Genomic DNA, 241,591 nt, shown 5'->3' with positions numbered 1-241,591 from the left:
TACACATTCGCTTATATTTATGCATGTGTTTGGTGTGAGTTATTTCCGGTTTGTCGCAAATTGTTGGGACTTTTTATTAGCTACACAAAATTGTGGCAGGCGACATGTTTATAATGGGTACTGCCAATCAACTCCCCTCGTATTGAAAACTCTTGCATTGGACTGCTGGCTGTGTATTTGTATGTACCCGATTGTGGTATGCTCCCCGAGTTTGTAAACCGAAAGGTTGACTGGTGTTGCATACATTTGGGCGATTAAACAAGAATATATGCAATAAGTACAAAGACAGAAGAAGAAGATGAAAGAGTGGTTCGAAAATATATAAGTTATAGCTGCCACATTCTTTGCTATAAATTCGAATATTCGTGCGATCAAAAAAAAAAAGTTTTCTACTCACCTTCAGACTTTAAATTCCTTGTCTGTGTACTACCGGCTCTTAGTTAAAGGGATCGAGGAGGAGTTCAGACATTATTGGACCAGTGCCCGACAAAGTTTGCTCGCAATATTTCCAGAGCATAAAAAGACTTCGAGCTCACTTCGCTGGAAATGATATATTGGTCGAATTCTATTTTTTTCTTCTTTTTGATTAGGGGTTATATTCCCTTCTGTCTGGACAGTAGGTCATCTACTATAGGTTTATAGTATAGATTTAGGATTCAACAATCGAATCGCCACAATTATTGTGGTATATATCTTGAAGTAATGAAAGACATGAAAAGTTTTACATGCAGTCTCCTCAACGCTTGATATTGGGTTTTCTAGTATCGTTTTAGGCTTCAACTAGATGATGACTTTTTTGATTTCAAAACCTTCCCATATCAGACATGTATTTGGAAATTTGTTTGATACGAGTGTTATTTCATTGAACTCATTGAACACCCTTTGTAACATGAGGAAATTGGGCACATCTACCCTTCAGATATACAAAAATTTACTTATCGGATTTTATTGTAAACCAATGTTATTTAGTCTTAACAAGTTTTATATTTGAAATTTTTCGCTTTCTCAAGAGTAAATTAGATTCGTGTTTTAAGATGTTATCGACAACATCTTGTTGGCTGGCCGAATCTATGGCCACAAATATCTTATTGTTATTGCTGCAGAGCCTTAACTTTCGCACGAGAATGCTCGCATTTAACTTTAAATGAAGCACCCGACGAACAAGAGGCAATTGAAAATGCAATAAAATACCATAGAACACTTGCAATTACAACAACTATAATGATACTAAAAAACAATGTGGCATTGAATATGTTGCACACATATCTACAATCATACAAACAAACATATGTTCAGCACATATACGGGGTCTATGTGTGGTAAGTTGCATGTCTTTGTTAATCCCAAAAATTACAAACCAATTTACAATGTGCTTATATTCCTTTACAACGAAACATGCTTAGACATACTTACACACCCTAACACACACAGCCAATGGACTTACATATGTCAACTTACATACATATATGTATATAAATTGTAGAGACAAACAGAGGCGTTTGTTTGCCACGCTTGCCACAAAAGTAATTGTAATGGCCCGGACAATGGAGAACAAGTCCACGCTGCACTCAATGGACGGACGAGGAGGGCAAACGAATGTGTGTAGATAACAATCTAGGGCCAGAAGAGTGTCAGGCTTGTTTGAGAATCCGCACACACACACATCCATAGGCCATATGAAGATCGTAAACTTCACAGGGGAGGTCAGCGCCATGCAAGCGGGGTTCGGTGGCATAAAGTGGAAGTATTTGTGTTGCCACATACATTTACATTTATGGTTGCTCTTATATGAGCGCCCCAACAAATTTGTTCATGTGGCTTAAGAAAATCTCAGCCAAAGTAATGAAAGAATATAAAAAGTGGTAACAAGTTCACATAAACCGTGAAGGTAAACAAAAATGGGGAAGAACAAGAACTAAATGAAAAGTAAATGAAAAACAAAACAAACTCGAAAAATAATAATGGGTAGTCCTCGTTGTGAACTCAATACATCCTAGCACCCACGCTACAACAAAGGACATTACATTTTTTCGCCACACACGCTAATCGCTCTCCTGCACCACCATGCCGCTACAGCTACCCACGAACAATTTATATCACTAACTTAGGGTATGTTCAGAGTGACTCAACTCGAGCGTGGCGCGCGACTGTAACATCGGCAAAGTGTTTTCTAAGATAATAAAATTTTATTGTCTTCAACCTCGTAAAATACATGTTGAGTATGAATTGTAACGGCACATTCGGTCGAGTTGATATTCGTTGTAGATACTCGAAAAGCCAGTGAGTCAGTTACAGAGGACCGTTCATGACCACGCAAACGTAATTTTTTTTTATGGTGGACTTATACATTGCTCATATTTATATATACATATGTATGGTTATGTGCAGTTTTATTATTAAGCGAAGTGTTGATGAGTTAAATTGTTCTTTTGTTATTTTCACAATACACGTAGAAAAATAGTATTACATTTAATGGTGGGGGTTAAAAATAATTTATGTGCTATGGTATTCATTACGGTGGTATGATTATATTTCAAGAAGTCTAGAATGTCGAAAAAACAGTTTATTGACATCACATTGATAATCATATAATAAGTTTAGAAGTAAGTCTATACAAATCTAGTTCACAAACCGAATTAGCTTGATGGATACTATCTTAAGTCAAAGGTTGATCAATATGTGAATTTGAAATAACAAACTGGAGAAGAAGCTGGGGTTATCGTAATGTATACTCTTACCTTACCTTCAAGCGATAATTTTAGACGTGTTTTGTGAGAGGTTGGCGAATTTCGTTTGTTAAAACCTCACTACGATTGAATCATGGCTACTGTTCCAAAGTCTTTATGGTTATCTGCTTTGCAATAGTTCTTGAGTTAAGCTTCACAAGCTTCTTGAGGTTCTCCAGTTAAAATAAATTTTAACCACCAAATTCATGAACAACTAAACCACAATAACAATCTTTTGAGTTGACAATTTAGAATAAAAGCACTTAATAACGCCTTATTTCATGCAAATGAGAAACTTTAAACACAAGGCCCGCCTCACTTGAGAGTGTTGATTCGCATGCGCTGCCACGAAACAAATCACAACTTTAGTAGGCTACTAAAAATGCTTTAAGCTGATCCTAATCACCACTATTACCATTTCCGCCATTAACTGTTTGCAGTACGAACAATTTAAAGTGCTGGGGGAGCAGGGTTCATATGGTATGCCACAGATTTGATTTTGTGGTTTTTTATTTCGCTTTTTCGTACATTTGCAGCCCGAGTCGAAAAAATTTTTTATGCGTTTTTTTATCAAAACTTTCCAAATTTATAGCGACCAAGTCACTTTTACTACGGCGCTTGGAGTTGACTAACATAAAAAGTGGAGCGTCGGACTGAAGTGTGGAGAGTGTTGCGGTTTTAATGCTGTGCGCTAGTACCTAGCCCGGCGAACGGCAATAAAGATGAATCTTATCGTAATTTAATGGTCGTAGTGGACATTTCTACACACACACACACACGTAGAAATATATGCTTATCCTAAGTAAGCAGTAATGCGCCCGGCATGGATTTGCATGCCGCGGCATATGTAGTGGTCATTGCCTTAATCGTCAAGTTATATTTTTGTGCAAATCCTTTCTTTTTGGTGGTTTTTCCAGAGCACTTTGGCATTGTGGGCGTTCTAGGTTGTTTATTTGTTTGTTTGCTGCTCAACTTATGTGTGCGGGAGAGAGAGAGAGAGTGGGGTCTACGAGGGAATTATGTTTGTACAAATTAAAAAGGGCATAAAAAATAAGTTTCTTTTTAATTCGCTATCACAAACGTCAATGCCGGGGTGTTTTGCTTTTGAGTCAAAGCGTTAGCGGCGGCAACAGTGGCTTTAGTCGGGGAATTTGTGGCAGACAGTTGTCAGAGTTCCCACGAGCATCAGCGGGCGTCATTGAATTTATTTATTGTATTTATAGACGTTCAAATATGTAAGTATGTTTGTATGTGTTCTTGTGTGTACTATACAAAGGTGGAGCAAAGCGCGCTCGGCCACAAACTAAGTTTTTCGCTTTAAAAATTTTTATTGCCCTCCGTACATTCGCTAAATTATATTCAATTTCAGTTAATACTGCGCTTTGTTGTAGCAACAACAATAACATACAATTGCATAAATCTAAAGTAAGTTGGGCGTTTGAGCAGCCCAGCTCATTGTGAAGCGAATGTCAGTCGTGTTGGTCCCGTTTTCCTACATGTCATGCAGTAAAATCAAATGCTGAGGCAAGTGAAACAGCTATTATTAGTACAACAACAATATTAATAATATTCGGGAAACAACAAAAAACGCAAGCTAACATCAAACATCCGCTTCCTTGCCATTGCCAGCATTAACACTGGCGAGCGCTTCTCGTACACAGCAACTCACGGTCACACAGTCACACACACACCCTGCGACCACCACCAATTTGCGACAATCACTTCGTCTGATTTCTCAGGTGGCCATTTTCGCACATGCATTTGCATTGCAATTTCAATAGAAGCGCTCACAAAAGCACACACACTTAGATTTGCCATTCACACATACACAAACACCTTCATGACAAACACCTACATGAATATGACTGCTTATAAATCGCTGTTCCTTAAACGTTTCACGTTGCGTTTTGTTTGACTTTGAACGTGTGTAGTGACAACGAAAATACTAGCAGAGTGAGGTAGCACTGGCGCCTCGGTATTTGCAACACTTTTATAAACTTTTCTTACTTTTTTCCAAAAAAAAAAAAACGTGCACAGTTCATCACTTCCCTCTCATACTGAGGGGGAAAAACACCGATAAACGTCGTCCGTTGTTTGCTATTCTTTTGAACTCTCATGCCGTTCCATGCTATAAATATTCAATAAATGTTTGTATTATGACTTGCAATAATAACTTCTTAGCGCTCAGAAGAATGCTACACAGCGTTGCGCGCATAATGAACACTCTATTCTCAGCCATAAAAATCTAATTGAATTATTTTGCAATGTCGCCCATAACCTTTATGTTCGCTATTCATAATAAATTATCGCATGGGAAAGTTTACAAGTGCTATTACTTTGTTTCTACATTCAGTATGTAAGTGTGTACGAATATCTCATTTGGACTGCAGTAGAAATGCTTGGAAGCGTTTACAATATGCATTTCTATCATAAATGGTATATATTGCGATTATTTAATATATATTTCTATATTAAACCTGAACTATCGAGAATCCAACCAAGAAAATGTGGTTGGCTTGGGCATGAATTGAAATGAGATCCAGATACAATCACCCGGAACGCTATCAACTTGTAACCTCAAGGCCGTCGAAGGAAATTAATAACAATTTATTTTTCTTAAATATCTTCATAAATTATAGTTTAGACTAAAACTAAATAATAAATATTCTTTAATATATATTCTTTTATTTTTTTTTTATTCAGGTCATGGTATAAACACAGGATGACATATAATAATTATTACAATTACCACGATGTAATCTCGGATGCACATTTAGTGGAATTCTCATTTGCACTTATGTTCTCATAATTACACAAAACTCATCAAACAAATGCTCGAGCATTCAATTAAGATCTGCTAACCACTTGAAATGAACGTAATAAATGCACAAATCGCTATTATTATCTAAATTAAGTATTATTTAAATTTGACATTATGATGGCTTCATTTAAAATGGCATATTTGCATATTTAAATATAAGTACTTGAATTTAAAATTATTAATTGTAGTTAAAACTTATCGATTTATTTATAACCTCGTGTTGCTATTAGAACACGTGGAATGAAATTCAAAACTGAGTGAATACTAGAATTAAGAAATGCGTATTGTGTAAGTTCCATTATGTTATTTGATTGACAATTTTCGATATAATAATTAACTGGCAATTTGAGATGAACATGTACATATATAAAATCAGCACACAAATTATGAAGGCGAAATTTGTGTATTAAATTAAATTTATTTTAGTTTACAGCAATACTGAAATGATTTGCTTATGTATGTATGTATGTGATTGGCGTTGCAACCGTTTAGCCGGTTATAGCCGAATCGACGATAGTGCGCCACCTGCCTCTTTCCTTTGCAGTTCGGCGCTAGTTGGAGATCCCAAGTGTAACCAGGTCGCTCTCCACCTGGTCCCTCCAACGGAGTGGAGGCCTTCCCCTTCCTCGGCTTCCTCCGGCGGGTACTGCATCGAACACTTTCAGGGCTGGAGTGTTTTCGTCCATTCGGACAACATGACCTAGCCAGCGTAGCCGCTGTCTTTCTATTCGCTGAACTATGTCAATGTCGTCGTATAACTCGTTCAGCTCATCGTTCCATCGTCTGCGGTATTCGCCGTTGCCAATGTTCTGAGGACCATAAATCTTGCGCAAAATTTTCCTCTCGAAAACTCCTAGTGTCGTCTCATCTGATGTTGACATCGTCCAAGCTTCTGCACCGTAAAGCAGGACGGGAATGATAAGTGACTTGTAGAGCTTGATTTTGGTTCGTCGAGAGAGGACTTTACTGTTCAATTGCCTACTCAGTCCAAAGTAGCACCTGTTGGCAAGAGTTATTCTGCGCTGGATTTCGAGGCTGACATTGTTCGTGTTGTTGATGCTGGTTCCCAGGTATACGAAATTATCTACGACCTCGAAGTTATGACTGTCAACAGTGACGTGGGAGCCAAGACGCGAATGCGCCGACTGTTTGTTTGATGACAGGAGATATTTCGTCTTGTCCTCATTCACCTCCAGACCCATTCGCTTCGCCTCCTTATCCATGCGGGAAAAAGCAGAACAAACGGCGCGGTTGTTGCTTCCGATGATATCAATATCATCGGCGTACGCCAGGAGCTGTACACTCTTGTAGAAGATTGTACCTTCTCGGTTTAGCTCTGCAGCTCTTATAATTTTTTCCAGCATCAGGTTAAAGAAGTCGCACGATAGTGAGTCACCTTGTCTGAAACCTCGTTTGGTATCGAACGGCTCGGAGAGGTCCTTCCCAATCATGACGGAGCTTTTGGTGTTGCTCAACGTCAATTTACACAGCCGTATTAGTTTTGCGGGGATACCAAATTCAGACATCGCGGCGTAAAGGCAACTCCTTTTCGTGCTGTCGAAAGCAGCTTTAAAATCGACAAAAAGGTGGTGTGTGTCGATCCTCTTTTCTCGGGTCTTTTCCAAGATTTGGCGCATGGTGAATATCTGGTCAGTTGTCGATTTTCCAGGTCTAAAGCCACACTGATAAGGTCCAATCAGTTTGTTGACGGTGGGCTTTAGTCTTTCACACAATACGCTCGATAGAACCTTGTATGCGATATTTAGGAGGCTGATCCCACGGTAATTGGCGCAGATTGTGGGATCTCCCTTTTTATGGATTGGGCAGAGCACACTGAGATTCCAATCGTCAGGCATGCTTTCTTCCGACCATATTCTGCAAAGAAGCTGATGCATGCACCTTATCAGTTCTTCGCCGCCGTATTTGAATAGTTCTGCCGGTAATCTATCGGCCCCCGCTGCTTTGTTGTTCTTCAAGCGGGTAATTGCTATTCGAATTTCTTCATGGTCGGGTAATGGAACATCTGTTCCATCGTCATCGATTGGGGGATCGGGTTCGCCATCTCCTGGTGTTGTACTCTCACTGCCATTCAGCAGGTCGGAGAAGTGTTCCCTCCATAATCCCAGTATGCCCTGGACATCGGTTACCAGATTACCACCTTGGTCTCTACATGAGGATGCTCCGGTCTTGAAACCTTCGTTAAGTCGCTTCATTTTTTCATAAAATTTTCGAGCATTCCCTCTGTCTGCCAGCTTCTCAAGCTCTTCGTACTCACGCATTTCGGCCTCTTTCTTTTTTTGTCTGCAAATGCGTCTCGCTTCCCTCTTCAGCTCTCGGTATCTATCCCATCCCGCACGTGTTGTGGTCGTTTGCAATGTTGCGAGGTAGGCAGTCTGTTTTCTCTCCGCTGCGAGACGGCACTCCTCATCGTACCAGCTTGTTTTTTGTCGTTGCCGAAAACCAATTGTTTCGGCTGCAGCGGTACGCAGTGAGTTTGAGATGCCGTTCCACAGTTCCCTTATACCGAGATGCTGATGAGTGCTCTCAGAGAGCAGGAGTGCAAGTCGAGTAGAGTATTTCGTGGCTGTCTGTTGCGATTGCAGCTTTTCGACGTCGAACCTTCCTTGTGTTTGTTGACGGGCATTCTTTGCTGCACAGAGGCGGGTGCGTATCTTCGCTGCGACCAGATAATGGTCCGAGTCTATATTTGGTCCTCGGAGCGTACGCACGTCTAAAACACAGGAGACATGTCTTCCGTCTATCACAACGTGATCGATTTGGTTCCGCGTGTTTCGATCAGGAGACAGCCAAGTAGCTTGATGTATTTTCTTATGCTGGAATCTGGTACTACAGACGACCATATTTCGGGCCCCAGCGAAGTCGATCAGCCTCAGGCCGTTTGGCGATGTTTCGTCATGGAGGCTGAATTTTCCGACTGTTGTGCCAAAGACACCTTCTCTACCCACCCTGGCGTTAAAATCACCAAGCACGACTTTTACATCGTGGCGGGGGCAGCGCTCATAGGTGCGTTCTAGGCGCTCATAGAAAGCATCTTTGGTCACATCGTCCTTCTCTTCCGTTGGGGCGTGGGCGCAAATCAGCGATATGTTGAAGAACCTCGCTTTGATGCGGATTGTGGCTAGACGTTCATCCACCGGGGTGAATGCCAGGACTCTGCGACGGAGTCTCTCTCCCACCACAAATCCAACACCAAATTTACGCTCCTTTATATGGCCGCTGTAGTAGATGTCACAAGGACCCACCTTCTTCCGTCCTTGTCCCGTCCATCGCACTTCTTGGATGGCGGTGATGTCAGCCTTAAGTCGTATGAGGACATCAACCAGCTGGGCAGAGGCACCTTCCCAATTAAGGGTCCGGACATTCCAGGTGCATGCCCTTATATCATTATCCTTAAAACGTTTGCAGGGGTCGTCATCAAAAGGGGGGTGTCTCATCCGAGGCTTTCGTAGATTTTTCATTGGGGGGTGTTTTTATGTGGTGGGTCCCAAACCCTACGCACAACCGCATAAGCGGGCTTCGCCTTCTCACTTTAGCTCGCCTTCAAACGGATGTCTGTTGGCTACCCAGAGGATACTTGGTCTAAAACCGGAAGTCGTGAGCTGCTTGAACCATGTGGAGAAGAATCGTTTCTGGCCACTCCCAAGTGAGTGACAATCAAAAACTTTCCTCACTTGCGTGAACTTCTACACATGATCCCATCCTCCAATTTGCTTATAGTTTATATAAATAATATAGGAATTGAACTTAACATATTGAGGAAATTACTTTTTAATAATCAAACAGAAAACGACGAAATTAGAGTTTCGTACAATACCAACATCTAGATGAGGGCGCTGAGTTCGATTTAATAAAAACAATCTACTTTCATTTTTTCTTGATTAACTCATCAAATGAAATATAGTAAGGTGACTGCACCAATCTGGGGCGATCTGTATTTGGATATCTCCATTTATCTCGTTTTTCGCATTTCATCGAATATACATCAGTTTTTTAATGCGGGAACTCAGTGTTCGATGATAGGAAAATAATAAATAAATTAAATGGGTGGACTTTTTCACCAAATCTAACAGATGCACCACCTACCCGGTTAGTCCAATGATCGTGATCAAATGAAAAGAGATTTATTTGGAGAAATGTGATCAGTTCTAGGATAAACATGATTCTCCACCCTATCTTGTATATACATATGTATATAATGCAAATGCATAAATATCACATATAAATTGCAACTGTGAACAAACATTTGTTAAAAGGCAAGACCATTATATTCTTTCTACATTACCACCACTTCTTAATGGTTTACGTTCATTAATTGAATATACTTGTTTCATTGTATTCTACATACAATATTTCTGCTTCAGAAGGCCGAAAATAACTTCCAAACTGTTTTAGATAATGTAAGGCAAATCAAAGTCTAAAGTAGCATTTTCAGTTATTTCGGTATTTGACATTTGAGCAAAAGGAAGTGTACCATAAGAGTACATATATATAATTAAATATCAGAGTAGCAATAATAAAGCTTTAATGAGCATTTTGAATCCGTGTGCTTTACAATCTACTGAAACAGTAAGTTTTTAATATTATGCAATTGATATTAAGACATGCTAAATAATATTAATAATTAATATGAATTCATACTAAGAGTTAATATACGTCCTTAAATTTAATATAAATATGTCTTCTCACATAAGCCTTCTCGTCGTAGCTCTGCCAGATTGTCATGTCTAAATGCATTTGCATGACTGACTAACTGACAATTTACCATCAATGATTAAAACTCAAGCATTTTTGCTGCCGTAAACTTTGTAACCAAGCCGAAAACAATAAATTTGATATAGAAATATTTTCGGGTGCCGTGGCGTTGTCATGGGAACTCAAGGCAAAATTGAGTGCCACTTGACTGCTGTTGCTCGCACGAAAGCCACCAACGTTTGCCATATTGGCAGTGTCATTGTTGTTGTTGTTGCCGGTGTTGTCATTGTTGATATAGAATAAAAGAGCCTGTACGTGTGTATATGTGAGCGTTGCTTCCAAAAAGTTGTCCCAGCTGGAGGTGGTTGGCTGGTTCGTTGGTTGATTGGTTGGTTGGCTAGACTGGCAAATAAATTGAATTAGTGCTAAGTAAAAGCAAAACTCATTCGCAAACTCGCTCACATACTCACTCGCTTATTCAACCGCTCACAGCAACAATGCCTCTCACCCAAAAATTTTGGGAACCCCACCACACCACGCACCCGTGTGCTCTTCCTCACTTCCGTTCGTTCAGTCAATTGCATAAGTTACAAAATCAAATTAAGCGTCAGTCAGCTCACAAATTTCCACTTACAAATTGTTGACTGTTGTTATTGCTGTTGTTGCTGCTACCGCTGCCTACGCTACTGTTGCTGTTATCGTCGCTAGTGCTACTGCTGCTGCTTCAGCTGTTGGAAACTACTTTGTGGTGGTTATTGTTAGTGTTTACTTGTGGTAGTAGCAGCTGTTGCTGTTGTTGTTGTTGCAGTTAGTGCAAAGGTCATAAATCACAAATTGCTCGACTACATTTCATCTCAACAATTCAGAAATTTACTTACCAGCAGATATTAGCCAAGTACTCGCATACACACACAAATATACACACAGACATACATAAGTACAAGTGTATGTGTGCATATGTTTGTATGTATGTATATTCCATTGGATTTCCATGAGCACTTGACGATTTGCAATAATCCAACGAAATATAATTGGCAACAAATAAAACTAACATACCTTAACATTAACATTGTTGTTGTGCCACTTACAAAAGATACTTGCTAAACATACACAATATACATATATAGCAGATAAGCTATCGATTTATTTTCCAGTTCAATAATCGCACCGCAAAACATGTTACACAGTTCAAAGCGATCAAACGAAGAAGCTTTGCTCTTGGTAGTCGAGATTTGGTGGAGGGAGAAGGGTAGTATTATATAGTATAAGCACTATTGTGTGCAGTGGATTCTGTCAGGTGCTTTGTAAATCCTATTTTAAATGCTAAAGTTTACTGTAAAACTATTTTGGTAAAGTAACAAGTAAAATTTCTGTACCGAAAAATACTTGACAAGAAACCGAAAAATATTGGTTTTATCTTTTGTAAATTTGATTCTCGAGGTTTAGTTGTATGACCAAAACACTTTGGAGCCAGACCAATCCCAAAGTTATATACCCCGACATCGTATATTATAGTCTGTTTATTGAAAAATGTGTTTTTATCGGACAATGTTCCCTGACCTGCAGACCTCTATTAAATAATCCGATGCGAATGGTTTTAAGATCGTTTCCAGAGAATTTGGAGAAATTCGTGTCTTTTTTTCCTATTATCAAAAGTACAGAGAAACTTAAAGGGCCGTCGTTTTACAAGCATAGATGAAATCGCTGAAAAAGCTAAAAGCAATTCCAAAAATAAAATAATTCTAAGATAGAAATGGCTAAAGGTTAATAATAAAAACTTATTAAATTTTTTTAAATTTCAAAAAAGTAACTTTCCTTTTGTCTGAATAATGTTTTACAGTAGGTTCCTTCACATAAAATTCTTTGTAACCATTTCAGGAATACAGTATACAAAATTTTTGCGGATTTCTCCTACAAAACTTTGCTATTGAAGACGAAATTTGTGGTATATTTCGATTCTTCAATATCTAAATATATACATACATATGTATATGGAATTAAAATTGCGAAATTTCTTCGGTTCCAAGACTCTGTGGCACACACACCGTCCTGCATCGACGTGCTGATATTGTTGGCATTTTAACCGAAGCTGAATTTAGTCTTCCGTGAAATATGACAAACGATAAGCTTGAAAGCTCATTTTCAGGCACTTGACGCCAAAAGGCACGAAACGCCAAGCCAAGATGCTTCAATGAATGGAAGAACTTGTTAACTTGGTCCGCCATGGTTGGAGCGCTGTATAATATATCTATGCAGCTATATACAGCAACAGTGAGCACACGAAACTTAAGGTAAAGATGTTAACGGGAATATAATAAGAAACAAAATAAAATAAAACAGAAACAAAAATAAAGTAGATAAAAAGGATAAGACGCCGTTTAGACGCCGTGCATTTAGTGCGTTTCGCCAGGTAACCGCAAGCGATCGGAAAGCGAAGAAAGCGAAAAACTTGAATAGTGAAAGCTGAAATATATAAGCATATTCATAATATTGTACGAATGTGCCTCCCATGGTGCATTGGAAAACACCTGCAGCTGCATTTTCACTTTCGAACGGCTTCTGATGGCGTAGAAAAACACATTCAGTGTGTGTATGAGTGAGCGCATGTGAGTGTGAAAATTTGCCGACCATTAAGGCTAAGTGTGCATGAACACGCAGTTCACTTGTGGCGGCGAAAGCCAACCCCAACTACAACTCCATTCCCACCTCAGTCGCACTACGACCGGAGTTACTCGCTGGGATAACGCGCTTCAAATCAAGCTGAAATTATCTGCAAGTGTTGCAAATAAAATGCGATTTATATAAATGTGGGTATAAAAGTGATTTTATGTTTATGCGCCCGCTGAGAGTCCTCGACTCGACTCGACTTACTGCAAGAATGGCAAAGAACGATTTGAGGCAATTATGAACTGCTCGCTCGTTGAAGAATTGATTATGGCATCGTAAGACACGCTACTCTTCTACACTTGGATGGGCTATTAATTCACCGTTACTTACACGTAGGTGTGCTGATGGTCATGGTGCAGCGCCGAGAGTTCGTCGTTTACCACTCACGCGCTTTAAAACTTTCGCCAATGAAGCGTAAAGTTGCCTGCACGCTTAGCTTCCTTAGGGTTCCATTGTGAAGTGCCAACCACAGTCAACTTGAAGAACCTTACACATCTTACGTCATGCAGCGCGCGCCATTCTTAGTGTGCCTTAAAGCGAGAGTGCGAGTTGAGCATTTAGTTCGACTGCAAAAAAAAAACAACAACAGCAAAAAACAGGTGAAAAATGACGAAAAGACACGATGCAGCAGTCCGGAGTCTTAAGAGGTAAAAACATACAGGACAGCAGCCATGATGGAAAGTTTGTCTTTGGGCTGCACGTAGGTGATTTTTGAGTGTGTGTGCGCGTGGCAAATCAAACTAGTTTCAAACTTGGGTTTTTCAAAGGACACAGTTCGTAAAAAGCATTATTCGAACTTCAGAAGTCGGTAAAGAGGATGGAGAAAGTGTATAGTTTAAAAGTGGTCAGGTCATTGAGCAGGGTCTCACTTCTAAATTAGTACCCGACTAGTCTCATAAAGATCAATAAACAATTATCTTCTTCCTTAGCAAGACAATCATGGTTGGACCATTGCTTCCGCAACTATCTTCTTTTGGACTTCCCGATCCGTTACTAAGCGCAACCAGTTATGCAAGGTCCTGACTATATCTATCCATATTTTCATTGGTCTGCTATTTGTCCTCAGTTCGCTTTCCACATGGCTGTTTATTGAATGTTTTCTTCGGTACTCTATAATTTGTCATTCTTTCTTGTCCAAGCCAGCGTATTCACGCTGATTTGTTATGAATTTTAAAACCTTTTGTTCATTAATGAGATATTCAAGTTCGGTGTTGTATCTAATAAGATATATTTCATCTTCGAGCCTGATTGGACCATAAATTTCTCTCAGTATTTTCCTTTCGAAACCCTAATCAAATGCCTCTCAAAAAATATCATATATCTATAGAGCTATATTTGACGTTGTTTGGGGTTCTCATAAGTAGACTAGGATCCCAAAAAGAAATAACTATAAATTGAAAGAGTCGAAGGAGTTTCTGGCAAAAGAGAGTTCCAAGTTTTCAAAACCGTATACAATTTGAACTAATCTGCAGTTGGTTAAAATGTATACTAACACTTTACTCCGTGGTATAAATACAGTACATCCAGACCTGAGTTCTGTTTGTATGGTTGTTGTGAAAAAGTGCAAAATATGGCATCAGTCAAAAGCTACCGCAGCAGCCAGCGGAAGTTTGAGTTAGAGACATTCACGGAAGACTAACAACCAGCAACAGTGAACCAAAACTTAAACGTGTGACGACCGAACGACAACCTGAACCACGCCGCAATGGTCCGTTGGCTGGCCTGCTCAGCAACAGTGACGGCAAATAAATTGCATTTCAAGCAAATTCATCCAACATGTCGCTGGACCAAATTTTAAAATGTGCAACCGTTCTGCGCTCGTGCTTGTGTAGGTGCACAGCAACAACAATCGCAACAACCAAAACTACAACATTGATTAATCTGCCGTTGCTTTCGGGCTGCTGCGGGATTAATATGGCGTGAATGCGGCGCAAAGTAGCTCACTTGGAAGTACATAAGTTAGCAACCATAACAACAACAACATCCACACTGTGTGTGCAGTGGAGAGGGAGTTGTACAGCAGCTCAACAAATGGGAAAGCAAAAAAATTAGTTATGTATTGTTGCAAGCCGTAGGTGAAGCTGTTGCTGCCACACGCAATGCAACGTCAATGCCAAGCAGCAGGCGCGCAACTTTCAAACACTAACGGCAGGGAATTTCATAATATATTTTACCGTAATTCTACATTTTGTTTTTTTTTTTTTTTTTTGTATTTTCAGTTTTTGATGATGATGTTCTAAAATACGTGGAAATTTGAGGGAGCGTTAAAAGTTATTTTGAAATTTTTTCGAAAGAGAATAATTGAGCTGTAGCATCGTGGCTGAACGGTGAGCGGCGATGAGGCGGAAAGTTGTTGAAACTACTCGCTTTATTGTTTAACAAGCACACAGAGGCAACTAAAATAAGATTGGCGTAGGTAAACTAGGTCGCTATTAGCATTTTCATGAGCAGTGTTGAATGGGGGAGCAGGTACGAGAGCGCGTATAGCAAATGTTTCGCACTGTTTTTGCATTAAATTTCGTGGCTTTAAGAGAACGGTTGCAAGTTAAGTTGATGCAGGAAGTTGCCACCCATTGTAATTTTCGCTTTTATAAGGCTATGGCACTGAGATATCGGGTTAGGCTTGCTGTTTGGTTATAAGGATTTTTTATATACTTTCGTAGCACAACATTGAGTAGTATTTTGTGAAAATAGTTCCATTGAGTTCCCCTCCACATTGCGTAATACAAAGTGAAATAACTGTTTTACGAATGTTCCTAATCAATGTCAATACTTCGACAAGCCTGGTAGTGTTCAGATCCAAGACAAGTATTGTCAGATTCGTCGAACAATTTGAGAAGCTCTTTCTAGCTTCGAAAAATAGGTATCCGCATTTGAAGAAAAGGCTTTCAATTCTCTATAGAGAGACTAAAACTATGAGAAATTCGAATAGAACTCGAGTCCTGTATAATAACCCGGGTCTTATGTAGAAAGTAAATGTCATCATACATGTAATTTTGACGGAACAACTGAGAGTAGCTGAGATTTATTCAAGGAGCTTATTTTAGATAATCAATATCAAATATTTTAAATATTTTTTTGTGACATAACCTTTTTATACTTAAGACACTTATTTACATAACATTTTTACAAGCTTTGTAGCAACACCCTAAGCCACTTAGAGCAATTCCTAGTAATAACTCGTTGTCATTTAGTTCAAGCATAAAATCTGTATAACTCATCTCTGTAAATACTTAGCTGAGATTGGATGTGTTGTTGCAATAAATAAAACGACTCACTTCTAGCTAATGTCATAACGCTTTCAAAGTAGTTGGAAACGACAAAAAAGAACAGTAAAAGGGGCAAAATATAAATAGACACCAGGGGAATGGGGACCTCAGCAGACTGCCGAAGGAGTACACCGATGTGGAAATGCTATAAAAAGGCGCCACCACATCTACTATTTGTCGAGAAACGAAAGAGTTATGCAAAAGGAACTCAATGTGTATGTATGCTTGTCGGCATAAGTTTGGGGCGATCTAATGGCGCTGCGAATAAAAATTGTAGTCTTCAACGTCAACACTTTCACCGCCTTTCCACGTTGTTCAATGTGCATTGGGGCACAAAAAAATGCAATAACAAATAATAAAAACAAAAACCTGCAAACAAATGTACAAAATTAAGCGCCAGCAAACAGGCTAACTACGAACGTATGCAGCCATGCAGTGTATTTCAACCCTACCGCGCTCGCGCTACAAAGCCATCCATTAAAGTCGTCATGCAAACGTGCTTTTACTGCCCGAAAGTTGTGCAGCAAAATGAAACAAACGTTCACCGTCGCACTAACTCACTTACTCGCTCGTTCGAGGCGCGCGCTCAGTCCGTCGGTTACTCATATGAGCACACTCACGAATTTCGTACCACCAAATTAAGTTGTTATACTCGGGGAAAAAATATGCAAATTGTTTTTGCTTCATGTCAGACATAAACTTTTTATAACCAAGTGACATGTAAGCCTGCGAAAGCATCACCAGGCAGCCTTGCCATCGCCACCATCGTTGACGCTGCCACACAGCCAGCGTAACTATAGCACAGCCATCAACGACTGCCCCAGCTTGTTGTTGTACATGGAGCGAACATCAGCGTACACACACATGCTGCTGCTTTCGAAAGCGCCAGTGTGTGCGCAGTAGTAAACGGCCTTTCTCCCTGCTGTGCTGCGCTGCTTATTACTCTTTCTCTTGTTCTTCCGCGACTCTGACTCCTGAGCGTTTTTGCATTGGCTGCCCATGTCATTGTCGTTGCCGCCAGCACTTTGTTTGGCACCAGTCGTGTGAGTTCGTAGCACTTTGGAAGCTTGCGCCCTGCGCTGCACGACAACGGTGATTTTCAAGCGCGCACAGTGGCATTTAGAGCGGGTCTGCTCGCCTGCGCGCCTGTCCGCGGGCGGAGTTCCAGCAATATGTAATTTCGTTAGCTATGCTGTCCATTAAAACCGAAAGCCAAAAGCTTTTGGTGGGCAGTTTGACTGGCAGGCGCGCTATTGAGCGCATGGTAAGCGGCGCAAGGAGCGCGCGGCGTATGACACGTCACATGAAACACTTCAACGCGCCAACATTGACAATTACGATACAGCGTTTGAGCACGAAAAAGACGCGCCCGGGCGCGATGGTGATTTTAGCACTTACATGCAGTAAGTGGACGTCATGGTGTTGTTTCTCGGTTAATTAAGACATTTCATATGCTCTATCGCGCCACCAATTTAACCGCTTGCTTATGTGCCTTCTTGCTTTTAAACGCTTTGTGGCCTTCGCATGCGCTCGATTGGCGCGCAACTCCTACGTGTACTTAAGTACAAGGTATGTGTCATATCATTATTTTTGTACACTGTTTTGTGGCTTTTTCGATTGTTGCGCGTCGGTTGGTTACGTTCGTGCGAAGTGCGGTCCGCGGCGCGCGATATTTCATATGCGCGTCATGTGCGAAAATGTTAAAACATGAAATATAAATTAAGTTGTTGAAGCAACACTCACACCGCTCAAACGCGAGCGTAACTAATAAATGGCTCTACTATATATTTAGTTAGTTGGCGTATATGAAATAGTTAGGCGCGCGCTCGTTCATACTCACACTCCGTCGCGCTGCGGACGAGTGTATGCGGCAATTTCCTGTGCTGCTTTTTGTATAGGAACACGTAATCAAATTAAGCAATTATTACTGCTCCGTTTGCGCAGCGACTCTGTTGATGATTACATGAACGACAACTAAAACAACAAGAACAACAACACTAACAATAATAGCAACATATTGTACACGAAAGTCAACACTACAAACGCTGTTGTCCTGCGGGGTCGAGAAGTGCTCGCCACCATTCCAGCCGGCGTTCAAACAACCACAGACGATCAGAGGCGGCATTGTATTGGCCAACAAACCGAATAACCGACGGGAGCAGAGGTGTTGAAAGCGCTATGTCTATTATTGTAGTTTTAGTTGTTGTCGCGGTAGGCGGTCATCACCATTTCGAAATCAAAGCACTTGCTATTTAAAGTTACACTGTGTAACTAACTAAATTGACTCGACCGTCGTTGACGTCTGCGACGCTGTCGCCGTTGTCGTGATGTGAAATGATGGAGGCGTGACCTGTGTGCTACAACTACAATGCTTAAGCAAATACTATACTGCGAATGCACAAGTGGAGTGACAAATATTCAAACTGGTCATGCATATGCATAGAACTCGACAGTGCAGACCAAGTAAATAGAACAGAGCGCTCTTTGCAGGTATAGAAATCGGTCGAAATATATACATATATCCAGGTTATGTAGGCGTCAGAGAGCTAATATAGATGAGGTCTTCGGTGAATTAATGATAATTTCTGATGAAAAGAGTAGGTCAAAAATTAATCAGTTAAAACCTGTCCAGGGAAGGACTTGTAGACTCATGTGAGGCACAGTTGTACGACGAAAGATAATTGTTCAAAGAGACTTTTGTTTGAAAAAGTTAGCGATTTATGCAAATATGTCACTACCGTGAACTTTACGCTCTTTCAACTCCAAGTTATAGGGAAAAATTCATATGTTAGACTAAATCCACGTTGCACTCTCGAACACTATAGATTACCAGCAAAACAGTAGATAGTGGAAAGACCGATTGCAAAGTTCGCAATCTCTTAGTGACCCATGCTATTTCTATCCCCATTGCTGTACATACATATGCACTGCACACGTACACACGTTTGACAACTTGTAGGCGCCCATAACGTAATGGGATGTGACACGCTCATCGGCTACAACGCTGACATCGCGTGCCGATTTGCTTGCAAATGGCGTGTGGAGGTGGCATAAATCCAACTAACGTGTGACATGCTCTTGTTATTCTGTATAACAACGTTTTGTTGCTCTGTCTCTCGTTTTTGTTGTTGCATCGCAATGCCTATTGTGTCCCTCACTCAATTCGATATTTTTTCATATCTGTCCTTTGTATTGTTACCGTTGTTTATTCTTTTTGTCGCGGCAGAGGTGTATGCATTTAAAATTAGTGTCAGCAGCAGTCTCTTTGCAGTTTGATGACGAAGCGCGACGTGACTGCTGTGATTGTTGTAGAAATTGAGTGCTAGTTCCTGGTAACTCCATTCTGTCGGGCATGCAAAAACAAACAGTTCAATATATTATATATTTATTTATAAGTTTTTAGGAAACATTTGGTTTAAATATGACTCTAAAGGAATTATTCTATTATTGCAAGTCTAGACGATGAATTCCAGTCTGGGACAAAAATCGAAAATGCTTGGAAACCAATAATATCGATTTCAAGCACAAAGTCTACGAATAATATTTGATTAGTTACACTCCTAAATGCTCAGAGTTGTGGGATATTAACTCAGGGGAATGGTGGGATTATCTTTTGTGGATTTTCGAGGGTGACTCTGGCGTTATGTACTGTAAGGTGGCGTGATTAGTGTCATACTGTCATTCCTTCTTTCATTTAATGTCTCTTGACAATTGACTTTCACAAAGATCGTTTCAATATGATGTTGCTGCTGTTGTAGCGGCATAAAATATTCCCCACATATCTCTGAGAAATGCTCCAGGTTTAACAGTCCTCGGTTGGATCCGTTCCTTTTCTATGACAGTCGTGGGAGGGGTTTCAATATGATAAACATCCGAGGTACTTCAGAGATCACCATGAATTATGTTGTGAAATTACATTTTTAGATTGTTTTCTCTGGAGCTATTAACGGTCTTTTTCGGCTCAACACTATAACTGTTTGAGTGTTTTGCGTTTATCATAGTTCTATGAAGAAAGCAATCCTCATAAATCTCAAGGTAATTCAAAGTTAGCGGAAAACCGCCAAAACTTCCAATTGTACACTAACATTGATGTACATATATACCTTAGAAAGAAGCAGAAGTTTGCTCAAAATCTAAAAAAGGTGGCAACGTTATTTATAAAAGTTTTATTTAGAAAACTACAATAATCCTTTAAAAACTCTCTTTAATTCTCTGCCAAAGCAAATTCAAACGAGTTGCTTATCCAATCTTTAATCCAGTTCGATTAATTCTTTTCCGCTAAAGCTTGAATATTTCCACACTAAACGCATGAAAGCTCAGCACGCCGCTACACCGGGACACACACATATTTTCCAACCACTTGCAACTTTAATTGTTCGTCCTGAATAACAAGTTCCCAGTTAACTGGTGTTTCAAATACAAAATTCAATGCCAATTAAATGCATAAGCTTCAATGTTAGTTGTACTGATGAAACAACAAATACTAATACAATACCGGACAACATAGTGTTGAACCCGTCCAAAGCGGGAACTACAAAAATTTCAATTGTGTTAGGTTGGGTTGGAATGCGAGGAATTTCGGGTGAAATGAATCGGTGTAGAGAGTGGATTACGGCAACAAACTGAAACGAAACAACAGTGCCGCATAGCAATGACAAAAACGAAATAAGCGAGAGCAGCAATGAAAATCGCCAATGAAAACCACAAAAAAATGTTTTGTCTTGTAAACAAGGAAAACAACGACGGTTTTTCATTTCCGTTTTCATTTGTGGTTTATTTAGTTTGGTAGTCGGCTTATTAGGGGGACAGTCAGGTGTTCGTTGGGGGAGGAATACATTAATGCGTGCTCCAAAGCCCAAAGTCCCGAATTGGGTGCGTCCGGTGTGTGTTGGGGCAGGCCAGACAGATAGTGTGAGCGCTGCTTTGTACGATTAAACGCTGTGGCTATAAAATTTACATAATGAACATTGACCACGCAGCTGAACGGTCAAATGGTCGACCGGGCGAGCATTGGAGCAAACGTCAGTGGACGACACTATGTTTGCGGTTTCGCGCAAGGATTTATGGCTTTATGCTTTGCGCAAATACAAGTTCTGTCGAAGTGTCTGTATGTGTGGAAAGTGAAATGTGTGACGTAATGTGGGCGCGGGTGGAGAGAGCAACAAGGGCTGCGTCAATGACTTTCCCACTGACCTAATGAGCCATTAAGAAAATTCATTAGGGTTAATAGTCACCAGTGAACGCCAAGCGAGCGAAAGTCGCCGCATAACGACAAAACGACTACAACAAACACGATAAAACGTTATTCATCGGCGAAGCAGCGCGCTAAGAAATAATTGATAATATTTATAACAACAACAACAACACAATTTGACACAATTCACAATATGGAGTATACATTAATATGGAGTATAGATTAGTGCTCCCATGTAGGTGTTCAGTAATTTCCGCTGCGCCATTCGTCATTTGAGAACCTCTTAACCACTTGTTTTTCGCCATAGCTCTCAATATAGGTGACACGCTACTTCTATGCCAACCGACTCGTAAATTTCGCGCAACTTCGTTCCTTCCTTCCTTCCTATCGGTTTGCCGCCAATACCCTTGACCCCGTCAATAAATTTCCTATTCATGGTATCAGCGTTATTTTGGACGTGCTTTATTTGCCATCGCCGAATATTTGATGTTCACGCAGACGGTCGTGCGAGCCTCTGATATTCCGCTTGTTTTACATGCACCAAATCCACTTTGCGGTTGAAATCGCCACTGTTGTGCACGCACACTTTCTGTGCTTTTGTTATTGTTGTACTTTTCACTATCCATTTCTTTGTTGCGTTCGCAAAGCGCGTTAAACCGAACGCAACAGCTAGCGTGTTAATGTTCGCATAAAATTTGGCGGCAGCGTTTTATTTTCGTTTGGCGGAACGCTACGCTCGTTCATCATTACGTGGCTGAGCATGCCGCTGCAGTGACCTTTCCCAATTCGTGCTGGGATTATACCCATATGCCAAAATGCCACAAGACCTGTGTCAGCCAGCCGGTGTGATACGCGCTGTTGTCGTCGTTAATAACAATAAACGGGTGTCACTATATGATCAAAGATAGCCACATTTCTTATAGGTTTTTCCCAGAGTCTTTTGTTTCCCTAGATAAAATATTAAAACTCCACTTATATATTCGCTAGTTCCCGGTTCGGTTGTTCAAGAAAGTGATATCGAACAAATCTTTGTCTTGATATCGCAAAGGCGGGACATTCCAAAAGAAAGTGATGACATGATTCCACCTCGTCCTCTTTCAGGCAGCTTCTATAGAACAATTTAACAAAATCATGATCATATTACTGAGAGAGTTGCACATATTTTAAATTTTTTCTAATGGCTAATGATCTCATAACCTCGATAATATAATAATACTGAGTTCGCTTACAAAGTCAAAGCAAATTCAGATATGCTAGTATTCGCTCTGTTATGGCATTTTAATTTTGCACTTAACTATCTAACGACCACGGACAACCCGCAAATGGTCACCAATGATCAGGGTTTTCTCATCAACAATAACGTGAGACGGCTGCTTAGACCGAAAATGTCGATCTCTAACTTTATCAAAGTTATCAATTTCATAGGTTTTTGAATTTACTGAAGTCAGACGGATAATATACTATATATGTAAGCATAGTGAACGTCAAAGCTAAGTGAACTGATTTGTTTTAACGTTGGAATACCGGCCTAAATTTGAAATTTCAAAAGGGGTTTCCAAATGGTAATAATTCTTCCACAAATATGACAAACTAACTTCATCCGAGTGCAATTATTGAGTTTCGAAGCTTAGATGGCCTAATCCAACGGGCCACTTTCATCTGATTATATAACTTCCTTAGCATATTGTGAACAACTTAGTATATGTTGGCTACATTTTTGTGATCCATATCTTTTTTTTCTCAATATTATTTTATTCTCACATCCATTAAATCTGCTACTGAGGACCTCAATATCAACCACAAAGCGGATTACCATACCGAAAAACGTTGTCCAACATCGAAGCACTTCAAACTTGAGCCAATCATACGCACACGCCAAAATATATTGAACTGAAAGCCATATATTCACACACGACACTACGGCACGACTACACCGTCAAGGCTGTCAGGTCTCAATGCAGCGTCCCGCCGGGCAGCACGTGTGCGCGTATGCTCCGGCATCACTTCCAGCGTTGGGGGACAGTTGGAGCACCCAGCTTTGGGTATCAATAGCGTTGCCAATAAAAAAAGTGCACTACCCCATGGTGTACCTGATGCTAGGTGGCCATGGCATTCACTGCCACTCGTGGCACACACTGGACCATTTACCGTTAACCCGGATTTGCGAGGCGAGCCATACACGTTTTCATTGCGGACTCACCACCCTGGAAGGGAGTGTCAAAGATGTCGCTGTTCGACATATTTTTGATATTCGATACTTGAGTTCGATTTGTTACAGCAGTGACAAAATAGTGGCAAGAGAGGAAGGTATTGGTTGCAAGTAACTTGGAGTGGGACGCGCGTGCAGTTGTGGATATGTTCGTGTTGCTTATCGAGGCCTGCCTGCCAGTTATTGGCGTTGTTTGCGCACAAAATATTTATTTCGACTACAGTTACATGACACCCCCACTTCCTACCTCTACGCTCTCTGAACGGAAAGTCGGAAAAAATGTAATTGGATTATAAAGTCTACAAGGGGTGTTAGAAGTAAATGGGTGATCACCGTCCATCATACACCCACACAAACAAACAAATATATACACTCTGCCACGGGCGTTGTTGACAAATGTGGCGCAAGTTGCCGTTGAGTGACAAGCTATGTGCTTATGTCAATGTGTGTGTGCTTACCTGCAAACACGTCCCACACGTTCATTCATCTGCCGATTCGTTAAGCCGAGCCCAATCTGATAGATTCGCCAGGCAACGCGATTTGTGGTCGAAATTCGTGCTTTCACTATCAACAGCCTACACGCCGAGCACTAAAAGCGCTGCATTTTCTTTGCACTCTCATCAATATGCCTTCCGAATCTTCCATGCGTCCATGTCCATGCTGTGAGTCTGTGTGCCCATTTGACTGACTGATTGCCTGCCTGTGTGATTAACGCGATTATTGAACCCAGCGCAGTAATCCAACAAGGCAGACGGTTAACGGTGACCAGGTTGAAGTACAATGTGGCAACTAGGACTGACTTGTGGTTAAAAAATATTATTAAATTAATATACTTGTTTAATATTAGTGAATCCGAGATGAATTTACCATAGCCATTCACACCACTGCACCTAACTCTAGAGGTCAAAATTTAATTTTAAAGTTCGGAATTATGCTCAAAGAAAATCCGACATCCGAGTTGCTATCATCCAGGATGTATGTATGTGATTGGCGTGGCAACCGTTTAGCCGGTTATAGCCGAATCGACGATAGTGCGCCACCTCTCTCTCTCCTTCGCAGTTCGGCGCCAGTTGGAGATCCCAAGTTTAACCAGGTCGCTCTCCACCTGGTCCTTCCAACGGAGTGGAGGTCTTCCCCTTCCTCGGCTTCCTCCGGCGGGTACTGCATCGAACACTTTCAGTGCTGGAGTGTTTTCGTCCATTCGGACAACATGACCTAGCCAGCGTAGCCGCTGTCTTTTTATTCGCTGAACTATGTCAATGTCGTCGTACAACTCGTACAGCTCATCGTTCCATCGTCTGCGGTATTCGCCGTTGCCAATGCTCTGAGGACCATAAATCTTGCGCAAAATTTTCCTCTCGAAAACTCCTAGTGTCATCTCATCTGATGTTGACATCGTCCAAGCTTCTGCACCGTAGAGCAGGACGGGAATGATAAGTGACTTGTAGAGCTTGATTTTGGTTCGTCGAGAGAGGACTTTACTGTTCAATTGCCTACTCAGTCCAAAGTAGCACCTGTTGGCAAGAGTTATTCTGCGCTGGATTTCGAGGCTGACATTGTTCGTGTTGTTGATGCTGGTTCCCAGGTATACGAAATTATCTACGACCTCGAAGTTATGACTGTCAACAGTGACGTGGGAGCCAAGACGCGAATGCGCCGACTGTTTGCTTGATGACAGGAGATATTTCGTCTTGTCCTCATTCACCTCCAGACCCATTTGCTTCGCCTCCTTATCCATGCGGGAAAAAGCAGAACAAACGGCGCGGTTGTTGCTTCCGATGATATCAATCGGCGTATGCCAGGAGCTGTACACTCTTGTAGAAGATTGTACCTTCTCGGTTTAGCTCTGCAGCTCTTATAATTTTTTCCAGCATCAGGTTAAAGAAGTCGCACGATAGTGAGTCACCTTGTCTGAAACCTCGTTTGGTATCGAACGGCTCGGAGAGGTCCTTCCCAATCATGACGGAGCTTTTGGTGTTGCTCAGCGTCAATGTACACAGCCGTATTAGTTTTGCGGGGATACCAAATTCAGACATCGCGGCGTAAAGGCAGCTCCTTTTCGTGCTGTCGAAAGCAGCTTTAAAATCGACAAAAAGGTGGTGTGTGTCGATCCTCTTTTCACGGGTCTCCAAAATTTGGCGCATGGTGAATATAGGGTCAGTTGTCGATTTTCCAGGTCTAAAGCCACACTGATAAGGTCCAATCAGTTTGTTGACGGTGGGCTTTAGTCTTTCACACAGTACGCTCGATAGAACCTTGTATGCGATATTTAGGAGGCTGATCCCACGGTAATTGGCGCATATTGTGGGATCTCCCTTTTTATGGATTAGGCAGAGCACACTGAGATTCCAATCGTCAGGCATGCTTTCTTCCGACCATATTCTGCAAAGAAGCTGATGCATGCACCTTATCAGTTCTTCGCCGCCGTATTTGAATAGTTCTGCCGGTAATCTATCGGCCCCCGCTGCTTTGTTGTTCTTCAAGCGGGTAATTGCTATTCGAATTTCTTTATGGTCGGGTAATGGAACATCTGTTCCATCGTCATCGATTGGGGGATCGGGTTCGCCATCTCCTGGTGTTGTACTCTCACTGCCATTCAGCAGTTCGGAGAAGTGTTCCCTCCATAATCCCAGTATGCCCTGGACATCGGTTACCAGATTACCACCTTGGTCTCTACATGAGGATTATCTTTGTGAATAATTACGTTTTATTGATCGCTGGATTCAAGATTAAGATGTTTCTTGGCAGGGAACACTAGGTACTGGTTGTAGTAAACTCCTCCTGTTCGAATAATTAATTAATTTTCTTATGCACTTTTTCGGAAAGTCACGAAAAGAAGACAAATCGGTTAAAATAACTAACTAGACTCACTGTGTACGAACAAGCAATACAAAATTTTCACTGTCTTAATTTCTGTTTGACGAAGGGCTACTTCAGATGCATTTTGGGCGACCTCTGGTAAATCGATTTATCATGTGCACCCCAGAGAACCCGAAGAGCAAATTCATGTACAAATATAACATGTAATGTGATTGAAACTGAATGCGGTAAAGCACCAATAGCCGGTATTTAAACCACTAACCAACTAACTAACTGGCGCTGGCAGTAATACGACGCATGCTTCACCGCCTCATACCACCCGAAGGACAAGGCAACAACCTACCGTGATAGGCTGGCTAAAACATTTAAAGCCGCTGGAGTACCGGTGTCTGACGGTTCGGTTGGGCCAACGAAAACCCATCAGTGGTGATTAGCCAACATTCGATTACGGAACTTTTTCTTTTTCAATTTGTCCTTCATTTACATTTACCGCTTGTCATGCGGAGACTCTTCACCCACTCCACTCGCTCTGCCACTTACACACTCAATCAATTCTTTTTTTTGCTTTGTGCATTTTTTTCGAATTTCCTGTTTGATATTTGTATTCTTGTCATTCTATTGCTTCATCGTGTTGTTGTTGTTGTGCTGTATTAAAAATAAAACCACAGACATATTTTCCAACTCATTTACTACTCCTATGAAGCATCTAAAATGCAAATATCATTTTATTACCGAAGAGCGAAACCATGTATCGACTCACACACCCACAGACACATCCTCGCGTAATAACAATGGCTCAACGAAGCAGCAGCAGCCGTAGAGAATGACTCTCGTTGTATTCGCTTGAGTGTGTGTGCGCTTAACGGGAAGGAAAGGATAATAAATAAACACACATACAAACAATGTGAAAATGGGGGAAGACTGGCAGTAACAGCCGTGTGATACTTAGTTGCTGCCACTGCTAAGTTGGCTGAGCATTGCATATGACTGCAGTGTGGTTGTTTGTGGCTCTGGCGGGCGATGTGGGTGACAAGTGAAAACTGTGTGTGAAAAGTGTCACAGCGAAAACACAAAATCTTATTAAGGATTAGTAGTTACACTCGAAAAAAAAGTTTGTAGTAGGCTTGGAAATTATGCGGAACTCTACTATTAATTGGCACTTTGGATGCACTGTTTCTAAATAGCTATTCAAAGACAGTAGCATAGCGAGCCAGTTCTGTATAGCGGTTGGTTCTGAGATGATGGCAGTAACTATTTAAAAAAATTAGCTCATATCTTTAATTCCTAAATTCTCAAAAGAGTTTCAAAACTTTTGAGTTTATAAAAACCGAGAGTTCTCCCAATTGGGTATTTCTGACCTACTGAATTCCTATTTAATACTTCATAAAATATATGAGATCAGATTAAGTTCTAGTTGCTGTTGGAATTCAATACTTCAGTCACCATTAACTTAGAATTCCTTCCGTATGAAATCTTCGAAAAGGGTAAAAAACTAATTTTCGATTATTCGAAGAAATATTCTCCCATTTTGAATCCAGTGATTAAGTAATGCAGATATGTTTACAGTAAATTTAATTAATCATCATTTCTCACAATTTCGTATTATCAGCATCATAGTTATGTAGACTATGACAAAAACTTTTTCGTTCAATGTATACTCGTATAACGCCTTAAAAGAATTATAACAATAAAGTATGCGATCAGGGAATCCACTGCTGGTCTGAGTATGAGTGTGTGTTCCCCAATGGGAGTATATTAAGATCGAATGCTAATAAAGTTGTGTCATCATCTTCCTGCCGCTTACCATTTCTATGCGGGATGGAAGTAAAAATTAACACACACATGCATACGATTAGGAGATGATATAGTTCACTGTTCCACACTAACAATGTGTGTCTGCATATATAAGGTACTTTGTTTGTTGGAAGTTGTTGGGGACTCCAACTCGTGAATTTATCAGTATGTATTCGCATGCTTGACTATATGAGTGTGGGTTTGTGAGGGGGTGTGAGTGAGCAATGGGTGATATGGCGCCAACTTGCATAATTCAATTACATCCGATGTAGACTCATAAAACTAAATCAAAGGAAAACAAAGCGTCACGCTTCCTTTATTTTTATGCGCCCGCAAAGCGAGCTTTCTATGTACTGCGGCCAAGCGACAGGCGGAGTCCCTTGCTGGGGGCAGACTGCGCACCGACACACCCACACTCGCTCACAGATCAGACATCAACGAAATTGACAGGCACCGCAGAAGCGGCGAGACATACCCATATATTGTGGATACTGATCTGGAGGACAAAGTACGAAGAGGCGTTTTTAAAAGAGGCGTCAGCCAACCAACCAGCCAGACATCATGCAAGCGGAGCAGTAGGAGTCAGCCAGCAGCTGCCATGTCTGCGGAGGACAAAAGTCGAATAAAAGATACGGTATAAAAAACTGCAAACAAAAACAAACAGGACAAGGACCTAAGTGAGGCAGTTAAGAACTACAACTCATATGTGAGTGTGAAACACACACAAACATACTTACAACTATTCAATAGGTGTGTTTCTGCGCGATATTGCGCGAGCGTGCCAAAACTCACACCTAACAGCCTCACTGCTGCTCCTGGGGCATTAAGTATGACATTCGATGGTGTCTTTATAAGTAAATAGGTTAGGCGTTTGGGTGAAGTGAGATAAGATTACTCAAACTTTGGCAGTAATTATCATTGTTGTTAACACCCAGCGTTTCGCATTACAAATGCATTGATATTGGCGAAAACAAAACAAATTTACTACGCGACATTCGATGTTTGGCAGTTTTGCCGCCGCGTCGGCATTGAATGAGTCGCACTTTCGTACAAACTCACAGCGCATTGGTGCGAGAGAATGGCATGAGTCTCGGTGTTAAGTTGCCGCATAAAAAGATTAAAAATTCGAAATTTATTTAAAAGACAAGAGGGGCTGGAGCGGGGCAATTGCCGCGAAAGCGGCTTAATAAAAAAACCGCGAACGTCTCTGTTGTTGACGACTTTTAAAAATTGCAAAGTGACGCAAGTCGCGATAACAAAGCGGATTTTTATGTGGCTTCAAAAAATCTTCATTACAACAACGACACACTCACTCGTTTATATAGTATCTATACGAATACTAGTGGACGACTAACTTAAGAGTCCTACTCGTCCACACTTCCAGATGATTAAAATATTTCAGTTTGTTTTGTGCTTAACCAGATCATTGCATTACCTATTCAATCAGAAGTTTTAAACATAAAAAATCAGTGAATTTACTAATATATAGATCTTTTATAGAAGGATATAGATATTGGATGAAACAATTCACAACCTTGAGAATCATAAAATCTACGGATATAATATTATGAAAATACGAAGGATGAGGATATGTAATCTGTTTGTAGATATCTCAGCCCTTCGCAAGTTTTACATATTCGCAATTCATTTCCCTTATGAAACTTTTCACAATCTTAGCATTAACAAAAACCCCAGATCAGCGGAAGATGTTCATACATGGTCGTTGAAAAATTACCAAAATTGGAACAACAAGGACAGACTTTAGACAGAATACAAACGTCCAAAAATCGTCTAAAATAAATTAAATTTTAGGATTCCGTTATTTTTGAACACACCAGATTGTATATGATACCTAGACCAAACGTATAAACATAGAAACACTAAATGCACTATCAAATCGATGAAACCGACAAAGTCTATAGAGATCAACTAAAAGCAACCAAGCTGAGAGCTAGCATAAACAGTCTAGTTATATCAGGTAAATTTATCATGCAATATTATTGTAGTTGGTGATTTGAGGAATATTTTCGATTGGATATGTTGTACGAAATAGTATTGAATCCAGTTGCTTCGTAAAGAGCTCATGACTCTATCAGTAACTCGTGATATAACGAAGCGTGGACGGAGCAATAATAAAAAATAATAATTTATTACAAATGTTACAAATGTTAGCTGCCTTCTTTTACATCTTTTCATTCTTCTCCATCAAAAAACTTGAGCACTTAAAGAAAAAATATGCTACTTAACGGCTTTTGACGAGTTTCCACCGAAGTTATGCGACAAAGTTCCACGAACGCGCATAAAATCCATTTAGAGACGCGACGCAATATAAATTCAATTCAATTAAGCATTATTCCCGTTTATGAACACACATACTCGCCATAAACTCGTGAAGGAAATATTAAAAAATGCGCGTATGCGCTTTCTGTTAATAAAAACGAACGAGTTTACGACATATGACAAATGCCATTATAGGACAATTCCAGCAATTGAGTTAGGAAGCAATTGACATCCGCTCACTGCTACAATGACGACCATCCATATTCTTGTGTGCTCATGCATTTCTGAAATTCTTAGACGTTCGACTAAAAGTTATTAAAGTCGAAGCGCACATACAAGCACACATTCATGCCGCGAACACGAGTCCCTGTTTTGTGTGCGTGTTCGTGCCACCGTCAATGCAGATGCGATTTCTGCAAACTCATTCGCATTAAGTAGCAAATGACAAGACGCGAAAAATTGGCACATAAAGACGCCTACCAGAGACTCGCACGCGCTAACAGACTACCGGACGGACTAGCAGACTAACAGAATAGCGGACGGATAGTCGCGCGGTCCGGCGCTCAATGGCTGTCGGCTGTTGCGCGCGACGGATTTGAATTTATGCCAAGTGTAAAGTGCTGGCGCATTATTATCTTTAGAACTTCATAATGCTGGACGATGCTCCTTCGCCGCAGACGCGGGACCTGTAACAGCCGCAGACTTTGTCTACTCGACTGCGACTGCCGCTGGCTGACAGGCTATAAGCTGCGCCAAACGGCAAATAACAAGCGTCAACAACAACTACAAGTAACAGCTCTAATAATAATAACAGCACACATACAGACAGATGTGGCATACAACATCCAGAGTTGATTACACGCAAGCTGAGCGCAAAGAAAGCGGAAAGTAATATTGTTAGCGTGCGCGCGTAGAAAAAACGGTATAAAATTATAATTTGCGTAAAAAATGGAAATATTCTTTGCACGCTTGTGCGGTGCTAAAATTTAATTTGTTTGTATGTGCTTGTGTCTTTGTTAAAATGTGTGCGCTGCGCATGTTTGCCATATCATTTTTGGCTTTAGCACGCTTTGGCACCATTGCCAGCAATTATAATTTTCAACAAGCGAACAACAACAACAAGGATGGAGCGCGCAGCGATAATTGGAAAATCGTTGCTTCAACACCACTCATATTGGCGCACCGCCAACAAACAAATAAAATTATCAACGAACTTGTGATGGCAGTCACCGGGGTAAAGTATCTGCGCGGCAATTCAGTTGTATGTGATCAAAGTTTAACGAGTTAGTATGGCCCAAGGCGACAGTAGTCTAGGCGTTGTAGGCAGGCTCTTAAGGGACCCACTGGAAACATACAACTGCAACTCATTCTTATAAAATGTCGAAGTACATAAATTCTGTAAAATAATTGTCGCAAGAATATGTTGAGATAGATGCTTGTTGGTTTGTGTGTGACAATTATCAGTTGCATGTCTCAGCAGCCGTTGCCAAACTGTTGATGAATAGCCAAAAACAATGTCTGCCTAAGCAAGCCATAAACAGTTTTTCAACATGTGTGTGAAAATACCGTAATTAATGCTCACAAGTATGAAGAAATTTGTAAGCAAGACATATATACATATGTACGAGGTGTGTTAAAAAAACAACGGGAATTTTCGTTAATTGAAAAAATTACAATTTTGTCGCCTTCGAAACAGTCTCCTTTCGATATTTTGTTCTTATGCCAGGGCTTCTACCAATCGTCGAAACACTTTTCAAACTCGATTCCTGGTACGCTTGTAAAATGATGGCCCTTTAAGGTTTTGGAAGTAGGAAAAAGTCTCACGAGTAATTTTTGGCGAATAGGGAGACTGGAACATCATTACAGTATTGTTTTTGCACAATAATTCACAAAAAACACTTCGGAGTGAGCTTTTAACAAACCAAAATCGCCAAGCTCACAAACACACGTTTAACCTGGCAGCTGCTACAGACAAAGTTAGCACTGAATACAGCTGAAAACGTTATCGTATTTCAGGGGCAAGTATATTTATACTATATAGTAAAATATATTGATAGTTGGACTCTTCAAACCTCAGTAATTTTAATTTTTACAGTTCCCAATATTTTTTGAACACACCACATATATATAGGGTGCTGCAATCAATAAGTGAATTTTTACGATATTGATTGTAGACAATATTGATAAGTACTTAAAACGATAACTAAATGACAACTCTGTCATAGTCTAAATATAGAATTTTCCGTTTAAATGTTCTTAGTAGGTGACAACCCTATTCGAAATTACGTCCAAAATATTTAAATATTGTTCAGAGTTTGGCTTTGGCATCGTATATTCTACTCTTTTCCTAATTGCCACAAAATAAACATCCAATACGAATACAACTACTGATCCCATGCGTATACATATACATACTTATACCCTATACAAAAACACTCAAAAGTTTTACTCATTAATACTCATTTAAGTGAGAATTAATGTGTGTTCGTGTCAATTTTGCTAATTATAATTGTTTTCAATATTAATTCATTGGAATAGAAGCGAAATATTCAAAATATATTTTTAATAACGCCCATTGCAAGGACAGGGTCGCATTAAACTCATTGCAGAAAAAACAAAAACCATAATTTCCAAAAATTCATATTCCACTAATTAACACATGACATGGCTGCGCATAGCACTGCTTTATAATTAGTAAACATGTGTTTCGGCCTTTCGAGTGAATAAGCAAATATTAAAAATGTGATTTTGTTGCAAATATAGACTATTCTACATTCTTGTGGCGCTCATACAATGTTTTGGTAATTAGTGAAACTTTTTTGTAGTGGAATGTCAAATGCAGATGCTTCGACAAAGAATGAAAATTATTAATTGACATTCACATTCACGACGAGAGATAATCATAGTTGGAAGCTCAGTTGTTACAAAAGAACACAGCAAGAAAAAAATAAATTACAGCCGACATCTTAACAGAAACCGTTTGTCTAAATATACCTCAGGCTTCTCAATAATTTGTTAATCAAAAAGAAATACAGAAATAGGAATAAATTAAAAGTACTTTGGTCGTGGTCGATGGCCCTGGTTTGTTTACCTTTTGGCCGGGATCAATGACCTTAGGCCGGGGTTTGTTTACCTTTTGGCCGAGGTCAATGACCTTAGGCCGGGGTTTGTTTACCTTTTGGCCGAGGTCAATGACCTTTGGATGGGGTTTGCTTACCTTTTGACTGAGGTCAACGACCTTAGGGCATGGGCATGGCATGTTGACATTTTGGTCGAGGTTAATAATAATTATGAATTGTACATTAAACTGAAGTATACCGATTGTTTTAATTGGAATTTTTACTATACAGGTTGAAAATGAAGAAACGAGGTAGAATTACTATTTCAATAGAGTTATAGATTCAATTAGACTTGTGATAAAGGCTTTGTTTGGGGTAATTTCGATTTTTCTGCGAAGCTAAGGAAATATCGGGATCCCGAAATTTCGTGGTTATGAAGTTTAAATGCAATCAATACATATTTCTACTATCAATTTGAAATTTCTTCTTTTCAGGCATATGTATGTAGAACAAAGTAAATTTCTAAATTGCAGAAATAACAAATAGTTAACTTAAGCAACTCCCGTATAAGTTAGACTTAAGTCTCCTCATTTACTTCTATTTACAAGCAATCAAGATAACTCGAAACTCCACTCTCGTCTCTAACACATTAATGCCGTAAGTAAGCGCATATATTGTAATATTTTTTCACTTCAAACACAATTGCATTATCCTCGGAAGCCTTAAAAGCACTTACGATTAAACCCAGTATTTCATGGGTTTTCTGCATCATCGTCCATACAACGATACAAAGCAAACACTGTCCAATAGAAAAAAAAGAGCAAGGCAAAACCAAGATAAAGAGTATTCATTGAAAAAACATTTGCGAAATTAAGTAGACAAACGTTGGCTGTGAAAATTCCCGCAGGAAAAGCAAAAATGTCAAGTGAGAGGTCCTGAAAGGACACAAACGCACGTCGGGATTTATTCCCGCAATTGCTGGAGCGTAAAAGACGTTGATGCGAGTATTACATAAGAAATTATCGTACATAAAGAGAAAATATCAAATTAATAATTCATTGTGTGTGCTTTGGGGCTGTGATTGTGTGCCTATGTGTCCGTCCGTGTAGCAGCGCCACTGTACAATTAAAAGTGAACAATGCCACTGAGAGATTTTCTTTTACGCCGCTTCTCGTCTCCTTCTCCCTCCTTCCTCGGTGGGCCATGCAAGCGGTCGACCGTTTTGGACAGTTGTTGCACTCGGAAATTATCACACAGACACTGTTATTCCAACAAACAATGTTGCAGGCATATATGCGTGTATGTGTGAGTGTGTTTTTGTAGATGATGGAGCGCGCCAGCTGGCCGCCTCATTATCGGCATGTCCGAACAACTTGTAAGGGCTCGCCCCACACACAACGCTCCCACCGCCGCTATTAACTGCTTAACATTGTTGTGGTTGTTGTTGTTGTCGTTGCTGCTGTTGTTATTTTGCCAACATGATTGTCCTTCGTATTATGTTTTCGTTATTCTCCGTCTGTTGTGCACTTTTTTGTAGTCCTCTTTTATGTTCAGCTTTTTGTTGCATTCCACTTGTGTACGTATGGTGTTGTTGTTGTGTGTGTTCTAAGTGTTCAAATGCGTGTATGTTGGGGAGCGTTTTGTTGGCCAATGTCCATTGTTCTGTTTCGTTTTTTAATGACACAATTTGGCAAGCTGTTGCCCTAGACTCCAATGTGTTTAACAGGGCAGTGCTACAGTGGGCCGAGTGTGGAGTAAAATTATTCATGTAACGGTTAACTCTCAAAGCTCAGATTTAGATAAAATAATATAGCTTATAGGTTAAAGAAATGTAGCTTTCCGAAATAAAATTGTCATTATAGTTGTTTATTGACTGAACCTACAACTGGAACGAAATACGAAGTTTTGCTCAAAAGATGTGGAAATCGAAAGAGATCTTAGCAGCAAGGTTCGCCTTTCTATAGATCATTACCCAAACGGTTTCCATGGAAGTCGAAAAAAAAACATCTCAACACTTTTTTCTTGACTATTCGTGTTTGCCATATCAAGACTAAACTCTTTGGATCGCACACTTTGAGGCATCAAACTACATTAGGATTAGAAAAAACATCTAAGCAGTTTTGTGATGAGTTCAAGACGATTTCTTTATTTCAACGGATTACCAATCCATGTGAGACCCCTTTCTTAGAGATCAGCAATACAACCTAACCAAACTATAACTTTCATATTAGATTACATAATCTGAAGAGGAAAACTAACCTACTTTGTTGTGATATACAGGAAGAAGAGAAATAAAAACAGAATTTAAGCCACTAGTGTCCAATATCAAAAGAGATTATTTGAGGAAAAATATTCGATACTATTAACTGAAAGACCTTTTATGAATTGGACGAGCTTTTAAAATATTAGACTTTTTATATAATTTTCTTTTAGTTTATTTTTATATTTTACTATGAAATTTATTAGATTTAATCCACTGTATTACAACTAAATGCTCCGTTTCAACAGCTCCTCCGCGGTCAGTATCTAGTACAGTTATTCGGTTGGCCTGCTGCTCGCGTCGTATGTGGCCAGCTTGGGCGATTTGTTTTCCGGCTTCTGTTTTTCAACTCAACGCCGCTGCTCCCCGCTCGCCACCATTGCAATTGCCACACGTACATTTCTTCTATGACTTCTTCTTATTCGCCATCTTAGTTGCGACGACGGCAAGGACCTGTGTTCTATTCCGCGTTTCTAGGGCTTGTGTGGACAACACTTGCAAGACAATGGCTCTACTTATAGGTTGTTCTATACAAATTCACATACAAAGTAGTGCTGTGAGTGCGCACTCAGCTACAAATAGAACGAGATTAGTCACGTGTCCGTTTTGTTTACATTGCGCATTAAAGGATTTCACCAATGTTAGTTCGATAGTGCGAACAAGTGTGCGGGGGAAATTGTAGAAGTGACAACAATGCTTGGCATTATTTCGATTACAAATATGTGGGCTAAGTGTTTGTTGCTCTTGTGTGCATATTGTTATCGTTATAAGGGCTAGTTAAATTTTGGGGAATTAGTACCAACTAAGGATTGGGCCGAAACTCATCTATTTGAGTGGGGTACTGGATCCAATTTTTTGAGACTTGGAATTTGCAAGTTTTTAATTAGTTTTGGAACACTTTTAAAATTTTTGCTTTTTGTTTTCCTAAATATTCTTGGTTGTCAACCCAAATATTTTACTTACAACTATAAGTAACAAGTTAGCTTTAATTCAACAATTGAAAAGCAATAGTTTATTAAAAAAAATTATGTGATTAGAGTTGCCGTTGTTGAAAAATATCAGTTTCTTGGTGGATCTTAATAAATGTATCGTTTACTTATATATCCAAATTTCATCTGTTTTTAAGTAGTTCCTAAGTAATTACAAAATATACAATAATAAAGAGGGTATTATAAATTTTTGGTGTAAATTTTCACACCTGTGAGTCTTGCCGCCTGCCATACAAGCACACAAGCCAGCCAATGAAGCGGAGACTCCTATTACTAGTTATACCCGAACAATGCAATGCAATCTGAGCCGAAGGCGCTGGCAGGCGTAAGCGTATGTGCAAACATAACAACTACAACAACAACAACAACAAATGCGGGGCAGCTTACAAAAGCGAAAGTAAATAACAACAACGTGTCTACCTTCCATTAATATTTCAAGCATTTATTTGCACACCATCAAACGAACGTTGGTGGCTGGGAGAGGCTGTGGCTATAGGAGGCAGCACAGGATGAGAAACAGGAGCTGCAGCGGCAATCTGTTGTTGTTTAGACGCTTGATAAGCATGCTGCACCGGAAGGGATCATTAAGTGGGTGTGATAAGTGTTTGCACTGGAGATAAGTGTACCGCACACACGGCGTCCACACCTCGGCCACATTGCATATATAACACTCATGCCACAAATGCACACGCACCCTTCTGCGATACTTACATGCATTTAAGCAGTAATGTGTGTATATTTATGGTAGTGTGAGTGTCGGTACACTCTTCGTCCATTTGTACACATTTTGCAGTTAATATATTTGGGTGGCTGAGCGCAAATTAGTGGCCTGTTATCACGAAAAAATGCACTGTCACTCGGTGGCTGCTGTTGTTGTTGTTGTATGTATCCCGGTATATTCGCAAAAAGCGTATAGGGATTTTCGTTTTGCCCTAATCCACACACTTGCTACTACTGATCTAACCCCAATCCACCCACAGTAGTTCATATTTGCGCTGAAGTATTTAATACGAATTTTTCACACCCCCTAATAGTTTAATAGAGTTGCTGGGAAGCTGCCACATCATCCTCTCGACATTTACAACAATTCCGCGATTTGAGCCGGGCAAAGTGTTAGGGTTGCACTGCTGCACGTCATTGCGGCTGATTAGCAGCGACTAAGCAAAGCATCATCTCAAATACAGAGTGAGCGTGGCACGGTGGTTTATTTTGAAAGGTGAGATGGGGAAAATGATATACCAACGAAATGTATAAATGTTGACGAGTAGTCGTGTGATTTTCAATGATGCAATATTTTTTTAGGATTTGGTCTTTTCGGCAAAAAAGTAGCCGAAAATTTAGCATCTTATATATAACATAGCCTTACGCGCACTACAATTTGGTTTCGCGCCGAAATGTGGGCAACATATTTCATTAAATGCCATATACAATAGTATAATCTTCGACGTACGATTCGGGACAGCCGATTTAAAGATTTATTGATAGATACTAATTCCTTTGTTGTGTAGATGATTAGAGTAAACTAACGCGATCTTGTTCAGAAAGAAAAATTTATAATTTTTTGTTCAATGGAATATATTTTATAAAACGAATTACTGTCCTTCTAACACTGTAACCGAACATCAATAGCTTAGTTTCGTGTGCTATTTCTAATATTCCTGTATATGCACGTAGCATTTACCGCCACTACTTGTATAATTGCCTTACTGTTTTTGTTGTTGTTCTTGTTGCTATTGTTAGCAGATGACGCGTTTTATTGATGGCACACGCGCCACACCGGCTTTCGAGCAAATCACTATCTTATCGCGACCAATTACCTCAGCGTGACCGAATAGCCCAACGACCCACAGACCCACTCACAGCATTGGACACAAAAACAAATAAACAAATACATAGTAAGTAGACACTTGTGTGTACATGATTATTCCATATTTCAAAGTCTGTACATATTTGCAATGCCTACAACTGGTTAACACGTGCTTGAATTGTAAACAAAATATTTGGCAGTTCACAGCCTCGGGCGCAATGCATATCTCCAGACATACATATATTCTCGTCGTAGTATTTTTTATAGAAAAGTTCACATATATTTTTGTGCTTTGCCCTCACCTTATGCCTGTCGCCATTATTTGGCGCACAAATGTATTTTATATGATTGCATAACTATATATATTATATAAATATATATGTATGTCTGAGTGTCTGACTGCATGCGCCCCTGTTTATTTACGCTGCACTTCTCACCCTTGCCATTGGCACTCCACCACCATTCGCAAAACAATCTGTTGATGTCAGCATTGCAAAGTCCAATACTCAATCAAAATCTGTTCAACTACCGGCTCAGCAAAGACCTTTTTGAATGTGTGTGGGTGCCTGCATAGGCATCGCTTCTTTTCCTTACTATTTTCAAGTTGTTGCTTATGCTGTGCGCTGAGCATGGCGTGAATTTCAACACCAAGTACTTCATCGCCAGCATTCGCATCCCACCACTTCGTATGGTGACAACTCGACTTTTCCGATTTATTGCGTGCAAAGCAATAATGAAGCGGCAAGTAGATGAGCAAACAGCAACACGAGTAAATAGCGCTTAAGAAATAAACGGAATTGGTTCAGATTAAAAATATTTCACTCGGAAATTGAAAGCAAAGGGGGTGTGTTAGTCGGAACTAGGCCAGTCGAGTGCTTTAATGTGTAATTTGCTGATGTGATTTCTGAATTCGAATTCTGTTCTTTACGAAATTTCTGGAAACAGTTCAAGTGTCCTACATGGTTTAAATATTGAAGTCTTCTCCGATTTAAATTGTATACAAATACATATTGTATGTAGATCTTTCCCCACCTATATGACCAGTCGAGTTTCTTCTGGTTTTTGTCTAGATGGGGAGTTCTACCAAAAAATTAATCCGGTTTTATAGGCCTGATAGCTGAAGTCACGTTTGGAGATGTGTAAATCCTTGTCTGCGTGAGCGAATTCATATGTTATGGAATGATAGCGCGTTCATATAGTTTCAATGTACCAATAATTTGTAGCTTAAGTTGAAAATGAGAAATTTTATCCAAGAGGCAGGCTGCACAAGCATTACCCAAGAACTATTGCAATTACGACCATTCCTGAGGTATTTTGAAACGCAATAAAAATGTCCAGCATAGTTAAATCTTAGTACAATTAATTATATAAATTATATATATATATATATATAGTTCCTGTTACTCCTGCAGGGGCATAGGGCCACATATAAATTATTTTTTTTTAATTAGTAAATATTAAATAAATATATTATATAATTTATATATTATAAAAATATTAAAAAAATATATACATATAATTTATATATTATTAAAAATTTAAAGCTGAAGTGTTTTACCGAAAAATTCACTTAGCAGTCAAAGCTTTCCACTCAACTTTAGCGAATGAAAATCAATCGTTTTTATTACTTTTCCCGTTAGTTTGCATAAACATGCTTCAATAAGTGAATGTTGGTATCTGAAAAATGTGCAAAAAACTTACATTTCTATTTTTTATGGAATAAATTAATCGAAGCATACTGTTATGCCCATTTTGATAACGCGGCAACAACTTTTGCGCGTTTTAAGTAAGCAAAAAACAAAATGGCGAAAATATTAAACGTCATTCATAATAAAAATAATAATCTGATACATGTTTTAATAATGAATGCACTTTTGTTTGTTGGAAAAAATTATTAAACGAAAACGGAAATTTGGTCGAAACTTTACATTTGTATATGAATGGACTAGTTTATCCCATATTTATATAATTTTAGATTGATTGACTTCCAAGTAATATGAAACTATCGTTATACCATTGTAATTTCTAAACATTTTTTAAAAATTCAAAATATGTTTCAATATTTTTTTTGACATTAAGTTGATATGCTTGTAGAGACCCAAAAAATGTTTAAAATCAAGTTTAGTGAAAAAAAGAGAAAAAGAGGCTGAGGAAAAAGCTCAGTAACGTTATTTAATATTTAAAACCCTTCTTCAAATTGCAAAATCGATTAAAATACAATAATTATATTCTAGCCATAGTTTATACAAAAACAAACTTAAGATATATTTAACCCAAAAAGTAATATTTATGGCGTTGCTTTATAAGCCCAGTACACTCTACAAATCCGTATGCGGTCACAGTAGGATTAGAAAGTTATACAAACCCTTGTCATAGACAAAAAAAATTAGTTATTATGGACTTGTAATACATTGGCAAATACACTTGACAACTTCTAAATACGCTTTTAATTTGGACGACATAAAATTAAAATAAAAATAGCAAAAACAAGAAATAGACAGTTCAAATGAGCGTCATACTGATTTACGAAGAGCCGAAAAAAGGCATTAGAACCCCAGCACAGATTTAACACATTCCAAATAATCAACTTTAATCCTGGCAATTTGCATTTTTCGTTTTTTTTTGTTTTTGCTTTTCGAAAAACAAATTATAACAACTATGGCGGACAACAAGTCAGCCGCTCAGCTCAGCATCTAAGCTGGTGGAGGCTGTTACCTAATTTGCGACAGATTTTAGTAAACACAAGCAGCGGTAGTTAAATTGCGGAGGAGGAGAGGTCAGATGTGGAGCAGCATTGCTCTTTGTTTTTACGTTGGTTTTATGCTATAACTGTTTTTTCTGCATTTTTTGTTGTTTTTGTAGCACACAACAACCGACCGACCGACTGCTGCTACTGCTGCTGCTGACACGCTGCTAAATTAATTAAACTTCTTCAATTTTAATTTAGTACTTCTCGACACCGGCAACACAGCAGCTCACCGTACTGGTCAGGATAGCGGTGAGAGCAAAGCAAAAACAACAGCTACAACTACAAAGTATGGTTGCTATAGCGCAAATTTAATGATAAGAACAACATGAGAATGTAACAAAAATTTAAATTGATCTGAAAAAGTCAGTTGGAGGCGTTGAAGCAGCGAGGAAGAGAGAGGGAACACATTCATAAAAAAAGAGAAATAATCACTTAAGAAGTTAAAAGTGTTGATTGGAAGCGAAGTGGAGATATGGCAAGGGGGGCTGAATGCGAAGCACGCAAATGCAAATGGAGTGATCGATCGATGCGACGAGTCACAGCAGTAAACTTATTTTCCTGGCACCCATTGAATACCCCAGTCCACCCATTGCCAATTTACCCAGACCTCACCACACACAATTCTGGCACCGAAGTTACTTCATTAAAATTTTAATTGACGGACATTTTCCGGCAAATCAACTCAAGCGAACGTGCGACAGTCGCAAAGGCGATAAGTGGATGGTGGAAAAGTTTTCGTCACCATTTTTCAAGGAAATTGCCAGCTTTGATGTTTTTTTTCCTTTCAACTTGTTTCCCCCCTTTTGTTGCTGCATATTTTTTTATTTCGAATTACTTCTCAGAAGGCGCGCCCAGCTCAGGGTGTGTTGAAAAGTTGGTTTTGAATAATTCGCTAAAAAGTCAGCGGACGCCGAAAGGAAGGAAGTGTAAAGCAAAAGTGATTTAGATGAAGTGAATGAATATTTACGAGCTCGCCGCGCTAAGAAAGTAGGGGACAGACCAAAACGATTTCGCGTAGTCACAACTGTTCGGAACTTCAAAGGCGGCATGCAAGCAGCGTCAACTGAGTCATTTTGCGGTAAACTGACTGAGGTGCGCTAGGTAGCGCGGCAAGAAATGTTTGAATATTGTTAGGGCGGCGGCGTTTAGCAGACTTGCCACACGGTTGGTAAACACAATGGTGATGCGCTGCAGAGTTGAATAGGTGTTTGGCAAGATAGCAAGCAAGAAAATGTCTGATAATAATATTGCGCGAACACAATGAACTCACAAAGACAGCTGCTGAAAACACACGCTCTTCACCCCATCCCCGTGTTAAAAATGTATAAGCGATTGCATGACGTAGCATTGACGAAAAGTACATACAATTGACTTGCGGTTACTTGCCACCTGCAACAGTCAAGCGCCAAATGCCACGCATCCGTCGCGCACAAAATTCTACCCACACAAAATCGTAAGAAGCACACCTTACAGCGCGGCACGCAAGCAAATCCGGCGTCGGCAATGCCGCAGACACTCAAACTGCTCAGGCTGCATAAACACAAAGCGAAGAAGTAACAGCAGCAACAATGAAGTCCTTACTCGAACCCTCAAACCTTTAAAACACCTGCAACGCAATGAAATAATAAAAGCGAACGAAAAAAAAATCTCCGAAGAAAATCAACAAAAGCGCCAAACAATAGCAAAAAATGCGCAACAGTTGCATTTATGAAGCGCCAACAACAAAAGCAACAATAACCAGCAGCAGTTACGTCAACAGCGCAGCTATCAACACAGTAAGCAGCCAGTCTGCGTCGTGCGGACCCAAAGAACTCGCAGTCAGCCAACCAACATGCTAGACTTCGGTCGGTCGGCAGGTCGGCAAGACAGGCTAGAAAGCGAAGCGGCAAACGTATCCTGCGGTAAGTTTTCTCATTTCCACCTCAGCCAAGCTGAGTTCAGTGCTGAGCACAAGTTTGCTCAACTGGCGCCGGGTATTGTCGGTGTGGGGCAAGGCGGTCTCTCCTATCAACAGCTTTGCCAGCTGTACCACTTGGTTGATAGCAACCACAAACACCGTAAAGCAAAAACAAACAAGTTGAGAGTTATGAGGATAGACTGGATGGACTTATAGAATCTTCTAGCAATGAATAACCAGAGCCGAATTGCAAATGTTTCGGGCGTACTGTAGAGAGTATAAGACTTTAGGTCTTTATGTATTGGCCTGATAATTCATGTAGTATCTTCTCAGACAGCAATCCCTCTAAATTTCGATCGTTGTTCCGAAGAATTCTCGGAGTTTTGCCGCTTAAAAGCTTTTAAGTAAATTAATAAGATCTTCAAAAACATGTTTCTAATAGTATATTAAATTATTATACCAAAAGGTCATAATAACGTGTAATTTACTTATGCCGCATATAGGTATTTCAAAGTTCAAATATTATGAAGGATCCTAAGATATAATTAAACGATCTAAGGAGTTAAAAGAAAAGATCTTAGTAGATCTCAGAAACAGTAAACACCGAGCTCCGTGAAGAGATACTGCTCAACAGATAGTACTCAAATTATTTTTGAAAACGCTATGAAAACTTTGAAAGACTGAACCGATGCTTCTTGGGCACCAAAAAATAAGGAAGATCATCGGAATATCAGTATTATTTTTTCCATTCTTGGATGTCTTCCGTGGGCATACCCATAATAATCTCAAAAATATGTTCGACATATCCAATGTCGAAGAGAGATCTTAAGAACCCATCCAATTATATCGGAAATATGTATAGACTGGGTTTATCACAATGAACGGATTGGACATCATAGGAATTTATCTTTTCTATCATTTACAGCATTTATTAATTGGTCACTTTATTAAGTTTAGAGTGTTAGACTTAAGAAGAAGATATGAGTACACTACGCTTAGAAACAATATGAGAAACAGAAAAGACAAGACAAAAAGAAAAAAGACAAAAGACAAGTGATTAATCCGCTAGGAATAACAAATTTACGTGTGAGACGAACCGGTTTTACCTGCTGAACACCCAACATTAGCGTATCCACTGCCGCCTTATCGATGGCAACTGCAGCGCTGTGAAGCAGCAGACATTCGACCACATTGAAAGCGTCAGTTGCAACCAGAGAAAATAGTGACAACAGGAACATTTACAGCGCATCCTGGTCCGCAAACGGACACATGCTGACTGCCGGTGACGGCTGAACTGACTAGCCAACAGAATAACGCCGCCACAGACGTGCCAATTGACAACACTTTCGGACGAATGTGAGCTACCAGCATACAGGCTGACACACACACAAACAAACACTTGTACGTAGATATGAGTGTGCGTGTAAGGTCCATTCATGTTCTAGTGACATGTGTCCTGCAGTCGCCATATACGCGTCGCACACTCTACGCCAGTGTGGGTGTACGCGTGTTTTTGGGAACTGTTGTAGAATCAAAGGAATGCCAAGTGCTCTTTGTTGTCCTTTATGTTGAGCTTATTTGTGTTGTGTGCTCTCAGCAAAATGGCAAACGGTGACTCTCTGTTTGTGCAGAGATCGGCGTGCGCGGCGCATGTGCCCACACGAGGCGCAGGAGAAATGTTATTAGTTTAGTGTCTACGCTTCCTGGGGTGTTAGAGAGCGCGGCGGGCGACAATGCGCTGTGGTGGCTTTCCTTATGTAAACAATTTGTGTGAAAGCCAAAACTCAACACTATGTAAATTGATATGCTGTCGAGCTGTTAGTCTTCTCAGTTCGGTAAAGTTTGGTCGTACTTTAGCATTCGCGTTGAGCGGTAGACGGTGCGCTGGTGAACTGAAAAGCGCAACACGGTAGAAAGTAGCTAACCGCTAAAGCAAGCAAATGAACAAGAAGAAGAAAATGTTGTGTGTTTGCAACTGAGTGACAGAAAACGAAGAAGAATAAGAGAACGCAACAAAAGTGCCGGTGTTTCCCCAACTCCAAATATCAACACTCCACACTAAAGTTACTACGCTGAATTTTTAACTTCATTTTTTATTTAATTTCCGGTCGCACGTTCGCCACTCATCTGGAGGCGGTTTGAAGTGGACGTTGTAACAAACGCGTAAATAGTCGGTGCGCGTGTGAGTTTTGTATATACGCGTCGCGTCGTGCCGCTCCCGCAAGCCTGCCTATTCAGCGGTTTCACTTACTGACGTGTATTCTTCGCAACACTGCTGCTGTCAGTGTTAGCATTGGTAAATCATTGTGTACGCGGTGTGTTTTCAAAATCCCATTACAATAACAAACAATCAACGGCTTAACTCAAAATAATACAAAAGTGTGAATAAAAAGTAACAGCGAACGCTGGACGCGCATCCAACCTTGGTGTCCTTAAGTCATACATATTGCAATTAAACGAAGCGAAAAATTTAATCCTCTTAAAGTGTTTTTGCTCAACTTAAAGTATTATTGTAAAAAGTACCGATATAAGTGTATATACGTAGTCATTAGGTAAAACGCATACGTGAAGCGCTGCGCTGTAATCAGAATCCGCGTTGCCGAACAAGTGCCTTGTAACTATACCTGTCCGAAAGTGTAGCCAACAAAGCGCGCTGCTATCACGCGAGCATATTAAAGAGTTGTCAAGCGCGCACACCATTACTAACACAAAAACTGCAATACAAACCAATCCCACTAACTAACTTCTGACTAGCGACGCGCAGGAATCCGCATAAAGCGCGCGTCTTCATTACCAACGCGCAACCGTGTTACGCGTAAGCCAACTGGCGGAGGCGTCGCTGCTCGCGCCTCATTATAGTGTCATAAAAAGTTTCTGTTGTCATACTGTTACTGTGGTTTTAACAACAACAATAACAAAAGTAATAACAAATGCGCGAAGCAAGAAAACGACGCCGCGCGCTAACTATAGTATATTATTAAAAGGATTAGAAGAGTGCTGAAAGTCTGCGCGCATAATGCTTTGGTCGCGCGGCATGCAAAAGGACACTAACAAGCAGCGAATGCCTTTGTTCCAACCAACTTCGTTGAATTTGTACAATTGTGTTTGTTGAATGCGTCGCACTAGAAACACAGGCGTCGGGCGCTACCCAAAGGCGCGTTATTAAGGCTAGTTGAAATATTATCCTTTGCTGAAATGCTGAAATTGCAAAATCACCGGGATAAGTGCGCTTAAGCGAAAGCGATATTATAATAACAACTACACAAGTGAGTAGATATAAAGTAAAAAAGAATTCCTTTAACTGTATTGCGCGTAAGGCGCTGCCTTAACTTAACCAAACCCCAAACGTGCGACGTTATAGCCTTCATATCCTTTGTGTGTGCGTCTCCGCTTTCAACAGTTACTTTGTTATTTTAATCCTTAGGTCCCAGATATACAGTTATTGCGTCTGCCAGTGCGCGCTGTGAGCAGAAGTACGAAAAGCTCCTAAACTCGCGCCCACACCCAAGCGTCACACAGCCACATATCTCTTCTTCTTAACTGGCGTAGAAACCGCTTACGCGGTTATAGCCGAGTCCACAACAGTGCGCCACGCATCTCTCCTTTTGGCGGTTTGGCGCCAATTGGTAATACCAAGTGAAGACAGGTCCTTCTCCACCTGGTCCTTCCACCGGAGTGGAGGTCTCCCTCTTCCTCGGCTTCCACCAGCGGGTACTGCCTCGAAAACTTTCAGAGCTGGGGCACTTTCATCCATTCGAACAACATGACCCAGCCAGCGTAGCCGCTGTCTTTTTATTCGCTGGACTATGTCTATGTCGTCGAACAACACATACAGCTCATCATTCCAGCTTCTGCGGTATTCGCCGTTGCCAATGTTTAAGGGACCGTAAATCTTCCGCAAAACCTTTCTCTCGAAAACTCCTAGTGCCGTCTCATCGGATGTTGACACCGTCCACGCTTCTGCACCATAAAGTAGGACGGGAATGATGAGGGACTTGTAGAGTTTAGTTTTTGTTCGTCGAGAGAGGACTTTACTTTTCAATTGCCTACTCAGTCCATAGTAGCACCTGTTGGCAAGAGTGATTCTGCGTTGGATTTCAAGGCTGACATTATTATCGGTGTTAATGTTGGTTCCTAGGTATACGAAATTATCTACAACTTCAAAGTTATGACTGTCAACAGTGACGTGGGAGCCAAGACGCGAATGCGCTGACTGTTTGTTTGATGACAGGAGATATTTCGTCTTGTCCTCGTTCACCACCAGACCCATTCGCTTCGCTTCCTTATCCAGGCGGGAAAAAGCAGAACTAACGGCGCGGGTGTTGTTTCCGATGATATCAATATCATCGGCGTACGCCAGGAGCTGTACACTCTTGTAGAAGATTGTACCTTCTCTATTTAGCTCTGCAGCTCTTATAATTTTCTCCAGCATCAAGTTAAAGAAGTCGCACGATAGCGAGTCACCGTGTCTGAAACCTCGCTTGGTATCGAACGGCTCGGAGAGGTACTTCCCGATCCTGACGGAGCTTTTGGTGTTGCTCAACGTCAACTTACACAGCCGTATTAGTTTTGCGGGGATACCAAATTCAGACATCGCGGCATAAAGGCAGCTCCTTTTCGTGCTGTCGAAAGAAGCTTTAAAGTCGACAAATAGATGGTGTGTGTCGATCCTTTTTTCACAGGTCGTCTCCAAGATTTGGCGCATGGTGAATATCTGGTCAGTTGTTGATTTTCCAGGTCTAAAGCCACACTGATAAGGTCCAATCAGTTTGTTGACGGTGGGCTTTAGTCTTTCACACAGTACGCTCGATAGAACCTTATAAGCGATGTTAAGGAGGCTTATCCCACGATAGTTGGCGCAGATTGTGGGGTCTCCCTTTTTGTGGATTGGGCAGAGTACACTAAGATTCCAATCGTCGGGCATGCTTTCTTCCGACCATATTTCGCAAAGAAGCTGATGCATGCTCCTTATCAGCTCTTCGCCGCCGTATTTGAATAGCTCGGCCAGCAATCCATCGGCCCCCGCCGCCTTGTTGTTCTTCAAGCGGGTAATTGCTATTCTAATTTCTTCACGGTCGGGCAATGGAACATCTGTTCCATCGTCGTCGATTGGGGAATCGGGTTCGCCATCTCCTGGTGTTGTACTTTCACTGCCATTCAGCAGGCTGGAGAAGTGTTCCCTCCACAAACACAGTATACTCTGGTCATCAACCACTAGATCACCGCTGGGGGTCCTACAGAAGTGTGCTCCGGTCTTGAAACCTTCAGTTAGTCGCCGGATCTTTTCGTAAAATTTTCGAGCATTACCCCTGTCGGCCAGCTTGTCAAGCTCTTCATACTCACGCATTTCTGCCTCTTTCTTTCTTTTTCTGCAAATGCGTCTCGCTTCCCTCTTCAGCTCTCGGTATCTTTCCCATCCCGCTCGTGTTGCGGTCGATCGCAACATTGCGAGGTAGGCAGTCTGTTTTCTCTCCACTGCGAGACGACAATCCTCATCATACCAGCTGTTTTTTTGGCTTTTCCGAAAGCCAATGGTTTCGGTTGCAGCTGTACGTAAGGAGTTTGATATGCCGTCCCACAGCTCCCTTATACCGAGATGCTGATGAGTGCTCTCAGAGAGCAGGAGTGCAAGTCGAGTAGAAAATCGTTCGGCTGTCGGTTGTGATTGCAGCTTCTCGATGTCGAACCTTCCTTGTGTTTGTTGACGTGTGCGCTTTTCTACACAGAGGCGGGTGCGTATCTTAGCTGCTACAAGATAGTGGTCCGATACATATACACATGTGAAAATCTACGAGAATTCAAGTTTGTGAAATCATGCGCGTTTGATTTTGTTAGTGCGAATGTCTGTGTGCATGTGTAGGTGTTGGTGATATATTGTGCATATATAATATTCATCGCCGCAGTTGGCCTTTGCGTGAGTAAGCCTATCTATGAACCAACTTACCATCTCCGCCGCTTGGCTAGTGATACGTGTAAATTGTGAGCATGTCGAATTACCAAAAAGGTTATATGAACATATTATTTATCCAGTTATTTGCACATGTATGCGGTTTATGCGGAATGTTCTTGTCGTAGGATATCGTTTCACATAAATTTCGGTCGAGAGCAGCTCTTTGCAGACGCGTCAACAACGCTTCAGCAGGACTGTATTCAAGCGGTAGTTCACAATAGCAGTTATCCGAATAGTGCAGACCAACTCAGCCGTTAGCGAGTCAAACGTGTCAGCCAACCAGCCAGGCAGTTAGCGAGTCTAACGCGTAAGCAGTTCAACCACGGTGCTCAGGCTGGTGAGCGCAACACCATTTAAGCTGATTGCATTTTGATAAGTAAGGATTTAATGTGTTTTTCATAAACAGCATAAACAGTTTGCGCCAGTTTCACTTTTCCTTTTGACTTTACTTGTATACACTGTTATGTGTTGGTAGCGCCCTGCTTTGCATATATATTACCATACTCATTCTATGATATTTATACTTATGTCAACAATATCTCATATAACTATGTCTAACGTATGTACCCAAAAGCGACTTAGAAGTTCAACCCATCGGCATTAGTAACATTTGAGAACTTCCATTATATGTTTTTATTTCTACACCTAGCGCATACCTTTAAATAACTTTCGAAGTCGTCAGGTTAGATTAAAATTAAGAAGAATTACCGCTGCGCTTTTCAAATTGGATTTTGCTATTAAAATGTATATAGTTTTTCTATAATTCTCTAAATTAAATAAGAATGTCTCGTAAGAAAGTTTACAATATAAGATTATTGGATTAATCTGAAGTAATCAAGGATTTATTATTTTAGAAGTTGATTAACCGGGTTATTCTATAAATAATTATTCGATTGAAGTAATTTTTTCAAAAATTTTTACAATTTTTATGAAAAATCAAGTTTGTAAGTCACAAAGTCAAACGTTTTCGGTACATCGAATCGAACAAACAACTGGCCTAAGTAATTAGATATAGAAAAGAAAGAGAGTTTAAACGAGTATCCACAAATAGAAGGATAAATAAATACTTCATAGCATAAACCTTATAGCATCATTTTATAATATCTCTTATTAAACAACCATAGTAATAAAATAAAACAAAAACTTGTTTTTGCTAAAAATATTTTAAACCACAGTAAAAGAAATAAATTGCCTGTTGTGGGAAATTCAAAGCAAAAATATTTGTATGTGATTTGAATTTCTAAACAGAAAGTGTAATTTTATTTAGCAAAATGTATTGTTGTATTATTTTTTTATCTATTAAGCTTGATCTATGAATATGTATATAAACATTTTTGAATATAAAATATAGTAAATAAAATGTCCAGCACAAACAATGGTTAACATAACATAAGCTTTGCACCTTTAATGACAACTTCGTGCTTTTCTGACAGCTAAGTTAGGATTTGTTTTTTATTTGTAATAAATCCATTTAAAGCTTTAAAATATATATAGAAATAGTTTTTAGACACTTTAGTCTAGTTTCTTAGTATCATTGGTAATTTAAGCTCCGTTTTTTGTAGTTTTTTTCTCTCCACTTTTACTTAAAGTTATTTAACAATTCTGAACAATATGTGACGCTGAACACTATGTGACGAAATTTTGTTACGCTACACTATTTCGTTGCACTTAACTACAATGACCAGCAACATTTGAATTATAATAAAATACAGTAAATAAATATTAACGTTATTTCATGATACTATACTCATATACCACCACGCTTTACTGCCCCGAAAAGATATTCACTTAATTTTACTTCTTTACGATTTATTATCCTTTTACTTTTAATCTGCGACCTATTTATTTCTGCCTTTATTTACATAGATAAATATGTGCACAGACAAACAGAGGGGCAAACAAGCTTGTTTGCTTTAATGCTCGTATAACGATTTCTAAAGCGCCTGCCGCCGCTTGAACCCACTGCAGCGTTATGAAATACTTTGCCATTACTTGGAATGCTCCACACATCTCCACAGATCCATATGTATATGAGTATGTATATTAATGGCATTACGACATATGCGCTTACATACTAAATAAGAGCGTCATTTTAATATGCCTCGCCACACTCGAGCTGCGACATTTACGCGCTGATAAATATGCTCGACCCAGCCACGCCACACCATGCTCTCCTGGCATGCTTCACACGCTAACGAAGCGAGCACTAAGCAAATATTTCCTACAATAACGTCCTTTCATAGCAGATTTACATTTTCGTGACTATCCGTTAGCAGAAACATATACACACATAGATATACATATGTATGTGGATAAGTGCTCAAGTATGCGTTGATAAGCGCGGAAAAAAGGCAAGCACTATGCTAACCACGGCCATTTAATATTTGTAATGCGTTGGCCAAATGCTATGTGTTGTTGTTGTTGTTGCGTGATTACGTCAATGTCAACTGTGTTTTATCGCCAAGCTTTCTCTAAAGTGAAATAAATTTCCCAGTTCCAAGAAAAAATGCGAACACGCGCGCCTTCGCCCAAATGCTTCCACGGCTTCTTCCGCACCGTTAGCGCTGAAAAGTGAGCCACTAATTGAAATCAGTGAATGGAACCAAAATGGAAAATTTAGATTTACGGTCGGTCACTTACGGCGCACTTATGGTCAAAACCATTAAGGCGAACCATAAAAAGTATGGTGGGCAACAAAAACAAAAAACGCAAATGTGCTGATATAAATATCCTGTCGACGTCAACGCGTCTAATAGCTAACAACTGATATCAACTTGATGGACATCCCCCAAAAACTTTTTAGCCAACATTTCAATGCTTACCAGCTCACTCACGCTCGTTGGACATTTAAACAAGGCGAAAACATCACACACATAGCTACCACAAATACAATGTGTGTGTTTATAAAGAACTCATCAGTCACCTCATTTGCGCTCGTACTTACACTTACCGTGAGATTCCCCTTCCCTTTTGTTGACTTGCCATTCAGTGCATTTGAGCGCTCATTTTCATTTGAACATAGTATTTAGTCATATCGCATAATTAAAACACAATCTTATCGCTGTTGGCACTCAGTGAGTGCGTCCGCTGCGCAGGTTTTTAGCTCTGTGCCAGGCCATTGCGTTGCGCTTACATGAAACGTTAATGTATAAATACACAGGTGTGTGTGCGTTTGCGTTTGTGGGTGTTGAAAGTCGTCAACATGTGCTGGTTGAAAGCAAAAGTTCATAGCATTTTGTTTCACAATTCGAAGGTGGTTGGTCAAATGCACCGGAAAGTACAAACAACATACATACTCAAATCTATATAGTATATATGTGAGTATATGACAACATATCTACACGTAAGATAAAGGTACAATATTAAGGCCTTGCTTACTGCTATGTATGTACAATATATGTATGATTAAGGTAAATGTAGTTTATACAAAAATATTCGACAATTTATATTAAATATTGTTGTAGGAAATATTCAACAAAAATAAATTTATAAAATTAAAAGTTTCTGCTGAAATATTTAATTGCATATCTACTTTTCCTATTTTCTTATATTCTACAGAACTAGTTTGTAGTTGAAACATTTATTTATTTATTTACTTATGACCTTCTTTAACAAGTAAATAGATTTTCTCAAATATACTTATATTTGAAATATTCGCTGCCAAGTATTCAGATAATATATAATGGGCCATGTGTAAAGCGGTAAATCAGAGTTACTCTATATTCCTCCTGACGGTCGATAGAAGGGACGGCAGGAGTACGGTTGACATTTTCACTGGCCACAGTCTGGTGGCGGTGCAAGCTTGTAAAATGGAACTGAGAGATCCAGAAGATTACAAGACGTGTAAGGAACAAGGTACCATGGAAACAATGGAGCATATATTATGCCCCTGTTCTGCACAGTCAAGACAATGCTTCAATCATTCGGGGGTCACACAATGTGAAAAACTGGAAGAAGCATCACTGACGACCATAACTGATCTATGCGTTGCTTATTGCCCTACCAGACTAACCTAACCTATGTATTGCGTTTATAAATCAAATCCTTTTTCGTCGTATGGTATTTAATTGCCCTCAACAATAATCGTAAGAGTAGTGTCTCTTTACTAAGTGTAGACAATTATACTAGAAATCAATTATTGAGTTGAGTTCATTGGTTTAAATTCTTCTAAGATTCAATATTTATTTCATACTTTAATTGTCCAATTGCTTTTTAAGCCACTGACTACTCAAGTTTTATTCATAGATTATGATTCTATTGTCTATGTTTAAGGAACTGAACTAAAATATAACAGTGATTTAGTACTCATTTATATATACATGAAATGTAAAGTTTGTGACGTCAGTTTAGCATAGAAATGAGAAAAACGCTATGGTAAGTATTCTAACTATGTTTTTAATATTCCGTAACACTTAACTAAATTTTCAATTCTTCTGGTTCGTTCACTTGGCAATATATAAATCAAGAACCATCTAAACAAAAACCCATCATCTAACTTCAGTGCTTATGGATAATTTTTACAGAAAATATCGGTAAATCGCTCAGATATTCTAAATTCATTCAGAGGGAATATTTTTCTTTTAATAGTGTGCCTCTGTCATACAGTCAAAAAAAGAAAAGCGTGAAGACAGGATACTAAGTCGAACTATTTACGTATATTATACTGAATAAATTCAATAAAATATATATTATTTAAAGCAATCCTTATATACTTTCCACAAAAGCAATTTATATGTATCTAATATTTATTGGTAAGCCCACTATCCATTGCTCTGCCACATAAGAATAAGAATAACTTTAGAAATATTCAAAGCAACAAACAACTTTAAACAATGGAGGTTTCCTTCATAACTGCCTTACCCGGCATCATGCCATGTGACAGCGTTGGCATATTTATTCGTTTATTCACTCCTCGTCGAAGATAAGGCCCATTCAAGAGCGCAGTCAAATCCCATTCGATGTGATTTATGTGGCCATAAACGAGGAGTATGAATAACAAAAGTGGGCTCGTGAAGCATATTTAATAATATAAAATCTTTAACATTGCTCCTGATGAAAAACAGCTGAGTGTGTGTGTTTATAAAAACTTGAAGTTGCCACTAAAAATGAGGAGAAGTTTCCAAACTGCAGGACAACAAAAACTGTTTCACCACGACCACCGAGTGCCATTGAGAAACCAGCTATGAAATAAAGCCATCCAAAACGCCTAAATTTATGCAACGCGTTGTCCACAATTCATATATTTTTATTTGCATTGTATATTTCCGCACGCATGTTTGTGTTTGTGTCCTTGTGCGTGTTTGTAATTTATAAGGATATGTTTATTAATGTGTTCGTCCTGGCCGAACGCAAGCATACTGAAATCGACGACAACAAAAACGCTCCTACAATCAAGGCAACAACAATGGCGTTGACAACTACTCACCCAGTCGCAATAACAAATCCATTTATTTATTTCGCCTAACACAAATTTGCCATTATGATTATCATATCTCACCCACAAGCAGGCAGCGTGCAAGCCAGACAGACAGCAGGAGCAGCAGTCAACGGGTCTAACGAGCGATAGGACTATGACACCCACCAATCAGACTTGTAGGCAACCCATTTGTATAGGTGCACACGCTCACTCGCACAGAGGCATCGATATCAACACAGGCGTAATTCACATTTCAGCTTGTGGCATTGTTTTTGCAGCGAAATGGTGTTGTTTCAGCCGGAGCTTATGGAAAACAAAAACAAAAAAAATCGCATGCGAGATGACTTTGAAAATATGGCCTCGTTATCAATGCGTCGCTGTATCATTGGCAGCGAACGTGTTGTTTGTTATTGTTGATGTGGAACGTGATGTTTCCAAAACATAGGTACGAGAGTGCGTGCGTGGGTGTATTTACCTGCGCTCTAGCGTTAGCAAATAGTAGTCTGAGGTAAATATTGAGGCAGTGCTGAGATTGTGAGTTGTTCAGGTGAAATAAATTTACATTTTTTTAAAGTTGTTTGTGCGTGCTTATAGAGGAGGCCGCAAGGATTTTATTACATTTTGTGCGTCTACTTTGCCTTTTACGCACCCACTTGCAGACAGGCAGACATAATGTATATATTTCAGTATTCATAATTTTATTAAATCTTCCCTCTTCATCTGTGCCAGTGAGGTACCGAAAGCGGTGCTTTAAAGGGACACCTATACTACAATGGATGTATGTGTTCGTCCTGAGTACAACAGTACTCAGTAGCTAGATTGGAATAGGATTAAGTGGAATATCATAAATAATTTATTTTGTATATTAAGGAACTGTCAGCGTAGAGCGTCTAAATCGAAAGTTTAGATTATAACACCGCGGTATATCTAACATAAAGAAATGTACTGTCTCATTGGAATATAAGTTTATTTGAGTACTCAAGGGGCGTGATCTAAGACATGCAATAATCTTTTCGACAACAACTAGTTTCTTCTACCAAGAACAGATCTTGAATTATATCTGACCAAAGACTGTCACCGCGGTAACATTCTCAATTATATGTCACTACATGTAGAACCGAGTGACTTTATTGCATGGCAATTGGCCAAGAGATCATGGGTTCAAATCTGGACGGATGTAAGTTCTTAAATTTTTAACTTTTTTCACAAGAAAATTTTATTATCTCATCAGTCGGAAGATATCGATGAAAATTTAAAAGTCCCTTCTCTTATTTGAAAACATGCTGGGTCTTTATTCCAGTAAAATTGTTTTTTTAGACATTTGGTTATCAATGAGGTACTTAGATTGGTTTGCCATTTCATAATGAACAGACTTACTTCGGAAAGCCGTCTATTGCTTAAATTCGGCCCCAATTGCTTAGGGCATCACGGCTGGAATTTATTCTCTTCATCTCTTGTTAACGTGTTAATAAAATGTTTCAAAACTAACCTAAAAGCTGTCTCGATAGTGAAAAAAGATGTATTGAAAAAATTTAAATCTACAAGTAGACCATGTTCCCGACCTAACTAGTTATAATAATTCCGTGCCTATACCACTCCTAACCTTCTTAAAATTACTTCCGAAAAGTTTCAGTCATAATGACGTCTCTTTTGGAAGTTTGGCGATACATACACAACAAACTTATATGTAGAGTGTATTCAATTCAACGATTATAATATGGTCAGAGAGATAATAATACAGCACAGCATAGGCATATATAGAACATACACATATCCAAATACAATCTCTGTACGAAAAATGGCAACAAATCAAAAAATTATTGCAAGCCCACCGCCTACAATAACATTGATTATGGCCACCATATCGAACGGGTTATAAATTCCAAAGTATCACTTGTGCAATATCATTGTCATTACGAACGCCCCCTACTGTCATATTACAACAGCATAGCGGCACAACAGATTAATAATTTTCAACTATCCTGCACAAAATTGTTTCGGACTTAAAATCAGGCTCTGAGTACAGTTACAGCGCCGCCGGGTCTGTCCATATCAGTTTCACATCAACTCCAATTTAAACATCAACATTTTTGCTCATACGACCCAACGTCCACTTGTGTAGATAGACAACGGCGCCACAGTAGTGATACACTTCCCTACTTGCTGCATGGGAATACAGACACCCACACCGTATCGCCAACCGTTATGGAGTTGAAAGTTCAAATTTCATTTTAATAATAAACGCTATACATTTCATATTATGGCGCATTGTTCTGTTCTGTGCTCTGTTCATGTGACGCCGGTATCTCTCCAGCTCTCAGTGTTCGGTGCTTTGTCAGCAGCAGCCTGCATGCCATCGAGTCTGCTGCTACATGCGGTTTTGTCATGCGGTTCTGCACCGTAATTGCTGCCGCCCCCTCGACGCGGTGGGAGTTCAGTGAATCTGTTTCTGCCAACTTTTTTCATGCGGCAAAAAGAATATTTTAAATTGTCCCCCTAAATGACAATTTACATCGCTGTATTTCTATTTTTTTGCGTCGTTTCTTTTTTTTCTGTTTAGCAAAACAATTTTGATGAAAGTTGAAGATTTATTATGTGCAAATATTTTCACAGTCATCACCTGCAGAGTGCGATAGTACTTATTAATTTCTTGATGCTGGTCGTTATGCTGGAGGGAGAGAGTTTTGATAGATATTCCGTAGGTCATTTTAGCGTCAATGATGTGTAGCATTAAAAAGCTTCTTGGCAAGGGAGAGGGATAGCGAAAGATATGAATGTAAACTTATTCATAGCACTTCGAGTTAAATGTCCTTAAAACATAATTTATTTTATTTATTCAATGGTTTGAGCTGTGATTTCAATTGTTTTTGCTCTGATTTCAGTACAAGTACAAGAACAATAAATGGTTATGTTATGTACTAAAGCCACTTGGGTCAAACTTTACAGTTTCAAACGTTAAAAGTAAAGCAATAGTTAGACAATTTTGGGAAACTTTTTTTTGTTTTTTTTAAAATATTATATGTATATCTTTGTTTATGAATAGATTGAGTCCCAGTTAAAATAGTTTAACTGATCGAAAGAGTATCTCTTCATAAATTATCAAATAGCTCGGAGAACTCTTCAATTTGTATATAGTATATCATATGTAGTAAGTAGCTTCCATGATAGATGGTAAGAGCTCGTCTTTTACCCAAGCCCTTTGTACTTTTAACAAGAGTTCCGATTGATTTTAAAATATTTACGAGTAGTTGTGGCTTCTGAAACAGCTTTATATAATTCTCTAAAGTAAACTTTCACTCTTTCTCCTACGCTCTATAAAGACTCTTTGATTTCCTGATCCTGAAATGATGTTGTATTGAGCTGAGTAAATGAAGGCTAAATGAAGGCTCTTCCTGTACCTAGTATGTAATTGTATTGAACTTTTTGGGCCAGTAATATGCTTGCTATCAATACCATTTTGAGTTAATACATCTGTATGTATGGTACAACGGATGCTCCTTATTTCATCTCAGACACCTTTTAGTTTCACGAAAATGCAATAGAATTTATATCAATGAAGTTTGGAGAATTCTTAGTTTAAATTGCGCACTTAACATTCAATTTTCTTACTTTCTACTTAATACAATAAACGAACGACCCCACACACATATGCTCCCGCAACATCGCCACAAGTTGGTCCCTTGTTGCTTGGTATATCATGTCATTCGCGCGGAATTCACTTTAGAAGTGCAATGCCATTATTTTCTGCAACAAAGTAGAGCACAACAACAACATGCTGCTGCTGATTCTTCTTATTCTTCAACTTCTTCCTCTTCTTTAGTTCCAACAGCGTTTATTACCAGGTGAAGGTGCTGGTGAAAATATCTTTTTGTTGTCCTTTTTTGTAATATAAGCACTGTTTGTTGTTATTGTTTTCTTGGTGGTGATCAATTGTCGCTGCTACTGTTTTCTCAGGCGATACAAAATGGCAAACGGAAACGGATGCCTTACTTTACAATTTCTCAATGCCGAGACAATGTAGACTCCATTCAATGCGCTTCTTGCAAAATGCGCCGCCACACTGCGGCCACCTGATGCAAGAACAAAACCCACGTAAACAAAAACAACAGCAGGAAGCAAGAAAATAGAAGTTCCATGCAACGCAACGAGTTGGCCTCCAACATGCTCACCCGTCCGCCACACACACGGCTCTGCCAAGTTAAATTATTCATTTCTTCTTGGGCACAAAGTGTTCGATGCTCAAATGAATTTGTCATTTTAAATTTGTCGGCGAGCAGCGCTCCAACAACGAGGTCTGAAAACAACAAGCGACGGCAGCGGCATTAAGGTACTGAAGGCAAAGCTAAAAATTATGCACTCAAACCTTATAATGTTGCTGCTGCTGCTAAGTTGTGAGGGAAGCGACAAAAAACGGAAATGACAGGAAGTGCAAACGGAAGCACAAAAAAAGTGTTCAACAACCCGCTGAACGAGCAATCGAACAGCCAGGCGACCCAGCGACCAACACAAAACAGGAGCACAAAGTGGAAGCATTGAGTCCTACAATGTTGTGTGAGCAAGAGCTGTGGGACAAGCTTCTTCAACGCTTCCCATTTGCCACAGCATACTGCTAGGGTCTGGTGCTATTTTTTTTTCGCAGCACTCGAAGTGGACGCACCTCATTTTGCTGGCTTATGCCCAATATTCACAAATTTATTTAAACTCTTCTCTCGACGACCCGGTCGCGGTGAGTTCGTTTTCGATTCGTTTGGTGGCTGGACACTTTGCTTGTTTGCCCGCAAGCCTTAGCGTGTTGTTGTTGTGCCAGCTGTTGCGAGCGCTGGGAAACCTAACGACAGATATCCACATACTATGTACATAGCTACGTATTTATCTGCCTATCGGCTGCCAAACTCCATTTGTGCGCAATAATTTCATTGTGATTTTAAGGTTGGTCTGCGGCGGCAAAAAACTCGAATCCATTTTAAATTTCGAGTTAACTGTAAAAATATACAATTTAAATATTGAGTTAAACCAGTTTTTTTAAGTGCGATCTGCCGCATAACGGTATCAAAAACGATTAATTATTGTAAAATATTTTCCAATGGCTATCGGCAATTTAGGGAACGTAAATGATATGAATCGTCCAATAAAATTATATAGAGAGATCTCGCATCCAAAAAGTGGATAATCTAAGCCATAGCTTAGATCTCTAGTATGTACCCTGATCTGTATATTTCAAATACATATTCTGGATCCATACGGCATCTATCGAAACTCTCTGATTGAGATCCATAAATAATGAACTTTAAAAAATTTAGGGTCTTCAAGCTAGTTTGCTGATATTTGTCTCGTTTTGTCCTTCCTTAATTCTCAAAAAATATATGGTGCAGTAGATCTATTGGAAACACTCCTCAATCATGTTTTCATTATCGGCATATTATAAGCAACACTTGTTGATGGATGACATAAAACTGATTTCATAAATAGTCCATTATCTTCTCCCGTATCCATCCGGTAGTTGGGAATTTTAAAAGAACTTCAATGCTGCTTTGGTCTGCACTTCGAAAGAATTTGCGAGATCTCTCCGAATATAAGTAAAGAGCTGTTAAACGGTGGAAATCCCCTAAAAGGCAGCACTATCTTTTTGAAGCTTCTTAAGTCCTGAGTTGAACTGGTTCAAAACGCAAAGTAGATTCGGTCAAGAAATTTTGATCTAATTTCTATACGATTCTTAGCAGAAGACTTTAGCGGGTACGAACTCAAGAAATTCTATCAAAGACCTTGAATTCTTACAGATAAAGTAATTGCTTGGTAGAACCTAAACAAGAAGTCGATACTCTGTGAGCTTAATTTGTGAAATAGGTGTTCTTAAAAAATCAGGTCAACCTTTTTGGATGGATTTTGAAACACCGACTTTCTGAAATAACTGAACGAGACTACCACAAAAGCTATTTTCAATTTGTAACAATTTTCACAAACTTTTACTAATAGAACAGAGAAAAATCCTTTTTTGACCCACTTAAATATGAAAGTGAAAAATTACAACAACGATATTTTTTTAGTTTTCAAAGATTCACACATACATACACACAAACACATGGTACATGTGTTGCGGGCTATTACTTAAATCTTCCACTGGCATGCACAAAGGACCTTAATAAAATCTGCCACAATTCTGCGATTCTGAGCTAAATGGCGCCTACTTAGCGGCAAACATACACACACACCTACATGCATAAACAGCCAGCACAACAACGGCTGGAGAAGTATAGTTATTTCTTAATATGAGCGTGGCTTTATAAATTCTATTTACGCTTGCAGCCCTTAAGTTTTGTGTTTATGTGTGTATGTGAATTGAATACTGCGCCAAGTTGCGAAAGTTGCAAGCAAATGAAAACTTCAAGGAGCAACTTTTGCCTCACTAAAGTATTTGTTTGTAGCGCCTAGTAGCGCTCAGCGTCCAGCAACCAGCGCTACAACTGTATACCACACTGACTCGCGCTCACACAGAACTTTTAAAATGGGGGTAAGAAGAGCATTTGTTCCAATTTCACCAGAAATTTGGTCGTTCATTGTTCACTGCTCGCTTTCATTATGATTTGCTTGTGTTCTTCAAGTAACTTTGGCGAATTTCTGTCACTTCCGTTACCACATCCTCTGTTGCCATTTGGCAGCGACTTTGACTTTTCTATGCAACACTTTGCTACTTCTTTCTTCTCACTTTTTCCGCCGCTGTCGGGCTTATTGCCTTCGCTTTTCGTATTCCGCCATCTAATGCTTCGGCGTCTTCTTCTTATTCTGCTGCTGCTAAGTTTGCTTCAGCTTTGCTATTTGCTCCCAATTGAATTACTACGGCATGAAAGCCAATTTTATAATTGAAACGCTTTCATTGCTTTGGGACAAAGTCTATTTTAATTTACTCTGCAACATTCCCCTCTCATCCCTCTTGATGGCACTTACAAATACTCACATATACATATCTGTTTGTGTGTAAATCCTACATATTGTTCAACTTGTTTGAGTTTCAGGCATTTCGGATATACGTATGAACCGTTAGCAGCATGTGGCGTTCGCACCCAACTCTTCATACCACAGCAAAGCATGTCGGCCTGTCAGCTTGCCAGCGCAAGGGTTAATCGAAAACGTTCTAGGCACAAATCAATAATGGTGTGGGTGGGATAAAGCATATGCAATAGTTGTTGTTGTAGCGACTTTTGCATTAGTTGAAATTAGCTGGATTGCCTGATGATTGTTGTTGTCCTTCGTATTGATGATGATGCGCGGGTGCTGCGTTACGCTGGTCGCCAAATCGTCGTCAATCGTTCGCTGCGAAATTATTATTCATCAGCCACGCCTCCTGCCATTACGCTCCCAACTTTCTGCGTCTTTCTTAGCTGCCTTTCCTCCCTCATCCGTACCCTTTGGTGGCCTCGCCGTCGGCCTTGTAATTGAAAAGTTTTCGTTTGCTTTGAATACATCAGCAGCAGCAGGAAATGCATTGTGAGGCGGCTGTGTGGAGCGTGGAATGGCGCGCTGCCCCCTTCAAGGCTTTCGAAAGGATGCTCTTTGATGATGTTACTGCTGATGACTAATAAAAATTTTTAACTGCCACATTAAGCAATTCGACGTCGTCGTTCTTTCATTAGCCGAATAGTTGAGTCTGCCAATATTGGTTACAGTTTTCCATTGAGATTGACAATCGCTTTGATTATGCTGCGCACAGAGGCACGCATACACACGCCAGCAAATTGAAACAAATGCCGCTTCCTCCGTTTGTGTGTGCGAGTGTTTGCTTGAAATGGAGGCATGCAAGTGTGGGGAAACCACAATTATTTGTAAAATGTTTGAAATTAAAAGGCTTGCCAATAATCGTTCAAAAATTCGTTCGCTATTGCCACCAACATACTCATTGATACTTACTTGATATAGGTTATATTATCACATGTATAAATGCATTAGGGTGCCGCATGCTAGTATTTTGTATTTGTAAGACGAATTAATTTTAGTTTATAAAATGTCTTACAATATAATTCTCCCGGAATAAAAATTTAATTTCCACGATCATATCTTTAGAACGGGTTAGGATACATGATGAAATAAAAAACATGTTAAGAATTTGATAAGGCTTAGGTTAGGGTTTGGATGATTCCAGCACGAAGATTATCGGATCTTCCTTAGACAGTGAAAACTTTGTGGGATTCAGGATTAGTGCTAGACCACTAGAGGACTAGACGATACTAGAATATACGCTATGTTACTATCGCTAGAATCCTCAAAAATAACTCAATTTAAAATGTATCACAAAAAGAATTTGCAGATTTATAGGCAAGTAACATCATTATTGATATATATTTGTTATATTTGCTTCGGAAATATTTTTTAAATGTTCATAGATTTTAAAACGGGTCTCAAACCTTACTATTAAGTTTCCGCAGTCATAACAATTGCTAAACTGGGATAGAGAGTTCCTTTAATTTGATATGGTATAAAAAATTTTCAACAATTTCTGAAGAATTTGTATTATTTTTAATTATTATTGCTCTTAAACAATTAATGTAAATGTATACAAGTTAACAAACATTAATTAATAAACAAATTTGATTTCCAGCTTCAACATATATCCTTAACCAGATGCTAAATTTATTCAAAACTCAAAATACCGATGCGTCATTCCCTTTGTGAACCACTAATCCCTCATGCGCGAATTCTCTTAACACATTTCCATACAGATATACGACTATTTGCTGCTCCTTTTATAAATATATATGTTTGTGCGTGCATGCGGCAGGTCTTTTCATCACATAGTTAATGATCACAGCTGATGATGACGATGACATTATCTTTCTGTTAATACATATGTACATACACATGCAGATTCTACTCCGACGTGTGGGTACTTCTTATTTGTTGTTGTCATTGTGTTAATTTTTACATATGTATGTATGTTGGTATGAATGCGCGTGTGAGCATTCATTGAGTACATGGAGCAAATGCTCGTTTACCAAATGACACTGCGAAAGACGTATGTTAAACGTTGAGGCAGACATTGTGAGAAAATAACTGAGCACCCAAAGCAACCATGTGTTGTAAACGGAAGTATTGTAGGACCTGTCATTAAATAGTTCATTGCGATGTAGTGTTGGACTCATTCGTTTTACTAGTAAAGGTTTCGTGATTTTATAACTCAACATGACTTTTTTATGACCCAATATTAACCCTCAACAGACAGGAAAAGACTTCTGAGACTCGTGGGGAGAACATTCTTTGGGACTTCTATGCTATAAAGATGATCCCAATCTACTGCATTATGCTGCAGAGTCCATATCGAATTTATTAGGACTATTTTGAATGGTGAATATCATGTCTAACCTAAGCTTAATGCACCTTCTTCCTCCCAGCACAAAACTAGGCATCTCCGTATACGTAGAAATTACTATCTCAATTGCTCTAGTGATCACATACTCATGCTCTTTGTGCGTGTGAAAGCTTTCATATTTGCGCTCAGACATGTGTATTTATGAGTCAACTGTCGCCCAGCAAGCGCCAACTACTCATTGAATTCATGTGAAATATGTCTTTTGAATTATTGATGAATGATGAACGTTATTTACTGTGATGCGTGCGCCCCCTTTCCCCCTGCTCACATGCTCACAAGCATTTACACTAAGTATTATTTGTATCCGAATGGATGCCCGAACACACACACACGCAGTGCATGCACTTATGGGAGCGTGTGTATGTATGTAAACATAAAAGAATATCCAATATTTATTGAGAGATGTGTGTTTGTGGCTGTCTTTCATGGCGTTTGTGATGTAAATGCGCAACACATACACATACAGGCACTCATATCATCAGCATAATTATACGCTTTCGCCGTTTCCGTTGCTTAGCTGACATCCAACGGATGTTCCTGCGATCGCTGGGGTATTTAATTTTGCTCTTCTGTGACACACATACACACGTATAAATTTTTGCTTGTGTATATTTCAAGGCTGTCAGTTACTTAATGTTTGGTTTTTAATTCATATTTTTTCTTTTCTGCTATTATTGTGCAAATATTAGTTTGTCTGTGTATGCGTTTATTCTCCCTTAGAATGTTATACGTTTAATATGTTAAGTACTTGCATATTGCTTATTAGATGTGCCGAACTTGCTATGCATGAGCTATTGCATACTTCAAGGCTGCTTACATCTGAATATACTTACATACATACAAACATATGAATGTGTCTCACGCTCCGTTGACTCGCTCCGTTTGACGTTGCAGCCAGTTGCTTATTCGCCATGTAATTCACTTTTGTTTCCTAAAGTGAATTTGCTTTGATTCAGAATTTCTCATTGCTTTCACCAACACTGCTGCTGGCTTTTTTTCGTCTTTATGAGATCATACTTCGCTACATTTTTGGTTTATACTTTACGAATTTGGGAGGTTTTTAAGGACATATTTACTTATTATCCTATTTTATTTAGTTTTGAGATTAATAAGCTCTATTTTGAAGGCTTTAATTCGGTAATCGGCATCTAATTATAATAAAGAAAGAGAACTAGATCGCTGATATGCAATATATTAAGGGATAGAACATGATTTTCTGATCCCAAGCTATGCTCTCCGATGAAGAGCCTAGATCGAAGAGACAACAGTAAAGATGTCAACTCAATAATGAAAATTGTTGAAATATTTCCATAGGGACCCAGCGGTACCAAATACTCATCCTACAAACGCAATACGGGCTACGGCTATACGCAATAGGTTAGGTTCTTCAAAGCCATCTGCAGAACCACCTAATAATAGTTAAAGGCCAATAACATAGGTTGTGGTAAGCCAGGGATATTGGAAAGGCGTCTATGTGATAGGGTTCAATATCAGAACTTATTTAAATAGGAGAAAACAAGAACAATCCAAGCCGAAGTAACAACCTTTTCGAGCCGAAATTCTTTAGAGAGATTATCCTTCGAAGGAGCCACAGTTACAGGACCGTATGAAATTTTAAATTCAAGATGCCGTTTACATACCATCAACAACTCTAAAAGAGACCAATATCAGACTGTTGAGTCTACTCTAAAGCTCAACAAATACGATGTCGACGAAAAAATGTCGAACTAAAAAATAAATTGCAAATTTGTGACCTAATTCAGCGCAGCAAGGAAATTACTTATCTATTAAAATATGCTCTGTGTTTAAATGGCACTTTTAAAACTCTTTTTCAACCACAAATTAGCTGCTCTAGCACCAAATCATCCACCCATCTCATCTATCAGATACCGAATCTAAGAGTTTCGTTGTTGTTGTTTTATTTTTCGATGGTTTTTTGTTTCATCCATGCCATTTTCAAATTATAACCAAAATATCAATCAAAATGCTTGAAAGGATAGCATTTGGTGAAATTCTGATTCCGATTCGAATTCGGATTTTCAAAAACAAAAACCAGAAATTAATGAATGTCAGCACACAGTGATGTGTACGAGCAAATTGCACAAATTGGTAGCAGTCAACCGACAGACAGACAGACAAACAGTATTGTACTTGAATATAATGAAAGCAGTAATTGGTCATTGAAGTATACAGCTATCCAATTGCCTAGTACTAATGAGCGCAAATGTAAGCGTCATGCCACACACAGGTAAATTTTGAATGGAACTGTGTATGAGTGTTTGTTGTTATTGCATTTGTAGTGAGTCCTCAGCATTGAAAATAGAAACGCAATTGGCCACTAGGTTTCACAACTCAGTTGTCGGTTTAAATATCAATTGCAGCTGCTGCTGCTCATTCATGCCAACACACTCACTCACGCATACACTCACGAATGCACACACACACATCGCTTCTTTGTTGTTGTATGAGATAAAAAGCTATTAATTGTTGTTGTAGATATTCGAAATAGTAATCGCTGCATTGCAAACGGCAGATATTTTTGTTGAACGCGCATTGATTGCACACTTCGGGCGCTAAATACTGACTTACATACATACAAACACACGCACATGCACAGGTTTATGTCTATGCAAATGTTTAGAAGTGTTTATACATGCAATTCCCTTCATGTGTGAAAATATGCACAGTTATACCGTTATGTTTTGATGTAAAAGCTGCGCTATTTATAGTTAGAGCACGCTTGAAATCCGTGCTTAAGTGATGTTACATTTGCATATACATACATATATACATATACATACATAATTAACATGTTTACTTGTATATTGCATTACATTATATGAAGTTTTAAATGAAAGTGTGTATCATTAAACAGGTTAAATCGGTTCCATAGTCGTATACATTTGACACTTTTCATTATATTTCAAGACTTATCGGAAGTCACTTAAGTATCGATAATCAGTCGTCAACACAGTTCAGATATATTTTAACCCAAAGATTAATTTCTAAAATTTTTAAATAATACCTTCCTATAGTAATATTTTTATATAAAAATGTTGGTCCGAAATTTCGGGATCCCGAAATTAACTTTTCGACAGTGGTCTATAAAAATTGTATCTATTGACTTTATTTGTAAAATTTATCGCAAATATTTATTAAAATTTATCTAATCAATTATACATTTTTTGTAAATAAAAATAAAAAAATATTAGACCCGAAATTACGGGGTTACCATTTCGGGATCTCGTAAATGTGTTTTCCTGTATTCAAACAAATTGTATCTGCAATTACCCGACTCAGTAGCTGTAGAGAGTCATTATACAATTGATAAAAATAATTGGAAACTGTGTTATTGGAATAGTATACCAAAGGATGATCCATAAGTATTCACATACGATTGCAGTCTGTGCCAGCCGATATAAAGAGCTACTGAATTTTGTTAAGAAAAATGCAAATTTTAAACTGGATTATTGAAGTTATTGCAATCAAATTTTGTAATAAAAATAATTGCAATCGTTTTGCAAGTCCCAACAATACAAAACTTCAAACACCCACTCCATATCTGTAAATAACTATTTCCCCAAATAGAAGTATATTTAGTTAAATTCCAGTAGGGTGCTTGCGACAAGCTGTCAATCAGACATAACTGCATGCATACGAGTAAACAATAAATAAACGTGCCTAACACTTAACAGTGATAACGACACCACCATGGATGGGAGCATATGTAGCTTGTTACAACGTTGGAGCAACATTATCCATGGCATCCATTAGAAATGTGCAGAATGTTAATTAGATACACATGCATGAGCCAATGAGACATGGACGGACGAACGATGATGGAGCGGGCTGGCGACGGGGATTGGAAGATTTGAAGGAAGCTTGGCATTATTGTTTTCATCACCAGCGAAATTTGTTGGATCACGAACATGCGCTGGATACAAGTAAAGAAATGCTCACGCATTCACATATATTTACGTAAGGGCTTCTTATGTATTTTATGAACACACTCGAATGGGTTTGGGTTTGTGTGCGTTGCAATGAGTTTGCGTTTGCGTTCGCATGCATGTATGCCAACGACGCTTAATCGCGTCACTGGTTGAAGCTTTTATTGAAATTTATTTCATGATATTCTTGGTGTTTTTTCTATTATTTCGTCATTTTTTTTTTTTTGGTTTTTGCAAAATGCGAAAAAAATCCGTTTTCCATTCTTTCTGCTAGCCTGCTTGAGAGTGTTACGAAATTGCGCCTTGGCGGCTGGTGGTTGGCGGTTGCCAATTGCCGGTCGCCAGCATTCCACCCACCGCCTGCTGTTGGTGCTTGATTGCTGACTGGCAGGCGGCAGGCAGCAGACTTCCACGAGAGCACACACACACAAATCCTGCTGACGCTGGCTGCAACTCAACTCGACTAGCAAACATTTGAAAATGAAAAGTTTGTTGCACAGTCAGCGCAACGACGGTTTCTTCACCCGCGCCCACTGCCATGGCAGAAACACACAAATGCGACGCCACTCAGGCGGAAGTGCGCTACTGTTGCCACCCGCCGTGGCGCTTCCGCACTTGTCGTCATCGCCGTTGTCCTTGCAAAAGCTGCTCAATGGCAGCGCTTCGCCACTCCGCAGTCGTGGGTAGAAGTTTTCGGGAAATTTCACTGAAGGTACGCGTACTTGCACTAAAATATTAAATAAGGAATGCGTGGCAACACTGTTACTCAGCCGGACTCAAAATCAACATGCTGAAATTGATGCTTTAGCGTGTTATTGTTGTTGAAATTGAGTGCATGGTGCACGCTACGGCCGTTGCGGAAACTGTGGAAAAGCAATAGCAAAGCTCCCACATATATAAATGTGTGCGGGAATGTAAGCATATTAGGTCCGCCGTTGTGCGGTTGCGTGTGTGTGCGTAAATATATAGAACGCTTAACGATAACAACAAGAGCCACCAAGCTGTTGCTGGCAAAAATTTCATTTTCTTGCAACTCAGCAGCAGCAGCAGGACCGGCAACAGCAACAGTGATCGCAACAAAAACAAAACTGAAAATAAGAGCAACAAAAGCTTAGAGAAAAAGTGGAAATTTTGTATTTTTAAACTTAAAAAACAAACCGGCGGTTCCACTACCAAGCCCATAAATAACAATTCATATATGTATGTATGCATGTGTATATGTCTATATGAGTGTAACAAAATTTGTGTAAGCTGCTTGCATTTTGTAAACACATGCTTGCATATGTATTGGCCTGTTTTGAAGAAAAAAAGCTGCTGGGAACTAAAGCAATATTCGCACATTTTAATTTTTAGACATTTTTTATTCAAAAGTAAGCAACATGCAGACTTACATACATTCATGCATACAAACATATAAACATAAAAAACATACAAGTTAATATATATCAACGTACATATGTAAAACTATATATACATGCCTCTACGGTGCAGTAAACCAGCACAAGATGGCTAAGGCCCATCAATTCAACAACAGAGCAACAACTGCCATAAAAAAGAATCTACCGTTAGTTAGCAACAAAAAACACACATAATAGTAAATTTTAGAAAATCAAAACTAGCAAAGCACCACTTAACACCAATTGCTTGGCCTCGCAGCAGAATAACTGTGCTATGCTATGCCAAGCGGCAGCAGTGGCTGATTGGCTTGAATTTTCTCATACTTAAGAATTTTTTTCTCTCAAGTGCTGCTCATATTTCCGTTGATAAGTGGGTGTGTGTAAATTCTTAACAACTTCTTCTCAAGTTACGTAAGAAAAGTTTTGCTTTAAAAGGAATATGGGTCTCTGGTAGTTAAAAAAATTAGAAGAAATTTTTAGTTGCACATAGGGTTGTTCAAAATAACTCGTTCATTTTTATACAGGTATGTGTTATTATGCTCTATTATTTATAACTATAACAAAGCCATACATTAAGCTATGAAAGTGAAATTTGTTCTAGGAAGGGGTATATTTGGATGTAATTTTTTTAGGAAAGTGGGCGTGACCCCGTCCCCTACCAAGTTTTTTGTACATATCTCGTAAAGAGGCTAAAGCTATGCCAACGAAACTTTCAGGACTCGTTTTCTTCAAACATTTCCTTATACAGTCCAAAAATGGAGGACATCACGAGACCTTGCATTGTCTTCACGTGATCTGTGCGAGGTCATTGACCGCGCTCAAATATGTAAACAAAAATATCGCGTGATCTTGTATTGACATCACGTGAACAGGGTAGGTCATTGACCTGTAAACAAAAATATCACTTGACCTAGAATTGACATCACGTGATCAGGGTGGAGTCATTGACCTAACTCATAAATGTTAACATAAATGTCAAGTGACCTTGAATTGACATCACGTGATTAGGGTGGGGTCATTGACCTCACTTATAAATGTAAACAAAAATGTCACGTGACCTTTAATTGACATCACGTGAACAGGGTGGGGTCATTGACCTGTAAACAAAAATGTCACTTGACCTTGAATTGACATCCCGTGATCATAAATGTAAACAAAAATGTCACGTGTCATCTGGGCGGTGTCAATGATCTGTAAACAAAAATATCACGTGATCTTTAAATGACATCACGTGATCAGGGTGGGGTCATTGACCTCGCTCAAAAATGTAAACACAAAAATCACGTGACTTTGAAATGACATCACGTGATCTGAATAAAAATATCACGAGATCTTTAATTGTCATCACGTGATCAGGGTCATTGACCTCATGGAGTAACCGGATATGATGTTACCGGAACCGGAAATGGGGCATCCGGAAACGGAATGAACCAACTGGAACCAGATATGGGATAACCGATGGAACCAGATATGTGAATGATGTGCCGGAAGCGAAAATCTTTTACCGGAAACGGATGTTCGATATAGAGCGGACGTCAAAATGACGGAAGTTGAAATTGGACTGGAAACGTTCTCCAGAAAGTGCTTACAGACGGATGCAGCGTCAGCTTCAGGGCTTAACATAAATGTTTCCGGTTCATGGAAGACTTTCGTTTGTAACATATCCGCTTCCGGTATGAGACTGCCGTTTCCTGTAATCGTTATCGATATTGGTGTAATGTTTTATTCCGCTGTCTTCATCGGTATGAATCTATATCTATACTACTATTATAAAGAGGAAAGATTTGAATGTATGTTTGTAATGAATAAACTCAAAAACTACTGCGCCGATTTCAAAAATTATTTCACCATTCGAAAGCTTCATTCACCTCGAGTAATATGGACTATATTTATTGCTAGAATTTAAACTTTTTGGAAATAGTTCTCAGGTGAGGGTATCAAAAAGACTCCGTCATGGAGAATCTTAATCTGAAACTGAAAATCGTCAAAATATTAGAAATATACCAGCTCCCTTAATAATCCGAGAGAAAGACTTCGGACACCAAAGACTAGATGTCGTAATCAAGTTTTAGCTCATAACAAATAAAATATAATTTCATACTCGAATTTTCTTCATTATACATTTTTAAATGAACCCACGAAAGGAGCGGGAAGTACATACATATGTATGGGAAAGTGTGTAAAAATGTATAACATTTGAAATGTTTGTTTCAACCCGCGCGAATTGGGAGCGGTCGGCTAGTTATATTATAAAATGTTGGCAATTTCGAATTACTAAAGTCAAATTTTTAGTTATTTCTTAAAAAACTTAAAAATATTAGAATATTAGAATATTAGCTAACTATTAAATATCCCATAGATTAATAAATATTATTCAAACAGAAGATTTATAAGATCAAGCCTACTCCCACTTATGTATTAAAATAAGTGCCAAAAATTCACCATTTCACCTTTTTTCCATCTGAAATTGCAAAAATGTCTGTGTTATGTTAAAAATAAACCACACACGAATATTCTGAAATTTCCCAAATGCCTTAAGTTAATTTTAGAGAACACTTGCCTTCAATACTCCTTTCGCATATGTATTTGAATAGAAGTTTTGCTTTCAGATAATTATTGCTGCATTTTCAACGCCACCCCGAGGAATAGACATTGTTCGAAAATAACTTAATTAAATAATTCCACAGATTTATTTACTATATTTGGTGACTACACTGCTACTGCTACTGCTTCTTCTTCTCCTGCTTGCTTTCGTAAAGATTCGACCAGCAAAAATATGCGCCACTTTACAGTTCGCATTGAAAGCTTAAATAAAACAGCAATCAAAGTCAACAGCAAAGGTGAGGCATTAAACACGGCAAAATGCCGGCCAACACACACACAGAGCCATATACTCTCACAGCAAATGTATGAATCAGCTGCTAAGCAACAAATACACACATGGTTGTGGTTGCGGATTGACATAAGTTTATGAAATACATTGTACGAGTATCCACACAATGTTGTTGCATGTTGCATGTACATGTGAGCATGTAGCACGCGACAACACTCCTCGAAGCGATCAAGAGAGTGTGAGCGATTCTTAATCTTTGCAACTTTTTAATTACTTTTTCAAGAAGTTTGTAACATTTAAAATTGTTTAGAAAACTTGGTGTGGCAGTCAAAAACAGAGGAAACACACACACAAACATAAAAAATGAAGTGAAATACAGTTAAGCAAACAAAAAGCAACACAATCAAAGAGCAAACAGAAAAAATCAAAGCAATATTGAGCGGAGAAAAAAGGAGAAAAAATAAATGAACAGCAAACAACGAAAACCCCAAAAGAACGCGCACGCAGACAGGCAAACAAACTAGCGGCACTCCAAATGTTTGTGTGTTGTGTGTTTTTTAAAGCTGAAAACAAGCCACATGCCACACATCAGCCCGTTCCAGTGTTGCCATGCTGGTATATCTGGTATTTTGGGGCTCGGTTTAATCCGCTTGACTCGACCGCCTAAGCAACCAGCATGATAGCTGTGAGGCAGCGCTGATACGGCTTCATGCCTAGGCAGCCTTCGCTATTTGTTGTTTTGGTTTCAAGGGAATTTATGTACCATTCAATGACGCTATTTCGAGGTAGCTCTGTTACTAAAGTATCTCTTGCGCTTGTTAGGTCTGTCATGTTTGGGGTATTTTTTGTCTTTTTTTACTCAATCAGTGTCTATCGGCGTTTCAGTAGTGATTTAGGATACTAGGAGAGGTGTAACAACAGAACAGCAAGTGGAGAGAGATGTCGTTGCATATAGAGCATATATCGTCGAATTGTAGTTATTTCATCGTATTTTTATTTATTCTGTCCCAAACTGTTTAAAGCGATCCTAAATCATGTATTACTTCTATATATAGAGGTTTGGCATATTCCAAAATGTGTTCTCTAGGTTCTTAAATCTTGGAAAGCTATTACTAAAATGATAATATTCCCTGTACATAATACATCCACGAAAAGATATTGGTTCCGAAACTTTGATTTAGAGGGATCAGAACAACATGAAGAAACGAGATTGGTTCGGAAACTCTAGTTCAGAGAGCTAAGACCTCTTTGAGAACTGTATAACATGAAGAAACGAGATTGGTTCTGAAACTCTAGTTCAGAGAGATCAGAGCTCTTCAAGAACTGAACAATATGCAGCAGAGTTTTATTAAAATAATACTAGGTCAAACTTCGCTAAAATACATTTTCAGTGAGAAAGGGGAATATTATTAATATAACCTCAAATACTTTCCAAATTTTTCGAAACAATTTATGGTACGTTCCGTTATTGCTTGCGAACAATATAAACGTTATTAAATTACTCTTTTACACAACCATTTACAACAGATTATTGTATATCTATTAAAGTTTATTGAAAATATTCCACATGCTAAATTTACTAAAATATTTAGGTGACCTCCAAAAGTCAATACGCATCTATATATTTTGTATGAAAAAATGCGACATTTTCGGTGCTTTCCAAATTTAAACTGCATTATTCAACGGCGTTGGATTTTGGTTACGTTGCTTGCGGCGAAACCTAATTTGGTTCCTCATTTCCTAAACCATATGTGATCCGATTTTTTATTTGATTTTTTTTCGTTTTCTTCGCTCTTTTGCAACTTAGTCTTCTAATGTAATTTTTCATTCATTCTTCTCATTGCAGAAGGTGTCGCACAAATAAAGGTGAAAGGGTAGATTGTTACAGCGGAAAAGGGCCAAATTCAAGAACCCTAACCAACGAAGGGTATGTCAAGTACATATGTGACAACAAAAAATATAACGGTATTTGTCGGTATGTAAATGCCATACACGCGCCGCTCATAAAAGACATAAAAAATAATAACCAAAAAACTGTCGAAAATTAAAGCCGCTAAGAAAAGAGTAGAAAAATCACAGCTAAAACACTAAGGACACATACTAAAAAATAAAAATATAAAATCAGAAGACCGAAAACCGAAAAAAGGCGTTATAAAAAATTGAAAACGTTCAAGTTTGAAAGACACGTCGCAACAGCAACAACAACAACAAATACGACCTGTATGCTTCCGCATGCTTATCTGACGACACAGAAATGGCAGCTGACGACTGTTGCCTGGCCGATGCGACGACTGACAACTAAATAAGTACAACAACACTAGCAAACAAAACACAAACTGTTGTACCTACAGCAACCACTTACACCCGCTCCTCCTATCCCAGTGTCTGCTGCGCGGCAGCTTGTCCACGTAACACAGCTGCGATTGCAACAACAAGAAAAGCAACAACTGCAGTAACTGCAATAAATAGCAAACCAGAACACATTGAGCCGCATTAAACCGCACGACGACCGACGCCGTCCACACCACAGACACTGGCGTTGCATACGTTGAGGCGCACACGAGCACATGAAGCGGCAGTGCAATCACAGCTCGATACGGCTGTTGATTGTGTTCGCTTTTGGCGAAAGTGCTGGTCAACGACCAACAAGCAACTCAGCCAGAAAACAACAACAACAATAACAGCTAGACGTGCACAGAAGTGACAGTAGAAGACAAACAAAAAAATAAACACGAAATTAAAAGTGCGAAAGAATCAAATCACAGTCCTTAGGCAATACGAGGCGCATTGAAATTGCCATCGACTGTGCTACAGCCAGTGTGTGTGTTGGTGTAAACGCTGTTCTTGTTGACTTCTTTTTTTTGCGTACAGTCACTGAACTCAGTTGTCCTTCGTAGTCGCCATCTCCACGTGTATGTGCTGCTGCGCCGAAAAGCGTACAACAAGCAGCGCGCTCTCCAACGCCTACAACAGTAGCGACAAATGGCACCGCACCACTGGATAATAGCCAGCAAAACGAGTCGACAAAAACGGCATTGAAAAACGCGAAAAGCAAACAAAACAACGCAAATAACCATCCGTTGGCGTTTTCTACTTTTTCGCAATTCTCTTCAATTTTTATTGGCTCACTCTCTTTCGTCGCTTTTAAATTGACTTTGGCACATAATTCGCACACACCCAGAGCATACGTTTGCGGGATCTCCTCTACATACCTTTCAGTCAGCCTCCTCCAGCCGTTGTCTGCTTTAATTGAGTTGACTACTCGTACGAAGCACAAAGCACAGCAGCGCCCTCCCACGCCAACAATCAGCAGCCAGTCGAAGTATCATAGAGATGGCGTCAAAATTTTGGTTGAATGTTTGGTGTGCGCTGGTCGGCTGGTTTCCGCTGGTTGCGAACGGTTACCTGAATGTCTTCATTAGCCATCGCGAAGTCATCAAATTGATGGGTGAGTAGAAACAGAATGAACAGATAAACAGCAAATACAAACGGCTATTTTAAAGTTTAAAGTGCGAAAGAGAAATTGTTTGGGGAAAGTTTCTATGAGAGATATTAAAGCAAAAATGTTTAAAAAAACTTCAGGATTTTGCTATATAAAATGTTTTTTCTGTTTTGAAAATGCGAAATCTAAACACAAACACATATTTATGGTCGAAATAAGCTTTAGATTCAGTCTGCTTTTATTTGTTACTCATACGCCCTGTATCTTCCATGTGTGTATAGGTATATGCAAATATATCCAACATTATTTATAAACTATATTATACCTAATTATTTCAAAATACTGTTAGCGACAAATATTCAGTTATTCGTTTCATACAGCTCAAAAAATTTGCATTTGCCGGAGTGACACAGCACCACTGCGTATACGTAAAAATTTTTATTTAAATTTCCTGCCGCACCAATGCATTTTTGCAATAATCTTATTATGACTAATACAGAAAAGCATCGCATTTTTAAATATTGTGAATTAAATATGAGTTTAGATGGCATTATATCTGTGGATACATATGTATTTTATGAGCTCGTTTTCACTTTGTTAGAATCCAGATGATGTAAATTCACCAGTGGTGTTTGGGAAAACTGTTTTAAATCTTTTTTATACAGTTTAAGAAATAGGTAACTTATAAAGTTAAGAGCTATAATCAAACTAGATAGAAACATTTAACAAAAGGCGCGGCACCAAGTTGTCTGTGAAATCTTACATCTCATAAGCTTCATAAGGGATTCCAACAAAATTATTTTCCTAATATTCCAAGCACAAATACAAAATTATTTAATTTTAAGTTGCTAATAGCTTATATTACTTTGTTGCAATACCAACTGGGTTATCGAAATCATTCTTGAAATAAGGAAACAACAAATATATATTTCTATATATTGTATGTATCTTCTTCTTCTTGACTGGCGTAGACACCGCTTACGCGGTTATAGCCGAGTCCAAAACAGCGCGCCACGTATCCCTCCTTCTGGCAGTTTGGCGCCAATTGGTTATACCAAGCGAAGCCAGGTCCCTCTCCACCTGGTCCTTCCATCGGAGTGGAGGTCTCCCTCTTCCTCGGCTTCCACCAGCGGGTACTGCATCGAATACTTTCAGGGCTTCAGCACTTTCATCCATTCGAACAACATGACCTAGCCAGCGTAGCCGCTGTTTTTTATTCGTTGGACTATGTCTATGTCGTCATCGTTCCATCGTCTGCGGTATTCGCCGTTGCCAATGTTTAAGGGATCATAAATCTTCCGCAAAACCTTTCTCTCGAAAACTCCTAGTGCCGTCTCATCGGATGTTGACATCGTCCACGCTTCTGCACCGTAAAGTAGGACGGGAATGATGAGAGACTTGTAGAGTTTGGTTTTTGTTCGTCGAGAGAGGACTTTACTTTTCAATTGCCTACTTAGTCCAAAGTAGCACCTGTTGGCAAGAGTGATTCTGCGTTGGATTTCCAGGCTGACATTGTTATTGCATGTATAGGTATGTATAGTAAATATAAAATAGTCCCAGAGGCTGCATATTCGAAGTATGAGAGCTAACGTCCGTCCTGTTGTTATTATATCGAATATATCGATCTATAAAGAACATATCTTAATGGAATTAATTAGACTTTTGTGGTCTAGTGTTAAAAGCGATTTGTTAACAATATCTTCCCTAATAAATAAAACTCATTCAATCGCTAAATATTTCACAATATTAGAACTCTAACCCTTCCACCGTCGTGAATTTTAAGCTATTACATGTGGCAGCTTTAGCTTAATAGTATTAAACAGAAGCTATTGAAAAAACTAAACTTTTTCAAAACCAGTAAAAGTACTTCAATGGTATTAAGTTCAAATAAAACTGCTAAGAGCGCAATCAAGTACAAAAATACAAGTCATATACAACTCTGATAAAATACTATTTGATTTGAGAGCAAAAATAGATCGGCGCATTGCCTCTTCGCACCAAACGCCACTGACAATGAATGTGGACCACAACCGATAGACTGATTAATGGCAGCAGCCAAGGATCACTTTAATTCAGTTTTTCGCCCGAACAACACATTTGCTGCTACACTACAAGCGTAGCTTTCAGTGCACGCAGACGTAAACAGAACAAATATTATATTCACAATCATACAGAGTGTTTACTCAGTACAACAGCTAACTAGCGAATATTGGTGGTGGAGGGCACTTGATTTGAACAAAAAATAACAGCGAGCTCAGCAAAGTGAAAGCAAAACAAATAACGTCGAGCGAATGTGAAAGCATTAAGTGTTGCAAACTGAAAAACTGAAAGCAAAGCTAATGCTGATGCGGTTAACACAATCTGCGAGCGGTTTGGCGAATGGCGGTAGTTAAAAGCTAGTAAACGGGCGAAAATAACAAATTATCAGATGCTTGGGCGTACTTAACTGCCAGACGCTAAGTGGACAATGGCAACACGAGAAAACAGAAAGCGTTTACACGAATAACTGTTTCTTTGTTTGTACGTATGTATGTGAATAAACGTATTTGTTTTGCGCATGTGAGAGGGAGGTGGGGCTTGTAGAGGCTTTCGAGCATATTTTCATATTTATAAAAGCGTCGCTGGAGTGTTTGACAAATAGCGCATAAGCGAAGCTTAACTTCGTAAACAGCGTTTGTGCTCAACCATTTGCGATTTCACTTTGCTTTTGTCGCCGTCAGCTTGTTATTACAAGGCGTCCAACTCTCTGGCAGCGCAGCGCTTAATCTCAATAAGCAAAGCGGGAATCGATTTCGAACGCTCTAAATCAACATCATTATGGCGCGCACATATTGTTGACAATCAGCAACAACAACAATAACTAAAACAAAATTAACAACAAAGCGCGCAAATAGCAACAACAATACACACATTCATATAGCAAACGATAACAAAGTGGCGAAATACTTATAAATAGCTACAAACCGAAGAGGACATAAACCGCTAACCACAAACTGCGAATGACGTGACATCGGCAACCTCACCAACACCACCACCACAGCCACTGGCATTCTTCCGCTATATTCGGCGCAATATTAATGACATATTCAGGCGCTTTGGCAGTCGCAATGCATCATTTACGTGAACGCAATCACCGTCACCGCCATTTACGGACGCAGGCGAAACGAGCGCGATGCGGTGAGCGGCGGTGGGCGCGCAAAGAGACATGGCTCAGCATTGACCTCGACCTTGCCGTCGAGCTTTGTGAGCGCGAAGCGTGCCGCGAACGTTGATGTTGCCGAAAATGTTTACTGAATCGCAAACAGGCAATCAGCAGCGACGAGGCACAGCCAAACACATACACACACAAGCCTAAGTGATAACTTTCCCAGCTCCGTTCGCCGTTCGTCGTCTGTGTAATTGATTAATGATACTTCGGCAGCGGCCTCATGCCCTTTTTCTGTCAGCCACTTACCTAAACGCAATGTTGCTTATTATTATGATAGTTATCTTTGTTGCTGTTGTTGTCTAATAGTTATTGTCAAACCGGATTTCTTTGTTAATGTGTTTCCCGTTTTCGGAATAACGCCATGCTTTCTTTTTTACTCATCTCTCCGCGGTTTTGTCGTTCTTTTTGGTTTCGTCACTTTACATGCCACTTCAGTTAATAACAATAACAACGACAGCAAAAAGCAAATATAAGGCACAAAACCAAACCAAATAGGCTCGTGCAAAGGCAATAAAAACATAGATGACAATGAATTTTGTTTATTTTAACATTCCCCATTTATCTTGTGGGAATTTTGCTTTACCTCAACACATTGTCCCTGCTGCGTAGCACAGTGGCCCTTGGATTGTGTTGGACTTAAGTCGTTAGGCAAGTTTTAAAAGTTAGTTGATAGTATGCGTATTTAATGGCGTTCAGATTTAGGAAATATGATTTGCCCACAAAAAGTTTGTAGATTTTTCATTATTACTTGTCGCTCTCCATATTATTTGTTGAAGGATTTTTGCGGATTGAGGTTTGATTAGTTCGCCGAATTGTTCTTTTCCTTGCGGTTGTTACTACAGCAGAATTTATTTTAGCTTAGTCAATCAGGGGATCTCTTAAATAAGCCGATTTTCGCTTATATAATTAATAAATATTGCGCCTAATTGTAGGCAACGCTTCTTTTTTGACACTATCTTAGTGACTGATAAAGTTCAACTATATTCTGAGTCTGAACTAATAATAATAGCTTAGCGTTCTACATCCAATCATTTCACAGTAAAAAAAAAAACATTTGCGAATACATTTTTTATATTTTAATTAGCATAAAAGAGCGGGCTCAGTTCGACATCTACTATAAACTTTATCTACCGTTATAAAGTAAAACAAAAGCATCGCACGCAGTCATTAAGAATCATAGTTGCTCACTAAAATTGCACACTTTCCAACTTTTAGTTTTACTTAATAGCAGAGTTACGGCTAAATTTGACAGCAGTATGTTTGCATTGTCATATAATCTTTGCTTTCAGACTTTCAGAGAAAACAAATAAACCAACTGCAGTCACATACACCTACGAACAGTGGCAACTCTTAAAAATTAAAATCAATGGCATGGCGTAGTCACAGTGCTTACGAAGAGCATTAACTAATAAAACTACACCTGCCTAAGCCAGATATCTGAGTGAGTGTGGACCTTTTTATTCAAATGCTGCACTTTTTCAGTCACGACGCCAAGGCCTCGTGTGCACCTAATGCATTACACCGGCACACACATGCAACTTCATAAATAACAAGCGACATTGCAGAGATAAAGAATAAAATGGCAAAGCGAATAAAGCAGGAGAATACTCGTAAGAGGTATAAGAAATGCAAAGGACTTTTAAAAATAATCCCATAGAGCACTTTCAGCATCTGTACTTTGGTGGTGGTGGTGTGTTGCTGGTTAAACAACAACAAAGGCAAACATATGTTCACACAAACAACTGCAATTACATACAATTACTACAAGACTAAGCACGCATTGGTACATTTCCGACTACAATAACGGCACAACACAACAGTTGCATTACATGCAGGCATTAAAGAGAACACACTAGAGCTCTTGGAATTCGACTAATCGAATTAACCGAATAGGGCATTATTCGAATAATAATATTCGGTTTGCACTATTTGGATAGTCGTCAGTGATCGTTCGTTGTCGACTATTCGAATAGTGCAAGTTCATTAATTTTCTTATTTTTATTGAAAAAAGGGAAACATTAAAACTAACGATTAACTTACTTTAAAATGCAAAAAATAACAGTGATTTCACGGGAACCATTAAGTAATGGCATAATAGTTGTTAACCATTTCAACTGGGCGAATGTATTAAATCAGTATTTTTCATAAAACGTCTATTTTGATATAAGAAAGTTAAGAGGTTACCATTTGTTGGTTGCAATCAGCTTCTACGTGGTGCCACAATGTTTCCAGCAATGGAGAACGCCCTCTCTGATTCTGATAAAGTGGCTGGAATGCGGAAACTTTAAAAAATCAAAAGCTGTTTGGATTTCAAACAATTTTCATTTATTCGAATAGTGACAGTATAACTATTCGAATAACCGCAGTTGAACGACTATTCGAATAGTCGTAACATTGCATTTAATCGAATAGTACTAACCGGTTAATATTCGTACAAACGCTTACAAACCGGATATTCGAATAATCGGTTTTCAGGTTAATCGAATAATTTTAAGAGCCCTAGAACACACGTACAAGTGCAAGCTCATGTGTGTGTGTTTGTGTGAAAATACTTGTACTTTCTTGTAGCTTCCCATAAATCCGAAGCATCTTAGAAAAGAAACGTTGCTCTCTTGTATGCATACACTTATGGCGTGAGTATGTGGATTCTTGCGCTCACATGCCTCCTGCTGGGAAGGAAACCATATGGAATAATACACTTGTTGTATGTGCAGGTGTATTATTCGTACCTTCCCAGCTATAGCTTTCTATTTTTAGGCTTATTTATATATGCAAGCAAGTTATTGTTGCGAAATACACCAACACATGTATAAATTCCAACTTTTTAATGGAAAACTCATGTAAGCAGCACTCGGTGGCGCGTGTGTATTCGCACTTGCACTCGCGGTAATATATACTTTTCCCGCCTATCTAATGCAGTGCAGCCAAACATTTGTGCAGCATTAGCTGCAGGATCAGCTACGTGACCCAGACAACAGGAAAACTTAAGAACTTAAAGTTGCACATATTAACCCAGTGTGCTAAGCCAGAGGGTTGAGATTTAAAATAGCAGTTCACTTGCTGCACTTGGTTATATATTTGATAAATAGTGAAATCGATATGCACGAACGTAATTAAATTGATTAAGTTTTGAGAAACAGTATCTTTAGTTTTTTCACATTTCACTTTTGTCCGGAAAACATAGTATTAAATTAATTTATTAGATAGACGAAAGCGTCATATATGAGAGTTTGTGCCAAAAAGAGTCAGAAAAGGTTCACTTCTTACCATATTCCTCCCTTATCGTGTATTATTTTTTCAATTTTAATCCCTATAAAACTAAAACTAAATTATTGAGATTATTTTTGACAGTTGACACTAAAAGATATTACTGAACCTTAATTATAAAACATCGATAACATTTAGTCGAAAAAAAAATGATAGATAACAAGTAAGGAAGGGCTAAGTTCGGGTGTAACCGAACATTTTATTCTCTCGCAATTTATTTATTTAACTTTATTAATATTATATAATACACAATTTGACCTACATATACGTCATATATATTGTATAAAGTCCATTGAAAGTTGGAAACCATAATATTAGGTTAGAAGCACCGAGGTCCTCATGTTCGATATATGGGGCCTTGACAACCTATGGTCCGATTTCGGTGATTTTTATAATGGGGCTGCCACACTATAAACGTAGTATTTGTGCGAAGTTCTGCATCGATATCTTTACTAGTGCTTTCTTTATATATTGTAAAGTAAACGATTCAGATCGTCTCAAAATTCTGGTAGGCGTGGTTGTGAAGCGATTTAGCCTATTTTCACAACATATCATTGGGATGTAAAGAAACTATTACAAACCAAGTTTCATTGAAATCGGTCGAGTAGTTCCTGAGATATGGTTTTTGACCCATAAGTGGGTGATGCCACGCCCATTTTCCATTTTGTAAAAAAATCTGAGTGCAGCTTCCATATGCCATTTCTTATGTGAAATTTATTGTTTCTGGCGTTTTTCGTTATTGAGTTAACCCACTTTTAGTAGTTTTCAACATAACCTTTGTACGGGAGGTGGGCGTGGTTACAATCCGATTTCCACCATTTTTGGACTGTATAAGGTAGTACCTAAAAGAAACTACTCTAGAAAGTTTCTTTGATATACTTTTCGTAATTTGCGAGATATGTACAAAAAACTTAGTAGGGGGCGGGACCACGCCCACTTCCCCAAAAAAATTACATGCACATATGCCCCTTCATAGTGCGATTCTTCATACCAAATTTTACTTCGATAGCTTTATTTAGAGCTTAGTTATAGCACTTTAAGTGTTTTCGGTTTTCGCCATTTTGTGGGCGTGGCAGTGGTGCAATTACGCCCATTTTCGAACTTAACCTTCTTATGGTGCCAAGAAATACGTCTTCCAAGTTTCATCAAGATATCTCAATTTTTACTCAAGCCTAACCCTATATCCAACTCGTTTAGTTTTAGGACTTTCAACCAACCGTTATGTGGACAGAACTATAATACTCTCGTAGCAACTTTGTTGCGAGGGTATAAAAATTTACAGTTGGACAGTTATAAAAAACTACAACATTGAGTCAAATGAAATTATAAGCAAGAATTATCATTATATCGATATTTTTTGGAACGAGCGAGATTAATTTTGACAGTTGACATTTAAACTTACAAAAAATCGATATTAGAATTAGAATTATCGACTATTTTTTTATTTTTAGTTGAAAAGAAATGATTTTAAAATTAATCATATTATATAAGCTGCCTCCTCAGCTCAGATCTTCGAAGTGTTCCATAGAATTTTCGATAAATTGTACTATTTACTACCTACAAATTTTTAATTGTGTTTATTTCTTTCGGAGCGTAGAGAGTCATGTTCTGGATTCACTCCGATATCCATAACATTAAATTTACTCGAACATGCTTCACTGTTACTTGCGTTATTTTAATGCAACGTACTCAGCAACAAATGCAAATGCATAATACACAAATCGTGTAAATATTTTTGGTTTCTTGATATTCTTTATTTTTCAAATCTCATACGTAACACTTCACTCTCTAAATCGCTGCAATTATGCTACTGGGCCCTGTTGCACCGGGAAGATGTTGGACAGACGACACGAAGTAAACACAAATATAAATGTAATCTCTGGCTACCCATCTGGGTATGTGTGTGTTTATGAGTGTGAACTCAGTCTCACACGTAACAACAAAAGACAAAGACTGCAATTTGCATAAAGTTGCAGCAGATAATTAGTGCTAATAACTCACTTTAGTTGCAAACTAACTTGGCAAAGTGCTTCTACCGACACCAACAACAACTGTAATAGCAACAACAGCGACACTTACAAAACCAAGCCATAAATGCAGCGGTGACGCTCGCAAAAAGTGCCGACTGTAATGGTAAATGTGGCGCTCGCAGTGGCCGTTGCAAGTGTTAGAGACAGCTGGGGGAGGGGAAAGTGGAGTAGTAAGTACTGGAAATCGCTGAAACAAAAATGGGACGAATGCGAGCCTCAAATATAGGAAGGAAGTGGTAAGGATGAGCAAGGAAAGTAGTAAATATTCCATCCAAAATAGTTTTAAGATTTTGGTTGCTGAACATTTCAATCCAGACTAAAATATATTTCTGACATTGTAGAGCTGGTGAGCAAATGTGGAGTCAGACTTTCTAATGCATACTAAACATATTTACTCAAATTTGATATGCTTTACCGAGGAATAGAATAAAAACATCCCCGCAGAAATACCATTACACTATAGTAGTACCCGGGCATAATTGTTTAAGAGAGTATTCGAATAGAATGTAACTAATTTGAGACGAATGGGCAAGGGAACGTGGTAGCGGTGAAAACCGTATACTTTCTTTTTCCTTTTGGCTTCCTTTCGCCGCTGTCGGTGGTGCGCACTCAATTATCAAAGCAGCTTGCCGGTTGCAGGTTGCATGTTGCACGTTGCCAACTTGCATAGATAGCAGGAGCAGATGTGCTGGAGGGATTAAAAATTGCAAGAAAGCCATGTGACCTAAAAAGCAAGTGCGACGATTGGAAGAGAAGCGCAATACGAAAATGAAGCGAAAATGCCAGGAGCAACAATCAGACGGAGAAGAAGTGGGGATGAGGTATGATAAAAGACGAAGAAGAAGAAGCACGAATTAAAGTTGTTAAATTAGTGAAATGCCGGACCACCTAATAATCGCTTGTCCGCCCACAAAAATAACTGCTGATACCCACATGCTAAACTTTAAACCGGCACGTAGTACAGCGCGTGCCAGGTGGCACATGGCCGGCAAAGACAATGAAGCGACAGAAATTGCGCATTGCACGCAGGCTGCGGGGAGAGGGCCTCGAAGAAAATGACTGCAACGTGCCACGCAACGCAATGCAGCGTAAAACTGTGCGGTGCGCAATGAACACGGAGGCGTCTCCAGCAGATACGCATGCAGAACAGTTTCAGAGAAGATTTGTGCTGATTCTTCTTGTTTTAGCGGTATCTACATTAAAATTGTTTTCTTAATACACTTTATTTCGCCATCAAAGCTGCACAGTACGCCGTCGCGCCCGTGGGTGTTGCTGCAACTGCGCTGAGACTGCGTGTCAGCACAAAGCGGACAGCAATGAAAGATTAAACGTTCCACGAAGAGTTAAATGGCAAGCCGTAAAGGAAGTCAAGGAATACAAGAAAATCGTGGGAGCTTCCGAGAAATCGCAACAGCTTGTAAATAAATAATTATAAGAAAATCATTGAAAAAGTGTTTGCTTTCCACGGCGAATAGTACATACATACATGAGCCAAACTCGCCTGAAAGTCAGGTACGTCAAGCAAGACCTCACATAGTCGGTGGTCCATACAACACATTGCCGAAGTTGGTTTTATTCCGCTTTACTGATTCGCCTCTCCCACAACATCTTCACATATGTTTGAGTGTCATGTACAAAACAAATTCGTTTAAGCAATGCGAAATGAAAATTTGTCTCCATTTCTCAGTTTTCTTTCTTTCATACTCAGACCTTAAGCGATTTCGCATCCTACCTCTATCTTCCGCATCAAGTTGATTGGCAATGTCCATAGTCACAGAGACGCTCTGCGTATGCGGCAATCATCCGATATTCAAGAGCAACGTCAGTTTATGCATTTTTCGCATGAGTGAATCGCCAAAGAAACGCAGCGCAACGCAACACAACGCAAAGCAAACGTAATGTGTGCAAAGAGTACAATACCACACCAACAACAGCGACAAAACTGTGGCGCTTAATAAGAGTAACAGTTCACTAAAATTAAGTTAAGTAGAGCTTGGCTGAGTTCAGTACAGTTCAGTACCTTTTAAGTTCAGTTCATCCTCATAGTCGTTGCAGCAGTTGCAACAGCTTGACCTTTGATTTTCACAATTGCGTTGACACAGTGGAGCGATTGCCATGTTTGGTAGGATAAAATATGGTTTATTAAAAATAATAATTTATTGGAATTAAAGTGTGTATATAATAATCCACGATTCTGTATCTGATTTATATAAACAGTCTTCCGACTTTTAATTAATTTTCTTTTTCTATAAATAAGAGACAATTTATACTTGTAATTCTCTAATCATATTAGGCAATATCAGTCGTTCGGTTGACGTCACTTTAGCTTATTAATTCGTTTGATTCTTTTGGAGCTAAGCTTATAATAGAGTGGCTTAAGTACATAAAATCAGGATAATAAAAAGTTTCTCGTCCTCGATGTAAAAATTTAACATAAATTATTCCCCTGACATGTGTCAAACCTCATCTGAAAATTATGGAAAGCGTTTCTTACTGTTTTAGCCCACATATAATGAAAGTGGGGATCCTTCGGGTAATATTTTCCTGAAAATGTGTATAGGTCGCTCTGTGAGATATTTGTATACTTCTAAGTACATATGTTAGAGAGTTTTTCCTCTGGATCAAGATTATTCATATTTATCTATGTTCTAGTGAGCTTTAAAAATAATATATGTATTTTCTTAGCAGTAAATTGCTCGTAAAAATGAGCGTCATCGCTTATAATGTACTATGGCATTTTTATCTCTGTTTGCAACAATAAATTGGAGATAGTATATATTCCCGATTTCGTTTGAGTTTCCCTCACCTGACTTATTATAACTGGATTAATCTTTCGAAGATCCAGTATTAAATTTATATTAGAGATGAAGTATATTTTTTCGACAGAATCTCAAACCACAGTCTTGTCAAGTAATCATAAAAACTTAACAAGCAGATTAACATCTGTTCTATTATATCAAATTCGATGCGGTTCAAGTTTAAATTTGTTGGATTTCACAGCAGTCGCACAGCACACAACATAGCACAGCGAGGCCTATGCGTTTGACTTGCTTGCTATTTGTGTTGTTATTATTGTTGACGACGCTTAAATGAAACCTTTTCATATTTAATTTAACATTTTGTACGACTGGGCACAAAGGACACAGCACAAGTGAATGCGAAGCGATGATGAAGGAGGAGGGAGCAAAGTGGGGTATAAGTGAATTGAGGCTCTAGTGAGACTGGGTGAGTGAGTGAACTGAACTGGCAGGCAGCCTGTTGATGTGTCTGCTATATCCCTGCTTGTTAGCGGCGCAACAACGTTACTTATATACACAACAAGTATACCATATATACTGTTGAAAAGACTCGCTTAGTTTTCTCGCTTGTGTTCCTAGGAAATATGGTCTGGCTTGGTGGCTCGGCTTGTGGAAATAAAATAACGCGGAAGGCTAATGCCAGGACGAATAGGTGTCGAAGGACGAATGCCAACACTGAAACGCAGGGCGGCTGAAGGAAATGGTTGTGGGTGCGGTTTTTGCACGCTTGCGTGAGTTGTTGCTTTCGCTGTGAATGCTTGACTGCTTCATTTAAATTAATAATCAAAGGAATTGAAGAATATTTGCTGGCAAATAATTTTTACTTTACTTCGTTAGCATTTAACGCCATCAATGTATGTGTATATGTACAATATATATATTTTTATATAACTATGTATATATATCGAATAGTTGTAGCTGTTTGTGTCCGTTTGTAATTTACTTGCTATTCGCTTGAACGTCCTTCATTAACGCTTTCTACGCAAGCGAAGGCAGTAAGGCAGGCAGGCAAGTGATTGGCGGTGAATCGGCGCGTAACGGTAAAAAGCGCGCTCACGCAAAGGTCAAACGAAGGCAATTAAGCGAAATTTGCGATTCAGCCAGTTATTGAATAAAAATAGGTGGTGCGCTATAATAGCGTTGGGGTGTGCGGCTGATTTAAGGCATGAACAATTACAAAGCAAGCACACTCACGAAATGTGTATGTCATCAAGTATTTGCGGATAAATACATTTATATATAGAAGCATATGCAGTTGTCTGTATGTTATTAAAGCGGCATGCCACATATGAATAGTTGGCATAATTCGGACAGCCGCTTACAAACAAACAGACTCACCCACACACTCACGTAGCAAGCCTTTGAAAGAGCGACGCACAAAACGAGGCCACATCGCAATTGGCTGGCACAGTGTTGCAAGCCGGCGGCAGTGACTGCAGCTGCCTAACTTTCGTACGACGGGGACCCGCACTTATTGGCTCAGACATGAAACAGTTCACAATTACATTTGGACTTGGACTCGCATGAAGTCAGCGAACGTACAGTGCTGACGCAAAGTGTGACCCGCTGCTGCACTAATCGCCAACCATGCGTTACTCCTTAATAAAGCTACACCCTCTTGCTTATAGCGCATTTAAGCCGCATTTGGTTGCCTTGTGGCCTCAGCTGTGGCAACGGCAATATGGCAAATATAGCCATGTGAATGTCGCAAATTGACTCACCAGCTTACACAGCGCTTAAATCGGAGAGATTGGTCGAGTGCACTGAAAAAAACTTTGGCGGGGTTATGAAAGAACTGTATACTTGATCATTGGACGACAACCAGTTGTCTTTAGCGCGCGAACCGAAAATGTTTTGAAGGGGTTTGAACTACGTTAAGGTTTTTGGGTTCATAAAAAGTTCCAAAGGCACGAACTTTTTATCGAAGTTTTGGGAATTTCATTCATGAAAACTATTGTTCCAAAGTAATAGACAATTTATGTAGATATCTACCGAATTTACCATTTCGGGTGCGTCCGAGAGATGGCTCACATTCTTCGGACGACCTAGTAGATACTATTGACTACCATTAGCGACACTAATAGCCATCCTAGCGTCAACACAAGTGCGACAATCCCAAGAGTAACACGTTGCTATGGAAACTGACGTACTGACTGAAAAAGATTTTGCGCCATCAAACGGATGGGTAGGGGGGAGGATTATAAAGAGAGTACTAGTTTTTATTGAGCCAGTTTGCGAGAATACCATTAGACTAAGACAAACCTTTAACTTTAGAACTCGAAAACCCAAAATATGTTCGGTGCATTTGTTCTTGTGATGGAGTACTTTTGGTTGTTGGAGTCGCCATTTCAGTCTATTTGTGCTCGAGATATCAGTCTCATCAGTGTGGCTGGCTTTTTTCCGCTTTACTTTTTGCAAAAACACAAATAACGACGAGGAGCAAAGTGAATTCAATGGAGTGTACGAACAAATACACACCAGTAAATCCGCTAGGCCTACACACAGATCACTTCACGCTTCACCTGCATTTGCACCACTAACTGATATGGTAGACAAAGAGCTTCAACGAAGGCATCGGATCACACGCACCGCAGCCACAATAAATGGAAAAAGTAGGAAGTGAAAAATAGGAAAGAACAAAACTTGGAGAGAGGCGCATTCCATGAGTAAATATAGGAAAAACAGCACTCTTTGGATCAAACAAGGAATTTGAGTATGGCACATAAACGCGGGTGCTGTGCGAGTCCACGGAATTCCCCTTTTTCTCGTTACTGTTTTTATATTTTATTTCTTGTTTTAAAGTTTTCTTTTATTTATTTTGTATTCTCCGCTGCAAATGCTTTTCCTCTGTGGCGCGTAATTGGATTTAAAATTGTTGCGAAATCATTCGCCGTCGAAACAGTCGAATTGACTGCCTCCTCGACTGTTTGGTTGGTAGTTGGTTGCTCTCGCAGTTTTATTGGGGTTTCGGCTATTTTTATTGAATTTTAAATACATTTTTCGCTGCGTTCAAATGCAGTGCATTTCCACCAACGGCACCGCATTTTTGGTGCCTTCCGCATAGTGCAACATTTTTTTCAATATTCTATCGTGAATTTTAGAAAACGCTATTGAAATCGGAAATAGGATTAATAATGGCTTTGCGGGATTTCAGTGTACTTTTGTAGACTTTATTCCTCGCATAAATTTAATTAAACTCGCATACGCACATTTGTGGAACCCAACTGTATTAGAAGAGAGAGTAAATGGATTTATTGGTTAGAGCAATTTGTTTTATTTAAAAAGTTATTTTTCCATTATTTACAAACTCAATGAATTATAAGCCTTTTACTTGCGCTCTAAAAATCTAATAATAACGGTTTCACTTAAAATTTTCGCACTTTCCATTTCGATGATTCATTATGCTCAGTTCATAGTGAAGGATTAGGTAAGAGGGGGTTAAATCACAGTAAACAAAAGAAAGACAAACAATTTTGTTTGCATAGAATGCCAAAAAAGTGTCCAACGGATCTCAGAACGATGCCTCCGAATGCTTCCAAAAAAAAAATCCCTTTGAAAACCCTAAAAATTACCAAGTAACCCGCCGTAGACCCCTTTTCCGACGATTATTGTCGAAAATCGAGGAAGTCCGATTCCAAAAAATTGTCAATTGTATGTATAATATATGAAGACTGTGAAACTTAGTTTAAAAAGGTACGACAGTATCTTACCGAGATCGCAGAACTTGAAGTTAACATGCAAATCGTCATATCAGATTAGTAGAATGTTAAACAATCTTAGAGCCAGCGTGCGGTCACATGCTTCACAGACTACTAAACCGAAGAAAGATCCAATTTACGACCTACACGTATATGGATTAGCACATGCAGTGGGATTCCTGCCAAAATGCCACTTCAGAAATGTCGTTACGAAGTCAAGCAGCCGGAATGGAGTAGCGCAATAGATATAGTGTCAAATACACAAGTCAAAGAGCCAGCCAAAGACGAGAAGTGTTCGCCGCTTGTTCACTATCTTTCGGTTGTACAAAGACGAAGAACGAGTTGACCGTCCGTCCACCTAAGCATCAAACCCACTACTTACTGCCGCATTTCGCGAGGCGTAAACGTATTTCAGCAAACTCGCATCTTACGCTTTTGAGTGTGTTTACGCAATCGTTACTGGTCTAGAACGTCTAGAAAGCATCGAAGCAGCAGATGGACGGGCGACGAACGAGTAAATATTGAAATTGAGCATTGTTTGTTGTTTGAGTGTATGCCTGAGTCTTTCTTTGCATTTCACCCGCCGTTGAACCCCAGCAGATCTACGGCAAATCAAAAAGACACTTAAATGTTAGCAGCATCTGACAAACACACAAAATGAGTTTTCTAAGCAGTTTTCATTTAAAAGATATTGCGAACATTTGACATCCACGCGCATTCGCCGGCATTCATTATGCTCCCTAACTCACTACCTCTCCCAGACGACTCGATTGACGTTTGACGCTTTCATGCTCGGCTTCGTGCATAGTGCAATCATAGTTGGTGGGTCGGACAGATGGGTTATCCGTTGATGAGCAGATGCGTACAATCACAGACAGTCCCTCTCATATCGACACTTCGTATTCGCGGCCAATTTTATGGCGGTTAAGTGTATTTTAAGCATAGTTTAAATAGCCAATAAAATGACAGCTACACAAGTGCAACCCTAGGTCGCGGTTGAAGCGAGTAAGAGAAAGATAATGTTGTTGAATTGAATTTAAATGATGCGAATGGATTTAAGTTAACTGTAACCTTTGCATGCGCAATAATTGCGAATAAGACGCTACAATTCTTAGTGACTCAATCAAAATGAAATTTATTACGTCGAGAGTCGCTTATTTAGGGTAATTATTTATTTATATGTTGTTACTGGCGCTAAACGATTTGACTGGTCACAACAATGTAGTTGAAGTTAATGGAAGTTACATGTATTGTCCAAACCTTATTTCAGCAAATGATTTATATAGAAATCAAATGGAGCAGCTTACTAAACTCTGTCAAATGTTTGAAGGTAGTTTTTGTAAAGTCTCTGTTATTTAATGATCGGCAGGCAACTAGACGAACTATCTTCTTAAACAAAGAGTGCCTTATGTTCCTACCGTATGACTATCCAGGGTGATTTTAGGTCGAATCGGCGCAGTAAACACTTAAGCTATGGAGCTTACGCGAATCCAAAACTCTTGGTAGTACAATATTAGCCTCCTGTATTTCCCAATACGGAATAGGTATTATACATGGTATCTATATGGTACCTAGTACATTATCTGAAAAATAGAGAGATATTGAATAATTTACTATTAATATAACTTTTTCACTAATTTTATTACTCCACATATGTATACTTATATTTCAATATAATTACTATAATTACCATATTCGTTCAAATTATTATCACACCGCCTTATGGATGGCCCGATAAAATAGGCAATAAACACACCTTAAAAAAGTAATTGAGGCTCTCGCTTTGTGGTCAAAAGTGCACAATGAAAATTTGAAACAGATAAGTGACCACAAAATTAAATAGTGGCAAACACATCGACACAAAGCCAGAGAGGGGAGTGATATAGAAATCAGACTATGCACTCAACTATACATTTAATATCAATCAGTTTATCCCTTTCATATTTTACACATTCAAGGCAATTTATTTCCATTTTCCCCTCGCTTTGAAGTGAAATCGCATTTTTATATAACTACAAATGGGAGAACATGCCTTCGCGCACATGTGTGTAAATGTATGTATATATTAATGTGTGTGTGTTTCCATGCAATTGAGAGGCTTTTGACAAAAAATCGTTTCCTGAATAGAGTCATTCATACAGTTGGCATGAAAGGCAGAAATAGACCGTAAAACGCTCGACAAGTCGGGGATAAAAAACACGAAGCAAGCAGCAACTCCCCACATGCGCTGCTAAAAGGTGCGTAAAAGTGCCTCACATTTTTTCCGATTATTTTTTATATACTCGTACGCTTACCTCTTGCACTACAACAAATAGAGCCACTAATACTATACTAGTACTAATAATAAATTGCAAAGCGTTTTCACCCCCCAAACTGAGGGCGTAAATTTTCCCGTTGCCAGAAATTCATTTTCAAGTACAAAGCAATGAAATTTGATTGCGCGATGATGAAGGTGTCGCATTCAGCGAGTGTGGAATAAAAAAGTATTTTACTATTTTTTCAATTCTATATTTTTCTTCCTTCCTTTTTTTGAAACGAATCGAAGAAGTACGCATTTTGTTTTTGCGCTATAACCAGCACAAGATCAAAGCCACAAAGGCTCTGTAGCAGAAGCGAAATTGTGTACATTAGTCACTAGAGTTCGACAGTGTCAAGGGTTGCTAATGGTCCCTTGGTAGTGTTGGTTACTACATTCGAAAAAAGTACAAAATTTCATTAGGAAAAATCGAGGAAAAAATAGATAAATAACAAAAAGGGGAAAAGTACTGAACATTTTTTTGAAAATTGATACAATACTAAATTGCGTTTTAATACCCAACATACGAACAAACATATTTCATATAACTGTATTTTTTCTATTTTTCACCACTTATTTTCTTCGTATTCGCCTCAATACGCCAAACGCTTACGCAGGCTTGGAAGCGGACTTGTTCTATGTGCATGAGGGCGCTATCAACACATACGCCATGCATTTCACGGTGCCGGTGCCAGCAGATGTGCATGATTTAGAGTTTTCATGGCAGAGTTTGACCACATATCCGGTAAGTAAAAGAGTCATCATCCTGACTCACACCCTGTACATAAAGATTATTACTGCCAAACTCTGTGTGTGCGTAAGAGACGCAAGCCTGCATTTGACCCCACAGAGTTTGACAGAGCACTACCACCCACACCACTTGTGTAGCACTCAAAATCTAATTTGCACTCCATTAACCTTTTCGCCAACAACACACCGATGAACAACAACAATACCACCCAAACAACCACCAACGAAATTATGCTACCTGGCCTTACTGACTGCCCTCAGCTGCCCTACACCATTACTATCGACTATGAGCACGAGCAGAGCGCTTTGGCCGCGCCCACACTCAGCATACCCGACAAAGGCTATGTGCCGCAGCAGATTGAGACATTTCTGGTGCATCTGCCGTGCACGGGGAACGGTAATAAGGAGGTGCCGCTTGTCGTCAATATGCTTGTGAGCGGCCCGCCCCGCACTAATGACACCAAATTGCATTTTAAACGGAATAAAATCTGCCTCAAAGGTAAGGCCCAACCAGTCCAACGTCTCTAATCCAATTACGTACGATCATCCGCTGTTCAGCGCATTTATTGCCTGCAGTGTCATTGCATTTTTAATCGCGCATTTGCAATTTTTCTCCTCTCATACCTTTCCTCTTTTTCCCTTCACTCAGGCTTATTTCCCGTTCCGAATCAATCAGCGGCACCCGCACAGGCGCCGTCATCGGGTCACGCGTTGCTGGGTACCGCTACTTGTGCGCTCGGTTTGGTGCTGGTCGTCGGCTTGATTGCGTCAGCCATGTATGTGCGCGCACGCAAGCAAATACGCCAGGACTCGTTGCAGTAAGTATCTTGGATAAGGAAGGGGGAGCGCGGTGTGCGTATTTGAGAAGCGCGCGCAAATGCATTTTTAATATGAAATTTAACGCATATTTTTCTTTTTTCCGCTTTGTTGTTGTAGCACCAGCTTTACTACTGCCGCTTATGGCAGCCATCAAAACGTTTTCATACGCCTAGATCCGTTGGGGCGTCCGCCCAGCGCGAACAGTGGTTCCTATGCGACTATCGCTAGCCTGAATAATTACCCATCGGAGTCGAAGAAGTCTTGCAACATTTTTGACAGTAAGTACAACGTCTCTTGAATCACTAAACTAAACCGCACCCGATGCCAACTCGGCAGTTAAATGCAACGTTTTAGAGCTATTTTTCCTATAACGCCATCTTTAGAGTTCTGAAGCTTTTCTCACTTATGTATCTTGAGAAACTTTCAATTTGAAATTATAGTCTCTGTGTTAGTTTTAGAAAACTTACCAATTTTCTTCAGAGATTCTCTGCGAATCGCTCGACACTCTTTCATTGCATTTTCCATTTCGCCAAAATGTAGGCAACATATTTTAACATTTGTGTCGAAAAACTAAAATTAAAAATTTGGGTCTTAAAAAAACCCACATATTTCAGCACAAATGTGTCACAGTTTCACCCACAAGAACTTGGCACCCTTCCAAGTGTAATAAATTCTCAACTTTAAAATATCGATTACTCGCGCTCGCCGCATATCACGTATGAAATTGGGTCGCTTGCCATCTGCCAGCAAATCATAAATGCACATAACTAAGACATAAAGAACATACTCAGCTATTTTGCTTTTTTGCCACTTTTTGCAGGATTTCGCAGCTCCACGCCGACACCCTCACCCTACGCCACCGCCTTACTGCCCCTGGGCGGCGATCAGATCGGCGATACAATTTACTCCAAACCAGAGTCGATCTGTCCCTCGCGAATATCCTATTACGCGTCGTCGCAGCTAACACAGGTATGTGCTTAGAAACTAGAATAACCATATCAATAAGAACACACGATGCATAACTTTCCATAATAATTACAATAACAACATGGAGTAACAACAGGGAGTTATCTGTGTCGTGGCAGAAAATCTTAGTTTTAATTTGAAATTTGTTCTTTACTTTTGAGTCCAACTCATGTTGTTATGTGCTTATGCGCCCCAGCAACCCCACAACCAATTTATTTCAGCTAGACCGCAACGGGTGCGGCGACGGCTTCGGTAATTTCTTATCAGCGGCAAATCTTTCGAAACGCCCCTCCAAGCACGCAAAATCGCTTTACAGCTTTGAGCGACTTTTGTCGTTTTATGTCAGCAACATGTGTTCACATGATGACAACAATTACAACAATAGCAACAACAACAGCAGCCGACAATAAAAACAACAATTATTTTGCAGTGACGAATTCGAAGAACATCATTACTTTATCATTTTTTATTTCGCTTATTTGCTATGCAACACATTTGCAACAACAACAACAATGACAACAACATGCAATCATAATACGACAACCGCAAGCAATTGAACTTTCATGTGAATCCCAAATGAAATGCGTTCAAAAATGCAAAACTGGCGGCAGTTGCGGCAGACAACCCCACTTCCCTTACATCAGGACCCCCTTAAATGGCACGAAATTGTAAAACCAAACCAAACTCAAGCGACACCATCTTTTGAGATAAAAAATTAAACTTGTGTATGCCGTCGCTTTGATAAGCACCCGAGCATTCAGGCACTTATGTGTAGAGGGTGTGCGAACTGTAAAAGGCATTAATAAATAAGAACATTAACTTTGGCACATGCCAACCCTCACTCCGCACTCTTCACGGCATTTTAATGCGCTCTTGTAACGCCAATATAGCAAGGCGGCAGACGCACAGTGGGACAAAAAGCAGGATTATAAAAAATATAAAGTGGTTTAGTGAAGATATACTCTCATTCGAAGATCGCTGTAATTCTCAACCGACTTATAAAATCACTTTAAATCAAATTTCTTTCATTTAAACTATAGAAAGGAGGAGAAAATCGAATTATCCTCAATTTTTTGGACTTGAGAGTATTATTTATGTTTAAAAAAAAAAAAATTAAATATATTCCAAGAGTGTTATTTTCGTTTACCATTTCATCCACTTCGTCCCACTGTACACCCACCAGTAGAAAAACACACCCAAGGGAAACGTACAAATGTTGAGCAGATGAAAAGCTTCTTTCACTACTGCCGGCGCATTACCTTTTCAACTTGATCAGCTGTTGGCTGCCAGCTAAAAGGAGGACAACTAAACCGGCGCACATTTACTTATCTGTAGGCCTCTGTGATGGTCGGTGGAGGATGTACTGGTGTTTGCACCACCCGCAAAAGGGGTGAAGGGCGAGTGAATTATCGTGTGCCGGTGTGTACCGGTCGCATTTAGATAAGCCAGAGCGCAACACGGCAGCAAAAGGAGAAGCGAAAACGAAAAGCAAGAGCCGGTGTGGCAAGCGATGACGCTGACAGTGGCGTTGCCCAACCGCAAGCAAGCACAGCATTGGCCAGCAACAGCAACAGCGAGCCGAATTGGGAGCTGGCCCATTTAAGTGCAGGGACTAGTTCTAACTAAGGGCTTTGACGGGTGCTTACGGTTACCAAAATGGATTGCAGCAGAACGGGAAATGTCATTGCAGCTACTGTAGCAATACATGGCAACTACTGCAATTTCGGTTGTTGTTATTATTGTTATTGTTTTTTTTTTATATTTATGTTCCAGTTATATGCATGCATGTAACTGTCACTGTCACTTTTGTCTTTTGTTTTTGGCCATAACGGCCGTTGGCAAACGTCATGACATACTATGAGACGATTATATTTTTAATTTACATTGCAATGTGCCACAAAGCAGCCAACAACACAGCGACATACGTTCTAACCAATCTAGGAACACGACACAAACATACACATTCACTAAGAACTGTCTAAAGCATTTCCTTTAGATAGAATTACATGCACACCCACTTGTATTTTGCCACAAACGACACATAAATGTTGTGGCAAGCATAAAGAGACAACAACGTTCTATTTGGGGCAAGGCAGCTAAGCGTCGTCGTGCTGCATGTCGCTGTTGTCGTTGCTTTTGTTGCTGCGGTTAAGTTCACTGTTGATATTGCTAAGTGAAAGTTGTTGCCGCAGCTGATAAGTCCCACAACAGGCAGTGAAACCCTTTTGTGACTCGTCCCTCTGAAAGAACCACAGACAGGCATTGCAACTCATGCAGCCTACATATTGCTCTCAGCTATTGGAGCATAAGCAAAAGTAGCTACAATTATGCAACACACACACACACACACCCATTGCATGGTTGGGTTGGAGTGAATTGCAGGCTGCATGTGATGTCCTTCGTGTTGCACGTACACAAAAAAGAAACAAATCGCAGCGTTTACAGATATTGCGATCGAGCGTGATGCTGTCTGCTGCCGTTGCTGATGTTGCAACTTCTGTGTGGCACATATAAAGCATACAAAGTGGCTAAGATAATCGCTGGAAATTAGTTGGAATTGTGGATAACAGCACCGCAGCGTACATTGTGTGTATTGCAAGGCTAAAAACGTAAATGAAATAGTTTAAAAACACACAAACAACAACACCAACAAGCGTGCAACACTTCCTGCTTAAGTCGTTTATTATAATAAATTCTGTCGCATGCCTTTTTGGCTCAATAAATATTAACTTTTTCCCAATAATGGTCGTTGTTGTATAAGTAATGCATTTCCGTTTCGAGTTTACCGTAAAACTAATTGCTCTGTAGATTATTTAATATTTATGGACACTGGAAAATCAATTGCCGTTATTTATGTATGCACACCTGTGCCCCGTTGAAATTAGTGCTTTGCTCTACCCCAACAACGGTGCAAGTAATTTTGCCAACCTAAATGCCTGCCTCTTGTTTCTTCAATTGAAATTAAGCTGAAATCAATTAGAAATCCATAAATCAGAGACTCCTTATGCCACAGCCAACAGTTATACCAGGAAGTCCATTAAAAGCGTTGTTGTTGGTATTGTTTTTGTATTGCAAAATGTTCATTTACATAATAAATTCGCCGGTGCTTAATTTGCAGCCAAGTTTATTAATGTTTTCAGCAGCTCCATTCGCCGTTTGATTTGTAACGTTAAAATTTACCCTTTCCCTCCAACACTTTGTAAGTCCTTGGATGAACAAATGTCTATACAAAATTTCTTACGGTTATCAAGAAAATTAATAATGAATGTAGCACAGCTTTGGTTGTTAACTCCTAGTGTCATGTGTACGGCGTTGGTTGGCTACATAATCATTTAAACCGTAGTTTTTGTTACACAATCGAAGTAATTAGGCCACACTCTGATCTTTACTTTGCGTGGCGTCCGATTCTAAGAGATTTCAGAGCTCCAGACAATATGTGTGATAAAGATATCTGAATCTATCGCAAAACCAAGACGGGGCCTAAACATTTTCCAGACAAATCTTTAAATTTCCTTAACATTTTTTGTGACTCAAATATATCTCAATCGAAGCAAATGCCGAAATTTTTAAGTTTCGAGACTATCACCACATATCGCGCAGTCGCTAGATCTAACTGACCATTGTCCCATCAGAATTTACGCTGTCAGATAAAAAATGTTAGCGGACGCGAACTAGCGGAAATATAGGTGAAATATCAGATTTGTTTCTGGTACAGGGTTTTTGTCGAGTCTTAATAACTAATCAAGTGGGAAATCCTGACTTCACAAAAGACTGTCCTCCTGGAGAACACCCAAACAACCTAACCTAACCTAACTTAACTTTAGTATCTTTAAGTATCAATATTTGTTTAAAATTTGAGTTCAAAATGATGGTACTTAAAGAAATCTCTTCTTAGCAATTATATTAATAAATTTTAATCGTTAAAATTCCTGTACTCTAAATAATTATTCTATTAGTTAGTAACTGTTAAACGCTTACTGATTTCATGCTGATTATATTTTCTATTTGATCATATTCTGGCATATTTTTTATCTACGCATGAAATCTGCTTCGAACAAATATGTATTCTATATATCGTGCATCAGTTTCTCTATAAAAAATTTGTAATTTATATACAAATCACAAATATAACACTGTACTGCTTATAAAGCTAAATATTACGATCAGATGAATACATCCATATCTCTACATTTTTATTCGTAAGTAAAACTGACCTGCAGAGAAGTAAAGAGGAAAGAGAGAAAGTACAGATTTAAAAATGCATATTTCAATAATTTATATATTATTATGTATTATGGGAGACATCCCGTAATTATCACCTCAATAAATAACAACATTCGCATCTAAACACCCTGTATGTGGCACCCTGTACATTAGCAAATTTACTTGAATTTTAATCGGCTTATTTCGGTGATTTACAGAAAATGTGCAACAATACTCAGCATGTTGCTATTAAAATCGTTTTCAATTAGTGCAAACTCATTTCCATATTTCAACTATTTAACTGTGCATCAGTGTGAGTGAGTGTGATTATCGCTTATGGCACGTCCAACACACACAGCGACACAGTGCAGTGTAATTAACACCGAGAGCAGTCTGCACATCCAGGCAATCAGACACATTTAAAAATCAAAGTTCGGCTTAAAATTAAACTTTTTGTTTGCCTTTGCTGCGTTCAATGGCAATCGCAAGCGACAGGCCGACGGACAGTGGGGCGGTGCAGGGCTGTGTCGCAATGTTTAATTTGACATTTTCGAATTTGTTGCAGCTCATAAACTTACAGGATAATAACATGCCACACGGCTTTAGTTGCAACGGCAGACTAAATGACTAAATGCTAAGGATGAGTGTATGTTGGTATGAATGACTCCAGCGGGGGTGTGTGGCTTTGTAGTTGAAGTGGATGAGCGAGTCATTGAATGAGCTAGCCTGCATAACGGCACATAATGACGTGTTTACTTAATGTTGTTTATATTTGTTTAGACTTCAATTTCAACCCTTGTTATTGTTGTCGTATGCCATGGCGAACGCATTAACAGCAAACAACAAAAACAGCAAGAGAAAAAAAGCCATTTGAATGCTCATCGCTGGTGCTATCTCTTAGCAACAGTAAATTTACAGGCTTCGAACAACAACAATAGCAATAATGGTAACAGCCGCAGCATCAAAGGCAGTGTCAACCTGCCGCTGGCAGCTGGTGTATAGCAGTGTTGTCGGTGTGGTAATGTTTTGCAAAGTGAGTGTGTGCCACAACAACAACAACAACATAAGTTAACGGCAGTGTTATTGGCGATGCAGCGCTGCACGTCGCTGCAAATCCGGGGGTTAGCTGCGACCCACTTATTATTGTTTGGCGAGTAAATCAAGCAATGGCGGCACAGTGTTTGGCATTCCGAAAGTGAACAACGCACACAGACACATCTGTGTTTACAAACAAACATTCCAGTTGTCAGTCAGTCAGTCACTTTGGCGTGCGCGCTGGAACACTTGGTATTCAACCGGCCGGAAGGGAATTAAATGAATTTCAGCCGAAACCAGCAGAGAGTGTGTGTGGAGCCATTTCAGTTTGGCTGCGCACTGGAGTGCCGGATTCGAAATTAGAGAAAACAGTACTGTACTACATAATTGTTCTTTTTTGAATGGAACACACACTGCTGTAATCTGCCTGTTCACCGCCCAGTTCGTAATTTTGATTCCCATTCACTCGTTGTTGCAACGCGCGATCGGCACTTGCTTGTTATACTCCCCATTAACCCACATCGTTTAGTTTCTATTAAATCAGTCCATAAACGTTGGCAATTGCTTTAATGGCAGTAGGGAGTTTAACGCCGTGCACTGCGAGGCAACCAGCTGACAACGGGGGAAGCGAGGGAACGTCGAAACCATATGGAGCACAATGCGTAACTTAGCATACCCATAAAACATAGCCGCATGGAGGGAATACCGTTAAATGAGTACAACAATCACACAGCTACATGCCAATGTGTCATTAGTAAGTACTTGTTCCGCTCTCTTTCACCCGCTTCCTTGCTCTGCAACAACTGTACTGTACTGTAAATGTGGACGCTCTAGTGCTCGTGTATTTGCGGCTCATTTAAAGATACCGACAGTCGGAAAGGAACATACGCTCCAGTTTACAAAGAAACAAGCAAATATGTACATAACTGTAAGAACAATAACAACGACAACAACAAAAGCAAAAACAACAATCAAAGCAATAATTGCCATACCAGTTAGATGAGCTAAAATGGCAGGCTGGCATTGTTCGAGCAAATGATATTGATGCAATTTTGGTATCTATCAGCAATAATGAAAGAATTGGGTATACCCATGGCAAAACAAAAACAAAAAAAACATGACTTTGTTGCAAGAAAGAAGTATATTGTAGCTGCAGTTGAAGAGAGAATGTGTTGGGCCACCATTTACCGGTTGTTTGTTGATCTTTAAAATCGTGTATGTGCTTTGTTTGATTTGACGCTCCATCTGTCAGAACATAACTTTCAGCTTGTTGAAGAACACTTAGAAATTTGTTGCCACAAGCTACATAAGGTCGATACCGCAGACTGTAAACTTATGAGTTGTATGGAAGCAGTGTTGCCAACCGATACCAATTTCTTTTTAAAGGTTGAACAGTACAACGTGACTCGTAACATCATCACCTCTATCAGCAAAGTGGTACCAGGGTCATCCCCATCTTTTCTCTCAATACTTAACTCATACTTTTGATACATTTTTCTTCGACAAATCCTACCCAAAAACAAATAAATGCGCCAACAGTTCCCGAAATTCAGTTCCAAAAATGTAACAACTTTCATTGAAAGGGAACATTAGAATAGAAGAGTACAAGCATGCTGGGTGACCACAAATTGCACCTCAGAGGGCTAAGAGTGTCATCGTATATGAAAGTGGAGTATAATTGAATATGTGTTGCTAATAACTGTAATTCTTGCATAACTAACAAGAACAGTGATAGTTGGGGTTGGCGGTAGTTCGCTTTGAGGCAGAGCTACAACTACAAGTTGCAAATTAATTTTACGAGCCAACGAAACAACGTGCTAACAACAGCCACCCACCTGGCAAAAATTCTGGTGAAAGCAATAACAGTGCGTTAGAGCACTTAAGGAGGTCCTGTTGCCGCTTCTTCCCACCCATTAAGCGCGCCAAACATGCCCGCACTACTTCAGTTTATTTCTCGAAGAAATAACAGGTGCGCTAATTAAAAATGTTGTCGCCTCATTAAAGAAATTTGTAAATCAAGCTGAATGTTGGTGAGACCTTTTCTGCGAGTATCTGGGGCTTGAGGGGCTCCACGCTTTGTGAATCTGTGTAAGAATGTGTGTGGGTGTTCTATGTAAAGCATAGCCCATGTTCAACATTAAACCAAGCATTAAAATAATGCAACAACGGAACATGCTCGTTGCGTACAACAGAAAATTCAGTCAATTTCTATACGAAATGAATGTTGGAGCAACATACGCACCGAGAGCGTGTAAGGCATGTAGGTGGAGTGTCTTTTTCCTCTGCTCTGCAAAGTCTCTCATAGGTTTCAACCATCTCCCTACTACGCCATCGCTAGTGCCTGGCGCGGTTGCTAAGAGACTTATGAGCAAACGAGTGAGTTAATTAAAATTCAAGAAAGTTTAGACATCGGCACAACATAGCGGCGCATTAATCATAGACAGTGGGCGCAGGTGGCGCAGACACAAGCTAAAACCCAACGACACAAAATCGAACCGAAGCACACGAATGTTGGTGTAAGAGACAAACCGACAAACAGACAGACCTTTTCCATCATTCCCAGTGACATTGGCAGCAGCAGCAGCAGCCTGCAGTGATTGTAATTATACTTTAGGATTACTTTTCTATGAAGAATGAAGAATGTGCCCTGCTATATTGCTATATTGTTCAATGACGCCGGCTTCCAACTGCAGGCAGCTACCATTTGTCCATTACCAAACACAATGGTTCGACCTCGGTATGCGGCATGGCTATCGTGGATGTATGTTTATACAGCTGCTGACCGAAGCCAAAGTTAACCACAAAATTGACAAATTGTATGCCACACCAAGCGAAAATCCGACTCTTACGGCTAGGTGTGACAGATTTACCGACTCTCTATTTAACCACAAGCGACTGGCCAGTTTCCTGCCGCTCCGCTTTTAAAGCACTTCTTCTATTGGTCAACTCCCATTTGTGTCCATAATCGAATGTAAACTTCATACATACCAACTTAGTTGAACTGCTCGCCAAGTTCGTCGTGGCGCTCACCGTTACGCGTCCACCCATTTCGGCTACAATTTGCAATTGTTCCCATCGATAGTTTATGGCAGCGACCACAACATTGGCATTGACGTTGGCGATAGTGGTTGCGGCGGATGCTAACCATTGTCTGGCTTGGTCACAACTATTGATTACATCCTGTCAACCACAGACACAAAAACGGAAGAGCCCATAACGGATGTGATTTCATTTTCAATGCCCTGAAATAAATTATTTTCTGTTGAATGTATGGTATTCTGTGTACTTTTAGGGACGCAATTATGTAGAAAATTTTATAATAATAATTTTCAGTGATCTCCTTCAGAACTTCGCACAACTCTAGTTAATTTTTCTCGAGATCCCACTGTGCCACTTCAGTCTCCACTCTCGCGTGCAGTGCTTTAGTTAACAAGTAGATCAACATACACATGTACGTGTGTACGTTTTTCTGCTTCTCTCTTCCGCTCTGTCAGTTGATGAGAAACACATAAGTAAGCACACGTCAAGCGGCAGAGAGCTGTTGTGGCGATGATAATTACTAGTTAGTTGCTAGTTCCAATTGCCGTTGACCCACCTCTGTCGATGTGGAGACGACAATTATCCCGCAATCCCCCCTAGTCTACATAAGTGATTGTACTTCCAGTTCACATTCAACATTGACACTTTGACGCTCGTACCGTTACGAAGGCTTTTCAAACATTACAACACAGTCAATACCAATAATCGTCGTACCGATTTGCTGGCAGCGCTACAAAACGCACTGTCAACGCAATAAACTTAATTGAAGTAGTTGGTAGGGGAGCTTGTTGGTAGCCCCATTTTGTTGTTAGCTTGTGGCACGTCTTCAGTAACGGCACATTTCACATTTCCATAAATGACATATACATATACATATATTGCTTTATATACTTACATAGGTAAATATAAGAAAAGTTGTGTTAATACCCAACCATCTTTTTTAATTAAATACCAATATGAAGTTATCTTTAATTATCAAAAGCTTATCAAGGAGAATTAAGGAAAATTATAAAGAAATCAAAGCTTACTTCTTCATTTTTATCATTCAAAAGTATAACTATGAATATCCGACCGAATTCTTAATGCGAGTCCTCCAGAGAACAAAATCGGCATCATCCAAATGAAGACTCAAAGTGACTGTTAGACCACATGCCACAACAATCTCAGATACGAAAATTAATTTGTGGTTCACTGGATAGTCCAATGTAAATATATTTCTATGAAACCGACTATTTGAAGAGAGCTTCACTTATTAAACTCAGACGTACATATACATATATATAGATATCTACTCAGCCTGTGCCACTGTGTAAATTAATATTTGTTAAGCCTCACACATTAAGTTTGTATGTCTTTGCTTTCGCATTGGTGTGAGATCCTATAATTAGGTTTCGATTTTATCGTGTGACGTGACAAAACGTGACATTTAACCATTTGTCACTTACACTTCCAACACTTCTAATATTCTCTCATTGTTTTCATGTAACATCACTGTTACAATAGGTGCGTCAGCCAACAGTGAACAAGTCAGTTGAACCCTAAAAATGTAAATTTAAACAAATCATATTTGCAGCATTGAAACTCAGGCATTTTAGGCAATTTAAATTGCAAATCATCTTTATAGTGACGAAAAATAAGACTGCATCCCATGAGGCATTCGGAATAAATGGGAGGGGGTGTTTATGACTAGAAATGGTTATGTATCGTATTTTATTGAGGCTTACAATTTTTATGTTTTCACCCCCCCTCAAAATTGGAAAAGAAAGTTCTCAGATAATCAAATTCTAAAAATACCAAATATTTTGTGAATCCAAATTTATAAATGGTTTCGTGGCATGTAGTTATAAAACAGCTGACGTTAAAGAACTGACTGAGGATGACCGAAAGCTAATTCAATTCACCGGATGCTTAACTTCCACTTATAGCATTCCTTACGGAGAATTAGCTATGTAGAAAATACCATTGAATATGAGTTCCAAAAGAAATGGGCGATTTATCAAAATGAGATGATCTAACCTCCTGAAAAATCTGTAGTATACATTCCATCGTATATTTACTTCTTGTTTGAAGTGTCGTGAGTACGTAAACCATAACGATAGGTCAAAAAAACTTCATTCATTGTAAGGACCAATACTTCAAGCGGCTCAGTTGACCTCAAGCTAGAAATCATACTCGGATACCTCTCGAGATTAGTACTCTAGGGCGTGAGAGTCGCAACTTATATAAAATTTTACCCACGGACCAGTTTTAACCCATAAATTTTTCATACTGTAGCTCTTAAAAGCTTCAGGATAGTATTATTTAAATATTCCCAAATAACTCCAGAAAGTTGTACGTAACCAAAGTACAACTCGAACACCTCATTATATAAACTCACCGACAATGTTTGACGTATTTCACCGAGTCACTGATAGTCAATTACAACTTACGAAATATAGTTATGATACTTTAATTACTTCAGGCATGCGAAACACGCCAACAATTGAAAGTTATATTACAAAGTTATATTCAAGAAGTTTGCCTATCATTTGTTTTTTTTTTTTTTTGATTCGACGAAACTTTTTTAATATTTATGTAAATGAGCTGCTAGTATTACATTATTAAAACGATTTAATTATGGATCTTAAATAACCACTTAGATGTGCTCAAAGCAATTAATTATACATTTTTATCGACATTGAGGGCATTTAATTTCCTTCTACGAAAACTTTGCGGCGCATAAACACACTCATAGAAGCTTACGCAAGCGATCCACATAGGGCCATTCACGTAAAGCGAAATCGTGTTGGCGCCATGTTCAAATCTCATACATTTTCCCACTTGGCGATGGGTTAAGACCGCAACTAGCACTTTACGCACGTCAATTGCGGCACTCGAACCCGGTAAATTGCTTTCGAAAAATTTTCAGCGACCTACCTGTTGTTGTTACAGTTAACATCTTATGGGCTTCATAATTTAAATTGTAAAATTTACGCAATGCACAAAATTCACATAATCCTAGCGGTGGCGGCGGAAAGAATGCTGAAAGTACGTGTGCTCTGACATTACCTAAATGAAGTGTCTGACAAATATACTTGCGCAAACTTACATAATTTTGGGCGTAAAACAGCCGGCTTCGGATTCGCCGTAAAATATCTTGTTCCACATAAAATTAACACCTCACCTGTGTGTAATGGCAGATTTCAGCGCCTTCAAGGTGGCTCTACAACAGGAAACCCGAAGAAAGAGCTGCTTGCTTATTACAAGTACCGTTGAAGGGTTCTCGCCGGCATTCGCATGTTCGCATAGATTTCATAGCTCAACTACGCTTGAGTGGCATGCTGTTGCTCGGTCGGATTGCGAACTGCATGCCATTCCAGCAAGCCGAGACCTCCAACCGTTTCGTTAGTTTTAGGCTAATTGAAATATAATTGGGAAGCTTTACAGCTCTACGCACGATAGCGTTTCACGCACCGAAGGTGAGAGGGCGGAGTGGCGAAAATAAAATAGAAATGTTGCATAAAACAATTGGGGGCAGCTGAAAGGTAGAGAGAGAGATATAGGCAGAGAGATAGAAAGAGGCAGCTGCACTGTAAGCGAAGCGTTCGTAATGAATGTGATGATGAAATGAAACGAGTAATGAAAAGCTGGCGCACACCATCAAGAGCTTAGCGCTGTTTAAGGCGCCTAGGCAATACCTGCCCAATTTCACGTTCATTAAGTGGGCTGCTTGACGGCAAGCGACCGTGAGCACCTCACTCTCGTATTCTCCACTGTTTGCATTTGTTATTTCTCAACTTCGCTTTGTTGGTGTGTGTACGTGGCAGATATTTTCACAGCTGACGCAACGGGTGGCATACAACCAAATTATATGCACAGAGTTGGGGTTTTTGTCTATGAAGAAATTTATATTTTGTATAAACATGCAGCCGGGGTGTTGGAGCGCTATGTTATGGCAGTTGTATGGTATCCTCTCTGCATACCTCCACAGTCCATAAACAACGGTAGCCATTTATTCCACTTCTGATTTTGGAAAGCACATAATTACTTGTAATGTCAGGGTGACAAAACTGAAATTATTTGTTACGCATCGAGCATAGTGCAGCTGTGCTACAGCGTGTAACTGTAAAACGGACAACTGACACATAAACAACGTGACAACCCGCTCAGGCAAACAACAATAAAGCGCTAACGGTCCATCGCTGTCACTGACTGATTTGCATTTTGACATTCACTCAACCGAATTTCTCGCACGCGTTTACCCTGTCTCTCTCTCTCATATCACACCATTCATTTTGAAAGCGCTGCACTTTGACAATTATTTTGATTTTATGATCTTAAAAGCACATTAAAACACCGCCCGTTCTTTCAAAATACTCCCCTGTTCGTATAATTACGTCGCTGAGTCGCTTGTACCACATTGCAGTGTGGTATTACATATATTCCCTTGGTGGCAGTGTGACGTTGGTTACATGCAGCATCCGTCAATCTGTTGTTGCAGTCACGCAAATTAGTACTCACGCATCGGATCATCACAGACTGACATTTCGAGGCGAGGAGCCAATAGCCTTTGTAATAGCTGCGATTATGATAATTTAAGATGTTCCAAAGAATAGTGATTTAGCCAGGATATTCAAAGAGTATTCAAGAAGGATTTCAATAATATAAAACTGGATTAACATTTTTTTCGTATTCAATATTACGCCAGTTATTAAAATCATCCCTATGTACGGGTACTTCATTGCTTTTACTACATTGCGCCACATTTCTCGAACAAAAACGGATCCTGAAATATGAAAAACCAGATAAGGCTAAACAAGTTCGAGAGATCGATTTTGTACATAACTATTTTCAAGTTATTGGCGTAATTGACGTATTGGTATTCTCAAATGTTTCCAAAGAGCTCTTCCCAACTGAGAACGTTATGAAATATTGTAGGTTATGTTCAGTACATCTTTTAATAGAAATGAAAAATAACTTAGGGCTAACTCATATTAGAACATAGTAAAGAAAGAAGCGGAGAGACGTCCAAAGAAATTATTCCACAAATAGAACAAGTTAACTGGACCACTAAAGCAACCAACTTCAAAAGGCTTCACGATTCGACAAGATGAAGGCAGTTACTAATATTAACTATTGCAACAAATAATTTCTCCCCTTAATTACAATCAATTATGATCCAATGCTGCAATAATGACTATAATCAAAACTTTAGAGACGGATAACCGACGAGAGCCTCAATGAGATTAACTTTTTAACAAAAAATTAGCTCCTCGACAACTTCACTCTTACCATCCAACACATGTCAAACCCACTTAATCCCACCAGCATCTACTCCCAGCCATTACGGATCGAGACCTTTGACAGCAATTGAACTAATAAAACGAAACGTCAAACACGTTTTAAACTTTAACTGGCAGGCGTGAGTGCGTACATAAATTGATTTAAACTGCCTATCAAGAATTTAACCACTCCTTCAAATCAACCCCTACCACAAGTAACGCAGACTCTATATACACCAATTGAGGATATCTGTGTGTGTGTGTTCCTCGAAGCATTTAAGTATTGAGCTATAGCTGTCACACTCACCAACAATAAAGGCGTATGCAATCGTACTGAAATGAGAGTGTATGTGTGCCACTCATTTCAATGGTAGGCTACTCCGACGTATTTTGTTGGCCAACGCAGCACCCTCTTTAGAGACAATAAGCCTCAATTGCAGTATTGCAGTTGGACCTCCGGGTTTAATGCATTGGACACACCGAATGTGAATAGATGTCACATAAAAGCAGAAAGCCATATGAGAGTGCCCCCTCAGGTACAGGCTCCGTTGGTTGTTTGTTTCTATGTAATGTATCCTTATCTGCGGTTGAGTTGATGGATTATATTTTAGCTTGCAGTAACCCATAGAACCATTACAATTTGTTAGGTAGTAACTAGTAGGAGCGTCAGGAATCGATGAGTATTTTTTATACAACTTATGTTTAAATGTGTGCAATAAACAAGTCACGAATTGTTAAACTTACTCGAAAGTTTTCGAAAATGCTATATTTCGGATTTATGTTTCTTCAGAGTCTTCGATTCACCAACGTTAGAGAGTAGCGAATTGAACAAACTATATCAGCAATTCAAAGAGACTGGTGGGACTTACGGTACAATCATTAGCTAATATATATGTTCTCTGACAAATAAGCGCAGGCTTTTCTTCTATTTCCTCGGAGAATTCTTCTTCAGAATTCTTGGAACATTCCGTTTTTTATGCATGAATTGTTCATATCTCCCAAGATCTCTTTATGAGGTCTTAGTATAATAATATGTTGGCACGCTAATTCATTTAAGAAATATTACAAGTGGAACCACCGGGTGGCGTTATTACAATGCCTTTCGCTATACACCAAATATACGATTTTGTATTATATAAATATGTGTGCCTCTTTGCACTGAATTTCAGTGTTTAAAATATATGCAACAGCCGGTACGGTTCGAAGGACCACTCCGGGGGGATGATATTGGATATGTCATTTCGAATGTCACAACAAACCCATCGAATATGTCAACTCAACTCAACTGAGTTATGCCCAGAGTCACCACGGCTGAGTCCTGCATTGCAGCGGTGAGTGGTGATGTTACATGTGCAGCGCTGATATCACCGATCGGATAAGCACAGTTGCATGCAGCCCTATAAATATTATTCATTAATGGCAAGTACCGAAATCCCCATTGCCCTGAACGCCGCAGGGTGTTCCCTCGCTCAGCGGCGGCAATTGTCAAAATTTCTAATTTGCCCAAAATGCAGAGAGCAGTTAGCAGATGAGATTGCCAGCTATAACAACAACAAACCCAACAAGCGCAATTACTGTTCCCCAGCGCCATGCTTACATTAATTACCAACTTGCACAAGTCGTAATCTGCATAGACTTGACTTTTGTTGACGCACCATACCACCAACTGCAACACTAACAAACACCAGCCGTTCAACTGGTAACTTGTGCGCGGCGGTGTGCCGTCGGTTAGGATTGCTCATTAATTTTAAGTTCAGCTATGCTGATTTTTCTATTGCTCGCAGCAATCGCTTTTTGACTCTATTACAGATTTAAATTATGACATCGACATGCCGCAACAGCAGCGCGCCGCAGCCCCATGGCACAACTGTGGCAACAGCGGCAGCTACATTGGCGTGGCAAGTAAATATGTTGCCACCAAAAACAAAAGCGCTGAAACAACAATAACAAACCAATTTCAACCGCAACTGCACAGCTGCTCACCTCACCTCCGCCACTCGACACCTCGCCGTACTCCCAGACATCTACGATAGTTGGCTCTCTTATTGCCACTTCTTAGTTTGTATGTTGGTTCGCTTCAGCTCGTTTGGTTGTCGTTAGTCAAAGTTTTAATTACACTTTCACTGCGTTGTCGGTTGACGCCCAACGCTCGGTGTGTGGGTGTTGCGGCCAGCCTATCTCGCTGTTCCACCTCAGCTTCAGTACAAAGCATCGTATTGGTATTTATTTGCCGACAAAGATTTATCACCAAGCGCTCCAATGACACTCCTACGGTACGTCTGAGCTCATCCTCAACCTCGAAATTAGTTTTTTTTTGTTTGGATCGTTTTTGGTGTTTGTCGTTGTGGCTTCGGGATGATAGAGTATGTATTGTTTCGCTTTAATTGAAATTTTCCTTCTGTATACACGCCACACAGTTACATACATATATAATGTAGGCAATGTATGTCTGTAGAAAAGCGAAAGTGTGATTTTGTTGGCGGTGAATATGTCATTTGTCCCTTAGACCAAATTTACGTGGATAGGAAGAACAAACATATTTAATACAGTTTTGGTCTCACTTAAGATAGGCAGAACCAGAAACTATCTCAGCCTTGAGGTTGTGTGGTGTTTAAAGGTGCTCACAACCCCTAAATATGGCTCTTCGACATGATACCGGTTTCCCACAAAAACCGAAAATACTTCCCTTAAATTCTAACGGCCTTTCATAATCGCTTTAAAACTTGGAAATCGGATAACAGCGAGATGTACACCACAATATAGAAAGAATCTCGTCAAAGCTTTCTGAAAAGATATTTAGGTCCATTATTTACATATATACTTCATATGAAATAAGTTCATTCGTCTTAATACAGGCTGAATGAGGATCTGCCCAGCAATATTAGAAATTTAACTTTCTCTGTATAATAGTGAGTAGATCTAGCTAGAGAATAGAGCCAAACTTAACCTGTTTTCAAGAATTTAAACTCTAAATTTCTAACATTAGAACATTTTATATGGAATCTATTATTAGAAAACTTTTAGCAAGAAGACCAAAACGAATAGAAAGTGTTATATGGAATCTATTCTCAGAAAATTGGGACAACTTTCCAAAAAGATAAAATTTGTAAAAATCTGTGTTATCTTCTAAATTATTAGAAATCTATCTCAATATGTGTAAATCTGCATGTAATTTTAAGTTGAAAGCTTAAGACGTCTAGCCAAATAGAAAAGGCATTTGGAATATACTAAATACAATCGAACAACCAACCGCAGCCAACTTCGCTCATAGTAAACTTAGAACTAAAACGAATTGTGTTCGGTGTTATGTATTGTTGCTGTCATCTTTATTGTTCTTCAGCCGTTAGTGACAAATTCAAAGCGCTTTTCACCGCAACAATCTCCTGCTGAACCTACGGTTTGCTCACCATGTCCAACATAGCATAGACATGGCATAACATCTCATAGTGTTGCTTTGGTACAGCCCATCGCTTTTATAACTTTACTGTTGTAGGTTTTGCTTTTAATATTGTGGCGCAGTATTATTATTGTTGCAGCAACTTTTTTGGTCTACTTGTATGTTATGTACTTACGTTTTTTTCTCGTCGTCGCACTCATTATTGTAGTCGACTGGCGGCCGCAGACAACAAGCAATTGTTTTTTTGGCCGGCTATTTTGAGCAGTGCCATCGTTGTCACCATTTAAGTTGCCACACCACATCCACAGCCACATTGACGACAATTTGTGGCCGAACGCAAATAAATTTTCCTCATATTGCGGTCGTTCGTACGCTTTAATAAATGAAATTGTTGTCAATGTGTTCTCCGTTTTTTTTGCGCTTTTTTGTTGTGATTGCCCTGAATTGCCTGGGACTGAGATGACGGTAGCGTCTGCGGTTTGCCGTTGCTATGTTGTCATTATCTTATATTAATTTGCCATTTTATTTTTGCTGTTCTTGTTGTTGTTCTAAGCTGCTGGTGGTACCTTTAATTTTCACGATTTGGTTTTATTTCTTTAATTGTTGCATGCATCTGCTGTGCTGTATGTAGGTTCCAATATTGTACTTGTAGTACACCACACAATTAAGCCGCAACCGCTGCATCTCGCGCGCCCTCCTCCACTCTGTTATCCGTCTGCTTCATTGTTTTTTATTATTTATTCTTTATTGCCCTTCTATCTATTTGTTGCTGTTGTATTCGCATTGTTTTTCGTAAATTGCCATTTGCCACATTTGCAAAGCGGCAATGGTCTATCCCACATGCGTGCTCCGAACATGCCACGCGCTCCACAAAAAGCCGCACAATGCCAGCGGCCCAGCATAGCTTACAACAGTTGCGTGACAATCTGGCAATTGCTGCCGGTGGCACCGTCAGTTGGCGGTTGGGAAGTTACGTAATTTTCGCTTGATGGAGATTTACGGCTAGCACAAGACCAACCACTGGCTGGCGAATTGAGGTGGGCGCTGCCCGTTGGCAATAGTCGTCAGTCGCTCGACCAGCTGCTAAAACAACCACACACGTATGTACTCGCACATGCAACCCTGGGCAATCTCGCTGTCCGCCACCGAAGTGAGATAAGGTTCACTTTGGTTTCGGCTATTGACCGTTAACTGCTGGCCTTATTGTCTCTCTGGTTTTTTGTGTGCTTATTGGCCTTTTCTATGGGTTTTGCGCCGCGCTCAACAATGACAACTCTATTTACCTATTCAAAGCTCGGTTAATGCCTTACTACAACAGCAACACAACAACAACAATTAGATAAACAATAACATTCACTAAGTCAGAAGGACAAAACTTAACATGAAAACATTTGTGTGTGTATAAAACACTTAAGCTCAGGCGCATTAATTGAAAAAACACAATGGAGGCCAAAGTATGAATAAAGCCGAAGGAAATTAGTGATTGTGGTGGAAATTAAAATAAATTCGGTCAGTGGTTTTTGCAAGCTCATTCCGTTGCCATCGACTTAGCATAATCAAGCCTTTAATCACTTAGCATAACTAAACAAATGCGGGGGCGAATGACTTAAGGAACTGAGAAAAAACGAAAGGAGGAGTAAGATAGTTGGGGTCAGATTTACTTTTGGGGAGCTTAATATGATTTAACCAAAACTGCCCGCTTACAGTAGATTTCAGATTATTATTTTTTGGATTCTAAAATTTGGTAGCATACAAGCTTTAGAAATATGTGTTTACTGGCGATACTCATATTTCGAAGCTATAATTGGTTTACACTGGAAATGCCAGAAGATCAAAGTGTTGAACTGCAACAAACCCTACTCAAGTATTCTATTGGAAATCATCCAAATAATTCGGACACTTTTTCAACGATGATCTCATAGAAAATTAAGATAATCAAAGATCTGGCAGAATGCATAAATATTTAGTTTATCTTGTCCAAAAGCTTATCCTCATCTCGAAATAAATTTTTGAGGTTGGAAATGATCGTCCAGCTATGATCAACGTTAGAATACAGTTTTATATATAGTTTTGGCAGAGATTGTAGGCCACAGCTCTCTGTGGCTCTCTTATCCTTAATGTATCGTAACTTCACCAATAATTCTCGTAAATCCCTCAGCTTTACTCCACATTCCTGTCTGTTTAATTGAATTTTCACATAATGTAAATATCCACATATGTTAGAGTGTATGTATGTAAGAGTGTTTCACTGATTGTTCATTGCTATTGACTGTTTAGATAGGCGTAACCACACTGAGTTTGATGTGTGGTCATGCCACACAATCCTCAACGCCACACTGTCGATAATGCGGTTGGGCATTTGTTTAGTCGGTGGCTTAGACAAATGCAAACGAAAACACTGAACGCTTCTTGCAGACTGAAGTCCAAGTTCATTAACTCGACTATTAAACACACAAAGCCACACCTCACAACTTTTCGAAGCAGATAAACATTTGCAGCGCACGCTGCATGTATGAGTTTATATAATCCACACACTTGCGACAACAACTGCAAAAAATTGATTATCTACTAAATATCGGCATATCAGCATGAAATCCGCACGTCACAATGTATAATAACTGAGTCATCTGACACTTTAGTAGCTTGGCACACACAAACACCCACAACTTTACTTTCTTTTTTACTATACTTTCTCTTTCTTTTCGCCTTGCAGGTCGACCGAATGTCCACACCGAAGAGCAGTCGCGGCGGTGGCGATGGCAGCGTTCATTTCCGTGGCGCCAGCTCCTCCGCCGGCAGGGGTAGTGATCCCAAGGAGACTATTTCCAGGCATATCCTCACTGGGCGTGGTTCTAGGTATGGGACGCAGGCCCACCGCCACTTTGCTTACACATCTGGACACGAATGAATTCGAATTGACCACAAAACATTGCAGCGACGCTCCATGCATCTCCAAGAGCGTATTGAATCTGCGCGGCATAACTTGTCGAGACAAAGGCGATCAAATTGTAGTGCCGCTGCACAATGCGTCACGCCAAAAACGTTAGCGACACGCACAAGAAAGTTGGATGGCAACATTGACGAACGTATGGATAGCGTCGACTGCCCAAATGAATCCGAGTCCGCTGCAATGGCGGCTGTAATGGCGGTTCCTAGCCATGCGAAAGCCCCACCTACGTAACGAATACATTTTATAAATTTCCCGAGATCGCGAACGCAAACGCGTTTGCAACGCCCACAGACGATACCACAAATCCGATACCGCTGGCAACGCGCGAGAGCAAGAAGTACATTAAAACGAATGTGCGGATATTGAAGGTGCGCGCACAATTTTCAGCCGTAATCGCAGCTCTCTATATTCCTTGAACTACTCTTTAATTCTTTCACAGAACTCCTTCGCCACAGCCATACTGGTGAACAACATTTTCCGATGTCTCTGCACGCTGCTGAGGTACAAGTTCGCACAGTGCAATTCTCACACTACATTTCAACGTCCTTGAAGCGCGGTCTCAAGTCTCTCCCGAATCTAGTGAAGACTTCAGTTACCAATTTCATTTTTCACCGAGGCGCCGCTGCCGGTGGATATTAACCGCGATCCGGATTTTCCTACACATATTGTCGATTTGATGTTTAATGTGGGCGAACTATATACAAAGTTGGAAAGTGCTGTATTTGAGATTGTATTAGATGGTTGTTCGTAGAATGGAATTAACTGAGAACAAGTGATCTTCTTTAAATATATGTATATGACATATTTTCCAATATACTAAATAAAACGAAATACTATTTAAAATTGTGGTTTTATATACAAAGAAGAGCTGGTAAATATAGTTCACATAAGAGCTTCAGATCAAAACATGGAGCTAATATTTGGAGGACGCCAAATATAATAATGATAAACTAATTAAGTATATTATAAGGCATATAACTGCATCCAAGTTCACCGCCAAAAAATATTTTGATCTTTAGACCTACTTTCATTAAACTTTACTTTTATAATGATGTAGACTTATTACAATAGCGAACGTACTACCGAACCGCTGAAGATTTGATGTGGTTTACTTTGTACTTGAAACCTTTGGAATACCTGAATCCATATTAATTCAGAAGTTGATGGTGAATCACGGTTTCTATAAAATGTATTATGTTTTGGCTTCATATTAGTTTTATCGCGGATTAAAAAATAAATAAGTCTTCTGTTCGATAATTACTTCGCATTTCCTCCACACATTTCCGATTCACACAGCATTCGATACCTTTACACAATCACCCCCACTCTCAATGTGGTTGCGCCTGTCAAGGCATGTGTAAATAATAAAAAAACTGAAAGGGCAGCTATTCCCGAAATCTTTCGCAGAAAATTTTAAAATAAAAGTACGATCGAACGAAGCTCGACGCTTGCACTTCCTGCTGTGAGCAGTTACTCTGCAATACGGGACGTGGCCGGGAAGTTCAAGAATATATGTAGATAGTAGTCACAAGCGACTGAGCTAGAATAAAATCCTCAGCAGCTGGAAGATTGATACAGAGTCCATCCGCTTAAAGCAAATCTTCTATAAGCGCAAAAACAAACAAAACCAAAAACTCAAGTATTTAATCAAATGTATATTCCTAATGAAGAAATTGAGCTTAACTTTTTCCCGTTCCAATCAGCGGCCAAATAATTGTGATTTGTGATACCAAAAAGGATAATAAAAGATTATAAAACTTAATTATAAAGTTTAGCGTTGAAATTCCATACTAATGGATGTGTCCTATGTTCTCAAATGATGTCTTAAGGTGGACCACAAGTAAGAGTAGTTCCGTTAATGACTCCCACTTCGCCATTTGTTTTGATCGTTTTAACTCGCCCTAAGCCATTAATAAAATACTTAATTAAAACAACAAACGCCAAATTAAGGGTGTAAAGGGACTTTAGACACCGTCTGACGCGGTACAAATATAAATTGCCTCGAATGTTTTCGAAAATGTTTTACCAAACGAACGGTACAGCCCATTCTACTTCGCGGAGACTTGCTCGAATGCATGCAATTTCCGTTGCCTTAGCCGCTGTTTGTCTTAACGACCCTCCTTACTTGTATTCCAATACATACATGTAAGCTCCTTCTCTCTCTTCATAAACTCAACTTTGTATATTATTTATTATTGCATACACATTCGCTAGTATTTATGCATGTGTTTGGTGTGAGTTATTTCCGGCAAATTGTGTGGACTTTTTATTAGCTACACAAAATTGTGGCAGGCGACATGTTTATAATGGGTACTGCCAATCAACTCCCCTCGTATTGAAAACTCTTGCATCGGACTGCTGCCTGTGTATTTGTATGTACCCGATTGTGGTATGTTATGCTCCCCGAGTTTATAAATTGAAGGGTTGACTGGTGTTGCATACATTTGGGCGATTAAACAAAAATATGTACTATAAAGTACAGAGGTATGAGGAGTGTTGCGAAAATAGGAAAATGTAAATAATTTAATGAAATTTAAAGATTTTATGAGCAGATATAAGTTAGAGCTGCCACATATTTTAGTAATTAATTCGAATATTCGTTCATTCAAAAAGTAATCTCAAGTGAATTGAGTAATGTACTATCAGGATTACTCTGTCTACCGCACACACTTTCAAATTTTAAAGGAAAAGACAAAATGAAAAGTTCTTGTCCGAGTACTTTCGGCTTTTTGGACCTAGACATTGTTCAGCCTTTATTGGATTAGTGCTTTGCAAACTTTGCTCGCAATATTTTGATGAAATCCAGAATAAAATACTCCGAATTCACATCGCTGAAGGTTCTATATTGGTCGAATTCTACTTTTTCTTCTTTTTGAATATCGCCATAACCACCTTAAGGGTTTCCCTCGAGACGGTAGGTCGTTTAGTACAGTTCTGGGATTCAACAAAATATTCCTCAGAATTCCCGTATTAATGTTTTGTATACATCTTGAAGCTATGATATAAATGGAGAGATCTATATATATTCTGTCGCCTCCTCAAGGTTTGATATTCATACGATAGGTCGAAAGGTCATTTATTACAACTCTATAGTATAGTTTTAGACTTCAACGAGCTAATCGACTGACATTTGGTACCAACTGCTGGTATTTGTATATCCCAAATTTATATTTATAAATAGAGAGTTCTACATACTTTAAATCTTTCCTCAACATTTGCAACATTTGATATTTAGACGATGTGTCGGAAGGTCATTTACTTGAGGTTTATAATTTAGTTTTAGTCTTGTACCAATACATCGGAAATATATTTGTAAGTTAGCTTATAACGTGGGCCCGAGACTTGAACTTGAGATTGATCACATCTAACCCTTAGATATAAAACATGTACTTACCAGATTTCGTTATAAATCAACATTATTTAGCCTTATCAAGTTTAAACATAACATTTTGTACCCTCTCTACTGTTTACGAATTGAAATATTGCGGTTTCTCGAAAGTAAATTAGATTCTTGTTTTAAGACGTTATCGACAACATCTTGCTGGCTTGCCGAATCTATGTCCACAAGTATCATAATGTTATTGTTGTAGAGCCTTAACTTTCGCTCGAGAATACTCGCATTTAACTTGAAATGAAACACTCCACGAACAAGAGGCAATTGAGAATGCAATAAAATACCAGATAACACTTGCAATTACAACAACAATAATAATAATAAAAAACCTTGTGGCATTAAATATGTTGCACACATATCTACAAGCAAACACACATATGTTCAGCGCTTATACGGGGTCTCTGTGCGGCAAGTTGCATGTCTTTGTTAATCCCGAAAATTACAAACCAATTTACAATGTGCTTATATTCCATTACAACGAAACAAGTGCATGCTTAGACACACTTACATGCAGTTTGAGGCACGCTTTCCCATTTATACTTACTTTTATATATATATTGTAAAGACAAACAGATGCGTTTGTTTGCCACGCTTGTCACATAAGTAATTGCAATGGCCCGACCAGTGGAGAGCAAGTCCACGCTGCACTCAAAGGACGGACGAGGAGGGCAAACGAATGTATGAGATAACAATCAGGGGCCAGAAGAGTGTCAGCCTTGTTTGAGAATCTACACACACATACGTATACGTGCAGGGCACATATGAAGATCGTAAACTTCACAAGGAAGGTCAGCGCCATGTAAGAGGGGTTCGGTGGCATAAAGTGCAAGTGTTTAATTTGTGTGCGCATGTGCCGGTGTGTGTGTACTGGCACATACATTCACATTTATGGTTGCTCTTGTATGTGCACCCATACACATTTGTTCATGTGGCTTAATAGAATCTCAGCCAAAGAAATGGAAGAATATAAAAGTGGTAACAACTTCACATAAACCGAGAACGTAAACAAAAATGGGGAAGAAAAAGATCTAAATGGAAAGCAAATGAAAAACAAAACAAACTCGAAAAATAACAAAAGGGTAGTCAATACTAGTTGTGAACTCAACTCAAAATGCACGTTGAGTATGAATTGTAATGGCACATTCGGGCGTGTGAGAGTCAGTGAGTCATCACTGTTGGAATATGACCTGTCATATGAGGTGTACCGAGTGAGGTCCGTTCATAACGACGCAAGAGTAAATTTTTTAAGGTGGACTTACATACAACACATACTTATGTAAGCATGCTCGTGTTCGTTTTTGTGATATAGCGAAGTGTTGATATGTCGACAACGAGGTGTTTACGATTCTTGAGGCACCTAAGTCATTGTTCTCGTCAAGTAATTGTTTAATGAAGGACACAAAATATTCACAATAAACGTAGAAAAAAGTGTTATTTTCACTGTGATTAGCATAGAATTTATGTATGAGACTTGTTCCAAAAGTAACGGAATTTCCAAATGTCCAAAAACTTTATTGTAAAAATCCTTGCTAACTCATTGCTTACCTTATTCACTGCTTACTGTAGTCGCTAAGTTTGGACATGTTTTTATGAGTTTGGCGAATTTCGTTTAGCCTTACACTTCGTGACTTTTTCATGATTTCTTGACCAAAACAATACTATAATGATGATACTGGCATGACTCCGTATGACTTTTCCTATTTCCAAAAATAAAGAAAACCTCAAGCATACAAGTATACCAGAAATCGCTGAAAGAGCTATATGATTTTCAAAAAATCTTGCTTGAAAAGTGTTTTGACCACTGAAAGAAGCGGTGACATAACTGTGTGATGTCGAATGGTGACTATTTTGAAGGCGACATAATTAGATGAATGAATAAAAAATTAAAAAAAACAAGAATTACCGTTATTTTTTGAACACACCTCAAAAAGGTGAAAGTGGAATAATTAATGTATCGTCAATAAAAGAGTATGTTATTTGATTCACTATATGAACAGCATTAGACCGCTGCATAAGTTACGAATAATGTACTGAATAATTCGTTGGTCCAATGATTCAGGGGTTTACTTGATCAATCGCTGACAAACATCCAAATTGAAGTCCACTATTCTAAAGTCGTTATACTTATCTGAAGTTATCTGCTTTGCAATAGTTATTGAGTTAAGCTTCACAAGCTCCTTGATGTTCTCCAGTTGAAATAAATTTTAACCACCAATTTCATGAACAATTAAACTACAAAAATCGTTTGAGTGGACAATTTAGCACTTTATAACGCCTTATTTCATGCAAATAAGAAACTTTAAGCACTCACCCGTAAGAGTGCCGAATGGTATGCGTGGACACGAAACGAATCAAAACTTTAGTAGGCTACTAAAAGCGCTTTAAGCTGATCCTAATCACCACTATTGCCATTTCCGCCATTAACTGTTTGCACTACGAACAATTTAAAGTGCTTGGGGTGCAGGGTTCATATGGAAAGCCACAGATTTGATTTTCTGATTTTTTATTTCGCTTTTTCGTACATTTGCAGCCCGAGTCGAATAAATTTTTTATGCATTTTTTTATCACAACTTTCCAAATTTATAGCGACCAAGTCACTTTTACTACGGCGCTTGAAGTTGACTAGCATAAAAAGTGGAGCGGAGTATTTAACTATGGAGAGTGTTGTGGGTCTAATGCTGTGCGCTAGTCGCTAGCCCGGCGAACGACAATAAAGATGAATCTTATCGTAATTTAATGGTCGTAGTGGACATTTCTACATGCACACAGACACACACATGTTCAAATATATGCTTATCCTAAGTAAGCCAGTAAAGCGCTCGTAGCGCATAGATTTGCATGCCGTGGAACATGCCTTAATCGTTCAGTTATATTTTTTCTGCAAATCCTTTCTTGTATTTTCCAGAGCACTTTGACATTGTGGGCGTTCCAGGTTGTTTATTTGTTTGTTTGCTGCTCAACTTATATGTGCGGGAGAGAGAGAGAGAGGGAATTATGTTTGTACAAATTAAAAATGGCATAAAAATAAGTTTCTTTTTAATTCGCTATCACAAACGTCAAACGATGGGGTGTATTGCTTTTGAGTCAAAGCGGTACCAGCGGAAGCAGTGGCTTTAAGTGGCGAATTTGTTGTAGACAGTTGGCAGATTTCTCACGAGCATCAGCGCGCTTCGTTATACGTGTTTATGTATTTATATACTCGCAAATATAAATGCTTGTGTGTAAGTACGAGCTATTATATTCAATTTCAGTTCAATACACCGCTTTATTGTACAACAACAATAACATACAATTGCATAAATCGAAAGTAAGTTGGGCGTTTAAGCAGCCCAGCTCATTGTGAAGCGAATGGCAGTCGTGTTGGTCGCGTTTTCCAGCGTGTCATGCAGCAAAATCAACAGCTATTATGAGTACAACAACAATAATATTAATATTCAGAGAACAGCAAAAAACGCAATCTAACGGCAAATCTGAGCTCGCTTCCTTGTCATACAAACATTAACGTTGGCGAGCGCTCCGCATAAACAGCAACACACAGCCACACATTTAAAACACGCACGGGCACTAACACCAGCATAATAACGGTTCCTCAATCAATTTGCGACAATCACTTCGTCTGATTTCTCAGGTGGCCATTTTCGCACATGCATTTGCATTGCAATTTCAATAGAAGCGCTCACAAAAGCACACACATTTAGATTTGCCATTCATATATACACAAACACTTTCATACATATGTACATGAATATGACTGCTTATAAATCGCTGTTCCTTAAACGTTTCATGTTACACGTTTCGTTTACCTTTGCCTTTCGTTACCTTTGCGCTCACAAAAGCACACACATTTAGATTTGCCATTCATATATACACAAACACTTTCATACATATGTACATGAATATGACTGCTTATAAATCGCTGTTCCTTAAACGTTTCATGTTACACGTTTCGTTTACCTTTGGGCGTGTGTAGGGACAACAAAAATACTGGCAGAGCAATGGCGCAATGGCGCGCGCCTTGGCATATGCAACACTTTTGTAAACTTTTTTTAATTTTTTACAAAAAAAAAAGAAAAGAAGAACGCGTATAGTTCATCACATCCCTCTCATTCTGAGGAGGAAAACACCGTCAATCGTCGTCCATTGTTTGCTATTCTTTCGAACTGCTTGCGTTCCATGCTATAAATATTCAATAAATGTTTGTATTATGACTTGCAATAATAACTTCTTAGCTCTCAGAAGTATGCTACACAGCGTTGAGTTGCGCGCATAGTGAACACTCTATTCTCAGCCATAAAAATCCCATTGGATTATATTGCAATATCGCCAATAATCTTTATGTTCCCTCTTCATAATAAATGAAGATGGAAAATTTACAAGTGCCGTGACTTTGTTTCAACTTTCAGTGTGTAAGAGTGTAAGAATATCTCATTTGGACTGCTGTAGGGTTGCTTAGAAGCGTTGATTAAATCAGATATGATATATATTGCGTTTATTTTGGTTGAATTATTGAAAACAAGCATTAATTCAGATGTTATTTCATACTAAAATCACTCGCGCAATATTCTTAACCATTGTATTCATATCTGTAAGTCCAAACTATAAATATAGCTTCGTAGATTTAAATTTCTGTGTTAAACCTGAACTATCGAGAATCGAACCAATATTATTTTATTTTAAGAAGGAATACATCGCCAGACGTATTGAAAAGACAAGCAAACTTTCAGTGCTCTTAATGTGGTTTGGGGCTCAATTACAATCCGAAAGCCTATGACATCCGAAAGCTGCCAACAAATTGCTGTCTTCGCAACATTTGTCCCATTATCTGGTCCGTCAACGTCTCTAACGCGCTCTTATAGCCACGCACAAACCAAACACCCATGTGGACCGAAATTCTCAAAAGAAAATGTGGTTGGCTCGGGAATGTACTGAAATGAGATCCAGATACAATCACGCGGAACGCTACTTGTAGCCACAAGGCCGTCGAAGGAAAGTTTGACACGCCCGGAGATAAGATTTGGACTTCGAAGTATCTCAGGTCCAAAAAATTTAGGGTAAAATAAAGAGGCTTTCTTAAATCGAAAGAAAGCTCCCTCGCGGAACCATACGATAGGTAATCTGTGTAATGAGTATGTAATGAGTAATTACTTCATAAATTATAGTTTAGACTAAAACTAAATAATAAATATTCTTTAAATAATTAAGATTGTTAATAAAGTCTATCAAACATTTAAATATGTACCACACAGGTCATGGTATAAACACAGGATGACATATAATAGTTATTGCAATTACCACGATGTAATCTCGGATGCACAATTAGTGGAATTCTCATTTGCACTTATGTTCTCATAATTACACAAAACTCATCAAAGAAATGCTCGAGCATTCAATTAAGATCTGCTAACCACTTGAAATGAACGCAATAAATTCACAAATCGCTATTATTATGGAAATTAAGTAATATTTAAATTTGACATTATGATGGCGGCAGTCAAAATGGCATATTTGCATATTTAAATATAAGTACTTGAATTTAAAATTATTAATTGTAGTTAAAATTTATCGATTTATTTATAACCTCGTGATGCTATTAGAACACGTGGAATGAAATTCAAAACCGAGTGTATACTAGAATTAAGAAATGCATATTGTGTAAGTTCCATTATGTTATTTGATTGACAATTTTCGATATAATAATTAACTGGCAATTTGAGATGTACATATATAAAATCAGTACACAAATTATGAAGGCGAAATTTGTGTATTAAATTAAATTTATTTTAGTTTACAGCAATACTGAAATGATTTGCTTATTGTTTATATAAATAATATAGGAATTGAATTTAACATATTGAGGAAATTACTTTTAAATAATCAAACAGAAAACGACGAAATTAGAGTTTCGTACAATGCCAACATCTAGATGAGGGCGCTGAGTTCGATTTAATAAAAACAATCTACTTTCATATTTTCTTGATTAAGTCAGAAAATCAAATAGAGTAAGGTGACTGAACTCAATCTGGAGTGAGTGGTTATATATAAATCCATATTTGGATATCTATCTCGTTTTTCGCATTTCATCGACTCATTTGTGAACTCAGTGTTCGATAATAGAAAAATAAAAAATAAATTAAATTGGAGGGCTTTTTCACCAAATTCTAATAGATCCACCACCTATCCGGTTAGTCCAATGACCGTGATCGAATGAAAAGGGATTTATTTGGAGAAATGTGATCAGTTCTAGGATAAACAAGATTCTCCACCCTACCTTGTATATACATATATAATGCAAATGCATCTAATAAATATCACATACAAATAACAATTGTGAGCAAACCTTACTTAAAAAGAACAGAACCATCATATTCCTTCTACATTGTCACCATTTCTTTATGGTAGAATGGTTTACGTTCGTTAATTGAATCTACTTGATAATCCTCCGTATTCTACATACATTCTTTCTGGTTCAGGAAGTCGAAATCTTGATAACTTACAAGCAGTTTTCGATAATGGAAGGCAAATCACTGTCTAAAGTAGCATTTCCGTGATTTCGGTATTTGACATTTGAGCAAAAGGAAGTGTACCAAAGAGTACATATATATAATTAAATATCAGAGTAGCAATAATAAAGCTTTAATGAGCATTTTGAATCCGTGTGCTTTACATTCTATGAAACAGTAAGTTTTTAATATTATGCAATTGATATTAAGACATGCTAAATAATATTAATAATTAATATGAATTCATACTAAGAGTTAAATTTAATATAAATATGTCTTCTCACATAAGCCTTCTCGTCGTAGCTCTGCCAGATTGTCATGTCTAAATGCATTTGCATGACTGACTAACTGACAATTTACCATCAATGATTAAAACTCAAGCATTTTTGCTACCGTAAACTTTGTAACCAAGCCGAAAACAATAAATTTGATATAGAAATATTTTCGGGTGCCGTGGCGTTGTCATGGGAACTCAAGGCAAAATTGAGTGCCACTTGACTGCTGTTGCTCGCACGAAAGCCACCAACGTTTGCCATATTGGCAGTGTCATTGTTGTTGTTGTTGCCGGTGTTGTCATTGTTGATATAGAATAAAAGAGCCTGTACGTGTGTATATGTGAGCGTTGCTGCCAAAAAGTTGTCCCAGCTGGAGGTGGTTGGCTGGTTCGTTGGTTGATTGGTTGGTTGGCTAGACTGGCAAATAAATTGAATTAGTGCTAAGTAAAAGCAAAACTCATTCGCAAACTCGCTCACATACTCACTCGCTTATTCAACCGCTCACAGCAACAATGCCTCTCACCCAAAAATTTTGGGAACCCCACCACACAACGCACCCGTGTGCTCTTCCTCACTTCCGTTCGTTCAGTCAATTGCTAAGTTACAAAATCAAATTAAGCGTCAGTCAGCTCACAAATTTCCACTTACAAATTGTTGACTGTTGTTATTGCTGTTGTTGCTGCTACCGCTGCCTACGCTACTGTTGCTGCTATCGTTGCTAGTGCTACTGCTGCTGCTTCAGCTGTTGCAAACTACTTTGTGGTGGTTATTGTTAGTGTTTACTTGTGGTAGTAGCAGCTGTTGCAGTTGTTGTTGCTGTTAGTGCAAAGGTCATAAATCACAAATTGCTCGACTACATTTCATCTCAACAATTCAGAAATTTACTTACCAGCAGATATTAGCCAAGTACTCGCATACACACACAAATATACACACAGACATACATAAGTACAAGTGTATGTGTGCATATGTTTGTATGTATGTATATTCCATTGGATTTCCATGAGCACTTGACGATTTGCAATAATCCAACGAAATATAATTGGCAACAAATAAAACTAACATACCTTAACATTAACATTGTTGTTGTGCCACTTACAAAAGATACTTGCTAAACATACATGATATACATATATAGCAGATAAGCTATCGATTTATTTTCCAGTTCAATAATCGCACCGCAAAACATGTTACACAGTTCAAAGCGATCAAACGAAGAAGTTTTGCTCTTGGTAGTCGAGATTTGGTGGAGGGAGAAAGGTAGTATTATATAGTATAAGCACTATTGTGTGCAGTGGATTCTGTCAGGTGCTTTGTAAATCCTATTTTAAATGCTAAAGTTTACTGTAAAACTATTTTGGTAAAGTAACAAGTAAAATTTCTGTACCGAAAAATACTTGACAAGAAACCGAAAAATATTGGTTTTATCTTTTGTAAATTTGATTCTCGAGGTTTAGTTGTATGACCAAAACACTTTGGAGCCAGACCAATCCCAAAGTTATATACCCCGACATCGTATATTATAGTCCGTTTATTGAAAAATGTGTTTTTTATCGGACAATGTTCCCTGACCTGCAGACCTCTATTAAATAATCCGATGCGAATGGTTTTAAGATCGTTTCCAGAGAATTTGGAGAAATTCGTGTCTTTTTTTCCTATTATCAAAAGTACAGAGAAACTTAAAGGGCCGTCGTTTTACAAGCATAGATGAAATCGCTGAAAAAGCTAAAAGCAATTCCAAAAATAAAATAATTCTAAGATAGAAATGGCTAAAGGTTAATAATAAAAACTTATTAAATTTTTTTAAATTTCAAAAAAGTAACTTTCCTTTTGTCTGAATAATGTTTTACAGTAGGTTCCTTCACATAAAATTCTTTGTAACCATTTCAGGAATACAGTATAAAAAATTTTTGCGGATTTCTCCAAAGAAACATTGTTATTACAGACAAAATTTGTGCTATATTTCGATTCTTCAATGTCTAAATATATACATACATATGTATATGGAATTAAAATTGCGAAATTTCTTTGGTTCCAAGACACTGTGGCACACACACCGTGCTGCATTGACGAGCTGATATTGCTGGCATTTTAACCGAAGCAGAATTTAGTTTCCGTGAAATATGACAAACGATAAGCTTGAAAGCTCATTTTCAGGCACTTGACGCCAAAAGGCACGAAACGCCAAGCCAAGACGCTGCAATGAATGGAGAAACTTGTTAACTTAGCCCGCCATTGTTGGAGCGCCATATACTATATCGATGCAGTTGTATACAGAAACAGCGAGCATACAAAACTTGAGGTAAAGATGTTAGCAGGAATATAATAAGAAACAAAATAACATAAAAAACAGAAATAAAGTCGATAAAAAGGATAAGACGTGCGCAGAGCAACAACCTACTTTTAGACGCCGTGCATTGAGCGGGCTTTAGCAGGTAACCGCAAGCGATCGGAAAGCGAAAAACTTGAATAGTGAAAGGTTTAATATATAAGCATATACGAGTGTGGCCTCCATGGTGCAATGGAGAACGGCTGTAGCTGCACTTTCACTTTCGAACGGCTTCTGATGGCGCGCAGCTCAGAAAAACACATTCAGTGTGTGTATGAGTGGGCGCATGTGAGTGTGAAATTTTCCCGACCATTAAGGCTAAGTGTGCATGAACACGCAGATCGCTTGTGGCGACAAAAGCCAACCCCAAACTCCAACTCCATCTCAACCACAGTCGCTACTCACTGGGATAACGAAGCTGAAATTATCTGTAAGTGTTGCAAATAAAGCGCGATTTATATAAAAGTGGGTATAAAAGTGATTTTCGACTCCACTCACTGCAAGAATTATGAACTGCTCACTGGTTGAAGAATTGATTATGGCATCGTAAGACACGCTACTCCTCTGCACTTTGATGGACTATTAATTCATCGTTACTTACTCGTAGGTGTGCTGATATTCATGGTGCAGGTGAGAGTTTGTCGTTAACCGCTCACGCGCTTTAAAACTTTCGCCAATGAAGCGTAAAGTTGCCAGCACGCTTAGCTTCCTTAGGGTTCCATTGTGCAGTGCCAACCAAAGTCAACTTGAAAAACCTTATATACCTTACGTCATGCAGCGCGCGCCATTCATAGTGTGCCTTAAAGCGAGAGTGCGATTTGAGCATTAAGTTCGACTGCAAAAAAACCAACAATAGCAAAAAACAGGTGAAAAATGACGAAAAGTCACGATGCAGCAGTCCAGAGTCTAAAGAGGTAAAAAGATACAGGGCGGTGGACAGCAACCATGATGGAAAGTTTGCCTTTTGCGTGACAAATCAAACTTGTTTCAAACTTGGCTTTGTCAAAGGACACAGTTCGTAAAAAACATATATTCGTACTTCAGAGTTCGGTAAAGAGGATGGAGAAAGTGTATAGTTTAAAAGTGGTCAGGTCATTGAGCAGGGTCTCACTTCTAAACTAGTACCTGACTAGTCTCATAAAGATCCACAAATCAATAAATAATTATCATTTTCCTTAGCAAAACAAGACAATTGCTTCCGCAACTATCTTCCACTAGATTTCGTTACTAAGCGGCACCAGTTTTGCACGGTCATCTCTTTTAAGTCATACATCGCTGTATATATCAATATTTCCTTTGGTCTGCTCTTTGCCTATGTCATTCTTTATTGTCGAAACCAGCGTACACAATTTGAATTGTTATGAATTTTAAAACCTTTTGTCCATTAATGAGGTCTTCAAGTACGGAGTTGTATCTAATACGATATATGTCATCTTCGAGCCTGATTGGACCGTATATTCCTCTCAGTATTCTCCTTTCGAAACCCCAATCAATTGCCTCTCAAAAAATATCAAATCTATAGCGCTATATTTGAAGTTGTTTGGGGTTCTCATAAGTATTCTAGGATCCCTATGTTCCAAGGCGGATAAGCAAAAAGATATAACTATAAATTGAAAGAGTTGAAGAAGTTTCTGGCAAAAGTAAGTTCCAAGTTTTCAAAACTTTTTACTTTTAATTTGAACTAATCTGAACTAAGTTCCAAGTTTTCAAAACCTTTTACAATTTGAACTAATCTGGAGTTGGTTAAAATGTATACTAACACTGTACTTCGTGGCATAAATATAGCACATCTATTACGGAGTTGTGTTTGTCTGGTTGTTGTGAAAAAGTGCAAAATATGGTATCAGTCAAAAGCTACCACAGCAGCCAGCGGAAGTTTGAGTTAGAGACATTCAAGGAAGACTAACAACCACCACAGCAGCAGCAATAGCAACAGAACTTAAACGTGTGACGACCGAACGACAACCTGAACCGCGCCGGAATGGTCCGTTGGTTCGCCTGCTCAGCAACAGTGACGGCAAATAAATTGCATTGCAAGCAAATTCATCCAACATGTCGCTCGACCACATTTTAAAAGGTGCAGCCGCTTTGCGTGCGAGCTTGAGTAGATGCAACAGCAACAATCAAAACTGCAACATTGATCATTCTGCTGACGACAACTAGTTTTTTGTCGTAGCTTTCGGGCTGCGAGATTAATGGCATGAATGCGGCGCAAAGTAGCTCACTTGGAAGTACATAAGTTAGCAACCATAACAACAACAACATCCACACTGTCTGAGCAGTGGAGAGAGAGTTGTACGGCAGCGCAACAAATGGGAAAGCATAAAAATTAGCTATGTATTGTTACGCTGTAGGTGAAGCTGTTGCAGCCACTCGCAATGCAACGTCAATGCAAAGCAGCAAGCGAACAACTTTCAAACACTGACGGCAGGGAATTACATAATATTTTTACAGTAATTCTACAAGTTTTTTGTGTATTTTTAGTTTTTGATGATGATGTTCTAAAATACGTGGTAATTTGAAGGAGCGTTAAGAGTTATTTTGAATTTTTTTCGAAAGAGAATAATTGAGCTGCAGCGTTGTGGCTGAACGGTGAGCGGCGATGAGGCGTAAAGTTGTTGAAACTACTATGTTTTTTTATTTAACAAGCACACGGAGGCAACTAAAATAAAATTGGCTTACGTAAACTAGGTCGCTATTAGCATTTTCATGAGCGGTGTTGAATGGGGGGGACCAGGTGCGATTGCGCGTGTACCAAATGTTTCGCATTGTTTGCGCATTACATTTCGTGCTTTTAAAGTGAATGGTTGAAGGTTAAATTGATTCAGGAAGTTGCCAGGCATCGTGATTTTCGCCTTTATAAGCCTGTGGCACGGCAATTTTGGGTCTGTTTGGTTAAAAGAATACTTTTGTATATTTTCGTATCACAACATTTTCGAAATGGATGATTGAAATCTGATCTTAGTTCCAGTTAATAAATTCACGCTTGGTCTTTACATCCAAGAATTGGATTGGATTAAAGATATTTATATGATCTGAAGCGGTTGTCTTGCCTACCATGACCAATACTTTAAGTTTGTGATCCAGGAACAACCATTATGTTACAGATGTTAGACAAGATATGAGTTCTAATCAACATTGCGTAATAGAAATAAATGTTGTACAAATGTTGCTTACCAATGTCAATACTTACGATAAGCCTGGTAGTATTATCCAAGGTTTAGATCGTTTTAGAACAAATTCGTGACAACAATTTGGGAATATTTCTTAGAGATATCATCTCTTGAGGTCACGAAACAGCCTTTAGACTATTTTAATTGTTTAATATTTAATATATAGACAAACTTCGAAAAACAGAATACTGACAGGATTATTGTTTTTTTGAGGCAAACACATTCAAGAAATTAATCAAACCAAGTTTTTTCAAAAGTTTCAATTCAATTTGAGATTTCCGTCGCAAAATAAAAATAATCTACGGAGATCTCCTAGCTTTTTACATTTGTGGTATGCGACTTGACAATATTCGAAGTCATATTTAAAGAGCCAAGTATTAATGAGAATTTTTCCAATAGCGGAAGTGCTTCCGATTTTCTACAGAGGGCCTAACACTATTAGTCATTCGAATAGAACTCGTATCCTGTATAATACCCCGGACCTTATGTAGTAAGTAAATCTCATATAACTTCAAGTTCTACGGAACAGCTGAGGATAAACTCATTTATTCACGAAGCTTATTTACTGTAATCAATATCAAATATTTTTAATATTTTTGTGTGACATAACCTTTTAACCGACTCACTTCCAGCTAATGTCATAACGCTTTCAAAGTAGTTAAAAAAGAAAAAAATTCACAGTTAAAAGAGCAAAAAAATGGCCACGCGGGGAATGGGGGACCTCACCAGACATAAAGTAGACTACCAAAGCAGTACAGAGATGTGGAAATGTTATAAAAAGGCGCCACCACATTCCACTATTTGTCGAGAAACGAATGAGTTATGCAAAATCTATGTGTATGTATGCTTGTCGGCATAAGGTTGGGGCGCTCTAATGGCGATGCGAATAAAAATTGTTGTCTTCAACGTCAACACTTTCACCGCCTTTCCACGTTGTTCAATGTGCATTGGGGCAAATAAAAATAATAAAAACAAAAACAAAAACATAACATATACGGACCTGCAAACAAATGTACAAAATTAAGCGCCAGCAAACAGGCAAACTACGAACGTATGCAGCCATGCATTTTAACCCTTCCAACGCACATACAAAGCCATCCATTAAAGCCGGCATGCAAACGTGCTTTTAGTGCCCGAAAGGAAAATGAATGCTCACCGTCGCACTAACTCACTCACTCGCTCGTTCGAGACGCGCGCTCACTCACGAATTTCGTACAACCAAATTAAGTTGTTATACTCGGGAAAAAATTTGCAAATTGTTTTTGCTTCATGTCAGACATAAACTTTTTATGACCAAGTGACATGTAAGCCTGCGAAAGCAACGCCAGCCAGCCGCCTTGCCATCGCCAACACCATCGCTGTCGTCGCCACACAGGCAGCGTAACTATCGCGCAGCCATCAGCAACTGCCCCAGCGTATTGTTGTACATGGAGCGAACATCAGCGTACACACACACACATTCTGCTCCCTTCGAAAGCGCCAGTGTGTACGCAGTAGTAAACGGCCTTTCTCCCTGCTGTGATGCTCTGCTTATTACCCTTTCTCTTGTTTTGAAGTGCTGCTTTATGACTCTAACTCCCTCCTGAGCGTTTTTGACATGGCTGCCCATGTCATTGTCGTTGTCGCCGGCACTTTGTCTGGCGCCTGTCGTGTGAGTTCGTAGCACTTTGGAAGCTTGTGCCCCGCACTGCCAGTCAACAGTACATGATTTTCAAGCGCGCACAGTTTCATTTAGAGCGGGTCTGCTCGCCTGCGAGCCTGTCCACGGGCGGAGTTGCAACAATATGTAATTTCGTTAGCTATGCTGTCCATTAAAACCGAAAGCCAAAAGCTTTTGGTGGGCACTTTGACTGGCAGGCGCGCTATTGAGCACATTATAAGCGGCGCAAGGTGCGCGCGGCGTGTGACACGTCACATGAAACACTTCAACGTGCCAACATTGACAATTACGATACAGCGCTTGAGCACGAAAAAGACGCGCACGGGCGCGATGGTGATTTTAGCACTTACATGCAGTAAGTGGACGTCACGGTGCTGTTTCTCGGTTAATTAAGACATTTCATATGCTCTATCGCGCCACCAATTTCAGCGCTTGCCTGCATGTTTGCTTGCTTTTAAACGCTTTGTGGCCTTCGCATGCGCTCGATTGGCGCGCAACTCCTACGTGGACTTAGGTACAAGGTATGTGTCATATCATTATTTTTGTACACTGTTTTGTGGCTTTTTCGATTGTTGCAAGTCGGTTGGTTACGTTCGTGCGAAGTGCGGACCGCGGCGCGCGATATTTCATATGCGCGACATGTGTAAAAATGTTAAAACACAAAATATAAATTAAGTTGTTGAAGTAACGCTCACACCGCCCAAGCGCCTGCGCAACTAATAAATGAGGGCACATGCAATACACCAATATTCTCTAATATATATTTAGTTAGTTTGGCGTATATGAAATTGTTAGGCGCACACTCGTTCACACTCACTCACTCACACATACTCGCATTGAGGACGCGTGTATGCAGCAATTTCCTGTGCTGCTTTTTGTATGGGAACACGTAATCAAATTAAGCAATTATTACTGCTCCGTTTGTGCAGCGACTCTGTTGACGACTACATCAACGAAAACTAAAACAACAACAACAATAGCAACATACTGTACACGAAAGTCAACACTAGAAACATTGCTTTCCTGCGGAGTCGAGACGTGCTCGCCACGATTCCAGCCGGCGTTCAAACAACCACAGTCGATCAGAGGCGGCGTTGTATTGGCGCTATGCCTATTGTTGCAGTTTTAGTTGCTGTCGCGGTATGCGGTCATCATCATTTCGAAATCAAAGCACTTGCCATTTAAAGTTATACTGTGTAACTAACTAAGTTGACTCGACCGTTGATGTCTGCGACACGACCGCCGTTGTCGTTTGTCGTGACGTAAAATTATGGAGGCGTGACCTGTGTGCTGCAACTACAATGCTTTAGCAAACACAATACTGCGAATGCACAAGTGGACGGACAAATATTAAAACTAATCATGCATATACATAGAACTGGACAGTGCTGGCCAAGTAAATAGAACAGAGTCGCTCTTTGCATGAATAGATATCAGGGTTATACGGGCGGCAGAGAGCTAATATAGATGAGGCCTTCGATTTCTGATAATTTTTGATGAAAAGAGTGGTGCAGAAATTATTCAGTTAAAACCTGTCCCGGTGAGGGCTTTTAGACTCATATGAGGCATGGAAAGATTGGACAACGAAAGATTATAGTTCCAAGAGACTTTTGTTTGAAAAAGTTAGGGATTTTATCAAAAATGTCACCTGCAAACCTTTAAAACCGCTGTATAAATGCACCGCATACAAATACAGGTAGGCCAACTTGTAGGCGCCCATAACGCGATAGGATGTGACACGCTCTTCATCATCTACAATGCTGACATCGCGTGCCGATTTTTTTGCAAATGACGTGTGGAGGTGGCATAAATGCAACTAACGTCCGACATGCTCTTGTTATTCTGTATAACAACGTTTTGTTGCTCTGTCACTCGTTGTGTGCGTTATGTCCTGCACTCAATTCTATATTTTTTCAATTAGTGTCAGTAGCAGAGTGCTCGCAATTTGAAGACAAAGCACAACTTCTGTTGTTGTTGTAGAAATTGAGTGCTAGTTCTTGGTAATTGCATGATGTCGGGCATGAAAAAACAAACAGTTCAAAATATATTTATTTATATGTTTTTAGGAAACATTTAGTTTAATTATGACTCTAAAGAACGTATTCTATAATTGTAAGTCTAGACGATGAACTCCAGCCTGAGTGAGTCTATACATGGAAAGCAATAATACCGATTACAAGTTCAAAGTCTCCAAACAATATCACATTATAAACATTCTCCAATTAATTTTGAAGAAAACTGCAAATTTGATAGTCCTTGGCCGGATAAGAACTTGGGTCCGTTCCCTTTACATAAAACTAACAGCCGTGAGAAGAGTTTCAATATAATATACATCGACGCCCTTGAGAGATCACTATTTCCCATGAACTATGTTGGAACTACGTAGATGTATTTCTCTGGTGCTATTAAAGGTCTTTTTCGGCTCAACGTCATAACATTACTCATGTTTGAGTGTTTAAGCAACCCTTAAATAAATTCGAATAATAAAAATTTAGTTTACATATATAATAGTCTAAAAGCTCTCTTTAATTCTCTTCCAAATTTAAACGAGTTTCCTATCCAATCTTTTATTCATTACGGGAAATTCTTTTCCACAATAGCTTGAATATTTTTACACTAAACGCATGAAAGCTCAACACGCCGCCACACCCACCGGGGCACACATATTTCCAACCACTTGCAACTTTAATTGTTCGTCCTGTATAACAAGTTCCCAGTTAGCTGGTGTTTGAAATACAAAATTCAATTCCAACTAAATGCATAAGCTGCAATTTTAGTTGTATTAACGAAACAACAACAAATACGATTACATTACCGTACAACATAGTATTGAACCCTTCCAAAGTGGGAACAACAAAAATTTCAATTGTGTTAGGTTCGGTTGGAATGCGAGGAATTTCGAGTGAAATGAATCGGTGTAGAGAGTGGATTATGGCAACAAACTGAAACGCAATAACAGTGCCGTATAGCAATAACAAAAACAAAATAAAATAACAACAACAAGAGCGAAGCGAGAGCAGCAATGAAAATCGCCAATGAAAACCACAAACAAATGTTTTGTCTTGTAAACAAGGAAAACAACGACGGTTTTTCATTTCCGTTTTCATTTTTGGTTTATTTATTGTGCGAGTCGGATTATTAGTGGGTCAGTCAGGTGTTCGTTTGAGAGGCCGGAACACATTAATGCGTGTTCCAAACCCCAAAATCCCGAATTGGGTGCGTCCGGTGTGTGTTGGGGCAGACCGGACGGATGGTGCGGGCGCAGCTTTGTATGAATTAAACGCTGTGGCTATAATATTTCCATAATGAACATTGACCACGCAGCTGAACGGTCAAATGGTCGACCTGGCGAGCAGTGGAGCAAACGTCAATGGACGACACTATGTTTGCGGTTTCGCGCAAAGATTTATGGCTTTATGCTTTGCGCAAATACAAATTCTGTTCTGTGCCTATGTGTATGTTTTTTTTTTTTTTTTTTTTGATTTCGAAGGGGGAATCTTCCAAAGATACCGTCATTTTTACGGACAGTATGCACGATTCGTAATGCTTGCTAGGGTACACCTCATTCGGGCCCACGCCCATTCGGACTTGCAGAGCACTACGCCTACGTACTAAACCCTTAACTTCGTCGCATTGCTTGAATAGACCCACGGAACTGCCATTAGGCATTGCATCATGGGTCCAAGCTTAGCCATTTGGCTCGTTAAACATATTCTTTTTTTGGTCTACTCTTCGTTCCGTCGCCGGTTTTCGCCTCGTTGCCAATATTTTCTTCTCAGCTCTTGTAGAGCTGACGCAGACCACATTTTCATCCTATCCCAAACCGGTTTTGATTGGATCATGTATTGTACAATGTTATCAGGAGTCGCACTATCCGTTGTCAGTTTTTCTATGTCAGCTCTCTCCTTTCCGTATCTGGGGCAGTGAAAGAAGATGTTCAACGCATTCTCTCCATAGTTGCCGCAGAACGAACAGCTAGTCCCGTCGTCGTGTCCATATTTATGGAGATACTCTCTAAAGCAGCCATGGCCCGTTAGTAATTGTGTCAGATAGAAATCGGTTTCCCCATGCATCCTCTCTACCCACTCTTGCACACTTTTAATAAGCCTATGGGTCCACCTCCCACTTGCTGTCGCATCCCAACGCCTCTGCCATTCGATAAGACTCTTTTGTCTTTCGTTTTTCCGCTCATTATCTGTAAGTCGTCTGCCTATAATTTTCGATCTGTCAAATACTCTTTTGAGTTCCATCGCCATTATATCTGGTGGGATAATACCCGCTACTACAGCAGCCGCCTCGTGTGATACCGTACGAATCGCGCAAGATGTGTATGTGTGGAAAGTGAAATGTGTGACGTGATGTGCTGGGCTTGGGTGGAGAGGGCCACAAGGGGAGCGTCAATGACTTTCCCACTGACCTAATGAGCTATTAAGAAAATTCATTAGGGTTAATAGCCACCAGCGAACGCAGAGCGAGCGAAAGCGACGCTGGCGTGCAAAATGCTGTGCCACGCCATGCTTCTGCTAGCATAGAAAACAAACACGATAAACCATTATTTATAGGCAGAGTTTAGTGGGGAATACAGTGCACAATTAAATGATAATATTAATTACAACAACAACAACAACACAATTCGACACAATTCACAATCAATACATTAATATGGAGTATAGATTAGTGCTCCCATGTAGGTGTTCAGTCATTTCCGTTGCGCCATTCGTCATTCGAGAACCTCTTAAGGACTTCTTCCACGCCATGGCTCTCAATATAGGTGACACACTACTCCTACGGCGCCCGACTCGTAAATTTCGCGCAACCTGTACCCATATATCCTTTATGGCTTGTTTCCTTCGGTCTTTCCTTCCTTCCTTGCCGTACCCACCAATACCCTTAACACCGTCAATAAATTTCCTTTTCATGGTATCAGCGTTATTTTGGACGTGCTTTATTTGCCATCGCCGAATATTTGATGTTCACGCAGACGGTCGTGCGAGCCTCTGATATTCCGATTGTTTTACATGCACCAAATCCACTTTGCGGTTGAAATCGCCACTGTTGTGCACGCACACTTTCTGTGCTTTTGTTATTGTTGTACTTTTCACTATCCATTTCTTTGTTACGTTCGCAAAGCTCGTTAAACCGAACGCAACAGCCAGCGTGTTAAGTGCGCATAAAATTTGGCGGCAGCGTTTTATTTTCGTTTGGCGGAACGCTACGCTCGTTCATCATTACGTGGCTGAGCATGCCGCTGCAGTGACCTTTCCCAATTCGTGCTGGGATTACACCCATATGCCAAAATGCCACAAGACCTGTGTCAGCCAGCCGGTGTGATACGCGCTGTTGTCGTCGTTAATAACAATAAACGGGTGTCACTATATGATCAAAGATAGCCACATTTCTTATAGGTTTTTCCCAAAGTCTTTTGTTTCCCTAGATAAAATATTAAAACTCCACTTATATATTCGCTAGTTCGCGGTTCGGTTGTTCAAGAAAGTGATATCGAACAAATCTTTGACTTGATATCGCAAAGGCGGGACATTCCAAAAGAAAGTGATGACATGATTCCACCTCGTCCTCTTTCAGGCAGCTTCTATAGAACAATTTAACAAAATCATGATCATATTACTGAGAGAGTTGCACATATTTTAAATTTTTTCTAATGGCTGATGATCTCATAACCTCGATAATATAATAATACTGAGTTCGCTTACAAAGTCAAAGCAAATTCAGATATGCTAGTATTCGCTCTGTTATGGCAGTTTAATTTTGCACTTAACTATCTAACGACCACGGACAACCCGCAAATGGTCACCAATGATCAGGGTTTTCTCATCAACAATAACGTGAGACGGCTGCTTAGACCGAAAATGTCGATCTCTAACTTTATCAAAGTTATCAATTTCATAGGTTTTTGAATTTACTGAAGTCAGACGGATAATATACTATATATGTAAGCATAGTGAAAGTCAAAGCTAAGTGAACTGATTTGTTTTAACGTTGGAATACCGGCCTAAATTTGAAATTTCAAAAGGGGTTTCCAAATGGTAATAATTCTTCCACAAATATGACAAACTAACTTCATCCGAGTGCAATTATTGAGTTTCGAAGCTTAGATGGCCTAATCCAACGGGCCACTTTCATCTGATTATATAACTTCCTTAGCATATTGTGAACAACTTAGTATATGTTGGCTACATTTTTGTGATCCATATCTTTTTTTTCTCAATATTATTTTATTCTCACATCCATTAAATCTGCTACTGAGGACCTCAATATCAACCACAAAGCGGATTACCATACCGAAAAACGTTGTCCAACATCGAAGCACTTCAAACTTGAGCCAATCATACGCACACGCCAAAATATATTGAACTGAAAGCCATATATTCACACACGACACTACGGCACGACTACACCGTCAAGGCTGTCAGGTCTCAATGCAGCGTCCCGCCGGGCAGCACGTGTGCGCGTGTGCTCCGGCATCACTTCCAGCGTTGGGGGACAGTTGGAGCACCCAGCTTTGGGTATCAATAGCGTTGCCAATAAAAAAAGTGCACTACCCCATGGTGTACCTGATGCTAGGTGGCCATGGCATTCACTGCCACTCGTGGCACACACTGGACCATTTACCGTTAACCCGGCTTTGCGAGGCGAGCCATACACGTTTTCATTGCGGACTCACCACCCTGGAAGGGAGTGTCAAAGATGTCGCTGTTCGACATATTTTTGATATTCGATACTTGAGTTCGATTTGTTACAGCAGTGACAAAATAGTGGCAAGAGAGGAAGGTATTGGTTGCAAGTAACTTGGAGTGGGACGCGCGTGCAGTTGTGGATATGTTCGTGTTGCTTATCGAGGCCTGCCTGCCAGTTATTGGCGTTGTTTGCGCACAAAATATTTATTTCGACTACAGTTACATGACACCCCCACTTCCTACCTCTACGCTCGTTCACTTTTATCACTTTTACTCATTCCTTTTTGATTCGCAGTTGTCTTAACTCGTATCGATTTCGGCTAACAACCACTCAAATCACTCAGGATCTGACATTTCAGCTGTAATTTCGTAAGCTAGCATCAATGAAAAGGACAACAGCAAATGAAACGGAAAGTCGGAAAAAATGTAATTGGATTATAAAGTCTACAAGGGGTGTTAGAAGTAAATGGGTGATCACCGTCCATCATACACCCACACAAACAAACAAATATATACACTCTGCCACGGGCGTTGTTGACAAATGTGGCGCAAGTTGCCATTGAGTGACATGTCAATGTGTGTGTGCTTACCTGCAAACACGTCCCGCACGTTCATTCATCTGCCGATTCGTTAAGCCGAGCCCAATCTTATAGATTCGCCAGGCAACGCGATTTGTGGTCGAAATTCGTGCTTTCACTATCAACAGCCTACACGACGAGCACTAAAAGCGCTGCATTTTCTTTGCACTCTCATCAATATGCCTTCCGAATCTTCCATGCGTCCATGTCCATGCTGTGAGTCTGTGTGCCCATTTGACTGACTGATTGCCTGCCTGTGTGATTAACGCGATTATTGAACCCAGCGCAGTAATCCAACAAGGCAGGCGGTTAACGGTGACCAGGTTGAAGTACAATGTGGCAACTAGGACTGACTTGTGGTTAAAAAATATTATTAAATTAATATACTTGTTTAATATTAGTGAATCCGAGATGAATTTACCGTAGCCATTCACACCACTGAACCTAACTCTAGAGGCCAAAATATATTTTTAAAGTTCGGAATTATGCTCAAAGGAAATCCGATATCCGAGTTGCTATCTTTCAAGCCACATCCATAAAGTTTCGAAGTTCATCAACTTTGTCACTACGTGACCCGTTATTGATCGCTGGATTCAAGATTAAGATGTTTCTTGGCAGGGAACACTAGGTACTGGCTACAGTAAACTCCTCCTGTTGGAATAATTAATTAACTTTCTTATGCACTTTTTCGGGGAGCCACGAAAAGAAGACAAATCGGTTAAAATAACTAACTAGACCTACTGTGTACGAACAAGCAATACAAAATTTTCACTGTCTTAATTTCTGTTTGACGAAGGGCTACTTCAGATGCATTTTGGGCGACCTCTGGTAAATCGATTTATTATGTACTCCCCAGAGTACCAGAAGAGCAAATCCATGTACAAATATAGCATGTATATGATTGAAACTGAAAACGGTAAAGCACCAATAGCCGGTATTTAAGCCACTAACCAACTAACTAACTGGCGCTGGCTATAATACGACGCATACTCCACCGCCTCATACCACCTGAAAAACGGCAATTTCCTTCCGTGATAGACTGGCTAAAACGCTTAAAGCCGCTCGAGAACCGGTGTCTACAAGCTCTGTTGGGCCGACGAAAGCCCATCAGTGGTGATTAGCCAACATTTTATCATTTTCGATTACGGAACTATTTCTATTTGTCTTTCACTTACATTTACCGCTTGTCATGCGGAGACTCTTCACCCACTCCACTCACTCTGCCACTTACACCCTCAATCTTCTACTCTTTTTCTTTTTGCTATGCGCATTTTTTGCAATTTCCTGTTTGATATTTGTATTCTTGCCATTCTATTGCTTCATCGTGTTGTTGAATTAAAAATAAAACCACAGACATATTTTCCAACTCATTTACTACTCCTATGAAGCATCTAAAATGCAAATATCATTTTATTACCGAAGAGCGAAACCATGTATCGACTCACACACCCACAGACACATCCTCGCGTAATAACAATGGCTCAACGAAGCCGCAGCAGCCGTAGAGAATGACTCTCGTTGTGTTCGCTTGAGTGTGTGTGCGCTTAACGGGAAGGAAAGGATAATAAGCATGCATACAAACAATGTGAAAATGTGGGAAGACTGGCAGCAGCCGCCGTGAGATAATTATTTGCAGTGTGGTTGTTTGTGGCTGTGGCGTGCGATGTGGGTGACAAGTGAAAACTGTGTGTGAAAAGTGTCACAGCGAAAACACAAAACCTTATTAAGGATTAGTAGTTACACGCGAAAAAAAATTGTAGTAGGCTTGGAAATTATGCGGAACTCTACTATTATGGGTATATTGAGGGATGTACAATAGATAAGGGAATGAAAATAGGCACTTTGGAGATGCACTATATCCAAATAGCTTCTGAATAGCATAGCGAGCCAGTTCTGTATAGCGGTTGGTTCTGAGGTGATTCCAGAAAAATGAGCTCATAACTTTAATTTTTAAATTCTCAAAAGAGTTCAAAAACTTTTGAGTTTATAAAAACCGAGAGGTCTCTCAATGGGGTACCTGACCTCCTGAATTACTATTTAATAGTTCATAAAATATATGAGATCCGATAAAGTTTTGGTTGCTGTTGCAATTCAACACTTCAATAATCAATAATTTCAAAAATCAACCATTCAGCCAAAATTGATAAACAAGAACTTTCTGAGAATTATCACCATTAACTTAGAAAACACCTATCCGATAGAACCGTTAGAATAGGGTAAAAACCTAATTTTCGATGAATCGAAGAAGTATTGTCCCATTTTAAATGAGAAAAGTTTTCCAGTGATTAATTAATGCGGATATGTTTACAGTGAAAATAATTAATCATCATTTCTCACAATTTCGTATTATCAGCATCGAAGTTAGGTGGAATCTATGACAAAAACTTTTTCGTTCAATGTATACTCGTATAATACCTTAAAAGAATAATAACAATAAAGTATGTGAGCAGGGAATGCATGGTTGATGTAAGAGAGAATGTGCAGCGCTCGCCAACGGGAGTATATTAAGATCGAATGCTAATAAAGTTGTGTCGTCATCTTCCCGCCACTAACCACTTATATGCGGGATGGCAGCTAAAATTGCCACACACACAAGCATACGGTAAAAAGATGATATAGTTCACTGTTCCACACTAACAATGTGTGTCTGTATATATAAGGTACTTTGTTTGTTGGAAGTTGTTATGGACTCCAACTAGTGAATTTAGCAGCACTTGCATGCTTTGCTGTATGTAAGTATGTGTGTTTGTTTGTGGGGGTGTGAGTGAGCATTGGGTGATATGGCGCCAACTTGCATAATTCAATTACATCCGATGTAGACTCATAAAACTAAATCAAAGGAAAACAAAGCGTCACGCTTCATTTATTTTTATGCGCCCACAAAGCGAATTTCCTATGTACTGCAGCCAGACGAAAAGAGGAGTCGGCATTGGCAAACAGCAGCTAGCAGGCAGCAGCTTACCGGCCCACTTTCTAGGAGCAGACGGCGCACCAACGCACCCACATTCGCTAACATATCAGGCATCGACGAAATTGACAGGCACAGCAGAAGCAGAAGCGGCGAAACATACGCAAATATTGTGGATGCCGAGCTGGAGGGCAAAGTACGAAGAGAAGGAAGTGGCGTTTTTAAAGGAGGCGTCAGCCAGCCAACCATCCAGACATAGTGCAGACGCAGCAGTAGGAGTCAGCCAGCAGCTGCAATGTCTGAGAAGGAAAAAAGTCGAATAATGGCAACGGTATAATAAACTGAAAACAAAAACAAACAGGACAAGGACCTAAGTGCGGCTGTTAAGGACTACAACTCATATGTGAGTTTGAAACGTACACACATACATACAACTATTAAAGAAGTATGTTTGTTCGCGATATTGAGCGAGCGTGCCAATACTCACACCTAACTGGCCTCACTGCCACTACCATTTGGAGCAATAAGTATGACACTCGATGGAGCCTTTGTAAGTAATAGGTTGGGTGGAGTGAGATATGATTACTCAAACTTTGGCAGTAAGTATCATTGTTGTTGACACCCAGCGTTGTGGTTAAACTTGAAGCTCACACACACAGCCACACCCACACACACAAGCATTATAAATGCATTGATATTGGCGAAAACAAAACAAATTTACAACACGACTTTCGATGTTTGGCAGTTTTACCGCCGCGGCGGCCTTAAATGGCTGACATTGAGTGAGCCAGCTGAGAGACTACGAACTTCGGTCGCACTTTCGCACAAACTCACAGCTTAGTTGCGGGAGAGAATGGCATGGGTATGGTAAGTTGCCGCATAAAAATATTAAAAATTCGAAATTTATTTAAAAATCAACAAGGGTCTGGAGCTGGGCAATTGCCTCGAAAGCAGCTTAATAAAAAAAAAACGCGAACGTCTCTGTTGTTAACGACTTTTGAAAATTGCAAAGCGGATTTTTATGTGGCTTCTTCATTACAACAACGACTAAGGGGAATTATGAGTATATCTATAAAATATTGCTTACAACAACAAAATGTGCGAAAATTGGTGTTATCGCCAACACAAGAACAACAAACAGTTTATAATTTAAACATATATCATTTTGGTTATAAGAATTATAAGTCTAACCAAATGGTACTTGAGTTTCATCACAAAAACTACAAACCAGTTAATACACAATCTCATGGCAGAGTACCAAAAATATCACACAGTCATTCGTATATATAGTATGTATATGAATACTAGGGGAGGACTAACTTAAGAGTCCTTCCCCTCCACACTTCAAATCAGAAGTTTTAAACATAAAAAAATCATAAATACATATTAACAGTATTGTTTTTGAGCAATTCACGATCATGCAACGAATTGTGAGCTTTGGACAAACGAAAATCACTAAACTCATAAAAACTCGTTGAAACTTAGCGGCAGTTACAGACAAAGTAAACAATTTCAATATAATAAAAAATAAAAAATATATTAAATTTATTATTAATATTAAATTTGAACACACCAGATGGTATATGATACCTAGACCAAACGTATAAACATATCAAATCAATGAAACCAACAAAGTCTATAGAGATCAACTTAAAGCAACCAAGCTGAGGGCTAGCATAAACAGTCTAGTTATATCTGGTAAATTTATCATGCAATATTATTGTAGTTGGTGATTAGAGGAATATTTTCGATTGGATAGGTTGTACCAAATAGTATTGAATCCAGTTGCTTCGTAAAGAGCTCATGACTCTATCAGTAACTCGAGATATAACGAAGCGTGGACTTAGTAACCCATCCCACACTTACAAATAAACCTCTAGCAATAATAAAAAATAATAATTTATCACAAATGTTCAAAATATTAGCTGCCTACTTTTAAATCTTTGCTCTTCTCCACCAAAAAAACTTAAGCACTTAAAGAAAAAATATGCTACTTAACGGCTTTTGATGAGTTTCCACAGAAGTTAGCGACAAAGTTCCACGAGCGCGCATACAATCCATTTTGAGACGCGACGCTGTAAAAGTTCAATTCAATTATGCATTATTTCCTTTTATGAGCACACATACTCGCCATAAACTCGAGGAGGAAATATTAAAAAATGCTCGTATGCGCTTTGTAAATGCGCAGTCAATAAAAACGAACGAGTTGACATATGATATATGCCATTATTAGACAATTCGCAATTGAGTAGGGAAGCAATTGACATCCTCCCACCGATACAATGGCGAATATCCATATGCTCGGGTGCTCAAGCATTTCTGAAATTCTTAGACGTTTGACTGAAAGTTATTAAAGTAGAAGCGCACATATAAACACACATTCATTCCGCGAACTCGAGTTTAGTCTTTGTGTGCGTGTTCGTACCATGATCAATGCGGATGCGATTTCTGCAAACTCATTCGCATTAAGTCGCAGATGACAAGGCGCGAAAAGTTGGCACATAAAGACGCCTACCAAAGAAACGGACTCGCTAACAGACTGAGAGGCGGTCTAGCAGACTAACAGACAGGTCGGCTGTTGCGCGACGGATTTGAATTTCTGCCAAGTGTAAAGTGTTGGCGCATTATTATCTTTAGAACTTCATAATGCTGGACGATACTCCTTCGCCAGAGACACGGTCCCTGTCATAGCCGCAGACTTTGTCACTTTGTCTACTCGACTACGACGGTACTGCGACTGCGGCTGGCTGACAGGCTATAACAAGCGAAACAAGCTGTGCCAAACGGCAAGTGACAAGCGTGAAAAGCAACAACAAGTAACAGCAATAATAATAATAACAGCACGCACACATAGGCAGATGTGGCATGCCACATCCAGAGTTGATTACACGCAAGCTGAGCGCAAAGAAATCGGAAAGTAATATTGTTAGCGTGCGCGCGTAGAAAATTATAATATGTGTAAAAAATGGAAATTTTCTTTCGCAGGCGATGGAAAGTTAATTTTGTGATATGCGGTATGAGTTTTGGCTCACGTTTCAGTACATGATTGTGTGTATGTGTGCTTGCACGCTTGTGCGGTGCTAAAATTTAATTTGTTTGTAAGTCGATTGTGCGTTTGTTAAAATTTTTGCGCTGCGCATATTTGCCATATCATTTTTGGCTTTAGCACGCTCTGGCACCATTGCCAGCAATTATAATTTTCAACAAGCGAACGACAACAACAATGATGGAGCGCAGCGATAATTGGAAAATCGTTGCTGCTGCGCCAACGAAGCAACTCATTTTGGCGCACCGCCAACAAACAAATAAAATTATCAACGAACATGCGACGGCAATCACAGGGGCAAAGTATCTGCGCGGCAATCGAGATGTATGTGATCAATGTTTAACGCGTTAGTGTAGCCCTAGACGACAGTCGTCTAGGCATTATAGGTAGGCTCTTAAGGGACCCACCGGAAACATACAGCTGTCACTCATTCTTGTAAAATGTCGAAGTACATAAATTTTGTAAAATAGATGTCGCTAGAATATATACATAGATATGTATGTATTGTTTATTCGTGTGTGGCAATTATCAGTTGCATGTCTCAGCAGCCGTTGCCAAACTGTTGATGAATAGCCAAAAACAATGTCTGCCTAAGCAAGCCATAAACAGTTTTTCAACATGTGTGCGAAAATACCGTAATTAATGCTCACAAGAATGAAGAAATTTGTAAGCAAGATATATATACATATGTACGAGGTGTGTTCAAAAAACAAAGACAATTTTCGTTAATTGAAAAAATTACAATTTTGTCGCCTTCGAAACAGTCTCCTTTCAATATTTTGTTTTTATGCCAGCGCTTCTACCAATCGTCGAAACACTTTTCAAGCTCGATTCCTGGTACGCTTGTAAAATGATGTCTCTTTAAGGTTCTCTTTATTTTTGGAAGTAGGAAAAAGTCACACGAGTAATTTCTGGCGAATATGAAGGCTGGGGCATCATTACAGTATTGTTTTTGCCCAATAATTCTCGAAAAACACTCCGGAGTGAGTTATTAACACACCAAAATCAGTCAAACTCACAAAAACACGTCTAACCTAGCGGCTGCTACAGACAAAGTTAGCACTGAAAACAGCTGAAAACGTTATCGTATTTCAAGGGCAAGTATATTTATACTACATATATAATAAAATATATTGATAATTGGACTCTTCAAACCTCGGAAATTGTAATTTTTACTTTAAATTGCAGTTGAAAACATATAACAAATAAGTTATGCTTTTTGGAAGCTTTTCAGAGGAACTTTATTTTCCTCTTAACATTTATTCATACTAGAAGAACCGACAAGGACTTTTGCTAATATTTTTTTGTTTATTTTATCACATTTTTATAATAATAAAATAGTAAATGACAACTCTGTCACAGTCTAAATATAAGACTTTATCCAAAGCCTTTCAAAATTTTTTATTCAGCAGAAATTTTGTAAAATTTTCCGTTTAAACGTTCTTAGTAGGTGACAACCCAATTCGAAATTACGTTCAAAATATTTAAATATTGCTCAGAGTTTGGCTTTGGCATCGGATATTCTACTCTTTTCCTAATTGCCACAGAATTAACATCCAATACGAATACAACTACTGATCTCATGCGTATATATTATACCCTTTACAAAAACACTCAATAAGTTTACTCATTAATACTCATTTAAGTGAGAATAAATGTGTGTTCGTGTCAATTTTACTAATTGTAATTGTTTTCAATTTAATTTCATTGGCATAGAAGTGAAATATTCAAAACATACATATTTTTGATAACGCCCATTTTAACGACAGCTCCGCATTATGTAAACTCATTACAACAAAAACAAAAACGACTAATTAACACATGACATGGCTGCGCATAGCACTGCTTTATAATTAGTAAACATGTGTTTCTGCTATTATTAAAAATGTGATTTTGTTGCAAATATAGACAATTCTACATTTTTGTGGCGCTCAAACATGGGTAATTAGTGAAACTTTTTTGTAGTGGAATGTCAAATGCAGATGCTTCGACAAAGGATGAAAACTATTAATTGACATTAACATTCACGACGAGAGATAATCATAGTTGGAAGCTCAGTTATTACAAAAGAACACAGCAAAAAAAAATAAATTACAGTAAAATGTGAATTTTAAGAATGTGATTTCATAACTGGCACACTCATTTCCTCTAATATTTTCCCGATAAGGCCGACATCTTAACAGAAACCGTTTGTCTAAATATACCTCAGGCTTCTCAATAATTTGTTAATCAAAAAGAAATACCGAAATCGGAATAAATTAAAAGTACACTTTGGTCGTGGTCAATGACCCTTGTCAGGAGTTTCTTTACCTTTTGGCGAGGCCAATGACCCTTGACAGGATTTGTTTGCCTTTTTGCCGAGGTCATTGACCTTTGGCTGGGGTTTGTTTGCCTTTTGGCTGAGGTCAATGACCTTTGGATTGGGTTTTTTGACATTTTGGTCTAGGTTTATTATAATTATGGATTGTATATTGAATTGAATTTTTTTAATTACTATTTCAATAGAGTTTTAAATTCAATTATATTTATGATAAAAACTTTCTTCGGGGTAATTTCGACTTTTTTGCGAAGCTAAGGAAATATCGATGAACAGGTGGATTTTCGGGATCCCGAAATTTCGGGATTTTGGTAAGCCTATTGTTTTTGCTGAAATTTCCACATTAATAGTTGAAAATGAAAAAAGGTATCGGAATTATTATTTCAAGATAGTTTTACATTCCATTAGACTTATGTTGAACAGGTGGATTTTCGGAATCCGGAAATTTCGTGTTTATGGTATGCCGATTGTTTTTATTAGAATTTTAACATTAAAAGTTGAAAGTTACGAAAGGAAGTAGAATTACTATTTCAGAAGAGTTTTATATTCAAATATATTTGTGATTGGGGTAATTTCGATTTTTGTGCGAAGATAAGGAAATATTGGTGAACAGTTGGACTTTCGGGATCCCGAAATTTCGGGATTATGGTATGCCGATTGTTGAAAATTAAGAAAATAAAAATATTTATATTTGAGTGAGTAATTTCAATGTTTGTACGATGGTAAGAAACAGTTTTATTAACAGTAATATATTCGGGATCCCGAAATTTCGGGATTATGAACTTCAAATGCATTCAATACATATTTCTACCATCAATTCCATAAAAATTTCTTCTTTTCGGGCATATGTATGTAGAACCAAGTAAATATCTAAATTGCAGAAGAGACAAACAGTTAACTTAAGCAACTTTCGTATAAGTTAGATTTCTCCTCATTTGCTTCCATTTACAAGCAATCAAGATAACTTCTAACTCTACTCACGTCTCTAACATATGCGCACACATTAATGCCGTAAGTAAGAGCATTTATTGTACTATTTTTTCACTTCAAACACAATTGCATAATGCTCGAAAGCCTTAAAGGCACTCAGGATTAAACGATTATGCTGCAGTATTTCATGGTTTTTCTGCAACGTCGTCCATACAACGATACAAAGCAAACATTGGCCAGCAACGGAAAAAAGAGAGCAAGGCAAAGCAAAGATAAAGAGTATTCATTGAAAAAACATTTGCAAAATTAAGTAGACAAGCGTTGACTGTGAAAATTCCCGCAGGAAAAGCACAAATGCCAAGTGAGAGGTCTTGGAAGGACACAAACGCGCGCCGCCATTTATTCCCGCAATCGCTTGAGCGTAAAAGACGTTGATATTACATAAGCAATTAACGTACATAAAGAGAAAATATCAAATTAATAATTCATTGTGTGTGCTTTGGGGCTGTGATTGTGTGCCTGTGTGTCCGTCCGTGGAGCAGCGTCACTCTGTGCTCAACGCCGCTGAGAGGTTTTCTTTTACGTCGCTGCTCGACTCCTTCTCCCCCCTTCCTCGGCGCGTCCTGCAAGCGGTCAAACGTTTTGGCCAGTTGTTGCAGTCGGAAACTATCACGCAGACACTGTTATTCCAACAAACAATATTACAGGCATAAATATGTGTGCGTGTGGAGACGTTGGAGCGCGCCAGCTGGCCGTCTCATTATCGGCATGTCCAAACTACTTGTAACTGCTCGCCCCACACACAAACCTCTCCCACTGCCGCTATTAACTGCTTAACATTGTTATGGTTGTTGTTGTTGTTGCTACTGTTGTTATTTTTCCAGCGTGATTGTCCTTCGTATTATGTTTTGGTTATTCTCCGTCCGCTGAGCACTTTTTTGTGGTCCTCTTTTATATTCAGCCTTTCGTTGCATTCCACTTGTGTACATACATATCTTGTTGTTGTTGTGCGTGTGTGCAGGTTCTAAGTGTTCAAATGCGTGTATGTTGGGGAGCGTTTTGTTGGCCAATGTCCATTGTTCTGTGTCGTTTTTTAATGACACAATATGGCAAGCTGTTGCCCTAGACTCCAATGTGTTTAACAGGGCAGCGCTACAGTGGGCCAAGCGTGGAGTAAAATTATTCATGTAACGGTCAACTCTCAAAGCTCAGATTAAAATTAAAAAGAAAGTTTTTAAGTTAAAGAAACGTAGCTTTCGGAGATATAATTATAATTATAGTTGTTTACTGGCTAAACCTACAACTGGAACGAAATACGAAATCTTCCTCAAAAGATTTGGAAATCGAAAGAGATATTAGCAGTACGGTTAGCCTTTCTCTAGATGAATAAAATTTAATTGATCGATTTTCAAGGAAGTCGAGAAAAAATTATCTCAACACTTTTTTCTTGACTGTTCGTGTTTGCCATATCAAGACTAAAACTCCTTGTTATCCAATTTTAGGTGTTTTCTGGTTTCACAAAGGATTGCCATTCCAAGTGTGACCTCTATCTTAGAGATCAGCAATACAACCTAAGCTAACTATAACTTTCACATCAGATTACATAATTTGAAAAGAAAAACTAACATATTTTGTTGTGAAATACAGGAAGAAGAGAAATAAAAGCAGAATTTAAATTACTAGTGTCTAATATCAACCGCATTATTTGAGGAAAAATATTTGATAATATTAAGTGAAAGCTCTTTCATGACCTAGACGAGCTTTTAAAATATAAGCTTGAGGACTTTTGATATATTTTTTTATATAATTTACTATGAAATTTTTTAGCTTTAATCCACAGTATAACAACTGAATGCTAACCTCCGTTTCAACCCCTCCACCGCGTTCAGTATCTATAACATTTATTCGGTTGGCCTGCTGCTACGTGTCGTGTCTGGCCAGCTTGGGCGATTTGTTTTCCGGCTTCTGTTTTTCAAATCAACGCCACTGTTCCGCGCTCGCCGCCATTGCACTCACCATATGTACCTTTCTTCTATGTCTTCTTTTTATTCGCCATCTTAGTTGTTGCGGCGACGAGGAAGTACATATGTGTTCGTTTACACACTTCTAGGGCTTGTGTGGACACCACTAGCAAGACAATGACAATGGCTCTACTTATAGGTTGTTCTATAAAAATTCCCTGTTTGAGTGCGCACTCGGCTACAAATAGAGCGAGATTGGTCACGTGCCCGGTTTGTTTACATTGCGCATTAAAGGATTTCATTTCTTATTCTGCCGGCGACGCCAATGTAAGTGCGATAGTGCGAAAAAGTGTGAAGGGGAAATTGTAGAAGTGACAACAATGCTTGGCATTATTTCGATTACAAATAGGTGGGATAAGTGTTCGCATTTACTTTTTTGTTTTTTGTCGTAGAGTCGGCAATGCCCCGTGATTTTGATTGCATTCCGTGATTGTTAGACTTATGTATATATTGTTATTACTGGAAGGACTAGTTAAATTTTGGGGCATTACTAATAATTAGACATTGGTGAGAAACTCATTCGCTTGAGCGCAATACTGGTCCTCATTTTTTTCAAACTTGGAATTTGAGAGCTTTGGAATAGTTTTGAAACACTTTTAAAAACTTTTCTTTTTGCTTTCTTAAATATACTTGAACAGAGTTGCCAACGCAGAAAATTTAGTACAACTACAAGTAATAAGAATAGCGTTGCCATATGTTTATAAATAATTAAAATACAAAGGATTTACGAATATTTATTGAATTTCTCATTAACACATATTCTTTTGAATACACCATAATGGCGTCGATTAAAGGATTGCCAACAACTGGACGACATTCCATCTATTTTTAACTAGTTCGTAAGCAGTTACAAAATATACAGTAATAAAGTGGGTTATTATTCTGCAGGACAAGATACAATATACATATATGCATTTAGAATAAAATTATTTTAATCGCGGCAGGACAATGCTCTGGCTACCCTTTAATTTTTTTGGAGATTTTTATAAGCAAACGAAATCTCAACCTTCACAAGCGAATAAGTGGACGATGAGTTTGTAGAATGAGCAGCATAGACATAGTGCGGATTCTGCGGGTGTGTAGTGGCAGAAAGATTTGGTGTAAATTTTCACACTTGCGTGTCTTGCCGCCTGCCACACGGGCACACAAACGCCAGCCAATGCAGCGGAGACTCCTATTACTAGTTATAGCCGCTGGCAGGCGTAAGCGTATGTGCAAACATAACAACTACAGCAACAATAACAATGGCAAAGGGGGCACCAGAAAACGTCGGTGGTTGGGAGAGGCTGTGGCACTATGTGCCAGGATGAGAAACAGGAGTTGCAACGGCAAGCTGTTGTTGTTCTGACGCATGATAAGTCTGCTGCACTGGAAGGGATCATTAAGTGGGTGTGATAAGTGTTTGCACTGGAGATAAGTGTACCGCATCACACGGCGCCCACACCACGGCCACATTGCATATAAACACGCGTGCCACAAATGCACACGCACTCCCCTTACATACACTTAAGCAGTGAAGTGTATATTTTTATGGTAGTGTGTGTGTTTTCTCACTCATCGTCCATTTGTAAACGTTTTGCAGTTAATATGTTTTGGTGGCTGAGCGCAGATTAGTGATCTGTTATCACGAAAAAATGCACTGCCACACGGTTGGTATTGTTGCTGTATGTGTTGCACGTTCGCAGGGATTTTCGTCTTGCACTAATCCACACACCCTCACAAACACTCCCAACTTCACTAACCCCAATACACAACATTAGTTCATATTTAATAGAGTTGCTGCAAAACTGCCACAGCATCCTCCCGACATTTACAACAATTCGGCGATATGAGCCGGGCAACATGTTAGAGGGTGTACTGTTGCACGTCATTGCGGCTGATTAACAGCGACTAAGCAAGGCATCATCTCAAATACAGACTGAGCGAGACACGGTGGTTTATTTTGAAAGGTGAGATCGGCAAAATAATATATAAATTCAGGGGCCACTTGTTACGAGTTAGCGAACAAACCCTTATCTTTATAATAAAGCTAAGTTCTTGGTTTATAATATGGAAAATATAGTCCCCGAAACTAGCAGAATCTCATTATTTTGAAACATTATTTGTCATTATTCAGAATCTTAGTCTTTATATAGTCTCAGTAATATTATTTGGCTTCGCGCTGAAATGTAGGCAACATTTTTTACTACATGCTACTCTATTCTTAATACCGCGACTTAGATGCAATATTTCTTCATACTTCATACTAACGCGATTGTGTTCTTTAACAACAATACTTCGAATTTCTCATCTCAAAAAAAAATTTATAATTTTTTTCCATAGAATAGATTTTATAAAACTAATTACTTTCCTTCAAGCACTGTAACCGAACATCAATAACTTAGTTCCGTGTGCTATTTCTAATATTCCTGCATATGCACGTAGCATTTACCGCTTTACCGACGCTACTTGTATAATTGCCTTACTGTTTTTGTTGTTGTTCTTGTTGCTATTGTTAGCAGATGACGCGTTTCAGTGATGGCACACGCGCCACACTGGCTTTCGAGCAAATCGCAATTTTATCGCCACCAATTACTTCAGCGCGCGCGGATAACCCAACGACCCACTCACAGCATTACACACACAAACAAATATACAAATACAAATGTAAGTAGTCACTTGTGTGTATATGATTATTCCATATTTAAAAGTCTGTAGATATTTACAATGCCTGTAACCGGTTAACACGTGCGTGAATTTTAAACAAAATACTTGGCAGTTCACAGCCCGCGGGCGCACCTCATATATTACCTGACATACATATATTCTTATCGCTCATTACATAGCTAAGCTTTATTTCCTATGGTATTTTCTATAGAAAAGTTACACATATATTTTTCTGCTTTGTCCTCAACTTATGCCTGCCACCACTATTTGGCGCTCAAATGTGTTTTATATGATTGCAAAACTATATGTATTTTATAAATATATGTCTGAGTGTCTCACTGCATGCGCCATTGTTTATTTGCGCTGAACTTCGCGCACTTCTCATCCTTGCCATTGGCACGCCACCACCATTCACTGAACAATCTGTTGATGTCAGCATTGCAAAGTCCAATACTCAATCAAAATCTGTTCAACTACCGGCTCAGCAAAGACCTTTTTATATATACATATGTATGTGTGTGGGTACCGGCATAGGCACCGCTTCTTATGCTGTGCGCTGAGCATGGCGTGAGTTTCAACACCAAGTATATCACCCACTTCGCAGTGTGACAACTTAAGTGCTTATGTTCGCTCGACTTTTTCGATTTATTGCGTGCAATCATTAATGAAGCAGCAAGTAGATGAGCAAACAGCAACACGAGTAAATAGCGCTTAAGAAGTAAAAGGAATTGGTTCAGATTACAACTATTTCACCCGGAAATTGAAAGCAAAGGGGGTGTGTTAGTCGGAACTAGGCCAGTCGTGTGCTTTAATATTCAATTTCCTGACGTAATTTCTGAATTCGGTTTTCATTGTTTACAATATTTCTGCGAAGAGTTTTAGTGATTTTTACCTGGATTAAATATTCTATCATTGATTGGCTAATCTAAATAAGATAATATCGAAATAGCAGGAAAAACTAGCCTGAAAAATACCTGGTTGTTGGCACATACATACATATTGCATGTAGATCAGCTTTTCAAGACCTTGACAATGTGAGTACCATCGATGTTTGTTATTGGAAATTATTTAAATTTTATCGATTTCCAAAACAGTTTTAAAAACGCACTTAAGGTTTGATAATTACTATTAACTATATATGTAAATAAATAAAATACATTTATTTAATATTTACTAATTAAATATTTAAAGCTGAAGTGTTTCACCGAAAAATACACTATCAAAGCTTTGCACTCAACTTTAGCGAATGAAAAACAATCGTTTTTACTACTTATCCCGTTAGTTTGCATAAACATGCTTCAATAAGTGAATGTTGGTATCTGAAAAATGTTCAAAAAACTCACATTTCCATTTTTTATTGAATAAATTAATCGAAACATACTGCTATGTCCATTATGATGACGCGGCAACGACTTTTGTGCATTTTACTCTTGCAAAAAACAAAATGGCGAAAATATTAAACGTCATTCATAAAATGATAATCTGCACTTTTGTTTGTTAAAAAAACAATTGACCTTTAGAGGGCATTTTCTTATGCCGGAAATTAACTCCAAAATTTACTGTTGTATATGCATGGACTAGTTTAGCCTATATATATATATATATATATATATCTTTTTAGATTGATTGGGTTCCACATAATATGAAACTACCTTTATACCATTGGACTCTTTGAATGTTATTGCCCTATCTTAAAAAAAGACAAAAAAATTAACTTATTTTTCAATTTGAAATATTTGAAATATATTAGAAATCAATTTCAGTGAAAAAGGAAATGAGGAAAGTAGACGGAGGAAAAAGCGTAATAACGCTGTTTTAAATTTAAAACCATTTTCCAAACATCAAAATCGATTAAAATACAATAATTATATTCTAGCCACAGTTTATACAAGAACAAACTTTAAATAGATTTAACCCAAAAAGTAATTTTTATGGCGTTGCTTCATACGCCCAGTACATTCTACAAATCCGTATGCGGTCACAGTAGGATTAGAAAGTTATACAAACCCTTGTCATAGACAAAAAAATTATTTATTACAGACTTTAGCAAATACACTTGACAACTTATAAATACGCTTTTAATTTGGACGGCATAAATTTAAAATAAAAATAGCAAAACAGAAAAATAGACCGTACAAATGAGCGCCAAACTGATTTACGAAGAATCGAAAAAAGGCATTAGAACCGGCACAGATTTAACACATTCCAAATAATCAACCTTATTCATAGCTATTTGTATTTTTCGTTTGTTCTTACTTTCCGAAAAGCAAATTATAACAACTGTGGCGGACAACATGCTCGGCCGCTCAGCTCAGCATCTCAGCTAGTGTGGGCTGCTGCCTAATATGCGACAGATTTTACTAAACACAAGCAGCGAAGGGGTAGTTAAATTGCGGAGGAGGAGACAGGGTCAGACGTGGAGCAGATTCTATGCTCGAAGGAGCTGTTAGCAATGCTATTTGTTTTTACACTCCATTGGTTTTATGATATAATGGTTTTTTCTGCATTTTTTTGTTTTTTTTTTTCTAACACACACCGACCGACCGACAGACTGCTTCTACTGCTACTGACACGCTGCTAAATTAATTAAACTTCTTCAATTTTAATTTAGTACTTCTCGACACCGGCAACACAGCAGCACACCGTACTGGCCACGGTAGCGGTGAGAGCAAAGCAACAACTACAACAACAGCAAAATCAAGCAAACAAAAAAGTACAAAATAACGGTGCTATAGCGCAAACTTAATAATAAGAACAACATGAAAATGTAACAAAAATTAAAATTGATCGGAAAAAGTCAGTTGGAGTTGCTGCAGCAGCGAGGAAACGAGAGGGAATAAATTCATAAAAAAAGAGAAATAATCACTTAAGAAGTTAAAAGCGTTGATTGGAAGCGAAGCGGAGTGATGGGAAGGGGGGCTAAATGCGTAGCACGCAAATGCAAAAAATGGAGTGAGCGATCGATGCGACGAGTTACAGCAGTAAACTTTTTTTTTTGGAACCCTGGCCCTCATTGCCAATTTGTCCAGACCCCAACACACAGAATTCTGGCACCGAAGTTATTTCATTAAAATTTTAATTGACGGACATTTTCCGGCAAATCAACTCAAGCGAACGTGCGACAGTCGGAAGGCGATAAGTGTGGAACAAGAGCTGCAGAAAGCCATCCAGCCAATAGTAATAGTGTCAGCGGAAAATTGGAGACAGTGGATGGTTCGCTAAAAAGTCAACGGACGCCGAAAGGAAGGAAGTGTAAAGTGCCAACAGAAGAAAAGTAAAAGTGATTTAGATGAAGTAAGTGAATATTTACGAGCTCGCCGCGCTAAGAAAGTTGCTGACAGAACAAAACAATTTCGCGTAGTCACAACCGTTCGGCACTTCAAAGGCGACATGCAAGCGTAGGTAAGCTGAATAAAGGACTGAAGGACATTAACATGTGCACGCGCGTCAACTGAGTCATTTAGCGGAAAGCTGACTGAGGTGCGCTATGTAGCTCGGCATGGAATGTTTGAATATTATTAGGGCGCTGGCGGTAAGCAGACTTGCAACACGGTTGGTAAAACCGCATACAAAAGCGTACGAAGCACGCCTTTTAGCGAGGCACGCACGCCAGTCCGCCGCAAGTAATGCGCCTTGCCGCAAACACTCACACTGCTCAGACTGCATAAACACAAGAGAAGCAACAGCAGCAACAATGAAGACCCTCCGAGAACCCTCAAACCCTTAAAACACCTTAAAACAGACAGTGAAATAGTAAAAGCGAACAAGAAAAACTCCGAGGAAAATCAACAAAAGCTCCAAACAATTGCAAAAAATGCGCAACAGTTGCATTTATGAAGCGCCAACAACAAAAGCAACAATAACGAGCAGCAGTTACGCCAACAGCGCAGCAATGAACACAGCGAGCAGCCAGTCTGTGTCGTGCGGGCCCAAAGAACCCGCAGTGAGCCAGTCAACGTAGTAGACTTCGGTCGGTCGGTCGGCAGGCCGGCAAGACAGGCTAGCAAGTGAAGTGGCAAACATATCCTGCGGTAAGTTTTCTCATTTCCACCTCAGCCAAGCTGAGTTCAGTGCTCAGCACAAGTTTGCTCAACTGGCGGCGGGTTCTTGTTGTTATTGTTGGGGTTTCTTCGCCAGCTGTAAATGTTGAACCGAAATGGGCAAAGTGAAAATCATGGAAGCGTGACATTGCAAGTGGTTGGATTGGCTTATAAATGTGTGTGAGTGTGCATGTGGCGATAACAGTCGCTGTGGAGCAAGGCGGTCTCTCCTATCAACAGCATTGCCAGCTGGAACACTTGGTTGATAGCAACCACAAACACCGTAAAGCAAACACAAACAAATTGTAGGTTATGAGGATAGACTGGATGGACTTATAGGGTTTTCTAGTAACCTTAGCCAAATTGCAAATCGGGCAGCGATCCCTCTAAATTAAGCCACAACATGTTAATTGATTCGAAGAACATCTCTCGAAGTTTTTACGAAACAAATAAATCCGAATAAGATCTTCCAAAACATGGTTTCAATAGTATTTAAAATATTCAACCAGATGACAGTGGTAACCCCTGATTTACTTTATAAAAACGAAATAAACGACATGTAAATATAAAGATCACATTCTTCTGTTATGGGTAGGAGTAAAAGAGAAAATAATTGTTGTTTAAAGACAGATCTTCACAAAGAATAGAATTACAATGTCGCTTAAGGATAATCTCATCCTTGGGCTTCTTGGGCACTAGAAAACAACAGCATTTTTGAGAAGATCAAAGGATTATCAACATCAATGTTTCGTATATTTAACTGTCTTCAGCAGAATTCATTTAAAAACAAAGCTATGGCTAACACTAATTTTGATTACAAAGGATCAATCCAATCATTTCGAGGAAAAGATAAAGCAAACACCAAGAATATTGGTAAAGACTGAAGTACACTAGAATAAGATACAATATGAGAAACAGGAAAAACCAACTACACAAGTGATAAACCGTAAGAATTAACACATTTACGTATTTGACGAACCGGCTTTAGCTGATGAATCCCCAATAGTAGTCTCTCCACTGCCGACTTCTCGAAAGTCAACTGCAGCGCTGTGAAGCAGCAGACATTCGACCACATTGCAGGCGTCATGAGCAACAATAATGACAACAGTAGCATACGCAGCGAATCCTAGTCTTCAAACGGATGCATGCTGACTGCCGGTGACGGCTAAACTGAATAGCCAACAGCATAAACAGCATAACGCCGCCAAAACACTTTCGGCCGAATGTGAGCTGCCAGCAAACAGGCTGACAAGCACACACACAAACAAACAAACATTCGTAAGTAGATATGAGTGTGCTTGTAAGGCCCATTAATGTCCTAGTGGCATGCGTCCTGCAGTCTCCATATGCGCGTCGCACACTCTATGCCCGTGTGGGTGTACGAGCTGTTATAGATTCAAAGGAATGCCAAACAAATACTATGTGCTCTTTGTTATCCTTTATGTTGAACTCATTTGTTTTGTGTGCTCTCGCCAAAATAGCAAACAGTGACTCTCTGTTTGTGCAGAGACCGGCGTGTGCGGCGCATGTGCCCACACGAGGCGCAGGAGAAATGTTATTAGTTTAGCGTCTACGCTTCCTGGGGTGTTAGAGAACGCGCGACCGGCGACGATACTGTGGTGGCTTTCCTTATGTAAACAATTTATGTGAAAGCCTAACTCAATACTTTGTAAATTGATATCCTGTCGAGCTGTTAGCTTTCTCAGCTCGGTTTCAGTCGTACTTTAGCATTCACGTTGAGCGGTAGACGGTGCGCTGGTGAACTGAAAAGCGCAACACGGTAGAAAGCTAACCGCTAAAGCAAGCAAATGAACAAGAAGAAGAAAAGGTTATGTGTTTGTAATTGAGTGACGACTAAAAGGAAGAAGAACAAGAGATTGCAACAAAAGTGCCGGTGTTTCCACAACTCCAAATATCAACACTACACACTAAAGTTACTATGCTGAATCACTAATTTCACGCGCTGCTCTTTTCAATGCGTAGCTAATCTTTACAGTCCTATAGAAAATTCTTTAATTTCCGGTCGCACGTTCACCACTCATCTGGAGGCGGTTTGAAGTGGACGCTGTAACAAACGCGTAAATAGTCGATGCGCGTGTGTGTTTTGTTTATACGCGTCGCGTCGCGCCGCTCCCGCAAGCCTGGCAATTCAGCGGTTTCACTTAGTGACGTGTATTCCTCCCAACGCTGTTGCTGTCAATGTCAGCATTGGTAAATCATTGTGTACGCGTTGTGTTTTCAATTTCCCATTAAAAAATCAAACAATCAACGACTTAACGCACAATAATACAAAACTGAGAATAAAGAGTAACAACGAACGCTGGACGCACATCCAACCTTGGTGTCCTTAAGTCATACAACTTGCAATTAAACGGAGCGAAAAATTTAATCCTATTAAAGAATTTGTGCTCAACTTAAAGCTTATTGGAAAAAGTACCGATATAACGCTTACGAGAAGCGCCGCGCTGTAATCACAATCTGCGTGCCCGAACAAGTGCTTTGCAACTTTCCTTGTCCGAAAGTGTAGCCAACAAAGCGCGCTGTTATCACGCGAGCATATTAATGAGTTGTCAAGCGCGCACACCATTACTAACACAAAAACTTCACAACAATAATGGTGTACTTCAAACCACTTCAAACCAATCTCACTAACTAACCTCCAACCAGCGACGCGCAGGAATCCGCGTATAGCGCGCCTTAATTAGCAACGCGCGACCGTGTTACGCGTAAGCCAACTCGGGAATGCGTCGCTGCTCGCACCTCATTAAAGTGTCATAAAAAGTTTCTGTTGTCATACTGTTACTGTGGTTTTATCAACAACAATAACAAAAGTAATAACAAACGCGCGAAGCAAGAAAAACGACAAGTTGACGCCGCGCGCTAACAATAGTAGAATATTAAAAGGATTAGAAGAGTGCTGAAAGTCTGCGCACAATACTTTGGTCGCGCGGTATGCAAAAGGACACAAACAAGCAGCGAATGCCTTTGTTCCAACCAACTACGTTGAAATTGTACAATATTGTGTGTACGTGTTGAAGGTGTAGAAACGTCGGACGCAACCCAACGGCGCGTTGTTAAGGCTATTTAAAATATTATTCTGTGCTGAAATGCTGAAAGTGCAAAATCACCGGGAAAAGTGCGCTCAAGCAACATTATAATAACAACAACAATAACAACACAAAGTGAGTAGATGTAAAATAAAAAATAATTCCTTTAACTATATTGCGCGTACGTCGCTGCCTTAACTTAACCAAACCCCAAACGTGCAACTCTCAAGTCTTCATATCTTTTGTGTGTGCGTCTCCGCTTTCAACAGTTACTGTGTTACGTTAATCCTTAGGTTCCAGTTATACAGTTATTGTGTCTGTCTGTGCGCGCTGTGAAAAAAGAACGTAGCGCCACGCAGCCACATATACACATGTAAAAATCTACTAGAATTCAAGTGTGTGAAATCGTGCGCGTTTGATTTTGTAAGTGCGAATGTTTGTATGTGTGTGTAGGTGTTGGTGATATATTGTACATATATAATAAAATATTTGGTGCCGCACTTGGCCTTTGCGTGCGTAAGCCTATCCACGAACCAACTTACCATCTCCGCCGCTTGGATAGTGATACGTGTAAATTGTGAGCGTGTCGAATTACCAAAAAGGATATATACACATATTATTTATACAGTTATTTGCACGTGTATGCGGTTTATGCGGAATGTTCTTGTCGTAGGATATCATTTCACATCAATTTCGGTCGAGAGCAGCTCTTTAGCGACGCGCCAACATCGCTTCAGCTAGACTGTATTCAAGCGGGCGTCAACAATAGCAGTTTTCCGGACAGCACAGAACAGAAGAGCCGTTAGCGAGTCAGCGACTCAAGCGTGTCAGCCAACCAGCCAGGCAGTTAGCTAGTCTAGCGCGTAAGCTGCTAAGCCATTCAACGGTGCTCGGCGCTCGAGCTGGCGACCGCAACACCATTTAAGCTGATTGCATTTTGATAAGTAAGGATTTAATATGTTTTTCATAAACAGCATAAACAGTTTGCGCCAGTTTCACTTTTTCTTTTGACTTTACTTGTATACACTGTTATGTGTTGTTGGCGCCCTGCTTTGCATATATATTATCATACCCATTCGAGGACATACATACTTACATAAAAAATATCTCACATAACTTAATGTATGCACCCAAAAGCGACTTAAAAGTTCAACCCATCGGCATTAGCAACATTTGAGAACTTCCATTATATTGTATGTTTTTATTTCTACTCCTATCGCACACCTTTAGTAATCCTTTCCGCTTTGAACTCCTCACACCATGTGAAATGTGACTCCTTTATGTCGTCAGGTTAGATTAAAATAAAGAAGAATTACCATTGCGATTTAAAATTGGATTTTGCTATTAAAGGGTATCCAGTTTTTTTATTCTTTAAATTAAATAAGTATGTCTCAAAAGAAAGCTCACAAAATAAGATTATGAGCTTACTCTGAAGAAATCAAAGTTTTATTATTTTACACGTTGATTAACCGGGTTATTCTATATATAATTATTTGATTTTAGTAAGTTCTTCAAAACCGTCTCCCATTCTTATGAAAAAGAAACTTTGTAAAAGTGACAAAGTCAAAAGTTGTCGACGCGTCGAATCGAACAACCATTTGACCTAACCTATTAGAGTATCCACAGACATATTGAGAATGAAATACAGAACCAGTTTACAATGACTCTTGACAATCATAGTTTATCGAAAAATAAATACCACAGTAAAAGATATAAATTTACTGTAGTTGGAAATTCAAAAAAAAAAAAAAAAAATTTATGTGATATTAATTTCTAATCAGAAAGTGTAATTTTATTTAGCAAAATGTGGTTTGTATTAATTTTTATCCATTAAGCATGGGCTATGAATATATATATAAAGATTTTTGAATATAAAATGGAGTAAATAAAATTTTCAACACAAAAATACACACAAGCATGTATATGTGTACTTTTTCTATTTAATGACAACTTCGTGACTTTTCTAACAGAAAAAGTAAGGATTTGCCTTTTTATTTGTTTTAAATCCATTCAAAGCTACAAAATAACTACATAACTATTTATGATAGACACTTTGCCCCAGTTGCTTTTTACAAGGAGTATGCACAGTAGATTGAAGTATATTAAAAAGAAGGTCTCCGACTGACAAGAGTTTCAAGTTCATCTTCCAAATTGAATGTAGGAATATTGGTTAAGCTTTTTATTATACAAATATATTTTGTAATTTTTAACTATTCACTTAAAGCGAACTTTAATAATAGATATCCAAAAGCAAAGAGAATATAATAAAATAAAAATTGTTAAGAAAGCTCTGATTAAACCTTAACTCTTGATTTTGAAGACCTTCATTGCTTGCCATTGTGAAGCGATTGCTTATTAAAACCTCAGCACTACTTGTCGCTCCTTACTATATCTCACGATTTAAAAGTTAGATAAATAACAAGAGTGAGTTTCTAGATGTGTGCTCAGAAAACTCACACATTCAATTTTGAATTCTTCTTAAATTAGTTATCATATAAGGGTGTCATAGATATATACCTACAAGACTAGATAGAGGTTTGCTTATCAGATATATTTATCATTCCGGCGTACATTGCTTTAGAAGAAGGAAAAAACGACAGACAAATTTTAAATTACTTTTCGAGCTAGGCTAGGTCTGACGCGAATGATTTGTCATAACTCACATGTTATATAAAATGTAAAAGTAATCCCTGCAAAATAATTCGCTTAACTAAAATCCTCTCGAAATGCCTTTCACTTGAGGGAAATAAGGATTTTGATATCAGGTAGCAACTCTTCTGAAAATGCATCTATATATCACGGGATATTGTAATATTTAATTTATTTTATTAAACTTTGAATTCAAAATGTTAAACAGGTGGCCACTATGCACAATAAAATGCTCTAAATTTTATTTTCTTTGGTAATTTAAGCTCTGTTGTTTGCAGTTTTTTCTTCCCATATACTTTTTAACTTAAAATTTACAAAGAGGTGGTAATCCAGTGATTTTATTATTTAACAATTCTAGTATTACGCTAAACAATATGTGACGAAATTTGGTTACGCTACACGATTTCGTTGCACTTAACTACAGCGAACTTCAGCAACACTTGAATTATGTTGGTACAGTATATAAGTGTTAACGTTATTTCATGATACTATACTCATATACCACCTCGCTTTATTAGCCCGAAAAGATATTCACTTAATTTTACTTCTTTACGATTTATTATCCTTTTACTTTTAATCTGCGACCTATTTATTTCGCCGCCTTTGACCAGACGCTTGCGTCATGCAAACAACAACAACTGCACTGTGCTTCAGTCCATGCCGAGAATGAGATCACCACAGATTTACATATTTATCTGCCTTTATTTACATAGATAAATATGTGCACAGACATTAATCCTCGTATAACAATTTCTAAAACGCCTGCCTCCCCTTGAACCCACTGCAGCGTTATCAAATACTTTGCCATTACTTGGAATGCTCCACACACACACACATTATACTCGTATACATGTATGTTTATATATATGAATGACACTGCGACATATGTGCTTACATGCTAAATGAGAGCGCCATTTTAATATGCTTCGCTTCACTCGAGCTGCGGCATTTACGCGCCGATAAATATGCTCGACCCAGCCACGCCACACCACGCTCTACTAGCACGCTTCACACGCTAGCTAACGAAGCGAGCGCTAAGCAAATATTTCCTACAATAATGTCCTTTCACAGCAGATTTACATTTGCGTGACTATCCGTTAGCAGAAACACAAACACACACATAGATATACATATGTATGTGGATATGTGCTCAAGTATGCGTTGATAAGCGCGGAAAAAAGGCAAGCTCTGTACTAACCATGGCCATTTAATATTTGTAATGCGTTGATCAAATGCTATGTTTTGTTGTTGCTTATTTGACTGCTGTTGTTGTTGCGTGATTACGTCAATGTTAACTGTGTTTGATCGCCTAGCTTTCTCTAAAGTGAAATAAATTTCCCAGTTCCAAGAAAAAATGCGAACACATTCGCGCCATCGCCACAAATGCTGCCTCCACTTCTCTGGCTTCTTCCGCACCGTTAGCGCTGAAAAGTGCGCCACTAATTGAAATCAGTGAATGGAATCGAAATGAAAAAAATTTAGATTTACGGTCGGTAACTTACGGCGCACTTATGGGCAAAACCGCTAAGGCGAACCGTAGAAAGTGTGGTGGACAAAAAAGCAAAAACACAAATGTTCTGATATAAATATCCTGTCGACGTCAACGCGTCTAATAGCCACTAACAGCTGATATCAACTTGATGGACATCCCCCAAAAACATTTTAGCCAACATTTCAATGCTCAAGCGCTTACTCACGCTCGTTGGACATTTAAACAAGGCGAATACATAAAATGGCTAAATCACACACACACACCTACAACAAATACACTGCGTGTGTTTATAAAGAACTCATCAGTCACCTCATTTGCGCTCGTACTTACACTTCCCCCTTCCCTTTTGTTGTCATACCATTCAGTGCATACGAGCGCTCATTTCCATTTGGACATAGTATTTAGTCATATCGCATAATTAAAACACAATCTTATCGCTGTTGGCACTCAGTGAGTGCGTCCGCAGCGCAGGTTTTCAGCTCTGTGTCAGGTCTTTTAAAGGTGTGTGTGCGTTTGTTTTTGTTGGTGTTGAAAGTCGTCAGGATGTGCAGGTTGAAAGCAAAAGTTCATAGAATTTTGTTTCACAATTCGAAGTTGGTTGGTCAAATGCACCGGAAAGTACAAACAAACATGCATACATACTCACTTCTATATAGTATATTATGGCAAAGGTGCTTTTATTCTTGAAGAAATTGAAGTGCTGCTGGCAACCTTGCTTACTGTTCTGTATGTACAATGTATATAGTAAATATTATATAAATTAAGGTAAATGCTGTTTATACGAAAATATTCAACAAAATTAAATTAAAACTTTCTCCTAAAGTATTTAATTGCATCTCTTCTTTTCTTATTCTCTTATATACTACAGAATTCGTTTTTAGTTCAAGCAAATATTCATTCATGACCTTCTTTCACAAGTAATTAGAGTTTCTTAAATATACTTATATTTTAAATATTCGCTTCTCAGTATTCAGATTATGGGTCATGTGTAAAGCGGTAGTTCCGAATTACTCTATATGAAGAAAATAGAATGGACTGCAGGAGCATGGTTGGCATTTTCACTGGCCACAGTATGTTAGCGGCGCAATCTTCTAAAATGGGATTGATAGATCCAGAAGATTACAAGAAGTGTCAAAAACAAGGTACCGGGGAAACAATGGAGCATTTCGCACTGACAACCATAATTGATCTATGCCTTGCTTACTGGCCTACCAGGCTAACCTAACCTATGTATTGAGATTATAAATCAAATCCTTTTTCATCGCAATTTTCTTACCGCTACAAGAATGGTATTTAATTACCCTTAAATGGTAATTGTAGTGCTTTTTTAATAAGTGTAGACAATTATACAAGAAATCAATAACCGAGTCTTTTTTGGTTTAAGTTCTTCTAAAATTCAATCTTTATTTCATACTTTATTTGTCCACGACTTTTTAAGCCACTGACTACTCAAGTTTTATTCATAGATTATGATTATATCGTCTATGTTTAAGGAATTGAACTAAAATGTAACAGTAATTTACTACCCATTTATACATAAATTAAATGTGAAGGTTGTGATGTCAGTTCAGCATAAAACTGGGAAAACGCAATGTTAAGTATTCTAACTATGTTTTCTAATATTCCGTAACACTTAACTCAATTTTCAATTCTATCTGATTCGTTAACTCGGCAATATATAAACCAAGAACCATCTAAACAAAAACCCATCATCTAACTTCAGTGCTTATGGATAATTTTTACAGAAAATATCGGTAAATCGCTCAGATATTCTAAATTCATTCAGAGGGAATATTTTTCTTTTAATAGTGTGTCTCTGTCATACAGTCGAAAAAAGCGTGAAGATAGGATACTATCTCGAACTATTCACGTATATTACACTGATCAAATTCAATAAAATATATATTATTTAAAAAAACATATATTATTTAAAGCAATCCTTATATACTTTCCACAAAAGCAATTTATATGTATCTAATATTTATTGGTAAGCCCACTTCCCATTGCTCTCCCACATAAGAATAACTTCGGAAATATTCAAAGTAACAAACGACTTTAAACAATATAGGCATCCTCCATAACTGCCCTAACCGTCACCACGCCAAGTGACAGCGTTGGCATATTTATTCGTTTATTCACTCCTTGTCGAAGATAAGGCCCATTCAAGAGCGCAGCCCAATCCCATTCGATGTGATTTATGTGGCCATAAACGAGGAAAATAAATAACAAAAGTGGGCTCGTGAAGCATATTTAATAATATAAAATCTTTAACGTTACTCGTGCTGAGAATCAGCTGAGTGAGTGTGTTTATAAAAACTTGAAGTGGCCACTAAAAATGAGTGGAAGTGTCCACACTGCAGGACAACAAAAACTGTCACACCACGACCACCGAGTGCCATAGAGAAACCAGCTATGAAATAAAGCAATCCAAAACGCCTAAATTTATGCAACGCGTTGTCCACAATTTATATATTTGTATTTGCATTGTATATTTCCCACGCACGTTTGTGTATGTGTCCTTGTGCGTGTTTGTCATTTATAAGGATATATTTATTATTGTGTTCGTCCTGGCAGAGCGCAAGCATTCCGAATGGTGATGTTATCGACGACAACAAAAACGCTCCTACAATCAAGACAACAACAATGGCGTTGACAATTACTCACCCAGTCGCAATAACAAAACCATTTATTTATTTCGCCTAACACAAATTTGCCATTATGATTATCATATCTCATCCACAAGCAGGCAGCAGGAGCAGCAGTTAACGGGTCTAAAGAGCGCTAGGACTATGACACCCACCAATCAGGCTAGTAGGCAACCCATTTGAATAGGTACACACACACTCGCACAGAGGCATCGATATCAACACACGCGTAATTCACATTTCTTGTGGCATTGTTTTTGCAGCGAAATGGTGTTGTTTCAGCCGGAGCTTATGGAAAACAAAAACAAAAAAAAATCGCATGCGAGATGACTTTGAAAATATGGCCTCGTTATCAATGCGTCGCTGTGTCGTTGGCAGCGAACGTGTTGTTTGTTGTTGTTGATGTGGAACGTGATGGTTACAAAACATCGGTGCGAGAGTGCGCGCGTGGGTGTATTTACCTGCGCTCTAGCGCCAGCAACTAGTAGTCTGAGGCAAATATTGAGCCAGCGCTGAGATTGTGAGTTGTTCGGGTGAAATAAATTTACATTTTTCAAGAGTTGTTTGTATGTATGTTTACGCGTGCTTATAGAGGAGGCCGCAAGGATTTTATTACAATTTGTGCGTCTACTTTGCCTTTTACGCACCCACTTGCAGACAGGCAGACATAATGTATATATTTCAGTATTCATAATTTTATTAAATCTTCCCTCTTCATCTGTGCCAGTGAGGTACCGAAAGCGGTGCTTTAAAGGGGCACCTATACCATAATGATTGTAGGTATGTATATACATATAACAGCACTCAGTAGCTAGATGGGAATTGGATTAAGTGGAATATCATAAATAATTTATTTTGTGTAATAAGAAACTGTCAGCTTAGAGAGTCTAAATCGATTAAGTTTAGATATAACACCGCGGTATAGCTAACATAAAGAAATGTACTGTCTCATTGGAATATAAGTTTATTTGAGTACTCAAGAGGCGTGGTCAAAAACATAGTAATACATATCTGCAAGTATCTTTTCAGCAAGGAAGAGACCTTGAATTATGTCTGACCAAAGACTGACACAGCGGTATCATTTCTCAAATATATGTCGCTACAAGTAGAACAGATTGGCTTGAGTGCATGGCAATTAACCAAGAGATTGTAGGTACAAATCCCAACGGAAGTAAAATGTACAATTATTAAATTTTCTCACAAGATGAGATTATTATTTCATCAGTCAGAATTTAAAATACATTTCTCTTATAAGAAAGCATGTAAAGTTTGAAAAGAAGGATATGCTGGGTCTTTACAGTTCCATCCAGATTTGAAGAACTAGTATCATTATCAGTTCAATAGTGTTCCAAGAAACAACTGTTCCACTAATACCCCAATGTTTCATTTCAATAAAAAGAGAATAAATCTCGAAATAATGTGATGTAATAATGACGTCTCTTTTGGGAGTTTGGCGATACATATATTCCACAAACTTATATGTAGAGCGCATTCAACTTCAACGATTATAAAATGGTCAGAGAGATGACAATACAGCATAGCATAGGCATATATGGAAAACATACACATCTAAATACAATCTCTGTACGAAAAAAGGCATCAAATCAAAATTTATTGCAAACCCACGACCATCTACAATAATAATGATTATGGCCACCATATTGAATGGGTTATAAATTCCAAAGTATCACTTGTGTAATATCATTGTCATTACGAACGCCCCTACTGTCATATTACAACAGCATAACGGCACAACAGATTAATAATTTTCAACTGTCCTGCACAAAACTGTTTCGGACTTAAAATCTGGCTCCCACTGCAGTTACAGCGCCGCCGGGGCTGGCCATATCAGTTTCACATCAACTCCAATTTAAACATCAACATTGTTGCTCATACGACCCAACGTCCACTTGCAACAAAAATCGTTTCGCCAGGAAATCAGCCAGCATAGACCGATGTGGCCGCAGGAGCGTATGTACTTGTAGTTAGACAACGGCGCCATTGCAGTGATACACTTCCCTACCTGCTACATGGGAATACTGCCACCCCCCAGCCCACACATACAAGCGGTATGCACAGTTATGGAGTTGAAAGTTCAAATTTCATTTTAATAATAAACGCTATAAATTTCATATTATGGCGCATTGTTCTGTTCTGTGCTCTGTTCATTTGACGCCGGTATCTCTCCAGCTCTCAGTGTTCGGTGCTCTGTCAGCAGCAGCCTGCATGCCATCGAGTCTGCTGCTACATGCGGTTGTGCCCTGTGGCATCTCATTGCCTCATTCGCCACCGCCGTGACCACTGTCGGTCGTTACATTCGTAACGGTATGAAACTGGAAAATTGTCAAATCTCAGCTGCGTCGCAACGAAATGGCCTAACGCACTTTTGCCTAACGACCAACGGTGCTGAAAAAACGGTATAACAGTGGTCGGTAGGCAGCACTCCCGCATGCTTTTCACAGTTGCACACTACAAAGTTTAAAAAATATAAAACACCCAACCATGTAACATTCGGTCATTCGGTCATTCCGCATTCCCGCACCGCGGAACTGGCTCCCTAGTTCGCCCATTCGTTCGTCGGTCGCTGGTTTGCTCGCTCGTTCATTCGCATTCACATTATTGTTTATGCTAATGGCGACAGGCAGTGCGGTCCGTGTACGCTGGCTGCACCGTAATTGCTGCCGCCCCTCGACGCGGTGGGAGTTCAGTGAATCTGTTTCTGTCAACTTTTTTCATGCGGCAAAAAGAATATTTTAAATTGTCCCCCTAAATGACAATTTACATCCCTGTGTTTCAAGTTTTTTTTGTGCCATTTCTTTTTTTCTGTTTAGCAAAACAATTTTGATGATGATATTTTATTATGTGCAAATATTTTCACAGTCATCACCTGCAGAGTGCGCTAGTACTTATTAATTTCTTGATGCTGGTCGTTATCGCTATGCTAGGGTGGGGGAATGGTGATGGACATTCTGTAGGTCATTTTAGGGTCAATGCTGTGTAGCATGAAGAAACCTGTTGGCAAGGGAGAGAGATAGCGAAAGAGATGAATGTAAACTTATTTATAGCACTTCGAGCTAAATGTCCTTACAAAATTATTTATTTTATTTATTCAATGGTTTGAGCTGAGATTTCAATTGCTTTTGCTCTGATTCCAGTACGAGTACAAGAACAATAAATGGTTATGTACATATATATATACTAAAACCACTTTGGTCAAATTTTATAGTTTGAATTGTTAAAAATAAAGCAATAGTTTGCCTTTTTTGTTTTCTTAAAAATAGTAAATGTATATCTTTGTTTATAAATAGACTGAATCCCAGTAAAAATAGTTTCACTGATAGAAAGTGTATCTCTTCATAAATTATCAAATAGCTCGGAGAACTCTTCAATTTGTATATAGTATATCATATGTAGTAAGTAGCTTCCATGTTAGATGGTAAGACCTCGTTTTTTACCAAAGTCCTTTGTATTTTTAACAAGAGTTCCGATTGATTTTAAAATATTTACGAGTAGTTGTGGCTTCTGAGACAGCTTTATACACTTCTCTAAAGTAAACTCTCACTCTTTCTCCTACGTTCTGTAAAGACTCTCTGATTTCCTGTTCCTGAAATGATGTTGTATTGAGCTGAGTAAATGAAGGCTCATTAGATCGATATCTTTCTTGTTCACTTAAAACACTTAAACTTCTTCTTGGACATAGTATTCAGTTGCAAGAACTTACGTGGCTATCTACATGCTTGCTATCAATACCATTTTGAGTTAATACATCTGTATGTATGGTACAACGGATGTTCCTTATTTAATCTCAGCTAACTTTCTGTTTCACGAAAATTCAATAGAATATATTTCAATGAAGTTTGAAAATTTCTTAGTTTAAATTGCGCACTTAACATTCAATTTTCTTACTTTCTACTTAATACAATAAACGAACGACCACACACACATATGCTCCCGCAACATCGCCACAAGTTGGTCCCTTGTTGCTTGGTATATCATGCCATTCGCGCGGAATTCACTTTAGAACCACAAGCCATTATTTTCTCCAACAAAGTAGAGCACAATAACAACATACTGCTGCTGATTCTTCTTATTCTTCAACTTCTTCCTCTTCTTTAGTTCCAACAGCGTTGAATACCAGGTGAAGGTGCTGGTGAAAATATCTTTTTGTTGTCCTTTCCTCTTTTGTAACATATGCAGTGTTTGTTGTTGTTCTTTTCTTGGTGGTGATCAATTGTCGCTGCTACTGTTTTCTCAGGCGATACAAAATGGCAAACGGAAACGAATGCCTTACTTTACAGTTTCTCAATGCCGCGACAATGTAGACTCCATTCAATGCGCTCCTTGCAACATGCGCCGCCACATTGCGGTCACCTGATAGAAGAACAAAACCCACGTAAACAAAAACAACAACAAGAAGCAACAAACTAGTTTCCATGCAACGCAACGAGTTGGCCTACAACATGCTCCCCAAGCCCACCACTCACCATATGCCACTGCCGAGTTAAATTATTCATTTCTTCTTGGGCACAAAGTGTTCGATGCTCAAATGAATTTGTCATTTTAAATTTGTCGGGGAGCAGCTCTCCAACAACGGGGCTTGCTGCGGAAATGCTGGCGGAAGATCATAAAAAGAATACAGGTCTGAAAACAACAAGCGACGGCAGCGGCATTAAGGTACTGGAAGCAGCACAAAAAATTATGCACTCAAACCAGCTACCGTTGTTGCTGCTGCTAAGTTGCGAGCGAAGCGACAAAAAACGGAAATGACAGAAAGTGCAAACGGAAACACAAAAAAAAAGTGTTCAACAACCCGCTGAACGAGCAATCGAACAGCCAGGCGACCCAGCGACCAACACAAAACGGGAGCACAAAGTGGAAGCATTGAGTCCTACAATGTGGTGTGAGCAAGAGCTGTGGGACAAGCTTCTTCAACGCTTCCCATTTGCCATAGCATACTGCTAGGGTCTGGTGCTATTTTTTTTTCGCAGCACTCGAAGTGGACGCACCTCATTTTGCTGGCTTCTGCCCAATATTTACAAATTTATTTAAACTCTTCTCTCGACGACCCGCTCGCGGTGAGTTCGTTTTCGATTCGTTTGGTGGCTGGACACTTTGCTTGTTTGCCCGGAAGCCTTAGCGTGTTGTTGTTGTGCCAGCTGTTGCGAGCGCTGGGAAACCTAATGACAGATATCCACATACTATGTATACTATCGGCTCCCAAACTCCATTTGTGCGCAATAATTTCATTGTGATTTTAAGGTTGGTGCGCGCAGCAAAAAACTCGAATCCATTTTAAATTTCGAGTTAACTGTAAAAATATACAATTTAAATATTGAGTTAAACCAGTTTTTTTAAGTGCGATCTGCCGCATAACGGTATCAAAAACGATTAATTATTGTAAAATATTTTCCAATGGCTATCGGCAATTTAGGGAACGTAAATGATATGAATCGTCCAATAAAATTATATAGAGAGATCTCGCTTCCAAAAAGTGGATAATCTAAGCCATAGCTTAGATCTCTAGTATGTACCCTGATCTGTATATTTCAAATACATATTCTGGATCCATGCGGCATCTATCGAAACTCTCTGATTGAGATCCATCAATAATGAGCTTTAAAAAATTTAGGGTCTTCAATCTTATGCCAAGCTAGTCTGATATTTGTCTCGCTTTCTGCGTCTTTAATTCTCAAAATATATGGTACAATAGTTCTATTGGAAATACTCCTCAATCATATTTTCATTCTCGGCAGATCATAAGCAACACTTCTTAATGGATTCATGGCATAAAACTGAACTCATAAATAGTCGACTATCATCTCTCGTATCCATCCGTTAGCTGGGTATTCAAAAAGAACTTTAATGCGTAAAAGGAAAAAAGAAAGAAACATAAATATTTATCCATGCTGCTTTGCTCTACAATACAGCCGAACCCGTTTCTTGGACTATCTTCGAAAGATTTTGCGAGATCTCTTGGAATATATAGTAAAGAGCTGTTAAACGGTGGAAAACTCAAAGACCATACTTCCTTGTTGGACTGGTTCCAAAGGCGAAGTAAATCCTGTATAAAAAAAAAATTGTATCCAATTTCTATACGATTCTTAAGTAAAACAGAAGAAATTACCGAAGGAATTCTTTCAAGGACCATGAATTCCTACAGATAAAATTCTTACTTGGTAGAACCCAGACAAGAACTCGAAACTCTGGGAGCTCAATTTGTGAAATACGTTCTCCTAACAAATAAGGTCAACCTGTTTGGATGGATTTTGAAATTCCGGCTTTTTGAAACAACTGAAGGAGACTATCACAAAAGCTATTTTCAATTTGTTACAATTTTCATAAACTTTTAGTAATAGAACAGTGAAAAATCCTTCTTTGACCCACTTAAATATGAAACACAAAAACATGGTACATGTAATCCGCCACAATTCTGCGGTTCTGAGCAAAATGGCGCCTACTAAGCGGCAAACACACAAACATAAACCCACATACAGTCACACCCAGCACAACAGCTGCCGGAGTATAGTTATTTCTTAATATGAGAGGCACTTTAGAAATTCATATATTGTCTAGGCAATCTATTTACGCTTGCAGCTCTTGAATATTTGTGTGCGAATGCTGCGCCGAGTTTCGAAAGTTGCAAGCAAAAGAAAACTTCAAGGAGCAACTTTTGCCTCACTAAAGTATATGTTTATAGCTTCTAGTAGCGCTCAGCGTCCAGGAACCAGTGCCGCAATGCTATATCACACACACACTAGTCTCGGCGCTCACACAGAACTTTTAAAATTGGGGTAAGAAAAGCATTTGTCCCAATAACACCCGAATTTTGGTCGTTCATTGTTCACTGTTCGCTTTCATTGTGCTTTACTTGTGTTCTTCAAGTAACTTTTTGCGAATTTCTGTCACTTCCACATCCTCTGTTGCCATTTTGCAGCGACTTTGACTTTTCAGGCAACACTTTGCTACTTCTTTCTTCTTACTTTTGCCGCCGCTGTCGGGCTTATTGCCTTCGCTTTTCGTATTCCGCCATCTCCTGCTTCGTCGTCTTCTTCTTATTCTTCTGCTGCTGCTGCTAAACTTATTTCGGCTTTGCTATTTGCTCCCAATTGAATTACTACGGCATGAAAGCCAATTTTATAATTGAAACGCTTTCATTGCTTTGGGGCAAAGTCTATTTTAATTTACTCTGTAACATTCCCCGCTCCACCCTTTTGATGGCACTTACAAATACGCACACATATACATATATGTGTGTATGTATGCATATGCTACAAATTATTCGACTTGTTTGAGTTGCAGGCATTTCGGAAATAAGTATGAACCGTTAGCAGCATGTAGCGCTCGCACCCAAACACTTCGTACCACAGCAAAGCCAGTCGGCCTGTCAGCTTGCCGGCGCGCCAATCGAGCACAGCATGTTGTCAGCAGCAGCAGCAGCAGCAACAGCAACCAATGCCAGAGTCAAAGTCATCGACATGTCTGCTGTCCCATCGTTAAATCGTAATCGTCATTCTCGGCAATCCAATACGAGTCACACACACACAGACAAGCCGACACACATATATTTCACAAAACCTCACTCTCACTCGAAATTTTTTGAGTTTTTTTGTTGTCTCAAACTCACTTCAGTTCTGCTTCCGGCATGCCCTTTGCTCTACCAGCTCTTACCCAACAGCATTAAATGTTTTGCTCATTTTTATTGGTTTCGAATTTTGGGTTCATCGAAAAAGTTCTAGGCACAAATCAATATTGGTGTGGGTGGGATAAAGCATAAACAGTAGTTGTTGTTGTAGCGCCTTTTGGCATCAGTTGAAATTAGCTGGATTGCCTGATGATTGTTGTTGTCCTTCGTATTGATGATGATGAGCGGGTGCTGCGTTACGCTGGTCGCCAAATCGTCGTCAATCGTTCGCTGCGAAATTATTATTAATCAGCCACGCCTCCTGCCATTACGCTCCCAACTTTCTGCGTCTTTCTTAGCTGCCTTTTCTCCCTCATCCGTACCCTTTGGTGGCCGCGTCGTCGGCGTTGTAATTGAAAAGTTTTCGTTTGATTTGAATACATCAGCAGCAGCAGGAAATGAAGGGTTAGCGCCGGCTGTGTGGAGCGTGGAACAGCAAAGTGCGGTTGATGACGCGCTGCCATCTTCGAGGACTTCGAAAAGGATGCTCTTTGATGATGTTACTGCTGATGATTAATAAAAATTTTTCGTCGTTCTTTCATTAGTCGAATAGTGAGTCTGCCAATATTGGTTACAGTTTTCCATTGAGATTGACAGTCACTTTGATTACGCTGCGCACAGAGGCACGTATACACACGCCAGCAAATTGAAACAAATGCCGCTTCCTCCGTTTGTATGTGCGAGTGTTTGCTTGGAATGGAGGCATGCAAGTGTGGGGAAACCACAACTATTTGTAAAATGTTTGAAATTAAAAGGCTTGCCAATAATCGTTCAAAAATTCGTTCGCTATTGCCACGTACATACTCATACATACAAATTAGATTTAGGTTATACTCGTATTATCACATGTTTAAATGCATTGGGGTGCCGCATGCTGGTATTTTGTATTTGTAGAGTGAATTAATTTCAGATTGAGAAACAATTAGCATTGCTTGGTTGCTCATAAAACTTCTTACAATAGAATTCTCCCTGAATAAAAATTTAATTTCTACGATCATATCTTTAGAACGGGTTAGGATACATGATGAAATAAAAAACATGTTAAGAAGTAAGGCTTAAGTTAGGGTTTGGATGATTCCAGACTTAGACAGTGAAAACTTTGTGGGATTCAGGATTAGTGCTAGACCACTAGAGGACAGCGTATATTACTATCGCTAGAATCCTCAAAAATAACTTATTTTCAAATGTATCATAAAATGAATTTGCATCCATAGATTTGAAAACGGGTCTCAAACCTTACTATTAAGTTTCCGCAGTCATAACAATTGCTAAACTGGGATAGAGAGTTCCTTTAATTTGATATGGTATAAAAAATCTTCAACAATTTCTGAAAGATTTGTATTATTTTTAAATATTATTGCTCTTAAACAATTAATGTACATGTATACAAGTTAACAAATACTAATTAACAAACAAATTTGATTTCCAGTTTCAACATATATTCCTAACAAGATGTTAAATTTCCGTCATTCCCTTTGTGAACCACTAACCACTAACCACCCTCATACGCGAATTCTCTTAACACATTTCCATACAGACATACGACTATTTGCTGCCTTTTATAAGTATATATGTAAATGCGTGCATGCGGCAGGTCTTTTCATCACATAGTTAATGATCACAGCTTATGATGACGATGACATTATCTTTCCACTTTCATACAGATTCCACTCCGACGGGGGATACTTCTTATTTGTTGTTGTCATTGTGTTAATTTGTACTTATGTATGTATGTTTGTATGCATGTGTGTATGCGTTCTGTGAATACGTGGAGCAAATGCTGCTCCTTTACCAAATGGCATTGTGATAGACGTCTGTTAAACATTGAGGCAGACAATGTGAGAAAATAACTGAGCACCCAAAGCAAACTTGTGTTGTAAACGGAAGTATTGTAGGACTGGTCATTAACTAGTTCATTGCGATGTAGTGTTGGACTCATTCGTTTTACTAGTAAAGGTTTCGTGATTTTATAACTCAACATGACTTTTTTATGACCCAATATTAACCCTCAACAGACAGGAAAAGACTTCTGAGACTCGTGGGGAGAACATTCTTTGGGACTTCTATGCTATAAAGATGATCCCAATCTACTGCATTATGCTGCAGAGTCCATATCGAATTTATTAGGACTATTCTGAATGGTGAATATCATGTCTAACCTAAGCTTAATGCACCTTCTTCCTCCCAGCACAAAACTAGTCTTCTCCGTATACGTAGAAATTACTATCTCAATTGCTCTAGTGATCACATACTCATGCTCTTTGTGCGTGTGAAAGCTTTCATATTTGCGCTCAGACATGTGTATTTATGAGTCAACTGTCGCCCGCTCGTTGCTCCAGCTGCTGTCGGCCAGCAAGCGCCAACTACTCATTGAATTCATGTGAAATATGTCTTTTGAATTATTGATGAATGATGAACGTTATTTACTGTGATGCGTGCGCCCCCCTTTCCCTATGCTCACATGCGACAAAAGCATTTACACTAAGTATTATTTGTAACCGAATGGATGCCCGCACACACACACGCAGTGCATGCACTTATGGGAGCGTATGTATGTATATAAACATAAAAGAATATCCAATATTTATTGAGAGATGTGTGTTTGTGGCTGTCTTTCATGGCGTTTGTGATGTAAATGCGCAGCAAACACACACACTGGCAGTCATACCATCAACGCTTTCGCTGTTTCCGTCGCCTTGTTGACATCCACGGATACGGATGTTCCTGCGATCGCTGGGGTATTTAATTTTGCTCTGCTGTGACATACATACACACATATAAATGTTTGTTTGGGTATATTTCAAGGCTGTCAGTTGGTTTGGTTTGGTTAATGTTTGGTTTTTAATTCATATTTTTTCTTTTCTGCTATTTTTTGCTTTTAGCTATTTTTGTGCCAATACTCGCTTGTTTGTGTGTGTGTGTGCGGGTGTGTGCTCCCTTAGAAAGTTATGCGTTTCATATGTTAAGTACTTGCATATTGCATATTAGATGTGCTGAATTTGCTATGCATGAGCTATTGCATACTTCAAGGCCGCTTACATCTGAATATACTTACATACATACAGACATATGAATGTGTCTCACGCTCCGTTGACTCTCTGCAGCCAGTTGCTTATTCGCCCTGTAATTCACTTTTGTTTCCTAAAGTGTATTGGCTTTGAATCAGAATTTCTCATTGCTTTTTGCTTTCACCATACTGCTGCTGGCTTTTTTCTTTATTAGGAGATTATACTTCGCTACATTTTTGGTTTATACATTACGAATGTGGGCGGTTTTAAGAGCAAATTTACTTATTATTTTGTTTTTGTTTTGAGTTTAATAAGCTCTATTTTGTGTGTCTTTTATTTGGTTTTTGGATTTCCTATTATAACAAAGAAAGATAACTAGATCGCTGATATGCAATATATTAAGGGATAGAACATGATTTTCTGATCCCAAGCTATGCTCTCCGATGAAGAGCCTAGATCGAAGAGACCACAATGAAGATGTCAACTCAATGATGAAAATTGTTGAAATATTTCTATGGAGACCCAGTGTACCAAACACTCACCCTATGAATAATAACGGAGCTAAACGCAATAAGGTATTTCTCGAAAGCTATCTGCAGAATCACTCATAAATTGTTAAAAATCAATCAAAACTCATAAAAGCGAGTTAAGATGGCATATGAATATTAACTTTATTGATGCCGATTCCGTACAACCAGCCACTTTAAAGGAAACCGATAGCTGACTGTTGGGTCTACTCGAAGGTTCGACATATACGATGTCGACGAAAAAATACCCAGCCAAAAAATAAATGCCAATTTGTGACCTAATTCACCGCGGACTGCAAATTACTGCTCTACCAAAACATTCTCTAAATTTAAAGTGCGCTTTTGAAACTCTTTTCAAATCCACAAATTAACTGCTCCAGCACCCAATCACGCATACATCTCATCCATCTAACTATCAGATTCAAAAAGCTTCGTTGTTGTTGTTTTATTGTTCGATGGTTTTTTGTATTATCCATGTCATTTTCAAATTATAACCAAAATATCAATCAAATCGCATGAAAGCAAAGCATTTGGTGAAATTCTGATTCGAATTTTCAAAAATAAAACCCGAAAATTAATGAATGTCAGCACACAGTGATGTGTACGAGCAAATTGCACAAATTGCTAGCAGTCAACCGACAGACAGACAGACAAACAGAGAGTATTGTGCTTGAAAATAATGAAAGCAGTAATTGGTCATTGAAGTATACAGCTATCCAATTGCCGAGTATTAATGAGCGCAAATGTAAGCGTCGTGCCACACACAGGTAAATTTTGAATGGAACTGTGTATGAGTGTTTGTTGTTATTGCATTTGTAGTGAGTCCTCAGCATGAAAATAGAAACGCAATTGGCCACTAGGTTTCACAACTCGGTTGTCGGTTTAAATATCAATTGCAGCTGCTGCTGCTCATTCATGCCAACACACTCACTCACGCATACACTCACGAATGCACACACACACATCGCTTCTTTGTTGTTGTATGAGATAAAAAGCTATTAATTGTTGTTGTAGATATTCGAAATAGTAATCGCTGCATTGCCAACGGCAGATATTTTTGTTGAACGCGCATTGATTGCACACTTCGGGCGCTAAATACTGACTTACATACATACAAACACACGCACATGCACAGGTTTATGTCTATGCAAATGTTTAGAAGTGTTTATACATGCAATTCTCTTCATGTTATACCGTTATGTTTGGATGTAAAAGCTGCGCTATTTATAGTTAGAGCACGCTTGAAATCCGTTTAAGTGATGTTACATTTGCATATACATACATATATACATATACATACATAATTAACATATTTACTTGTATATTGCATTATATTATATGAAGTTTTGAATGAAAGTGTGTATCCTTAAACTGGTTAAATCGGTTGCATAGTCGTATACATTTGACACTTTTCATTATATTTCAAGACTTATCGGAAGTCACTTAAGTATCGATAATCAGTCGTCAACACAGTTCAGATATATTTTAACCCAAAGATTAATTTCTAAAATTTTTAAATAATACCTTCCTATAGTAATATTTTTATATAAAAATGTTGGTCCGAAATTTCGGGATCCCGAAATTAACTTTTCGACAGTGGTCTATAAAAATTGTGTCTATTGACTTTATTTGTAAAATTTATCGCAAATATTTATTAAAATTTATCTAATCAATTATACATTTTTTGTAAATAAAAATAAAAAAATATTAGACCCGAAATTACGGGGTTACCATTTCGGGATCTCGTAAATGTGTTTTCCTGTATTCAAACAAATTGTATCTGCAATTACCCGACTCAGTAGCTGTAGAGAGTCATTATACAATTGATAAAAATAATTGGAAACTGTGTTATTGGAATAGTATACCAAAGGATGATCCATAAGTATTCACATACGATTGCAGTCTGTGCCAGCCGATATAAAGAGCTACTGAATTTTGTTAAGAGAAATGCTAATTTTAAACTAGATTATTAAAAAAAAATATTAAAAGCAATTCTGAAAGCTTTAATGAAGTCTTGAATTTTGTAATAAAAATAATCGCAAAACTTCAAACACCCACTCTATCACTGTAAACAATTATTTCCCGAAATTTAAGTATTTTTTAGTTAAATTCCAATTGGGTGCTTGCGACAAACTGTCAATCAGACACAACTGCATGCATACGAGTATACAATAAATAAACGTGCCTAACACTTAACAGTTATAACGGTACCACGGATGGGAGCATATGTAGCTTGTTACAACGCTGGAGCAACGGTATCCATGGCATCCATTAGAAATGTGCAGAATATTTATTAGATACATATGCATGACGGACGGACCATGTTGAAGCGGGCTGGCGAAGGGGATTGGAAGATTTGAAGGAAGCTTGTCATTATTGTATCCATCACCAGTGAAATTGCTGGATAACACACACACACGCGCAGCATACTAGTAAAGAAACACTCACACATACACATATATTTATGTAAGGGCTTTGCTAGCGTGCGAGCTTGAGCTAGAGTGCCCTTGTTTGAATGGTTGTGTATGCGCCACATGCACATGTATGTATTTTGTGATTTTTTTCGCATGCATGCATTCCGACGACGATTACGCGCGTCACTGGTTGAAGCTTTTATTGAAATTTATTTCATGATTTTCATGGTGTTTTTTCTTTTATTTTTCCTTTTTTTGTTGATTCTTTGCAAAATGCGAAAAAATTCCGTTTTCAATTCTTTCTGCTTGCCTGCTCGAGAGTGTTACGAAATTGTGTCTTGACGGCTGGCGGTTGCCAACGTTCCACCCGCCGCCTGCTGTTGGTGCTTGATTGCTGACTGGCAGGCGTCCATGAGAGTCACCGCCAAGAACGGATGCAACTCAACTCGACTAGCAAACATTTGAAAATGAAAAGTTTACTACAGAGTCAGCGTAACAACACTCGCTCCAGCCGCGCGCGCTCGCTGTAAAGGCAGTTTCACACAAATGCGCCGCCGCTCAGGAGGAAATGCGCTACTGTTGCCATACGCCGTGGCGCTTCCGCACTTGTCGTCATCGCCGTCGTCCTTGCAGGAGCTGCTCAATGGCAGTGCTTCGACACTCCACAGCCGTGGTTAGAAGTTTTCGCGAAAAAAAGTTGAAGGACACGCGTACTTGCATTCAAATATTAAATAAGGGTTGCGTGGCAACTCTGTTACTCAGCCGCGCTCAAAATCAACATGCTGAAATTGAGCGCTTGGCGCACGCTCTGGCCGTTGCGGAAACTGTGGAAAAGCAATAGCAAAGTTCACACATATATTAATGTGTGCGTGTGTGTAAGCACATTAGCTCTGCCGTAGTGCGGTTGTATGTGTAAATGTTATCGCTTAGCGATAACAACAAAAGCCACCAAGCTGTTGCTGGCAAAAATTTCATTTTCTTGCAAATGCCACAATTCAACAGCAGTGGCAGAACCGGCAACAGCAACAGTGATCGCTGCAAAAAACAAAAACAGAACAAATAAGGAAGGGCTAAGTTCGGGTGTAACCGAACATTTTATACTCTCGCAATTTATTTATTTAACATTATTTATATTATATAATACACAATTTGACCGACATACTCGTCATATATATTGTATAAAGTTCATTGAAAGTTGGAAACCATAATATTAGGTTAGAATCACCGAGGTCCTCGTGTTCGATATATGGGGCCTTAAAAATCTATGGTCCGATTTGGGCGATTTTTAGAATGGAGCTGCCACACTATTAACATAGTATTTGAGCAAAGTTCTGCACCGATATCTTCACTAGTGCTTACTTTATATATTGTAATGTAAACGATTTAGATCGTCTTCAAAGTTCTGGTACATAGGAAGTAGGCGTGGTTGTGAAGCGATTTGGCCTATTTTCACAACATATCATTGGGGTGTAAGGAAACTATTACAAACCAAGTTTTATTGAAATCGGTGGAGTAGTTCCTGAGATATGGTTTTTGACCCATAAGTGGGCTATGCCACGCCCATTTTCCATTTTGTAAAAAAATCTGAGCTTCTATCTGCCATTGCTTATGTGAAATTTAGTGTTTCTGACGTTTTTCCTTAGCGAGTTAACCCACTTTTAGTAATTTTCAACCTAACCTTTGTATGGGGGTGGGCGTAGTTATTATCCGATTTCTTTCATTTTTGGACTGCATTAGGACGTGGGTAAAAGAAAAGACTGCGGAAAGTTTCGTTTATATAGCTTTATTGATTTGCGAGATAAATACAAAAAAACCAATTTGAGGGCGGGACCACGCCCACTTCTCCTAAAAGATTACATCAAAATGTGCCCCTCCCTAATGAGATCCTGTGCTTCAAATTCTATTTTAATAACTTTATTTATGGCTTAGTTATGACACTGTATAGGTTTTCGGTTTCCGCCATTTTGTGGGCGTGGCAGTGGATTTTGCCCATTTTCGAAAGCAACCTCCTCAGGGTGCCAAAGAATATGTGTTCCAAGTTTCATTAAGATATCTTAATTTTTACTCAAGTTATCGGTTGCACGGACAGACGGACAGACGGACGGACAGACATCCGGATTTCAAATCCACTCGTCATCCCGATCATTTATATATATATAACCCCATATCTAACTCTTTTATTTCTTGGTAACACAAACATCCGTTATGTGAATAAAACTATGATACTCTGTGCAACATGTTGCGAGAGTATAAAAAACATACAAGTTAATATATATCAACGTAAATATCTAAAACTATATTTATATGCCTCTACGGTGCAGACAACCAGCACAAAATGGCAACCAAGGCGCGCCTAGGCAACCACAACATCAACAACAGAGCATCAACTGCCATAAAAAAGAATCTACCGTTAGTTAGCAACAAAAAAACACACAATAATAATAGTAAATTTTAGAAAATCAAAACTAAACATAAATTGATATTTTTCAAATAAGACATACTAGCAACAAAATGACTGTATATGTACATTTATTTACGTTTAAAATATTAAATAAAACTAAAATAGGTTAAACATAAAATAATAAATTCAAGGAATATTTCTGTTCAAAACTGCAGTCCGGTTTAATTAAAAATTTTGTCATAATTTTCAAAATAAGTGGCAACCCGGTAAAAACTATTTATTCAAAAATATCTCTCATTTTTGTTTTTTTTGTTATTAAAGCGTATATATTATTTCATTTTATAAAAAGTTAATTTTGTATACAAAAACTCAGTTTAAATCTAAAAAATAACGGTTTCGACATAGTTAACAACCCTGGAGGGGATTTACTTTTCATGTACCGGAAAATTTTCGGTTTGGTCTGAACAGACTCTCCAAGTGCTATTCTGTCCAGGAAAGGTTACATTCAGTCGCGATTTTCGATTACAGAATAAATGACAACCCTGTAAAAGCTATTTAATAAAAAAAGCTCCTGAGAAGTTTTTAGTACCGGCAGTTTAAATAAAATTATGTTAAATTTTGTATAGAAAAGCTAGTTAATCTAAAAAAAAATAAGTGTTCAAGTTACTAGGCACCTTTATTATTTTCAAAAAAATTATAAAGCTATTATAATTAAATAAACAGCCAAAAGATTAAATAATATTATTCAAAAATAAAATTTGAAGGATCAAGCCTACTCCAAATTTCCCATTAAATAAATGCAAAAACTTCAAATCCTACCTGGTGCTCCAACCAAAATTGCAAAAATGTCTGTGTTATATTAGAAATTTCCCAAATGTCTTTTGTTAATTATAAAGAACACATGTCAATCCTCTCACCCTCTCCATACTTTTGTATTTGAGTAGAAGATTTACTTTCAGATAAATTTTGCTGCATTTTCAACACCACCCTGAGTGATAGACTTTGTTCGAAAAGAACTTAATTAAATAATTCCACAGATTTATTTACTTTATTTGGCGACTACAATGCGGCCGCTGCTTCTTCTTCTCCTGCTTGCTTTCGTAAAGATTCGACCAGCAAAAATTTGCGCCACTTTACAGTTCGCCATGAAAGCTTAAATAAAACAGCAATCAAAGTCAACAGCAAAGGTGAGCCATTAAACACGGCAAAATGCCGGCCAACACATACACAGAGCCATATACTCTCACAGCAAAGGTATGAATCAGCTGCTAAGCAACAAATACACATGGTTGTGGTTGCGGATTGACATGAGTTTATGATATACTTTGTACCAGTATCCTCAGAATTTAGTTGCATATTGCGATGTTGCATGTACATGTGAACATGTGGCACGCGACGACACTCCTCGAACGAGCGAGCGAGAGAGTGTGAGCTACTCTTAATCTTTGCAACTTTTTAATTACTTTTTCAAAAAGTTTGTAACATTTAAAATTGTTTAGAAACCTTGGTGTGGCAGTCAAAAACAGAGCAAACACACACAAAAATGAAAAAAACTAACACACAGTTAAGCAAACAAAAAGCAACACATTCAAAGTGCGAACAGCTAAAGCAATACAAAAAATTGAGCGGAGAAACTAGAAAAAAATAAATGAACAGCAAACAACGAAAACTCCAAAAGAACGCGCACGCAGACAGGCAAACAAACCAGCGGCACACCAAATGTTTGTGTGTGCGTTGTTTTTCGAGCTGAAAACAAGCCACATGCCACACATCAGCCCTTTCCAGTGTTGCCATGCTGGTATGTCTGGTATTTTGGGGCTCGGTTTAATCCGCTTGACTCGACCGCCTAAGCAACCAGCATGACAGCTGTGAGGCAGCGCTGATAATACGGCTTCATGCCTAGGCAGCCTTCGCTATTTGTTGTTTTGGTTGCAAGGGCATTTATGTTCCCTTCAATGACGCTATTTCGGGGTAGCTCTGTTACTAAAGTATCTCTTGCGCTTTTTAGGTCTGTCATGTTTGGGGTATTTGTTGTATTTTTTTACTCAATCAGTGTCTATCGGCGTTTCAGTAGTGATTTAGGATACTAGGAGAGGTGTAAACACCAAAACAGCAAGTGGCGAGAGATGTCGTTGCATATAGAGCATATATCGTCGAATTGTAGTTATTTCATCGTATTTTTATTTATTCTGTCCCAAACTGTTTAAAGCGATCTTAAATCAGGTATTACTTCTATATATAGAGGTTTGGCATATTCCAAAATGTGTTCTCTAGGTTCTTAAATCTCGGAAAGCTATTACTAAAATGATAATATTCCCTGTACATAATACATCCACGAAAAGATATTGGTTCCGAAACTTTGATTTAGAGGGATCAGAACAACATGAAGAAACGAGATTGGTTCGGAAACTCTAGTTCAGAGAGCTAAGACCTCTTTGAGAACTGTATAACATGCAGAAACGAGATTGGTTCTGAAACTCTAGTTCAGAGAGATCAGAGCTCTTCAAGAACTGAACAATATGCAGCAGAGTTTTATTAAAATAATACTAGGTCAAACTTCGCTAAAATACATTTTCAGTGAGAAAGGAGAATATTATTAATATAACCTCAAATATTTTCAAAATTTTTCGAAACAATTTATGGTACGTTCCATTATTGCTTGCGAAAAACATAAAAGTTATCAAATTATTCTTTACACAACCATTTACAACAGACAACAGAACCGAACAGAGTATATCCATCAAAGGTTATTGAAAATATTCCACATGCTAAATTTACTAAAATATTTAGGTGACCTCCAAAAGGCAATACAAATCTATATATTTTTGTATGTGTATGAAAAAAATTTGCGAGAATTTTGTTGCTTTCCAAAATTACACTATATTATTCAATGGCTTTGGATTTTGGTTACGTTGCTTGCGGCGAAAACCAATTTTGTTCGCCTATTTTCTCATTTCCTAAACCATATGTGATCCGATTTCTATTTGATTTTTTTCGTTTCCTTCGCTCTTTTGCAACTCAGTCTTCTAATGTAATTTTTCATTCATTCTTCTCATTGCAGAAGTTGTCGCACAAGTAAAGGTGAAAGGGTAGATAGTGACAGCGGAAAACGGGCCAAATTCAAGAACTCAAACAACCGAAGGGCATGTCAAGTACATATGTGACAATCGAAAATATAACGGTATTTGTCGGTATGTAAATATACGTCGCCTATAAAAGACATACAAAATAATAACGAAAAAACTGTCGAAAATGAAATCCGCCAAGAAAAGTGTAAGAAAATCACAGCTAAAACACTAAGCACACATATTAAAAAACAGAATCAGAAAACCGAAAACCTAAAAAAGGCGTTATTTAAAATCTAAAACGTTGAAGTTTGAAAGACACGTCGCAATAGCAACAACAACAAATACGTAGTTTCGCAAGCTTATCTGACGACACAGAAATAGCAGCTGACGACTGTTGCCTAGCCCATGCGACGACTGACAACCAAATAGGTACAACAACTACAACAACACTAGCAAACAAAACACAAACTGTTGTACCTACAACAAAAACTTACACTCGCTCCTCCTCTCCCAGGAGGAGAGGCAGCTTGTCAACGTAACACAGCTGCGATTGCAACAACAACAAAAACAACAACAACTAACAACAGCAGTAACTGCAATAAACAGCAAACCAGAACACATTGAGCCGCATTAAACCGCACGACGACCGACGCCGTCCACGCCACAGACACTGCCACAGGCGTTGCATACGTTGAGGCGCACAAGCGCAGCCAAGTGTGCGGCTGCCGGCAGTGCAATCACAGCTCGATACGGCTGTTGATTGTGTTCGCTTTTGGCGAAAGTGCTGGTCAACGACCAACAAGTAACTCAGCCAGAAAACAACAACAATAACAGCTAGACGTGCACAGCAGCGGCAGAAGAAGACAAACAAAAAAATAAACACGGAATTAAAAGTGCGAAGGAATCAAATCACAGTCCTTAGGCCATACGAGGCGCATTGAAATTGCCATCGACTGTGCGACAGTCAGTGCCTGTATTGGTGTAAACTCTGTTGCTGACACTGTTATTGCTGGCTTCTTTTTTCTTTGCGTACAGTCGCTGAACTCAATTGTCCTTCGTAGTCGCCATCTCCTCGTTTGTGTGCTGCTGCGCCGAAAAGCATACAACAAGCAGTGCGCTCTCCAACGCCTACAACGGCATCGACAACTGACAGCGCACCACTGAATAATAGGCAGAAGACGAGTCTGCCACAACAGCATTGGAAAACGCGAAAAGCAAACAAAACAACGCAAATAACCAACCGTTGGTGTTTTCTACTTTTTCGTAATTCTCTTCAATATTTATTGGCTCACTCTCTTTCGTCGCTTTTAAATTGACTTTGGCACAGAATTCGCACACACCCAGAGCATACGTTTGCGGGATCTCCTCTACATACCTTTCAGTCAGCCTCCTCCAGCCGTTGTCTGCTCAGCACAGCAGCGCCCTCCCACGCCAACAATCAGCAATCAGCAGCCTGTCGGAGTATCATAGAGATGGCGTCAAAATTTTGGTTGAATGTTTGGTGCGCGCTGGTCGGCTGGTTTCCGCTGCTTGCGAACGGTTACCTGAATGTCTTCATTAGCCATCGCGAAGTCATCAAATTGATGGGTGAGTAGAAACAGAATGAACAGATCAACAACAAATACAAACTGCTATTTTAAAGTTAAAGAGAAATTGTTTGGGGAAAGTTTCTAAGAGAGATTTAAAGCAAAAATGTTAAAAAAAACTTCAGGATTTTGCTATATAAAACGTTTTTCTGTTTTAAAAAAGCGAAATCTAAACACAAACACATGTTTATGATGGAAATAAGCTTTAGATTCAGTCTGCTTTTTTTGTTACTCATACGCCATGTGTGATTCTAGTGTGTATATGCAAATATATCCAACATTATTTGCAAACTTATGCTATGCTATATTCTACTTTATTATTTCACAATTCTTTTAACGACAAATATTCTGTTATTCGTTTCATAGAGCTTTGCAGTTGCCGCAGTGACAAAGCACCACTGCGTATACGTAACAGTTTTTATTTGAAATTTCCTGCCGCACAAATGCATTTTAGCAATAATCTTATTATGACTAATACGGAAAAGCATCGCATTTTTAAGTATTGTGAATTTAACATTTAAATTTATATCTATAGATTTGTATTTTATGAGCTCTTTTTCACTTTGTTAGAATTTAGATGATGTAAATTCAACAGTGAGGTTTCGGAAAACTGTTTTAAATATTTTTTTCAAAGGTAGGCGTGTCTCGCCCTTAAGTAGGTTTGTTGTAAATACATAACTTATAAAGTCTAAGAGCTATTTCAATCAAACTAAAGCAATTTAATATTAAGCCAATAGCTTGTTTTACTTTGTTGCACTACCAACTGGGTTATAGAAATCAATCTTGATATAAGAAAACTCAATCACAAAAAGTCGGCGAGGCTGCATATTCGGAGTATCAGAACTAACCTCCGGTTGTTCTTATATCGTATATGTATATCAGTCATTAGAGTAGATATCTTAATGGAATTAATGTTTGTGGTCTAGCGATGAATGCGCGATTTGTTAACAATAATTTGCTAAATATCTCTTTGCTAAATAAATAAAAATCATTCAATCACTAAATATTTAGTTTTATTATTGATACTACTTCTCAATATGAATTCTCTAACCTTTCCACCAATCTATCCTCGTGAGTTTTGAGTTAGTACATGTGACAGTTTCAGCTTAACAGTAATAAACAGAAGCTATAAAAAAACCAAATTTTTCACAATCACAAAAAGTACTTCATTTGTGTTAAGTTCAAATAAAACTGCTAACAGCTAAAATAAAACTAAAATATAATTTGATTTGAGAGCAAAAATAGATCGGCGTATTGCCTCTTCGCACCAAACGCACCAAACGCCACTGACACACTCTCCACACTCACACAGCACAATAAATGCATGTGGACCACACCCGATTGACTGATTAATGGCAGCAGCCAAGGATCACTTTAATTCAGTTTTTCGCCCGAACACAAACACATTTGCTGCAACACTACAAGCGTAGCTTTCAGAGCACGCAGACGTAAGCAGAACAAATATTATACTCACAATATACAGAGTATTTGCTCAGTACAACAGCCAAATGGTGAATATTGGCAGTGGAGGGCACTTGAAGTGGAACAGAAAATAACAGCGAGCTCGACAAAGAGAAAGCAAAACAAAAGCTGATACGGTTAATACAATCAGCGAGCGATTTGGCGAATGGCGGGAGTTAAAAGCTAGTAAACTGGCGAAAATAACAAATTATCAGATGCTTGGGCATGCTTAAGTGCGTGCCAGGCGCTAAGTGGGCAATGGCAAAACGAGAAAACAGAAAGCGTTTACACGAATAACTGTTTGTTCGTTTGTGCATATGCATGTCAATAAATGTATTTGTTTGCGCGTTTGATGGGGTGGGAGGGCGCTTGGAAAGGCTTTTGAGCATATTTTCATATTTATAAAAGCGTCGCTCGAGTGTTTGACAAATAGCGCATAAGCGAAGCTTAACTTCGTAGACAGTTTGTGTTCAACTAACTGTGCTTTCACTTTGCTTTTGTGGTCAGTCCAATTCTTTGTCACCGCAGTGCTTAATCTCAATATACAAAGCGGAAATCGATTTGCGGCGCTTAAATCAACATCGTTATTGCGCGCACATATTGTTGACAAGCATCAGCACCCTACAACAGCAACAATAACTAAAACAAAATTAACAGCAAACAACAACACACACACATATGTGGCAAACCATAATAATGTGGCGAAATACTTATAAATAGCTACAAACCGAAAAAAAAAACTTCAACCGCCAACCGCAAACGTCGAAAAACGTTGCTGAACTCACCAAGGAAGCCACATTCAGGCGCTTTGGCAATCGCAATGCATCATTTACGAGAACGCAATCACCGTCGCCATTTACGGACGCTGGTGAGACGGGCGCGACGCGGTGGGCGGCGGTGTTCGCGCTAAACGGCGTGCCTCAGCATTGGCCTCGACCTTGCCGTCGAGCTTTGTGAGCGTGAAGAGTGCCGCGACCGTTGATGTTGCCGAAAATGTTTACTGAATCCCAAATAGGCAATCAGCAGCGACGAGGCACAGCCAAACACACACACACACAAGCCTACCTGATAACTTTCGCAGCTCCGTTCGCCGTTCGCCGTCTGCGCAATTGATTAATGATACTACGGCAGTGGCTTCATGCCTTTTTTCTGTCAGCCAACCACTTACCTAAACGAAATGTTGCTTATTATTATTATAGTTATCTTTGTTATTGTTACTTTTACTGTTATCTAATAGTTATTGTCAAACCGGATTTCTTTGTTAATGTGCTTTCCGTTTTCGGAATAACGCCATGCTTTCTTTTTTACTCATCTCTCCGCGGTTTTGTCGTCCTTTTTGGTTTCATCACATTACATGCCACTTCAGTTAATAACAATAACAACAACAGCAAATAGCAAATATAAGGCACAAAACCAAAATAGGCTCGTTCAAACGCAACGCAAACATGGATGACAATGAATTTTGTTTATTTTAACATTCACCATTTATCTTGTGGGAATTTTGCTTTCCCTCAACAAATTGTCCCTGCTCAACTAAACGCTCATTGCTTACGCATCAATTTGTAGGCGGCGCGTAGCACGGTGATCCCTTGGATTGTGTTGAACTTGAGCCGCTAGGCAAGTTTTGAAAGTTAGTTGATAGTATGCGTATTTAATGGTTTTCAGTTTTAGGGAATAAAAAAAGTTTGTAGCTTTTTTATTATTACTTGTCGCTTTGCATATTATTTGTTAGAGGATTTTTTGGGGATTGCGGTTTGATTAGATCGCCGAATTGTTTTTATTTTACTGACAATAAAAAGTTGTTATTAAAGTGGGTTTCATTTTGGCTAAGTCTAATAGAGAATCCCTTAAAAAGTCCTATCTTGTTCGCAAGTCTAAATTAATGAATATTGCGCCTAAATGTAGGCAACGATTTATTTTTTATGCCTAGGTTTTCACAAGTTAATATAATAAATGAGAGAAAAGGTTACATACATTTTGGAGCAGCTTTTTTGAACACTATCTTAGTAACTGATAAAGCTTAACTGTCTACATTCACACATTTTACGACAATAAACATTTGCGATTCCATTTTATACTTTTAATTAGTATAAAATAGCAGGCTCAGTTCGACTTTATTTACTATAAACTTTTTCTACCGTTATAAAGTAAAACAAAAGCATCGCACGCAGTCATTAAGAATCATAGTTGCTCACTAAAATCGCACACTTTGCTACTTTGAGTTTTACTTAATAGCAGAGTTTCGGCTTATTTCGGCAGCAGTATGCTTGTATTGTCACATAATCTCTGCAAATTCCAGAGAAAATAAATAAATCAACAGCAATTACATACACACCCACAGTGGCAACTCCTAAGGATTAAAATAAATGGCATGGCGTAGTCAGAGTGCTTAAGAAAAGCATTAACTAATAAAAACCCTACCTGAGGTGCCCCAAGCCAGCTGAGTGAGTGAGTGTGGACCTTTTTATTCAAATGCTGCACTTTTTCAGTCACGACGCCAAGACCTCATGTGCGCCTAATGCATTACACCGGCACACACATGCTACTACATAAATAATATGCGACATTGTCGTTGTAAATCAGCAGAGATAAAGAATAAAATGGCAATAAAGCAAAGATATAATAGAAATAAGGAATGCAAAGGACTTTTAAAGTTGCTGTTGGTTAACCAACAACAAAGGCAACATATGTTCACACAAACAACTGCAATTACAACAATAAGCAAGCGTTGGTACATTTCCGACTGCAATAAGGGCACAACACAAGAGTTGCATTGCACTGCATGCACATACATACATATACCAGAGAACACATACAAGTGCAAGCTCATGTGCGTGTGGCTGTGTGAAAATACTTGTACTTTCTTGTAGCTTCCCATAAATCCGAAGCATCTTAGAAATGAAACTTTGCTCGCTTGTATGCATACTTATGTCGTGAGTATGTGGATTCGTGCGCTCATATGTCTCCTACTGGGAAGGAAACCATATGGAGTAATACACTTGTTGTATGTGCAGGTGTATTATTCGTACCTTCCCAGCTATAGCTTTCTATTTTTAGGCTTATTTATATATGCAAACAAGTTATTGTTGCCAAATACACTAACACATGTATACATTCCATCTTTTTAATGGAAAACTCGTGCAAGCAGCACTCGGTGGCGCGTGTGTATTCGCACTTGCACTCGCGGTAATATATACTTTTACCGCCTATCTAATGCAGTGCAACCAAACATTTGTGCAGCATAAGCAGCAGGATCAGCTACGTGACCCAGACAACAGGAAAACTTTAGAACTTAAAGTTGCACATATTAACCCAGTGCGCTAAGCCAGAGGGTTGAGATTTAAAATAAATATTGAAATCGATATGCACTAACGTAATAAAATTGTTTAACTTTTGGGAAATAGTATCTTTAATTTTTTCACATTTCACTTTGTCCGGAAAACATTAATTAAATTAATTTATTAGATAGGCGAAAGCATCATATATGAGAGTTTTGTGCCAAAAAGAGTCAGAAATGGTTCACCATATTCCTCCCTTATAAAATTAAAATTAAATTACTAAAAATCGATAATATATAGTCATATCATGAAATCGAAATTTGTAAAAATTTTTATTTAAGATTATTTTTGACAGTTGATACTAGAAGGTATTACTGAACCTAAATTATAAAATATCGATAACACTTAGTCGCAGAAAATGATCGATAAAAAAGTATCATGAAATCGATATTTCTTATATTTTTTTTTATTTTGAGTAGACTGTCAAAGACACTAGGAGGTATTACTAAAATTAAACTATAGAATATCGATGACATTAAGTCGAAGGAAATTATCAATAAAAATTTACAGTTGGACAGTTATAAAGAAACGATAACATTGAGCCAAATGAAATGATCAACAAGAATTATCATTATATCGATATTTTTTGGAACGAGCGAGTCACATTATATAAGCTGAGGAGACAAAAGATCTTCGAAGTGTTTCATAGAATTTTCGATACATTGTACTATTTACTACCTAAAAATGTTTAATTGTGTTCTGGATTCACTCCAATATACATAACAGTAAATTTATTCGAACATGCTTCACTGTTACTTCCGTTATTTTAATACAGCTTATCTCAGAACTGACTATTGTACTCAACCTCATATGCATCTGCTTAATACACAAATCGTGTAAATATTCTTGGTTTCGTGATATTCTTTATTTTTCAAATCTCATACGCCAAACTTCACTCTCTAAATCGCTGCAATTATGCTACTGGGCCCTGCTGCACCGGAAAGATGTTCGACAGACGACACGAAGTAAACACATATATAATTGTAATCTCTGACTACCCGTCGGTCGGTCTGTTTGTTGTTAGCGCACAATGTTTGTGTGTGTGTGGCTGTGAGTGTGAACTCAGTCTCACACGTAACAGCAAAAGACAAAGACTGCAATTTGCATAAAGTTGCAGCAGATAATTAGTGCCATTAACTCACTTTAGTTGCAAACTAACTTGGCAAAGTGCTTCTACCGACACCAACAACAGTAATAACAACAACAGCGACGCTTACAAAGCCAAGCCACAAAGGCAGCGGTGACGCTGGCAAAAAGTGCTGAGTGTAGTGGTAAATGTGGTGCTCGCAATGCCCGCTAGTAAGAACTGGAGAGCACTGAAACAAAAATGGGACGAATGTGAGCTTCAAATGTAGGAAGGAATAGTAGTGGAAAGTACCATCTAAGTTCAGTTGGCAGCCATTTTTTTATACCCGGCGTATGTATTTAGTAAATGCACTTCGGAAATGGTTACCGTAGGCTTTAAAACTGGAAGGTGTGTGTGGTGAAATATTCCATTCAAAATAGTTTTAAGATTTTGGTTGCTGAACATTTCAATCCAGACTAAAATTAGGTACAAAACCCTACTATATTTCTAACGTTGAAGAGCTGGTGAGCAAATGTGGAGTCAGACTTTCTAATGCATACTAAACATATTTACTCAAATTTGATATGTTTTACCAAGACATAGAATAAAAACATCCCCGCAGAAATACTATTACACTATAGTAGCACCCCGGGCATAATTGCTTATGAGAGTATTTGAATAGAATGTAACTAATTTGAGAGGAGTGGGCAAGGCAAAGTGGTAGCGGTGTAAAATCTTATACTTTTAAATTGCATTCACTCCTTTTGGCTTCCTTTCGCCGCTGTCGGTGGAGCGCACTCAATTATCAAAGCAGCTTGTCGGTTGCAGGTTGCCTGTTGCACGTTCCCAACTTGCATAGATAGCAGGAGCAGATGTGCTGGAGGGATTAAGAATTACAATGAAGCCATGTGACCTAAAAAGCAAGTGCGACGAATGGAAGGGAGATGGAGAGAAGTGCAATACGAAAGTGAAGCGAAAATGTTAGGAAAACAAAGAGGCAAAAGAAGAAGAAGAGGTACGATGAAAGACATAGAAGAGGCAGCACGAATTAAAGTTGTTAAATTTGTGAAATGTGGGAGTCACCAGGGAGTCACCACCTAGTAATCGCTTGTCCGCCCACAAAAATAACTGCTGATACCCACATGCTAAACTTTAAACCGGCCGTAGTACAGCGCGTGCCAGGTGGTACATGACCGGCAAAGACAATAAAGCGACAGAAATTGGGCATTGCACGCAGGTGGCGGGGAGAAGAAAATGACTGCAACGTGCGAGACAACGCAATGCAGCGTAAAATTGTGCGGTGCGCAATGAACGTGGATGCGTCTCCAGCAGATACGCATGCACGACAGATTCACCGAAGATTTGCGCTGCTTCTTCTTGTTTTAGTAGTATCTACATTTCAAATGTTTTCTGAGTTCACTTTATTTCGCCCTCAAAGCTGCACAGTACGCCGTCGCGCCCCGTGGATGTTGCTGCAACTGCGCTGAGACTGCGTGCCAGCCCAAAGCGGACAGCGGACATCAATGAAAGATTAAATGTTCCACGAAGAGTTAAATAGCAAGCTGTAAAGGAAGTCAAGTAAATACAAGAAAATTGCAGGAACTTCCGAGAAATCGCAACAGCTTGTAAATAAATAATTATAGGAAAATCGTTGAAAAAGTGTTTGCTTTCCACGGCGAATACATATATAAGCCAGACCCGCATGAAAGTCAGGTACGGCAAACAACATTGCGAATTGCGGCCCTCACAGGGCCTCATAAGTCGCTCGGTCCATTCAACGCATTGCCAAAGTTGGTTTTATTCCGCTTCAATGATTCACACTCTCCCACAACATCTTCACATATGTACGAGTCCACACACACTGCCGCTCTTCTCATGTACAAAACAAATTCGTTTATGCAATGTAATTTCTCAGTTTCCTTTCCTTCTTACACAGATCTTGAGCGATTTCGCATCCTTCCTCTATCTCCCGCATCAAGTTGATTGGCAATGTTTATAGTCACAGAGGCGCTCTGCGTATGCGGCAAGCATCCGATCGGTTTATGCATTTTCCGCATGAGTGAATCGCCAAAGAAACGTAGCGCAACGCAATGCAAACGTAATGTGTGCAAAGAGTGCAAGTACCATACCAACAACAGCATCAAAATTGTGGCGCTTAATAAGAGCAACAGTTCACTGAAATTAAGTTAAGTAGAGCTTGGCTGAGTTCAGTACAGTGCAGTTCCGCTTAGGTTCAGTTCATCCTCATAGTCGTTGCAACAGCTTGGCGACCTTTGATTTTCGCAATAGCGTTGCCACAGTGGAGCGTTTGTCATGTTTGGAAGGAGAAAATATAGTTTGTTAAAAATAATAATTTATTGGAATTAAAAAGTGTGGATAATAAGCCACGATTCTGTGTCTGATTTATAAAAACAGTCTACCGACTTTAAATTAATTTTCTTTTTCTATAAATAAGAGAAAATTTGTACTTGTCATTCCCTCATCATATTAGCCATTATCTGCCATTCGGTGGACGTCACTTTAGCATATTGATTCTATTGGAACTAAGCTTATGCGTAAGGTCTCAATTGGACTACATTTCAATAGAGTGGCTTAAATACATAAAATCAGGATAATAAAAAGTTCTTCTTCTTTTGGGTGTCAAATAGATAATCCGTTATTACAGCAATAACAATATGAACCACGCTTTTTTCCCCACAAAACCTCATTTTGTATTTTTATTTGAATGTCTATACTTATTTAAGTCTCAATGTAAAAACTTAGCATAAATTATTCCCCTGACATGTGTCAAATCTCATCTGAAAATTATAGAAATCGTTTCTAAGTGTTTTATCCTTCCGGTAATATTTTCCTGAAAATGTGTATAGGTCGCTCTGTGAGGTATTTTTATATTTTTCAGTAAGTTAGAGAGTTTTTCTTCTGAACCTCGATTATTCTTATTTACCTTTGTTTTAGTAGGATTTAAAAATGATGTATATTTTCCTAGCAGTAAATTGCTCATAAAATTGAGCGTAAGCGCTTATAATGGACTTAGGCATTTTTATCTCTGTTTACAATATTAAATTGAAGCTGGTGTTTATTTCCGATTTCGTTTGAATTTCCTTCATTTGGCTTATTATAACTGGATTCATCTTTCGGATCTTCGAAGATGATTACAATCAAGTATACTTTTTGCGACAGTATCTCAAACCACAAGCTTATCAAGTAACATCAGTAACTCGACGGACGACAGAATGGGGGAATGGGAACGCAAGATGCGGTTCAAGTTTAAATTTGTTTGATTTCACAGCATCCACACAGGACAGAACACAGCACAGCGAGGCCTATGCTTTTGACTTGGTTGCTATTTGAGTTGTTATTATTGTTGTTGACGACGTTTAAATGAAACCTTTTTATATTTAATTTAACATTTTTCCGTTTACAACTTTTTTTCTTCTGAGCTTTTATTTCATTTACTCAAATTTGTACGACTGGGCACAAAGGACACAGCGCAAGTGAATGCGAAGCGATGATGAAGAAGGAGGGAGCAAAGTGGGGTATAAGTGAATTGAGGCTGTAGAAGGGGGCTGCAATGAGACTGGGTGAGTGAGTGAACTGAACTGGCAGGCAGCCTGTTGATGTGCCTGCTATATGCCTGCTTGTTAGCAGCGTAACACCGTGACTTATACAAACATCAAGTATACCATATATACTGTATGGACCCCCTTGAACGTTTCTAGGACACTTGGACAGACTTGACTTGGCTAGGCTTGTGGAAAGAATGTAATGCGGAAGGCTAACGCCGAGTGAGTGTCGAAGAAAGAAGCAATGCGAGCGCTGAACACAGTGAGGCTGAAGGAAATGGTTGTGGGTGCGGTGTTTGCACGCTTGCGTGAGTTGTTGCTTTTGCTGAGAATGCTTGACTGCTTCATTTAAATTAATAATCAAAGGAATTGAAGAAAATTTGCTCACAAAAATTTTTTACTTTACTTCGATAGCATTTAACAGCCATGAATGTATGTGTATATGTACATTATATATGTTTATATATATATAACTATATATGGAATAGTTGTAGCTGTTTGTGTGCGTTTGTAATTTACTTGCTCTTCGCTTGAACGTCCTTCATTAACGCTTTCTACGCAAGCGAAGGCAGAAAGGCAGGCAGGCAAGTGGTTGGCGGTGAAACGGCGAGCAACGGTAAAAAGGGCGCTCACGCAAAGGTCAAACGAAGGCAATTAAGCGAAATTTGCGATTCAGCCAGTTATTGAATAAAAATAGGTGGTGCGCTATAATAGCGTTGGGGTGTGCGGCTGATTTAAGGCATGAGCAATTACAAAGCAAGCACACACACGAAATGCATATGGCATCGAGTATTTGCGGATAAATATAATATACATATGCAGTTAGTTGTCTGTATTAAAGCAACATGCCACACGCGAATAGTTGGCATAATTCGCATAGCCGCATACAACCCGCTCAGCCGACGCCTTCACCCACACACTCACGCAGCAATCCTTTGAAAGAGCGACGCGCAAAGCGAGGCCACATCGCAATAGGGTGGCACCACGTTGCTAGCCGGCGGTGACTGCAGCTGCCTCACTGGCGTATGACGGGGAGCCCTACTTATTGGCTCAAACATGAAACAGTTCACAAGTGGTTAATAACACTTGGGCTTTAACTCGCATAAAGCCAGCGAAAGTACAGTGCTGACGAAAAGTGTGACCCGCTGCTGCTCTCACCACCAACCATGCGTTACTCCTTAATAAAGCTACACCCTCTTGCTTTTAGCGCATTTAAGCCGCATTTGGTTGCCTTGTGGCCTCAGCTGTGGCAACAGCAACATGGCAAATATAGCCATATGAATGTCGCAAATTGACTCACCAGCTTACGCAGCGCTTAAATCGGAGAGATTGCTCGAATACACTGACAAAAAGAAACACTTGTGAACGAACTGTATACTTGATGATTGGACGACAACCACTTCATAAGGGTCCAGTTGTCTTTAGCGCACGAACCGCAAATGTTTTGAAGGGTTTTGAAATGCGTTGAGGTTTTTGGGTTATGTAAGGAACTTAGAACCAGTACTGGGTTCAAAATTCCAATAAAGGCACGTGCTCTTTATCACAGCCCTAATCGAAGTGTTAAGAATGTCATTCATGAAAACTATTGTTCCAAAGTAATAGCCAATTTATGTAGATATCTACCGAATTTCCCATTTTCGGATGCGTCCGGGAACGCTTCGGACGACTTAGTAGATTCTATTGACTACCATTAGCGACACTAATAGCCATCCTAACGTCAATCCCAAGAGTTCCATGTTGCTATGGGAACTGACGAACTTCGGCGGTCACTGGCGTACGGAGCGATTGTCTTCTTCTTCCAAGCTTTGGGTATTTTAGTACAGAGTCTAATAGAGATCTTTCTAGAGATGAAATGCGGCTCGTAATCTCTCATCTACGGTATAATATAGATAAAGATTTTGCGCCATCAAACGGATGGGTAGGCGGGAGGATTATAGAGAGAGTACTAGTTTTTATTGAACCAGTTTGCGAGCATACCATTAGACTAAGACAAACCTTTAACTTTAGAACTCGAAAACCCAAAATATGTTCGGTGCATTTGTTCTTGTGATAGAGTGATTTTTGTTGTTGGAGTCGTCATTTCATTTTATTTGTGCACGAGATCTCAGTCTCATCAGTGTGGCTGGCTTTTATCCGCTTTGCAAAAACGCAAAGCAAAAGGAGCAAAGCGAATTCAATGAAGTGTACGAACAAATACACACCAATAAAGCCGCTACACAGCGGCATGGGAACAGGCCTTTACTTGCATATGTACTACTAACTGACATGGTAGACAAAGAGTTTCAACGAAGGTACCGGATCACAGGTACCGCAGCCGCAATCAATGAAAATGTAGCAATTGAAAAATAGAAAAAAACTTGGCGAGCAGTGCATTCCATTAGTAAATGTAGGAAAAACAGCACTCTTTGGAGCAAACAAGGACTTTGAGTATGTTTCGATGTCCATAATCCCATCTAAAAACCCGTGCATTTACGACGGCTGATGAGCTCTCAACCTGCCCCAAACGAAGCACCCACTAATAGTGTGGCCACCAAAGCCGCTCAGCGTCCATTTCAACACCAGTTCAACATGCGTTTCCTACGATCCACACCCCCCAATTTTATCGTGGCGCATAAACAGGGGTGCTGTGTGAGTCCGCGGAATTCCCGTTTTTCTCGTTGCTCCTTTTATATTTTATTTCTTGTTTCAATGTTTTCTTTTATTTTTTATTTATTTTGTGTTCTCCGCTGCAAATGCTTTTCCTCTGTAGCGCGTAATTGGATTTAAAATTGTTGCGAAATCATTCGACGTCGAAACAGTCGAATTGACTGCCTCCTCGCCTGTTTGGTTGGTTAGTCGGTTGCTCTCGAAGTTTTATTGGGTTTTCGGCTCTTTTTATTGCATTTTAAATACATTTTTCGTTGCGTTCAAATGCAGTGCACTTCCACTGGCGGCACCGCATTTTTGGTGCGTTCCGCATAGTGCAGCAAATTTTTAAATTTTTTATAGCGGATTTTAGAAAACGCTATTGAAATCGGATTAATAATGGCTTTGCGGGATTTCAATGTACTTTTGTAGACTTTATTCCGCATATTCCGATTTGTGGAACCCAAATGTATTAGCATTGTGTTTATTTAAAAGTTATTTTTCCATTATTTACAAACTCAATTATAAGCCTTTTTCTTCCGCTCTAATAATCTAATAATAACGGTTTCACATACAAATTTTGTACTTTCCATTTCGCTGATTCAATATGCTGAGTTCATTGTGAAGGATGAGGTGAGAGAGGGAGTTAAATCACAGAAAACAATGGAAAGGAAACCCATTTATTTGCATGGAATGTCGAAAAAGTGTCTAACGGAATCAAATCTGTTTGGATATTACAAGGTAGATTGTGAAACTGAGTTCAAAAATGTTTTATAGTATCTATCCGAGATCAAAGAACTCAAAGTCAACGTGTCTCGTATATAAAGATTTAACACTGATACCAGATGGAAACAAAAAATCTAAACTTTCTAATGACTCATTGCCTAAATAGATACATATATTCGAATTCAGAAGAATCGATTTACAGTTCATGAGTCTTCAGAATACATATCTCCAAGGATCTACAGTTTTTAGTTTAGACTTAGGGCTTATATAAAAAGGTACATAATATCATCAGATATGCAAGGGACACTCCGACCCACTAGATATTGGAACACATTCCGAAAGGGTTTCAAATTTCTTTTACTTCCATTTTCTGTCATTATCAGTTTTATCTGATCTATATAAAAAAAACTTGAAAGGGTTTCGAGGAATCAGTACCATAAGTTCTCCTCCAATAGTTATAATCGGAGAATATAACTGAAATTATGTGATATTAGAGTAGTGGAATGTTTAACAATTTTACAATCACGCCCACATGTCTCATAGACTACGAAGCCGAAGAAGTTTGCAATTTACTAGCAACACGCGTAGGCATTAGCAGATGCAGTGGGATTCCTGCCAAACTGCCACTTCAGAAATGTCATTACGAAGTCAAGCAGCCGGAATGGAGTAGCGCAATAGATATAGTGTCAACTACACAAGTCAAAGAACCATGCAAAGACGAGAAGTGTTCGCCGCTTGTTCACTGTCTTTCGGCTGTACAAAGACTAAGAACGAGTTGACCGTCCGCATAAGCATCAAACCCATTACTTACTGCCACATCTCGCGAGGACTAAACGTATTTCAGCAAACTCGCATTTACGCTTTTGAGTGTGTTTACGCAATCGTTACTGGTGTGAGCGGTGTGAGCTGTGATGTTGTGCACCAAGCCCGAATATCCTGTATGTCCCGTATGTCCCGTATGTCCCGTAGTCGTTTTCGTTTTCGTTGTCTTGTCGTTATCTTTGTCTATGTCGTCGTTTGAAAGACGCGTTTGTCAATTTCGAATAGCGAATGGATTAGCAATGATCCCAATGAGTGAATAATGCAGCAAAGATATTTAATTTCACGTCTTTTACTTTTAAGTGCACTACACCATAGACACAGCATCAGCTCCCCAAACGCTCGAAACCATCTTCGATCGCTACCGAACCACGATGCGACATAGAGCGACGTCTAGGAAGCAGCGAAGCAGCAGATGGACGGACGACGAACGAGTAAATATTGAAATTGAACATTGTTTGTTGTTTGCGTGTGTGCCTGAGTCTTTCTTTTCATTTCACCCACCGTTGAACCCCAGAAGAATGTCGGCACATCTAAAAGACACTTAAATGTTGCCAGCATCTGACAAAGACACAAAATGAGTTTTCTAAGCAGTTTTCATTTAAAAGATATTGCGAACATTTGACATCCACCCGCATTCGTCGGCATTCATTATGCTCCCTAACTAACGGGTGATTTTTTTGAGGTTAGGATTTTCATGCATTAGTATTTGACAGATCACGTGGGATTTCAGACATGGTGTCAAAGAGAAAGATGCTCAGTATGCTTTGACATTTCATCATGAATAGACTTACTAACGAGCAACGCTTGCAAATCATTGAATTTTATTACCAAAATCAGTGTTCGGTTCGAAATGTGTTTATCGACAAATTTTGTTCAGCGATGAGGCTCATTTCTGGTTGAATGGCTACGTAAATAAGCAAAATTGCCGCATTTGGGGTGAAGAGCAACCAGAAGCCGTTCAAGAACTGCCCATGCATCCCGAAAAATGCACTGTTTGGTGTGGTTTGTACGCTGGTGGAATCATTGGACCGTATTTTTTCAAAGATGCTGTTGGACGCAACGTTACGGTGAATGGCGATCGCTATCGTTCGATGCTAACAAACTTTTTGTTGCCAAAAATGGAAGAACTGAACTTGGTTGACATGTGGTTTCAACAAGATGGCGCTACATGCCACACAGCTCGCGATTCTATGGCCATTTTGAGGGAAAACTTCGGAGAACAATTCATCTCAAGAAATGGACCCGTAAGTTGGCCACCAAGATCATGCGATTTAACGCCTTTAGACTATTTTTTGTGGGGCTACGTCAAGTCTAAAGTCTACAGAAATAAGCCAGCAACTATTCCAGCTTTGGAAGACAACATTTCCGAAGAAATTCGGGCTATTCCGGCCGAAATGCTCGAAAAAGTTGTTCAAAATTGGACTTTCCGAATGGACCACCTAAGACGCAGCCGCGGTCAACATTTAAATGAAATTATCTTCAAAAAGTAAATGTCATGAACCAATCTAACGTTTCAAATAAAGAACCGATGAGATTTTGCAAATTTTATGCGTTTTTTTTTTTTAAAAAGTTATCAAGCTCTTAAAAAATCACCCTTTACTTCTCCCAGACGACTCGATTGGCATTTGACGCTTTCATGCTCGGCTACGTGCGTAGTACACTCCTACTTGGAGGGACGGGCGGAGGGGTTGTCTGTGGATTGAACTGATGCGTACAATCACAGACAGACCCTCTCATTTCGACACTTCGTATTCGCGGCCAATTTTATAGCAGTTAAGTGTATTTTAAGCATACTTTAAAAGCTAATAAAATGACAGCGACACAAATGCAACCCTACACCGTGGTCGTAGCCGGTGAGTGGAATTCGTTGTTGTTGAATTGAATTCAAATGATGCGAATGGATTTAAGTTGACTATGACCTTTGAATGCGCAGTAAATGTGAATAAGACGCTACAATTCTTAGTGACTCAATCAAAATGAAGTTTATTACGTCAAGAGTCTCTTATTTAAGGTAATTGTTTATTATAATAATTGTTTATATTTGTTTGTGCGGGCGCCAAACGAGTTGATTGGTCACAACATTGTAGTTTAAGTGTATTGTTCCAAACCTTATTTCAGCAAGCGATTTATTTAAAAATCAAATGGAGTTTTGAGCAGCTTGAGACAAAAAATATCAGAACTAGATTTTAAAGTTAAGACCAGTGGTTTAGCTGAGTAGTGTTCATTAGGCTGTGGATTGGGAGCATCTGAGGGAAGTGCTACTTTTAATAATCATATATAATTAATTTTCTATCCGGTTTTAAAACTTTCCCTAAACTCTGTCAAATGGTTGAAGATAGTTTTTGTAAAGTCTTTGTTATTTAATGATCGGCAGGCAACTAGACGAACTATCTTCTTAAACAAAGAGTGCCTTATGTTCCTACCATAAGAGCAGTCTAAAGTTTTTCTGCTTTATAGGAATATGTTCGGTTCCGGCTAAAATCTAAGTTAGAAGAAAGTGAATGCAACGACGAGGGTGAAAACTTCTTATTAGTATAATTCCATATATGACTATGCAGGGTGATTTTAGGTCGAATCGGCGCAGTAAACACTTAAGCTATGGAGCTTACGCGAATCCAAAACTCTTGGTAGTACAATATTAGCCTCCTGTATTTCCCAATACGGAATAGGTATTATACAGGGTTTCTATATGGTACCTAGTATATTATCTGAAACATAGAGAGATATTGAATAATTTACTATTAATATAACTTTTTCACTAATTTTATTACTCCACATATGTATACTTATATTTCAATATAATTACTATAATTACCATATTCGTTCAAATTATTATCACACTGCCTTATGGATGGCATGATAAAATAGGCAATAAACACACCTTAAAAAAGTAATTGAGGGTCTCGCTTTGTGGTCAAAAGTGCACAATGAAAATTTGAAACAGATAAGTGACCACAAAATTAAATAGTGGCAAACACATCGACACAAAGCCAGAGAGGGGAGTGATATAGAAATCAGACTATACACTCAACTATACATTAAATATCAATCAGTTTATCCCTTTCATATTTTACACATTCAAGGCAATTTATTTCCATTTTCCCCTCGCTTTGAAGTGAAATTGCATTTTTATATAACTGCAAATGGGAGAACATGCCTTCGCGCACATGTGTATAAATGTATGATATGAATGTGTGTGTGTTTCCGTGCAATTGAGAGGCTTTTGACAAGAAATCGTTGCCTGAATAGAGTCATTCAAACAGTTGGCATGAAAGGCAGAAATAAACAGTAAAGCGCTAAACAAGTCGGGGATAAAAAACATGAAGCAAGCAGCAGCTCCCCTTATGCGCTGCTAAAAGGTGCGTAAAAGTGCCGCACAATTTTTTCCGATTATTTTTTTATACACGCTTACCGCTTTCATCACAACCTCTACAACAAATAGAGCCACTACCACTATACTTGTACTAATAATAAATTCCAAAGTGTTTTCACCCCCCGAGATGAAGCGTTACTTTCGCGCTTGCCAGGCGAGTTAGTACGTAAATTTTCCCGTTATTCTTTTTATATAGTCCCTTTGCCAGAAATTAATTTTCCAAGTACAAAGCAATGAAATTTGATTGCGCGATAATGAAGGTGTCGCATTCAGCGAGTGTGGAATAAAAAAGTATTTTACTATTTTTTCAATTCTATATTTTTCTTCCTTCCTTTTTTTGAAACGAATCAAAGAAGTACGCATTTTGTTTTTGCGCTATAACCAGCAAAAGATCAAAGCCACAAAGAACCTGTAGCAGAAGCGAAATTGTGTACATTAGTTACTAGAGTTCGACAGTGTCAAGAGTTGCTAATGGTTCCTTGGTAGTGTTGGTTACTGCATACGAAAAAAGTACAAAATTTCATTAGAAAAAATCGAGGAAAAAATAGAAAAATAACAAAAAGGGGAAAAGTGCAGAAAATTGGTTTTGAAAATTGATGCAATACTAAATTGCGTTTTAATACCCAACATACGAACAAACATATTTCATATAACTGTATTTGTTCTATTTTTCAGCACTTATTTCTTCCACTTCTTCTATGTGCATGAGGGCGCCATCAACATATACGCCATGCATTCCACGGTGCCGGTGCCAGCAGATGTGCATGATTTAGAATTTTCATGGCAGAGTTTGACCACGTATCCGGTAAGTAAGATAGTCATATTCCTGACTCACACCCTGTTTATTTTGCTGTCAAATTCTGTGTGTGGGTAAGTGATGCCTGCCTGCATTCGACCCCACAGAGTTTGACAAAGCATCTCCACCTACACCACTTGTGCAGCACTCAAAACCTAATTTGCACTCCATTAACCTTTTCGCCAACAACCACCAACGAAATTATGCCGCCTGGCCTCACTGACTGCCCTCAGCTGCCCTACACCATCACCATCGACTATGAGCACGAGCAGAGCGCTTTGGCCGCGCCCACCCTCAGCATACCTGACAAAGGCTATGTGCCGCAGCAGATTGAGACATTTCTGGTGCATCTGCCGTGCACGGGGAACGGTAATAAGGAGGTGCCGCTTGTCGTCAATATGCTTGTGAGCGGCCCGCCGCGCACTAATGACACCAAATTGCATTTTAAACGGAATAAAATCTAAAATCTAATAAACCAGTCCATCGTCTCTAATCCAGTTACGTACATACGTTCATCCGCTGCTCAGCGCATTTATTGCCTGCAGCGTCACTGCATTTTTAATCGCGCATTTGCAATTTTTCTCCACTCTTACCTTTCCTCTTTTTCCCTTCAACCAGGTTTATTTCCCGTTCCGAATCAATCAGCGGCACCCACCCAGGCGCCGTCACCGGGTCACGCATTGCTGGGTGCCGCCGCTTGTGCGCTCGGCTTGGTGCTGGTTGTCGGCTTGATTGCGTCAGCCATGTATGTGCGCGCACGCAAGCAGATACGTCAGGATTCGTTGTAGTAAGTATCTGGAATATGGAAACGTGCTCCCCGATAAGCGCGCGCAAATGCATTTTACATATGAAATTAAACGCATATTTTTCTTTTTTTTTTCGTTTTTCCGCTTTGTTGTTGTAGCACCAGCTTTACTACTGCCGCTTATGGCAGCCATCAAAACGTTTTCATACGCCTAGATCCGTTGGGGCGTCCGCCCAGCGCGAACAGTGGTTCCTATGCGACTATCGCTAGCCTGAATAAGTACCCATCGGAGTCGAAGAAGTCTTGCAACATTTTTGACAGTAAGTACAACGCCTCTTCAATCACTAAGCTAAACCGCACTCGATTCCTACTCGGCAGTTAAATGCGACGTTTAGAGCTATTTTTCCTACATCGCCATCTTTAGAGTTCTGAAGTTTTTCTCACTTATCTTGAGAAACCTTCAATTTGGAATTATAGCCTCTGTGTTAGTTACAGAAAACTTAGCAAATTTCTTCAGAGATTCTCAGCGAATCGAGCAACACTCTTTCATTGCATTTTCCATTGCGCCAAAATGTAGGCAACATATTTTAACATTTGTGTCGAAAAACTAAAATTACAAATTTAGGTCTGAAAAAAGAGCCACATATTTCAGCACAAATGTGTCACAGTTTCACCCGCAAGAACTTGGCACCCTTCCAAGTGTAATAAATTCTCAACTTTAAAATATCGATTACTCGCGCTCGCCGCATATCACGTATGAAATTGGGTCGTTTGCCATGTGCCAGCAAATCATAAATTCACATAACTAAGACATAAAGAACATACTCAGCTATTTTGCTTTTTTGCCACTCTTTGCAGGATTGGGTCAAATTTGTTTTTTTTGACCCAAGCTCATGTTGTTATGTGCTTATGCGCCCCAGCAACCCCACAGCCAATTTATTTCAGCTAGTCTGTAACGTCGAGGGAGTGCGGCGACGTCTTCGGTAATTTCTTATTAGCGGCAAATCCTTCGAAACGCACTCCAAGCACGCAAAAACGCTTTACAGATTTGAGCGAATTTTGTCGTTCTATGTCAGCAACACGTGTTCACATGATGACAACAATTACAACAATAGCAACAACAACAGCAGCCGACAATAAAAACAACAATTATTTGACAGTGACGAATTCGAAGAACATCATTACTTTATCATTTTTTATTTTGCTTATTTGCTATGTAACACATTTGCAACAACAACAACAATGACAACAACATGCAATCTTATATGACAACCGCAAGCAATTGAACTTTCATGTGAATCCCAAATGAAATGCGTTAAAAAATGCAAAACTGGCGGCAGTTGCGGCAGACAACTCCACATCCCTTACACCAGGAACCCCTTAAAAGCCAAGAAATTGTAAAACCAAACCAAACTCAAACGACATCATCTTTTGAGATAAAAAATTAAACTTGTGTATGCCGTCGCTTTGATAAGCACCCGAGCACTTATGTGTAGAGGGTGTGCGAACTGTAAAAGGCATTAATAAATATGAACATTATCTTTGGCACATGCCATCTCTCACTCCGCACTCTCCACGGCATTTAATGTGCACGGCTTGTAACGCCAATATAGCAAGGCGGCAGACGCACAGTGGGACAAAAAGCAGGATTATAAAAAATATAAAGTGGTTTAGTGAAGATATACTCCCATTCGAAGATCGCTGTAATTCTCAACCGACTTATAAAATCAGTTTAAATCAAATTTCTTTCATTTAAACTATAGAAAGGAGGAGAAAATCGAATTATTTATTATCAATTTTTTGGACTTAAGAGTATTATTTATGTTTTAAAATTTATTTTAAAAAAATTTAATTATATTTCAAGAAGTGTTATTTTCGTTACCATTTCATCCACTTCGTCCCACTGTACACCCACCAGTAGAAAAACACACCCGAGGGAAACGTACAAATGTTGAGCAGATGAAAAGCTTCTTTCACTACTGCCGACGCATTACCTTTTCAACTTGATCAGCAGTTGGCTGCCAGCTAAAAGGAGGACAACTAAACTGGCGCTCATTTACATATCTATATGCCTATGTGACGGCCGGTGGAGGATGTGCTGGTGTTTGCACCACCCGCAAAAGGGGTGAAGGGCGAGTGAATTATTGTGTGCCGGTGTGTACCGGTCGCATTTAGATAAGCCAGAGCACCACACGGCAGTAAAAGGAAAAGCGAAAAGCAAGAGCCGGTGTGGCAAGCGATGACGCTGCCAGTGGCGTTGCCCAACCGCAAGCAAGTACAGCGTGCCAATGCCAGCAACAGCAACAGCGAGCCGAACTGGGAGCTGTCCCATTTAAGTGCAGGGACTAGTTCTAACTAAGAGCTTTTGCGGGTGCTTATGAGTACCAAAATGGCGTGCAGCATAACGGGAAATGTCATTGCAGCTGCTGAAGCAATAAATGGCAATTTGGGTTGTTGTTATTATTGTTATTATTGTTATTGTCTTTTATATTTATTTTCCAGCTATATGCATGCATGTAACTGTCACTGTCATTTTTGCCTTTTGCTTTTGGCCATAACGGTCGTTGGCAAACGTCATGACAAACTATGAGACGATTATATTTTTAATTCACATTGCAATGTGCCACAAAGCAGCCAACAACACAGCGACATACTTTCTAACCAATCTAGGAACACGACACAAACACACACATTCACTAAGAACTGTCTAAAGCATTTCCTTTAGATAGAATTACATGCACACCCACTTGTCTTTTGCCACAAACGACACATAAATGTTGTGGCAAGCATAAAGAGACAACGACGTTCTATTTGGGGCAAGGCAGCTAAGCGTCGTTGTCGTTGCTTTTGTTGCTGCGGTTCAGTTCACTGTTGATGTTGCTAAGTGAAAGTTGTTGCCGCAGCTGATAGTCCCACAACAGGCAGTGAAACCCTTTCGCCCCACCAAAAAAACCAACATACACAGACAAGGCAACACATGCAGCCCACATATTGCTCTCAGCTATTGGAGCATAAGCAAAAGTAGCTACAATTATGCAACACACACACACACACCCATTGCGTGGTTGGGTTGGAGTGAATTGCAGGCTGCATGTGATGTCTTTCGTGTGGCACGTACACAAAAACGAAACAAAACGCAGCGTTTACAGATATTGCGATCGAGCGTGTTGCTGCTGCTGCTGTCTGCTGCCGTTGCTGATGTTGCAACTTCTGTGTGGCACATACAAAGTATACAAAGTGGCTAAGATAATCGCTGAAATTTGTGTGTGGAATTGTGGATAACAAGGCAAAAAACGTAAATGAAATAGCTTAAAAACACACAAACAACAGCAACAACAAGCGTGCAACACTTTTTGCTTAAGAAGTTTATTATAATAAATGCTGTCTCATGCTTTTGTGGCACAATAAATAATCGCTTTTTCCCAGTAATTGTTGTTGTTGTATAAGTAATGCATTTCCGTTTCGAGTTTACCGTAAAACTAAATGCTCTGTAGATTATTTAATATTTATGGACACTGGAAAATCAATTGCCGTTATTTATGTATGCACACCTGTGCCCCGTTGAAATTAGTGCTTCAGCATTTGCTGTACACCGATAACAGTGGAAGTAATTTTGCCAACCTAAATGCCTGGCTCTTCTTTCTTCAATTGAAATTAAGCTGAAATCAATTAGAAATCCATAAAGCTAAGACTCCTTATGCCACATTCAACAGTTATAATATGAGGTATTTTAAAAGGGTTTTTGTTGGTTTTGTTTTTGCATTGAAAAATGTACATTTACATAATAAATCCGCCGGTGCTTAATTGCAACAAAGTTTATTAATGCTTTCAGCAGATCCATTCGCCGTTTAATTTGTAACTATAAAATTGACTCTTTCTCTCCAACACTTTGTAAGTCCTTGAATGAAATTTAAAATTTTCAAAATTTCCAACCGTTACCAACCAATAATAATGGATGCCACACAGTTATGGTCGATTACTCCTAGCGCCACGTGGAGAGCGTTGGCTGGCTCCATAATCATTTAAACTGTATCTTCTTTGTTGCACAATCGAAGGGATGAGGCCAAATACTTCGCCACTTAATCTTTTCATTCAGAGGAGATCTCATCTCTCCCACTTATTTACTCCTACTGATACCGCATTATATAAACACCCATACCTTACATATCATCCGATTCTTAGAACTCGAATTCGAAGAACCAAGAGATCCATTCTTACGCGCCTTAGGTCAGGACGGGCATGATGAAATATTTGTGTATAGTACACATATATATTTATAACAATAGTCTCTCTATAAGTGGAAAGAGAGAAAGTACATAAATGCATATTTTAATATTTTATATGTTCATTATTATGTATTAGGGGAGACATCCCATCATTATCACCACAAAAAATATCAACTATCGCATTTAAACACCCTGTGTGATCCACTCTGTGCATTAGCAAATTTACTTGAATTTTAATCGGCTTATTTAATCGCTTGATTTAGAGAAAATGTGCAACAATACTCAGCACGTTGCTATTAAAATCGTTTTCAATTAGTGCAAATTCATTTCCATATTTCAACTATTTAACTGTTCATCAATGGGAGTGAGTGTGATTATTGCTTATCGCACGTCCAACACACACAGCTACGCAGTGCATTGTAATTAACACCTAGAGCAATCTGCATATCCAGGCAATCAGGCACATTTAAAAATCAAAGTTCGGCTTAAAATTAAACTTTTTGTTTGCCTTTGCTGCGTTCAATGGCAATTGCAGGCAGCAGACAAAGAGGCAGAGGGACTGTGTCGCAATGTTTAATTTGACATTTTGGAATTTGTTGCAGCTCATAAACTTACAGGATAATAACATGCCACACGACTTTAGTTGCAACGGCAGACTAAATGACTAAATGCAGGAGAGCATAAGTGTGCGTTGGTATATATGATTGCAAAGGAGCTGGGGGGCGATGTAGCTGAAGTGGATGAGCGAGTCAATGAATGAGCTAGCCTGCATAACGGCACATAATGACGTGTTTACTTAATGTTTTTTATATTTGTTTAGACTTCAATTCCAACCCTTGTTATTGTTATCGAATGCCATGGCGCACGCATTAACAGCAAACAACAACAACAGCAAAGAGAAAAAAAAAGATACAAAAAAATGTAAGTCAAAGCGGTGGCAAGCCATTGGAATGCTCATCGCTGGTGCTATCTCTTAACAACAGTAAATTTACAGGCTTGGAACAACAACAATAGCAATAGTGGCAACAACACCAGCATCAAAGGCAGTGTCAACCTGCCGCCGGCAGCTGGTGTATAGCGGTGTTGTCGGTGGTGACGGGGGTGACGGTAACGGTTTGCAAGGTGAGTGCGTTCCACAACAACAACAACGCAAACAACATAAGCTATCAGCAGTGTTATTGACGACGAAGGGCTGCACGTCGCTGCAAATCCGAGGGTTTGCTGCGACCCACTATTATTGTTTGGCGAGTAAATCGAGCAACGGCGGCACAGTGTTTGGCATTCCGAAAGTGAACAACGCACACAGACACATCTGTATTTACAAACAAGCATTCGAGCAGTCAGACAGTCAGTCAGTCACTTTGGCGTGCGCGCTGGAACACTTGGTATTCAACCGACCGGAAGGGAATTAAATGAATTTCAGCCGAAACCAGCAGAGAGTGTGTGTGGAGTCATTTCAGTTTGGCTGCGCACTGGAGTGCCAGATTCGAAATTAGAGAAAACAGTAATGTACTACATAATTGTTCTTTTTTGAATGGAACACACACTGCTGTAATCAGCCTGTCCACCGCCCAGTTCGTAATTTTAATACCCATCCACTCATTGTTGCAACGCGCGTTCGGCACTTACTTGTTATACTCCCCATTAACCCACATCGTTTATTTTCTATTAAATCAGCCCATAAACGTTGGCAATTGCTTTAATGGCAGTTGGGAGTTTAACGCCGTGCACTGCGAGGCAACCAGATGACAACGGGGGAAGCGAGGGAACGTCGAAACCATATGGAGCACAATGCGAGAGCAACGAGTAACTTAGCATACCCATAAAGCATAGCCGCATGGAGGGAATACCGTTAAATGAGTACAACAGCCACATGCCAATGTGTCATTAGTAAGTACTTGTTCCGCTCTCTTTCACCCGCTTCCTTGCTCTGCAACAACTGTACTGTACTGTAAATGTGGACGCTCTAGTGCTCGTGTATTTGCGGCTCATTTAAAGATACCGACAGTCGGAAAGGAACATACGCTCCAGTTTACAAAGAAACAGGCAAATATGTACTTAACTGTAAGAACAATAGCAACAACAGCAACAAAAGCAAAAACAACAACATAGCCAACAATCCAAGCAATAATTGCCATACCATTCACATAGAAGAGCTAAAATGGCAGACAGGCATTGTTCGAGCAAATGATATTGATGCAATTTCGGTATCTATCAGCAACAATGAAAGAATTGGGTACACCCATAGCAAAAAAAAAAACAAAAAAACATGGCTTTGTTGCAAGAAAGAAGCATATTGTAGCTGCAGTTGAAGAGAGAATGTGTTGGGCCACCATTTACCGGTTGTTTGTTGATCTTTAAAATCGTGTATGTGCTTTGTTTGATTTGACGTTCCATCTGTCAGAACATAACTTTCAGCTTGTTGGAGAACAATTACAAGTTTGTTGCCACAAGGTACATAAGTTCGATACCGCAGACTGTAAACTTATGAGTTGTATGGAAGCAGTGTTGCCAACCGTTACCAATTTCTTTTTAAAGGTTGAACAGTGCAACGCAACATCATCACCTCTATCAGCAAAGTGGTACCAGGGTCATCCCCATCTTTTCTCTCAGTACTTAACTCATACTTTTGATAAATTTTTCTTCGACAAATGCTACCCAAAAACAAATAAATGCGCCAACAGTTCCAATTCCAAATATGTAACAATTTTCATTGTAAGAGAACATTAGAGCGGAAGAGTACAAGTATGCTGGATGACCACAAATTGCACCTCGGTGGTCTGCCTACTCTATACTATAATTAAAGTAAAGTAATGTTGCTAAGTGTGTCATCGCATATGAAAATGGAGTACAATTGTGTATGTGTTGCGAATAACTGTAATTCATTCATAACGCTTCATAAGTAACATATGTATATGCATGCGCTTATAAGGATAGCAACATTTTGATGGCACAAAATTATTGTGCGTTCTTGGTCGTATCGCAATTACCGTTACGTATGTGTGTCTGTGACATTTATTGCAGCTCCGCGCCAGATATTCGACTGAAGAAACAGACCAGTTGCCAAACTAATGGCTTTCATTAACACAACAGCGATAGTTGGGGTTGACGGTAGTTCGCTGTGAGACAGGGCTACAACTACAAGTTGCAAATTAATTTTATGAGCCAACGAAACAACGTGCTAACAGCAGCCACCCTCCTGGCAAAAATGCTGGTGAAAGCAATGGCAATGCTTTAGAGCACTTATGGAGGTCCTCTTGCCGCTTCTTCCAACCCATTAAGCGCGGCAAACATGCCCGCACTACTTCAGTTAAATGTCAATGAAATAACAGGTGCGCTAATTAAAAATGCTGTCGCCTCATTAAAGGAATTTGTAAATAAAGCTGAATGTCCATGAGACCTCATCTACGAGTATATGGGGCTTGAATGGCTACACGCTTTGCGAATCTATGTAAGAATGCGCGTGGGTGTTCTATGTAAAGCAGAGAACATGTTAATATAATGAAATAACGGTACATGGTAGTTATGAACACCAGAAAATTCAGTCAATTTCTATACGAAATGCATGTTGGAGAAATATACGCACCTAGAGTGTGTAAAGCATTGAATTGTCTTTTTTCTCTGCTCTGCGAAGTCTCTCATAGATTTCAACCACCTCCCACCAGCGTCAGGCGCGGTTGCTACGCGACTTACGAGCAAACGAGTGAGTTAATTAAAATTCAAGAAAGTTGAGATATTGGCGCAACGAAGCGCCGCATTAATCATAGCATTGGGCGTAGGTGGCGCAGACACAAGGTAAAACACAAAATCGAACAGAAGCACACGAATGTTGGTGTAAGAGAGAAACCGACAGACAGACAGAGCTTTTCCATCATTCCAAGTGACATTGGCCGCAGTAACAGCAGCAGCAGTAGCAGCCTGCAGTGATTGTAATTATACTTTAGGATTACTTTTCTATGAAGAATGAAGAATGTACTCTGCCACATTGATATATTGTTCAATGACGCCGGCTTCCAACTGCAGGCAGCTACCATTTGCCCATACCAAAACACAATGGTTTGACCTCGGTATGCGGCATGTCTCGCGTCTCACGCTCGGACAACCCATGTGCGCACCGAGAGCTTTAATGTCTTCCGTTTTGTAGCAAATGCAAATATGCGATCGCGCTAAGTATATCTCTTGTGGATGTATGTTTATACTGCTGCTGACCGCAAAATTGACAAATTGTACGCCACACCAAGTGAAAAGAAGACTCTTATTGTACACATATCTGAGTGTAACATATTTACAGACACTATATTTAACCTCCAGTGACTGGCCGGTTTCCTGCCGCACCGCTTTTAAAGCACTTCTTCTATTGGTCAACTCCTTTTGTGTCCATAATCGAATGTAAAACTTCATACATACCAACTTGGTTGAACTGCTCACCAAGTTCGTCCTGGCGCTCACCGTTACGCGTCCACCCATTTCGGCTACAATTCGCAATTGTTCCCATCGAATCGTTTATGGCAGCGACCACTACATTGGCATTGGCGTTGGCGATAGTGGTTGCGGCGGATGCTAACCATTGTCCGGCTTGGTCACAACTATTGATTACTTCCTGTCAACCACAGACACAAAAACGGAAGAGCCCATAACGGATGTGATTTCATTTTCAATGCCCTGAAGTCGAACAGTGTTCGCGGGCTGGACAAATTTGTGAGACTCCGGAACGTAAAAGTCACATAAATTATTTTCTGTTGAATGTATGGTATTCTGTGTACTTTCAGGGAGGCAATTATATAGAAAATTTTAGAATAATACTTTTCAGTGATCTCCTTCAGAACTTCGCACAACTCTAGTTAATTTTTCTCCAGATCCCACTGTGCCACTTCAGTCTCCACTCCCGTGTAGTGCTTCAGTTCACAAGTAGATCTACATACATACGTACGGGTGTACGTTTTTCTGAGGTTGTCTGCGTTGATTGCGAAAGTGTTTGAATAACCTATCAGAGGCATGAAAAACTCTTCCGCTCTGTCAGTTGATGAGAAACACATAAGTAAGTACACGTCAAGCGGCAGCGAGCTGTTATGGCGATGACCAAATGAGCTTAAAACACTGGATGCCGGGAAATCAGCGTCACAGCGCCAACAAGCACAGAGCTCAGCCAACCAAGTGTAGCAGCGACACTGACACTGACTGTCCATCGAAGCACTTTATTCATTCCGTTTCGTGCGTTCCATTCCGTTCGTGGGATGGCAATGTTTGCGGTCCCCTTCGATGAGCGATGCTCATCATTGTTTCGGCTAGTTGGTAATATTGGTGGTCCATTCAAAGCCAGCAAATTCATGTTTGCCTGAATATTGACGTTATTGTGACCGACTGTGTTGGTTTAGCAAACTATTAATTTGTTTTGGTTAAAGTTACGGGAGGGTTACATTTCTGTTACGTTATACCGCGTGGGAATACTGTTTATGTTAGGGCTCAATTTTGATTGAGATAAACGAACTGTGGAAAAAGAATGGACGACTATTTTTGAGGAAGTCCGTGAATAATCAGTTGACCTGTTATAGCCTAGTATAATTATGGATGTAGAATAATAGTTGGATGGATATCCTCATTTTCTTTAACAGTGCAGATCCAAGCACCGAGAAATGGTGACCAGAAAACGGCAAATTTATCAGACATAGCTGAAAGCTAGATAATGTACTACGTACAATGATATTGAAGTAATTCGGAAAGGAATTCTGAAATATTTTACAATGTCGAATTAACTCGATTCATGTGAAAATGTTACCGTTACAAATCGAAGAAAAAGCAAAGAGGAAAAAGGAAAAGTTCAATCTTGTGTAATAAATACTAGTTTTCCACAAAACAAATCTTTCTGGTCTTTCGAGTTTTAAAACTATTAGATTTACAATTTACCCATTTCCTACAGGATTTGTATATATCGAAAGTTTTCCCGCCAGAACTTCATTATACAATTACATTCGTATGTATATAAATCGTGCATAAAATAGAGTGTTGGATAGTTGATATTGTTGGTATTGTGGTGGCCATCAAGTGGGCCGCCTAACCGCCAACAAACTGTCAAGCCGCAACGGCCGCACAAAACTGGACATCAGACCGCAGTGCCATATGAGAAAAGCAAACAAACAAATACCAATTAAATTAATGCCTACACAACTCAATGTGATTGGTGTAATATGCACGTAAAAATATAAATTGTCCGTATGTATGTACGTATGTGCGGTCAACGACAATATTTCTATTGTCAACATTGGATTGCATATAAAAGCGAAAATTGATTAGACTAAAATATGGAAAGTGTATGGCTGAATTGGCGAGCAAACAAACAGAAGAGAATAACAACAACAATGGCAAAACCAAAAAGAAATTTACGATATCAAAAAGCAGAGACCAACCAAGGTAAATACACGCAGAGCGTAGAATGAGCAGAGCAGAGGAATAGTAGCAATGTGAAAACCATAATAAAAGCGAAAAACTAATAATGAATTAGATCAAAAAACAAATTCAATATGGAACGACAACAACATTCACAACCAGCAGTGTTGGATACACAAGGATAAGCTAAGCTGGAGGGATTATAGGGATCTATATGGGGGGCACTGGAAAATTATTGAGTGCTTCAATTTCATAAAATATTATTGACCATAACTATGAAGCGGGGGCGCTCAGCAAGTTCACCGTAGCGCAGGAAATGAAATAAATACATATAGACGCCATTTGACTTATAAGCTCTCGGCGCGCTCGTACTTATTGCCAATAATTCATTAAATCATTTAAAAATCACTTAAAAAGCACCCGGCCCCAAAGATGTACAGCTGAATAAGACCGCCGAAACGAGCGGAGCGTTAGACTGCTCCAAAATAATGATGATGACTTTGATGATAGCTAAAGGTGTCATTAACGACACCGCTAATAACTGTAAGGCCTATCGTCAATGACCGCGCCTACGCAGACACTACAATGTTGCGTAGCGAGAACCGCCACTCAGCGCTCAACAAAATTGAAAATACTTTAAAGTAAATAAATGAAGATGGGTCCATTTTATGGTATGAAAATTAGAAGCTATCGTGCCACCACAACATCAACCGGCTAAATATATGTACTAACGTTCAATTAAGATACCAGTGTGACGGCCAAACGCATAATCAAGACATCGATAATATTGTTGGCTGCGCTGCCGCCGACAACCATATCAATACAATTAAACCTAGTTACGGTTAAGACATTCCTTGTATATGCATATATACATACCTACATTTTCTTTACTGGTACGTGTCCTTTGTAGCAATAGTGCGGCATAATTTGCCTACTTTACAGACACCTGTCCAACCCCAGACACTTCGCACCGCTCTCTCTCTCCCTCCGTGTGTAACTTCAAAGGCACGATTTACGGTAATTACTAGTTGGTTGCTAGCTCCAATTGCCGTTGACCCACCTCTGTCGACGTGGAGACGACAATTGCCCCGCAATCCCCCCTAGTCTACATCAATGACTGTACTTGCATTTCACATTCAACATTGACACTTTGACGCTCGTACCGTTACGAAGGTTTTTCAAACATTACAACACAGTGAATATCAATTATCGTCGTACCGATTTGCTGGCAGCGCTACAAAGCGCACTGTCAACGCAATAAACTTAATTGAAGTAGTTGGTAGGGGAGCTTGTTGGTAGCCTCATTTTGTTATTAGCTTGTTGTTAGCTTGTGGCACGTCTTCAGTAACGGCACATTTCCATAAATGACATATACATATATTCCTATATATACTTACATAGGTAAATATAAGAAAAGTTGTGTTAATACCCAACCATCTTTTTAATTAAATACCAATATGAAGTTGTCTTTAATTCTCAAACTCTTACCGAAAGCAGTTAGCGAAAATCGTGAAGAATCAAAGCTTTCTTGCACATTTTTAGCATTCAAAAGTATAACTATGAATATCCGGCCGAATAGTAAAATATCAATATAAAGTCACTTTTAATTCTCAACAGTTTCTCAACAACAAAATTTCAATACAAAATTATTCGTATTCTCAACATTAAAGAATTCGTTTAAATATGGATTTCTTTTACTAGAAATCACTAGTCTTTCATATGGTGTCAATACCGAAATGAAATATATTTATTAACCCTCAAACAGCATTGAATTTCCTATACTTTAAGTTTTTCCATCTCGACTATATACATCTTTTGAAGGTATACGCTTCGAAATCTAGTTCGCCAAAGAAAACCACTAAAACAATTTGATGGAAAACTCAAAGCGCCTGCTAGACCACATGTCGGTAATCAAGGTTTGAGTATAATACTTATAGATTTTCAAAGACTATTAAAAAATCTCAGCGACCAAGAACTAATTTGTAGTTCACTGGGTAGTCCAATGTAAATGTACTTCAATGAAAATGACTATTTGAAGAGAGCTTCACTTATTAAACTCATTCATACATATGTATACATACATATAGATATCTACTCAGCATGCGCTACTGTGTAAATTAATATTTGTTAAGCCTCACACATTAAGTTTGTATGTCTTTACTTTCGCATTGGTGTGAAATCCTATAATTAGGTTTCGATTTTGTCGTGTGACGTGACAAAACGTGACATTTAACCATTTGTCACTTACACTTCCAACACTTCTAATATTCTTCCATTGTTTTCATGTAAAATCACCCTTTCAATAAGTGCGTCACCCAACAGTGAAGAAGTCAATTGAACCCTGAAAACTTCTATTTGCAAATCGCCTTTAAAGTGGCGAAAAACAAGACTACATCTCATGAGGCATTCGGAATAAATGGGAGGGGGTGTTCATGACTTGGAATAGGGATTAAAAGTGAAAGAAAGCTCTGCAAAATTCTAAAAATTCCAAATGTTTTATAAGTCCAAATTTATAAATCTCTTCGTGACATGTACTTACAAAAGAGATGACATTAAAAAAGGTTGACGGGACAGAAAGCTAATTCAATTCACCAGATGCTTAACTACCACTGATAGAAGTCCTTACGGAGAATTAGCTATGTAGAAAATGCCATAATGAAATCATACCGTTGAATATTAACACATGAGTTCCAAAAGAAATTGCCTATTTGTCAATAAGAGATGATCTAACTTCCTTGAAAATCTTTGGTATTCACTCCATCGAATATTTACTTCTTGTTTGAAGTGTCGTGAGTACGTAAACCATAACGATAGTTCTAAAATTTTCATTAAATGATAGACCAACACTTCAAGTGGCTTAGTTGACCTCAAACTAGAAATCATACTCGGTAACCTCTCGAGATTAGGACGCTAGGGCGTGAGAGTCGCAACTTATATAAAATTTAACCCATGGACCTGTTTTAACCCAGAAATTGGTCATATTGTAACTCTTAAAAGCTTCAGGCCAGAATTATTTAAATATTCCGAAGTAACTCCAGAAAGTTGTACGTAACCAAAGTAAACTCGCCGACAAACTTTGACGTATTTCAACGAGTCGCTGATAATCAATTACAACTTACGAAATATGGTAATGATACTTTAATTACTTCAGGCATGCGAAACACGCCAACAATTGAAAGTTATATTACAACCGAAAACTTTTTACCTGCAGTTCAAGAAGTTTGAGTATCTATTTTTTTCCTTTTTTGCACTACGTTTTTTTTATTATTTATGTAAATGCGCTGCTAGTATTACATAATTAAAACGATTTAATTATGGATCTGAAATAACCACTTAGATGTGTTCAAAGCAATTAATTATACATTTTTATCGGCATAGAGGTCATTTAATTTCCTTCTACGAAAACTTTGCGGCGCATAAACACACACAGAGAAGCTTATGCAAGCGATCCACATACAGCCATTCACGTAAAGCGAAAACGTGTTGGAGCCATGTGCAAATATCGTACATTTTCCCACTTGGCGATGGGTTAAGACCTCAACTAGCACTTTACGCACGTCAATTGCGCCCCTCGAAACCGGTAAATTGCTTTCGAAAAATTTTCAGCGACCTACCTTTTGTTGTTACAGTTAACATCTTATGGGCTTCATATTTAAATTGTATAATTCACGCAATGCACAAAATTCACATAATCCTAGCGGCGGCGGCAGAAAGAATGCTGAAAGTATGTGTGCTCTGACATTACCTAAATGAAGTGTCTGACAAATATACTTGCGCAAACTTACATAATTTTAGGCGTAAAACCGGCTGCTTCGGTTACGCCGTAAAATAACTTGTTCCACATAAAATTAACACCTCACCTGTGTGTAAGGCAGATTTCAACGCCTTTAAGGTCGCAATGAAACAGGAAACCCGAAGAAAAGGGCTACTTGCTTATTACAAGTAGCGTTAAAGGGTTCTCGCCGGTATTCGCATGTTCGCATAGATTTCATAGCTCAAATACGCTCGAGTGACACGCTATTGCTCGGTCGGATTGCGAACTGCTTGCCATCCCAGCAAGCCGACACCTCCAACCAGTTCGTTAGTTTTCAGCAAATTGAAATATAATTGGGAAGCTTTACAGCTCTACGCACGATAGCGTTTCACGCACCGAAGAGGAGAGGGCGGAGTGGCGAAAATAAAATAGAAATGTAGCATAAAACAATTGGAGGCAGCTGAAAGCAGAAGGAAGAGAGGCAAGCAAGAAGAAGCGTTCGTAATGAAAAGCTGGCGCACACCATCAAGAGCTTAGCGCTGTTTAAGGCGCCTAGGTAACACCTGCCCAATTTCACGTTCATTAAGTGGGCTGCTTGACGGCAAGTGCCCGTGAACACCTCACTATCGCATTCTCCGCTGTTTATATTTGTTATTTCTCAACTGCGCTTTGTTGGTGTGTGTATGTCGCAGATATTTTCACATCTGACGCAACGGGTTGCATGTAACCAAATTATATGCACAGAGTTGGGGCTTTTGTCTACGGAGGAATTTATATTTTGTGTAAACATGAAGCCGGGGTATTGGGGTGCTATGCTGAAGCTGTTCCACTTCTGATTTCGGAAAGCACATAATTACTTGTAATGTCAGGGTGACAAAACCGAAATTGTTTGTTACGCATCGAACATAGTACAGCTGTGCTACAGCGTGTAACTGTAAAGCGGACAACTGACATATAAACAATGTGACAACCCGCTCAGGCAAACTAACAATAAAGCGCTAACGGTCCATCGCTGTCACTGAATCATTTGCATTTTGACATTCATTCAACCGCATTTCTCGTGCGCGTTTACTCTGTCTCTCTCTCATTTCGTACTATTCATTTTGAAAGCGTTGCGCGGCGACAATCATTTTGATTTTATGGTTCCACAAGCACATTAAAACACCGCCCGTTCTTTCAAAATTTCAAAATACACCTCTGCTCGTATAATTACGTCGCGGAGTCGCATTGTGCCACATTGTAGTGTGGTATTACATATATTCCCTTGGTGGCAGTGTGACGTTGGATACATGCAGCATCCATCTGTTGTTTTTGTCACACAAATTAGTACTCACGCATCGGACCATAGCGTCTTATTGCTAGGTTAAGTTCAGTACATCTTTTAATAGAAGTCAAAAATAACTTTGACTAATCTCAAGTGAATCAAAGAACATAGTAAAGAAAGTAGTGAGAAGCGACCAAATAAATTATTACACCAATAGAACATGTGAACTGAGTCACTAAAGCAACCAATCTCATTTATCCCATTAACTGCAATCTTAATTATGATCCAATGCTGCAATAGTTAATTAATATAATCAAAACTTTATAGACAGATAACCGCCGAGAGTTTCAAAGTGCTTAACTTTTACCATAAATTCAGCTCCTCAATACCTTTACCCATAGTAGTTCTGCCATTTAGTCACCATCCAGCACATGTCAAACCCACTTAAGCCTCCCAGCATCTAGTTGTATTCGCAACCATTACGGATCGCCACCTTTGACAACAATTGAACTAATAAAACGAAACGTCAAATACGTTTTAGACTTTAACTGACAGGCGTGAGTGCGTACATAAATTGATTTAAACTGCCTATCAAGAATTTAACCACTCCTTGAAATCAACCCCTACCACAAGTAACGCACACTCAAGCACTCTAGATACACCAATGGAGGATATATGTGTGTGTGTGTTCTTCGAAGCATTTAAACATTGAGCTATAGCTGTCACCCTCACCAACAATAAAGGCATATACAATCGTACTGAAATGAGAGAGTTTGTGTGCCACTCACTTCAATGATTGCGAGCCGCTTGTTAAGACGTGATGGCTACTCCGACGCATTTTGTTGGCCAACGCACTACCCTCTTCAGCGGCAACAAGCGTTGGCAATAAGCGTCAGCTGCAGTAGTGCAATTGGAAAGTCCGGGTTGAATGTATTGGACACACCAAATGTGAATAGGTGTCACATAAAAGCAGACAGCCATATGAGAGTGCCGGCTCCGTTAGTGGTTTGTTTCTATGTAATATGTCCTTATCTACGATTGGGTTGATGGATTAGATTTTTGCTTGTTGCAACCCATAGAACCTTTAAAATTTGTCAACTCACGAAGGGTTAAACTTACCCAAAAGTTTTCAAAAATGCCAAATTTCGGATTTATGTTTCTTCAGAGTCTTCGATTCGCCAACGTGAGAGGGTACCGAATCGAACAAACTATACCAGCAATGCAAAGAGACTAGCGGGACTTACGGAACAATCATTAGCTAATATGTTCTCTGACAAATGGAGAAGGAACTCTTCTTTCCGCGCATAAAATATTCCCTTTTCTTCTAGCAACGTTCATGTCAGAAGACAAAGCTTTTCCGTATTTTCTGATTTTTAAAGAATTCTCGGAAGATTTCGTTTTTTATGCATGAATAGTTCATATCTCCCAAGACCTCTTTATGAGGTCAGCAACAATAACAACAGCTCAAAATGCAGGCAGCAGTTAGCAGATGAGATTGCCAGCTATAACATCAACAACAATACCAACAAGCGCAATTATTGTTCCCCAGCGCAACCCTTCACTAATTACCAAATCGCACAAGTCGTAATCTGTGGGGCCTTGACTTTTGTCGACGCACCATCCCACCAACAGCAACACTAACAAACACCAGCCGTTCAACTTGCAACTTGTGCGCGGCGGTGTGCCGTCGGTTAGAATTGCTCATTAATTTTAAGTTCAGCTATGGTGATTTTTCCATTGCTCGCAGCAGTCGCTTTTTGACTCTATTAAAGATTTAAGTTATGACATCGACATGCCGCAACAGTGGAGCAGCGCGCAGCAGCCTCATGGCACAACTGTGGCAACAGCGGCAGCTACATTGGCGTGGCATGTAAATATGTTGCCACCAAAAACAAAAACGCTGAAACAACAATAACAAACCGATGTCAACCGCAACTGCACAGCTGCTTGGGTGCCGCGCACACCCGCCTCATCCCCGCCGCTCGACACCTCGCCGTACTCCCAGACATCTACGGTAGTTGGCTCTCTTATTGCCACTTCTTAGTTTGTGTTTGCTGGATCGCTTTTAATTACACTTTCACTGCGTTGTCGGTTGACGCCCAACGCTCACTCGCCCGCCGAAGCTTTCTTCAGCCTTTTTCGCTGCTCCACCTCGGCGACAAAGATTTATCACCAAAGCGCTCCAATGACACTCCTATCGTCCGCCAAGCTCATCCGCAACCTCGAAATGAGTTTGTTTTCATTTCTTTTTTCTGTTGGTTCCTCGTTTTGGTGTTTGGCGCCGTGGCTTTGGGATGATGGAGTATGCATTGTTTCGCTTTAATTGAAATTTTCCTTCTGTCTATAAGCCCCAGAGTTACATACATACATTATTTAGACAATGTATGTGTGTCTATAGAGAGCAAAAATGTGATTTTGCTGGTGGTGAATATGTCTACGTCTCATAAATCCAATTTTTGTAGATATGAAGACGAAACACTTTCTATCTAGATTTGTCCCCACTGAAGGTAGGCAGAACCAGAAACTATCTCAGCCCTGCTATTATGTAGTGTCTAGAGGTGCATGGGACCTACGTAGAACTCTTCGGCATGTTCCCAACTTCCAACAAAAATTAAACAGGCCTTCGCTTCCCTTAAAGTCTAACGACATTCGATAGGCGGCTTAAAACTTGTAGAACGGATAACAAGCAAGATGTGCACCAGAAGAATCTCGATAAAGTATTTAACAAAGTTCATTATATACATATAGGTATACTTCATACTTCACAGAATCTGCCCAGCAATACGAGGGCTGCTATATATATTTCTGGCCTAATAATGAAAATAGGAATATTTATCAACGAAAATTGTTTTATTGTTTTTCAAAATATTCTCCATCAAGATTTATTCACTTCTGCATGCGCTCAAACCAATTTTCCAAGCACTTTTTTTGAGCCTTTTTTTATGTTTTCTGGCACAACGGCGGTTTTTGGACGACCTTCACGGAATTCGTCTTTGAGCGAGCGTCGGCCACGATTGAATTCGTTGTACCAGTTTTTCACAGTGCTATAGGATGGTGCTTCATAGCCATACAAAGATTTTAGTTCATCGATAGTCCACGTCGAAAGTTGTGAAAAATGATCGCACGAAAATGTTCACGAGTTAATTTCATTTTTTGGCTGAGATGAATTTTTTAATTCCTTGTAAATAAAACAATTCACGATTAAATGACAAAACGTTCTGAGTGATGTTATGCTAAAAAATGTCAAACTTTCCAATGGAAATGTCAGATTGCACCTGGCAACACTTAGTGTTGCCTGGGCCAGAAATATATATAGCAGCCCTCGTATTAGAAATTTCGCCGTTTCTGTGGCATAGTATGTGGATATAACTAGAGAATAACGACCAGACCAATCTTTTTTAACAATTTTAAGAATTTAAACGCTATGTAACTAATAATAGAAGATTTTATGTGCAATCTATTCTCACAAAACTTTCAGAGACAAGACGAAGAGACTTAAAGCTTTTAACTCAATAGAAAATGATCTTATACGAACCGCAGCCAACTTCATTTATAGTAATCTTGGAACAAAAAGTAGTTGTGTCCGTTGGGTTATGTTCTGCTATTGCCGTCATCTTTATTGTACTTCAGCTGCTAGAGACAAAGTCGCTACACATGCAGCTTACTTGTTTTTCAAACGCGCTTTTTACCGCAACAATCACCTGCTGAACCTACGGCTCGCACGTCATGCCGAACATATCCAACATACCCGACATGGCACAACATCGCATAGTGTTGCTGTAACCATCACTGCCCATCACTTTTATGACTTGACTGATGTTGTTGGTTTTGCTTTTAATATTGTGGCGCAACCACAATAGCAGCCACTTTTTTCTGATCTACTTGTAGAAACTCATTCATTTATTCTTCTTTCTCGTCGCCGCACTCATTATTGACTGGCGGCAGCGGACAACAAGCAATTGTTTTGTTGGCCAGCTATTTTGGGCAGTGCCATCATTGTCACCATTTAAGTTGCTACACCACATCCACAGCCACATTGACGACAATTTGTGGCCGAACTCAAATAAATTTTCCTCATATTGCGGTTGTTGTTTTTTGTTGTGATTGCCTTGAATTGCCTGGGATTGAGATGGCGGTGGCGTCTGCGGTTCGCCGTTGCTATGTTGTCATTATCTTATATTAATTTGCCATTTTATTCTTACTGTTCTTGTTGTTGTTGTGAGCTGCTGGTGGTACCTTTAATTTTCAAGATTTGGTTTTATTTCCATATTTGTTGCATGCATCTGCTGCGCTGAATGTAGGTTCCAGTATTGTACTTGTAGTACAGCATACAATTAAGCCGCAACCGTTGCATCTCGCGCGCCCTCCTCCACTCTGTTATCCGTCTGCTTCATTGTTTTTTATTATTTATTCTTTATTGCCCTTCTATCTATTTGTTGCTGTTGTATTCGCATTGTTTTTCGAAAATTGCCATTTGCCACATTTGCAAAGCAGCAATGGTCGATCCCACACGCGTGGTCCAAACATGCCACGCACTCCACTAAAAGCCGCACAATGCCAGCGGCGCAGCAGAGCTTACAGCAGTTGCATGACAATCTGGCAATTGCTGCCGGTGGCACCGTCAGTTGGCGGTTGGTAAATTACGTAATTTTCGCTTGATGAAGATTTACGGCTTGCACAATCCCAACCACTGACTGGCGAATTGAGGTGGGCACTGCCCGTTGGCAATAGTCGTCAGTTGCCCAAGCAGCTGTTAAAATAACCACACACGTATGTACTACATACATGCATCCCTGTGCAATGTCGCTGGCCGCCACCGCAATGAGATAAGTTTCGCTTTGGATTGGTATTGCTATTGGCTGTTAACCGCTGGCCTTATTGTCTCTCTGGTTTTTTTGTGCCGATTGTTCTTTCCTATGGTTTAGCGCCGTTGGCCGCCGCGCTCAACAATGACAACTCTATTTACCTATTCAAAGCTCGGTTAATGCCTTGCAACAACAACAACAATGAGATAAACAATAACATTCACTAAGTCAGAAGGACAAAACTTAATCTGAAAACATTTATGTCTGTATAAAACACTTAAATTCAGGCGCAAGGTCTTTTGTCAGATATTTGGGGTCAGATTTACTTTTGCGGAGCTTAATATGATTTAACCAAAACTGGCTGCTTACAGTAGGTTTCAGATTATTATTTTTTGGATTCTAAAAATCGGAAGCACACAAGCTTTAGGAATATGCTTTTACTGGCGATACTGATATTTTAGAAGGTTTCCACTAGAAATGCCAGAAGATCAAGGTGTTGAACTGTAACAAACCCTACTCAAGTATTCTATTGGAAATCATCCAAATAATTCGGATAATTTTTCAACGATGATCTCATAGAAGATTAAGATAATAAAAGATCTGTCAAAATGCATAAAAATTTAGCTTTTCCAAAAGCTTATTCTCATCTCGAAATAACTTTTTGAGGTTGGAAATGATTGTCCAGCTATGACCAACGGTAGAATATAGTTTTAGATATGTTTGGCTTTCGACTTGGCCCACTACGATTTTACTCCGCGTTTAGGAGCAGGTTGCGATTCTGGTTTGACCATAGCAGTCGCTCACAAAGGAAGAATATGTATGGTTATCAAATATTTTCATTCGATCTTGAAACATACAGAAGAAATGTGTTAGATTTATCATATTACATCGAAAGAAGAGCTTTTGAATCTTTAAATGAATAGTTAGTGTATTGATTGATACTTTATTAACATTATATCTCTAGAACTCATCTTAATATCACGATTATTCTCTTATAAAACTTCGAAAATATTATGGTAACAGAACTCGGAATCCTATATTTACAAGTAACAAGATTCCTCTTGAAATTTGTTAGTTCGTAGACGGTCTTCATTTTATAAAAACACTTCGTTCTGTCAATATCCGACAATTATATTTATACTTAATATATCGGAACTTTACTAATAATTCTCGTAAATCCCTCAGCTTTACTACACATTTCTGCCTATTAAATTGAATTTTCACATAATATAAATATCCACATATGTTAGAGTGTATGTATGTAAGAGTGTTTCACTGATTGTCCATTGCTATTGATTGTTTAGATAGGCATAACCACACGTGAGTGTGCTGATTATAAAGTACACACTTGTACACACAACAACTGCAACAAATTGATAATCTACTAAATATCGGCACATCAGCATGAAATACGCACGTCACGATGAATAATGGCTGAGTCATCACACACATCTCCTGACATTTTAAGTGCTTAGCACACACACACATACACAGCTTTACTTTCCTATTTAATATACTCCCTCTCTCTTTTCGCCTTACAGGACTACAACATGTTCACACCGAAGCGCAGTCGCGGCGGCGCCAATGGCAGCGTTCATTTCGGTGGAGCTAGCTCCTCCGCTGGCAGTAGCAGTGATCCCAAAGAGGCTATTTCCAGGCAAATCCTCACTGGGCGCGGATATAGGTATGGAACTCAGTCACACCGCCACTTTGCTTAGCCATCTGGACACGAATGAATTCGAATTGGCCATAAAACATTGCCGCGAAGCTCCATGCAACTCCAAGAGCGTAGTGAACCTGCGTGCGGCATCTTTTGTCAGACAATGGCAATCAAATTGTGATGCCGCTGCACAATGCTCACGCCCAATAACGTAGCCCATACGAGGCGCGGCTGGACGCACAAAAAAGTTGGCAGCACTGGCGCACGTTTGGTTAGTGTCGATTGCTCAAAAGAGTCCAACGAGCAGACTGCTACGTCGCTGACATGCAATGGCGATGGTAATGGCGGTTCCTCATCCTGCGAAAGCCCCAGCTACGTAACGAATACATTCTATAAATTTCCAGAGTGCGCGAACGCAAACACGCTTATATTACCGGTGAATTGTCTACAGCGCACGATGCATATTGTGACGGAGACACGGAGGATGGTCTGAAGCCAGTTTCAGCGCAGACACTCAGCAACGGCGGTTATGTTTTTCTTCGCATCTTTCGTTTCAAGACATCATATCCCAACCTGGCATTGATATACGCACACGCGAACAGGCGGCCGATTTTATTAACAATTTGGTGCTACAAATTTCTCTCCTTCTGGGCGACATGGTTGATCAACAACAACAGGATCACTCCATTGACTTTATACTATCGTTGCTGAACATCATCGAGCAGTTGTCACAAAATGAGGACTACCATGATACTCTGGTCGGTTCGACACTGCTCATCATGAATATTGCGCTTATGCTTAAGGTGCGCGCTCAATTTTCGAACTCAATCACAGCAAACTATATTTTTTTAACTTATATTTAACTTAACTACTTTTACTGGTTAACAACATTTTCCGCCGCCTCTGCTGATGAGAAGCAAGTCCTCACACTACATTGCACCGTCCATCGATTCCCCGAAATGGTGCACGAATTTCAACAAGGTGCGCTGCCGGTGGAGATTGACCACGATACTCACTGCTATAAGAACACAATAAAATTCATGCCATCAGAGTCGGAAAGCGTTGCAGTATTTGAGATTGTATTCATTATAAGATTCTTCGTAGAATGCATTTAACTGAGAACAAGTGATCTTCTATAAATATACGTAAATGATATATTTTCAAATACACTAAATAAAACGAAATACTATTTAAAATTGTGGTTTTATATAATATATTAAGGAGAGCCTCCAGAAATGGTAAATATGAATCATTTCAGATCTTAAGACCAAAAAATTTAGCTAATTTTTGGAGGACGACAAAAAGATCAAGGACATTCCATATCCAAGTTTAAGGAAGACAAGCGGTCGGAGCAGATAGCGAATGAGTTAGAAAAAATCATTTAGCAGCTAGAATATTAATGTTAAATCCTCAAAAGTAACTTCTCTATAAGGGCCAAAAGCACTCTAAAACTAAAATAAAATGTGTATTCATAATGAAGAAATTGAACTTAACTTTTTCCTGTTCCAACCAGCAGCCAAATAATTACTTTGTGATACCATTCATAATGAAAGAAAAAAGTATAATTATTATCCTAATTAAAGTTTAGTGTTGAAATTCCATACTAATGGCTGGGTTCTGTGTTCTCAAATTATGTCTTAAGGTAGACCACAAGTAGTTCCGTTAATGACACTCACTTCGCCACTTGCTTTGATCGTTTAACTCGGTCTGAGCCATTAATAAAATACTTAATTAAAACAACAAACGTCAAGTTAAGGAACTTTAGACACCCGTCAGGCAGTCTGAGGCAGAACAAATATAAATTGCCTCAAATGTTATCGCAAATGTTTCACCAAACTAACTGCGCAGCCCATTCCAGTTCGTAGAGACTTGTGAGAATTTGACGCATGCATGCAATTTCCGCTGCCTTAGCCCCTGTTTGTCTTAACGACCCCCTTACTTATATTCCAATACATATATGTTAGCTCCTTCTCTCTCTTCACAAACACAACCTTGTAGATATTATTTATTATTGCATATTCGTTCGCTTGTATTTATGCATGTGTTTGGTGTGAGTTATTTCCGGTTTGTCGCAAATTGTGTGGACTTTTTATTAGCTACACAAAATTGTGGCAGGCGACATGTTTATAATGGGTACTGCCAATCAACTCCCCTCGTATTGAAAACTCTTGCATTGGACTGCTGCCTGTGGTGGTATGTTATGCTCGCCGAGTTTGTAAACCAAAGGATTGACTAGGGTTGCATACATTTGGACGATTAAACTAAAATATATGTTATAAAGTACAAAGGCAGAAGAAGAAGATGAAAGGGTGGATAGAAAATACGAAAACGTAAATAATTTAATGAAATTTCAAGATTTTATGAGCTGATTTAAGTTATAGCTTAAATGTTTTCCTGAGAAATTCGAATATTAGTGCATTCAAAAGGTTTTCTCGAGAGACAAACAGTCAAACGATGTACAAACAGGATTACTCTGTCTACCGCATTCACTTTCAAATTTTACAACAAAAGACAAAATGAAAAGTTCTTGTCTGAGTACTGTCGGCTTTTTGGACCTAGGCATTGCTCAGTATTTATTGGACTAGTACTTTGCAAACTTTTCTCGCAATATTTTAAAGATCCCGGAACAAAATACTCCGAATTCACATCGCTGAAGATCGAATTCTACTTTTTTTCTTCTTGAATATCGCCATAACCACCTTAAGGGTTTCTCTCGAGACGATAGGTCGTTCACTATAGTTTTATAGTATAGTTCTAAGATTCAACAATCTATTCGTCAGAATTCCCGTACTAATTTTTTTTATACATCTTGAAGTTATGATAGAAATGGAGAGATCTATATATTTTCTGTCGCCTCCTCAACGTTTGATATTCAGACGATAGGGCGAAAGATCATTTATTACAGCTCTATAGTATAGTTTTAGGCTTCAACTAGCTGATCGAGTGAAATTTGGTATCAACAGCTGGTACATGTACATCCCAAATTTATACAAGAAATAGAGAGTTCTACAACTTTTAAGCCTTTCCTCAACATTTTATATTTAGACAATGGGTAGGAGGATCATTTACTTGAGGTTTATAATATAGTTTTAGTCTTGTACCAATTTCTGGTATACAACTTCACGTTCAAAGCCTTCCGATATCGGAAACATATTTGGAAGTTAGCTTATAAATCGGGCCCGAGACTTGGACTCCCATCCTATTAAGAGGAGATTGGGCACATTTAACCCTTAGATATAAAATATTTTCAGATTTTATTGTAAATCAACGTTATTTAGCCTTAACAAGTTTATAAATAACATGCAGCGCCCTCTCTACTGTTTAAGAATAGAAATACTGCGACTTCTCGAAAGTAAATTAGATTCGTGTTTTAAGACGTTATCGCAACATCTTGTTGGCTGGCCGAATCTATGGTCACATATTTGGGTGCTTAGTTCACAAATATCTTATTGTTATTGCTGCAGAGCCCTAACTTTCACCCGAGAGGGCTTGCATTTAACATTTAATGAATAAGAGGCAATTGAGAATGCAATAAAATACCAGAAAATACTTGCAATTACAACAACAACAATGAAACCAATGTGGCATTGAAAATGTTGCACACATATCTACAAGCAAACAAACATATGTTCAGCACATATACGGGGTCTCTGTGCGGCAAGATGCATGTCTTTGTTAATCCCGAAAATTACTAACCAATTTACAATGTGCTTATATTCCATTACAACGAAACAAGTGCATGCTTAGACATACTTACACACCCTAACACACGCAGCCAATGGACTTACATATGTCAACTTACATGCATATATAAATTGTAAAGACAAACAGTAGCGTTTGTTTGCCACTCTTGCCACATAAGTAATTGACCAGTGGAGAGTAAGTCCACGCTGTACTCAAAGGACGGACGAGGAGGGTAAACGAATATATGTAGTTAACAATCAAGGGCCAGAAGAGTGTCAGCCTTGTTTGAGAATTCACTTACACACTTACGTATATATGCAGGGCACATATGAAGATCGTAAACTTCGTAGGGAAGGTCAGCGCCATGCAAGTGGGGTGCGGTGGCATAAAATGCAAGTGCTTAATTTGTGTGCATGTGTGTGTGTGCTGACACATACATTCACATTTATGGTTGCTCTTGTATGAGCGCCAATACAAATTTGTTCATGCGGCTTAAGGAAATCTCAACCAAAGGCATGGAAGATTATAAAAGTGGTAACAACTTCACATAAACTGAGAACGTAAACAAAAATGGGGAAGAACAAGAACTAAATGAAATGTAAATGAAACACAAAACAAACTCGGAACTCAGTTCACCTCTGAACCCAGCCCACTACCACAGAGGACAGTAAATTTTTCGCCTCACACGCTAATCACACTGCAGCCCTTCGAACCCCTCACATCACTCACTTAGGGTATGTTCAGAGCGACTCAGCTCGAGCGCGGCGCGCGACCGAAACATTGGCAAAGTGATTTCTAAGATAATAAAATTTTATTGTCTTCAACATCGTAAAATGCATGTTGAGTATGAATTGTAACGGCGCATTCGGCGAGTCAGTTCTGTTGGAATATGACGTGTCATATGTGGTGGACCGAGTGAGGTCCGTACATGACCAAGCAAAAGGAAATTTTTATGAGGGGCTCACACACAGATCATATTTATATATATGTATGGTTATGTTCATTTTTGTGATTAAGCGAAGTGTTGATGTGTCGACAATGAGCTGTTTACGATTCCTAAGGCACCTAAGTCATTGCTCTCGTCATCAAGTAATTGGTTAATGAAGGACACAAAAAATACTGTAAAAATGCTTTATGAGTCAAATTGTTTTTTTTTCACAATAAACGTAGAAAAAAGTGTTATTTTCACGGTGACTAGCATTGAATTTATGTGTGAGACTTGTTCCAAAAGTAACGGGAATTTTCAAATGTCCAAAAATTTTATTGCAAAAATCCTTGCTTATTCATTGCTTACCTTATTCACTGCTTACTTTATCTGTAGCAGCCGCTAAGTTTGGACGTGTTTTCATGAGTTTGATGAATTTCGTTTATTAAAAGCTCACACTTCGTGGCTTTTTCGTGAATTCTTGACCAAAACAATACTGTAATGATGATACTGGCAGCGTAGTCGCTATATTCTTTTCCAAAAATCTTGCTTGAGAAGTGTTTTGACCACTGGAAGAAGCGGTGACATAACTGCATTATGTCGTGTGTGGTGGCTATTTTGAAGGCGACATAATTAGATGAATGAATAAAAAATTTTTTCAAAAAACGATAATTACCGTTATTTTTTGAACACACCTCAAAAAGGTGAAATTGGAATAATTAATATATAGCCAATAAAGCAGTACGATATTCGATTCACTATATCATCAGCATTAGGCCGCTGCATAAGTTAAGAATAATGTACTGAAAATTCGTTGGTCCATTGATTCAGGGGTTTACTTCATCAATCGCTGAAAAATATCCAAATTGAAGTCAGTTTTTTTACAAGGCTTCAACAAGATTTCTTTCGAAATGTTGTGTTTTATATTGATTATGATTGTATCATGGTTTCAGTTCTAAATCTATGGTTATCTGAAGTTATATGCTTTGCAATAGTTCTTGAGTTAAGCTTCACAAGCTTCTTGAGATTCTCTGGTCAAAAGCAATTTTAACCACCAATTTCATGAACAATTAAACTACAAAAATCTTTTGATTTGTCAATTTAGAATACAAGCACTTAATAACGCCTTAATTCATACAAATGAGCAACTTTAAGCACTCGGCCCCACTTGAGAGTTTTGATTGGTATGTGCAGCCACGAAACGAATCACAACTTTAGTAGGCTACTAAAAAATGCTTTAAGCTTATCCGAATCACCACTATTACCATGCCCGCCATTAACTGTTCGCAGTACAAACAATTTAAAGTGCTTGGGGTGCAGGGTTCATATGGAAAGCCACAGATTTGATTTTGTGATTTTTTCTTATGCTTTTTCGTACATTTGCAGCCCGAGTCGAATAAATATTTTATGCGTTTTTTTATCACAACTTTTAAAATTTATAGCGACCAAGTCACTATTACTACGGCGCTTGGAGTTGACTAACATAAAAAGTGGAGCGTCGGACTGAAGTGTGGAGAGTGTTGTGGGTCTATTGATGTGCGCTAGTCGCTAGCCCGGCGAACCGCAATAAAGATGAATCTTATCGTAATTTAATGGTCGTAGTGGACATTTCTACTCGAGCACAATAATATAAATATATATGATTATCCTAAGTAAGCAGTAAAGCGCTCGTAGATTTGCATGCCGTGGCACATGTAGTGGTCATTGCCTTAACCGTCGAGTTATATTCTTTTGCAAATAATTTCTTTTTGGTGTTTTTTCCAGAGCACTTTGGCATAGTGGGCGTTTCAGGTTGTTTATTAGTTTGTTTGCTGCTCAATTTATGTGTGCGGGAGAGAGAGAGTGAGGTCTACGAGGGAATTACATATGTATGTTCAAATTAAAAAAGGCATACAAATAAGTTGTTTTTAATTCGCTATCACAAATGCTAATGGCGTGGTGTATTGCTTTTGAGTTAAAGTGTTAGCGGCGGTAACAGTGGCTTTAGTCGGCAAATTTATGGCAGACAGTTGTCAGTTTTCTCACGAGCATCAACGCGCGCCATTGTATGTGTTTGTGTATTTATATGCGCTCATGTTTGTTTGTTTGTATGTACATATGTTGTATGAGCTATACAAAGCTTCTTGTGCTGGCACAAAGCGCGCTCGGCGCTGCAAACCAAGTTTTTCGCTTTAAAAATGGTGTTGCCCCCGTACAATCGCTAAATTATATTCAATTTCAGTTCAATACACCACTTTGTTGTACAACAACAATACCATACAATTGCATAAATCGAAAGCAAGTTGAGCGTTTGAGTGGCCCAGGCAGCTCATTGTGAGGTGAATGTGAGACAGTGCCAGGATGGTCGCGTTTTTCAGCGTGCAAAATCAAATGCTGAGGCAAGTGAAACAGCTATTATGAGTACAACAACAATAATAATAATATTCGGGAAACAACAAAAAAACGCAAGCTAACGGCAAACATGCGCTTCCTTGTCATTGTCAACATTAACGCTGGCGAGCGCTCCGCATACTAACCAATACACAGTCGCACATTTAAAACACACACTGACACTAATACCAGTATAATAACGGTTCCTCAATCAATTTGCGACAATCACTTCGTCTGATTTCTCAGGTGGCCTTTTTCGCACATGCATTTGCATTGCAATTTCAATAGAAGCGCTCCCCAAAGCACATATTTACACACACTTAGATTTGCCATTCACACACACACACACACAAGCACTTTCATACATATGTACATGAATATGACTGCTTATAAATCGCTGTTCCTTAAACGTTTCACGTTGCACGTTTTGTTTGCCTTTGAGCGTGTGTGGTTACAACAAAAATACTTACATATGCGCCTTGGCATATGCAACACTTTTATAATTTTTTTTTACTTTTTCCAACAAAAAAAAAAAACGCACAGTTCATTACTTCCCTCTCATGCTGAGGAGGAAGGCCACCGTCAATCGTCGTCCGTTGTTTGCTATTCTTTCAAACTGCTTGCGTTCCACGCTATAAATATTCAATAAATATTTGTATTATGACTTGCAATAATAACTTCTTAGCGCACATAAGTATGCTACACAGTGTTGACATTGGATTATATTGCAATATCGCCAATAATCTTTATGTTCCCTCTTCATAATAAATGATCACATGGGAAAGTTTACAAGTGCTGTGACTTTGTTTCTACTTTCAGTGTGGAAGAGTGTACGAGTATCTCATTTAGACTGCAGTAGAGTTGCTTGGAAGTGTTGACAGCATGAAGAAGCACTTAAATACGTATATACTACGTAAGTTATTTTGTTAAAAAGTCATTGATTGGAAACAAATATGAATTCAAAATAGAGCCGTATAAAAAACCAAGACAGATTTCGGCGCGCTCAATGTGGCTTGGAGCTCCTCCATCATTACACAACGTACCAAAATAAAAAAAATATTAAATTCCAATGTTAAGTCAACCCTTCTTTGGATTTTCTGGTCCGTCACCGTCTTCAACACAGACTTATGTTCACGCACCAACCAAACACTCTGTGGGCCGAAATTTTTAAAAGAAAATGGAGATGTTCTGAGGCGAGATTCAGTAACAACCATCTGGCACGGTATTAACTGGAATCCACAAGGCAGTCGAAGGAAAAACTGGATAAGAAATTTGCACATCGAAATATGTAAGGTTCAAAAAATTTGGCGTTAAATCAAGAGGCTAACACCAGATAGAACAACACCCCCGCGGAACCATAGGTTAAAATATAATGCAAAATAAATGCTATCGAAAGAGTGGCATCTTCTTCATTTTACTTGTAAGAAGGTAACCTGTACAAGGAGTGTGAATCACGAATTACAAATGAATTATTTAGAAAAATTATCCAAAGTAATTGAAAATGTTCAGATAAATAATATAATATAAGAATAAATAAATCTCTTCATAAATTCTAGCTTAGACTAAAACCAAGATTAAGATTAAGGCTTAACTAAGAAACTTCGATTGCATTTAATTTACTATGTTTGCTATTAAATAATTAAGATTGTTAATAAAGGCTATCAAACATTTTAATGTACACTACACTGAATTTACCATAATATGCCATATAATAATCATTACAATTAGCACGATGTAATCTCTGATGCACAATTACACAAAACTCATCAAACAAATGTTCGAGCATTCGATTAAGCTCTGCTAACCACTTGAAATGACTCAATAAATGCACAAATCGCTATTATTATGGAAATTGAGTATTATTTAAATTTGACATTATGATGGCGTCAGTCAAAATATCATATTTACATATGCGAAAGTACTTGAATTTAAATTTATCAATTCGTAGTTGTAATGACATTTAAATTTGTCGATTCAAAAGTTAAGCTTCAAAATAGGTCTACCACCTATATGATTTGTAATTGTGAAATACATCGGACTTTGGTACTAGCAGTTAGTTATGAAAATCACATTGGACCTGACATAACTTCTTTATGGTAAGATAGTCTTCGCTCGTTATTTGAATCTCCTAACTATTGAGCACAATCTCTCGTATTTAACTTTATTGTATATTATTATATTATTAAAAGTCGAAAGGTTGAATAATGCTGTGACAAAACAGATACAGTATATTAAAAAAGGTTACTAAAGTACTTAATCATTAATATAGAGAAAATATATTTAATAAATAAATGCTAATTTTTCCCTAACCTTCAATAAAATGAAATGTATAATAAGACCATTGAAAACTAATTGTCAGAGCTGTAACAATAGAGCTTATTGTTGAGACTTTAATGAGTATTTTGAATCCGTCTGCCTGACAATCTGCTGAAACAGTAAGATTTTAATATTATGCAATTGATATAAAGACAAGCTAATTATTTAGATAATCTTAATATGAATTCATTCTGAGAGTTAATATTCGTCCTTAAATGTAATATAAACATGTCTTCTCACTTAAGCCTATGTGCATATGTACGAGTATAGCACATTTGTCGTAGCTTTGACAGATTGTCATGAATAAATGGATTTGCATGACTGACTAACTGACAATTTACCACCAATGATTAAAACTCAAGCATTGTTGCTGCCGTAAACTTTGTAACCAAGTCGAAAACAATAAATTTGATATAGAAATATTTTCGGGTGCCGTGGCGTTGTCAAGGTAACTCAAGGCAAAATTATGTGCCACTTGACTACTGTTGCTCGCACGAAAGCCACCAGCGTTTTTCCTTACTGTCAGTGTCGTCATTGTTATTGCAGGTGCTGTCATTGTTGATATTGAATATAAGAGCCTGTGTGTATGTATGTGTGAATGTGTGGAGCGTTGCTACCGAAAAGTTGTCCCAGCTGGAGGTGGTTGTCTGGTTCGTTGGTTGATTGGTTGGTTGGCGAGACTGGCAAATAAATTGAATTAGTGCTAAGTAAAAGCAAAACTCATTCGCAAACTCGCTCACATACTCACTTGCCTATTCAATTGCTCACAGCTGCGATGCCTCTCACCCAAAATTTTTGGAACCTCACCACACCACACACCTGTTGCCCTTCCTCACTTCCGTTCGTTCAGTCAATTGCATAAGTTACAAAATCAAATTAAGCGTCAGTCAGCTCACAAATTTCCACTTACAAATTGTTAACTGTTGTTATTCTTGTTGTTGCTATCGTTGCTAGTGCTAGTGCTGCTGCTTCAACTGTAGCAAACTACTTTTGTTGGTGCCTGTCTGATGTGCCATGATTATATGGCGGTTATTGTTAGTGTTTGTGGTACTTATTGTAGTAGCAGCTGTTGCTGTTGTTGTTGTTGCAGTTAGTACAAAGTTCATAAATCACAAATTGCTCGGCTACATTTCATCTCAACAATTCAGAAATTTACTTACCAGCAGATATTAGCCAAGTACTCGCATACACACACAAATATACAGACAGACAGACATATATATATATATTATACATTAGTATATGTGTATGTGTGCATATGTTTGTATGTATGTATATTCCATTGGATTTCCATGAGCTTTGCCAATTTGCTGCAATAATCAAGTGAAATATAGTTGGCAACAAATACAACTAACATACCTTCAAATTAACATTGTTGTTGTTGCTGCTTTTCGTTGTGCCACTTACAAAAGATACTTGCTAAACATACACGGCTACGTGCATACATACATACATAGCAGATAAGCAATCGATTTATTTTCCAGCTCAATAATCGCACCGCAAAACATTTTACACAGTTCAAAGCGATCAAACGAATTCGGAAGCGTTGCCCTTGGTGGTCATGATTGGGAGTGAGGGGAGGGTAGTATTGTAGTAATAAAAAAACCATTGAGTGCAGTGGATTTTGTTAGGAGTTTTTTTAACTTATTACAACAAAATTAACAGATTAAACACTTTGGTCAAGAGTTTAAACGGAAGATCAAAGCGTTAATGCTCGGTGGTTGTTAATGGCGCTCTTTTGGTAAAGTAACAAGTAAAATTTCTGTACTGAAAAGGATTTGACAAGACACCGGAAAATAATGTTTTTATTATTTGTAAATTTTGTTCTCGATTTCTTCAACTAAACATTGCTATTACAGACAAAATTTGTGGTACATTTCGATTCTTCAATATCTAAATATATACCATTCATATGTACTATATATGGAATTAAAATTGAGAAATTTCTTTTTCTGTGGCACACACACCGTGCTGATATTGCTGGCATTTTAACCGAAGCTGAATTTAGTCTTCCGTGAAATATGACAAACGATAAACTTGAAAGCTCATTTTCAGGCACTTGACGCCAAAAGGCACGAAACGCCAAGCCAAGACGCTTCAATGAATGGAAGAACTTGTTAACTTGGCCCGCCATTGTTGGAGCGCCGTATAATATATCGACGCAGCTATATACAGCAACAGCGAGCACACAAAACTTAAGGTAAAGATGTTAGCAGGAATATAATAAGAAATAAAATAAAAAAAAAGAAATAAAGTCGATTTTAGAGGCGGTGCATTGAGCGCACTTTGCCAGGTAACCGCAAGTGATCGGAAAGCGAGGAAAGAGAAAAACTTCAATAGTGAAAGGTGAAATATATAAGCATATTCATAATATAGTATGCGTGTGTGTCTCGCATGGTGCATTGGAGAACGCCTGCAGCTGCATTTTCGCTTTCTAACGGCTTCTGATGGAGCGCGGCGCAGAAAAACTCATACACATGCGAGGGTTTGTGTGTGTGGGGCACATGCGAGTGTGAAAATTTTCCGACCATTAAGGCTAAGTGTGCATGAACACGCAGTTCACTAGTGGCGGCGAAAGCCAACCCCAACTACAACTCCATTCCCACCTCAGTCGCACTACGACAGGCTAACGAGCTTCAAATCCAGCTGAAATTATCTAAAAGTGTTGCAAATAAAGTGCGATTTATATAAATGTGGGTATAAAAGTGATTTTATGTTTATGCGCCCACTTAGAGTATTCGACTCTACTTACAGCAAGAATTGCTACTGGTAAAGAGCGATTAGAGGCAATTATGAACTGCTCGCTCCTTGTAGAATTGATTATGGTATCGTAAGACACATTACTCCTCTACACTTGGATGTCTATTAATTCACCGTTACTTACTCGTAGGTGTCCTGATGGTCATGGTGCAGTGCCGAGAGTTTGTCGTTAACCGCTCATGCGCTTTGAAACTTTCGCCAATAAAGCGTAAAGTTGCCAGCACACTTAGCTTCCTTAGGGTTCCAATGTGAACTGCCATCCACAGTCAACTTAAAGAATCTCACGGCATGCAGTAGGTAGACCACATACCTTACCTCCTGCAGTGCGCGTCATTCAGAGTGCCTCTTGAAGCGATAGTGTGAGTTGAGACTTGAAAGCGGCTGCAAAAAATTGCAACAACAGCAAAAACAGGTGAAAAATTACGAAAAGTGCCGATGCAGCAGTCCACAGTCTAAAGAGGTAAAAACATACGGGGCGGTGGACAGCAGCCATGCTGGAAAGTTTGTATTGCTATTTGCCCTTAGTTCGCTTTCCACATGGATGATTATTGAATGCTTTTTTGGTACTCTATAATTTGTCCTTC

The 241,591-nt window shown here is 39.0% G+C and overlaps 1 protein-coding gene across 4 annotated transcripts; it reads left to right on the top strand.

Annotated features, from left to right (window-relative positions):
• Positions 1 to 45,100: 45,100 nt before the first annotated feature.
• LOC105220235 (tyrosine-protein kinase RYK-like) lies at positions 45,101 to 229,729 on the top strand. Of its 4 annotated transcripts, none has more exons than XR_008471855.1 (9): positions 45,101 to 46,520; positions 74,002 to 75,603; positions 93,512 to 93,639; positions 93,906 to 94,143; positions 94,294 to 94,462; positions 94,581 to 94,741; positions 95,284 to 95,432; positions 115,078 to 115,682; positions 115,754 to 116,075. XR_008471855.1 is itself a non-coding variant. In XM_054233935.1 (8 exons), the coding sequence occupies exons 2-8, from the start codon at positions 75,489 to 75,491 to the stop codon at positions 229,008 to 229,010; spliced, it is 1,137 nt and encodes a 378-aa protein (XP_054089910.1). In that variant the 5' UTR covers positions 45,101 to 46,520; positions 74,002 to 75,488; the 3' UTR covers positions 229,011 to 229,729. The 4 variants fall into 4 exon arrangements, 1 of the variants encoding a protein (XP_054089910.1); XR_008471856.1 differs by lacking the exon at positions 45,101 to 46,520 and adding an exon at positions 49,173 to 49,580; XM_054233935.1 differs by lacking the exons at positions 115,078 to 115,682; positions 115,754 to 116,075 and adding an exon at positions 228,834 to 229,729.
• Positions 229,730 to 241,591: the final 11,862 nt, after the last annotated feature.

This window comes from Zeugodacus cucurbitae, chromosome 6, assembly GCF_028554725.1.
Source record: "Zeugodacus cucurbitae isolate PBARC_wt_2022May chromosome 6, idZeuCucr1.2, whole genome shotgun sequence".
Lineage (NCBI taxonomy): Eukaryota > Metazoa > Arthropoda > Insecta > Diptera > Tephritidae > Zeugodacus > Zeugodacus cucurbitae.
This window is presented reverse-complemented; position numbering and strand designations above follow the sequence as displayed.

Bases quoted from the DNA above. Each gene is read 5' to 3' on its own strand.
- LOC105220235 (XM_054233935.1), top strand. From the start codon at position 75,489: ATGGCGTCAAAATTTTGGTTGAATGTTTGGTGTGCGCTGGTCGGCTGG. The intron at 75,604-93,511 runs GTGAGTAGAAAC...ACGCTTACGCAG, and splicing joins CGAAGTCATCAAATTGATGG to GCTTGGAAGCGGACTTGTTC. The intron at 94,144-94,293 runs GTAAGGCCCAAC...CCCTTCACTCAG, and splicing joins GAATAAAATCTGCCTCAAAG to GCTTATTTCCCGTTCCGAAT.